Source organism: Copadichromis virginalis, linkage group LG6 (genome assembly GCF_057382275.1).
Source record: "Copadichromis virginalis isolate Kocher_CV1m ecotype Utaka linkage group LG6, C_Virginalis_male_GT1.1, whole genome shotgun sequence".
Classification (NCBI taxonomy): Eukaryota; Metazoa; Chordata; class Actinopteri; order Cichliformes; family Cichlidae; genus Copadichromis; species Copadichromis virginalis.
The window spans coordinates 29,281,842-29,486,499 of NC_140623.1; the positions used below are offsets into that span (position 1 = coordinate 29,281,842).

The 204,658-nt window shown below is 41.4% G+C and overlaps 8 protein-coding genes across 21 annotated transcripts; 6 read left to right on the forward strand and 2 right to left on the reverse strand.

Moving 5' to 3' along the window:
* Positions 1-5,011: 5,011 nt before the first annotated feature.
* Positions 5,012-27,339, forward strand: mcoln1a (mucolipin TRP cation channel 1a). Its single transcript, XM_085459731.1, has 14 exons — positions 5,012-5,153; positions 12,111-12,388; positions 12,632-12,799; positions 13,728-13,884; positions 15,159-15,240; positions 15,513-15,609; positions 16,006-16,105; positions 16,385-16,491; positions 22,104-22,253; positions 22,368-22,469; positions 22,661-22,783; positions 23,775-23,981; positions 24,167-24,297; positions 25,723-27,339. Exons 1-14 carry the CDS (start codon positions 5,123-5,125, stop codon positions 25,757-25,759), a joined length of 1,770 nt encoding a protein of 589 aa, XP_085315857.1. The 5' UTR covers positions 5,012-5,122; the 3' UTR covers positions 25,760-27,339.
* A 4,548-nt stretch (positions 27,340-31,887) lies between these two features.
* prr36a (proline rich 36a) lies at positions 31,888-61,166 on the forward strand. Of its 3 annotated transcripts, XR_014920908.1 has the most exons (7): positions 31,888-32,334; positions 44,994-45,692; positions 45,835-45,925; positions 52,297-52,478; positions 52,785-55,391; positions 57,275-58,383; positions 59,249-61,166. XR_014920908.1 is itself a non-coding variant. In XM_085459733.1 (6 exons), the coding sequence occupies exons 2-6, from the start codon at positions 45,107-45,109 to the stop codon at positions 58,249-58,251; spliced, it is 4,443 nt and encodes a 1,480-aa protein (XP_085315859.1). In that variant the 5' UTR covers positions 31,888-32,334; positions 44,994-45,106; the 3' UTR covers positions 58,252-61,166. The 3 variants fall into 3 exon arrangements, 2 of the variants coding, with proteins under 2 accessions (XP_085315859.1, XP_085315860.1); XM_085459733.1 differs by having other exon boundaries at positions 57,275-61,166; XM_085459734.1 differs by having other exon boundaries at positions 44,997-45,692; positions 57,275-61,166.
* On the reverse strand, positions 61,139-66,979 carry lg6h19orf67 (linkage group 6 C19orf67 homolog). 6 transcript variants are annotated; one of them, XM_085459737.1, is made up of 8 exons: positions 66,915-66,979; positions 66,493-66,626; positions 64,748-64,925; positions 64,532-64,676; positions 63,921-64,021; positions 62,567-62,740; positions 62,322-62,462; positions 61,139-62,245 (listed from the first exon to the last, which is right to left on the reverse strand). In XM_085459737.1, the coding sequence occupies exons 2-8, from the start codon at positions 66,587-66,589 to the stop codon at positions 62,122-62,124; spliced, it is 960 nt and encodes a 319-aa protein (XP_085315863.1). In that variant the 5' UTR covers positions 66,590-66,626; positions 66,915-66,979; the 3' UTR covers positions 61,139-62,121. The 6 variants fall into 6 exon arrangements, with proteins under 6 accessions (XP_085315863.1, XP_085315864.1, XP_085315861.1 ...); XM_085459738.1 differs by having other exon boundaries at positions 66,493-66,629; positions 66,915-66,968; XM_085459735.1 differs by having other exon boundaries at positions 66,878-66,960.
* A 2,103-nt stretch (positions 66,980-69,082) lies between these two features.
* Positions 69,083-137,863, forward strand: pkn1a (protein kinase N1a). 4 transcript variants are annotated; one of them, XM_085459743.1, is made up of 23 exons: positions 69,083-69,898; positions 114,082-114,276; positions 118,019-118,124; positions 120,164-120,312; positions 120,971-121,091; positions 124,727-124,872; positions 125,607-125,820; positions 125,923-126,117; positions 126,736-126,845; positions 126,949-127,092; positions 127,327-127,402; positions 127,993-128,128; positions 128,391-128,517; positions 129,346-129,425; positions 130,873-130,948; positions 131,378-131,469; positions 131,749-131,925; positions 133,799-133,861; positions 134,537-134,613; positions 135,247-135,389; positions 135,570-135,677; positions 135,867-135,947; positions 136,147-137,863. In XM_085459743.1, the coding sequence occupies exons 1-23, from the start codon at positions 69,878-69,880 to the stop codon at positions 136,348-136,350; spliced, it is 2,841 nt and encodes a 946-aa protein (XP_085315869.1). In that variant the 5' UTR covers positions 69,083-69,877; the 3' UTR covers positions 136,351-137,863. The 4 variants fall into 4 exon arrangements, with proteins under 4 accessions (XP_085315869.1, XP_085315867.1, XP_085315870.1 ...); XM_085459741.1 differs by lacking the exon at positions 69,083-69,898 and adding an exon at positions 94,081-94,133; XM_085459744.1 differs by lacking the exon at positions 69,083-69,898 and adding an exon at positions 98,888-98,930.
* A 2,840-nt stretch (positions 137,864-140,703) lies between these two features.
* On the forward strand, positions 140,704-161,492 carry map2k7 (mitogen-activated protein kinase kinase 7). Of its 2 annotated transcripts, XM_085459745.1 has the most exons (12): positions 140,704-140,894; positions 142,959-143,006; positions 147,089-147,233; positions 147,597-147,663; positions 149,373-149,486; positions 150,841-150,960; positions 151,143-151,250; positions 151,442-151,621; positions 152,267-152,347; positions 152,974-153,116; positions 153,458-153,503; positions 153,604-161,492. In XM_085459745.1, the coding sequence occupies exons 1-12, from the start codon at positions 140,771-140,773 to the stop codon at positions 153,745-153,747; spliced, it is 1,320 nt and encodes a 439-aa protein (XP_085315871.1). In that variant the 5' UTR covers positions 140,704-140,770; the 3' UTR covers positions 153,748-161,492. The 2 variants fall into 2 exon arrangements, with proteins under 2 accessions (XP_085315871.1, XP_085315873.1); XM_085459747.1 differs by lacking the exon at positions 142,959-143,006.
* Positions 161,493-166,405: 4,913 nt separating this feature from the next.
* Positions 166,406-190,685, forward strand: LOC146708041 (myosin-9-like). 2 transcript variants are annotated; one of them, XM_085459748.1, is made up of 43 exons: positions 166,406-166,632; positions 170,249-170,439; positions 170,536-170,676; positions 170,789-170,945; positions 171,117-171,144; positions 172,434-172,527; positions 172,941-172,961; positions 174,178-174,270; positions 175,303-175,366; positions 175,765-175,863; positions 176,184-176,327; positions 176,900-176,995; positions 177,106-177,182; positions 177,264-177,458; positions 178,119-178,292; positions 178,504-178,677; positions 179,426-179,540; positions 179,699-179,889; positions 180,101-180,222; positions 181,067-181,136; positions 181,256-181,416; positions 181,554-181,662; positions 182,016-182,147; positions 182,305-182,511; positions 182,608-182,745; positions 182,877-183,000; positions 183,087-183,258; positions 183,361-183,573; positions 183,800-183,944; positions 184,035-184,241; positions 184,387-184,491; positions 184,754-184,906; positions 185,026-185,274; positions 185,592-185,804; positions 185,905-186,117; positions 186,429-186,590; positions 186,793-186,921; positions 187,190-187,278; positions 187,474-187,597; positions 188,835-189,043; positions 189,124-189,232; positions 189,350-189,522; positions 190,297-190,685. In XM_085459748.1, exons 2-43 carry the CDS (start codon positions 170,254-170,256, stop codon positions 190,400-190,402), a joined length of 5,883 nt encoding a protein of 1,960 aa, XP_085315874.1. In that variant the 5' UTR covers positions 166,406-166,632; positions 170,249-170,253; the 3' UTR covers positions 190,403-190,685. The 2 variants fall into 2 exon arrangements, with proteins under 2 accessions (XP_085315874.1, XP_085315875.1); XM_085459749.1 differs by lacking the exon at positions 172,941-172,961.
* A 1,522-nt stretch (positions 190,686-192,207) lies between these two features.
* On the forward strand, positions 192,208-201,336 carry slc25a38b (solute carrier family 25 member 38b). 2 transcript variants are annotated; one of them, XM_085459751.1, is made up of 8 exons: positions 192,208-192,602; positions 192,886-192,994; positions 195,413-195,537; positions 197,172-197,256; positions 197,652-197,831; positions 198,080-198,248; positions 199,950-200,113; positions 200,213-201,336. In XM_085459751.1, exons 2-8 carry the CDS (start codon positions 192,980-192,982, stop codon positions 200,333-200,335), a joined length of 861 nt encoding a protein of 286 aa, XP_085315877.1. In that variant the 5' UTR covers positions 192,208-192,602; positions 192,886-192,979; the 3' UTR covers positions 200,336-201,336. The 2 variants fall into 2 exon arrangements, with proteins under 2 accessions (XP_085315877.1, XP_085315876.1); XM_085459750.1 differs by lacking the exons at positions 192,208-192,602; positions 192,886-192,994 and adding an exon at positions 194,377-194,585.
* A 2,557-nt stretch (positions 201,337-203,893) lies between these two features.
* On the reverse strand, positions 203,894-204,289 carry LOC146708043 (rheacalcin-1-like). Its single transcript, XM_085460790.1, has one exon. The coding sequence runs from the start codon at positions 204,287-204,289 to the stop codon at positions 203,894-203,896; it is 396 nt and encodes a 131-aa protein (XP_085316916.1).
* Between the last annotated feature and the right edge of the window lie 369 nt (positions 204,290-204,658).

Sequence of the window (204,658 nt, forward strand, 5' to 3'; positions counted from 1 at the left end):
TATTTCATTTCATATTCTGTATAGTTTTTCATATTTATATCCTGTTCATATCCTGTACATAGCTTGTACTCACTACAGCCTGTACATACTTATAGTTATAGAATATTCACAACATACTTCATACCGTGTACATTATAACATACCATAATAGACCCATTTCTGTAATATACTCACATATCTATATTATTGCTAATATATATTGTAATATATCTATATCACTAAGCACTTCTGGATGGATGCAAACTGCATTTCGTTGCCCTGTACCTGTGCATGTGCAATGACAATAAAGTTGAATTCTATTCTATTCTGTTAAACTCAGGACTGTTGCCTTGAAAGCTGCCCCCAAGACCTTATGGAAATAGTCCCATCTCTATTTTCCTTTTACTTATAAGCCTTTTTCTTTTCTTTTTTTTTTTTTTTTATCTCTTTGGACCTCAGATTATACAATATCCTGTAAAAGTACTTTAAACTCATCTGTTCAGACAAGCACATATATGTCCACTTTACCTTTGGTATGAGAAACGTTTCATTTATTTACTCATTTAAAAACCATGTACCTCTGTAAATCACTTTGGACCGTTCTTGGTCTCAAAACTAAACTGTACTTACTACTATAATTCATTTACAGGTGACTATGCATTTATGTTGTAACTTTTTTCCCTTATTCAGTAAAAGGACTAGATGTTATAGTCCCTGATATTGCATTGCTTTAAATGGAGAGAATCTTGAGGGATGGCTGTTATGAGGAAAGGCAGCCCACAAACTACCGGCAGCACACATCGTTGTGTGCCTCAACTTTCGGTCTTTTACCCAAGCTAATCTGCCATTTTTGGGGATTAGAGATCTGATCTAGATTATCATATTAAGATTTGGTACACATCGTCAGTAGTGGACCTTGGATTCATCGGGTGTTTTGGCCATCATCACAAGACACCCTCATCCAAGGAGGCCCTGCCAGGGTTGATCAGGCCCTGGAGTGTGTCACTGGTTTATGTCAAATTGTTATTTCATTTCTCCTCTTCTTTCTTCTGTTTAGTTTTCTACAGTTTATTTTCTCCTATCTATTCACTGCATCCAAAAAAAATAATTATTACCTCTTTAGCATTTATGGAGCCTCACTTCTTCAAAGGGATAGAAAAGGTGATAAAGAGAAGTAAGACAAAAGGGAGAAGAGAGGAGAGCCGGAAGGGGGGCACCCAATCTGACTTCCGAGACCTCCCAAGTCCCCGCCGTATCGGGCTGTACGCTCTACCTCCCCACTGCCTCCCAGAAAAGGGAAGAAGAGCGGAATATTTTCTTCTCGCGCGGTTAGCTGACTGCCTTAGCTGCCCAAGTGATGTTAGCCCTTTTTAACCATAGCCAGTGACTGGTCCTCTTAGCAGTGTTAGCTAATTCTCTTATAGCCTGCTGTTGTGCCTGTCCTCTGATCGGCGATGACAATATCCCGTCGCTATAGAGTCCAACGCTGCTGAGGCATTTGGGAAGTCTGAGCCAATTCTTAATGTAGGAGCTCACTAGCCACTCTAGTCGATTGGCATGATTGAGTGAGACCTCATACATTGTCAACGGCCACAGTAGTCTGGGTAATAACCCAAACTGGAAGCACCAAAGCTTCAGTTTCCCTGGGAGTGCAGCGTTTTTAATCCGCTTGAGGTCATTAGCCATTTTCTGCCTTAGTTGTTCTAGTTGCCACGAATCATTGAGGTCTGCATTATACCACCGTCCCAGGCTCTTTATGGGCTTCTCTAAGACTGTTGGAATTGGTTCTCCACTGAAATAGAATTGCTCGGCTGTCAGTTTTCGTTTTATGATGGAGATGCTGCGAGATTTACTTGGCTTAAACTCCATTCTTGTCCATTCGATGTTTTCCTGGAGCTTCTGTAGCAATCGCCTAGTACATGGTTTTGTTGTTGTAATGATGGTCATGTCATCCATGTAGGCTCTAATGGGAGGAAGATGAAGGCCACTCTTGAGTCTCTCGCCTCCCACTACCCACCAAGATGCCCGCATGACCAACTCCATTGCCATAATATATGCCAGAGGGGAAATCGTGCAGCCTGCCATAACCCCAATTCCCAGGTGCTGCCAGGCTGTGGTGGTGTTCTCAGCTGTCACACAAAACTGTAAATCTTGAAAGTAGGTCTTGACCAGTCCTGTGATGTGGTTTGGTACGCTGAAATAGTTGAAGGTCATCCACAAGATCTCGTGCGGAACTGACCCAAAGGCGTTGGCAAGGTCTAAAAAGACCACGTCAAGGTCTCTTTGTTCTTTCTTGGCAGTTTGAATCTGGTGCCAGATGACGCTGGCATGCTTCCACAGGTATTTGAGGACTCGTGGGGGTGTTTTTATAGAGCCTATATGAGATGCCATTAGGTCCTGGAGCCGATGCTGCTCTTGCCTGCTTCACTACCTTCTCTACTTCACTCCATGTAGGTGGTCTTTGACCATTTTGTGTCCAGGTGCCTGGATAGGCGGCATATTACTCGGAATGGTAACTGGCTCGTGCCTTAGATCCTCAGAGTAAGTTTTTCTCGGATGATCTTCCAGGTCTTTAATGGGCATTTTTAAGGCACCCGCTCTTCTCTTCAACAAAAAGGCCCATAACAAAGTTGTATGGGTTGCTGTAGAAAAGGCCCTCCTCCACTGTTTCCTCAGTTGTCTTCTCTCTTTCACTAATCTGTCAATTTCCCACAGTCTCCTGGACTTTAACTGGTTATTCATTGGCTCTGGGCCACAGAATCTGATCTTTCCTACCTTCTATCTTCCTTTCCCTTGCTGGTAGTGGTTGGCTAGACTCAGTGTTGGAAGATTCTGTTGGTTGTTTCTGGATGAGCTCTGGGCTGGAACATGGTGTTGATTATGGCTGGCTTACATCTGTACACAAATCAAATCACTTTTATTGTCACATCACATGTGCAGGTACATTGGTACAGCACATGTGAGTGAAATTCTTGTGTGCGAGCTTCACAAGCAACAGAGTTGTGCAAAATACAATAATGTAAACAAGCAAAATACAAGAATGGCTACATCTGAAACTAATAAATATATGTACAATATGTACAAAATGTGTTGCTAGCTGTTGGTGGCTAACCTCCAACCTAGGGGCTGATATTAAATGGCCGGGTCCTGGGCTAGAATCTAATATTGGGTGTGGCTGACTAAGCTCTAGACTGGGAACTGCTACTGGCTGGATCTGACTGAGCTCCAATCTGGAGACTATGAGAGGGTCTGTACGACAAAGAACTTCGAACGGGGTGCTGATACCCTGAGGACTGTGGGGATTCTCCTGCCTCTGAACTTCCATCGACTGATATGACTTACTTCTTAAAAAGTATGTGTCAATGCGAGGCCCCTTTCTCAGCTCGCTGAGGCACTTCTTCCTGCCTTGGTGGATTTTACGGCCCATGTCAGTTGTTAGTTTTGACCAGCCACAAATGCAGTTCTGCAGCTTCTTTCCTACCATCATTGATGGTCCATTATTTGCAATGCTGGTTCATCTATTCATCATTGGTGCTGTTCCGTGGTTCATTGCAATTAAATCCGTCCAGAAAGGGTATTTATTTATTTATTTTATTTTTTTTATTGAGGATGTAGATGTAGATTTTGAATAGTTAAAAAAATTTTTTTTTTTAAAAAAACATTAGCTAACAAAGTTGCTATGGTTAATCAAAGTTAAACTAAAAAGCAAAACTGGATGTGCACAAAGAACATTTTAAAATAATAGCTTTTAAAAGTTAAACCATACTGATTTTCCTAAATATTTTCTCTGATATATACCATAGTGTGATAATTTAAGAAAGACTAAAACTAACATTAAAAGTACTAATAATTATAATTTAATATTAATAAAAGTAAAACAATATATTTCCTCAACGAAAATATATAATTACAGTAGAATGGATGTTCCAAAAGAATGAACAAACCATTGTATTTTAGGTTTATTTATGTCTTACACAGCATCCCAACTTTTTAGCGAACGTAATAACTTGAGCTAAAGTAAATAATTGTTTAGTCTAATTAATTAGTGCACAAGGTTCTGCACAAAGCTTTTATGATCTTCAAGGGGTGGTGTGGGGCCGGGGCTATTATAAGCTAGGGTGACCATATTTTGATTTCCAAAAAAGAGAACACTTGGCCCAGTCATGAAGAACTTTAATAATACTGTTTGCTTAAAGAAAATTTTAACATATTTAAACGATGCCTTCTCTGTGCGGTTAATGAATGGTGAAACAAAAATGTCATATAGGCTTTTACAAGTCAACAAGGGCAAAAAAACTTAAAAACCTCTGGAATTAAATAATGGTACAGAAATAAGGCCTCATCTGTATAAGAAAAATTATCAGTACCGGGACGGTACGAAGGAAATTTCTTTTGCAGTTCGTCTGAAAAGCTGCAGTTGCGCTTTGGCATTTTTGAAACATCACCAGGCGCGCTGTTGCGCCCCGTCTGTCCCGTCTGTGAGGGCAGAACAACATTTTTTTTTTAAGGGCAGAACAACAACACAAAGCAGCACCTCGGGGATGACGTCACACATATGGGTCCTCTGTAGGAAAACCCGGACATTTTCATTAATCTCGAAAATCCCCCCTCCCGGACGTCCCGGACAGAACATGAAAAGTGCACATGTCCTGGGAAAAGAGGACGGTTGGTCACGTTATTATAAGCGGGTCAGACCCCATGTCCCTGAAGTGATTGGGCTGTCCTGGACCCACGTGTTCCTTGTTGAGCTTCCGTGATTGGCCATGCCAGAGGGCGCTTCCCATAGTGAGATACTGAGGGAGGTTTGAAAAAAAGAAATAAACTTAAACAAATAATCAAACAATAAAAATTAACCTGAAACAAGAAAACTCTGGAAACGGAAATAAACTAAGCTGAAAGCAAATAGTCAAACGAATTAGAAAATAGAAAACCATATAAACTGTTAAAAATGTCAGCGCGAGAGGGTTCCTGCAGGAGTCACGTGGTCAAAATTGATATAGGTCACGTGCTCTGCACAGAGCGGAAACGCTTTTAGTTTTTAACCTCGTCAGTGATCAACAGTTACAGCTCCCGAGAAAGCACCCGCTTGGCGATAGGTTTAACCGTTTTCTTCACCTATTTATGTATTTTAACAGATAACTACATGGCTACGACAGGACGGAAGGACTCCTCTGGTAATGTAGCGCTAACATTTAACTACTTAATTTATCTTATCCGTAACGACTGTGGTTTTGTTTACTTTGGTTTCTAGTACACTCCCCTGCTGCTGGCTCTTTGCGATGCGTAAATTAGCTTCAACCTGATTTTTTTGTGTTTAAAAGCTAACAGGTAATGAGTTTAAACCTGAGTAACATTGCAACCTCAGACGAAACTGTTTTTCTGCTCTGTCATCTTCTGGGCTGCTAAGTACAGCACTCAGTGTCATCAAGTGGTTTTTGTGTCCAAATGTTCCGCTAACATCAGTTCTTTTTTTTGCTCCATGACTACATATTTGAATCCTTGTTGACAAAGTGGGATTTTCCTTCTTTTGCTCCTCCATCAGACATGCAACTCGGACATGATATCATGATATACTGCATGTTTAACTCTAAAAGATTAACACAGAAGTTGTTCGGGGCGCTGTTTTAACGCAGAGCATTAAAAACCAATAAATGCAAATCAAAAACACATTATGACAAAGAGAAAGATCTGCTGTTTTTATTAATTTTGCAACACTGCATTTAATATCTTTGTATTTTGTCATAAGTTTAGCTCGTGTGGATTCATCCTATAATGTCCTTTCTCTAAGATGTATGAACGGTGGGATTATTGGTTAATCTTGAAACTCTGGTAGTTATGTCATTGTTTTCGTTTTTAATGATGTTGATACCTTCAACTGCATGCATTCCAGACTGTAATTACTAGATTATAATAAAATTAGATGCCTTGGTACTAATTAGTAGTTATTGTGAAATCCTCCAATAAAATATCATCCATATGCAGTTTTCAACATAATAATGCCAGTGATAGTGGTCCCTCTAATCATAGTCTCAAGCTAACCTGTGAAGCAAACCTTTCTTCCAATAACTGTCTTCACATTATAGGAAGGGTATGGGGATCAGTACTGGAAGTAACAGAATAAGAAGGTGACAGTCGTAGTGTTCTTGTACATTCTTGTACTTTTGAAACTTTACTTTTTGAAAGCTGTGTGTGGACTGCAAAAGTGTTTAAAGGGAGCACAGCATTTAATTTCATTTGTTTTAAAACTTGATTTACTGACTATTTTGCAGCCAATATGAATCTGCTGATAAATGATGCACTGTTTTTATAGATTAAAATGTACAGCAGTGTATAAAGTTATTTCCAGTGAAGGAAAAGTATTACTTTGGTAATGAAGACTGTCTCCCCAAACCCAGATCAAATCCTGCACTACAACCATGAAGACCACCACCCTTTTTAGCAAACCTATGAAATCAGCATCCGAAGTCTTTCATGCATAGTCACACTGCCTCTGTCTGATAAGCTACTTACATGCATGGTTGAGTCTCTGTTTTCTGATGGATTATTAGTGTGTATAAAATGAAGTACAGCTCCAGTGAGACATGCTGATGAGAATTTTCTAACTGATAGTGAAAGTCTGTTTTTGACCTCAAGAGAAGAAATTTGACTTAACTGAAGTAACCTTTTGAGACTTTCTGACAGTGTTGAAAACTTACAGTAAGCAACAAACCTCAACGAGACACATGTTAAATATTCCTAAAATATGTATGAGCAATAACTTAAAATTAAGGATTGTTTCGCCCTCCCCTTGCTGGTGACAAGTTACTCATGTGCACAGACTGTAGTTTCAGGTTGTACATCAGACATCTTCGTGACTTCGTGTACAATATTTCTAGAACTATGATAAACTGTTGAGTTTTTCTAAGCAGTAAAATGACATTAAACTTGTTTTTAGTGGCAGCACCGTGGTGCAGTACTACCATAGTCCTCTCACAGCAAGAAGGTTCTGGATTTGAACCTGCTGACTTGCTGGAGCCTTTTTTTGTGGCATTTGCATGCTTTTCCTGTGTGTGTGGGTTCTGGACAAAGGAATGCCTATTAGGTTGTGATCCTAAATGTATCTGTAATTGTGGGTGTGAGAGCGTGGGGTTATCCACCGATCCACCCATATGACATTCCTGTAAAGAGGAAAAATGGATGGATGTTGAGTTTTTAACTTGTATTTCTTTACCTTCTAGTTTCTCACATATTTGTAACAGAACTTTGAGAGATGGCTATATAAAAAAATTAGCATATAAAACCATTATCAAGGCTTTTTCACTTCCAAAGAAGATAAACCTGAAAAAAATCTTAACCAAATGCTTAAAGTTGACAAGATGGCGCCAGTATGTTCGGCTCGCTGTCACTCCACCGGTTTTCTGTTTGCTGTTCTTGCATCGCCTCCAACTGGTGCAGAACGCTGCTGCTCGCATGCTGACCGGTTCCAAAAAGAGAGACCACATCACTCCGGTCCTCTGCTCTCTCCACTGGCTCCCAGTTGCTTTTAGGATTGATTTTAAAATTTTACTGCTGGTTTTTAAGGTTCTTAACGGTACTGCACCTCCTTACCTGGCAGAGCTTCTTAGCATTTACCGCCCCAGGAGATCTTTGAGGTCAGCAGACCTGATGCTTTTAGATGTTCCCAGGTACAGATTAAAGACTAGGGGAGAGAGGGCTTTTGCTGTGGCTGCACCCAGACTGTGGAACAGTTTACCTCCTCACATCAGATTCTCCACAAGCCTAGGAACTTTTAAAACTGCTCTTAAAACTCACCTCTTCTCATTGGCTTTTAGCAAGGTTTAACTTATTGTTTTAATTTATTGTTTTATCAGTGAGGTGTTTTATGTACTTGCGTTTTATTGTATTTTATATTTGTATTTTATTGTACAGCACTTTGGTCAGCCTTGGTTGTTTTTAAATGTGCTTCATAAATAAACTTGACTTGACTAAAGTTAAGCATATTGCTGCAGAACAAAGACCAATTTAAGTTCACTCATGGATCACTTCCTACGTGCAAAACAACCCTGAACACAGCTGCCAGTCTTTCTGTTTTCATTTAAGATTTATCCTTTAAGTTTTTTTTTATAAGTGGAAGAGTTTGATTCTTAGCCTGTGTGTGGCCTTTTACTTTGGACAACTAGACTAGATCTAAACACTGATATGAGAGATTTCCAGTTTTTGATTGATAGAAAGGCAACTTTATCAGTGTTTCTGCGAGTGCCACAGGCGACAGTGAACCAGAAGAGCCAGATATTTCTATAGATTTCTGCGGCATCTGAGATCCTGTCTCTTAAGTGTCAAATGGGATGGCTTAGTCATTGGCCTGCGCCCACTTTTGTTTGTTTGATTGCTATCTGCCATGTCAATCAATGCACTCCTACGATCATAGATATAAATGAATGCTGCCCCAGTTGTCTGCGTAAAATGTTAAGTTGTTGGATTCTTTTGGATGCTTCACATTCCTCTCACCGAGGCACGCAACCAAAGCCCGGCCTCCTTTCTAGCTGAGATAATTAAAAAACTGTTTCCATCATACTGTGCTAACACCAAATGTTCATTGGTGTGTTATTTATTTAACTTTACAGCCAAAAATTCTCACAGGTTAACTGCAGGTGTTGGTTACAGCAGGAAGTGACCCCTACAAATATGGCTTTGGTTTACTGCAGTTTACCACATGCAGATTCCATAAAATCTCCTTTTACTGTTGATTTCCTAAATTAAGCAATGTATTTTACTCAACCTTAGATATAAAAAAGCAAAACTGTGACATTTAAACTATGACATTGATTTAAATACATCTCAGATATGCTTGTCACTTGAAACAAAAGCATGCAGACTGCTCCTTTAACAGTCCAAGAAGCCATTCATCAATCACCTGTCAAAACTTTCCGCCTGCATCCATGTCAGTAGAAGTAAGACTAACAGCCGTTCTCTCCTTTTGAGGTTTCTTGTTTGTTTACTTTTGTGTCACGGGTAATTACTTGCAAAAAGAGGCTTTTCCTTTCAGGAACGGTAATCTTATAAACAAAGTGAAGGAATATTGCACGACAAACCTGGCGTTATTCCAGCTCCAAACTTTGCTGTGTAAAGTTATTTCGCTGAACTTTCTTCTTACAGGTAATGCTGACTAATACTGGACACAACAGGGTTTACTTCTCCTGTTTTACTTCCCATTTGCAAGAGACACTGCTAAGCTGGTAGTTTGCTCTGCTGACACGTCGAGAATGATTAACAGGTTTTGCCTCCCTAATTCAATCGTGTATGTGATCTTGCAAGTGATCATTTTGAGAAATAACTCATAACTGTCGATTAAAGGTCAGTAAACAGATTACGTAAAGAGTTTTAGGTTTATTGCCACCGTGTTGTTTCCTCAGTATAAAGCGAACAAACTGAATGACCCTGTTCTTTGTTCCTTTCTTTATAATAAGCAGGGTAAGCGAACCAAAAAACATGTGACAAGTATTAGCTGTGATTGGGTCACAGTGTGTGAGTGGGGCTTTTTTTTGTTTGTTTTTTTATAAAGGCAGTGTTAAAACATGATATATTGTCTTGTGGATGAATGGATAGGATTGATTTATTTCAAACATTTAAAAGAATGAAATACAATTGATCTGTATGGACATTTGCAAAACAAAAGTTTTGATATGTGCATATGCACTTAATATGGACACGTTCTTTGTATCATTTTATATTTGATATTTATTGTATAATTATCTTGTGTGTGTTTGTCTGCAGTATGTAAAAGCTGCTGATTACTGTGAACAGATGAAGTTTTATCATTTTTTTTAAAGCATCTGGCTCAGTTCAAAGTGCCGATAGAGTCAGGGGTTTTGTTAATTTGCACACGTGCACATTAACACACATTTCACTCAGCTCATCAGAGAAAAGGTTTTCTTTTAAAGTGCATTTATCTAAATTTGATATTAGATACAAGAAGTGCTCGGTCATGGAAACCCATGCCATGAAGCTCCTGGCGCAGTTTTTCTGCTGATGTTAATGCCAGAGTCAGGAGTGTGCTGGTGACATTTACGCACTATGCACCTCTGCACACAGTGACCCCACTCTGTAACTTCATGTGGTCTGCCACTTCATGGCTGAGGTGCTGTAGTTCCTCAATGCTTCCACTTTGCAGTAATACCACTTTCTGTTAATTGTGGAATATGTAGGTGGGAAGAAGTCCGTGAACTGACTTACAGTGGTGGCATCCTTTTATAGTACCACACTCGAATTCAGTGAGCTCTTTAGAGCCACCCCTTCTTTCACAAATGTTTGTAAAGACAGACTGCATGCGTAGATGCTTGATTTTAGACACCTGTGGCAACAGGACTGAAAAACCTGACACAGCTGTACCTGTCTGTCATTGATATATGCTTGCGAAACAGCTGCTATCTGTGATGTTCCAGAACTCTCCATCAGACTTGCATTAAGGATTTCATGAGTGTCATAACGTCTCTTTATGTAACTTATCTGATATAACCAGTGTCATAGAAGGAAAAAACTAAACCTGACATCTTGTTTGTGTAATTTCAACTGCAAAAACCCATGACATGTAAACATCACACCACAGTGTGTTTTGCATTTGATATCAAAAGCACCTTATCATCGGGCCGAGGTCAAAATCAGTGTGCCCTTACTTCTCTGTTCTTAGCCGTGGCTAACAAAGTCGGGCCAGATTTATCATCTCTTACCAATCGCAGAAACCAGATACTTGATATCTGCAACGGTCTCTTATGACTCTTTTGGGAGAGCAGTCTCTTCAGGAATATAGAGTTTCAGACTTTCTCACAAACTTTTCTATTTTTTTCTCAAGAAGGAAAAAGTGGAAAGTAAAACTACTCAATAAACCTAAACAGAGTGAATGAATCGGCGTCATTTAAAAAAAACTACGTTAGAGACTAAAAGCGTGTTGGTTAATTGAGAGCAGCATTTCTTCTTTCACATGAGTCTGAATAGACTCTGAGTTGGACAGGTTAGCTATCGTGTGATGCAGAGCTGACCTCACTGAGATAATGAGATCTGAGATAAAGAGAAAGTATTAAACACAATGAGGACTATGATGGGTTCCAAGAAAACCGTGGTGTGTTCAGGAATCTGTTTCTAGAAGTAGTCTGGGGAAGATTAAATCACGTATTCCAGGAAATGATTGCAGTGTTATTCCTGAAGAGAGGACTTTTAGGCCTAGAGGTTCTTTTCAGTCACCAACATTGTAACTGTAAAATGCTGTTAAGTGGAGTTTCATTTACTCAAGCATGGACATTTTATTCAATAGTCAGAAATAACAGAAAATGCATTCATTTCCTAATTTCCTTTTACCAGTCATTTACCAATCATGCTTGGATGCACAGTCAGCCCATAAATGACTGGTCTCAGCTGAAAAAAAACTTAGATATGTGAAATTTGCTCAATTCACATGACGGCTGCTTGATTGCACAAAAAGGAATTTCTGTGTTTTGCATAATTACTTCATTGCCACAATTTATCTTTGCCTTTGCCTTTTTAGCTTATCGTGATTTAAGTTTAGCAGTTAAGTTCATCTTTTTATTTCACCACAACAAGGCATGTTATCATTATAAATAAGCATCTGATATAGATTATATTAAAGTCAATAAAATGCAAAGATTTTTGCGATTATCAAAGTGTTACTGACTGAGAGGAACAAGCTGCGTTTTCAAAAATGAATAAAAAAAACAACTGCATGAAGAGTGAGTAAACTAAAGTAAGTTCAGCAGAAGTTTCCAGTAGTTCGAGAAAAATGCTGCACATGTGGGTTTACCTTTCTTAACATTGATGAATACCAGTCCTCAGATACAATGCTGTGTTATGTGAATAATGAAAACCAGACCTGAAAGATTTCACAGCATGTTCTATTGGACCAAAGTCTGCTTCAGATGTTGGATTTCAGTTCTAGTCTTGCATATATTCTACGCCATTATCAACTAACGTGTTGCATTAGTAGACCAGGTCAGTTTATTGGTAAATTACTGATACATTGGACAATATTTTTTACTGAACAACCAGGGTCTCATTGTAAACTTGTTGGCCAATTTAAAGAGTGTTTTTAAAAAGATATATTTTAGAAAAATTAAAATCTTTTTTTTTTTTTCCCCAATCAGAGCGGGAAAGACTTCCCTCTCCGGTGACTCGCTACGGCTCCACAGACAGCAGTGGCGAGGATGACTATCAAATTAACAGTCATGACAACAACTGTAACCACCACCGGTTTGCCACAGCAGCAGGATGTCACTGGGTCCACGCTGGAGAGGAAGAGGAGGCGATTTGCAGGAAGCTAAAATACTTCTTTATGAGCCCTTGTGATAAATATCATGCCAAGGGGCGCTATCCTTTTAAACTGATCCTGCAGCTAGCCAAAATTTTTTTTGTCACCACTCAGGTACATCATATATTATACTTGGGGGTGCTCTTGATTTGGATACATTTCTGGTTCTGTACATTTTAATGGGAATCACGCTGATGATGTAGAAGTTTCAACATTCACACAAATTGAATATCAAATATGAAACATTATCTGTTTAGGGGCTGTAACAGTAACGCACCACATAAGGGTTTTTTCTTTGTCACAGCTTCTTATCGTCCTCACATCATTCTCTATACCCCGTGCCTGTTTTTGCTGCAGTTGGTGCTGTTTGGCCTCAGTAACCAGGTGGTGGTGACCTTTAAGGAGGAGAACACTATGACCTTCAAGCACATCTTCCTCAAGGACTATGATGAGTCCTCAGATGACTCCTTTGCCGTTTACACACAGCAGGACGTCTACGACCACATCTTCTACGCCGTGGATCAGGTGATAATCTTTTTTTTTTTTTTAACTGAAATTTGTAACCGTTTATCTTTATTAAACAACTTTTTAAACAGAATTTCCTGATTAGCCACAGCATGAAAATTTTCTGCTTTATATTATTGAAGTCTCCATCATTCTCCCCAAACATGGGCTAAATTATAAGTCTATGGGAATCATTGTAGCGTGAGTATGGTTTGCTACTGTACTCGCTTTATTCCCGTAGATAAACACTGAGTGAAGTTAGAAACTGATCTGCACGAATGTTTGGGTGTGTGGTCCATGTCACAGTGTCCTCCATTTAAATACCAGAATCTGAGATTCTCCAGCCAAACTTTGCATTGCAATAGATCATCAGTGCTATTCACTGCTCACCTGTTCCACACATTCAGTCTTATATACCCAAATTTGACTGTATAAATATGAAAGTAAGCCTCATGAAGTTTTATTACCATGGTTTACAAAATAAGTCACTGTCAAGGATGTCAGCAACGCTGATTAGATCTGCACACAGTGGGTCTGACATACAGCTCACTTCCTGTTTCTCTGCCTGTGCTTTCACGTTATTTCAATGTCACAGTCAAATAAATCTATAGTATGAACGAGGCTAAAAGGTGTTGGTCAGTGAAGACATTACATTATTTGGTTGATAACTAGAAGACAAAGGGCAGAGCCTACACATACAGCACGTGCATAGTTTAGTTGGTGAGCTGTAGAAAGCTGACAACATAAAATCTGACAGTTTTATTTGACTCCAGACAGCAACGCCATTCCCTCGAAGTTAAGTGTTTGACTTTCATTCTTGTATTGATTGTACTGATATTAGCTGAAAGCTAAGACCTGTGTGGCCTGTTTCTATGGAAGCTTGTATTCTCTTCACTTCATAAAACCCAGTGATAATCCTGAATTAGTCTAATCTCATCCTTTTTCCCAGTATCTGGCCTTGCCAGAGACCACAGTGGGACGCTATGCATATGTCTATGACCGTGCCGAGAATGGCAGTGCCCTCTTTCTCTGCCAGCAGTACTACAAGAAGGGACACATCGACCCCGCCAACGACACGTTCAGCATAGACCCCCGTGTCATCAAAGGTAGGCAGCGTGAACTACATTGTACAAAAGAACAGTCTGTACAGTCTGCAGAGTCCTCGCCTCTGCAGACTGCTAATGTGTGAAATTTTTTTCTCGATGTGACAAGACGTTGGTTCTGTAAAATGACAGTTCACGTTTACTGGTGGCGGGTTGCATATGAAGAGTTTTTGCCTTTGTGTACCAAGTAGTTCAGCTGAGAATTTTGTCAAACACACTCAAAGAAATGAAATCTGGGCTCCCACTTTACAACAATGCAAGAAAAATGCAGAGATTACTACAGAGAGAGAGAGACCAGATTAAAAAAAAAAATCTTCTATGGAAAGTGGTTAGGGGCAGGATTTCACACATATTAGAGGTCAAGCAGAGTGTGGTTATTTGCAAAAAGTCCCCAGTTGCATTTGTTGCCTGAGGTGGGCATCACAATGTGTTCTGTCACTTTAAAAGGAAAAGTCTGACTCAGAGGAGCAGCTGTATTACAGAGCAGTACATTCCCCACAGATTTCAAATAATTAAGTTAAATGACTAATGTCTTGTCATTTTTGTCAAGTCATGACTGGTCAATAGATCATAACAGGCTCAACTAATCGTATTTTGGATGTAATAATATGCAACGCAAAGAACTTTCTCTCTCCAAAGCAGAATTTGTTTATCTTGTCGACAATGCAGCTAACTCTTTGGGATTCAGTTTCAAGAAATAAAGTGTTAAATTACAGAAAGTCTATTTTTTTTGTTGATTTACAGAAAACATTCTTTGTCGACCAACTATAAAAACTGAAATCTATAGTAGATTTTTTTTAAAAACAGGAACTTTTCTGTTATTTAATTGTTTAAATAACAGAAAGTAATTTAAACAATGACTTTCTGTCATTTAAACAATGACTAACAAAGTAGGTTGGTGCAGTGTACAGGAGGTCTTTATCAGCAGGGGAAGCTGTAAAGCAATACAGTTAAGTCTGAAATTGCTGTCCTCCTTTCTATAAATGATTAAAATTGAGGGCATTAAAGGGACTACCAGTCACCAGCTTTTCTTGACGTATTACATCAAACATGTGTCATAACGATAGTTCCTATTACAGAAGTTGTTGCACAGCCTAAGAGTTTCTTACTTCCCCATGCCAGTGTCTGTTTCATTTAGTTTATCAACGTTAAGAAAAAAGATTAGCAGTTGAAAAATGATGTTGTGCTTCCTGTATATAAAATAAGAAAGCAAATTCAAGTTTGACAGTAGTTTCTCAGCATGATATTCCTCTCTCTTCTTTGTTTGTAATCTTTAGAGTGTGTTGGCGTGAACCCCATGACGATCCCCCAGGGTCCGCTCACAAGCAACTACAAGAACTTTACACTCAAGTTCCACAAGTACGGCTTCATTTTTCACATGGCTTCGTTTCCTCTTTGTTGACAAGATTATCTAATGATCACATACCTCTGCAGCACACATAGACAAACAAACAAACACAAGCATGTATACAAGGACAGCGACTCAAACCCACAGAGATATGATATGAATCATGTTGTGTTTCTTGTCCTGCATGTGTGCCTCTGGTCATTCTTTTAGTCACCTTGGTTTCATTGTTAGAAATTAGATGTTTTTGTGTTCATTTGTTTGTTTTCTTTTTCTTTTAAAACAGGTTGATTAATGTTACCATAGAGTTCCAGCTGAAGGCGATAAATATCCAGACTATCATCAACAACGAGATCCCAGACTGCTACACCTTTCATATAACAGTGAGTTAAAGACTTTCAGACTCAACACATGCTTGAGCTGTCATATGTCAAGGCTAGAAAAACATTACAGGCTGTGCATTAGAATTTAGTGAGGGTGGTCTTTCCCCATACATCTACCCTTGGAAGAACCCAGAAACTATTCTAATGGTTGTCAAACCAAGTCTTTACTGATATAACTTAGGGTATCGAAGCTACAGGGGGAGGTTGTAGAATATGGGGGAAAGAGTTAAAGTGAAAACAAACAAACCAGCCTCAGCGCAGTCCATTTATGAAACCAGCTGTGTAAGTTTACTCTTTAGTTCCAGTTGACTGCCGCTCGCAAACAGGTTTAAACAGCTGCTGTGCTCGCAGGCCGAGCTGTGTGCGTCATTTAAAACCTTCTTCTCTCTTTTACAGATAGTTCTGGACAACAAGGCTCATAGTGGCAAGGTGAAGATCCGGCTAGATAACCAGGCGTCAATAAAGGAGTGCAAAGACCCGAGCATCTCTGGACAAGGTGAGAAAACAGAAAAGAAGAAGCATCTGTTAGTGGTCATGGGACTACTGTGCAAGTAGTACAGCAAGAAAAATGTGATACCAGTGATGAAACTAGAAACATGTAAGCAAAGGTGTTACAAAATATCACAAAGTTGTTTCTAGTTCACAATAATGAGCCAACAGGAAGTTACAATGAGTGAAGTTATTTATACAGAAGTGTGTAGCAGTAGGCTTAGACTGCAGCCATGAAGAGGAGACAGACTGCTCACATCTTTTTTTTCTCCTCTTTAACCTCCAGTTCAGACGTACGCACGTTTGGCATTTGATATTATTGTGGTTCTGATCTGCATGCTGTCGCTGGTGCTGTGTGGACGCTCCATAATACGAGGCATCATGCTGCAATGGGTAAAGAAAATCTCCAATACAACTTTACTATCACCTGGGGCCACTCACATTAGAGGAACATCAGGTTCTAAGGAAATGTCAGACTAGTAGTGAATAGTAGGTTCTAGAGATGGACCGATCCGATATTACGTATCAGTCCGATACTGACGTAAATTACTGGATCGGATATCGGAGAGAAATAAAAAATGTAATCCGATCCATTAAATATCAAAAAAGCACCTCACAAAACTTGCGACACGGCGTAACTCGGCTCATAACTGTAGCACCTGATAGAGCGGCTGTGTGTATTTGTAGCCTCGCTACCAATCCGGCATTTCATCTCCGAGGAAGTTATCCCAGAGAGAAGTAAAGCAAATGTGTAAGTTCATCTCTGTTTGTAAACCATCCCCGCGTTAAGCTTTACAACCGATATATGGAGCGACTGTCTCTTCTCGCTTCCTCCCTCTCCTGCTGCTACTTCAATCATGAAACTGATTAATGATCAGCTGATCAGCTTTTCTGTCGCGAGTCCGTCTCTCTTGTTTGTTTATCTCCCACTTCGCGCCAGAAAGAGGAAACCAGCGGCTGAACAACAGCAGCACGTTTAAGCTTGATCAGCTGTTGTTAGAATTTATTTACGATCTACACCAGGATCCTTTTCTACGTAGCTGACAGCTGGTAACTGTGCAGGGGCGGATCTAGCAAAGTTTAGCCAGGGGGGCCGATAGCGCATGAACAGGGAAAATGGGGCACAAAGACATACTTTTCTTTCTTATTCTCATTTAAAATGTCTAGCTTTTATAAATAATTATCCGAATCTTACACCCAAAGTTTTAATCTTATGTAAAATATATAGAAGTCCATTACTGTATATAGTAACTATTAAGTCTAATATACCCTAGTAAGCTATAGTACCTTTTCCTTTGGGAAGGCTGTGCAGTCTGCAATTCTGTTGAAGAAAGATGTTGAATCTATTTAATTATTCTTGAAAAATATTTTATTTCTGTGCATTTTTTTTTCACACTGCATCAAATTAAAGTTGATTATGTCAATTAAGCATCATGAGGTGGAGGGTGGTTCCCTATTTCTTTTATTTTTTATTTTTATTTTTTATTTTTTGCTGGGAGTTTTAGAGCCCTATTAGTTAGGTTGCTTACTAGGGGTGCAACGATACTCGTATCGATATTGAACCGTTCGATACAGTGCTTTCGGTTCGGTACGCATATGTATCGAACAATACAACATTTGTAATTTATTTTATCAACTTTCCTTCTGACGATGCTGTCTGTGTTGAGCGCTCAGTGAATCTGCGTTCGACTACTCTGCCTAGGCTGCACTGTGGAGCGCAGATCCACTGAGCGTTCAACACAAACAGCAGAAGGAAGAGCGCAGGGCAAGCTAGCGAGACAGAAGTTAAGCTCTCCTGGCAACATGGCAAATTGAACCTCCCCCACCCTCATTCAGATCTGGCGTTTGGAATTATTTTGGTTTTCATGTGAGGTATGACCCTGAAGGTAAGCGCGTCATGGACTAAAGTAAAACAGTATGTCGGATGTGCCACGCAATGCTCAATTACATGGGTGGGAACTAGTGTGTTAGCGCAGTTAGCTCGTTAACGTGTTGGCCGTCTAGCCCCACGCAGGGGTAGCCGTTAATGGAGATTTGCCGTGTTGTGGCGTTAACGTCATTTCAACGAGATTAACGCTGACAGCACTAGTGGTAACACAACGAATATGACTGCACATTTACGCCGACATCATCCTAGTGCAAAGACAAAAACAACAAGCATGCTACAAACTTTACCCGAGTCATTTAGACAGCCGTTAGCACATGATTCTCCTTATGGGGACCTGATATGTTTAATATTGTGGCGAGCTCAGACAAGGAGGAGACGGAGGTATCGTTTGGTCTCGCTCTCACATCTGCAGAAGAACACTCCCGCTAGCTAACTGCTCAGCGCGGCAACCGCACAGCAACAACATCAACAACACACAGGGCGCCCTCTGACCCCGGAAGGACACACCGTCGCAGCGAGAAGGCGTCACCCGTCACTATGGCAACATAAACAAAACATAACTGTACAAACAGAACCCCGAACAGCCCTGACCCGCTACATAGCCCCCCACCTAAGGGGTCAGTCGTCCCCGACGACCCCATTGCCCCACACAAAGTCCTGCAAATGTCCAGGTGCCTTCTTTTGGCGCACCGGCCGGTCACGACCGGCGGGGGAAAAGTCACTCGGGTCAGAACATGGGGTGCCACCATCATCCCACTTCTGACACCAATGTGGCGAGCTCAGACAACGAGGAGACGGAGGTGTCGTTTGGTCTTGCTTCCCGCGAGCTAGCCAGGGAGCACAGCCGTTTATTGAAATCTGCAGAAGAACACTGCCGCTAGCTAACTGCTCAGCGCGGCAACCGCCCAGCAACAACAACAACAACACACAGGGCGCCCTCTGACCCCGGAAGGACACACCGTCGCAGCGAGAGGGCGTCACCCGTCACTATGGCAACATAAACAAAACATAACTGTACAAACAGAACCCCGAACAGCCCTGACCCGCTACAATATGCTGCTGAGAATATAGCCCAGAAGAAGCGGATAGTATAGCTTTTATTTTGGAAAGAGACATTTCTCTGTAATAAACTCTCTTTTCCAAAGATGAGTGATTCCTCAATCAGATACAGCGCTCGCAAAATCACTAGCCCGACGTACCGTGGCTAGCGATTTTTCCAGTCGGGCTACCAAAATCTATCTCTGCCCTGCCCGTCGGGCTATTGTAGGAAGGAAAAATATATGTCAATGCTTTTGCATTCTTTCGGAAATGTAGCTGGGTAATTATGTCATTGGCATCGGTGAGCCACTGTCAATATGTGACATATTGAAATCGCGTTTGAATTTGCGCTTGTTTTTTGCTTTCACTTTGCAATCCTGCGAACTGTGTATAGAGAGCGACAGCACTGATCTGTGAGTGATGATAATTTGCGCACCAATTCCTCTGACATCGTCTTATCAATCTTAGCTTACTATGCAAACATGACAAGTGAAATCTCCCGCAGCAAGCTTAAACATGTGAGAGGTTGATCGCGCAGAGAATCGCTGACCGTTATGTGTGTGTGTGTGTGTGTGTGTGTGTGTAAAAGCAGCAGGATATATATTTTAGTTCTGCTGAGCCAAATAAGACAGGTCAGGGTGAAGAAGTGACAGCCAAAGAAAAGCTTACCACAAAACGGAAAAGTTATGACAAATCAGACTATAAGGCAAAAAGAAAGTGCAGCTTTATGGTTTCATGGACAAAAGAATTTCTGTGGCTGCAATATGACGAGCTATATAACCGGGGCTGCACATAACTTCTTATCTGGTGCCCGTCTTTTATTTTGACAGCGAATGCGCACATGCGGACCACTTATGTGCACCCGTGTAAATAACATAATGTTCTGCCGGGTGTGTTGTTGGTTTTCTCTCGATTTCTGAGTCGACAAGCGCCTTTGTTACTGGGACCAGTCATTTTAAGAAAGGCCCCCATTAGAACCCATGAGAAATGCAAGAAATGCATTATTGCTCAGTCTGCAATATCTTTCCCAGAACAAACACCAATTGCAAATAACATACTAAAAATAAACCTGAAAATCTGTTTAGAACAGCGTACTATGTTGCAAAGAGTGAACTAACACTGGCAAAATTTAGCAGTCTTTGCAAACTTCAAAAAGCAAATGGCCTCGATCTTGGTTCCACTTGCCTCTTACCCGTGGCTTCAGTGGAAATTTCAAATTCAGGATCTGACACAGACTGATTCATGTTCTACACAGTTCTTACAAGTTCATAGAAATTTCTGTTCAATTAGAACCAAGTATTTGAGTTAATGTTGTAATTTGTTTTTCAACAATTTTTTAATTAATGTTTTGTTTCCTTTACAATATTATACTTTAATGTATAATATTGTAAAGGAAACAAAACAAGAAACAAAACATCAATCAAAAAATTGCTCTCTTTTTTTATTCGGGCTACTTAAATTTATTTTGGGCTACCAAAAACTGAAGAGTCCCTGCCCGAAGGGCTACCAGGGATTTTGAAATTTTGCGAGCCCTGAGATATATTTCTTTTTTTAATTACTTTTGTTTCAGCAACATTAAATTTAAAAACTGTACTTTTGAGTTAAAATATATATTTATAATTTTAATAAATGACAAATTAAAAAGGCATGAACATTTTTTTTTTTTTTTTGTATCGAAAAAATATCGAACCGTAACACCAAAGTATCGAACTGAACCGTGAATTTTGTGTATCGTTGCACCCCTATTGCTTACTCTTTAAAATACCAGAATAGGGAGGATGGTGCAGGTTTAAGTTTATTAGATTGATCAGTATTGCTGAACTATGAAATATTTTGCGTGCAGTGCATTTTTTGCATACAGGTATAACAGAATAGCTTCAGTGGTTTTTTTTTTGTTTGTTTTTTTACTTGAGTATGAACTTATACAAAAAGCAGCAAGATATAAAAAAAACCGGGTTTATTGATTAAAAAACACACTATATCGGATTCATATTGGTATCGGCAGATATCCAAATTTATGATATCGGTATTGGACATGAAAAAGTGGTATCGTGCCATCTCTAGTAGGTTCTCATTCTAACCTTTAAATGTTTTTCTTGAATAATTTTGTGAAAGCTTATAGTAGCCTGACTGGGGATCCATATTGTATTAGGGATGAGTTTCAGTAATTGATTTATTGATTAAAATCGATTTTAGCTTTAACAAACCATATCGATTCATTAAAATCCTGAATCGATTTTTAAATATTAATATATTTTGCCAGAAACGCCAGAATCCCAGGTTAAACCTCACAAAACGATTTCAACAACCACCAAACAGCTAAAATAGCAAACGAGAGCAGGTAAACAGATTCCGTAAAAAGATGTGAACACAAAGCGTGGACCCGACGCATCAGAATCCGTGAGATGTTGGCTTTCTCACCCGGCGCCACGTACGATTCCGATTCGTACAGAGCTCTCTCTCTCCCTCTCTCAGTTTAATTTGAGAGCAGTTTCCCATCTAAAAAGCTCAATTTTCTGCATTTTTCACTTCCTTATTACCCAACAGTCTACCGTTGTGTACAGCACTGTCGGCCACTGTTTAGGTTTTTTTTTGTTTTGTTTGGTTTGGTTTTTTTTTTTTATGACTTCCGACAAGAAAGCCTCATTTCTGCTGTTCAAAACCTGTGTAACTTTGCTCTGCTTCACTTCAGCAGCATCAGGTTCATATACTGAGTCATGGTTTTCTTCCGTTTTTGTTCTACTGCAGAATATTTTCAAAGTTGTCTGCTATAAAAAGTCAGGCCAAGAAAATCTCCTTCATGTTCTTCTGTGTTTTTTGCTCACTTACTTTGACACAAACGCATCTGCTGTGATGCTCACACCTCTGATGAAGTGTCAGTACTGATAAATGATCAGAATTATAATATTTCTGACTGTTTGAGGCAAAATTTCCCGATTTAAATCGAATCGAAATCGTGGCTCGAATCGATTTGGGACCTTGCGAATCGGAATCAAATCGATTCTAAAAGTCAGTGACGATATTGTATTCTACTGATGTGTGTAAACATGGCTAATCTCTCTTTCTCTTTGCTCTGCAGGAGTTTGTGAAGTTCTTTAAGACGACGCTAGATCGTAAAGTGTGCTGGGGAGACCGGCTTGAGTTTATTAACGGCTGGTATATCCTCCTCATCATCAGTGACATCTTCACAATCACTGGCAGTTTCATCAAAATCGGCATCGAGACAAAGGTCTAATATCAGCTTTAGTTTTGGGGGGTTTTGTTTTAGCGTTGACACACATTAACATGTACATGTAGTCTTAGCTTTTTTTAAAAGCCGATTCCTTTGGGTTTTTCCCAACAGAATATATCCTCCTATGACCTCTGTGCCATCCTATTGGGAACCTCCACTCTCTTAGTGTGGGTGGGAGTCATTCGCTACCTCACATTCTTCCAGAAGTACAATGTAAGTTGCAGATGTGCTGGTGCACAGCTTCTGATAACATTGTTACATGCTGCTGATTTAATAACTTGTGAGAAAGTGAGAAGTTCCTCCTGTGGGTTGATGTAATGTAGAAAGCCATTTAATTTAGTGTCTCTGGGCTCTCTCACACTGTAATTTGATCTGTGTTGTGTTTCTGCACCTCCCTGCTGCAGATCCTTATCGTGACACTTCGAGCAGCTTTCCCCAATGTTATTCGGTTCTGCTGCTGTGTGGCTGTCATCTATCTGGGCTACTGCTTCTGTGGCTGGATCGTCCTGGGACCATACCATGTCAAGGTGAATTAAATGTGGGAAAAACTCAATGTCAAAAACTTGTTTCCACTCCTTGGAATTTTAAGTTTTCCTTTCGAAGTTTTAGTTCACTTGCACCGACCAGGGATAACATTATGACCACTCACAGGTGACGTGAATAACTGATAGTGGGTGGGATATGAATGTTGATGCAGTAGAAGCAGGAAAAATGGCAAACTGTAATGAAAGAAGGTGTCTTGGTCTCGTGAATGACATCTTTTTTTTCACATCTAGTTGATGGCCGGGTGTGTGTGCGTCACTTACCTGGGGAACACCTGGCACCATGATTTAAATGTGCCAGGTGTTTGCCTTTGCCTTATTCTCACTATGAGAATAAGGCAAGGCTGACGGAGGCAGTGTGATGTTTGGGCAATGTTCTGCTGGGAAACCTTGGGTGGTGCCACAAAGCAAACAGGGTTCAGGAATGAGTTTGAGGTGCTGGCTTGGCCTCCAAATTCCCCCTATCTCAACCCAGTCCAGCATCTGTGGGATTTGCTGGAAAAACAAGTCTGATCCATGGAAGCTCCGCCTCAAAACTTAAAGGATCTGCTGCTAACATCTTGGTGCCAGATACCAGCGCACATGTGCTGGGGTCTGGTGGTGTCTTACCAGGTCAGGGCTGTTTTGGCAGCAAAAAGGAGAACAGCACAATCTTAGGCAGGGGGTCATGACGTTATGTCTGATCGGTGTATATGAGTAAATGTGAACACACAAAACGTGCCTATTTAAAAAAAAAAATTTTAGTAGGCCACACAAATGCCATTCAGCAATAATATCTAAGTTGTGTAACAGAGAAGATAATTAAACAGTTTTGGACTTCCTTCTTTCTTTCGGACATTTCTCCGTCCACTGAGTAAATCAGTGGAACAGAAACATGAACTACAGTTTATTCTGACTTTTAAACTGCTTTCAAAAACTTGACCTTTTCTCTTAACTTTGATAATTAAAATACCTTTTTTAAAATATATATTTACAGTTCCGCTCTCTGTCCATGGTGTCCGAGTGTCTGTTCTCCCTCATTAACGGCGACGACATGTTCGTGACGTTCGCAGAGATGCAGGAGACCAGTCCTCTAGTGTGGCTGTTTAGCCAGGTTTACCTGTACACCTTCATCTCCCTCTTCATCTACATGGTGCTGTCTCTGTTCATCGCTCTCATCACAGGAGCGTACGAGACCATCAAGGTAGGAAATCGCTGCCTATAAAAAGGATCCGTTTATTTACAATGTGTAGAATCACTCAGTCTGCATTACAAAGAACTCACCGTAGCATCCAAACTGTTGCTTCTGTATTTACTGTGGACTACAAATAAAGAGCAGAAAAGTAACAGTAGTGTCTTTTTTTTTGTTGTTGTTGTTGATTTCCACAGCATCAAACCCAAGAACCAATCCACATAACAGATCTGCACGCCTTCATAGCAGAGTGCACAGATGCACCGAATTCTGGGAAGTTCAGAGGTTTGGAGACTTCACCTTGCTCCTTCTTCTGCTGCTGTGACAGGTGAGTGAGTCTCCTGTGACCCCCCTGAAAGCTTAAACATATACATTAAATTAACATAATGCTACATTTCTAAAGACCAAAGCAGATAAATGCGACAGCGGGCTTTATTAAACAACCACAAAACCTGTGAAGTCTGACTCCCTAATTTAAGCTGACAGCACAAAAATATCAACCTCACAATTATGTCGCAAAGTAAGTTGATTACATTTTTGGCTGCTGATGAGGAGAAAAAGAGAGAGAAAGACGATATTTCTCTACCATTTATACTGGTGTTAATTATCAGGCTCTGACCAAGCACACTGGAAGGAAATCAGGTCATTTTCTCTTTCCTCACTTTTATACATCCTTTGTCCTATTTACATCTAGTTCTCCTGGTATCCTGTTCTCATGTCTTAGTCTTTCCAAACACATATTCAAATCAATTTTGTTCATATAGCACCAAATTTACTCAACAGTCACCTCAAGGTGCTTTAATTGGTAAGATAAAGACACTAAAATAATACAGAGAAAACCCCGACAACCAGATGACCCCCCCCCCCCCCCCATGAGCAAGCACTTTGGCGACAGTGGGAAGGAAAAATCCCTTTTAAGAGGAAGAAACCTTCAGTAGAACCATGCAATGTGAACAGAGAGAGGAGGTGAGGTAATCAAAGTGCAAACAGTAGTTACTTTGTTAAATCCCAACTACTGTTTTTTTATGATCTTAGTCCCAGGGATGGGGGTTTAAATGTTTAAGAGTCCTCCTCCTGATATGTGTGTGTTTCAGGTTTGTGCTGTGCCTCCTTTTATAGATGAACACTTCCACAACGAATAAACCTTTGCTTCATAGGTTATAGCTCAGGAACAAGATAAGAAGGCACAAATTAGAGACATAAAAAAGCCTGAACACATATTTAACATTAAAAGAAATGCTTAGTTTGGCCAGCAGAGGGAGCATATTTAGGTCCTTAAAATCCTTAAAATGATCAGCACTGAAAAAGACGTAAAGTTGCATACATGATTATGAACACACCAATATTTTATCCTTAATTTTAAAAACATAATACAGTTTTCAGCTCGATTTTTTTAAAATAACATAGTGCAGTGGTTTACCTAATCACCTAACACGCAACCTAACCCGGTTCAGGTTCAGTCCTGGGAAGAGACACGGATGCCTTTGGAGTTTTTGGGAATGACAACCACTGTAAAAATAAATATTTAAACCAAAAATCTGCTAAATCAAACATTCCTGCTGTGGTGAAAGTTGCTTTCTTACAATACTCTACATCATATCACGTCAAAAATGCGTCCGTGAATATCGTGTTGTTTTTGTTAAAATTGTTAAAATATGTCCCGTAAATATTACCATAAGAAACTGTAATTACAGAGATAATAATATTAAACATCCTAACTGTAGTAAATCATCAAACCTTATTTTCCCCTCAGAACAACCACGTATGAAGATGTCCTGCTGGTGAACTGAAATCAACCTCACCAATCTCTGAAACCTCACTAGCCTCCCCTGCTGACCAGTGGGGCACACTGCATCCACCCAACACCCGGTGTCTCCGTGTATCTGGGTCAAACCAAACGACTGTTCCAAAGTGGGAGTTGCGATTGGCTGGAACTGCGCTCTGCAGAGGAAACGTGGAACAGATGAAGAGCTGGGCCTTTTCCTCTGTATGAACAGCAGCATCGAAGAAGGCTATTGCACAGACATTTCTCTTGGTTCTAGTGTGTTTTTTTTTTTTTTTTTGAAACATTATTCAGTATTTTTTAATATATCTGGTGTATTTTATGCTCACCCAGACTAGGAACTCTTTGGTGCTGTCTATGTTTTGTTTTTTGTTTGTTTTACTTTTGAAGTATTTCAAATCGGTTGGCTCCTGAGGAGGAGACTCTTAAAATTAGATATTTATATCATATTCAGCAACATTTTATTGTACAGAACTCGTTTTAAAAATTTAAATAATCTAATATCTCTTAAATGAGCCAAAGCTAATTTGCTAGCTGGAGAATCATGACATGACATTTAAACAGAACAGGACAAAAAAATCCCCCATGTGATTGTTTTTACAGAGTTCCAAAACATATCAGGAAACGCAGATGGGCGTTCGGCGTGGAATTGATTCATTTTCTTTGTGAGCTGCACATTTATTAGAAAGTTTCGACCAGTGTCATTAGCGGCGGCTGTGCTGCATCATGTTGCCTTCAAATGTAGATCCCAGTTTATTTCATTTTTATTGCTTCGTTTTCTTTCAGTAATGATCAGGGTAATGGGACGCAATCGTTCACTAACAAAGCACTTAGCTTTTGCCTGACCTTGGCTGCAGTTTCTTCTTCAGACCCACATTTTTTTTAATGAAGCTGAAGTATTAAAAAGAAACTCGGTCTATCAAAAGTGCTGCACCCCTGTTTGTAGACTGCGTTGATGACCATTAGCAAACTGGATCTGACTTATTTTAAGCACAATAAGTAGCTCTAAGTAAAGCGGAGTCTGGTTTGGGAGAGATGACAAGAAAGAAAACAACAGATTGTCCTGTTTTAGTGGCTTGCTCTGCTTTTTTTTGTTGTTTGTTGCCTTCATAATGATGTCTCTAACTGCTGCCTACTGACTTGATCTTTAGTAGAAACTTGAATAATGTATGTTTGTTTGTCTTTTTATCGCAAAAAAACGCACAATAGTTTAAGGAGTTTTTAAGTCTGGACTCCAAATACCATTTAGCGAGAGGAGCTATGGGTCAGGGAGGAGTAGGTAAATGAAGTATAAGATGTTTTTTTCAGCCTTTTCATTTTCTGCCTGAAACACCAGCAGAGTAAATTGTAAGCTAAATATACAGATGGACTTTGGATTTCCATGGACAACATGTCTAAATTATAGATAACTTTAAATGTTGCATCTTGTGTTTCCCTGGAGTTTTTTTTTATCTTGTTTTTGTTTTGTGTTGTTGTGTTTGTTTTTTATGAATTACCTGCACTTGAACTGTACTTGTGAGGGACAACACGTAGTGTGACCTGTCATACTTGTCAAACTACTGATTAAATTTCCCTGGTCTGATCTAAGTCAACAAGCTGTTTCCTGCTGTTCCACCTAACCATCAGCAGAGGGAGGAAGTAGTTCATGTGTCGGGATGGTGATTCACGCAACCTTGCATGATCGTGTGTGTGTGTGTGTGTGTGTGTGTGTGTGTGTGTGTGTGTGTGTGTGTGTGTGTGGACATTTTTACCAAGATTACTCAAAAGCTACACTTAGTGTGTATTTAATGACAATAATATTGAAATCTAAGTGTACAAGGGATAAAATAACATTCCAACTGGTACAACACAGGATTTAAAAAAAACAAACAAAAAAAGAACTATATTTAAATGTATAGCAGCAAAAATACTACAAAGTGCAATAATAAAAATGACCTGTGGAGTTGTGGCGTATCTTCGTTTTGATTTCAGAAGTCTGATGACCCTGGGGGAAAGCTATTGCAGAAGCTGGTGGGAACGGTCTGTGATGGAGGGTGTGAGAAGTCACTGATAATGGTTCTGGTTCTTCGGTCCAACTTCCTGAATGGAGAAGTCCCAGTGGTTTTCTCCTCTATCCAAAATTATCGATGGATTTGTATGAACAATTTACTGATCCAAATTTGGAACTTAATGGTTCTGTCTTCAAAAATAGACTGCATTGCCTCACAGAAACAAAGTCTGGGGTTAAAATCCACCAGCTGGCTGCAAACGTCCTATGTGGAGTTTGCATGTTCTGTCCAGGTTCTAAAGACTCGTGTTTTAGGTTGATTGGTGACTTTAAATTAGCTTTCGAGTAACTAATCAATGGTTTCATGTCTGTGTGTTAGCCCCGTGATAGACTGCAAGCAAGCAATTTATTTATATAGCACTTTCAGATCAGCCCCCAGCACAAAGTGCTGTACACTTGACATGCCAGAAATGATACATTGAACAAGTTAAAAAAATAAATAAATAATATAAAATAAAGAAAAAATATTTTAAAAAATAAGATGATAATTAAAATGACATTTAAAATAATAAAATTGGCACAAATAGCAAAAACAATAATAAAATAGTATAAAATGATCATTAGAATTACATTTAAAACAATAAAGTCAGCACATTAGATTAAAACAATAAAATCAGGTTCAGACTATGTCATAAGCCAAGGAGTAAAAATGGGTTTTAATGATCTGTCCAAGGGGTACACTGGCTCTCACCCTATGACAGCCTATCATATGGGGATAGGCTCCACCCTTACTGTGACCCTGAATTCGATAAGTGGAAGAAAATGAAAAGATGGGTAATTCTTAAAAAAGATCTTCCAGAGAGGGTAGATTGCAATTCTTTTGTTAGAGAACACATGAGCTCATTTCCTGGTTGCTGAGCGTCCTAAGCAAGCTTTGGCAGCAGCTCATGTAGCCCATCTTTGCCTTCCACCCACTTAACCTAATATCATCATGCATTATGTAGCCAACCGCTCTGATGGTGCCTCGTGTTGGAGTGTGTAAGGCAGAAGGAAAGGTCCACAGTGTAATGTCTCTCATAAACATGGCCCATCCATCTTGTTGGATTAGAGGCTGTCACTATTTTCTTCCACTTGATGTGTGTGAATGTGTAGGACTACTTCACTCAGCACCTTTGATGTTCAGTGAAAGCCCAGAGGGAAAATTGTCTTTCCAAAAGCTTCTAATGGTCTCAGTTGTAGCAGTATGCTATTGTCAGGTGTGGTCCTTTTGTTGATCCCAGTTTGATGCCGCTTGTTCATTTGTGACTCGCCGTTTGAACTTCACAGGCTTTTAAATTAACAAAGCATCCCAGATCAAAAACGCAGGCCTGCAGCAGGAGCAGTGGCAGCGGCGAGGACCGTCTCCTTCCCCCTCATCTTACGCGCCGTGTCACTCAATCTGTATCAGCGCCTGAGTTCCGTTTGGTGTGTCAGCGTGTGTGTCTCTGTGTGTGGGGGAGCTTTGTTTTGTGTGTGCAGCTGTCCTTACTGTGAGGTGTTTGGGCAGATGGGTGAGTGAAGACCACAGCAAAGAAGCAGATTTAAAAACAAGACAGTGTGTGCATAAAAGCCTTTCAAATTCTCAGTCTATCCTAATTCTGTTAAGGATTTTTTTTTTTTTAACCGCTGAGCCACACCCTTGTGTAACAACATTATGATCAATCTGAAATGGATGAGCAGGATGTGTGGGGATAACAGCTTTTTTTCAGTCCTGTGAAATAATGATGGATTCCATTAGTTTTCAGTTCATGCAACTAAAAGATGGAGACTAAAAATCGTTTCGGTTTTTAGGTTTCAGTTTGCATAAAAAAAACAGGAAGTGAATAAATCTCCTTAACGCTTTCCTCCATAAACACAACATTGAACGACCTCTCCCGTGGCAAGTTTTGACACCTCAGTACAGATCAGTAAAGATTTGGTTTGATGACCATTAAAATAGTTTCCAAGGGCAGCTGCACAGAGAGAGATCACCTTTCCTAACCTCTGATGCATACCCAGTCGTTTTGTGTCATAATGAGGCAGAAATTATGACAGAAAGCACTCAGTTTAGAAAAGAGCTTCAAGGGTTACTTCTAGTAGGCTTTCAGAGGAGGCAACGAGTTAAAATAAGAATTAGTTAAACTTTTGGAGGAGCTTTGGGTTTTCCCCTCTCGCTCTGGCGCAGGGCCCCTTCCCGACTGGAAAGGATGACAGGCAGCTGATGAAACAACTGCCAGAGTCCTGAAAGGAGCAGGGATGGAGAGACACATGATTCACACACACTCTCTCTCTCTGTTTCTCAGTCTCCATCGAAGTGTAGTGAGAACTTGTACACCAGCGAGTCCAAGGCTGAGGATTTTTTTTGCTAAACCTTCATTCTTCCCCTTCACTCAGATTTCTCTCTTTACCCACGGCCTCTCTTTTTAAATAACCTCATTCTTTCTCCGTGCTCATAAGAGAAAACAACAGCTGATGTCAGCTGTCCAAACCCATTTTGCTCGTCTTTGTATCCTTCTGTCTTTTCAGTGTTTCACTGAGCCTGCAGCTGCAGCTCAAAGTCTCATTGTGATAAGAAAATAAAAGCATGCGTCTAAAACCTATTGTGGGCTCGTACCATAGGGCGGTGGACACTGTACCAAAGTGTGAGCACAGATAATTAACAATTTCAATCTCTTATTCGCTTTCTTTGGATATAACTATCCAAACCTGTTGTGCAGCTCTTGCAGTTCTTTGTCAGGAATTTTGGTTTTAAGTACAGATCGCAAACATGTGGGTGAAGGAATCTGAGGCAGAGAGTTTCAGTGGCGTTGTCCCCGCGGAGAAGCAGAGATTCTTGGAAAACTCCTGGTTGAATAAATCACCGCTGGCTCCTAATGAACTGTAGCTTGAATTTAAAAGGACAAAAACAACTCGTATTCTTCTTCTCCTTCTTTAAGCTGCTCCCATAGTAACAACAGCAGCTCGTCTCCTTCCTTCTCACCCTATCCCCACATCCTTCTCTGTCTCATCGATGTCCTCTTCCCCTAAATCCTTGAATCTTCCCTGAGGTTTTCCTCTTTTCCTCCTGCTTTCCAGCTCCATGTTCAACATCCTTTCTCCAGTATATCCGCTTTCCCTCTTCTGTACATGTCCAAAGCGCTCGACCTGAGCTGTCCCTCTGATCTACTCATTTCTAATCCTGTCCATCCTGCTCACTCCCAGTTACTCCCATCTTTGTGTCAGGACTACCATCTTCAAACCGTACTTCATAGCAGGTCTCGATATCATCTTGTAAACCTTCCCTTTCACTCTTGCTGCTATTCTTCAGCCAGAAGCACTCCTGACACTAATTTTCACCCGATCCAACCTGCCTGCACTCTGTTCTTCACCTATCTCGTGCAATAATAGGGTGAAAATTACACAAAAATGTAAGCAAAATCAACAAGAGAATAGGAAAAAGTAAAGTAAAAGATTAATATTTCACAGAGGAGCTTCATGAGTAAAAATCTGGGGGTAAAAGATTTTCTCTATCCACAGTTGTGGGAAAAGATGATAAAACAAGGTAGAGGCATGCTGTGCATAAGGCCTATAAGAGGAGTTTAATCTGATATGGTTCCTGTTGTTTACTCTGTGCAGCAGCAGGATTAGGTCGTATCTACAAACTGGAGATACTCCATCTTGTTATCCTGGCTTAGGGAGGATGAAATTGGAAAAAGGACAAGGTTATCTCAGCTTGGTCAGAGCATGTGCTTGTGTTTTAAAAGATGTGTGTGTCTGCAGGACAAAGCAATGCTGTTGAAGCCACAAATTTGCAGGGGCTAAATTCTAGAGGTGGGCAGATTGATCCAAATATTGACAGTATCAATACCAACACTGGTATTGGTAGTGGATGATACTAGAGTGAAAGGATCGATACTTTGTTTCTCTCCTCTAAGTTCCGTATATAGCCTACTGAATGGTGTTATTTATTTATTAAAAATGAAAAAATGTATCCTATACATGAATATATTTTATTTATCCCTATAGGACATTTAAAAAGAGGTTGACATAAAGTCCTTTAAAAACAGGCACATTTAAATTCCAGCCCACCCCCCTCAAAAAAACAACAACAATTTATTTGATATCGGATCGATACCAAAATTTGTAGCATCGCACAGCACTACTGAATTCCTCCCGGACCACCTTGATTTCCAATTTTAAAGTCACGCGCTCACACAGGGACACGGTTTGACTACCACGTCACTCCTGCTTTGCATAACCGCCGGGGCTCGCGCCTTTGATTGGGCCGGCGGTGGGATTTAATCTGCGTTTTCTTTTATGACCGCCACGCTTCGCCTTCAGTCTGCAGCCGGACTCCTCCGCCACTCCTCCCCTTCGGGTCCGTCCTTCATTAAGGGGAGCAGCCCGTCGCCTCCTGCCGCTGCTCAAACGTGAAGGGAAGGACACGAGGAGGGACGCCCGCCGCTGAACGCGCGGCTCTATTGTTAGTTCAGTAAAATATACGGCTTCGCCTGCATATTTAGTGCGTTTCGCGTCGTCTTCGGGGCAGAAAGGGGCCGACTGTTTGTTTCCTCGGGAGTCTTAACGACGGCTGAAAGGTAACGGACAATTTACTACGCTGTAACGTTTCTGCCGCGAGCGACATCATTCGAGTTAGGCTACATCTTTGCACAGTTTTCTGCTAATTTTAAAAATTACAGTTCTACCTAGAAGGGCTCACCCTCTTTGTTTTATTTTAGCATCTCTTAAATGAAGAAAGCAGCGTTTGTTTTGAAGCCAGACGCCCTCTTTGTGGTGTGGAGTGGTCGGTGTGTAGCTTGATGGGATGATGGATGTGAAACGTTAGCACGGAGCTGGGCGGTGGTTCCGGTGTGCCGTTCTGTCTCGGGGTGAAATTTATCCCGATGTACGGTGCTCCAGGTTCTCTGTTTGACAGGGTCTCCGTTGGCATCAGATTCAGTTTACTGAGCAGCTTCACGCCAGCCTCCCTGGCGTACACACGCTATTGTTCTGCGAGGCAGAACGACGGGGCCCTCTGCTAATCGGTGTTATTAAAGCTCCCTTTGAGGCGTTTAAATCACCCAGAAACTCTAAACCAGACTATTGGGGAGGTAAAATTGGAACCAGGCGTGCAAAGTTGGATATGTGGGCATCTTGTGTTTTCTTTTCCTCATGTGGTGTATCTTTAGGCGTTCATCTGAGAATCTTACTTTGCCATTCATGCGTTAAGTTCCCCAGTCATTTTAAGCACCGTGCACCCTTTGTTTTCTTGGCACTGCCAGCTTAGTAGTTTCTTTCCAAGATTACCATCAAGGCCTGTTTTCATATTTGCATCTCTGCACATGGGGTGATCTCACTCTCCACCTGGCAAAGCAGTAAGTAAGGCAGACTATCAGAGGCACCGTCTGCAGATCTCAATGATAGAGCGATGCTGTTTATCCTTCAGGTTTTGGCTGTGAGTCTGCATTACATAATCACTGTGTTTTGGGGCTTGACTGGGTGTGGTGTGGCAGGGCTTTTGGAATCAGGACCAGTGACTGTCCCTGGCTTCAGAAATGTTATTTACATGCAGGCCCTTGCATTTGGGTGTGTGTTTCTTACTCCCAAACCCATTTCATCACTTGGATGTGACACAGGGTGTGGATGACACAGCCACATGACACCCACCCTTCTCTGTTTATTCTGACTGTCTGGCTAAGCTCTTAGAGGGTCATTACAGGTTTACTGCTGCTGTGTCCTACTTCAGAGGATGAATCTGGCAAAATCTGCACTTCTGCCCCATTTAAAAGGCTCATCGGAAACGAATGGAGAAATGCAGTCACCTTTTAACTGAATTTGAGTGACTTGGCTGGTGTATTTGTGCACTTCCTGGTCACAGATGTCGAACATATGAAGATGCATCAGATATCTACTGTTTTAGCAGCATATGATGGAGTGTAACTTTAAAGTTAAGTAAAAGGCTCTCATATTTTGCCAGCCTGTGAACTTGGACACAGCTGTGTTTGGTTGGGTTTTTTTTTTTTTTTTTTTTTTTTTTTTTCTCTCCCCTCATACTGTACAGCCACTTCCCCTGCCCACACCCCCGTTTCCTCTTCCTCTTCCCAAAGGTCAAAGCAACCGAGAAGAAGGGCTTGAAATAGTTTTCTCATTTCAGTATCTTCTGTAACCTTAAACTTCAATGGCTGGATAAAGGGGGATTTATAAACAGGAATGTGCAAGTATTATGAACTCCTTTTTAAAATCCAAACTATCAGTAGCACATGAAACATTTTTACATTATTAGTACAAGAACTTAAAAAAAACAACCCCAAAACAAACTACTATGTTGAATCGGAGGAATTGATTTAAGCATTTGCTTCAAGTTCTCCGCACATCCTTAAGCCCTGGTATGCTTGGCTTGTAAACTTTAAGGCTTGTTTTATGACTGAGCCTGGGCAGTGGTGCCTAATGGGGAGACTGCAGTTGTTGTTTTATTTCAGGCGTGACGGTCTGTGCGAAAAATGCAGGTGGCTGCGTTTGAGAAATCTAGTGTGACTGGCTTGTGTAAATGGGTACAGTGCACTAGGGAGCAAGTCTGTAACTGATTAACAAACCTGTCCTTTTGTTTTGCATGGAATGCTTCAGATACCTCCTTGTCAAACCTTGCCAGCTACGAGGCGCCTTCAGGTGGATTCTTGGTCGCGTTTGTGTCTGGTTGGAAAAATGCAGAAAGATTAAAAAAAAATAAAAGCACTAACAGTGGCTGCAGCGCTTAGTTGTTTTTTTTTTAACATTCAATTCTCTACACTCCAAACATGTTGCCTATTATGACTTCTCTATGACAGGAAAAAGGTAAAGGACCAGCAACAGTATAAACAACTGTTACAACACTAACAGACTGTCAGTGCTGGGATTGTTATTTGAGGTGATGGGTAAATAAAAGTGGCAATTTTATGTCTCAAGTTTCACTTTCAGTTTGATAACTGCAGTGATATTCTATAGCATTATTCCTGATTTTTGGCTATTTATTCAGCTTTGCATTGGCTCATCATGTGTGCATCGGCTCTGAGTGGATATGATGTCTGGGGTTCAAATCGTATTCAGTTCAACTCAGGTTTATTCATGTAGTGCTAAATCACTACAGCAGACACTTAAAGACATTTATATTGGAAGGTAAATGCACTAGAATTTTAGAAAGAAACCCCAACAATCCCATGGCCCACTATGAGCAAGCACTTGGTGACTGTGGGAAGAAAAAAAGTCCCTTTTAACAGGAAGAAACTTCTGAAAAGATGCTGTAGGTAGTCCAAAAAAAAGACCTACTGGCAAATTTAAAAAGAAGGCAAGTTTAACCAATAGAGTATTAATGCCCCTGTGAAATCATTCTTGTATTAATCATTTAAATTTTGAAAAGAAATTAGAGCTCATGTCAATCAGTCACCTTATTTCATGTCAAAAGTCGGAGCAGATGAATGAAAAGCGCATAACCCTTGCACAGCATGGCGTATTTGCATTTTCCTGGAAGTGAGCTGGTTACATCTTGTAACCAGAGTCCGTCTCAGTCCCACACTCATGGAAATTCAATCCACACTTTTGTCGTACTATACTCATGTCTGATCTGGTGGAAAGTTCATATGATGATCTTTTTAAAAATTCTGATCAGAATGAAAAATTCCCAATAGCTAGATGTTAACCACCTCCATTATCAACAAACCAAACGTGTGAGTGGTTGTGAGGTAATTAGAATGATGCTCGGTGCTCACACTATGGGACTTTGATATGCAATTAAATTTGCAAACAAAAGGCAGAAAAATGGCTGCAAAAAGATAAATATCCTAAGAGAAACCAAAGGGGTTCGGATACAGCATCTCATTTTTCTAGTCAAGCATTGTGGTAATTTTTATTTATTTATTTTTATTAAATAAAAATGGAGCCAGAAGTGCTCATATTTAAGGGAGCTTTGCTGAGTTATCAGCTTTTACATGCGGTTTATTCGTTTATAATAAACTCACTGGGAAGAAACTCACATTTAGGGTTTTGTTTTCTATTTAAATTGTATTTTATTTATATATACATTTTTACTTTTAACCCCTAAAAGTTGTCTCATGATCGTTTTAGTAGATTGGACACCAGCAGATTTGCATAATGTTAGAGTGGCTCAGAGTCCACTCATGGGAATTTTGAAAATAAAATACTTGCAGCCAGGGGATGAAGTGGGATTTTTGCAGGCAAGATCTCATTATTTGCACTGTGGGACCAAAAAAGCAACCACAGAATTTGTGCTCTTAACCTCTCATAGATTTGTTTTCTTTGTGAGCCGGCTTGTGATTGGCTGTCTATTGAGTTACATGTTAACTGGCACAAAAGAGCATGATCTTTAAACTGATGGTCACACACCTACAGTAACACTCTCCCCCTCTGCACTAGGTCACATTAGTTAACTATTGTCAGTTTTACCACAACACTGCAGAGTTTGCCGATCCACAGCCGATTCGGCATTCCCAGATAGCCTTTTAAGTAACACATTATTAGCCTTCATTTTACTTGTTATGAAATAAATAGATAATTTCAATACCTTTCTATGAAATGTCATTTGTTTGGTTGAAAGCTATAGTTGTGATATTTGAAAGTAAATGGTAAATTCTATCATGTTGATTAATGCGGACTCCTCTTCTGTAGCGCTATGCTAGTTGCTAAAGTTGGCTAAAAAGTGGTACCACAGCTTTGGTTTCCATCAGTGTCTACATGCATGAATGTCAAAAAGCTGGATTAATTGTGAGTGCAGGGCTGTGAGGCTACCACCAGTGTGCTTGAACCCTGCTCCACTACATCTGTTTAGGAAGACTTTAAGGGTTAAACTTTATTTCATCCTTCACCCTTGTTGCCTGTGTTTCTCTCTGTAGCTGTGGGATGGTAAGGATGTAATGCTCATCACTGTGGTTTGGAGGCTGGTACTTTGCTGCCCATTAGGATAGAGTAGTGGATGCTGGCGCTGCATTTTTTTTAGGTACTCTGTCTGGAACTGAAGCCAGTCTCAATGCACTGTAATTATTGAAACGGTACTTCAGCACTTTAGAAATATGTCTGTTAGCTCACTATGGTAGCCTTGAATGCCTTCCTAAAGCCAGATATTTTGTGGTTGTAGAATACAGCAAAATGGTTTTTAAAGATGTTTTAAAAATACATTTATAGGGTGTATTTATATTATAGGGTGTATTTGTGTTGTAGCATTACAAAGAACAGGTAATGAGAGAACTGTAAACAATGAGTCCTGTGTTTGTGTGTGGCTAAATGCCAACGGTTTTAACTAGATTAGTTTTTGTATTGTATGAGTAATATGATGCCTCAGAGCTTGTCCCCTCTTTGACACGTGCAGCCTTCATGTCCGCTAAAGCACGAATTGAGTTTCCTGGCTCTGAATCGGCCTTTAGGAGGTGACTGTGTATGTAAGTTGGTCTGTATTACCTTAAGTCTACCATTTTACTCTTATGTGTGACCATTTCAATGAAAAACAAATATATTTTATGTTTGAATTAATCCTGCACTTCTAAATAATATTATATTCATATTGTGTTTTTGGCTAGTCTCATTTATCCTGGTAATTTCCCTAAGAAAGGGTAAAACATCTTTGTTGGGTACCACAGTTTATTTATTTTTTGCATACAGGAAAACTGAGAACTATTGATAACTAGATAACTGCCAGAGAAGAAGCAAAGTTCACAACAACAATAAAATGTGTGTTTGTTTTGGATTGGCTGTGTATCTTTTATTATCCTTTGCCTCTTTCATGTGCATGAAAGTCTGCCAATGTGTATTTAGTTATGTGTGTGACAGTTCAGGGGTGTGGCTATCAGAAGCATGGAGGCAAGGTGTGGGATCGGTATCCATCTGTCCTCACCTTACCCGGCCCGGTCACAGAGATTGTAACTAATCTGGCTGCGGGCTCTTCAGTGTTATTGACTATCCGCCTGTCTATAACCAGTTGGCTGGTGGACAGGGAGTAGCCACTGAGTTGATTTAATATGCCAAAAGTGATGTCATCTCTGGTTTCTCTACAGCCCAGCCATTCTCGATTTTCGATCGAAACTCGTAATTGGCTCTTGTTTTGAATTGAAGTTGTGGAAAATGTAACAGGCCTGTAACATAATGGCATATTTCTTCAATCTCCCTTGGACTACATTTAACTGCATTTGTCTTTTATCTATGTGTTTCTTATGGGGCTAAATTCTAGAGTTGGGCAGATTGATCCAAATATTGACAGTATCAATACCAACACTGGAATTGGTAGTGGATTATACTAGTGTGAAAGGATCGATACTTTGTTTCTCTCCTCTAAGTTCAGTATATAGCCTACTGAATTGTGTTATTTGTTTATTTATGTCTGTGAAGGTTCTCAGTCATCCAGGTCATCGTAGTCAAAGGAGCTTGCAAAGAAAAGCGTCTGGACTTCTTTAAGTTGCTTGAAGCAACTTGAAGTCCAGACGCTTTTCTTTGCAAGCTCCTTTGACTATTTGTTTGTTTAGTTAGTTATTAAAAATGAAGAAATGTATCTCAAACATGAACCTTTTTTGTTGACTGTCACATTATTTATTTATCACCTATAGAACATTTAAACAGAAGTTGACATAAAGTCCTTTAAAGACAGGCACATTTAGATTCCAGCCCACACCCCCTTAAAAAACAAAAACAATCCTGAAAGCTGTAGGGTTTTGTGTTAACTAATTATTGTCAATTTAGTGGTCTTTAAAACAAATTCAGAATTTGCAAATGTCATGACACACTGCTCCCAAGGTAGTATTGGTATTGATGATGGCAATACTGGCCCTGTATTTACTTGGTATCGGCTCGATATCGAAATCTGTAGTATCGCACATCACTACTGAATTCCTCCCGGATCCCCTTGATTTCCAATTTTAAAGTCACGCCTCACACGTTTCTCGGTTTGATTACTACGGCACCCCTGCTTTGAGTGGGGTAATAGATTAGAGACTATGCTATTTTGAAAGGTAATATTTAACTCGTGGGCCAGGGCAGCTCCAACCAGCAATAAAATGTAAGTAACCATTTGGTGCGGTAAGGGTTGACCGATGGCAGATTTGAATGCTTCACTGCTTCACTGTGTGTTCAGTATATAAGAATGGGGTAGCTTCACACAAGTGTCCCTAGTCTTACAGGTGAAGTTTCAGTGCCAGCTGCTCCTCTGTCCCGCTGTTCCAGTTAATCCTCTGAGCACCCACCCCCCCATTCTCCTTAGCACCAAGCCTGAGTGAGGTACACACAATGTCCCCCCCCCCCCCCTCCCCCCTCATAGCACTGTGATGTAAAACTCATTTATGCACACGAACATGTAAGAAGATCAGATGTGATTGCACAGAAATATTTCCATTCCTCTCCTCACTACTTAGATTTTTACCTCATTGCTGTTATTATTTGTTCCATTGTCAGGTTGTCCTTATGCCAGCAGGAAAGCCTGGCTTTTGCTTTTGAAAACCCTCCCAGGTTTGGAACAGATTGCAGCCCACTTCTCTGCAGTCCTTTAGACCACATCACTGCCAATAGCTGGGAGTCCATCTTGTTTTATTGCCACTCCCTTAAGGGCTAGCTGGCTAAGTCCATTTAACTTGTAGGTTCACTTAACCACCTGCTCCTAATGACAGTGTTGAGGAGCTTACAGTCACTTAGCACCTGTTAGTCTCCTGTATGGAATTGATTAAGCTGCATGCTTAACATTTAGTCCAACTCTAGTGATGAAAGTGTTTTTCTTTTTCTCTTTGCCAGGAACATTGATTATTGTCAGTAAGCACTTTTTTTTTTTTTTTTTTTTTTTTTTTTTTTTTTTTTGGTATCTGTGCAGAATGTTTTGCTGAAGTACTCCAAACACTTGTTTCTGGACAAGTGTTTTGGTGAAGACCGATAGACAACTTCTTGGCACGGTCTGGATAAACATTCATCAGTACAAATGCAGTCTTGGGTGCTGTGATGTAGGGCTTGTCAACACCAGCACATGGTTCAGTTATTTGGACAGAAGAAAAGAAACCAGTTAAGCTGCAAGATCACTCAAGGTTAATGTGGTTCTTTGTTAACGGATAACGAGGTTCTTGAGTGCCATTTGTTGTGTTGATGGGTTTTCTTCAAAGAGTGAGGAGCATGTGTAGGTAGTGCTGCCTTACATGCTTCAAGAGAATTTCATTGATGTTCATATTGGAACCATTGATAATGCAAAATGTAATGTTTTTGCTTTTCATTTCATGAATCTGTATTGATAGACTTGAGAGGATGTAGTCTAACTTTTTTTTTTTTTTGGCAAATGACATCTCCGTTTTGCTCTTTATATGGACTCCTTGAGCTGCACGAAGCCATGGTCTTCTAACTCATAATTTGGTCCAATGAACTAGACTAGAAACTAAAAACTAGAGCTACTACCAAACAGCTCATTTCCTGCTTATTGAAATGCAGATTGGGTCGAAAGTGACTAATAAGAACCCAATCAATACCTGTTACTGAAAGTCGCAGTAATTTCCTTCTTGGATATGTAGAAATTTTGACAGGAAATTATGTGGAGGTATATTGACTCACCAGTGGTTTGTAATTGGGGAGAGTGGCTTAATGCACAGAGACTGAACTGTTAAGACGTTTGTTTTCCAAGAGCCAATTGGTTTCCTTTTCATTCTCTGTGAACTAAACACTGACTTGGTGATGAAGCAGAAACGCCACTACTACCTTGTATGGTCAAGAGAAGCATGGATTTACACACACAGCCCCCGTTTACTTGGACTCAGTTTTCCTACCTACTTTTAGATTCTTGTTTGAAGGCTTGTTCTGTAAATCCTAAAGGTTTATGAAGTGGTGAGTACAGTAGGATTGAGTGAATGAGAGTAGGTTTCTTCATTTTTTTAATTTTTATTTTAATGAGGATGAAGCCTGAGCTCAAGGTTAGGAAAACCCCTGCCTTTCCCCAAACACCATTAAATGTCTTGATTTGTTTTTCTTGTAATTTGAGTGCCAGAAATCGAACACCCTCTTCCTGTTTGCCCTTTTTACACACTCATTTGAGCTCTCACTTGAACTGAATACCGCCTGTGTTTTTTCCTGTGTCGTACATGCATCTTGCTCAAACTCACACCAGAGGAAAGTTAATGATCAGTCAACCCATTTGTATACTTGGCCCTACTTCACTCTAGTGCTGAACACTCCCAGGCCTGAAACAACGGTCAAATTCACTACGGCAGCTTCCGTTTGCTTGAAAAACAATCTCCGAAGGTGTGGCTGTAGTAAGAATGCAGCGATGAATCAAGTGTGCCTGTGGAATTGCTGGAATGTAGGCAGGCCAGCAAATTCTGGTTTTCACTTTTTTCTGGCTGTCTCATTAATGGCAATGGATATTTTCATGTCACTCACACTTTGAACCTGCACCCTCTGCTCGTTCATACACTGCATCTTTGTGCATGTACACACAGCCCACGCATTCATCACTCTCCATTTGACCCTTGCACTGTTACTCATCTCATGCACATAAACGGACATGCACGCAGCCAGCTGTCGTTGCGTAGCCCCAAGGAGTCTTGAGGAAGTCAGAGCTGGAATGTGGATGGGGCGGATGTGCACTCGATACTGCTGCAGCTTTTAGGCCTTAACTTTCTTTTATTCTTCACTTTGAAGACGATGCAGCATCGACATGGATCATAAAGTAAAAGCTCAACCTTAATAAACTGATGTGGTCAGTTTCATGTAGCACTAACACATTTGCATTATGGATTTATCCTTTTTCTTAAATAATTTGATTTAACTGTGGGGTTCAGTTCTAAGTCTTATAGCCCAGTGTCTGACACACTGCTTTTTCAGCTAGCAGTCCAGAATGCACAATATTAGATGTATTGACACAATCCTCGTGGCCGTGTGACGCATAGACTAAGTTACAACGAAATGCGTAGGGGACAACTGTGCATTGAATAGCTGAAATATTTTCCTGTTTTACTTCACTGGCTTTTTCCCATTTATCTACAGTTTCTAAGCATACAGTCTGTCATGTGTATTTATGTCTCTGATATTTCATATTTACAACATCATTAGCAGTCTGGTGTAAATCTGCAGTTGACAGCATCTCTATCAACAGATCACCTTCAGCAGTCTGCACAATGCATCCCAAACCTCTGTCGTGCTCTAAACACAGCTAAATCCCCCTGTGCTTGTATTAACACAGTATTAAAAGTGACCCATTTTGTCAGGCACCACTTCTAACGTCTGGATGTGCAGAGGGCGAGACTGAGAGATGGGTTACGACAGATGCAATTAAACTGCTTGAAGACAGAAGTCCGAAATAAAATGTAATGACACATATTTCTATTGCAGTGCAATGTAAATGCCACAAAGACTACAGAGTTCTTGCTCTGTCTAGACACACTCCCTCTAACAGTCTAAAGTAATGACTGCATTAAATAACACTCTCCTCTCCTGCTTTTGGCCAAATGCACTGCTGCAGTCTGTTAGCCTTCAGGCATTTGCTTTCATCACAAAATCTGCAAAATGTACTAGATGTCAGGCATATTGAGTGATGTTGACTAGAAAAGGGTACGCTGCACTCATGAGGATTATGGCTCTTCAGTGAACTGAATTTCGAACACAAAATCTTCAGTTCTAAATAAAAAAATAATGAATTTAAAGAGCAGAATTGGCCAAAAGTTGCTCTGCAGAGCAACCTCGCCGTAAGACATCGCTTATCTCTGCACGACCGTGCGGCTGGGAGTTTGTATATCTTTTCGCTTCCCATCTGTGCTACGTCACAAAGAGTCAGCTGGTCACAGATGATGCCTTTTACTTGCCCAAAAGTTGATTCTGTTCATCTGGACGTAGCGTTTTGTGGGAGAAACGCTTCGTCACTCATCCAAGTGACTCCTTCAGGCTCAGCTGACTGCAGGTTTCACCAATCTTATAAACAGTACATTTGCATAATGACTGAAACAAATGTACTGTTCATACAGCTGAGACTGAAGAAGTCACTTGGATGAGTGACGAAATGTTTCTCCCACAAAACGCTACGTCCAGATGAACAGAATCAACTTTTGGAGATTTACTTACCTGGATGATTGAGCATGCATCAAGACGTTGCCCGAAACAGGGTCACCATCTCAGAAGGAATGTGCTTTGAGCTTCTGTTTGCTAAGCTCCTAGCATTAGTAGCTTGACTGGCAAAACTATGCCAAGTACAGTACTGTCTGAGTAATCTGGGTAACGTTTATTGAGAAGAATAACCAGAATGTCTCCTCCAAGAGCTACACCCCAATAAATGTCAGTGCAAATATATTAAAATGGCTGAGAAGTGGTGAGGGGGATGTGAAAACAAACTTAATTTGGTATTTAATTTGCATACCACTATTCTAAGAGCTTTGCACATTTGGCTAATTAATCCTCATGTGAAGCTTGATGTTTTCCATGAGATGACACAAAATTACATTCGGTGCACTGCTCTCTCCCAACTTTGCTTACTTTGTGAGATTTTTAGCCACAAGAATCAGAGAAGGAAACATATGGAGTAGATTGAAACAACCGTAAAATCTGAAGTTAGCAAAGCAAATGGGTTGGGTCAGTTATTTAAAAGTAACACAGAAAAGGACTCTGTAGCTTTTATCGGCAGCTTTGGGGGTTGTGGTGGGGAGTTTAGTTTGGTTTAAAGACACCAAAAACTCTAAACAGACTAGTCAAACAAGTTCCTCCAGAATTTCCAACCAATAGTCCATGATGAATTTGCATTTAGAGGCATGAATCAGTAGTTATTGTTAAGACTTGATATCGAAAAGTAAATATTTAACCTTCTTGCTGTGGGAGAAAAAGTCTGGGATCTCTGAAAAAATGACGGGGAAAAAAAAGTTACTGTAGTGCATGCTGTTGTACACAGTGTGGCTTTATAAATGCACTGAGTAATCTGATGTCTGTGGAAACTCTTGCTCCTTGGAACTGTTAGTTTATGTCAGATGTTTTTGCTTATCTGTAGGGGTTTAGGACTTTTACAAATATTTAGAGTAGAGGAGAGTGCATTTGCCATAAAATGCAGGTCATTAAGTTTCTATAGTGGAAAAGCAGCTTTGCTCTCTTGGTTTACCTAATTTAACTACTTGACCATTTTCTAGAAGATATTTGCTGGGGGGGGTTTCCTGTCCATCTTTATTCATTTGCCCAGTTTGTTTGCTGTACCATGCAGGACTTCTGCTTGCTAGATCATCCATCTGTATAGCAATTGACTGGTTCTAGATCTAAATGCAGGGGAAGTAGAGAAGGGGGTGGGTGGGGGGGCTATAGAAAACCAGGAGATGAGTGTTTAGGAGGGGGTTGGTAGAGGGCTCTGTGGTCAAAAGGGCAAAGACACGGGGCCTGTGGGTAAAAGGGATGATTGAGGGAGGGGATAAATCCATTAAGCATCTGGGAACCGCTTTGTCCCGTCATAGCAATATAAATTCCAGTTTGATGGTTAATAAGCTAAAGATCTGCGACTCGACTAGCACGCAATCTCCAGATTGCCCCTCGGGCTTTGTTTTCGTCACTTCTTCACCACAGCTTCTTTTATAATTAATGTCAAGTTCTGATTTTCCACAATTTCTGTCTGCATTTTTGCCATTGCACTAAAACTGTTAAACAGTCATAGGATGATATTTGTATTACACTGCATCTGTTCAACACAAAACTATCGACAACAAATGGGTTATTTGATGCTCGTTTCCCACAGTCTCATCGCCTGTGGGCTCTCAACTAGGAAAACCTCTCCTGGTTTTCAGCTCTCCAAACCACAGATTTTTATTTTTTTCCACCACTGAGTTTTAAGCTGCTGGAAGCAATTTGGAGCAGTGGTGTGGTGTTTTTTTGTTTTTTTTTGTTTTTTTTGTTTTTTTTTTTCTCCCCCCCTAAAACGTACAGTTAAAGCAATTCACTTTCTCTTTATTGTGGTATTTTAATGGTAATTGCCTTTAGTTTAAGTAGATTCTTGGCCATTATTGATGCATTATTGTCATGGTTGTGCCACATTAGTTGATGGAGTAGTCACTCTAGAGGAGGGTGATTTTTAGTGAGAATATTTGCTGGCATCTCAGGCTGCTTGCTTCCTGTGTTTCTTAAACTCTCCCAAATTCCACTGAGGCCCCTTACCATAACTACCGTTTCCTTTGGCTGACAGGGACATAATTTATCATGTGAATCCATGATATTGCAGCATAGTTTAATTCAGCTTTAAGTTGAAGTACAGTCAAAACTGAGCTTGGAGGTTAACCCACATTTTTGTATTCTTTTTCAGCAGGACGTCCTTGTTAAGGATAAGAGGAACTGACCGTTCAGGACAGGTGTGAGCCCGTAGACGTAGATATCTGCATCAACTCTAGCAGCATCCACACGTTTCTGAAGTAGGGTATGAAACCGGATGGGGTTAGCATGGAAACCACAGAGCCCAGTGAAGGTGAAGCTGCTACTGTAACAGAGCCTTCCTCATTACAAGAAAACATAACTGAACAAGCCCCATCACAGGCAGATGATGTAGCAAATGATACTGCATTAACAGCTGCTCCAAAGGCCAATGGCAAACCAGTGCCTGCGCAGGCCAAAGTTAAACCAAAAGCTGGTGGGCCTCAAACGAAGCTTTTGGCCTCTGCTGGGGCTTCCAGCTCACGGCCTGGTACTGCCTCAAATCGCACTGCGAATGATGTCAGATCTGCCTCCGGTGTTTCTGCTGCTCCAGGCAAGAAGACTGCAGCAACATCTACGGTAAAAACATCTTCGTTAGCAGGAGCTGTACCCAAAAGACCACTGGGTACATCAGCAGTTTCCACAACAGCCAATAACCAAACTAGAGTGCCTGACAAGAGGTCTGCTGGACTTGCCAGGACTACCTCTGTGGCTGCTGCCACAGTAACAAATGGTACCAAACCATCAGTGAATGGCACACCTAAGAAGAAACTTGCAACGGAGACTGTTAATGGAGCTAAACCCAAAACTACAGGTGAGTCTTAAGGAGCTGTGACAGCTTAAGGTTCAACACAGTCCTCTAAATAAGGTATGATGAATAAACTGTCTTGTTCTGATTTCTCTGTCGTCTCATTGTCTTTTCTGTTTGTTTGTTTTTTTGTTTGTTTGTTTTTTAGCTGTTGCCAGCAGAGCCCCTTCTACTGCTCCAAAAACCAGTGCTTTGACCACAGCTAAAGCTGCTGGTCCTGCTGCATCAAAAACCACAAGGTATGGCTTTCTGTCATAAACTGGGAACAGGTTCCAGCAGTTTACAAGTCTAGTAGCACAGTCTGTGAAAATGTGGGTGGAAAGCCCCTTTATTTTATCAGTGGTGTGCTAACAGATACCCCTCTCTTACTTCCTCCATCCTCTTCTGTTTCTTTCATACATGTCTTCCTTTTCTCTGATCTCCCTCTGACATGAGAGTTTTGTAATCCCCTTTCAAACTGGATGAGAGGATGACTTTATCTCAATGCCCTGAAAAGGAGCAGTGAAGAACGATGCTCATTGTGGTCTTTGGGCCATTATTGAGTCAAATTTCACTTAAAGTGTGTGAGTCATGTTAGCAGAAATAACCTGAAACAGAGGGCCTTAACAGAACCAGTGATACTGAAGAACTACTGCTTTGTCATGGGCAGACCCCCCCTGGCAGAAACCAGACCCACCTCCCCAGGGCAGAGAGCTGTTGACTTGGATCATAATCCCTTCTCATACTGGGTTGGTGGTTTGGATAAAGCGCTCTAGTTGGACTAAACAAAGCACGAATGATCCTTTTGTGTGCTGTAGAATTTAGCAGTTGACCCAGTCACTGCTGTCACTTCCACTAGTAAGCTTTTGTTATGCATTTATTATGTACTGTGTAGAACGATTGCTACCTGAAAGCCCAAGCATGAGAAACGAGTCATTGCAAAGTTTTTGATTTTGTGAGACATCCACAAATGAAGAGTTCTTTTGTTATACTTCACAAAGAATTGGACATAATAGACCAATCCAGCATCTTTCTACAGGATGTGATGTTCTGTATGGAGAGGCTTTATTAGATTTGATCTCCCCTTGCCTTTCCTCTTAATGCCCTCTTATTGAATAAAGGAATAATGTGCTGCATTGTCATTCCTTTAAGCAACAAAGACCCATTATGTTCTTATTTGGCTGAAAGTAACTATCATGCTGTAGATACCTGTTTATAAACTCTAACTAGTTTCAGTACCATTTGTGAAACTGGTGCAAAAATTTGTACTAGGCTTGAGGATGGAAAGGAATAATGCAAAATCATTTTATTACTTGCTCAGAGATGTTTTTTTTTTTTTTGTTGTTGTTGTTTTTTTTTTGTTAAATCATATTTTCAGTTTCCCTTAATCTCAGAAGTTCATTAAGCTTTAGCTGCTGAGATATATTTAAGTTATTAATACTCTGTGTTGTCTGTGTTTTTAATCAGTGGATTCCTCCTTGCATTACTATTCCAAACGATGCGGTGGCTGAATCCATCTAAGATCACAGGTCTAAAAACTCAGTGATATTTGTTTTACAATGATATAAAAAGGAGAAATGGTTAAAACTCCCAGACCAGAGAGAAGATGATGTGGTTTTTGGTTAATCAGCTATTCATCTTCGCTTTTTTTTTTTTTTTTTTTTTTTTTTTTTTTTTTTTTTTTTTTTTTTTTCTCTCTCTTTTTTTCCAACCAGTGGCCAAGATCATTTTATAAAAGGAAAAAAAATCCAAAGCGGCACCAGGTGGTCTGTCCAGATAGCTGGAACTATTTTCTGTTACTCTGTACAAGTGTGGTAGGGTGTGTACATGAAGAAGCAGATCCTCTGAATTAATTAGATGAGGCATTTCAAGTGTCAGAGTCTGATTACACTGCTGCATCATCCTTATGTGATTGTTTCCTGGCTGGTTTCCTGGGACTTGGCATCAGGCACTCTGCTTTCAGGAGAACGGCAGCAGGTGGCTTTTTTTTTTCTTTTTTTTTTTTTTTTTTTTTTTTTTTTTTTTTTTTGGATGAGGGGGGTGACACGGTAAAGTCAGTAGCGTGTCAAATCCAATGTGTAGGGACATTAGTGGTGGTGTGCATTTCCCTTGGTGTTTGTACTAGCCCTCTGTTAGAGTCGGGCACAAACATCAGCGAGACATGACGTGCATTAGTCCTAAGCCTTGAATAGGGCTCGGCATTATGACAACTTTTTGGGTTTATATTTTTGTGTTATGCATTAATTTATACATTAATAGGATGCAGACAGTGTTATCCACACAACTGGATTCTACACATGCATGCACGAAGAGTATGTGTGAGCAATAATCAGCCTCCTTTCAAGTGAATTCTTCAGCCAGACACAAATTTCTTTGAGAACAGACACAAATTTGTTTTTCTTAAGCTCTGCATGTAAACTGTAGTCCATATTTTGTGTAGCGGCACATGAGTTCCTGCTGCCGGTTCTGGTCAGAATAATAGTTACTTAAATTCACTGAAATCAGTTTACCCTGTGACTGTACAGTATTATGATTGTTTAAACTTTAAATGGCTCCTGACTGAGAAACTGACTGCGTTTAGAAATCGTCCTACTATTTAATAATGTATAAAGCATTTTCCCCAAATTTGTATCTTTTTATTTTTTTCTTTAAAGATGATTTCTGGTTCACACTATTCAGCAGTATTCTTCTTTATTGCTCCAATCTTTGATAGAAATGCATACAACAGGCTTTAATGGTGGTGGGGGAAGACCTGCACAAAAGGGATCTCCTGTTGCTTGTAATTTCAGCTCTGCTTTGTGTACTGTATTATTATACTGCTATGAAAACAGTAGTTATTGTTAGCCAAACTATCCTGCAGGAGGAAGCCATATTGACAATTTCGTACATGTAAATATTTCATGTGGACTTGAGTAGCAGCACACTGCCTGAGACTAACCTCTTTCTCTCCCAACAGGAGAAGTGACTTAAAGTAATAAATCATTTAAAAAATAATTTTACCAATGGAGAAAGTGAATGAAGGGTACATAGGATTTGAAGATTGTGTTAGACTTATGAGCTTTTAAAAAATGGAATTGGTGCCTGGGAACAGTGGGGAATAAAATCTGATTGATCAGCAGTGCTGGGTCTGTGAACACTCATGAACAGTGAAGTCAGGAATGTTTTATTTATTTCAGGGTTTCTTAGCTACACCATGTAACAGACACAACATCACTGGGACAGAGACATCCTCCAGTCCTCTGAAGCAGATTAAGATTAATAACTGGAGTAGAAGCCAAATGCTGTCAGATCTGACATTTGCTTTGGTCCACTCTCCTCCGATGATGGGCTGTGGTGTCCTTGCACTGACTGAGCAATCCGTTCTTGTCCACCCCACCCCCTCTTCCCTTCTCTCTTCTCTGCCTCTTCATCCCTTTTCCCCCTGCCTTCTGTACATGCACAGTGCTGGGAATTTGGCCAGGAACTCCTTAAGTCCTCCTTAAAACTTCCACATCCATCTAAAATTCAAACTAATGTATCATTTACCTGCATGCACAATAAAATGCAGCCCATGTCATGTTCCTGAACAGTCTATAAGATGATTAATATTCAAAGGGTCACCATGGGAAATGGACAGAATTGCTGGTGGGCAGTTCTCCTGGATATGTAGACTTGGGATGCTAAAAGCAAAATTGCAATCGAAAATGCATTCAAATTTTATTTTATTTTATTTATTTTTTTTTTTTGCATTATCCCTTTAGGGATGAAACAGTCATTTCTCACCAACAGTGTTGGCAGGGAGCAGGATTACTCCAACAGGAAAGACCCATGGCATCTGTCACACTGACAGTGGGTGCCTAGAGCATTAGAGCCAAAAAGTGGGTGCCTAGAGCATTAGAGCCAAAAACTGGCTGCACAGCTACCGCTAGGCTCCAGACTGCACTGAGTTGATTCATGCCTTGACTCTTTATTGTCAAGGAGATAACAAAGTCCATACAAGCCTTAGGAATGTGTGTGCCTCTGTGGAAGGAGTAAATCAGCTAGTTTTGGACAGGCTACAAACCAAACAAGGTACTGCAGGAGCTATCCATCTCACTCTACACCATTTGAAGTGATGTGAGTGGAAAGGGACTGTGGGGGGGGGCAAAGACAAAAGATTGTATAATTAAACTACAATCTGTCCAGTAGATCAGTAAAATAAAAATGTCTTATTTTTTTTAAGGATAAACTGATTTGATTAAAGTATAATGGATATACTTTTTATTTTGTTGAATATTCTGGTGTATTATATAAATGTGTCAAATTCAATAAAGCAAAGTGCAACAAAAAACAACACTGACTTACTAGATGTAGGAAAGGGGGTTGTAGATGGAGTAGGTGTGGCTTCCAAAAGCCCCTCAAGCTCATGTTTACACTTCCAGTTTTGGCAAAACAGACGTTGCAGATGCTCAGTGCATTAATGGCATGGGCATATTACGGCATCTGCTCTAAATATTAATATGACTGCATGGCACGGAAAGCCCATTAGTTATCAGTGACTCCCCTCCTTTGTCGACCTTTGGCTTTCTGATGACCTCATGTTAGGACATTAACATCACATGGATGGCTGTTCAGAGCCTCTCATCTCTTTGGACTGTGGTTTGTATTGATTTCAGGCCTCTGTTGGCAGGAAATGTAATCTGTACTATTACATCAACAGCAGAACCACCAGCCACCACCCATAGACCATGTGTGAAGGCATTAATGGGGACTGTCTTTTCCTCTTTGCGCTGGTTCTCTGGATCAAAATTGATGAGTTGTGACTTGCTATAAAACAGTGGAAGGCAGAGCAGGGTTGTTTGAGGTTATGTCTGTGAACTCCTGCTACTCTCTATGCCCATCACTTTACTGTCTTTTCTCTCTCACTCGCTCCCCCTGTAGATAAAGTCATTAACTCAATTTTGTCCACCTTGATTCCTCTTGTAATTGGGTGGTGCTTTCAGGTTATATTTTGCTTGGATGCAGTATTGGATAGGAAACGACTTCAGTAATTTTTTTTCATAGTGGTGTGTTTTTTGTTTGTTTTTGTTTTTTTTCCTGCTTTTTATCAGTACCCAAACTTAAGTCTGGGCTGATATTATCTCAATGTATGGCACAATTTGCTGTGTTTGGGCTGCCCTTTACATTACGATCCAAATCATCTGTCTGATAGCAGCCAATTACAACATCCCTTAGCTATGTCTGTACAGTGGCTGTCTGATCTCTAGGAAAACAGATGGCCATTGTAATGGTTATTGTAATGTGGGAGAAGCATGCAACCCAACTGAAAGGCATCAACATTATTGTGCATTCTCCTGTTCATGTCTGTATCAGCTACCAAATCAGCAGGCCAGGTCAAAAAGAGGAAGACGCAAGGAAGATTTTTGTGCTTGTGAAGAGTCCTCGTAGTTCCTGAAGGAAAAACTAGTCCGTCTTTGTTAGAAAAATGGTTTGCATGTGAATTTTTTACAGGCTGAGATTTTGCATTGTTTGTTCAATGTTTGTTCAATGAGTGCTGGACCTGCCTGCAGCTGCAACTTGCTCATTTAACCAGCTCTCTTTACTTGTAGGTCAGTTAAAGAAGTAGTGTACGACAGCCCAGGTGGTCGACTCCATTTAATTAAAAATAAAAAATATAAATAAAATTGACAACACCTATGACAAATTATTAGTCAGCGAAATTACCTTCGCCACCTGCTAAAATTAAGCATGTTTAAAGCATTTATGTACTGGGTTCACTGTTCAAACCTGGAATCTTTTACAGTCTTTGTCTTGGAGCTTGCAGGCTAAAGACTGCCTAATGTCTGATGCACAAAGGCTGTTGATTGCTTCAGTGTGCTCCTGCTTATAGTCTAGTGCATTCATAGCTACTGAATAGGCGGCATGTACTTCTTTCTCCACACTGTCCACACAACGTCCTTTCTCATTAGTATTTCCAGTAGTGTGTATTCATCTGAAGCAAAATATTTCCTGCTGCGTGTCACATGTGAGGAAGAAAAACTGGAAATAATTGAGACTTGAAGCTGTCAGAAGCTCATGTATGAAAGTGTCTATAATGTAATATGAGACTCTGTTGTAGGCATAGTGTAAACGACGTGCGGAGGCAGATATACTGTGAAGGACTTACTAGGGAAGCAGTAAAAGGTGAGGTGTGTGGCAATAGTATGAGTTTTTGTAGTTGCAGTTGGTGTGACTTAGTAGATCACTGCAGTGTCTCATGAGAACTCCAGACTGAGTAGCAAATCAGGACCTTGGTGAAGAAGAGACTGTAAAATGTTCTTTGGGCCTTTTATGGCTATTAGTTCCCATATCTCTTCTCACTGTGCTTTAATCTTCAGTTGGTTGGGGATTTATTTTTTTTTTCGTTATTTTTTGGGGGGGTTGAAGAAGGCATTATTACGTGGCTGTAGATGAAAGGTGCTGTTAATGGATTCCCATTGTTGAAATTACCTTTGTGGCTTATGTGTAGTTGATCATTTATTTATGCTCGTAAATGCATACAGAGGTGGAGTCTTTGATTTCATGCTTGGACTTTTGTTAACAAAATGAATGAACCACACAATAAAGCTGTGTGTTTAGGGTTTTGTTTCTTTTTTTTTTTTTTTCACCCTTCATTGTTTTTCTCTGCCTGCAGGCCTTCTCCAGGTCTCTCAACTTTTAGACCTACGTCTGCTACATCCAGGCCTCCCACAGCTACAACCAAGCTCTCCACCGCTGCAACTGCCAAAACTGTTTCCAGAGTTAATACAGCCCCATCTACTGGCAGGACCACATCAGCACAGCCTAAACCACCAGCAGCAGCTGCTGCTAAGAAAGGTGAGAAGACAAGATACTCTTCTGAAGCAAAGTCCAATTTGACTCTGTATATCGGAGACCTATATAATGGTCAGATTTAATATCTGTAGTAAGTCTCAGCATATGTTTTTAGATATTAGTGAAAAAATGTTTGTGTGAATCTTTGGAATAGAAATGCCTTGTATTTGTTTCTACTTTAGCACTTTGTACTCAAATTAAAATAGTCAGCTACCTGCATTTGACTACTCATACATCAGCTGCATGATGATCAACCAGTAGGAGTGTATGAATTTATGTTTTATTAATTTTTATTTATCTTCTCACCAGATGTCACTCGACCACCACTTACTACACCAGTCAAGAAACCCACAACAGCTGCAGCTGCTACTACCAAAAAACCCGAACCCTTTAAACCTGTGGCCACCGTAAAGGTGAGCACTACATCTAAATCATCCACGACAAAGCCAGTGGACTCAAAGGCATCACAGTTCAAACCAACACAGCCTGCAAAACATGCCCTCACAAAGAAACCCGTCGCTTCTCAACGATCACTTGCCACTAGCAGACCACCCTTTGGCCAAACGCCACCTTCCTCTCCAGCCAACAAAGCGGCAAACGACATGCCCTCTAAAACAAAACGTGGACCCAAACCCACTCAGACTGTCCCACCATTCTCTGCCACCAAGAAGAAAGACGTTTCAAACACTACCACATCTGCTGAAGCGTCAGAGAGTAACGCAGCAGCTGCAGTAGCTGCTACTGCAGCTGCAGTTGCAGCTGGTACTGCAGCAGCAGCTGTGCTAACTGAAACGCAAGCAGAGGCCAAACAAGAGTCATCCTTTGCTGCACCAGAGGAGGTGCCTGCCCCAGCTTTGCCTCAGGAGACCACTGCAGAGATGGCACCTCAAGAGGCCCCTCAAAGCCAAGAAGTGGCTCACTCTCCTCCACCGTGTTCTGAGACAACCTTACCAGAGAAGTCTCTGCTCAAAAAAGAAGTTGAAGGCAGTGCTCCCTTAACAACAACAGCACAGGAGCCAACCCCTTCGTCAGTCATGCCTTCATTATCACCCGAGGCCTCAACTCCAGACTTGTCAGAAGCGAATGTTGACTTGTTAACAGACCAGGCCTCCTCTGCATCTGCAGTCCTTCCAGCAGCGGCAAATGCTGTCCCTCAGATAGTCCCTCCGGCCAATCTAAATGAGGAAGAAGATGAAGAGGAGAGGGAGGGAAGCCAGCTGGTTTCTGTGTCTGAAATGAGTGGAACCACACAGCCCACAGAGGAGTCCCGCCCTGGGTCAGCTGGACTAGTTGGGGGGTCTGCTTGGAGAGCCGGTGGTGCCTTGCTCTCTGAGCTGGACTCTGAGGAGGTGAGCGGCAGTCAGCAGGGTGCATCTGAACTGAGCGCCCCTGGTGTCCTGGAGGGCACAGAAAGCACTGATGATCTGGGAGATGGTAGTCTCAAAGGAGCCATTGACATGGAAGGAGCCTCAGCAGGTTCTCCTGACTTTGAGAAGGTTCCTGACATACCAGTTAATGATTTTGATGAAGACGAAGATGACGATGAGGACGAGAATGATCGGGTGATTGACATGGATGTAGGCTCCGAGCGGGCAGATGAACCGCCAAGACCCAGGCATGACAATGATGTAGAAGAGGAGGAAGACGATGATGTGGAGATGGCGAGTGAGGGGGTGACTGAAAGTGGGTTAGAAAGCTACGGGAATGCAGATGAGGATGACTTTGCTGAGGATGAAAGGCTGGACAACTTGAACAGGGTGGCCCAACCACCACCTCCGCCGCCTCTGCTGCCTGCTGCACCAGCTGCTCAGTGGGAACAGCTAAACCCTTTTGCAGATCCCTGGGCAGAACATCAACAGCAACAGCAACAGCGGGTTCTTGATCCTGAGCTGGTGGGAGCAGCTGCAGCAAGCCCTTTAGCAGACCCTTTGCGAGCAGATTCTGAGACCCCAACGCAGACCTCAGCTCATGCCTGGCTGGAAATGGGATCTGCCCCTTTTGTTCATGAAAGCTTAGAAGTTCCCCATCATTTGTCTATCAAAGAGGAGCCACAAAATCTAGAGGGCCAAATGTACTTTGATCAGACCAATACAGCTCCAATGCAGACTGCGCACCCACCCCCCCTCTCTGCACCTGGAATGTCTCTGTCAAGCACCGTTAGCAGTGAGACCAGCACACCTGAGGAACTGGGGGACTATAACCGAGACGTAAAGCTCCAGCCACAAAGTTCACAAACCCCAGTGCTTTCTCCACAGCCTGATCTGGAGGGAGGAGATGAGGAAGAAACTGAGCCAGAGACCCTCCCTGCTGATGAAGTTTTGGGAGGCCCTGCAACTGCCCCAACCTCCAACCCGTCCTCATCCTCAGTAACAGAAGATGAGGCCAGTGACACGGAAGGAGAAGCTCAGCTGGATGATTCCTTGGAGACGCCACTAGTCTCCAACATAACCTTTGACAGCCAGCCTTCAGCCCAGCGTTGCCTGTCCACTGTGGAAGAGGGAGAGGAGGCTGAGACGGAGACAGAGGGCCGTGCAGGGGAAGACACCACTCCACCCTCGGCTACTTCACTGGCATCCTATGGCTTTGACACAATCACCACAACTTCAAACTCCAACGCTCAGTCCACAGGGGAGAACTGTATCAAAAGCCCTGGTATTTTCTCCTTGGAGGAGCTGCCCGAGGAAGCCAAGGAGTCCTGTTTGATCCCACAGCCGTGTCTCGCAGAGCAGCAGTACATAGAGTGTGGGAAGCAGGAAGGAGAGTCGGCTCAACATGTCAGAGAGGAAGCGCCGGGGTCAGATGAAGCGCCAGATCGTTCATCCACTCACCGTTTACAGCAACCAGAGGAAAACCTGGATGATGCCCAGCCTCCATACTATTCTGCTGTGTGTGATAAAACTGAGGACTCTTTTGCAGGTAACGTATAGTTCATCATCTCCCTAACAGCCCAAATCATGACCCTGTCCTCCTTTTGGCCCTGTAGACCAGTCTCCCCTTAATATCAGTTAGATTTCTTGTTGTTTGATCTGCAATCTTTGGGTGTGGATGTAATTAAAGTTAAACTCCCAAAAAAAGGAAAAAAGAAACGGAGAGCAAAAACAGGACAACCATGGCACTTCAACCTGCTATTAAATTTCCATTTAGAGCATATGGCTTCAATTCCTGTATGTGCAATAGCTATGTCTATTTCCATGTAATGTGTGAGCGTGCCTGGGTTTTGGTTTCTGTTCAACACAGAATTTTGTGGCTGCCCTGAACTGGCATGGATGTGACTTGTCTGTTTACAGCTCTTAATGACGGAAACATAACAAAAGAAATGTGGAATGATGTTTCCATGTGTATTTATCCTGTTGCATTTTACTGAACTAAGAAGCTAATGGCTAATCATGAGATTCTGATTGTATGTTCATGTTTGAGTTTGCTCTCCTACATTACACAGGCTTAATCTTCTTGCACTTTAAATTGTACCCTGTCCTTTTTTTCTTTTGTTCGTCCATCTTTTTGGAGTAATGAACCTTAAAACTTTAAATAAAGATTAGATTTTTACTGTGATTTATCCTCCTACTCTACAGTTTATTTTTAAGTGGGCATTTGGGAACGGCGTGTAAATGCTTTTCATTGATATATGGATTTGTATCTATAATAAGTCCTCACATTACTGCTATTAAACGTATCTCCTTTTAATAACTGTCATACACTTGCAGAGAAACATACTTGAGTTATACTTTTATCTTGAAAATCGGACTTGGTAAGCAGTGAGACTCATCAAATGGTCTAAATATCACAAACTGAATGAGTGAACTGATCATTCGCTAAATCAGACCCTCGAACACATCTCAAGCAGCCAAGAAGTTTGAAGCCTCATCGTCGGGCATCGATGGAACCAGCTCTGCTCATTCTTCTTCTACTACTGCAATTTCCCTCCAGTTCACTGAGGGTGTGTTGCTATTTCAGCTCTTTTCTACTACCCTTTTAAGCATTCTCGCTGCACTGTGTTAATGTTAACAGAGCTTATGCATGTCAGTGTTGCACACTGGGTTGATTTCATCTCATTACTTTGGATTGGTGTGTTTGGGGACAGCTCGATAGCTTGGCTCTAGAACAATATCTACCTTTTTTCTTTTTCCATTTGAGTTCTTCTAAAGCCAAGCTATGATTTTTGGTTTCTCTTGTGATGCTGGATGTCTGAAAATGCATGGAGAGCTTTTGCATGCATCACTGGTTGTCTAACTATAAACTCTGTTCACGGGTGATGACTGTCAAGAGCTTGCAGTAAGCTTTTCTTTGGTTGTTCATGTCTCACTGTATTTGATAGTGATTGCATATACAGGAAGTTTGGCTGCTTTTTTTTGCATATTTACAAAAAAGAAAAACACGAAACAAACCTTTTGCTCTCTGCACAAATTTCCCACCCTCGGCCCAGTCACTGCCCTGAGTCACCTCACCTTAGGAAACAATTTTATTGTTTTGTTTTGGTGTGTTGAGATTTTTTTTTTTTTTTTTTCTTCTCATTATTGTTTTAATTATTTAAACCACTCTGACAATGCCACACTGTCACTTGCAAAATTACAGATAACTGCTGGTCACTTTGGTGCTGTAGGCTACCGGCAGACGTTCGGCCTTGGCTTTACAGCGCTTTCATCATTTCTTTATCTAGTACAAGCCTTTAAAGGCTGCCCTTTCCCTCTACACCCTTTCTGCTTGTACTCACACTGCACCGCTGTCACTGTCCTGCTGCCTGTTACCTTCTGTTGTATGTCATGCTACTTGAATCTTCCTTCCCACTTCCTCTCTCACAGGCTTCACTGCACTACCGCACCCTCACCGCCGCGATCACGCAGCATACACCAGAGCCTACTATGACATTATCAAACCTCACAGCGCCGGCGTTACCCCACCGAGGTTGACCTGTGCCGACCTCCCTCCCAGGAGCCTCGAGCAGCAGGCGCTGAGCCCTCAGCTCCGCAGGCTGGAGCAACATCAGAGACAGCTGCAGGAGCTGGAACAACGTAGGGAACAACAGAGCAAACCACTTGAGGAGGCGGAGCAGGAGAGGAAGAGGAGGCAGGAAGAGGAGCAGAGAAGGAAGAAAGAGGAAGCTGAAGAAGAAATAAAGCGCAATAAAGAGGAGGCAAGGCGGATAAAGGAGCAAGCAGAGGCAGCCAAGAAAGAGGAGGAGGAGCTTAGACAGAGGAGAGACCTGGAGCTGCAGCTGCAGCAGCAACAAGAGGAGCTGAAGCAAAGGCAGCAAATCATGCAATGGCAGCAGGAGCTACAGCAGTCTAACAAAGGTCAGACGGTGTTGCTGTCCCCCTCCTCTGCCCTCTGCACCATCTACGAAGCCCTGGAGAACAGTGATGAAGAGGAAGTGGATGGTGAGGAAGAAATAAACGAGCTAAAACCTACTAAACACAAGGAACCTAAGCAAAAGGACGTTCACCATCCTTCCCAGGATGGAGAAAGTTCCTCCCCTTCCCAGTCTCCAGAGCGGCCTCCACCCTTGGATCTGGACTGGGGGAAGAAAGTGGACATAGTCCAACAGCTGATTAATCAGACCCTGCTACTGAATGGAGATAGTTGCTCCTCGCTGCTGTTGTTGCCAGGAGGTGCAGGAGGCACACTAAGCCCCCTGGAGAGCAGCATGTGGCCCAGTCTGCTGCCTTCACTCGCTCCTCCCTCTGCCACGGTCACCTCCGTGAGTAGTTTCTCCCCCGAGGCCACGGGCAGTTCGCCACAGGGGGAGTGGACGGTGGTAGAGCTGGAGACTCACCACTGAAGGACCAGTCACGCATTCATACAGGGACCGTGACACAAGTCCTGCCAGTTTATGCACACACCACAGGGTGACGAACAGTCTACTGTATAAACTCCCGATATTCACTCCTGGAGAAGAGCCGTATGGATTGAGGTAAACATTTTGGGCTGGGCATCATCAATATTACATAATCTGATAAGGAACATAAATGAGATCACACTTAAGTCACTTGCAATTTTCAGAGTACACGAAGGGATCACAAAGGCAAATTGTATTACTCTGCCCAGACCCATGATCATGTGGTGCTGTAGATCAGTGGTTCCCAACCAGGGTGGCGAATGACTTTGTTCCACGCACTCTTTATTTTTTTTAGACTTTCTTTGAATCTTGTTTTTCTTCCAAACTACTGAGTATGTCTACTTACTGGGGGCTTTGAAAGCAGCTAAAATTCAGAGCTGTGGCAAAAAGTGACCAATGTTATTTTTAAGAGATGGAACCACTGCCCCGAGTTAATTTCAGAGATGATGGTTTTTCTTCCTGTACTGTGAAAACAAGCACAAACAAAACTGTTACCAATGTTTGGTGGTGCTACAGTTGAATTATTGGCTGGTTCTCCAAACACGTTGCTGTTAATTAATGCAAAAAGGTTAATGAGTAAGACTCTCAGGCAGTATTTAAGATGGTAAATTAAACTAAATGGACTGAAAAGGTGAAACGTCTTTAGGTAAATATTTAAAAGTCTTCTCTGCAAGTAGGAAAAATGTTCATTGCCAACACTATAAAGAGAAATGTATCCATAGCGTCAGTTACCGTATGTTTGGTTGTATTTCTATGCTCGTTTATTTTTACTATTCTGAATGAGAAAAGGGATCAGATTAGAGCCCGAGCTGAAAGGACAGCAAGGACAATTTTAAAGAAAACAAACAAATCAACTAATGTCAAATTTTTGAATTGCCAAACATTAGTCTTAAAATTCTAAATCAGTCAGGCTTGACTGATATTCAAACCCGATTTTTAGGTCTTCTTTAACGTGCATGTAAAACCAGGCAAGACTGAAGAACAGGACCTGAGCTGTGACACCGCCTGAGAGCCTCCGCTGAAAGCCTCTCACTCTGCAGGCGAAGAACCCGAGCTTCATCTCTGCCGATGAAACTCAAGCAGATGAGCACAACCTGACGCCGCACGCTGAAACTCAGCACCTCACTTACCTCTCGCACAACTCTAAACACCAACTTTACACACTAGAACATCACACACCTGAAACCATACGATCACTAACAGACTCCCATCATGCACCACATCTATTGACTGACAGGGTGGAACTGGACACTGTTGCTGAATCTCTGTACTCACGCGCACACAGTGCCAAACAGCAACTGCTGATCCCAGTAAGGCAAACTGTTCCTCACTTGAACCTGCGAATTTTTTTTTTTTTTTTTTTTTTTTTGTTGTGTGGGTGTTTGTTTTTTTTTTTTTTTTAAATCAAAGCCATACCTGTTAATTTGTTTGTGTTTACATGCATCATCATCACTTTAGGTAAAAGTGGGAACACACTCAGATTGCACTTAATTCAATTCCTTATAGTGTTTTAAATTTTTACCCGTTCAAATCTAGTTATTCTTGAGGCCTAGACGTCCCTGTTGTCCTATTTTAATGTAAGTTATTCCAGATTGAGGTAAAAGAAATCGTTAGATTAGGACAAGATGAAGGAAATGATGTCAGTCTGAGCTGCTCAGATCGCATTTCCTCACCAAAGGTCAGTACAACCTGTGGTCTGTGCAACCCCTTTGAAACACTGGAATCAGGTTTTAGTAAGCTTGTGTTCTTATCATTATTATCATTGTTTAGAATGGACAGAACTGGTTAGTGTTTAAATGCTTTTGCAGGATCTGTAGCCCAACGTTATATTTAAAGTCTTCCTTAGGTTCTCATACTTGCGTTGCTTCAGTGACAGACTGCATGCTTTAAGGCCAGCTGTCAGATGCAGATTCAACGCAACCACTGAGCTCTGGGTTTAACCGACACTGCTGTGAGGTGCGAGGAGATGTTTAAAAGTGCCATATGTTGATGTCCGTTTGTGTTTAATTCTGCTTCTAGTTGTGAATCTAAATGGAGGGCTCATAAATCTGGCACTCGTCGCCCCTCCCCTCCATCCACATCCTGTTGAGTCAGTTCTTGGCTCGCTGCCTTGGCCTTTCCGCTGTGGATCAGTGGCATAAAGACCGAATTGTGTTTGATAATGGAATTCAAAGCAGGGACCCGAATATTAAACCGCAGACTGAGACTCGATGTTCGGTACTTTTGCCCTTTCCCACGATTGGCTCCAGCAGAGAGTCCGCCACATGTTCGAGCGTATTCTAAAGTTTGCATTCCTGCAGCTCCAGGCGGGGAACACGTGGCGCTCAGTATTTTTTATGTCCTTGGTGTGTTTTCAAGTATTTGCGGGTATATCATTAAAGACTGATCACTGTAATGAAGGGATACTCCACTTTACTTTTGTACTTCAGAGTTTTAGAGTTATAGTAGCAGTTTTAAGAGTTATATTTAGATTTTTATTGAATAGAGAATGAAAGATGTTGAGTGTAAATGGTAGATTTTATTCTAAGTAAATTGCCTTTCTTCATGTTCAACCAACAGAACTAATGAGCTGAATGGTTACAAGGTCAAACTGAACACATTTCGTTATTTACTTGGGCTCAGAGTCCGTCGGGCTCTCATTTGCTTTGTAATTTATTGAAAAGGAAGCCTGTGTGTGCTCCTTTAATGTCTTCATGAACCGGGTGAAATGAACCGAATCGGGCCGTCTCGCTCAAGGCCCAGACCGTGGCAGCTTGTTCTGAAGTGTAATGTCTTTGTTCATTTCTGTAGGCAAATCTGTGATTGTGTGTGTAATTATTACAATGCAATGTTTCATGTAAATAAAATGGGTTTTTTTTTAATAACACTTTGCCTTTTCTCAACATGAGCGATTACAAATTGTACAACTGTGGGAATGTTGAAAACATCAGACATTAACTCTGCAGAAATCTTTTACAACCTAAAAACCATACATGCAAACTTCACAGTATTGAACAACTTCACCTCCTCAGGTTTTCAGGCGCCTCTGTGTTTTTACAGCTAACAAAAGTAGAACAGTTTCTCTTCTGATGTCCAGATGCAAACTAAAAGACACTGAACCTTCTAACAGCTGGACATTCTAGGGTTCGTGCGCAACAGGCTTTGTCTACTTTAAAATATGATGGCATGTGCACTAATAGAGACACGACCTATTTACAGCCCCTTCAGACATGCACCGCTTTCCCAGAGTTCCCACAGATGTGTTTAAGACGCTGTCCTTTTATTTTTAAGGTTAAGGATTGGTTTCCAGATGTCATCTGAACAGCTCAGCTTCAGGTCTAAAGGTGCCTCCTGGTCAACTGCCATCAACAGCTGTGATGCTAATATGACTGAAGTAAATGTAGTAGGATTTGTTTATGCCGAGTCACAGTAGTACAAGACTCTAGATGTCGATATGGGTTAATCAGATGAGCAGAGAACAGCCTCTTTATTGTTTGCAGTAACGTTAAAGCATGTCCACTCTCAGCCCGTCTGGGTGGGGCAGGACACAACTCTCAATCACTGCTGCAGGAGTGTCTGAATGAAGCGGTGAACGTAAAAGTAGCATGCCTGAATGCAGTCGCTGTGACCAACCAGTGAAGTGGTCACGTATCGCAAACAACACGGAAACACACAAATACTTAATTCTTGCTCTGACGTCCAAACTGAAACTAGATGTTCAAACGTCTCGCATCAGCTGGATGCAGATGAATCGGCAACACGCTGCATTCAACGTACTTTAAACCTTGAACAGTTTCTTAGGTCTTGTATAAGGCACCAAAACGATGCTCGTTGCTAATCTGTCTCCAGAGTCAAAAGCAGCTTCATCAGGGAGTCTGTAGCCTTGCAGCTAGACGGCTCGTCCTCACCCAGAAACAAGAGTCTGTGGTAGTTGGCCAGAGGGACCTCACACAAGATCCTGAGACATGAACACAGATGAGTCAGAAAATCCTAATTGGGGACACAGCTCAGAGTTTTCATAAATAGCAGCCTACCAGTCATTTATATCATCTGAGTTGGGATCCGGGTCCACCTGCACCCAGCGACCAATGGACCAGATCCCCTTCAGATCATCATGACCGCAGCTATCATCAGCCTCTCTGTGTGGCCTGAAATCCTCACAGCACAGGAAGTAGCTTGAAACCCAGGAATGACACATGAAAGGTGAGAAGTTTTAATGACTTAAAGTGAGCAAGAAATAGGAAACGGAACATGGAGATGCTTCAACATCCAGACTCACTAATCAGTTTCTGCCTCTTTCTCTTCATCGTTGTGGAGTTTCTCCACGTTCCAGCGCATGCGTTTGTACAGCCCCGTGTTGACCTGGGAGAGGTACGGCGTGGGTACACAGTAACGGAAAATGGTCAGCCTCAGGTGGCCGAGCTGACTCTGGCCGATGCAGAACTGAGACACGCTGGGAACAAAAACGCAAAAGACGTTGATGTTCAGAGTGAAAGGTTTATAGCAACAGTCACAGTGTTGGGGTTGTGCAGAGAAGACGAAAATGATGGGAGTATTAAAAAAAAGAATCACAAAATGCTGATTCTCAACAGTAGGTTCTGCACGCAGGTGCAAAGAAAATGTGAAGTAATCTGTAGGACAGGGAAGAAATGTGACCACATGAGGTTTAAAATTATTACAGGTTTATGTGTGACAGCTAAACAGTACTAGATATAAAATGTGGACATGAGCAGAAAAAACAGGAGGATGAGGATTTGGAGAATCATAAGTTAGTCACATTGATAACTTGTAATGACGTAACAGTTTCAAAAGTTTAAATAAATACATCAGTGGCATGAATGTCATGGTAAATTTTGTCTTTTTTTATTATAGAATCGAACTGTTCTTTTTCCAGGGTGGAATAATTGCACCGTATACATCTTCAGTAACAATTGGGTGCACAAGTTTGAATTTATTTTGGATTGACTCTAATCCATACAGAGTCAAAGTATACATACATTCCCGCTAATATGCTCATGGAATAATTCTGGCTGGATATTGGCTCCAGCAGTTTCATGGCAGGCTTGAGCTTTGCTGGCTCCTGGATGGTTCCTGAGCATCCTAACCGATCCCATCTGTGGGTGACCGTTTGGGTCTGCAGTTAGAAATGGCTCCAAAAGAAGACCTTCCTGACTTCTATAAATCTACAATTCTCCTCCTTAGATCTTCAGAGTTCCTCGGACTTTCTCATTGTTCTAAATCCAATGTGTGCTGTCCAACAAATCGTTTTTATGCAGCAAAGAGAAACTACCAGTTTTAGTCAATCATGATCACTAACACAAGGTTAATGTGTATTAGTCAGGCTTGGCCTTGTCAAGTTAGAGTTCATTATAGAATCTCCATCTCCACTTATTACAGGGCTTGAGTGAGTTAATTTATATTTTTTGACTTTAGAGAAAATCCAAAATAAATTCAAACTTGTGCACCCAATTCTTGAAAAAGAACGGTTCAAAATTTTAAAAGCATGACATTCATTCCCATAATGAGTGGATGCAAACTTCCACCCACAACTGTAGCTCGATAAGACTAAATTCTGCTTCATAGTACAAACACACCGTAAACAAAAGCAAGTATTCGTTTGCATAAGCGTGCACCTTTGGGGCTCCTTCTCATCCAAACTGAGAAGATTGTAGCTGGAACACCTCAGCAGCATCTGCTCCAACTTGTCACACAGCTGCTGTGAGAAGTCCAACAGCTGCACACACACATACACACAGTTTAGAGTAAATATAAACCACAAAATTTTCAAGTTGTAGACACACACGGCACCGATACACCTTCCGCTCGGGCAGTTTGTTCCAACAGCTGATGCACACACTGTTCTGAAGCGACTGACCACAACAACATAGGATTCATTTCTTATATGAAGTGCAATAAGCTTTCTGTCAAATACATAATTTAACTACTCAACAGATGAACCTGTTGCTTCCAATCAAAGTCAACTACAGTGGTGCGAAAAGTGTTTGTTGCCTACATGATTTCCTTTATTTGAGATTTTCAAATCAATTTAATTAACAAGTAAACAAATGTTTTTTCTAAATGCAGGTGTTTATCATCAAGAGGTGGGGGGTAAAAAAAAAACCCTACAACTTCAGCAATGTTTATGGTGTTTGAAATTCCTTTTAGCTTGCAATCTGAGCATGGTAACTTTCCAAACTTTTCATATGCATGAGGAAAAAAATGCTATAAAACTGTGAAAATTTACCCTTGTGCAACTCTCAGCTGGCAGAGGGTTGCTTTGGGACACGATGCTTCTGGTTAGGTGTTCCAGGTGGTTAAAGAAAGGCTGACAGGTGTACAGGAAATTCTGCACAGCAGTAACTACAGTGTCCCTGCTTACACACTTCTGCCTGCCAGGACACAAAAAACCTTCATGATACAGAGAAATGACCAAAATGAATGCAACAAAGCAGGAACCTACCCCTGGATGAGGCAGTCAAGTACGCAATCTGTTTTGCTCAAGAAGAACTGGAGCTGCAGCCAGATGCTTTTCTCAACCTGGCTCAAGTCTGGGCAGCTGCAGCACCCATATTTACCACAGGATGGCGCCACAGCAACGTCAGCTAAAAACGATAGTTGCTTCTCCGCCTCTGAAACACCTAATCATGTGCATAAACACAGAGAACAGCATGATGATGATCGCTTCACAGTGTTCTTTCATTAAGGTTTAATATTTTCTGAAAAAGAAATACAAGAATTAGAAACTTTGGAGACAGAGATATTTTTAGAGTAATGCTGACTGCAAAGAAAGCCATTACCAAAAACGTCTCCATACTGTTTACTACATGATGGAGAGGCTGATGTTCTCCTGTAGGTTTAAACCACATCAATTTACAGGGTTTTGGATCAGACTGGAACGATTTCATTTTGATTGGTTTGTTTCTTCAAATGTTTATGAATTTATGAAAGAAAAATAAAAGTAACAGTAAATTAAAAGGGTTGTTAGATGTTTATTTACATTTTATGTTGTTTTTTTAAAATTGGTTTTCTTTTCTTGAATTAGTATTATGTTTTTTCCGATTCATTATTTATTCATTTTCTACTTTTTATTTTTTTTAGGAGAAAAACCATGCACGCCTGTGATCAAAACCATTTTTCACTTTATATTTATTACTAAACATTTAAAAGAATTTTACTAAACCATAAAATGAATGGTGCACATGTGCTATACCCACATAAATTAAAACATAATAGAAAACAGATGATGGTAAAACACCTCTTTATACAGCCTCCTGTGTTCCAGTCTCTACATCACTTTTGTGGTGCGATTACACTAAAACAAATGTGTAACCGTGATGTTCCTACAAATTCATGTATCGATCAGCTGACTCTAACTTTATGTCCAAACTACTCAAACTGAGCTAATGCACTCATTTCTAATCTCTCCTGCTCACTCTGCCTCCTGTCATTTTGCTAATGCTGGCGTCTCCAAACCATACATCATAGCAGGTCTCACTACCATAATGCAACTTTATCACTCTTTCTGCTTCTCCAAACAGTCATCTCGACCCACTCCACCCTCCAATCACTGTCTGCTTCACCTTTCTTGTGCACTATCCATTAAATTGGATGGTTGAACCCAGATATTTCAATTCAGCTACCTTTACTTACTGTCCTTCTTGTATCTTCACTGTTACACCTCAGACTCATGTATTCTGTCTCGCTTCTATTGACTTTCATTCCTCTTCTCTCCAGAGCATACCTCCACCTCCTCCTCATTAATCCATCTGTTATTCCTACCACACACCTGTATTCATACATGTCCTGCTGGCCAGCCTTGTAATCCTCTATCAAGGCACCGACAGCAAATTCTTAGTAGTGCTCTTTGTCATCATTAAACCATACTGGCGATCAGCGATTGCCACCTCTCTCCTTAAACTAGCTTAAACGATTCTTTCCCACAGCTTCATAGTATGTCTCATCGGCTTTATCCCTCTGTTGTTACTACAGCTCTTACACTTTTGTTCTTGAAAATAAGTACCACTTCTTCCCCGTTTCTTCCTCTAACTCTCCAAAACGGTGTTAAACGGTGCCCTCTCTTTTAAACATCTTCATACCTCCACAGGTATGTGATCCGGACCAGCCACCTGCCCACTCTTCATCCTCCTCCTAACAGCCAATTTTCTTTTGCACTGACATGTACTACAGTGTCTTCTACCCTCTGACCTGTATATGTGCCGATTTGCAGACGGTCCTTGCCGTCTGAATCCTGTAGATCCAGATCCAGGTGTTGCCCTGATGCTGACACTTCAGTGACCGACATGCTTCCCGCTGCAGGCAAGTGGACGTTAACTGAACAGCTGCTGAAAATCAAACTACATTAGAGAAGCATTTCTGGCTTTGCCACAGGCATCACGAGTGAACTCTTTACTAACGTCCTGCTAATTCACGATAACACAGCGATCTAGCTAGCTATGAGACGCAAACACGAAAAGAAAGTGAAATTTGGCAGCAAAATACTGTTTTTATTAGAATTAACGAAAATGATTGTTAAATGTTATGCTGGGATCGCCCCAGCTCACTAGCACGTTTACTGGGAGCCGGCGTTTACCATTAACAACTTCGCTAGCTTAGCTGTTAGCCGTTACCCTTCTTTTGCACGTCAGCCTCTTGTCCAAGGTCAAAGGTCCCTGCCTAGCAACAAAAAAGTAAATAAAAAAAATAAATCACGTAAAGTTATAAGCTTCACGATTTTACACTGCCTGCAATTGTGCGTTTTCTTTATTTTTCTTTATTTTTAAATTTAATTTTTTATTTGACACTGAAAAGCAACAGAACAAAACCACATAAATGGGTCTCTGAGTCAAAATTTCCACCTAATAAATTGAAATTTCAAGATATCTTGAAATTCCGAATTAACTTTCGAGATACTTAATTCATAACTGAAAATTTTGACTCAAGTCCCTGAGACTTGGTTTAACTTTTATTTAATTTTTTAATTCATTATTTTCCCTGTGGCAGAAAGAAACCGATTTTTTTTTTCTTTTTCTCCTGCAGCACAAATATGCTAAAACAGATGCGCTGGAGCAAATGATAGCTGATTATTATTGATTTTATGCCACATATTTGAATTATTGTTATTGTGAAATTGGGGGAAATCTTAAACTAACACTGAAACTAATACAAATCAAACTGAAAATGAACAGTTTCTACAATTGAAAACTAAAGTGAAACTTTCAATGCGGCTCTGGAAAATGACTGAAACTAAACTAAACTGAAACCTAAATACTACTACTACTAATAATAATAATGAAAACAAATTGAAAACACTACATTTTAATAGGTCCTCTTTAAACATTTGTTTATAGGCAGATATCAGCCAATATGACAAATACCAATATAAAACTAGTGCTTGCATTTCAAAGCTTGTGCAAATACACCTAATTTTGTTTTCAGTCCCTCCTTCATACAGAGAGAGATTAACCATCATGCCGTGCTCTGTTAGCAGATATCACCGAGATAAGAAAAGTTTTTCATAACCTAAATAACTCCACCCCTCAGAACAACTGGACTAAAACATCTGTGTGGAAATTTTAACAGTTTATTACAGACATCTGTTTGCCTTATCATGAGTTATTGCTGCCTTTCACTGCTCGAGTCAGCTCTTTGATGACCGTAGGTGACTCAGCTGTATTAAGTTTATCGTTGTGAGCCTACACATTTAACATATATTTAGGATATGGTATGTGAGTCCTCTGTCCCTGCTCTTGTCCTCTGCCCCCGCTGAAAGATTTTCATGATGCAAATGAGATATGCAAATGTGCATCAGTTTATCTTTGTTAAATCTAACACAGACACCCACTCACACCACCCTAACATCAACTGACCCTGTCATGAGCTTCTCTCTCCCACACGCAGGGTTTGTATTACATTATTATTAACATTTCTGCTCAATGAGAGAGTATCAGCCTGTTAAACAGGTGGGCCTCCATAGCTGTAAATCTGGGTTTTTTTATGGCTTTTCAAAGGCAAGGTTTTTCTTTATTGATGTAAACGTGAAAGTGGGATGGCTAATGGTGTGTTATAATCTGTATTATGTGTTGTTCCAATGGCAAATTACTTGTCTTCAGACACTTGAGACCTGTAGTTTTGGTCATAAAGGGCTGGAAGTGGTCAGCAGCAATACTGGAGTAAGCTGGGGTGTTTAAATGATGCTCTTTCGGTACAAAGGGGCCCAAAGTGTGCCAAGAAAATATCCACCACAAAATTACACCACCACTACCAGGCTGAGCTGTTGATAAGGGGCAGGATGGATCCACGGTTTCATGTTGTTTTACGCTGACCGTTTGGGTGTTGGAGCAGAAAATAAGACTCGTCAGACCAGCAAATTTCATCCAAATTTTCTGATGCCCAGATAATTTGGGGTGAGACTGTGCAACTTTTAGCCTCAGTTTCCTGTCTTTAGCCGACAGGAGTGTTAGTTTCCATTTAATATTATTTATAAAACAATATATAATAATCAGGTACCTTCAGGCTGAAGTTGTACTGCGGTTGTTATTCTTCATTTTTCGGTGAGACAGGCTGTTGTACATACTGATGTAGATCTATTTTGTTTATGTATTTGTGTGTATTTACTGAATAGAATCACCATGAGGCAGGTAAAGGCTCTGCGTGCTTTACAAATTCAACAGTTGGTTCATTACAAGGTAACAAGCAGCGCTGCAGCATGTCACATGACCTATCCTGCGCGCCCCCGCTGCCCCGCTCTGGACCAATGAGCAGCCCGGTCGATTTGGAAGGGCGTCGGGAGCGCGCGGCCGGGGTCTCGCGTACAAGTGTTGCGTGCTGCCGCTTTGCCGTCAGTTAACCGCTGCCTGGATGTCTCACGGCGGGTGAGGCTGTCCATCTCGAGCGGCAAAACAAAGAAGGAGCTCTTTTGTGGTGTTTTTTGACTTGAGCCCAGAGTGGGATGTGTAACGCCCAGGTTAGCTTCCCGCTGTCCTGGGTTTGCGGCTGTGTGAAGGACTGACAGGCGGGTTTTTTCTTCTTGTAAGGCATGTGATAAGAGAGAGGAGGCTGTGAGGCGTGTTCACGGATGTAACCGGGAGCTGGGGAGAGGGAAGACGGGGGATCTCCTCTGGTTTCATGTCGGCTGTGGATGTGACCGTTCAGCAGGGACGTGCTGCTGGATTTTTAGCTGTTGAATGGCAGATACTCACAGAAGAGGATGGTGATGAATGACTGCGGAGCTCAGTAGTTTGCAGTTATCTGAATGACTTGTGTCTCTTGTTAAAACGCGCACACACGGTGGAGCCGTTTTGATTGTTCGTGGAGTGGAGTGGGGGCTAACGCTGGTTAAACAACACAGGGTGGATCGGTTCAGGCGCGGCCACAGGCGGACCTACAATGCGGATTACCCCTTGACTGTTTGCCTTTGTGTTATTACACATTTGCCTGAAGTTGAGATAAGACTCGCAGGCCTATACGAGTATCTTTTCTTATTTTATTGTCTTAAGAAAGGAGACATCGCGTTCATCTGTGGGCCGAATCCCCACATGTGCACAAGTTGTCCGTGAATCTGCACGGACTGAAGGCAGCAACAGGGACAGCCATGGCGAACGACTCCATTCAAGTAAGTTTTATCAAGTTGGATGTCCTGAAGCCTGCAAACGTGGTCTGAATAAAGCCAAAACTGGCTCACAGATACTCATCCTTTGAAATCCAGACATTTCTGTTGACACAAGTTGTGTGAAGCCAAAATAGCTGTTTTAACTTTTTAAGTTAAGCAGTATTGTTTTTTTATAGAAAGTTTCCCCCTACAAATGTAACGAGAATAGTGGATTTAACTGACCCATGTTTTGTTAAAATTTGGCACAAATTTCCACAGGATCTTAGAGCCTAAGATGGGTTTTCCAAAGCTCAGAAACATGAGCTCATTCTGACATTCGAGTCTCCCAATCAATTGTTTGGTGAAAAATTAGTAGTTGGTGATTGCTATTATCTTAATTGATTATTGGTGGTGGCTTGGTGCTGGAGGCCATTAGTGGCCCCCGTACCACACTGTAAGAACCAACAACCTGTCAGTATAAGTGGAAATGGATAGTTTGCTTCTTGTTAATAATGTATGATGGGTCCACTGTCTGGTCCTGCAAAGAGCTTGTGCAGAGATCTCCTGCACCTTGCTTTGTTTGGCTGTTTGCTGTGACCTGGTGAAGCTTGTTTTGTCCAAAGCTTTGTTGCTTTCATAGTGTTGTGTGTGTGTATATAGGCAGTGGCGTGTCTAGAAAATTTTTGTTGGGGGGGCCAGGTAGGGGCACAGATTTGGAGAAGGGTGGCAGATTTAATTGGCAGATAATGTTTAAAAAAAAATTCTACCAACCCTTAACCATAATTCAATAATCCTATAAACCTAATAACCAAATGCACTTTTAACTGTTATTAGAATGAGATTTTAACCACTACGGTGCAAAGTTTTTAGATACTGCGTTGATAAAGTACAAGAGATACAATCAGTGCTTTGTCAGTGTTTACTCAGCAGTCAAGGACATCAATATTTACATAGTATTTTTACTGACATATAGTGCACATATGTTTTGGGCAAAAACATTTTTGAATATTAAAATACGAACATTTTTAACATACAATTGACAAATTAGCCAATGTAAAACTTTATCTGCTTATTAAAAAAGAAGATAATCTTCTCACAAACTGGTGTTTGATTTTGAAACAGGAAAAAAGTGGGGAAACAAATGAAAAGACTAACATTTGAATAAAACCTGAAAGCAAGTAAATACTTTCTATGCTGCCTTATGGTAAACTTTGGTAATATTGATAAAGAACAACACTGGCTGATGATGAAATACAGTCAGCTGGCATGGTGACACTGCCAGTATTCACCTGCAGGGCTGGACTGGGACAAAAGAATTGGGCATTTTCACTACAGACCGACCCACCAGGTATTAAAGCCATAAAGACTTTGACTGAAAACAAACCCTGTTGTGACAGTGATGTATAGTCTTGTTGGTATATGTATGATTTCTATACATTTTACGTCAGATAAAAACTTTGGTTGTAAGGTTTAGATAATTATTTAATAAAAGCTAGGTATTTTAAATGAGAATAAGAAAGAAAAGTATTTCTTTGTGCCTTTCCCTGTTAATGCCCTACATGCCCCCCTGGCAAAACTTTCCTAGACCCGCCCCTGCACAGTTACCAGCTGTCAGCTACATAAAAAAGGATCCTGATGTTATTTGTCTCTCAGAAACAGTTGATAACTTCCCTTCAACTCATTCATGTCACCTAAAAGGTAAACCTGTTTCTCCATCACCTGTTCAGCTCTGATGGTTCAGTAAGGACATCTCCTGGTTTCATCTTCATGTTTCCCTCTCACCACATATCCAAACCGACATCATGACCAGCAGCTTTACAGCTGTGGCTCCAGCAAACATCAGCTGATACTAGAAATTAATATTAAATAAATTCTAACAACAGCTGATCAAGCTTAAACGTGCTGCTGTTGTTTAACGCGACATCCGCTGGTTTCCTCTTTCTGGCGCAAAGTGGGCGATAAATAAATGAGAGAGAAAAGCCGATCAGCTGATCATTGATCAGTTTCATGATTGAAGTAGAAACAGGAGAGGGAGGGGAGAGAATGAGAGAAGAAGAGGCAGCTGTGCAGCGTAAAGACAGAATAAATCCAGCTTTGTGTCTTTTTTCCATTCTAGCTAAAGTTCGGGACAAACTGCGTCTCTTCTCAGCTCAATACGAAACGTGTAATATTTTCTCTGAATGAGGGACCATTCCATTTTTTAAGGAGCCGTTGGCAACTCTACTAACCTTATGAATAAAATAAAGTTCACTATCAGTAACATCATAGCACCCACCCAGCTGGCTAAAACGCAGTATGAGTTATTGCAACTGACAGTAAAAAGTCAGCAACATGAAAATAAACTCCACCTAAACTTGGTTTATATCTGACCCAGATAGACTGCAGGTCATAACTTCTTACCTGAAGTTCAGTTCACCTGACACTCGGACTGGCGGCTGCCTCGGGGCTCTCCTCCTGCCTCCCCTTCCCTCATCCACCTGCTGGCCTCTGTGGAAGCCCCACCATAGCCACCACCAAACAACGGAGTTATTTCTACACATCGACCTGCATCTGGCCAATCCACCACCTCTCATTGTTCATGCCATTACAAAAAAAAAAATAAAAAATAAGTCAAATAAGCCCGATGGCCAGTCCAGCTATGTTAACCTGCAACCAAATCTGCAGCTCCATACAGCAATGTTACGACTTAGATTACATCTTATAACTCATAACTCTTATGTTAGCTGCCCTCAGTAGCATACTGTCTGAAATATTCGACGGCTGCAATAATTCTTTAAGTGTTATTTTTTCCTTGGTATTCTAATTTCACCGAAGTTTACTAAACTCAACAAACTTAATATTACTTACCGGGACATTTATTCTGTCCTCATTTTCTTTCACCGAAAAATTGTTTCCTGCAGTGCCGTCTTTCGCGCTTGGCTCTCCTACCTTTGCTAACGTGATGCACATAGCGCAGAAGCCGATGCTGCATTCACTTACACTCGGATATCTGAGCGTCACCGTGAAAACATAATCGGACATTTGATATTTGATTGAATTTTATTATTTTGCCTTTGGGGTGGCACCTGGGGTGGCCAGTCTGGTTGGGGGGGTGGCCTGTGCCCCCCCAGGCCACCCCGCTGGACACGCCATTGTATATAGGAAAGGCAGGTGCATGCAGGCACAATACTGGTGTTTGCTGTAAAACAACACTCACTATTTCCAGCTGCCTTCAGGCATCACTTGAATGTGAATGCTTTAGCAAAACAGGAAGGAGTGCTTAGTTTGCATTTACAGGGAATAGGTGTGTGCTGAGTTAAAGAGAAACATGATTTCCTGAAGTGGCGTTTAGGTAATGAGTTAATTGCTTTAAGTCATCTAGGCTGAAACTGAAGAACATGAAGGGGGCAGATAAGTTTTATGAGATTCATACACACTGGATTTGAGAAGCTGTTGACATTTAGAGCTGTGTGTCAGCTGATGTACAAGCCTGGAGCTGCGTGCAGCTGAGAAATGGGTGTGTCCGTGTCGTCACGCAGATGACGTCGGTGTACAGGTTGTCTACTACTTTGAATTCCTATTTGTAATTTAGGAACGTTAATGCCAATTATTCACGGCTGAAAAATTGGCATTGGTTTACTCTGTAATTAGAGGTTTGGAACGTATGCAAGTGAAAATACAGAAGATGAAGAAGATAATAGAGGTGATAGCTCCAGAACAGACGGGCTCCTTGCAATAATAATGAAATATGAAATTTATAACCAGTGTGCAAGTCTACGAGTTCCTGTTGCCATAAAGTGTTGACTAAACTCAAATGTTGTTTGCCCACATTCTGTCATTTCACCCATGCTGCCACTTCCCTCCAGTACATTATAACCAAATAAGGTGTGTTGATCTGCAAACGCATTCATGGATGCAGGCACACATGAGAACTCGTGCTCTCACTGGATTTTGAGGGTTACCTGGTGACAAAGCTTGTAGTTTTCCTCCAGTAGCTAGGTTGTTGCTCATGGGGCCTGTACTATGAGGGAAGTTCAATAAACCCAAGACAGCTTTTTCTCTTAACTAGCTTCACTTACACTAACATGGATCATCAGGCTAAGCAATCACACAAAGGTGGTTATCCACATTTTACAGGAGGTAAATGGGAAATGGACTGGTTCTGCTATAATAATAATAATAATAATAATAATAATAATAATACATTTTATTTATGAGCGCCTTTCAAGTCACCCAAGGACACTTTACAATAGGATATAGCTATAGCTCTTTTCTGTTTTATTACTCAAAGCACTTCACACAACAAATGTCATTCACCTATTCTTACAAGCACTTTTTATATTCTTAAGTGCTTTCTGTGTAACATTCACGCTCTGATGGATGAATGGAAGAGGAACTTGAGCTTAGGATCTTGCCAGACATGGAACCACCAACCATCCAATTAATAGATGCCAAGAGCCACCTCCTCGCCTCCTTCCTGTTGACATACTAAAGTATTTCCAAGTGAGCTGAGAGACATGCTCTCTCCATTGTGTCCTTACTGAGTCTGCCCACAGTAGGAGAAGCCTGAGACACATCATCTAAGAAACATTCATGTAGCTATTCTGATTAAATCCCCAAAGACTACTTTCCAATTCAGAAACCCCTATAAAGAGGAATAAAACAAGAGACTGTTAGTCTGCCAAATACAGAGTTCCTGTGGTCCCATCAAACAGCCAGGCCAGAGGGGTTCACTATATGGGCGTAGGGATTTGATGCTATGTGGCTTGGATAGCGGCTGGGTGCCACAGTCCGAGAGGTCTGGTCGGGTAAAGATACCATTCAGTCAGAGCAGCTTGTGTTTGTGAGATGGGAAATTTAAAAAAGCAGCATGATAAATTGATGGAAAGGGGTATGGATACTAAATTGATTTAATTAAACAGTAAGTAAAGTTGCTAAAGTGTGTAAGTTGCTACACGTATCTTTATCACAGATCTATGGTCAAGAGATTTGTCTTGTGATTGTAATGTCATATCCCATTAAATGAATTAATTAATGTGTTGCTTTCAGTGTTTTATTACAGCATGTAAAACTGTTTCTGCAATTTCCTTTCAAAAAGAAAAGCTAAAAAAATTCTTTAAGTTCAGTAAGTACAAGAGAATTGCTTCTTTGTATTACGATCATGTCACTTTTAAGGCTTCTAACAATAGTACTCCTTTAAAACTACTCAAAGCCAGAAGGGAAACAAACAAACAACAGAGTAAAGGTTGGTTTGAAGGATAAAGCATTTTCCAAGGAAAAAAGGGATTTGGATACAAAACATTTAGGAAAAGAACTTTCAAATGTTTGCGTTGGTATATCAAGTCTAATTCATCAAGAGACTAGTCTAAGAATAACTGTTAGCTACAAAGACAGCGACTTTATTAGATTTCCCCCTTTTATTTGTGTCAGGAAGCTATGAGCACCAGCATGTGTCTTTAGGAAAATGAGCCCAGTTAATTATGCTGCTTGACTACACCGTATTATGTGACTGCTTTTAAAAGCTTTCTGCCTCTTTAACCAATTCTAGCCTCGTTGTCCTTGACGTTAAAGTGCCAATACACGCACTCTGTGTCAGACGTCCTCACCGGGTAAACAACTATCTGCCCAGTCTGTTTGGCATAGATTTTTTCTGTACTATGCCAAACAGATAGGTCTAATTTTGGTTCCCCTACTCCGCTGACCAATGTGCGAGATGTGCCATTGATTGGAATTTGTAAATTTGAATCAACCACCTAATGAGAGCGCCTACAGCTTAAAGCCAGATGTTTTTTCTGCCTCCCACAAAAGATGTGGTTATGTTTTTCTTTCTAAGAATATCGCAAGACTCCAATAATCAGGAGGCAAACAGCAGCACTAAGAGCAGTTTGATATTTCTCTGGTCTGCTGTGTACATGTTTTGTTTTTATCATGGTCTCAGGAGATTTGGAGTCTATGGAGAAGGATGGTCAGTAAAAGAAGGAAAACAGAAGGAGATCTAGACATGGACTTGGGTCTTTGATCTTTTCCAGTAAAGTTGAAAAGGGAGAGGCTACTTTAAGTGGCAACCGCTTCAGCAGAATTGGAAACCCCCTTTTGTCCACAGGAGCTGATGATGATGTACTGGTGGAACTTCCTCATGTTTTCATGGAGCGGGTGCATCAGTTGGAAGCGGTCTGCGGGGCATTCATCTCTAAATTTACCTTATATGTGCTGATGCAGGGTTTCAGCACTTGTCCAACTTCTTCAGCACTAATTGTATGACACAAAGAAATACTAGTTTTTTTCCTGCTTCCAGTGTATTAAGGGAAGCTGTTCGTATGACTAAATCTATGTAGTAGTCAGTAGACATAAGAACTGTATCAAGTCATGGCAAAGGTCTTATTTTCTTCTTTTGATTTCATTGATGTTTATTTTTGCCCTTAACCCTCTTCTTTATTATTTTTTAAACTTCTTCACTTGTTTTTTCAAACAGACACATGTAATATTTGAGCCTTATTTCTAATGGCTACTGAGGTACATTACCTTAAAGTTTGTAGCTTTTGTCCTAGGTAGTAAAACACCTTTGTGTAGTCAGGACATGGCAGGTCTCCAGGCTTCCTAGTTGATGCATAAATCAGTCTGTTTCTTTTTTATTTTATGGGGTTTCCATTTTCAATCTTCATCTTTAACCAACACAGACTGAAGTAACTTAACTTGAGTTATCTTATCACCTCTCTAAGGATTTATTTGTTCAGATATGCAGAACTCCTCCACAAGTCCTGCAAACACGTCTTGATGTGTAAAGTTCCTGGAGTTCCCCTCTTAAGTTCCCATTTTTGTACATCAGAGGCAGGCAGTGAAGCTCTACAACCTTCCCCTGGTGTGCCGCTTGTTTGCCCCCACAGGAAAACCATGTGAAACAGCCCCAATAGAAGCCTGAATCCAACTGCGTCACACTTCCCTGCGAAGGTTAGAAGGCGGACAATAGTGGAGTCGAGGGGAGATGTGTCACTTCTTGTATGTGGATGGATCTGTTGCGTGGAAAATTTTGAAAATCCTGTATTTGTTCATTAATGACAAACTTCTTTTTTTTTTTCTTTTTTTTTTTACACAATTTACATGAGCACACATTCAGGTCTAATATTTAAAGACACACACAGAGTCAGACACTCCAGGGAATGCATAGGAGAGCTTCCCATAAGCCTCACAATGACGTAAGGAGACAGTTATGCACACAAAATAGACTTTTCTCAGCCCCGTGGCCATGTAGGCAGACAGAATCCACAGTAACGCATCAAGGAACTGTTGAGAAACCGGAGACTCTGAGAGGAAATTAATATCCACATTCATTTTCATAGCAGGCCTCTCAGTTTAATAAAACAATGTGGACTAATGGGGTCATGTACTCCCTATCATGTGATGTATTCACTCGCATGAATGTTTCTGTTTTTAGGCTTGTAACACATGATCAGAACCTCCTACCAGCTCTACTGCATGTCTGCCTAATCTCATCTGACCTTCGTGGAATTTTATAGCATCTACAAAACCATTAACACTAGTTGTTTCTACTGAGAAGTCAAAGGTCAAATGAGTGTCATCAGAAGCGTTAGCAATTCAAACCAGTTTGACGATGATTAAAATGAGGTTTTAAAAGCCCACCAACGCTATTCCTCTACCACACATAATCCATGTTTCAATCATAGGAAGTATAAAACATGGATGTAGCCACCATGGTGTGAGACATTGGTTTTGGAGAGCCAGACTAATAAAAACTGTCATCAGAACTGAGGCACTGACTTCTTAGTGTCATGTGGTGGTTTGAGTTGGAACATCTGTCAAAAATGTGGTGACGCCCCTAACTCCAGTATCCAGGTGGATAATTTCAGGAACAGTAGAGATGTTATTAAGGGTAGAAGCTACACATAGAGTTAAAAAACAGCTGTTTTGTACCAGGTTCTAAACCTGCTTTTTGATCCTGTAGAGTTGGGCATTTTAACATTAGACAGTTCGTACCTGTCAATGCAGCAAAACTAAGGGAGGATTTAGGATCACCTGATTCAGCACTAACCATGTGCTTTACCAGGAAGGAAAGTTTTAAGGTTAATCTGAAAAGTAGAGATAATGTCCGTCTCCCGAATCCAAGCTGGGAGCTGGTTCCACAGAAGAGGGGCCTGAGATCTGAAGGGTCTGTCTCCCATTCTACTAAATATTCTAGGAACCACAGGTAAGCTCACAATATCACACCAATGGAGAGTAAAATGCTCTATTGGTGTGAGATTGTGTTATTGGGTCTCTAAGATAAGATGGGGTGTGATTGTTGTCAACTATTACAGTTGCTCTGTTTCTGCTCTCCCTATTATAGCAGCCTGCCAAAGATCTTCTCAGTTTTGTCATGCATTAAATAATTTTGTCCCTCTCACTTCTCAAATTTGTTGATCTGTTGAAATGAGTGTAAAGGAACCACATAAGAGCCAATAAACGTCTCATTAGCAGGCAAATCAGTCTTTTAACAGCGTCTAAAAATGGGGTGTTTTCATACAGTAAGTTACATGTTTGGTACTGATGGGAAAACAAAATAAGAGCTTTAATAGCACTGGCTCATTGCTTGGATCGTTGGTGCCCTGATAGGAGCATTTCAGATGGGGGCAAAGTTTTGCAAGGGCACAACAGTGGAGGGAAGAGGAGGGGCCACGGGGCGATGTGCTGATGATGAGGCTCTACGGCCGCAGCGGTACAATAGGTTGCATTGTCTGACAGTAGCAGCCCAGATCACATTCAGTTCACTATGAGTTTATTTTCCTCATCCTTGTTGGAGCGTGTTAGTGACCACACCCTCACTAACCAACCAGCCCAGCTGCCCACCCTCAGGCAAGGTATTAAAGTCCGATACTGTTAATAGTTTTTTGGGTGGAGGGGTGGAGGTGTTTGTTTTTCTTAAACTGAGAGCCTGCCTGTGTGCTTGGTAGATGTGATGAGCCGCAGCAGCTATTGTAAACTGGCGTTCCTGTCCGTGGATTTTTTTCCCCTCCCTGTTTCTTTATCTTTGTTTCACATCTTGCCTTCCCTCTGTGCAAACATCCCATAATTCCCATGACCTCATAGCGATGTACCCCTGCATTCCAGCTTCGCATGGACCCCTCCTTCTCCCCAGACGCTCGCACACAGGCCAGCGAGGCTGAGCTCACACACTGTTGTGACATCACCTATCACCCCTGGCCAGTTAACCTCCGCCAGCTTTCTGGGTGAGAACTGGGAGGGCCGGAGTGATCAGGAGTGAGTGGCTCAGGGCGGGTCACTCAGTTAAAACATAAATGAAACAGACATTTCACTGCCTGTGGCTGTTTTTCGTCGCATGAGGCCAGGCCACAGATGCCGAAGTTCTGCCCTCACATCTGCATCCGTTAAAGTTGGATACCACCTCTTTTTTTAATGTCAAGTCTTTGAAGTTTCATTATACGATGGCAGTAGTTCCTCACTTTCGTGCTCATTTGGGTCCCGGCCTGGCTTGTCAAAACCAGCAACCTTGCACTCGACATACCTCGACCCCTGACCCCTTCCTCATTATGGCAGTGCCCAGGGCCCCTCGGGACACATACATCGATCCCAGCCTCATCGGTCAGTCCTGCCGTGCAGTTTAAACAGCCACTCAGTTACGTTAACTGTCTCTGAACCTACCAGAGGACACTTTATATATTTAGAACAAACTCAGTCTTTGCTGAAACAATCAGGGAATTGGGACGGACAACTGAATGCATGGCTGCTGTGATGTTATCCTAAGGATTTGTGCTTTAAAGTGTAGGTTACAATCCTTCTGAAAGAACTCGAATAGCAAATAAACCAAATAATTTAGTCTGCCTTAAACTGTGGTGCATTTAAAACCCAACGCTGAGCTTGCGTCTAAAGGTCAGAGACCTTTGTTTTTAGGAAAAATAAATCAACAGAGAGCATTATGCTGTAATCTCTGGTGTTGCCGGAGGGAGAGTGTTTCAGGGAAATGCGCTCTTCCTCTAATAGGATAAGATATTTGGAGATTTAAGCTGATGCAGTTTTAGAGTTTTGATTGGTTCTGAGGAGAAATAATCAGGAAATGGAGTGTTTTATGTGTTGTATAGTAAGCATTAGGCATGAATGTTGATGAACAAAGTGCAGGCCTGCACAAACCCTGATTGTCTCTCATGCTGCCGTCCTTAAGCGAGCGATGCTCTCATCCTCCTGTACACAATATGAAATTTAATCCTGGTGATTTTCCTCACAGCGGGGGGGCAGCTGGTAAACAGTCCATGAACAAAGCAATACACCATCAGTTAATGGAATAAGCTGGGCATGCTTCGCTGTGTGCTGTATGAGTGAGCCTCATGGGGCAGCCGGGGGATTTGCTTCCTATTAAACAAAAAGATGGCTTCTTCAGTTATTATTTTATCTGACCTTTTTTAAACAGAGTTTCTGGCACAAATGTGGGTTTATTGAGCAAGTAGTCACAAAATTGCTCTTATATGCTGATCATTTTTTTCTGTTTAAGCCAGCCTCACTGCCAGGTTGAAATCTGGTCGACTGGACACATTTGGAAAGTGGTGCTGAGAGTTCAGTACACCGCGGGTCAAGAAAATACTGTAAAATGGACAAAAAAGCAAGCAAAGTAAGAAAATACCATCACAGATTTTGCATAGAAGGATGTACAGCTTTTAGAGACGTTGCCAAAAAGAGAAGAAAACACCAGCAAATACAGAAATGCTATATAGCACTAAAGTGGAAATACTGTTACCAGAAACAATTTTGTATTGTCTGTGCGTACTTGTTTGCTTTGTGTCTCCAACACTGCAGATCTGCCGTGATTTGACATAAACGTGTGGTTTAGGACAAAAGAAAGGGTGTGTGGGGACGGTCTGTGGGGATGTGGTGACGCTGTAGAAACAGATAACAGGCTGATGCTGGAGTTTCCAGAAGTCAGACTGTGGGTTCAAGAATTTTCTTTTAATTTTGTGGGTGTTATGGTCTCTACTTTTTTGGTGTGTGTGAGTGTGCAATGATTGGTCATTAAAATGACAAAAAGTGACGGCAAGATGGTGAACGTGTTGTGAGGAAATGATGGAAATGAGCAGCAGAAATGTCAGAATGTGAGACTGATGGTGGCAGATTGCTGTGTCATCTATTGTGCCTGCAGGAGAGCCTGAAACCTTCATATGGCAGATAAGATTTACTTGTTTCAGCATGATGCAACGTATGATCGGTGTCGCAATCTGTAGCGCACTTAAGTGAGACGTCTTCAGACCGAATTGACAGCCAGACATCTAATTTAGCGGCCAGCATTGGCAGAATGATGTCTCCCCCCCCCCCCCCCCCCCCCCACCTTACTGTACAGTGCTAATGATCGTGATGAAATTACAGTATGTAAGGCAAAAAAACTGAGTTTATACAATACTAATGAGCTTGAAAGTCAATATTTGGTGTTGCCACCTTTATTCTTAAGCACAGCAAACTTCCTTGTAATTTCTCTTAGTAGTCTTTAGGAATAGTTCTCCAGGTTTCTTGAAGGACATCCAAAGCGCTTCTTTTATTCTGTTTTCTGTCAAGATGACCCCACATTACTTCAATAATATTGAAGTTCGGGCTCTGGGGAGGCCAATCCATGACTGATAGTTAGGGATGGGAATCAAAAACCGGTTCTTGTAGAGAATCGGTTCCCACTGTTTCAATTAATTGGAATTGTTTGCCTTTTTTGCAAAGTTACTAAGTTACTATTCTTGTGCAATTGCTACAGAATAATTTATGTTATACTTTGTTATTGCTACAGAAGAATATTTATTTTATTAATATATTACATTTACAATGTTTTTTATTCTGGGGACCCCGTGACACCCCATCAAAGAGCCGTAGGCTGTGGATCTCTTAAGATCTCACTATTGGGTTTGTAAGGCCATGTTACTCCTAAATTTCTGTCTTGTTCAAAGAGAAGATATAAAACAAAGTTCTAAGCTAATCGACCTGTGTGCTCCTTTTTTAAAAAACAAGAATCGATAAAGAATCGAATTGTTAAACAGAATCGAAAATGGAATCGCGAAAATCTTATCAATTCCCATCCCTACTGACAGTATTTACTGGATTGGCAGTGTAATTGCGATCATTGTCATGCTGAAAAATGAAGCTGTTACCAATCAGATGCTTTACAGATGGTATTGCAAAATCTGATGGTAGATTTCTGTGTTTATAATTCCATCAACTTTGATAAGATCTCCAGCACCACTGGCTGAAATGCAGTCTTAACCTCCTCTGTGTTCTACAGATGGCTCTCATTAAGACTGAAGTTCTTGAGTAATTTGGCATCCCTCAGTTTTCTTTCTCTCTTCCTCAAGAAAGGCATTTTGACAGCCACCCTTTCACTATTTAGGTGGAAGGATGGTCAGCTGAAGGATCAGATCTCTGGTCCTGTGTCAGGTCGTTGCTGTTTCTCAAGGACATGACTTTCAGATCCTGTTAATCTATAAACATTTATTTGGACCTAGTTTACAGTTTTTTGTGCTTCTGTGGTTTTAGTTGACGGCGCTTTAGAAATCACCTTGTTGACACAAAAATACTGTTTTATGCCTGTCATTTTATTAATTTTGGGGAACTATGTGTTTTTGTGACTGGATGCTAGTAGGTGCTTAAAAATACTGCTTAAACATGTGTTTTTGCAAAGCTGTCTGTTATGTGTACACATAACACTGGTTAATCCCTTGAATTGGGTGCCTTTTTATTCTTGAATGATTCATATGCACTCCACACTGTATATAAATGCCACTTGTTTTGCACATATTCAACTCTGTATATTTTATATATTTTATTATTATTATTATTATTATTATTATTATTTTATTTTATTTTTTTACTATTTAATTTGTAAAAATGTGTATACACACACACACACACACACGTAGGAAAATATTTAGTATACACATCAAGAAATGCATACACTATTATATATTGTACATATATTTATTAGTTTCAGGTTGGCCATTCTTGTATTTTGCTCGTTTGTGTTGTTGTGTTTGCACATCTCTGTTGCTTGTGGGGCTCGCACACAAGAATTTCACTCGCATGTGCTGTGCCAGTGTGCCTGCACATGTGATGTGACAATAAAAAAAAAAAAGTGAAAAAGTGAAAAAAAAAAAAAAAGTGAGGTCAGCATTAGCTGGAATAAGAAACCAAAACACATTCCTCTGAGGAATAAAAGGGCTGGACTGGAAATCTGTGAAAAAGCAGCCGATGTCCAAAGAAAAGATTTTCAGAAAACCTGGAGAATTGTTGCTCAAGACCAGTTAAAAATTCCAAGAATGTCCAGCTCCTTGGATGAAAAATATAAAGAAATAAAGGGTGACTCAAGACTTTTGCACAATACTGTGTATTCAGCTCTACATTCATTTTAGAAACATAACTAAACCCATTTAGGGGCAAGTGTAAATCCAGTATTCACTCTTTTAGCTCTGCTTTTCTTCTCTGACTCCTGAGGAATACAGTATCTGTCTGTATGTGTTCACCAGCCAGTGGTTAACTGATAGGTAATCTTTTAGGCTAAGAAGCGAGTGTACAGAGAGCTTTTGGAGTGTTCTCACTGAAAAGCCCCCTTAGCACAAAAACATCTCTAAGAGAACCCTGAAAGCAAACAAAGATAGTAAATTTGTGGCACAGTCAGCTGAGCAGTCAGCTTAAACTCAAATCTGTTATGCACCGTGAAGCACGCTCATCGCTACAAGTGACTCGTTTTGTTTTTGCTTTGTGTTTGACTCTTAATGACATTATACGGAAAACTGATTTTTTTTTTTTAAGTAATCTTTCTGACAGTTGTGTTTATACTACACCAAATATCTGTATAAAAATGTATACAGATGTCTGTCAAACAATTCCCCTCATTGGCTGAATATTCTGATGCTAATCTTGGAGTCAGTTGCTACTGAGAGAGCTGGTTATGATGGTTTAACTCTCTTAAACGGGACCAACTAGACAATTTTGCTTGTCAGACTTCCTTAAAACGTATTTATTTAAGAGCTACGTAGGTCCCCTCCTCTGTGAACATCGTTGAATAATTTTCAGACATAGTACCTCGTCCTGTGAGTGTAGTATTTGCAGTGCTGTGTTAATGGTGCTCTCCACATTTCTAAGGAAACCGCCGCATGAACAAACGTTCATCACAAATGGTACTGGATCAGCAACATTTGCGAAAGTAAAGCAAGCGCCACGTTGGTCTTGCGTTATCATTTACTCCTCCTGCTGTCTCATCCCTCCTCCTTCTCCTTGCTGTGTACCAGCTGCTCCTCCAGCTTTCTTCCCCCATGTTTACCCGTGTGGCTTGTTGGCTCTAAAGAGCTGTCCTCCGCTAGGGATAATTAGAAGGAAAGCTTTTAGTTTCAAGACATCTTGTTGCTCTTAATCAGCTTAAAGCCAAGTAGACTAAACATATGTAGACATGGGTAATTTACTAAAATAATTCTTGCTACGTTATAACACCATCCTGTTGGTGTCATACACACTCTCGGTCTGTGAACATATCACCAGACTGTTGTTGGTTCGCTGCATTATCTCAGTGTGCAAACTTGTTTGCTGTCACATCTAGAGTTAATAGATAACCCACTGTATGAAAACGTACTTAAAGTATTTTTTTTCTTTGCTTTAATGTGACTGTTGGCAGACAGTTACGAGACGGTCTTTATCAAAGTTTGTGGCACATGTCGTGGGTGTGCCTGTGTGCTTTTATAGTGCGTCATACGCAGTGTGTGACTTACAAGATATAAATAGGCTGCGGGAGTTATTAAAGTCTCCCCACAAACAATCCCTCTCATTACAAAGGGCTGGAGATCAAGTTGCACTGATAACATTTGGCCTACTGGGAGTTTCACCAGCTCGGGGCCTCAGTTCAATGGATGGTTGGATAACTGGGTGGAGCTGCAGTTAAATCACTTTGAATTAAATCAAATCAAGATGCAAAAGGTATTTGCATCAGTGCCCTTATTATGGGAGAGGATATGATGAGTGTGCCTTACTAAAGAGAGAAATTAAAAGGGGAAAAAGGAGACGGTTGGTGTGCAGGACTTTCAGTCTGAACATGTCCTTCAATACAACAATACACAGATAGCCTTTTATAATCATTACTTTGAGGACAATGAAGTGAAATACGCTGCTGAAAGACTCAACGACTTGTTTAGGCAAGGCAAGTTTACTTAAGTAGCACCTTTCAAACACTACAATCCCTTAATGTACTTTACAGGATCAACTCCAAACTAAAAAATAATAGACAGAAATAATATTAACAATCATGATACAGCTACCTGATTCATTCAAAGCAGCAGTGAATAATCCTTATTTTAGCCTCTTTTAAAAAAAAAAAATGGCTGAGGTTGGAGATGATCTGACCTCAGTGGGTACTTGGTTCCAGTTATGTGCAGATAAATGACCCTGTTTAGCTTCATTAAACAAGTCTTACGTAGGACCCAAGCCATTTAATTACTAATATAAACAGTGAGCAATACTTTGAATTCCGTATTTTACTGGAGGCCAGTACAGGGAGCTGATATCCTCTGTCTTCCTGTTTTTGTTAAAATTTGAGTCGCAGCATTCTGAACTAAACTAAACAGTCTAAAAGAAAAAGAGCAATGCATGAAATAAAGGCATGAATAAGCTTCTCTAGCTCTTGCTTGGCCACAGCTGTGTTTCTAAGATGCCAAAAAGCAGGATCATCCAGGATTATGGCAAACTTTTCGTGATATCCAACAAACAGTGAACGCTGCCTAAGCGAAAACCTGTAGTGATCCCGTATGTGTCAGGAGTATCGGAGCAGTTGAGACGCTTTTTTTAAAAAAAAAAAAAACGGGTCTCTGTGGCTTTTAAACTCCAAAACACGCTGCGCCAAAAATTTGTCCACCCCAAGGATCGGGTCCCCCGACACAAACAGAGTAACACAGTGTACGCTGTTAAGTGCCAGGAGGATTGCCAGGATTTATACATCGAGGAAACCAAACAACCTCTGGTGAAGCGGATGGCACAACACAGAAGAGCTACCTCGTCAGGCCAGGACTCTGCAGTCTATTTACACCTACAGGCCAGTGGACACTCTTTCAAGGATGAGGATGTACACATCCTGGACAGGGAGGAACGCTGGTTTGAGCGAAGAGTCAAGGAGGCCATTTATGTGAAAAGGGAAAGACCATCTCTGAATCGAGGAGGGGGCCTAAGGGTACATCTTTCGCCATCTTACAATGCTGTGATTGCAGCCAATCCCCAACTCTCTGTGAATGGTACTCATGGCCATTGATCAGTGGGTTTTAGTCAGTGGTTGCTGATCAATGGTCATGAGAATTTGCATAATTAAGATTAAGAAACTGACCTCCCAGCCCATTGTTCCTCAGTGGGCTGGTTTCAGTCATTATGCAAATGTACTGTTTATAAGATTGGGGGAAACCTGCAGTCAGCTGAGACTGAAGAAGGATGAGTGACAAAACGTTTCTCCCACAAAACGCTACGTCCAGATGAACAGAATCAACTTTTGGAAACAAACAGTGATGTTATTTAAAAAAAAAAACAGAAAGGGTTAGGATTAGGCATACGTTACTCAGTGTTGCACTTAATGAGGGACCGAGCACTCTTCTCCCAAGTCTGTTTACACGTCAACACTTTTTCTGGACACTTTAATGAGAGTGGCCTCTTAGAGGACAATTAACTAAGCGTAGTCTCCAGAATTATATTTGGCTATGTAATTAGAGATGGGACTGAGATGCTTTGAGCCTTCACACTTGATTAAACAGTGGTTACACAATCATTATCCCCCCCGAATACTTTATATAACCTGATACAAACCCACCAAAACATGAACCTTAACCTTTCTCTGTTTTAGATTCAGTTACACAAAGTCTTCCACTTTTACGAGGTATAGTAACTCACCCACCTTCCACAGAACTGATCTGCTGCCTCGATAATATCAACGTATTTCAAAAGTCGGCTCTTTTTGTTTTATTTAGATGCAGGAGAAGTTGTTGTCTGAAGGTCTGTAAGGCTGAGCAAAGCTGGCTGCTTTTAACAATATTAAAAATGAGATTTTTTGCAGATTAAACTGAAATGATGTAAGGGGATAATCTTCATATGAACCCCTAAAATGTTCTTGCACAACCACAACCTGCGTGGCAGATGTTTGATTAAATTGCCTGCTAAAGTTGACCGATTTTTAAAAACTAAATAAATAGAAGAGTTCATTTGTTCAGTCGCAGCGTATTTCTCCTGCCATCGGCAGGTATTTAGTTACCTGAGAGTAGAGATGTTTTTAGATTCACATTTGTCACATTTTCAGTTATTCTTGATATATGTAGCTGAAAATTAGGGACATTAGTTTGATTTACCACAAATGTGTATGTATATGAGTTATGTCTCTCCAACTGTGACCACACAACCGCTGTTGGTGAGCTGAACTTGTCTCTGCAGGCTGTTTAAACATAAACCCAGAGACCTGCTGCACTGGTCTCTGCTCCTGCTGCCACACCTGAGCCCAACTGTCATAACCGTAAATGTTGTGACACACACACACACGCGCACACAGACACACTCACAATGAATCCCCAGGGTGCTCTTGGGGCATGTTAACATGCATTTCGACTCTGTTTTTCTCTTTTCACCAGCCGCGCACCCTCAGTCTCCCTCGGGTGCTTTAAAACACAAATGTGACGTACTTTCTACCCACATTGCTCACACAGTCAGTTCACGTGGCTTTTTCACACACGCGCGCACACTGTGGCAATCACACATATTGTAACGTGCAGGTGTGGCTTGCTCGTGGTCAACTCTTAGTCATGCTGTGCTTAAAGAGCAAACCTGACATGTTTTCTAAAGAACTAAAAGTCACTGCAACAGAAAAATGAATATTTACTCTCGAGCTAGTTTGTCTGACATCTGTGACTGCCGTTGGTTAGATTTTATTGGAACAGTTCACTGGACCACAACACAGGCACTGTGACAAATTGTTTAATGGTATTGATCGTATAAACTGGTGAAAAACAACAGATTGAATAGAAGACAAAGGAGATCAGCATGTTTGTTTTTTGATGAAAATAACTTTTCTGTTGGTCCAGATGTTCTATACTCCCCATATGGAAAAGAAATAGTAAAAACTTATATGATTTACTCATGAAAGTGGCCACTTCCTCATTACTTTCATATATTGTTTTAGTAAGTATCCAAAACATACAAGTTTCATTATATAATTTTTCAAGGGATCTTATATCTGTTTTCACTCTTGTATGCTTTTCATACAAGTTTCACCCAAGACAGATACAAACTTTATAAGATTTATATATATCTTTTCCATATGGGCTTCAGAGCTGCATAATAACTGTGCTAATAACTGAAGATTAGGGTGCTAACATCATGAACTAATGTGGTAAAGAGACAGCTTATTTGTCCCATATTAGCTTCTCTTTATTGGCTCCCTGTTCAATCCAGCCTTCCAATTTAAAATCCTTCTCCTCACATACAAAGTCTTGGATAATTAGGCAAAATCTTAAAGACCTCATTGTACCATATCATCCCATTAGAGCACGTTGCTCCTGAATCCTCCCTTAGTTATGCTGCAATCAGTCTGGGCTCCTGGGGACTTCCCATGATGAGTGTTTCTTCTTCGCTCGCTTTTTTCACTCCCTATGTGTTTATACACCACTCTGCATTTAATCATTATTTATTATTAATCTCTGGTTCTGTTCCACAGCATGTCTTTGTCCTGTTGTCCTCTCCACACCCCCAACTGGCCACAGCAGATGGCCGTCCCTCCCTGAGTCTGGTTTCTTCCGGTTAAAAGGGAGTTTTTCCTTCCCACTGTCGCCAGATGCTTGTTCATAGGGGGGTCATCTGATTGTTGGAGTTTTCACTATATTATTTTGTGGTTTTACCTGACAATATAAAGCATCTTGAGGCGACTGTTTTTGTGATTTGGTGCTATATAAAATGTATACTGAATTGAATCGAACTTGAAATTAGCAGACTCTTTGTAACTGAACAACACTCTGCAGTCACAATAATGACTACCAAACTTTATGTCCTTGGGGGCATTTCATTTCAGTGGTTTGGAAATACCTGTTCTGAAATTCTTAAATCTTGTCAAAGACAAATACCAACCACATTAACATAAATTAAACTCAAACTAAGACTGAAACTAATTAAAACACTAAAGTGAAACTGTAACTCATTCTGGGAAACTGGAAACAAAAAAAAATGAAAACTAATGAAAAATGCCAACCTTTAAAAACTCTGCTCCAGACTCAGGAAGCTGTTACATTATAGAAAAGGCATCGTGTGACACTAGAAGGAACGAACTGTCCCCACAGGAAGCAATAGATTAAAAATCCCCCCCCTTTGAAGGTATGATGCTTCGCCTCTACGTCTGTACCATTGGACTGCTCACAACGTAATAATAAAAATGTCAAAAAAAAAAAAAAGAGATTTATAAATATCATTTGATGTACAGAATCTGTTGGGTCTGTGTTTCCACAAGCCCCGCTAATTCTAGAGACTTATTCATCATGAAGAAAACAAGACAGTCGATCGATCGATTATTTGCACAAGGGAGGCCTCGTCTGTGTCCACCACGAAAATGACCCCCAGATCTGACTTCCTCCTGCTACCTTTTATTGAGAGACAGTTCACACAAAACACGTCAGAACAAAGCCACGCCCCCTTGGTTCTAAGACAAAGCATTTTATGTATATGTGTGAACTTCTGTAAGAGTGTGTGTGTGTGTGTGTGTGTGTGTCAGACCTCCTGCTGACCAAAGGGTCGTAAACGCAGGAAGCCTACATCAAAAGAAGCAGATCTTCCAGATAGGATGTATCTACAATAAAACCTCCCCCAGCACAGAGTGGTTGGAGAGGTGGTCAGGATCAAAGGAATGGCTTTGATCCTACTGCTTGAACCAAGACTGTACAAATTTAAGAAACACAATGGCAACATTCAACAATTAGACTTAACAGAATCAAAATTGTTTTTAACCTCCTAAGACACGAACTCTTCCATGGCATGCATTTTTAATTTCTCTTTGCACCCGATGAATGTAAAAACAACATGGAATATATATATCCATATATATATTTGGACGCCAGGTCCTAGGAGGTTAAATTTGTTTAATGTAACTTTTAGTACATTTGACAGTAAAGACTCTGCCATCATCTTTAATCCCGTACCGTTTACCACCTTATAATGTACAGTCACCTGGACTGAGTGAATGGGTATTGGTGTTCAAAGTTAAGTTCACTGTAACCTCTTTTTGTCCATCAATCAAGAATTAATTCAATGACTCTGAAGAAATGTCAGGATAAAAATTTAATTATTAAGTTCTCACATTTTACATCCAAAGGTCTGGACAGTCTTTCATTGTAGCTGCATCTTGCCTGGCGGGTAAAAGAAAACAGTCAATGAGATACATTTAGTTTCTTTTTCCATCCATCAATTTACTTCTGCTTATCCAATTTAGGGTTGAGGGGGCGACGGAGCCTATCCCAGCTACCACATGACGAGAGGTGGGGTGCACAGTGGACAGGTCACCAGTCTGTCACGGGGCTAGCTTCTTTCAAATCAGAGTTACTCTTTTTAAAAGTGTTTCGTGTTCCTCTCTCTTCAGCAACAAACGGCCAATTTCAACTTCTTTAACACTTTTGTTCACAATCTGCCATTTTCGTCTTCCATTTAAATACACACACACAAGTCTCACAAGCTAGCCTGACACTGGAGTTGCAGTTTTATGATTTATTCATGTATTAACTCCTTCAGTGGCTTTATTTCAGTGTACAACACTGACCTCAAGCTTCACATCTAGCGAAATTTAAATGCTGTTTGACAGAGCTGTGAACCCCGGTCTCCCTCTTGTTCTTGTCTTTACTCGCAGCAAGTCTTCCCTCCCTCGCTGTTTCCATCTCTGGCTATGACGCTCCCTCCTGCTTCCCATCACATACAGTGTTATTTGCCTTTGGACTGCAGGATGCCTGGAGGCCCAAATAAGAAATGTTTCTTTAAAAAGACCCTCACTTGAAATACACCAGGGAGATTATTTAGATTTCAGAAATGGTTTAAAACATGTAGAATATTTAAAAAAATAAAAACTACAGTGCCTCCCTCACTGATTGTTTTTGATCTTTGGGAGGATGATTTAATGTTCAGCCCTGCACTCTATATATCAGACTGCTGTACTCTGCCCAAAGTGCTCTCAATGAACTCTTCTCCACCCATGAACACAGGCTCTCATCCTCCTCCTTCCCCTCATGTGTCTGATGTCTGTGCATTTGGCAGCCAGTCTGGCCTCCCAGCATGCTCTCACATGCTCTTTTATCTATTATTCGCCTCTGGCTCTGAGGGCCAACCATCCTCCCTTGCTCCTCCACCTGCTTCTTTATCACTGTTTGGCTGACCATCTCTCTTCCCCTCTCCTCCCTTTCCTTCTGTCTCTTACTCTCTTGCTGTCCACCTCCTTCAGCCTGTCTGTCTGTCTCTCTCTCTCTGCTTGGAGGCTTTTTTGGCCTTTTTGTCTGTCTCGTGGGGAAGGGTGGTCTCTGTCTTTTTTTCTTTTCCCCCTCCAGTCTCATCCTTCCCTCTGCTTTCAGAAAATTAGATGAAAAGAAGTGTCACCAAGGGAGACTGGAACAAAATGGGAAGCTCATAGAGTTCACTATATACTGAAATTAAATTTTCTGCCGTGTTGTGTTAAGTATCAACCAGAAAGGACTGGCTGCTCCCTTCAGGGTTTGTCACAGCAGAGCATCTGCCTCCATCTCACCCCATCTCTAGCATCCTCCTTTGTCACACTAACCCTCTTCATGACCTCCTTCACTACATCCATGAGCCTCCTGTGTGGTCTTCCTCTTTTCCCCCTGCCTGGCATCAGTAGTCAACATCCTTTGTCCCTCCTCTGTTCAGTGTCCAAACCATCTCAGTCTGAGCTGTCCCAATTATTTAGTCATGTCTAATCTTGTCCATTCTGCCATTCCTAGTAAACATCTTCAGCTCGGCCTCCTGTGTTTTTTATCTTCAAACAGTAGTACACCACCACCTCTCCATCTCCAGCCTCTCTTCCACCTCCTCCTTACTATCACTATACAGGGAGTGCAGAATTATTAGGCAAATGAGTATTTTGTCCACATCATCCTCTTCATGCATGTTGTCTTACTCCAAGCTGTATAGGCTCGAAAGCCTACTACCAATTAAGCATATTAGGTGATGTGCATCTCTGTAATGAGAAGGGGTGTGGTCTAATGACATCAACACCCTGTATCAGGTGTGCATAATTATTAGGCAACGTCCTTTCCTTTGGCAAAACGGGTCAAAAGAAGGACTTGACAGGCTCAGAAAAGTCAAAAATAGTGAGATATCTTGCAGAGGGATGCAGCAGTCTCAAAATTGCAAAGCTTCTGAAGCGTGATCATCGAACAATCAAGCGTTTCATTCAAAATAGTCAACAGGGTCGCAAGAAGCGTGTGGAAAAACCAAGGTGCAAAATAACTGCCCATGAACTGAGAAAAGTCAAGCGTGCAGCTGCCAAGATGCCACTTGCCACCAGTTTGGCCATATTTCAGAGCTGCAACATCACTGGAGTGCCCAAAAGCACAAGGTGTGCAATACTCAGAGACATGGCCAAGGTAAGAAAGGCTGAAAGACGACCACCACTGAACAAGACACACAAGCTGAAACATCAAGACTGGGCCAAGAAATATCTCAAGACTGATTTTTCTAAGGTTTTATGGACTGATGAAATGAGAGTGAGTCTTGATGGGCCAGATGGATGGGCCCGTGGCTGGATTGGTAAAGGGCAGAGAGCTCCAGTCCGACTCAGACGCCAGCAAGGTGGAGGTGGAGTACTGGTTTGGGCTGGTATCAGCAAAGATGAGCTTGTGGGGCCTTTTCGGGTTGAGGATGGAGTCAAGCTCAACTCCCAGTCCTACTGCCAGTTTCTGGAAGACACCTTCTTCAAGCAGTGGTACAGGAAGAAGTCTGCATCCTTCAAGAAAAACATGATTTTCATGCAGGACAATGCTCCATCACACGCGTCCAAGTACTCCACAGCGTGGCTGGCAAGAAAGGGTATAAAAGAAGAAAAACTAATGACATGGCCTCCTTGTTCACCTGATCTGAACCCCATTGAGAACCTGTGGTCCATCATCAAATGTGAGATTTACAAGGAGGGAAAACAGTACACCTCTCTGAACAGTGTCTGGGAGGCTGTGGTTGCTGCTGCACGCAATGTTGATGGTGAACAGATCAAAACACTGACAGAATCCATGGATGGCAGGCTTTTGAGTGTCCTTGCAAAGAAAGGTGGCTATATTGGTCGCTGATTTGTTTTTGTTTTGTTTTTGAATGTCAGAAATGTATATTTGTCAATGTGGAGATGTTATATTGGTTTCACTGGTAAAAATAAATAATTGAAATGGGTATATATTTGTTTTTTGTTAAGTTGCCTAATAATTATGCACAGTAATAGTCACCTGCACACACAGATATCCCCCTAAAATAGCTAAAACTAAAAACAAACTAAAAACTACTTCCAAAAACATTCAGCTTTGATATTAATGAGTTTTTTGGGTTCATTGAGAACATGGTTGTTGTTCAATAATACAATTATTCCTCAGAAATACAACTTGCCTAATAATTCTGCACTCCCTGTAGATTACAGCACAAGCACAAGGAGAACATACAAACACCACACAGGAGAGCCTTACACCCTGTAAGGAAAGTTTTAAGCCTAATCTTCAATACATGCATGACCTTTTAGCTGTGAAGCAGCAGTCCAAACCACAAACTAGAAGAATAGTCCTGCATTTATTCAGGCTTAAATAAAGCCTGAATAAAGCTTTGTTTATTTGTCATTTTGTCTGAACTCTAGAGAAGATTAGCTTCTGCTAATATTCTGTCAACACCAGTTATGTGAATAAAAAAATATTGTACTTTGAAATAAATGGAACTGGAGCAGTTTACAGCCACTCTGGAATGTCTGGAATGTCCAAAACAGTAAGGCTGCGAATACAAACAGCCAAAGTGAGTTTCCTCTGTAGAGTTGCTGGGCTTTACTGTAGCATTAGAGATGGAGCACGAACACCCGGAGAACCGCTGCTCCTGCATGTAGGAACGAGCCAGTTGAAGTGGTTTGGGCATCTGGTTAGGACGTGTCACAGGCACCTCCCTTTGGAGGTTTTCAGTGCACGCCCGGGGTTAGACCCAGAATCTGCTGGAGAGACTGTGCATCCCATCTGGCCTGGGAATGCCTCAGGAGGACCTGGAAGGTGTGGGTGGGGAGAAGGATGCATGGATGGTTAGTTAGTTCACTTCACTGTTTTTTAAGTAGATCAACTCAGTTAAACTGGAAGAATCTAGAAGTGCTTTGTCTGCTCTGTAAAGAAGTGCTATCTAAAAACCAGTGAAGTAAGAATATGTCTTTAAATATTAATAGGATACCCCTATAACTAAATCAATCTCTGTGCTGTTAAATGACAAATGATGGTAAAAGAATATTAGACACTGGTCCTGCTTTTATTCTTCCAGTACTGATCAGTATCTGCCGCTACTGTCTGAAACAGTCCTCACAGTTCAGTTTTTGACAGCACCTCTAATTTAAAAGATTTTCTGTGTGGTCCATGTGCTGCTATCTGACATAAAAAATGACAAATGAAGACTGATTAGGTTCAGAGGAACTGAAGTTAAACAAGTTATAGCGTGGTAGCTTTATCGCTCTGCTGCTTCTCGACTCGTCCGCTACCTTTCCTTTCATCCTTTCCTCTCTCCTCCCCTACTTTCCTGCCAGGTTGGCTGTTGTCATCACTCAGGCATCTCAGAAATGCCTCCAGATGTTTTCTTTGACTCACACATACACACTTGCAGTCTGCTGGACACATTTCCTTTGGCGTGCTGCTCATAAGCAAAGTGAAGCATACATTGTTTTGACTTCAGGTGGAAGTTTGCATGTAACCTTTGGCCTCAAATCCCCGTGTAGTCAACACATCCGGGAATGCTTCTTCTCTGCTGTTTTTCATGCTTTTTATGCGTGACAAAACTAAACTGGCAACACATTAGTGCTACATAGCAAGTCAGGCCTGCAGAACCATTTCAGTCCCTTCACTTCAGAATTAACACACACACACGCTGAAAGACACATGAAGTGCAGTGATATCAGTTTAGTTTGTGCAGCTCTGCAGTGCTGTTTTTCCTTGAAGCTCATCTCAGACAATACCCCAGACCTGTCAAAGCAATTACCGAGACATCTCTACAAGAGCTGCCTACACACACACACACACACACACACACACACACACACACACACTTTCAGATATGTGCTACCACTTTATTACTCTGTGACGAATGTTTAGTGTTATCAGCAGCATCTGCGTTACATTTTTTTTTTCTGTCTCTCAACCACTGAAACTGAAAAAGTACATTAAGAAGTCCACAAGATTTGATCTTGCTGCTGTTGACCTGCATTAGTGCTTCAGCAGGCTGCACTGGGTGATGCACGGCTGGGAGGACTTGGTAGTTTCAGTTCTTGGTTTATAAATATGTAAATACGCTTTTGTCTGCTTTTTACTTTGTCCTGCAATCGTAACTACAGAGTTGAGCTCAGACATGATACTGGTCAGTCTGACATGAGCTTTAAATTCATCGTCTTATTAAACCTACACATGGGCGTACTGTTTACCTTTTTGTCCACTGATGGCGTCACAGTTAATATTTGTACAACTGAAAGTGGAAGGTTGGTCTGTTTGTCCACCCTACAGTCCTACTAAGTACATCCCATGATTCAGTAGCTCCTGGAACCACATTTAGCGTCAATAACTTGAAGTAATTGTTTTATGTATGACTTTCTGAGTCTCTAACATCACTGGGGGGGATTTTTTTCCCACTCTTACAATCTTGTTTGTGTTTATTGTGGTTTGCGGTCAGTCGAGTTGAGGTCTAGACTTGGGTCATTGTAGCATCTTCATTCTTTTCTTTTTCAGCCAGTCTGTTGTAGATTTGTTGTGCGACCCAATTTTAGGGAAGCTTCAGCTGACAGACGCATGACCTCACATTTAAGTCTAGAATACTTTGGTACAGAGAGGAGTTCATGGTCGGTTTCTTCTGTCTTTTGATTTGTTCACATGCAATATCGCAACCCTAAGCTGTGCTGCCATGTTCTTTTTAGAGAGAAACAGCTTTATCCTTCCGGAAATGTCAAACTTTTTCAGTCTTTTTCTAATAATAATGAACTGGGATGTTCACTACTTGGATGAATGTGAGATTGGGTTAACACAGACCACCACCATCAGAGCTGGTCACACTTGCTGATGATCAGTTAATCAGTTGCATTTGATTAGCAGCACCTGGCTGTTACTTGCCCTCATATGTCCTAAGCAGTAAGGGTATACTTCGTTTGTATAATTTTGACTTTATTTTGTTTTATGTGTTTTGTTTTTTAAAGTTGTGTCATTCTAATGTGTGCTTATGCACATGTGTGCCTGTCACTTAAAAATAGATGTTAAACCTCAGATGACTTCCTAGTTAAGTAAAGGTTAAATTGTCACATGACTCTATGTTTCCAATGACTGTACTTCCTTCCAAAGTGCAACCGATTGGATTTAAGTAACATTAGATTTTTTTTCAGAACTTTCCAGGAAGTTCTGCGATTTCACTAACTTTTCCCCAAACCCCCTGTTTTGTTTTGTCTCTATGGAAAAGTAAAGTCAAACAGAGCTGCCCACCGTCAGCAGCACTAACCGTGTTCTCCATTGTAATTATTACAAAAATAACTAGAATAAACATGTGGGAGAATCTCAACAATCGTAGACTTTGGACGCATACATTTTTCACCAAAGTTGAAATATTTGTATGGATTTAGCTCCGTTCATGTCAACTTCACTTTTCATTTGGCCTGAAGACGCCATCAGGGAGCTTTTTATTTAAACGCTGTAGTTGACATTCACTCTGTTCTTTTGCTTGTTGTAATTTAAAAACTCTGCACGCCCACTCAGGTAGCGGTATTTCTCTGACTGAGAGAGCGATTTTCCTCGGTTTTCTGGTGCTTACATAGTTTCATGTAAAAGAGTTCACATGTACTATGTATAACTTTTAAAATGGGTCTTTCTTTCTCCTACTCCTCTTCCTTGCACACAGACAGGTCTATGAGCGCAATCTGGTTTTATGAGAAGCTGAACATTTCAGGTAAAGCCCCTCTGTGCTCAGTCAGTCATGTTGGCATGTTGTAAGGTCAGCTATTCTACTTATGTATTGTCGCTAGACAGCTGCCGACCTTCTTCACTGACTCAGCGGGGATTGGACAGTGATTGACAGGTGTGGTCTGTCAATAAGTACCTCTGGAGCAGAAGGTGATTGACAGGAGACCTGCTGTGCTGAGGGTCACCCAGCCCCCAGCTGATGAAGGGGATTAATGCAGCAGCTATCCTCTAAAGACTAACCGTCTGAATAGCTGCTTCTTTCTTGCCTTCGCCTCCTTTTCTCTCCTTCTCGGTTCCTGGAATGGTTTTGTGATTATGGAAGCAAGTTCAAGGAGGGAAAAGGTCTGTGTTTACATTCCCACCTGGCGATATTTGTCATGTAAACGTCCAGCTATGTTTACTGAAGTCTTTTTATGATTGATTCATCTTTAACCTTTGTCTCTAAACATTTGTGGCTCCGTGGCTTTCAGCCATTTTTCATTAACATTTATTTTTACCTGTTGCTTCTCTCGCTGCAAAGATCTGGTTTTCGTTGGGCTGCACTTCTTTCAGTTTGCCTATAAATTATTAGAAAATGACGAGAAACAGTGTCTCGAAGGATGCATCTATTTTTGAGTCATCAAAAGACTAATAAATGTATTTTCCATCACCGACTCAAAGAAGATCCTAGTAATTCTAATCATTTTCAACTATCGACTATTCTTTGACGTGATACATTATCAGATCATAGGATCAGTGTTATTGTTTTATAACTGCTATCTGCATTTGAATCACAGTGATCACAAGTAAAGAAGTTATGCTTGTTGTAAGGATGTCAGCTTTCTTCGAAGTTTTAGCTTTTCCATCAGGAAATCACAGTTGAGTCTCTGATGGATCGATGTTAAGTTAGTTTCACTTTTAATGGGGTGATCGTGGCTCAAGAGTTGGCAGTTCGTCTTGTAATCGGAAGGTTACCGGTTCGAGCCCCGGCTCCGACAGTCTCGATCGTTGTGTCCTTGCCTACTGGTGGTCGTCAGAGTCCCCGGTGGCGCCAGTGTCCGGCAGCTTCACCTCTGTCAGTGCCCCAGGGCAGCTGTGGCTACAGTGTAGCTTGCCATCACCAGTGTGTGAATGTGTGTGTGAATGGGTGGATGACCGAATGTAGTGTAAAGTGCTTTGGGGTCCTTACGGACTAAGTAAAGCGCTATACAAATACAGGCCCTTTACCATTTAAAATTTCCCTTGCAGTATATATCTCACACTTCATTAATAACCTGTATAAGTTCAATAATAACCAATATAAGGTCATTAATAACTAGTAACAGTGTGCTGTGCATATTGTGCAAGGTGTTTATTTAATCTGATTACTCACTGCCGTTGTGGGGCTCTCTTGAACGTTCAACTTAAAACAAAATAATTCTGTGTTTACTTTGTATAAGATGTTCAGTTTTTGCATGTGTGAAAGTTATAAATGAAAGCAAAAAGAATGGGGGTCTAAAGGGGGGGGGGGTTACGAATCCTTTTTTTTTTCTTGGACGTTTTGCACCTGCTGTTGGACACGTAACAGGTAATGTATCTGTGTAGTGGCTTTGTTTGTGTCTGCTGTAGGATATCAGTAGTAATCCAGGTGAGAATCCAGGACTCCACCCAAAAGTTTGCATAACAAAGCAGCTTACTGACGTGTCAGGGAAATGAGGAAAAGACATAAGGAAAGATTTGAAACTGGGAGCCACCGTTTGACCTGCACGTTTCACTACTGCAAATACCTGAAGAAGGTTTCCTTTTGCTCTGAAACTGGTCAGCTCTGTCTGCTCTGAGTCTGTTTGTTCCAGCAGAGGTTTTGAGTAAGCAGCTAAAGAAAGTAAAACCAAGTAAACATTGCAGATAAAGAGGTGGATGGAAGGAAAATGGATACCTGGATATGGGTAAGGCAGTAAGACTTGACTTTGCATGTCCAGCATTGAGTGTATATGAAAACATTAGCACCTGTTGTTTTGAGTGTAAGCCGACAAATTTCAGGTTTGGACAGAGCACATTTTAGAAAAGGTCAGCCTCATTTTGACTTGTGTGTCTTGATAAATGTTCTGTTTTATGTGTTTCTGGACACAGTTGTTCTAATATGTCTAGAAACACATAATGTGCCCATAGACACAAGAGATAAGATTTAAAATCTCTCTGGGGCCAATTGGAGACGTTACTCTTTTAATTTAGGATTGTAGGTAGAGTAGTATTTGTCCAACACATTAAAAAGCATTTTTGATTGAAACATGGTTGATGCAGAGTCTACAGGAGGATGCGTCTGCTCTGAATGGTTATCTCGCTGTTGAGGCTTTATTTTCAGTCATTAAGAGTTTTCTTAAAGAGAGATACAGAATAATCCGTCTCTAATGGAAAGAGGCCATGAGTGTATTATTTTAGATGGGTTTACTAATTACCGTAGGAATCAGATCATGGTTTAAATACAATGGCTGCCACTTTTCTCAGTTGCTTGAGCGAAGTATCCCAGCTGAAGATTCTCCACAAACAATGCTCTGGAAAAAATGTTGCCCCTTTCTGGATTTCAGTCTTACACATGTCAAAGATAATGTTGTTTTCATTTATTAAGCTGAAAAAGCTATCCAAACCTACCTGGCCCTAAATGAAAAAGTAATTGCCCTCCCTAAACGTAATAACTGGTTGTGCCATCTTTGGTCACAAGATCTGCAATCAGGTGTTTGTGGTAACTGGCAATGCTTCTTTCAAAATGCTATGCAGGAATTTTGGCCCATTCTTCTTTGCAGAATTGTTCAAATTTAGCCTCATTGGAAGGTTTTCAAGCTTGAACAGTCCGTTTAAGGTCATGCCAAATCATCTGGACTGGACTAACCCACTCCAAAACCTTCTCAGCTTCTCTCTTTTTGTTTTTGGAGCTGCTGGTATGTTTTGGATAATTGTTCTGCTTCATAGCCCGAGTGAGCTTGAGCTTCAGGGTCATGAACTGATGGTCAAACCTTTTCTGGTAGAGACTGAAATTGATTGTTCCATCAATTACAATAAGTCGTCCTGAAGCAGCAAAGAAGCCCCAGAGGATCACATTACCATCACTGTGTTTGACTGTTCTCGTGTTTTTTTTTTAATGAAATGCTGTGTTAGTTTTATACCACATGTAACAGGACTAAAACACTTGGGAATTATTAAGATGGGTTTTTTCCCCTATTTTTTGGCAAAATTTGCAATGATCCCTCGTGTCCTTTTTAGTCAGCAGTGGTTTTCTCATTGGATCTTCCATGGATGCCTTTTTTTTTTTAATTTTCTTATTATTCTTATTGGTGAATCATGAACTCTGACCTTAACTGAGACAAGTGAGGCCTGGAGTTCTTTAGATGTTGTTCCTGGTGACGTCCTGCATCACTTGTCGATGGAGTCATTTCCGTGGTCTGGGACGGTTCACCACTGTTCCAGGTTTTCTCCATTTGTGGCTAATGGCTTTCAACATGGTTCTAGCGCTGATGTAGTCAAGCTTTTTTGTTTTTTGTTATAAGACTTTACAAGTTAGCTGTAAAGTGAACGAGTGTGCAGTCATTTTGGGGAAAACTGGCTGCAGCTGACAGAGTTCAGTTTCCTCCACCAGTGCAAAATTGAAGTGGCCAGTAGGACGTGAGAACAATGGCCTTCAGATTCAGTGATGGCTTGCCATTTGAGCTAACACAAGACAACAAAGTGAGATTCTTAAATTGAAATACGTGTTTTTTGCCTTAAAGATCATTGATTTTTTTTGTATGAATTTCCTTTTTAAGGTGGCGGCGATGACACTAAACGATGTGGCACAAAACAAATTAGAGCCTGAAAACTTGGCCAGAAAGGTTGGAGATGATGAAGATAAAAGGGGGGATTGTACTGGAAGGCTTGGAAGTTGTGAATATAACAACCGGGACTTCCCATCTTTGCCCTCATTCTCATGATTATGCTTTTACATGAGCATTTATAAGTTGTGGGTCAGGCCACGCCGTCCCAATTATAGTCATTATGTTCTCCTATAGCATTTTTTTTTTTAGTCCTATTTTATTTAAGCTCCTCCTCCTAAATAAGATGTGTATCTAATGGAGCTGAAACAAAAAACCTCTATGCTAATCATTTCAATCAGTTCTGTAGCATAAAAAACATTTAGTGGTTCCAGCTTGCAAACATGCAAGGAGGAGGAATCTTTCGGGTTTGGAGTCCAAAGATAAAAAAGTTATTTAAAAGTCATGCTAGCTCTTTGGAATGCTATAATGGGCATTTTTCCATTGTTGTAAATGGAAATATCACTGTTATCATTTCCAGTTAGCCCTTTATTGGTGGTTTTTGTGTCAGAGGCATTTATTAATACTGTAATATAAACGCTAGAAAGATGGAGCAAAAAAAGCAACCTTGCCATTGCTCCAGATATATAAAGACCTGAGCCAGCAGCCACTTTGCTTTGCTGTCTACGAGCTACTGTGGTGAATACTTGACTGGCCCAGTTCTTGCACATTGTAGTTGCAGTGTGCGGTTGCTGATTCATTGCCGTTCTCTGCCCCCCGTCCTGCCTGCGTCAACCCCGTGGCTCTCTCAGCCGCCTCGGCGGTCTCTCTCTCCTCCCTCTCTTCCTGTCCCCTCGCCACTCTCTCTTTGTTTGCTCCGTCTGTCTCTCTGCCCCTCTTGGCCCATCGCTAACCACTTCTCTCTCCTTTTCTTTAGCGTGACTCCACATTTTGGCTGCTACTCTCACCAGTCTGTATTTTCTTTGACCTGAGCGAGCCATTTGAATATCGTTGATGCACTTCTTACTAAAATTTGCATGTTAATGACTTTTGATCTAAGGTCAAAACTGGCTATGCAAACCACCGTTTCCCTTCAACTGTTTTGTTTTTTTATTTCCATCTTTCTTCTTGTATGCTCTCCGTTTCTGGGCATCATACCACTCTCTGCTTATTAGTCCCACTCCCTGTCCTTGCCTCTGTGCCTTGCAGTCCATCAGCATGACAAGAATAGGAAATGGTGTTTCCTGAGATCCTGAGTTTCATCTTTTTAGTACAATAGTTCGAAATGACCCATATGCGAGTGGAAGAGGTCTGCAGGAAATCACATACAAGTTACTGTAAATCCATTAGAGGAACCCCGTGCTGAATCATGGTTCTGCCATTGTTGTTTGTGTGTATGTGTGTGTGTTACAGAAACATGATCTCTTCATCGCCCTCGTCCTGGAGTACATGGACTGTTAAGTCATGGTAGCAGCAATTTTACTTTACTGCTTCAGTTCCAGCAGTTGGGTTCAGATGATAGATATGTGTGCTGTTTTGTTCAGTCATTGTTCACAAAACATGGATCCTGCTAATGGCATTTGCATTATCATGACTTTAATTATAGGGCTGAACGATATATCGCATTTGCGATAATATCGCGACATGATCAAGTGCAATTTTCTAACCGCAAAGGCTGCGATTATACTCTGGACATGTCCAAATTCATGGGCTGCATCCTCCTGAGGCCGCATTTGTAGACCGATTACGTCACAGCGACGCGCCGAAGGCTGTCCAAATTACTACCATATCCCAGAATTCATAGCGCGGCCCAGCCAAACTCCAGTTTCCAGCAATGGCGGCCGCTACTAAGTTTTAAAATTACTCATACTAATCTTTCAGGGTCACAAAATAAACTTTTAACATATTTTCAGGCGAGAAAGTAGTTGTGTAAACATCAAATATCTGCTCGGTTTATCAAGATATCCCATATTTGCAAAAGTGCTTCGACGTTTTCAGAGGCGTCTGCTACCCACCAGCTCGACAGCTAGCCGGGAGCTCGAGGGTTACTGATGCGGCCGAGAACGGCACAACTCCCGGCACATCATTTTCAGATCACCGCGGAGTTTCGCTGCTCGGGTTAAACGTGATATATAAGTCACTTAGACAACCTAAAAATGTTATTGTTGGGCTTTTTTCAGTGTTTTGTTTGTTCGTGAGTAAATCGGTTTGGCTGAGATTAAAGTTATTAGATTAGATAAAATAAAACTTTATTAATCCCCCGGGTGGGTTCCTCCTTGGTTTTCACACAGCTGACTAAACGTCAAACAGAAAACTTATTAAACAGAAGTATGAGACAGTCGAGAATTTACACCAGTGTCTGGTTATATTTTAGATAGCAAGAAGCAGACGGCCGAGTTTATTAAACTCCACCGAGACAGCGGTGACGCTAATCAGAAGGCTAGACCGTCCAATTTCACGCCTTTAAATTTTAAAGGCGTGTGTGTGTTTATACAATTGCTATTATGTTTGCACTTTATGTGTAATGTTACTGACTGCAGAGATCAGTAAGATGTGTGTATTTTTTATTTATTAGTTTTATTTATTTAATATTATTTTTTAATTGAATGACTGTCTAGTAGTTCACAGATGTCGAAAAACTGAGTGTGGTAAAGCCACTGATTTTTTTTATGTATATTTCTGCAATCTGCACATTGTACTGACTTTCATTTTAATGTTTACACCAGGGTTCCTTGTCAGCACTTTATGCTCAGATGTTTGTAAGCTAAAAATAAACTATTGTGTATGTTCAAATATACTGTTGTGATTGAAGAAGTTAAATAAAAATGTCAGTCATCAATTCATGCATCACCTCATGTCATCATAACAGAGGTCTGTCTTCCAGGAAAGAACAGTTTAAAATTAATGTAATATAGTATTGGCCATACTATATGATGTATTGCTTGTCTTTGTTTAATAATACAGAAGACAAAGACCTTAAAAAATAATCGCATATCGCATCGCAATCGCAATATTGGGGCAAAAAATCGCAATTAGATTATTTTCCATAATCGTTCAGCCCTATTTAATTAGCATAGATTAATAGGATAATATTAAAAATCTAAAGAAATATAAACATCACAGAGCTGCTAGTCTTAGGCACAAATACAATCCACTCTCTACACCCTCTCCTTACTCACTTTCACTCCTTTTAAATGTTTACTTCAAGGGTCGGCCACATTAACTGCTGGGTTATAAAACCCTCCAAAACAGAGAGTGCAGTGATGCAGGGTTACTAACCACACACCATGAAGGTGCACCATCTGTTTTGTGACTGATGTGGAGGAAACAGTAAACACTTACAGATATGACTTCTGCCTTCCCCTTTCTAGCCATGCAGCATGTGCAGTTCCCAAACATTATCGTGGTTATTGATCACATGAGGAATTCCTTTTTGCTTCTGTTGCTCACCACTGCGTTCTTGGTTTCAGCTGTTAGTGAAAAACGTTTGCATAAATGAAAGTGCGTGTCAGCAGAAACAAGGACTATGATTAGGCTTATATTTCTTTCTGTTTTGGTTCTTTAAGTTTTGTTCACCACATCTTTACCTTAATGGCTAATCCCTACACTTTCCTGACTGAACAGTAAAGGAAAGAAGAGGTGGCTGCGTGCTTTGAAGATGCATTTATTTGGATTTATTTTAGCTTCCTTTTATTTGGCTGAATTGCCTAGGAAGTTTGCACAGACTCCTCAACATCTGCTTCTTCAACAGTTAAAACTTTGTGGTGTAAAAGAATAACAATCACCCGTTGTATGGGATCCTGGTGCAACAATGTCTCAGTGAAAAAAATAGCACTCTGCAACAGTGGGAATAAAGAACTCCCTTTAACAGGAAGAGACTCATGTCGCTTTTTCCTTATTAATGGTGAACTGAGCTGCTCACTCAATATCAGTCTGGTCTTAATAAACCATCAGGCAATATCTGCTTTGCTCCTCAGTAACTACTCTTAGATTTGTGTATCACATTCTGTTACGCCGTGTATGTTTTTAGGAAACCATAGCTAGGCTCAGGACTAACAGAAGTAAATAAATTTGCTGCTAAGAGCAAAATGACTAATTACTAATATTTTTTTCCAAGACTTATCCATACACACATTCATTCTAACTTCACTTGTGGCTCCCATGTTTTAGCTAATGCTAAACAAGTACCACATAAACTAAGAGAAAGACTGAGGCCATTCTTCTTCTTAGACTGTGTATACAATATTTACATGGATGTAGCTTCTTGTTTTTAGCTTTTGATCATCATCATTTTTTACACTTGCACCTTAGCTCTCAGACTATAACTGCATGAGAGGCTAAGTTATGTTCATTCAGAAAGATGAATTGAAACACAGTATTGGTGCATTAACACAGGCATAGACACCTGCTAATGAGAGCACATGAATAGAAGGAGTTTACGCAACAATACTCAATCAATTATTTATCACATTATTGCAATGGAACTGCACATTTTTCAGTCCTAAAGGTTGCCACGTGGGTTTTCCCTTTAACAAAGCTAAGAGTAATAAGTTAACATACATGACTCGTGAAATGCTGCTCTTTTGGCCCTTATAAATAGTCATCATCTGTTGATTAAAATAGTTATGCGTTTCCTTGTTGAGTGTAGAGACTGAACCACTGGTGCTATCTCATACTTATATATATTTTTTATTTTTTTATGAAATGCTTCCTGAAGCGTATCGTTCTTCTTCCTCTTCTCTCTTCTTCCTCCTCTATTATTAGCCCATCTGTCCTTCCTCTATCACGACAGAACAGGCGTCCAGTCATTTTTTTCTTTTTTAAAAATGGCATTCTCACTTCTCATCATGTTTGCCAGGCCACTCTGAAAAGGGTGCGCTATGACCACCAGAGTACACCGATCCCACCCTCTACAATAACATCACGTTGTCAGCCTGAACTGGGCTGAGCTGTGTGGCCTTGCTCCCCAGGAGACATGTGGTCATGTTTCACTGGAACCTGACGTGGTGGGGTTTGGTTTTTTTTTTTGCTTGTTTTGAGTGTCTGTGTCTGTGCATTCAAAGTGAATATCTGTCCTCCTATTTTTGCCTGGCACCGCCTTTCCCTGACCTCTGTGTGGACACTCTCTCTGAACTGACTGGTCATTATCGCTCACTTGGAAAACTCCAGCCATTGTATCACACTGGAGATAATATGCGTGTTGGAGAAAATGGGCAAGGCTCTTCCTCATGACAACTTAACACAGCGAAGACTTCTTTGAAGCGTCAAAATTTCCATGTTGCAGGGTTACCATTTGTCCAGAATATTAACAGACACCTAAAGTCTGCATAAGAATAGAATAGAAAGACTCTCAGAGCCATGTCTTTCCTCTGTGTGGACACTATCTCTGAACTGAGTGGTCGTTATCACTCAGTTGGAAAACTCCAGCTATTGTACTCACAGTGGAGTACATGCACACACCAAAAAAAAACCCTGCACTCTACCCCGATCCTGCCTTGTCCATCTCCGTCCAGCCCTAGGCTCCTCTGTGCTGCTCACACAGTCTGATTGAATTAACCTCGCTTGGTGCCGTTATCTATTGAATTAGCCCGTCATTGCTTCCCTGGACACTGCAGCTGTATGTTCCTCCCTGGGCTAGTTCACTAACAAGCTGCACGAGGTGAGTCATTCATGTCCCTTAGCTGTCGCCGTCTTTGCACTGCTACACAGGGGTCAGCAGATGGAAAGTGACGTTGTTTTTTGGACTGTATCGGCTTTATTTACGTCAGGTGAGAACAGCGTCAGTTTCACCGTGACCATTATGACTCACTTGGTGCTTCCTCTTTGTGCTGCCTACATATCTGTGTCAGATCGCATTATTCAGACATCTGAATGCTGCTGACATGTCTTTAGCAGATGTTGTGCTGGAAGGTAACAAGTGGCACATCCTGAAGCCTGCTGGTCTGAGGGTTGATTGTTTTAAGACTGAATATTTATTTCTTAAAAATAAGAACCAATTTCAGAGTAAAACCGGTAAAAAGTCATCCATACATTTATTTTCTGTTAGTATTGCAACTCTCTCTCCTCCCTGGTATGGACAAAAGTCAGTCGTTCGCCTCAAAACGGTTCAAAAAAGTTTTTACTGACAACATCACATCACCCCAGCCTAGTCGCTTCTCTCCGTTAACTTCCTTTGCGGAGTCTGGTGCTGCGAAGCAGGTCCAAAACATCTCCTGTGGACGCTACCATCCAAACATCACCTTCTTAAACACACACAGAAATAGAGACCCAAGTGAAATGAAGATAACATAATACCATAAATAAAAATTTTGAATTAAATTTCATATTTCATAGTGCAAATGATCTTAAGATTGCAAAACAATAGGATTTATTGCAGTTTTTGTGACAATATACAGTCCAGAAACTAGTTATTGCTATGAGTCCCTTTAATGTGAAAGAAAAGACAGAAAAAGTATGGCCATAGTTACACAACATTAAAGAATTCAGCGCGTCACAAAAGCATTGAGCTAAGATACAGTCTAATGTAACCTTTGGAGAAACTACAACCAAACCTATAGACCAGATACAGTTTACATCAAAAAGAGGAAATTTGAGCTTTAGAGCTTCTACTTTAACATAATGCAGGGCTCTAGACTAACTTTTTGACATGGGCGCACCGGTACGCCTAACTTTAAAAATTTAGGCGTACCGGCACAAAAGTTAGGCGCACTCAAATTTTTCAACCGCATCGCTTAACACCGCAGTTTTACATGTGCACTTTCTTTGGGGGGGGGGGGAAGTCCATACAGACAATATTAATTTCTAAATTATTAACTAACAAACTTGTGCTTAAAGTGCTTTGTCAATATTGTAGAAAATGTTAAAAACTTAATCATCATCTTGGCCTCCTCTGACGACCTGTTTGCTGCTGTCTGCTGCTGAAAGGCCGTGGGGAGAGGGGACACTTGGGCAGTGCATTTACTGCAGCATATAATGTGTTTCCTGGATACACTGTGCTTTTTCAGCATTCAAATATTGATGGCACCGTGTCAGAGCACTGGCTATGAATTTCAGACAGATCAGGCCTTAACTTAACAAAAAAGTTATCAATAGTTCTTTTCATCTTTTCTTATTACCCACAGCTACAGTACATCCACTTCTCTCAGGCCTAGGCTGCTCACTAGGGCTGAGTATCATCACTGATTTCTATAATCCATTCAATTCCGGTTCTCAAAGTCCTGATTTGATTCAATTTAGCCTCAGACAGTCAGAAATATTATAATTCTGATCATTTATCAGTACTGATACACATGAGACTTCATCAGAATTGTGAAAATCACAGCAGATGCCTTTGTGTGAAAGTAACTGAGAATAAAACACAGGAAAACATGAAGGAGATTTTCCTGGTCTGGCTTTTTATAGCAGATAACCTTAAAAATATTCTGCAATTTTGCATAATTTTAAGAAATTTAAATTTCTTCAGTATTGAACAGCAGAAATTAGGCTTTCTTGTCCGAGGTCATTTAAGTGAAAAAAGAAAAAGCGCTGTAAACAACGCTAGACTGGTGGGTAATAAGCGAATGAATAATGCAGAAAACAGATTTGAGACGGGAAACTGTTCCTGAAGTACAGAGAGAGAGAGAGCTGTGCAGGAAGTGTGATTTTTATCGTGGTGGAAGCAAAACAGCAAAAGTCAGAGGGAATTCATGACGACATTGATCAAATGTGAAGCGCAGTTTGCTGCTTCTTTTGCTGCAGGCTCGGTGAATTTTGGTTGGAGAGAGGCAAAACCTGCAGCTCAGAATCAGCGCAAAAAGACGTAAACACAGCGCGGACCCGAAGAATCGCTAAGCTCCGACAGCGTGTCCGTGTTCAGGCCGTCGGGTGAGAAAGCCGAGAAAGACGAAGCTGATTCTGATGTGTTGGGTCCGCTCCGTGTTTAGGTCTTTGTGTGGAATCCGTTAATGAATTGATATCGCTTTATTCAAGCTACTCACCTCTCTCTTCCACCTGCACTTTCAACTGGACCACGGCCAATCAGAGAGGTCCCGCCCCTGACTATCTCTGATTGGTTTAGTCCACGATAGGGGCATAATGTGTGTCTGTTGTTGACCACACGGAGAGTTACAGAGATTTTTTTTTGTTACCGGAACAGTTGGTCGCACCTGTGCGACCAAATATTTATTTTTAGTCGCACCACTGAAAAATTTGGTCGCATTTGCGACCAAATTGGTCGCACTCTAGAGCCCTGTAATGACAATTGTATTTAAACAGTGTGCCTTAAAACTAAGCGCACAGTGAGAGGAAACTAAAGGTCACTGCTCTCCTAGTTTTGTGTTACTGAAAATGAGAAGATAGTGGTCGTTCTAATTTCTTAAAATTCTCTTCGTCACTGAACAATCTCTGCTCGGATCAGAAACTTGTTCAAGAAAACCAAAGCAGCCACCAGATGTCTTGCAGTCCAACACTTGTCTCTGCTGCCTTGTTATGTAGCCGCATTTTTAAGGAGGTACACATCAAAAGCAGCGCAGTGAATCAAGCTTTATTTGTAACATGACTCCATTTTATTGGCATCTCTGCCCAAAATTGTGGATAACAGGAGAGTATATGCAAAGTAGGAGAACTTAAACAGCCTCCCTCTGGCTCAGTTACACAATCACTTCACCATCTCACTGATAATCACTTGATAGTGAGGAACAGCACAAACACAGCAATGCACGATTACTCAAACACTTCAGCCTTTTTTTAGCAACAGCAGATCGTCTGCTGGAAATAAAGCAAACGTTTAGTCTGGTTTTTTGTTTGTGTGTTTGTTTTTACAGCTGCAGGTGTGGATTACGTGTATATATGTATACAACGAGGTGGAGACGCAAATGTAGACGTGGAGGATTGTGTCGTGTTAAAGTGACGTCTTGGCATCAATGAGCTTTCTCCTCGTCTTCATCAGTCACTCTGGATTAAGAGGGGTCACAGCCTTAGAATAACAGCCGCCACCCAGAAGGCTCATATTTGCTCATAAAGACAAGAGTCTCTGCTTTAAAAAGTCAACATTTCCTTTCAAAGATGGTCGTTGGTGATATTAAGAGCAGCGCTGCGTGATTAGTGGTAAAGTTATAAATGTCTTTATTTTGGTTTACAGCCTTTAGGAGCCACAGAGACCCTTTTTACTTGCTGTTTTTAATGATATCGCATAGAACTCACAGATGTGACTGCTTTAACTTTTATTGTGCTTGAGGTGTTATGCAGTTATTTTTTAGATTGTATAGATTTATCCAACCACTTCACAAACACTCGGGATTATCATAGTGTGGCCTGCTAGTCTTTATTAGCCCTTGGTAATGTTTCATGTGGTCCTCAGGCATGACAAAGAAGAAAATGACATTGCTGTACATTTTAATAATCCACAGTTCATGTCAAGCAATGAAATGCCAGCACAGAATATCCTAACAGTGTATTTTTCTTCAGTTTTAACTTATTTTTATAAAAAAATGAATCATAACAGACTAAAGCTTACTGACAAATGCAGTCAAAGTCCCTCTTTTCCAATTAAAGGAAGCAATTATATTAAATTTAGACAGAGATGAGTCAACTTTATGTGGACACACAGACAAATTGCAAAATCACAGATAATTAGTCCCGTCTGCACTCAGGTTCTCCCAATATGACAAAAAAAACATTTTTACACGCTTCCCTAAATAGAAATCATAGAATCCAGTTAAAACACTTCATCGTTAGTCATCATGAAAGGCCCGTCACTGCTGACCTCATGACTTTGGTTGTTGTGATTGCTATCAGTGACTGCTTACAGAAGGGCACCTAATGAGCTGCATTCATTTTTGCTGTGGCAAAGTGATGTCAGCATGCTAATAGCATACTCTTGCCTTTCTGTATACTTGCATCCTGTTTTTCACTCACTCTGTTATAAGCTAGATGCTAATGATTTATTAAACAGGAAAGATTTTAAGTTTTAAAGAGTAATATGTCCACTTAGTTTGGATTGCTCCAACTAAGAAGTGAAAGGCAGTCCTACTCCTTGGTCTTATGCAGTTTTGATCACAGGTTTAAATATGAATGTCATGATCATTTTGTGCTTTTCTTTGATCTGTTCTTTTTCAGGTGCGGAATGATTGTACAGCATAGATCTTTAATAACTTAACTAAAAAATAAGTATTGGGTGCACAAGTTTGAATTTATCTTGCATTTTCTCTAATCCACACAGGGTCGAAACTATACATTCAGGCTCAAATACATTCGCGTACCTTCACTTATATTTGGTTAAATGACCCTTAGCAAGTAGTACCAAGACCAATCTCATTTGTTTGTGGCATAATTCTGGCTGAATATTTGACCACTTTTCCAGGCAGAACCAGTAGAATTCATTCAAACTCGTCCGACCTCCAGCCTGTTGGTTTCAACAGCTTTGGGAACGCCGTTCCAGGCGCTTAATGTTAGCCTGCTTTATCCATTCAAAACCAGTTTTGATGTGTTTGGGACCATTGTGGTGTTGGGACACCCAGCTATGTCCAAGTTTCAACTATCTAGATGTTGATTTGAGGTGAAGTTCTTCTCCATTCTTATCCCATTCACTTTGTGTGATGTGCCCCTAGAACCGCTGGCAGCAAAGCGGCCTCTGAGCATGATGCTACCACAACCATGCTTGATGGTTGGGACAGTGCTATTAGGTTTGAAAGTGTCACCTCTATTTCAAATATAGCTCTTGTCATTTTGGCCAAATAGCTCAATTCTTGTTGCATCCTTGACTACAAAACACCCTCTCAGTCCATGGTGATGGAAAACTGATTTCACTGTGCACAGTAACGTTGGTGTTGCAGCAGTTTCCAGTTCATGGCAGGCTTGGGCTTTGGGGGCTCCTAAGTGGTTCCTGAACATCCTTGCAGATCGTGGTTTCTTCCGGATCTTGGCAAAGTGGTGACACCTCTGAATAACTTACATACACTTGTTTGAACTGATGATCTTGGAATCTGCAATTGTTTAGAAAGGGCTCCAAGTTACTTTCTCAACTTGTGTAAATCTACAATTCTCCTTCTTAGATCTTTACTGAGTTTCTTGGACTTACATTTCAAACCTGTGCACCCAATTTTTTTCTTCGTTGTCAATGTCATTAAAGATGTATGCTGTACAATCATTCCACCCTGGAAAAAAGAGCAGTTCAAAGAAATCATTAAAATCCCCAAATTACCATGACATTCATTCCCATGATGAGTGTATATGATCTGAATTATACTGACACACATCCACTGATGAGTAATGGCGTGTTTTGTATACCAAAAATCGTCTGTTTCAAGGTTGTAATTTTCATAATTACATTCTCTTAAATGTGGTTGTAGTGGGTAAGCTATCAGCCAATCATCATGCAGCAGGAAACGAGTCATAGAATAACAGGACTCACAGCACTGTGGCCAAGCCTCAAAACTCAACAACAGCACGGGGGGACGATCAAAACTCGGCATGTTTTTGTTTCTTCTGAGACCACCGGGCTACAAATCACAGCTATTTGTCAGATAATCCTGTATCTCAAAACTGATATTGTACAACATGACACAGACTACTCACTCTTTGTCTTATAGTTTAAAGGATCATCAAGGTTTTTCCTGCCCTTTGGAAGTTTTTGCCAATAACCAAAGGAAAATCCCTTTCTCCTTCCTAATGCGGTCATAAAATCATTTACTAACTGGTTCTATTTATTAGAGTTTCAGCGTAATAGACATTTTGCTTGTCATGTGGTCAGACCTACAGGAAAATGCATCAATTTCTTCTAAATAAGGCTGATTATGAGTCAGCCATAGTTCTAATAATGTTGGAGTCCACCCACTGTAGCTTCTATAGCGATGTTATCATATTTTAAGAAGGCTTTCTATAAGCGATGGGGAATCACCACTGGGGTTTGTAGATGTCGAGCCCAAAGGAAATGGGAGGTCAAGCAGGCAGCAGTAATGCGTCCAAACCTTACTCTCTGGCTCTGATCCCATACTTAGAAAACGCATCCTTCCCCCTGTTTCCGCCCTTAAGATCATATCAACCATCAAATTAAGAGTGTTTAAAAAAAACATAGCTGTCACAAATTCACTTCTAGCCAGATCAGATTAAGCAGTGAACTTAATGGCTTTGTGTCACAGATACAATAATAATTGACTAAAGCTTTAACAGGGAGAATGCATTCTTTATGTGCTGAGCCGTGACCCTCTTCTGTGTCTCACTCGCCACTGACAGCAGCAAAATCGCAGAGGAAACAGGAAAGGCCTGAGCAGCTTGGTGTTGGGACGGATATCCTCTTTTGGAGGCGTTCCCCCTCCTCCCTCACTTAACTCTCCTTCTCTTTATCTCTTTTTATCGTTTTTCTCCCCTTAGCCCTTGTCGCACTCTGTGTGGCATTAACAGTTTGGCGGAGCTCAGAAGCGTACCGCAAGGTTTTTGCTCCTCTGTAGATTATTTGGGACGTCAAAATCCGAGGGAATTATGTGTTGGCATGGTGACGAGGAGGATGAGGACAGCTCTGAGGTGAAGTGTTGGCTTGTTTGTTTGATTTGTGAGTTCCTGTAATAGTGGCTGAGTGACTGTGATTTCGAGTAACCCGGAGTCTTTCTCTGCTGCCGGGTTCCTGATGACTTATTTTATAGTAAGCTGTAGCTCTGCTCGAGACCAGACAATATGTAAATAGCCTCCTAGTACAGAAGAAAAAGTTGTGGTGTGAGTGGAGTCCCTTCACGTTGTAGTACCTATATGTTGTTGTGCTGTTGTTTTTCATGTACTTTCAGACAATCGTTGGATTTCTCGCACAGAAGAGAGGGACTGGCTCGTGAGAAAGCTCTGAATGAATACAATGGCCAGTCTGGGTCATGGGACAGATCTGTAATTCACTTTGATCCTTGTGTGTAGTCTGAGTTTCATTTGGCAGACAAATTTCCTGAAAATAGCATCTCTAATGGTATTCCTGAACATCAGTAGTTTCAAAGCGCTGCTTGTAAACAGGTTAAACGTTGCAGAGTTTGTTTGAAAGTATTGTAAACAGCAACTGAAGAAGACTTTTGCCATTCCTCGACGCTCCTCCTGCATCTTTTTCCCATCCTCCTGCTTCCTTTTGTAGCTTTCTTGTTTGCCCTTTTCCTTTCTACCCCCACCAATCCCTCACGCCAATCACTATCATGTCTTGCTCTCTTTCCCCCCATTACTGCCTTATCTTGCTCACCATCTCTTCCTCTTCTGTCTTTCTCACTCTCAACACCCCATCTAACCAGGCTAAGGCAGAGTGATTTGATTGTTGATTTCGTCTAATCATCTCCTCGTTTTTTCCCGCTCCGTCTCTCCTCTTGTCCAGAGTGACCCAGGCGGGCTGTCGGTTCTGGAGCAGCTTGGTCTGGACCAAAACTCGGACTTCTCGGACTCCAGTGTTCAGCAGCTTCTGGATGAGCAGCGGGAAAGGATCCGTAGGGAAATTCGCAAGGAGCTAAAGATCAAGGAGGGAGCCGAGAACTTGCGCAGGGCGACGACTGACAAGAGGAATGCACAGCAGGTAGGGTTTTATTTAAATCCAAAAAGCTCCAGGTATCATGCTTATTAATGGGAACTGATGAAATAAATGACATTAAAGACTTTGCAGTGATTTTTTTTTTGTTAATAAGACAGGCAAAACCTCTATAGCTTGGCAAGGTAGGAAAAAATAAGGTTATCAGAGCAGCCCTATTTAGTTACTCACTTTTACCACAGTAATAACAGGAAACTGGTTCAATTACAGTGTTTTGGAAATGAGGCCAGTGAATCAGGAGTACATGAGTTTACCGGAGCTGAACAGATTTGTTAGCATGCTAAGTTGCTATGCTGTTTGTTTGTTTTCAGTAGACTGGGACTTTCCAAAGTGTGGAGATTTCTGGGCACCTATCTCCACACTGTGAAGTGTCCTCAATCCTTCACACAGGCACATATGCTGTTTTTACATATGCAAAGCACTGAACACTGGTGTTACTGCATTGTAGACAGCACACTCGCCTAAACAGCCTGAACATTTCCAGTGAAAACACATTTGAAGTGGACTATCTCCTGCTGTGTGCTCATGCTCATGACACATGTAAACAGGAATTTCTAAACAACTGCAGAAAACAGGTCACTTCCCAGAGTGTCAGACTTTGCCTGCGGCACGACTCACTGCCCACTTTATCAGTTATACTTGTTCAACTGCTTTTTAATGCAAATATATAATCAGCATATCACGTGGCAGCAACTTAATTCATGTAGCCATGTAGACGTGATCACGATGACTTGCTAAAGTTCAAACTGAGCAAGGAGTGGAAAAATTGTGATTTTTGAACGTGGCTGGTCTGAGTAAGAAAAAGTACAGAAAATGCTGTCTACTGGGATTTTCCCACACAATCACAGAAAAAAAGAGAAAATATCACTATAGCATTTCTCTGGGTGAAAATGTCCTGTTTAGGGGAATGATTGTTCTTGACAATGACAATAAATAAATAAATACTAGACTACACTCCTTTGAGCTGACAGGAAGGCAACAGGAACTTAAATAAACACTCATTACAACCATGGTATGCAGAAGAGCATCATGGAACATAAAATAAGTCAAACCTTGATGCACATGGCATATTGCAGTAGAAGACCACTCCTGTCAGCTAAGAACATATATAAAGTTGCAAAACTGGACAGTAGATAATTGGAAAAATGTTGCTGGGTTTCATGAGTCTTGATTTCAGCTGCATTATTTGGATGGTGGGGTCAAAATGTGGCGTAAACAACATGAAAGCAGAGGTGGTGACGTAATGGTGTGGGGATATTTTGTTGACCCTCCTGAGCACATAAATGCCAAAGCCAGAATATTGATCCTGACCATGTCCATCATTTTATGTCAACATTGTATGCATCTCTTACTGGGTGCTTCCTGCAGGATAATACGCCATGTCACAAAGCTCAAATTGGTGTCTTGAACTTGACAATGAGTTCCGTCCATCCATTTATTCAGCTTCTACTTATTCACTTTAGGGTGGTGGGTGAGTTGCAGCCTATCCCAGCTTATACCCACATAGCAAAATTGGTATGGCCCGGATGTGGCCCACACAATGTGGCTACACATGGCCCACATACCGCAAAGAATGACGGCCATTTGGTGGCCCAGATCAGGTTTGCCAGAGGTGGCCCACACATGGGCCAGCACAAGGCCAGTTGCAGACACACTGGTGGTCCTGTGCTGGCCCATGTGTGGATTACCTCTGGAAAACCTGATCGGGGCCACCAAAGGGCCGCCATTCTTTGCGGTATGTGGGCCAGGTGTAAGTTGTGTGCAGCCACGGGCCAGTTGCAGACACACTGCTGGCCCAGAACAGTTTCAGCTCTGGCCCCAGATGTCAGCCTAATGTCCACTTTAATCAAGCCATGTAATAACAACATGTGCCGGAACATAAAAGTGCAAAAGTCACATGACGAAAACTCCGCTCAGACGGTGAATGGACTGATTCGTATATAGCGGTTTTCTACTCTCCCAGGTTACTCAAAGTGCTCTATACAACATGCTACATTCACCCAATCCCACACTTTCTCTACACTGAGTGCTTCCTAACTACATTCATACACATTCACCCTCCTGACATGCAGACCTAGGGATCGAACCACTAAACTTTCAGTACTTTCAGATCAGTAGGAGACCTGCTCTACCTCCTGAGCTACAGCCACCCGGTGGTAAACATGAGTAAACCCTCACTAGGTTTTGGATAAAGTGTACACTCACAAACCTGTGAAACCTGTATTTGGAAAGTTGGCTACCATAGCAGTATAGTATTGCAACATGGCATTTTAGGTCTTCGAACTAAAATGGGAAAATAAATAGTGCCTCATTGCCAGACCTGGCCCACATCATGGTTACTCCCTGCCATGATACCAGTCAGTCAGAAGTGCCAGCTTGATGCCAGATCCAGGCCAGACCTGTTTTCTATGAGCCTGGGCCACATAAACCAATCAACCACAATCGGGCAAGATGTAGCATGCCATACATACACAGTGCCACCTACGCCAGGCCTGGCCCATATCTGGATGACATACCACTTACCATGCCAGAAGTCAGCCATCAGTGCTGGCTTGACACCAGATCCGGGCCAGACCTGTCTACTATGTGGGTACAGGGATCAAATAAACCACAGACAGGTCACTCTACTCACATGGCGTACCTTTACTACTTGTGGATTTGTTTTCAGGAGATTTTTTTTCAAGGAGCGTGAATGACTACTTTGTCATTTACTTTGTAACCTGCATTTTTCCTCTGATGCAAAATCTGTCACAACGGCACCTTTTTGAAACGTACATCAGCTACTTTAATATTAAAAAGGATTGCCTAGACACTGCTGCTCACAGAGTATGCATCAAACCGTTGTGCTATCATTATACTGGAGCAGTTTTATAGATGGAAGATTCTTAAAGTTTCAGGCTGTGTTTGTGTAAAGCCATAAAAAAGTCATGACTATTCAAAGGGAAAGAACTGTAGCTCACTCTCATGCAATTACACCTGTTTTATTACTGAGCGAGCACAGAAATATGTCACCTTCAGGTTAATAGTTTTCACTTGTCAGCAAATTACCCAGCAGCATTAATGGAGAACTATTTATGGCTTTTCTTTTGTTTCCTGCAGAGCCTGTGGGTGTAATGGCATTGTGTGTGAACTAACTACTTAAAAAAACAAAGATTAATGCAGAAGGTCAACATAACAAAATAATAAATTCTTTGATGACTTTCAGGCTCAGATGTTGTTTCAAGAAAATTACTGAGAGCTTAAGTGGATCGATTCTCTTTACAGCAGCTTTGGCTCACTTAGAAATTAAAATAATCTTTATTTATCCCATCCTGGGCCTTGGATTAGCACCTTACTTCATTCTCTGTCTGAAACAAGCCATTAAGTCCACTTTCACTTCACTGAGTGCCCTTTGTAAACAAGTTTTGAGTGTTCTGCCTGAGATGACCATATTAGGGATATCCCCTCTTTTTGATGTCATACACAGCCAAGAGTATAAAAAAACAGTCTGAATCACAGTGTTTAGAGCACTGCGCAGCATGTTTATTATAGGGAAAATAAAGGAAAGCTTAATTTAATGTCTTTGAATTGGTTCAAAGATTGACATCTTCTCTTGCTTGTCATTGTGTTCTTGCATGTCTTGTTAGTGGTCCACACGTTGTCCGGCATGTTATTCACTGGTGGGCGTGTACACTGACGATTTTATGTAGATAATATGGTTTCCATAACAGCAATGGTTTTATGTCTTCAGGTGGACAGTCAGCTGCGCTCTTCAAACCGCAAGTTGGAGAACCTGCATGCTCAGCTGCAGGAACTGGACGCTCATATTGTGGTGAAGGGAGGAGAAGAGAATCGAGGTGTGTATGCTAGAAACTGTCGCTCCGTTATCTTTAGTCATTAATCTTCAGTAATTAATTCAGTGCATAAGCTGGTGTAATGACCAGCATACTAAGTACAAGTGTGTTTGTGGCAGAGATACTACATGTTTGGACTGTAGTGACTTGTTAATCAAAACGTTCGTCCACCCTAACACACAGCCTGCTTTATCAGCCTTTTTGGCTCTGATAGGGAACATCGTTTAGAGAACAGACAACAAGTTTTATTTAATGAGAATTGACAGCAGCAATTGAGAACATATACTCATTAACTTTACTTTTCATATCCAAAAGCTGTGTGAGTCTTGTGCAGCTAGGACCACAATAGTAGATTTTTAATCATGCAATCAAGGTGTGGTTTAAATGCAAACTTTCAGCTTTAATTCAAGCGTTAAATCTTTGAGGAATTACAGCCATTTTTATACACCGTTTCAGAGGACCAAAAGTAATTAACTAACAAGTTCATTGGAAATCTCAGAATGAGGCCCAGAAAGAGGTATTTGCAAGTAAGGGAAGCAATCGTTAGACTGAAGAAACAAAATAAACCAATCAGAGACAGCAAAAACTTTGGAAGTGACCATATCTGCAGTGTCATTCATTCTTACATAGAAAGAATGTACTGGTCAGCTCAGGAACACCAAAAATGGCCTGGAAGACCACAGAAGACAGTTTAAGTGGGTGATGACAGAATTATTTCCATGGTTTTAAAAAAACACAAACAAACTAACCAAGTCAAGAGCACTTGACTTGGTACATGCTACAAAACTGATCAAGCAATCTCAGCCAAACAGCGCTTGCTTTTCAGTTATTAATCAAATCAAGTGATTTGATTTGAAATACAAAACTGACTGCAGACAGACCCACAGACAAGCAGCAACTGAGGGTGGCTGCAATAAATGCTGTGTGTGCATCTCAAGAGAGCAAACACAGCATTTCATGATGTGGATTATAGACAGTCATAAACTGCAAAGGATTTTTTTAAATCCTTATATTTAAAATGTTAGTTTGTCCAATTTCCTTTGAGCCTCTTGGAATAGAAGTCTGTGTATTTAAAGTGCTGTAATTCCTAAACAGTTCATGCTAAATGTGTCTTAAACCCCTAAATTAAAGCTCAGCGTACACTTCAATCACATCCTGATTGCTTGATGTAAAATGTGGTGGAGCACAGACTCAAAACATAATGATCTAACTTTGTATAACATGAACAAGGGAAGCCATTTTTAGTATGAGCTCAGTCCTCAGCATCTGCAGTCATGTAGTATTTCTTTTCCTCCTACTTTACAACTTATTAGAAAATTTGCTTTTGCTTATTCAAGATTCAAGATTCTTTATTTGTCACGTGTTTGGTTATACAGGTATAACACGCAGTGAAATGTGACCTGATACGCTCCTCGACTGTGCAAAGAAAAAAAGAGACAGACAGAACTTTATATATACAGTGAATGAGTATTCAACACACGAATGGCCTGATAAAAACTCCCCTTGAGCCTCTCTGTTCTTGTTCGGATGGTGCAGAACCTTCTGCCTGATTTCAGAAGCTGGAACAGTTCGTTGCTGGGATGGGACGGGTCCTTCAAAATCTCAGTTGCTCTAGTCCAGCATCTCCTGACGTAAATGTCCTGTAGGGAAGGGAGAGCAGTCCTGCAGCAGCGTTCTGCCACGCGGATCACTCTCTGAATAGCTTTTTTATCCTCGACACAGCTGTTTCCATACCAGGATGTGATGTTCTGTGTGAGGATGCTCTCCACAGCGCCTGCATAGAAATTTTTATGTTATTATTTATATTATATCATCTTGCTTGACATTGTTTGCTACAGCTTGTTTCTTCCCTTATGGCTGTGGTTGATCTCTGATCTTAAGTCACTGGATCAGTTTCCTGTACTCTCCACACAGAAATACAGTGCAATGTTATTGGAGTACTCTTGTAATTCCCTAAAGGGTATTTTCACTTTAGAGCACACCATGTGAACCCTCATCTTGTTCCTTATTTTATACTTTCCAACCTTTACTTGTTGCCACAGATGAGTGTCCTCAGTCTCCGGGGGCTGAGAGTCGTACGTCAGCCCACAAGGAACGCATCGCAGCCCTGGAGAGACAGCTCAACATTGAGCTCAAAGTCAAACAGGGAGTTGAAAATATGATCCCTGTTTACTCCAATGGATCCACCAAGGTACGGAACAGCCTACACACACACATGCACACACACACACACACACACACACATGCACACACTGTCAAGCACAGCTGAACAGGAGAAAGTGTACAGCACTGACTGCAAGGGTTAAAATGTCCAAGACAAAGATTCCCCCCTCCCAAGTGGCAGACTGTGTGCACACTTTCATGTTAGTAACCTTGCCATCTGCTGACTCATAAATACCTGATTACCTTTATTACTATATACATTGCCTTTGTTTCGTTGTCTTTTAGCCTTTCTGTTCCATCTCCACTTGTCTTACTGCTGCAGGGATATGGCACCCTGTTGATTCGTCAGTAGAATTAGTTATTTATTTGCTTTTGTTTTTGTAAAGTGACAAACATCATTCCTTTAACCTTGTATTTTATATATATGGTGAGATCTTATAATCTCATAATCAGGATCTTATAATATTTTTTTATATTTTGTCTCATATACATCCTAGTTTCTTTTTTTTAAAGATTTTATATCTTTAGCTTTAGATTTATTGATTTATAATGTTTAATCTGATGGCAAGTAAATGCAGGAAAACCTTGTTGTGATGTTCACTAACTGGTGCATAGTCTTAATGACAGTTATAATTGTCTACTTTTTCTGTCTTGTGATGTGGCTTGCTTACTGTTTGGTTCCCCAGGATAAGAAGATGCTGCAGACGGCGCAGCAGATGCTTCAGGACAGTAAGACCAAGATCGACATCATCCGCATGCAAATTCGAAAAGCTGTTCAGGCCACGGAGCATAATGACGACACACAGGGTGAGTTTAAAGGGATATAGACACATTTAACCACATTGATTGCTCTTCTTTTGTAGTACCTGTGCTTTTTGACCATGGTCTTTTCATTTCCCGAGGTACATTTTAGTGCATTTTTTATATGTCTATAAAGTAGAGAGCCATCAGAGGTTACAATTACACAGTCAGGACCATAAAGCATCAGTGCACCCATTGCTGATCCAAATCACAGTAAATTGGTCTGTTGGCAGTAAATCAGTGTGGATACAGAAATTAAATCCAACCTGCTCTATTGCATATAAAGCCAGAAAGAGTGTTAAGTTGGCCCGTACTTACATAATGTGTGAACTAAACGATCGCATATTAAATCTTGTGGTCAGCTGGCAGTGACAAGGTGCTTTTAGTCAGGTGTGTTCAATCTCACTATCCCTTTGTGGCATTTGCAGTCTCTTTTTTCTTCTTCTCTGCGTGTAATACGTTTTGTCCTGAGCAGCAGCTCCAGACAGCAGACATGAGAGAGCATAAACAGATCAATGAAGAGCCGACTCTGTTTTCATCTCTCTGCCTGGGAGAAGAAGATGAAGAGGATAGTTGGAGTTGACGCGCTGAAAGCTGTGCGTGCGTGTGTGTGTCTGTTTATATCGGTGTGGTGGCCAAATAAGGGACAGAAAAGCCTGTGAAATAGCCCACCTGGTATATTAGCACAATCAATTCGATTCACACAAAGATGCACACAAAAAAGCCTACAAAAAATGTGGTGGGCAGATTAAAAGTCTCTTTATTTTCATGTTAACGAAACACATCAGGTGTGCAGCAGTTGCATGGATATAAACACACATACCGAAGTGCAGTTGTAGATACAGTCAAACAAACATTTATTTTTTTTAACTGTGTGCTTTCTCCCTTTACTGTTGGACATTCATATTATGTGTTGTGGCAGGGCGATCAATGCCAGGGCAGGTGAACATGCCGCTATAGGGCACTAAGTGCTGTGGACCATTAAGACCCCTCTGCTGGGAAAACAGGCCGACTGATGCCGGTCACGGGAGGTGAATAGTCTGGTAAAATGTACCAGGAGAGCAGAGGGAGAGCGATGGGAGGGGGTGGAAGTAAAAAACAGATTTAAAGACGGTATATTCCCTTTGGGGCTATCTATTCCTTTCTGCTCCTGTCAGACGAGCGCCGATGGCTGTTAAAAGACAGGGTGTCTTCTAAGGGAATGAAGATGATGTCCATTTGGAAGGATTATTTAAGGGCCTTTTAAGGGCATACTTTATCCATCTGTGTCCTCCATGTGGAAAACCTAAAGGGTTTTTAATGATCTGGAGTTCTTTCCACTGCTCCGACGTGATATAAATAGTCATATAGAGGCTAATGACCACAGTAAGCAGCAGCGTATTTAAAATGTTAGCCCTCTGAAATTGTTTTAAAAGTGAAAATTAAAAGGATGAAAAGCAATGCAGCCAAGCCACAGCTTTGGCAGCATAAAAGTATCAACATATACGAACATCGTTCACAAATACGTACACTCATAGTCCACTTCATTAGGTACATCCGTTTAGCTCATCTAATGAGCCAGTAACATGGCAGCAGATTAATGCATTTAGACATCAAGTTGTGGTCAAAATGAGCTGCTGAAGCTCAAACTGAGCATCTGAATGGGAGAAGAAAGCTGGGGTTTACAGAGAATGTTCTGAAAAGCATAAGTTCTCTGGGTGAAAATGTCTTGTTTAGAGGAATATTCAGATTGCTTTGAGCTAGTAGTAAAATAACAGAAACAACCAAGGTATGCAGAAGAGCATTTCTGAATGCTAACCTTGAACCCAGATGGGCTACAGCAGCAGAAGCCTACACTGGGTGCCACTCCCGTCAGCTAAGAACAGGAAACTGAGGCTACAGTTCAGGTTACTCACTAAAACTGGACAGTAGCACATGAGAAATCATTGCTTGGTCTCATGATTCAATTTTTGCTGTACATTTACTTGGTAGGGTCAGAATTTGATGTAAGCAACATGAAAGCATGGATCCATCTTGCCTTGAATCATTGGTTAAGGCTGCTGCTGGTGGTGTAATGGTTTGGGGAAGCAGTAGGTGAGTGTATGTGTGTTGGCTGACAAAATAGCATTTAAATATCAGTGGCTGAAATCTGTTGTCATATCAGTTTTACACCAGTTAAATCTTTCTAAAATGTTAGTTTCTTGTCTTCACTGGAATAAAAGGAGGAATAATTAACAACAAAGCAGGCAAAATGTGAAAAAACAGTACACTGTCTCCATTGGCTGTGATCGTAAAGTGTTATTGTAAACATCTGTGTTGGTATTGACCCAGAATCCAACAGTCTGTGCATCTCTAATTGGATTTTCATGCTCTGATACTGAGCACAAAGGGGTGTGTTATACTAGCAGCAGCTAATGGTTCTCCAGCAGAGTTTAAAATGATGCTGCACAGCCAGATTTGGCTTTTTCTTAAACTACAATTTCAGCTTGAGCTAATGTTCGTGTTTATCAGACTAAATTGATCAACCACCACACACCCCTCCCTTTGTATTTCTTCTCTATTTGATTGTCTCTAACAGCAACCACGGCTGTATATTCTCTGGCTCTGATTCTGTCTCTCTTCTTTAAACCACACACACACACACACACACACCATATCACAGGGCTGTGTGTATGGTGTACACAGACAGTCTCCAGGCACCACACCCGGTGGAGGGGTCATCTAGCAGAGGTCTGGGCTCCAGGCAGAACACCTTATTAGGAGATAAAAGCACCCACTTCGTTCTCCACCCCTACCTCCCTCCTGTCCTTGCTTTCTCTTCTGTCTCCTGCAGTTATTTGAGCAGCTCAGAATTGTAAAAACCATCCATCCTGGTCTTCTGTCCTTCTTCTAAACCAATCTGGTGTTTGAAAGTCAAATGCATCATCTTTGAATGCCATTTGTCCAATTGTCCTTTTCCTTATCACGCTCGCACACCTCCTTCCGGCTCTTCCCATATCTGAGTGCTCTCAGTTTGTTGCCCATCATTTGAAGGCTGTATTGGTGCCATTAAGCTAAGCACTTTGCTCTAATTTGTGCTGTAGGGTGCTGCTCTTATGCTGATTCTCATATCTGGTCTTTTAAGTGAGGGAGCTTGAGCATGTTTTTAGATTTTGAGTTGAAAGCACTGCATCTCATTATAAGACTTTCTGTTTCCCACTAATGTACATTTATGAGGTACTATATTTCTGAGAAAAGCAGAGATGAAGCTACAAATTTAGAGCAGTGTTTTTGCTTTAGTCTTGCTAGCTGTTTTAAAAATGTAAATAGGTGAGAGACTTATTTTGTTTGGTTGCTCTGTTTGCTTTTAGAGCAGGGATATGGGGCTATTTGGAAGGAGAGGCTGGAATTATGCTAAGCACTGCTTGCTGGGGAACAGTCAGAGGCTGCTTACCTCCCTCTAGGCCTCGCTAATGTTTTCTTTGTTCGCCTCTTGTGTAATGCATGACAGGCATTAAGGCATTAACCTAACTTAGTATGCCCAGGGGAGTTCCCTGTAACACGCCATTGGCAAAACAGGAAAGCCTTAACGTAGCTGCCACGCGCGCAGCACAGAGACTGCGTAGGAGATTGCCATCGTGTCGGCTGTGCAGTAATGTTGTTTGCCCCTTTCCTTCACGCAGGTAACCAAGACGTGTGCGGGATGGAGCTGCGTATCGAAGAGCTGAGACATCACTACAGGGTGGAGCATGCTGTTGCTGAGGGGGCCAAAAACGTCCTCAGGCTCCTGGGGGCCAGCAAAGTTCAGGACAAGAAAGCTCTGTCTGAGGTTAGAGCGGATCCTGCTGATGTTTCGCTTTCACACACTTCAAAGCGCACACAGACACGTGTGAGACGGCAGCTGTACCGATGACATCATGCTGACACACACCTGTAGATCTTCTTCAGATCTGCTCCTTTTGTTTTCCGCTATCTCTTACTTCTGAGACTTCAGCTATCTTTGGCTTTGCCTTAGATCCTTCACAAAAATTTGATCTCTTATCAACAGTTTTTTGTTTGTTTTTTTTTGTTCACCAACATTATGGCATCTTGAGTTGTCTGGGTCTGATATGGTTTCTCGTTATACGTCGAGGAAACTCAGAGCAGGAGTGTCCCGTGATGTCAGATCCCTCGCAGAACAGTTTCAGCTGCTGAACTCTGCAATCTGTTCATAAAAATATTTGAGAGAGAGCCTCACAACAGCAGCTGCCGCGTAACGTGCTGCATTTTACCCCCACAGTGACAATGAACCACTTGTTTTCTCACCACATGCCGTGAGAGTTCTGCCGTTTGAATCCTCACTCGCACGCCTTTACTTACTCTATAAATGAACATAAAAACTCGCTCAAGCCTAACATTGTCTTTCTGCATGCACTTAAAAGCAGCAGGTCACAAAAAATGTGATTAAATTAAGGTGTGCTACTGTGATATGTGTGCACTGAGAAGTAGCATAGGACTTCTTGTTTTTTTTATGTCTGTCTGAGAGTTTAAAAGGTAGATATCGTCTGTTTCGATGCTCTGCAGGCACAGTCTCGTCTGAGCGAGGCTTCCCAGCGTTTGGACCTGCTGAGAGATTCTCTTGACCAGCGCCTGGCAGAGCTGCCAGAGGACCATCCAAAGGCCAGCATCATCAAAGAGGAGCTGGTCTTGGCCTCCTCACCTGCCTTCAGCTCCCGCCACGGCGCCCCCTACCTTCAAAACCAGTATACTACCCTCAGCAAGCCATCGCCTCTCACTGGTATGTCATACAGGCTCAGGAGAATCCTACAATATGAAGAAGAAGGTACAGAAGCGAGGAATGCATTCAGGTTGTGCCTACATTGTTTTCCTCTGTCTTCAGGTACATTACAAGTGCAGCTGCTGGGCTGTGTTGGGTTACTAGAGGTGGTCCCAGGGCGCAATAAAGGGACACCTCTCATGCTGCCCTGCTACAGCCCCGGAGACACGCGGTCCTTCATGAGGGGCAGCAAGGGGCTCTACGGACGCAGTGGCTCCGTCAGCGGGAAGACGCCAAGCAAGACAGAGGAGCTCTCCTGTGAGTGACTGTATGAGTGTGCACGTGGTGCATTTAAGGTTTTCATTTCAGCTTTTTATGTCTTCTTTGTTGGCTGTATTGGCTTTTTTTCCCCTCAACTTTGTCGTGGGTCCCTTTAGGTTCATCAGGTTAGATATTATTTGTCAGGTCGTGACAGATGCTTTAACCTCCTAAGACTTGAACTCCTCCACAACATGCATTTTAATTTCTCTTTGATATTTGGGCATATTGAGACCCGATGAAAGTAAAAACAAAGAATTACCAGATTTTTTTTTTTACCTTATTTTTGTTTTTAAGAAAAATGAGAGCCACATATGAGGATATTTGTTTAAAATTTTGATAGAACAGTTGCAGTAAAATGTCCTCGTAAGTGGATATTAGGCCCATGTAGAGCAAAATTGAGTATTTTGGTCTAAATAACCCAAAATATGATGTCCACATATGTGGACGCCAGGTCCTAGGAGGTTAAAGGCAGTTTGCAAACAGCTTTTTATAAGGTCTTAGTCCTTTTTTCCATATCTCAAAGGAACCTATTGGTCGGCGTTAATTTTTTTTTATTATTTTGTGCACTTTTGGATTCATTAATGAAGGAAATCATTGGTTTGCGTGTGTGTTTAGCTGAGGTGAGTGCGGTGCTGAAGCTGGATAACACAGTGGTGGGTCAGACTGCTTGGAAGACTGTGGGAGAGCAGGCCTGGGACCAGACGTTCACTGTGGAGCTTGAAAGGGTCAGTATACAATCTCCTTCCCACAAACTTGCACGCAGGCACCAAAGAGTTTATTTAAGGCAGCTTTTCTCTCTGTTGATACCGCTGGGTGCCTGCGCTTCAGTCGAGGGAGATGGAGATCGCAGTTTACTGGAAGGACTACCGCTCGCTGTGCGCTCTTAAGTACCTGAAGCTGGAGGAGTTCCTGGACAACCAGAAGCACAGAGTTCAGCTGGAGCTGGAGCCTCAGGGCCTGCTGCTGGCTGAGGTACACACATACCACACACCTGCAAAAAAGAAACAGCGAAATGAATGGCGAATCACTCGTACTCAAACACACACTCAGATGTGCGCGCCCACCCGTGAGCTGCCACATGCACCTGTGCTGGAAAGCGTTGCTTTGATACGTCACACTTGAAAGGCTGTTTCTGAGCGTAAAAATAAAATATGGGTGGGTTTTTTTGGTCGTTTCTTTTCATGTTTTGTTTTGTGTGTTTTCCAGGTGACCTTCTTTAACCCGGTTATTGAGAGAGTCCCGCGCCTGCGGAGGCAGAAGAAAGTCTTTTCTAAGCAACAAGGTGGGGAGCAGACAGAGCAGCGAAGAAACATTACACATTTTCTATTTCTCTTCCATTTTCTACTCAGCAGCCTGAGGGCAGTTTTATATGGAGAAACAGTAAAACTTTAAAAGTTTTATCATGACAGGAAGATGGACACTACCTGCAGTAAAACATACAACTGCTTATGCCATCAGTTCCCTGCTTTTTTTATTTAGACCACAGCACCCTCTAGTGGTGACTATTATTTTTTTTACCTTCATTTCTATAGGAAAGCAAACAGAATATAAAAACTTGAGCTAAACTCTGTAAAGGTCTGGCGTTTTTTTGTCTTATAAAAACATAAACGTGTCTTATAAAAAATATTTTTTATGATCTTGTAATTGTTAATCTGCCAGTATGTGAAAACTCTTAAATTAACATTATGTTTTTAATGCTGAAATATTATTTCTGTTTTCATCTATGAAATTTCCATTTTTAATTTTAACATTTTTTATTAAGATGCTAAATATCAGCATTCCTGAACAGAAACAAAATAGTTTTAGTGGCTGAATGTTATGTTTGATTAATTTCTGACTCTGACTAGATGTGTGTGTTTGTGCATTTTTCAGGCAAGGCGTTCCTCCGGGCTCGTCAGATGAACGTGGATATCGGAACGTGGGTGAGGCTGCTTCGAAACGCCATCCCCACCGTCAACAACTCAGGAACCTACAGTCCCAACGCACAAAGCCTCACACTCAACTCTGGGTGAGACGCATTGAGATATGTACACGCAGGTGCACACGCTTCGGTCTTTCATCGGGAGTGACGTTTGATAACCGTCAGTCAGACTTTGCTATCAAACGTAGAAGCTTTCCTTGAACCTTTTTTCCTTTTGTTTCCAGACAAAGAATAAAGCAAACGATGCCTTCCCAGCCCCGTGTCTAACTACCCTTCTGTGTTGTTCTGTCTGTTTGTCTGTGTTACACGTTGGTCTATTTGTGTGTGTGTGTATTTGTTGGTCTTTCAGGGAGATCTCAGTGGAAAAGTTGAGTCTGGACAGCGACTCTCCAATAAGAGGCGATTACAAGAGAGACATGGACATTAACACTCCAGTGAGACCGATGGAGCGAGAGGAAACCCGGGAGTTAGGGGAGGTGTGTGATGAGGGACGGGGCTTTCCTAACTAAAAAAGAAACTAAAAGTTCGAATTGGCAGGGAAAGAAAGGCGTAACAGCATCAAATACAAGTAGTGTTAAGTAATGCAGTTTAAGTAATTTTTAAAAATGTATACATTCTGGGTAAGTTTCGATGAAAGGAGGCAAGTATCAGAGAAAAAATTACAAATAAATAAAATCAAATATTTCCCCATCTTACATTGTAAGCACACTGTACTTTTCAGGGCTTGGGATGTGTTCTAGTGCCTTAACCTTGTCTAACTCCCAGGTAGCTTGCAGGAGCACAAACACTCCTTTTTTGAACACTGATTGTGAAAGAAAAAATAATTATGTTAGACTTGGCTCCATCATTATAAAGTCACATAAGCCTGTAAATCATTTTAATGACAGGAGATTTAGTTATTAAGTTAATATAATTTTAGGCATTTAACATTTAAATAATGGTCATGTGACATGAGTCTGATTTACAAGAAAATGACTGAAAGAGGAAGAGTTTACGGTATGAGTAAATACTGCAAATATTGCTGCTTTACGTCAGCTCTCCTTCTGATGTGAACAGAGACGTAAAATCGACCCACTCTCTGCTCTGTTACGGTGTCCTTCCTGTTAGCAGCACAGCCACACCTGGATGTAAAGGACTGTGGTCGACCTGGTATTTGCGGGGTTTAAAGATTTAAAATCCAGCGCAGGGTCAGTCACCATCAGCTCCAGACTGCGTCTCCTGTCTTCCATTTCATGTTGTTTTATAATCTCTGTCTCTGCACGTCTGTTCCTTTTTTGTCTCTTCCCTCGCATGTCCTCCGATAGGACCAACATCTAGTCATCGATCCCCTCTCCCCCCGAGACCTCGCCCCTGAGTCCCCTGTCCGAACCCATTCAGTTAGCAGGTACACGCACGCACACTCACCGAAACACTTTTACTTCTTTGTTTTCTAAAATGGATTTGTTTGGATTTTAATGATAAATGATGATATATAATAATGAGGATGAAGTTTATCAGACAAAAAAACATTTTGAAATGTGGCAGTAGGAAAAGCACAGGTGGAAATAAAACCAGCCATCATCTGTTTTATGCCGTTTATCTGGGGCTCGGTTGTGAGGGCAGAGAAGCCCAGACCTCTCTCCCCCCAGCCTCCCAGGCCAGCCAAGAGACAATCTCTCCAGCGTATCCTGCGTTTATCACAGGGCCTCCTCCGGTTAGGAAACGTACAGAGGTCGTTTGAGCTGTTTTGGTCTTTCAGTGGATTTGAATTCTTATTACTTTGTCTAAAACACCCAACCAACGACACCTAAATTTTCTAACTGACTTTCTACATCACAATTACTTGTGAATTGTGAAAGATCACGAGCCGGATGAGCAGCTGATCTTTGACTTTCTGGTTAAATCTCACGTCCAAGCCAGAATGTTTCTGGGCTTGAGCCTTTAGACCATACAGGCCTTTTTATGTACAGGTTAATTATGAATTGCTCAATATTTGAATGCAAGTGTGAATGAATGACCCTGACTCTTACCTACCATCTGCTGGTGTTCGCCTCAGCCTCCCTACAACCCTCCAAGCATAAAGGCCTGAAGCTTATGGATGGAGGAAACCCACTACATGTGTTCTGTTTTTTTCCCTGATGTCCTCAAAGTGACATCAGCATGGCGACAGGCTGAGCATTTTTTCTGTGCTCATCGCTACACATCTATCTTTTTTCTGGTTTTAAGAGAGTTACAAATGTAACCAGCTGCATGCACCACTGTCACTTTTTACCCAGCTGTCTAAGCACAGTGGAAGTGGGAGAAACGCTACAGCAAACCTCTGTCACAAGTTTTAAGTGCTGCTGTCCAAGTGTGCACACGTGCAAGTGTGCGTATTAACATTAAAATAATACTATGAGGAATATTTGGTTTCCTGTGCGTGTGTGAGTAAAAGCAGCAGTCAGACAGAGAGTCAGGTACCTGCAGCAGATTACGTCTGTGTACTTTCTGTATCATAGCAACCAAACACTCACCTGGAGGCACAGCGTGCCTCCAAAGCCTTTCAAGCGCTCTCAAGCGCTCCCAGCTGGGCGTTTTCAGGAGAGCAGCTGCTGCGTTATTAGCTGTCAAAAATCTTCAGACACCCGAATAAAACAGAATCATTGATGTTTTTGATAAATCCTCTGCTTTTCCTCCTGTTGCAGCTTAAAATGTCTGCTCCCCATTATTACATGTATGTATTAATGTATTATTCAGCTTGTATTATCCACACGTACACAGTCCTTATATGTGTGTCATGTAATATCAGCAGTTGTTACTTTTTGGTGTCTAGTTTAAATGTTCTTCCTCACCGTGCCTGTTGGTTTCTCCAGCAAGCAGAAGAAAGGTCCGCTGTCCCTCCAGGACTTCAGGCTCATTGCTGTTTTGGGTCGTGGACACTTTGGGAAGGTACGATTTCTTTCTAATCCAGAAAAAAAAAAAAAACTGGAACAACCGAACCAATTAATAACAACACAAAGAACAAGAGTCTTTTTCTTATTATTCCCTCAAATATACTGAAGGTCACAACAGCAAAAAAAGTCCCAGATTAACAGCTTCTCTGTTTGTGGATTCTCACAATGTGACTGTCACAACTACAATCAGGCAAACAAAAATAAAAGACAGTTTGTAAAAAAGAAAGCTTGTTTTCCTTATGCTGTTAGGTGCACATGAAGGCCACATTTTAAGTATTGGTGACTGCAGGGGGAAAAAGAAACCATATCACACGTGGATCCACTGAGAAGTTTTAAAAGCTCTAATAAAAGAAGATTTTTTTTAAAAAAAAAACAATGCTTTATATGTGTTAGAGTTAATCAGAGTGTGTCTATGTGTCTACAGGTGTTATTGTCTGAGTACAAGAAGACCGGCACGATGTATGCCATCAAAGCCCTGAAAAAAGGAGATATCGTTGCTCGGGATGAGGTGGATAGGTGTGTGCTGATGTTTATTCCTCAGCCCTGTGCTTGTGTGATGTGTGGTTGTTGTTTTTAGCCCAGAGATTAAGCGCTCCAGTAGTAGATTTACTCACAGGATTTAATTTGTGTCTTGAATCACTGTGATTACAGTTCATCTGTGGGCTGAGTGTGGGTTTTCTCATAGGCTAAAATAAACACTATCTAATTATGTTTAAATGGCCCTCTAATCTTTTTTTTTTTCTCTCCTCCTCTTGCCTCTTCTTCCACTCTTTCCTTCTCTCCTTCCTCCCCTAGTCTGATGTGCGAGAAACGCATCTTTGAGATCGTCAACATGTCGCACCATCCCTTCCTGATCAACCTGTTTGCGTGCTTCCAGACACCAGAGCACGTGTGTTTTGTTATGGAGTACACAGCAGGAGGCGACCTGATGATGCACATCCACACAGACGTCTTCACAGAGCCACGGGCCGTGTACGTAATAAATGGATTATCCTTGAAGTATTTCCATGCAAATTTTAGGCTTTCCCAGAGATTAGTCCTGATGAATTTAGTCAACCTCAGGGATCAGTTATAAACACTCATTTTATGTAGTAATCGCCCATATGTACATTAAAACACAGAGATTGTAAACAGATCCCTTCTTAAAACATCAGTTACATTAACGAGAATCCGTCAAGCACGATATCTCGACCTTCACCTCAGAGTGGGAGTCAATACTGTTAAATACACCAGTGTTTTTTCCCACTTTTTCCCACAGGGCAAACAAATCAGGGCGCTGTTCATCTGTAGTGAGTGTAGGCTGTCAGTCCACTGTTTACCTCAGCTTTCAATATGTGTGGACTTATATTTACTCTGGAGGAGGCTGTAAAATTTTGTGGAAAGAGTCCGATCGATACGTTGATGAGACGGTGAAGCGATACTGAACTGAGTTGTTGAGGATATCCTGAACTTTTTTGACATTAACAGCTGCTTTTGCCACTGTTAGCCAGTATTAGTGACATTTTCTTTGAAGTGGATCTAACTTTGTCCAACTCTGATACAATATGAGAATTTAGTCGAACTGTTTATCAAAGAGAAAGCGTGATTTTTTTTTTTTTTTTTTTTAGACATTTGAGCCTAACATTAGCCGGAATAACGTTAGCTTATGCCAACTGTTGTTGTTGTTTAGCCAGAGATAGAAGGGTCACATATATGTAATCTGTTGACAATAACTAACTGTGACAAAGTTGAGAGCAAAAAGCATCTTTGTGCACGTCTTCATGTGTTAGAGCCCTGATTTAAGCTCAGGACATGAGACTTCAGGTGAGGAGGAAGTAAGGGCGGAGAGAGGGCAGTTGTAATGAAAAGAAATTATGAAAAGGAGAAAAAAATGAAAGAGAGGTGAAAAACATATACATGTACAAATATTAAAGGGTCATATTTAGTGTGAAATAGCCGTCTGCGATCTTTAAATTCAAAGTAACTTATGTACCGTGTATGTGGCACGTCTCTTGGCACATAAGCCATACTTACACAAGACATACTAACATGATTTACAGGTACAATACACAATCTGTACCTTTTCTAAATATTCTTAATTACTTAAACATCTTCCAGTACCCTGCTCTGTTTGCACACTACAGCCTGGGTTTGCCATTTTTATCTGTACTTTACTCTTAATAACTGTACAGTACTCTGTTTTTGTAACTTTTGTCCATAATGTAAATATGTTTGTGTGCGTTTCTGTTCTGTGTCCTGTTCTGTTTGTATGTGTGCGTTGTTTTTGCTGCTGTTACAACCAATTTTCCCTTGTGGGACAATTAAAGGATTATTCTATTCTATTTTATGATTTGTACATGTGCACTGCTGAGCATTAGGACAGATGTGAAAACCTTTTAGAGATGCGCTGTATTAGACTGAATGTTTTAAAGGCCTTCCATCCTCCAGAAATCTGTTGAAGTTATGTTTGTTTATTTGTTAGATTTCTGCACAAGTTGAATTTATCCTGGGATTATCATGAGGTCACCAAACTCTCATCAGTGAAGAGAAATGAGGGAGACGCCACAGCATAAGCACACCCACACAGTCTAAAAAGATCCGCTGAAATAAGTGAAGCCATCTGTATGAGGTTTACAGTGGGTGTGCAGGGTCTTTTAAGGACATAATGCCAGAAAACCCTCAGCACTATTACTGCTGTCCCCATACCGAGGAGTTCAACAGCTGGGGAGCAGCTGTTTGTCAGGCCTCAGACAGCAGATTTGGTTACAGTGGCTAGTGGTCTGAAAGCAGTATGTCTGTTATTAATATGAAGTTCCCATTTTATCGCGTCTAACTGGAGGTTGATTTTCTCTGCTTTTGGCTTCAGGTTTTACGCAGCCTGTGTGGTTCTCGGACTTCAGTTCCTCCACGACCATAAGATTGTGTACAGGTGAGTCGAGCCCACACAAACCTCTTAACTGATGTAAAACTGAGCTTTCTTTCACCTCAGGAAGCATCAGACTAATAGAAACGTCAAAGATCGATGTTAAATCGAGCTCTTAATTTCTAAACATTTCTGCCAGCATAGGTTGAAATGTCAGTCTAAGTTTTGCAGTTCAGTTAGAGGACCCAGATACAGCAAATAGGAGCTTCAACAGTGGGAGGTTTATTTTATGAAACTTTACACACTTTGCCTCATTATGGGGCAGGAAAATCCCAAAAGTTAAATAATCCAAAAGAAACCAGAGCAAGGTAAACAGACAGTCTGACAAAGGAAAGAGTGTTTATACACTTGGTGTGACTGACAATCAGCAGGAAACCAAAAACCCCAGAGACACACAAAGGCTGAAACACTTTCAAAATAAAGGCGCAAACAAGGAATAACACAAAACCCGAAGCTGAAAAAATATCAGGTACCACATGCTGGATCATTCAGGGCATCCAGAAGCTGTAGGATTCATCCCCGGGGTACTGAGTGTCGCACCATCAGGCTGACGTTTGCTGTGAGCATTATTGTACAGGCTCAGTTTAGTACAGTCTGCTGGGATTACAGTCAGTTCACAGAGAGAGTTTGTATCTAAATGCTGTACGAAGATACTGATCCTGCATGTTTTCTCCCTTTCAGAGATCTCAAGCTCGACAACCTGCTGCTAGACACAGATGGTTATGTGAAGATCGCTGACTTTGGACTCTGCAAAGAAGGTGGATCTGTGTATTACTGACAGACGGTCTTTTATTTGTTTTTGTCTTTGCTTCGGGATACAAATTTACTTACAACCGGAAAACAGTGTGATGTTTTTAGTCTGTCAGGGAGCCTGAAAAGCAGGTCAACCGAACCCTGCCTTGAGCTCAGAAACACCATAGGTGACCTATTAGCTTCTCCATATTATCCAACATCTGTTTGTATGGTTACAATGAAGGGTGCCCATATTAAACATGGCCTCAATATCAAATAATAAGGTCAGCATATGAAAAAGCTGCTGTTGCCCAAGCCTTTGTTACAAGGGGTCACCACAGCAGGTATCTCCACATCCCCAATCACGAGAAAGTTGAGGCTGAGGCAGAGGATAGGCTGATGGGCTGCAAAAAAAGCCTCTGTGTAAGATAAATAACCCTCATTTTGAACTGTGAATCATGGAAAATGTCTCCAGTAAAGCAGTTGGAAATTGGCGTAATACCTCCACTCGATTCTGAAATTTAAACAGATGTCGGAATATGAGTGATTAAACAGTACAGAGTGGCAGGTTTTCATCATCTGAAGTTCAGGTAAATTAAGAAGTGATTTTGTTTCTCTTTTAGCTTTCAGAGATCATTTTTTTCGTTTTTTTTCTGCAGGAATGGGTTTTGGTGACCGGACCAGCACCTTCTGTGGGACTCCGGAGTTTTTAGCCCCCGAGGTCCTGACAGACACGTCTTACACCAGAGCCGTAGACTGGTGGGGCCTGGGGGTCCTCATCTATGAAATGCTGGTGGGAGAGGTAAGAGCTAGCCCTCTGTCACTGGTCATGGAGTTATTATAGCCACGTGTTAGTTTGATCTGGTGCCGATTAATTACTCGTGTTCGCTGTAGTTAAATGCTGATTTTGTTTTAAATGACAGAATATCAAAAGTGGATTCAGTGAACTGTGCTTTTGTGTGACCGGTGTATTTTTTTGTAGTCTCCTTTCCCAGGGGATGATGAAGAGGAGGTGTTTGACAGCATTGTGAATGATGAAGTCCGCTACCCACGCTTCCTCTCCACTGAGGCTATTGGCATCATGAGGAGGGTAAAGCAAAAACACACACACACACACACACATTCGCTCGCTCATGCACACAAACTGTATGTGACAAATGCTGCACTTACACGTGAAACACTGAATCAGTCCGACATCCTCACTTACTCACAGTCAGACAGTTGATGCTTCACTGTTATAGCCACTCGTCATTTCCTATTCTCGTGTGTCTGTGTGCAGCTGTTAAGGAGGAACCCAGAGAGAAGGTTGGGATCTGGTGAGAAGGATGCAGAGGAGGTGAAGAAGCAGCCATTTTTCAGAGTAAGTAGACTTAAAGGTACCTAGGCAACTTGTTGGGGGTGAGAACGCAAGATGGAGATTCGTTAGCAAACACTGAGAGGTGGAAGAGGTTTTTCTCGTGTGTTTACAGCCAGACTGTTATGGTGGTTGTTTCGAAGCCCTTTGAATTGCAGCTTTAATTGCTCTTCTTGCTCTTATTCTTGTCCGTCTCTCCCTCCAGAGCATGGACTGGGAGGCGCTGCTGCAGAAGAAGTTGCCCCCTCCCTTCGTCCCGTCCATCGGCGGCAAAGAAGACGTCAGTAACTTTGACGAGGAGTTCACCACGGAACCTCCGACGCTCACGCCTCCACGTGAGCCCCGTGCGCTCTCCCGCAAAGACCAGGACAGTTTCCGGGACTTTGACTACGTCTCTGACCTCTGCTAGTGGACCCGAAGCCAACAGATCTCGAGGAACGTTGGATTTCGACGACTTCGCGACAGTTTCAGCCGGAGCACAGAGATATGTCTCAAGCTGACTGTCCGTGCTCGTCTGTCGCTTCTTGTTACACTGTGAATGAATGAAACTGAAGACGAAGAGACTGTGTTTTGTGTGTCTGCAGAGTTTTAAAGATCATGGACTGAGCAAATGAAAGCCTGGACAGAAATTAGTTGGGGTTATAATGTTTTATCACAAACAAAGGCCCCCCTTTCCAGTCATTGTACGAAACTGCAGTGGGTTTTGTATCTTGCAGACTTTTAAAAGTCTCTTCCCGTCGTCTTAGACGTCTCGGCAGTCGCCAGTGCAGCTGTGAGAGGAGGAGCTTGCTGTATTTTTGTACTTTTGACTGTTTAGGGGTTGCTCAGTGGCCTCTCATACCAATGCCTTACATTTATACTTGTATTTGTTCCACAGAAAAAAAGCATTTTGTTTTACTTTGTGGCCCTTTGTGTACAGCAGCAGGGCGAGGAGGGATACAGTGTGCTGCAGAAACTCCTCTATGTTTTTGGAAGAGAAAAAAAAGACACTCAGAGCTGATACCCATCAGTCTTTTGACTGCTTTTAGGTGTATTATTAGTTAACTAATGGGTAAAGAACCACTGTCCTGCTTCGCTGCAGTGGACCTTCCTTTGGATGTCCACCAACTACTTTTTAAACTTGGGTTGCTCGGATTTTACAAGAGCAGTTGACTCGTCCTTTTTAGTTGAATGTTTGGGTTTTAGGAAGAATTTGATATAAATGTGTAGCACACACACACACACACACACACACACACACACACACACATAACCGTCAGCATAAAAGCTTTGAGGAAAACATTTATTATTCCAGAAGCAAAAATCTGAACACTAAACTGTGATGTACAAGTAATAAACTGCTCTTTATGGGTTTGGAGACACGTTCATCCAGTCACCTGAGTGCTACCAGAGTTTTGTGAACATGAAGTAAGTGATTTCCCTCCGAGGCGATTAAATCTTTAACCTCACTGGCTGTAAAAGTTGTTTTAGTGTCTGTTTTCGGCGCTTAAGCCCTGACAGGTTACGCTCTGGCTGCTGCGGTCGCTGTGGCGGTTTCCGAAACTTGTTGATGTCTAAGTACTTGTGGAAACTCTGCGGGGCGCCATAAGCAAAACAAACATGAGCTGCTTTTCCACAGTAGAGCCAATTAGAGAGGCGAGAGCTGGCGTAGACCTCTGGTAATACCTTTGATGATATCTGTAGGAAAACCATGAGCCAACAGTGAAAACCTGTGTAACACACAAGAGCAGTGGTTTGTTGTTAAGATGTATGTGCGGTGGTGTGGATTTTACCTGTCTTGTGTACAACAGTACAGAACCATGTGAGTATGAGATGACATATTTTATAAAGAAAACCGTGAGTGAATGTGTGTTTATTGTCATCATGGGACGGGGGAAAGGGGCATCTCAAATTCATTTAAATAAAAATAACACAGTAATGTATAGATGGATGCACGTTTAATTTAGTATTTGTGAATGAATGGAGCAGGATGCAGATGGCTACTCACCTGCTGCAGTGATTGAATAAATACTCACCGGCCACTTTATTAGATACGCCTGTTTTACTGCTCATTAACTCAAACATCTAATCAGCCAATCACATGGCAGCAACTACGTGCACTTATGCACCTCTACAGTGATTTGGCGGTTTTCTGAGTGAAAATGTCTTATTGATGTAAGAGGAGTGAGGTCAGGAAAAAAAGAACCACTTGCTAAATACAAAGTATGTAGAAGAGCATGTCTAAACGTGCAACGTGTTGAACATTAAAGCAGATGGGCTACAGCAGCAGAAGACCACTATGGCTATACGAGCTGAAGTCAGCATGAAAGCATGGGTCCATCCTGACTGTTATCAGTGGTTCAGGCTACTGCTGTGTAATGCTGTGGATTACATTTTAAGACAGTTCTCAAATGGTATTAGCAAGGTGTACCCAATAAAATGGCTGGTGAGCGTATACAGCCCATTATCACAGATTCTGTATCAACATTTTTCAGTACATTCATTCAAACCTGCCAGAGCAGGACTAAAATGAAATTAGAGGATAAATAGTTTATTCTCCTGATGGACAAAGTCAAATTATGTCATTTCTTCTTCTCGTGATATTACATCAGAGAAAAATGCATCAAAAATGTGACTGTAGTGAGCATCTGTTTTAATATGTGAGTCAGAATTTTAGAAGAAAAAAGACTCCTCGTGGCAGTTTTAACCATATCACAGGACTTCAAACAAGACTAGTGAGCAAATCACTTTAACTGGATTCACTGTATTTGCACCAACTCCTGGAGTCTCCCTGACTTTTGACCGGCTGCTAAAGAAGAAAGCATCACCAATGGAAAAACATCAGAACTGGTCCTTAATGGTCGACCTTTCGTGGAAACACGAGTGCCTGGATCCGCAATGATAAGTGCTGATCTGCATCTTATCCTCATGTACTCTCAGCACCATGTAAACAGTAAATTCCAGTAATAATAAATAAATCATTTCACTTCAAATTATCTCAGTAAATGTCCACTACCTGCAGGGAAATTTACCAGATAGAGTTATTTTAACATGTGTGCAACCTTATTGTGTTGCCTTTCCTGGACTGCGCCGTGCACATTGAACAGAACGGCAAACTCAACATCGAAGTTTACCGGAAGCCCACACACACGGACCAGTACCTCCTCTTTGACTCCCATCACCCTCTGGAACACAAACTTGGAGTAATTAGGACCCTACACCACTGGGCAGAACATGTTCCCTCTAAGCCTGAAGGGAAAAAGAAGGAACACACACATGTAAAGGAAGCACTCAAAACCTGCGGCTATCCTAAATGGGCGTTCTTAAAGTCAGCAAAGAGGCACAGAAAAGAAGACCAGACACCAGCGAGGGAGGATAAGAAGGACAGACGCAACAACACTGTCATCCCCTATGTAGCCGGTGTATCAGAGAAGCTCAGGAGAGTTTTCTCCAAGCATGACATCCCGGTGCATTTCAGACCCAGCAACACGCTCAGACAGAAACTGGTTCACCCGAAAGACAAAACGCCAAAACACAAACTTAACAATGTGGTGTATGCTGTACAGTGCAGCGAGGAATGCCCAGACCTCTACATCGGAGAGACCAAACAGCCACTTCACAAGCGCATGGCACAACACAGAAGAGCCACCTCCACAGGACAAGACTCAGCAGTCCATCTGCATCTTAAGGATAAAGGACACTCTTTCGAGGATGCCAATGTTCACATTTTGGACAGAGAGGACAGATGGTTTGAAAGAGGAGTTAAAGAAGCCATCTATGTCCACTGTGAGCGACCATCTTTGAACAGAGGCGGTGGTTTACGACACCAACTCTCTGCCATCTATAATCCAGTTTTGAGATCCCTTCCCAGACGCCTTAACGCCCACTCACATCCTGGGCCATCTGACCTCAGGAATTCGCATGATAAGGTGGTTTCACAATGAACACACCCGAAACTCTGGCTGATTGGGACCCACACCCAGTTTCGCACCTTGGCTCAGGGGATTAGAGGATCATCAGGGGGTCCTTTTGTCCCTCTGTGGGGGGATACTCCCACTAGGTTTATATCTGGGACTCTCCACCATTTGACCTTAGAACTGAAGAAGCTTCTCGGATGAGAGGTGAAACGTCTTCAAGTAACTTAAAGAAGTCCAGACGCTTTTCTTCGCAAGCTCCTTTGACTACGATGACCTGGATGACTGAGAACCTTCACAGACAACCTTATTGTGTGATTTTTATATCTAAGATACTCTGAACACTTTATATTAGATTGGATTGATGTTCATTTCATGCATAGAGGGGTGGAAGTACTGAAAACAACTGCTGTAACAATGAGGATGTTGTACATACTATAAACTCCTAGTGTAATCTACCTGTTCAGCAGCATTCGACTCGAACCCGGTCTAGTCTCACTACCAGTTTTAAACCTCCCCTCTCAGTCTTGCTGCTACAAATTATACTGAAATTAACACCTAAACGTGCATTTTGTGCACGTCCTAAAATGCAAACAAACTCTGATTTCTGCTTGCTGCCCAGTAACTGTTTTTTTTCCAATCCTGAAAATGGGTAATTAATTGGTAATTGCTACCAAGAATATTTGTTTTTAGCAGTATTAGGGTATAAATTATGATTTTCTTTAGGTGGGCACCAAAAATCTATGGGGGAAAAAGAATGAGTGTGGCAGTGGGTCTTTAGGACACACGTGTTACTGCAGCGTGTGTGTGCGCGCGCGTGTGTTGTGTGTATATGTGTGTGTCAGTCAGTCAGTCAGTCAGTGTGCTGCTGGCCTGCCTGCCAGAGAGGGGAGTCGAGAGCTCTGCTGGGAACTACATGGTGCTCAATTTTTCAAGATGTCGTCGCTGGAACAGAGGCTGTCGCGAATCGAAGAGAAACTAAAGCAGGAGAATGAAGAAGCTCGCCGGAGAATCGACCTCAACATCGACATGAGTCCACAGCGGTCACGACCGAGGCCGAGTGAGTGTCCACTGGGGAGGACCGGGGTGTCGGTAACGGCCAGAATAGCAGGGGGAAAGATCGGAGCTGCGGGGCCGGAGAGCGGGGGGAGAGGAGAGGAGAGGAGCGGAGTGAAGGAGTCGGGGCTGTTATGCTGCTGCTACCTTCATGCTAACAGGCTAGCTACATAAACAAACACAGACTCAGGCTGGCCCGCTTATTTTATTGCCAAATTAATAATTAAATAAGTGGGACATTTTCTGTAGTGAGTAACGTAAAGGAAAAGTATACAAACCGAAGCGATGTTACGAAACATCTTGCCGGTAGACGTGTCCCTGAATCTGTTTTGATTGTCCTGTCAAACATGCTAAGCTAGCAGACGCTCTGATAGTCTGTGGCGGGGCCCAGCGTCAGAAAATGTAATGCAGTTTCAGTTTGCGCATGAAAAGCTGTGGTCCTGCCAGTCAGCCGCAGAGCATCTATACACTCTGAAAACCTGCAAGCGGTACATTTGATCGTGATTTTTGCCATAGACTTTGTTTTAGTTGCCATTTTGATCTTGACGAAACATGCTAATTTGAGCAGGCTAAATAACGCTAGCTCTGGATGCGTTAACTTAACGTAGGTTACGGCTTGGCTGTTGTGGCAAACACTGGTGCGACGTAACAAATCTTGTGAAAATTGAGATTTGTCGCACATATATTGAATGAAGCGTTCCACGGGTGTTAGTGGACAAACACTCTGTGTCACAGGAGCTGGTGTTAGCAGTGATGTTGGGGCCCTTTCGGGCGAAAAGTCAAGCAGCGGGGAGGTCTGCAGCCTGCCTCTGCTGTGGTTTACACACCAAAGCTCTTCATTATCTTTACATTCTTACCAGCAGACTTTTAAAGTGTTAGCAATCTGAACCCCATTTTTTTTCCTGCAGATCTTGTTGTCCGTTCATTAGGTTCGAGACCACAAACCTTTTTCCTCCTGTTATTTGAATTGTTTGTTATGAAGCTGATTATGTTGTCACAAAGAGAGTGAATGGGTTCAATCCGAAGTTTTTTCTTATTGTTGAAATCTCATTTGAAGTCTACAACCTCCTAAAAATCTGCTCCCTTGGATTCAAATCCTGGTGATAAAGGTCATTTCTGCGAGATTAGAGCTTGATTTATTGCCAACAAAGGTGCAAAATTGGCTTTTTTTCCACCTTGTGTTATTACATGAAAAGTCTGATTGACTCCATTAGAATCACTTGTTTTTAACTTTGGCGTCATTAATGTCTAATGAAGCCATGCAAAACCCATCATGACACTTTTCCAACACGACAGGCCCTCTGTGCTTTTTGATCCACCTTATTTTCTTGATAGCGTCACAAATGCAGGCAATGGTCACATAAAAATTGACTGAATAACAACAATAACTGTTTAAAAACTACAACAAGATAAGTGTTATCCCCACTCTGTACTGACTGGAGATAAAATGTTCAGAATTAGGATGCACCAGTCTAATATCTGGACAAAATATCGAAATATGATTCCTCCAGTGTTTAAATACTGCAGTTTTCCGGTTTAGGCGAAAATTGTGAAATCACCCACCAATGTGTACTTAAGGGCCCGTACCTCAGAGTATTTACTGAATGACGGTCAAATTTTGCATGGTTTCAGTAAATACACTAAAGTTACTGTATAAGGACAAAAAACAGCTGATTGATGGAGCTTTTTTCAGATTTGACTGGTTTCATATGAAGTGACACAGTAAGCTACTGACCCACTTTTTCTTGAACCTTCAATACGTGGCCTTATTTTAAATCCTGGGAAAAGAGTGCCAAAGAAAATATAAGAAACACTATGATTCATTAATGTGCAATGTAATTGATTTTAGTCTTCATGAGATTAATAGACAATAAGAAAAAGTTCAATTTAAGTTTAAACCACTCAAGTTATGTTGTGAAGAAATGAGCGAGTGATGTGTGTGTGTGGTGAGGTTTTTTTGTTTGTTTTTGAGGGATTTTTATGATTTGTGTGTGCAAAAGATGTGCGATTGTCTCCGTAGAACACTGCACTAATGTGCGTGTGTGTGTATTTTCTTTCCTCCGTCTAGTCATCGTGATCCAGCTCAGTCCTGCTCCAGCCCCTTCCCAGCGTGCAGGTATCATTCAGTCCATCGCTCTCTCTGCCACTGCACCCCCCCACCTTACCAACACCTTTGTCCTCCATTGCATCATCCACTCCCTCTTCCTTCATCTTCTCTCTTTCTTGTTTTTTGTTTTTAGTATAAATGCACACTTCTTTAGACCTATAAGACAAGAATAACTTTGGCTGCTTCTCACATTCTCAATAGTTTTCTTCGTTCTGGCCCTGCAAGTAAAGCTTAAAAAACACCTCGATACCACGACGTTCTCCACGTTTCTCTTAACATCCAGTTTAATTTAGAGGTTGAATGGATAGGGCTATGGTGAGAAATATGATACTGTGTTTACAAATGGCTAGTGTTAAATCTGACCACCACCTAATATGGGGTTATATCGTCTAGGCGGACTAGAATAGACTTTGAATAACTCATAAAAGTAACTTATGTGAAAGATATGGATTACCATCAGCAGGCCAGCATATAAGCATCCAGTTTTATTTCCTACTCAATAAGGATGCGCCGATCATACAATCTAAATATTGGATAATGGTGATAATACTGTGATCCAACAAGACAATGCTTTTTTTTTTTCTCTCTAACCATTGTTATCATTGTTTAGTCTCACACTTGTGTGGAAGCTTTTCCTGGACTTCATACAAAGAAACGTGTTTTCTGTCGTCTCTGTTGAAGCAACTTTCAGCAGCTCTCTTATTCACACGGGGTGGTGGGTAGCTCCACATATTTGATTGGGTTGACTTTTACTCTGGATTACTCTTCCTGACGTGAGTTCAAAGCAGGGATCGACTCCATACTGTCATTTCACTTCACTTGTATCCTGACAGCTCCGCATCCAACACGGGTTTGTGAGGAGCAGTGAAAGGAGGTGCGTTTGGACTGAGAGAAGGAAAGGACAACTGTAAATGAGAGCTATGCACAGTAGCCTGTGATTCTTACAGTGAGCTAGCGCAGATAAATTGGAAAAGCTGGATCGGTGCGTCCCTGCTTCGTGTGGTCATCCTACAGCTGAATCAGTTTAATCCCTGTTTATGAATCCAGCGCTGTTATTTTATCCCAGCAGTCATTTACACCTCCTCTACACTCACATCATCCCTCCATCTTTCCATCTCTGCTCCTCCCTCTGTGTGAATGCGTGTCAGTGGCAGGGAAGTGTTGGTATTTGTTAATGTTCACTGTGTGTGTGTGTGTGTGGACATGTGTCGGATGATTAACCTGTGTTTCGCTGGAGGCAGAGAATCACGGTGCATGTGGCTTTTTTTGCACGGCACGATGGGTTTTTTTTGTTTTGTTTTTTGGGGGTTGTGTTTTGTTTGACACAGTCTCTAATCCAGCATCCCCACTGGTCGGCCTGCAGGAGTGCTGCGAGCACTCCGGCCTCCCTCTCCCTCTTCGCTGTTTTCTTTGTGTGTCGACTGAAGACTTGCCTTCCTGTCCAAGAGTGACTGTCTGTCTGACTTCCAGCCTCAGTCTGTGCTATGCAGTTTTGGCCGAATCTCTTCTGTCTCTCTCACATCGGATCGTTTGATGTTGTGTGTTTTCTCATCTTCTGGCACCCTCCCCTTCCTTTTACAGCGGCACTGTGTGAGCAGGAGGCGGTGCAGCAGTGCCTGCGAGTATCTGTGTTTGTGCGTCTCTCCCTTCCCTCGCTCTGTCTGCTCATCAATCCTCCCATCCGTCCATCTGGAGCCAGTCGAACTGTGGAGATGCAATTTGTGCCAAAGACCGCCTGAATCCTCCTTTCTTGTTACACTAACCCCCTCCTCTCCTTCACTAACTGGTTCTCCCCTTACAGGCTTCATTCATACAGGTGACTCACGGATCCAAACGCCCGCTGGCTCTCTACAAAAAAGCTCCAAATCGTATTAACAACAACACTGCATGGTCCTTGAGATACGTTGCATACTGGTTGCAAACCTTTAAGACGATGATGGGAGATTGCTGTTAACCTGTCTGTAATAATATTTACGTTCAGGGTGGTCACTGCAGCTGCTGACTTTCTGTCTGAGAATTTGGTGCATGACCGGTACTAATACTACTGCAGATCGTTTCTTCCTGAAATTCTTTAATACGTCTATTATTGAGGATGAGTTTGTGCTTGTTTTGCATATGAACCTGATATTACACGGCTGGTGGCGTTTTAACATGTCTTCGAATGCATGATTTGGACTTCTCTTTATAAAGGGCTAGAAGCATCTGGTATTCACCGTCTTGATTTCCTTTGCAGCCAAACCACACCTACAGCGCTTTAACAGTTTAACCAAAATATTGTAAAATCGTCTGCAGTTTTTTAAATTTATCAAAAGAAAAATAAGATGAAATGTGACTTCTCACTTGTATTTGCTCTCACTAATCATTCATGTGTTTAGTCCCCCTTTCAAGCCAGGAAAAGCTAAATAATGCTGCCTGACTTTATTTAAATAATAATTCTTTTATTTGATACTACAGTCTGTCGCCTTATTTTTTTTTATTTTTATTTTTGGTCATGTTTTAGGTTTTCTTTCCTGCAGTTGGTTTTATGGTTAAGATTAGTGGTGCAACGGATCAAAAATCTCACGGTTCGGATCGGATCACAGTTTTAAGTCACGGATCGGATCAATTTTCGGATCAGTGAAAAAAGACAAAAATTGAACATTTAATTATTTACTTATTGAAGTATTTTTTTTTCCTGTTTAAAAACATTCAACTCTAGTCTCATTCCACACAATTATTTAAAAAAAATTATGGTACAGTATAGGGCAGTACAGGGCTTTGTATCTACCACTCAATTCAATTTTATTTTATTTATAAAGCGCCAAATCACAACAACAGTTACCTCAAGGCGCTTTATATTGTAAGGTAGACCCTAGAATAATACACACCGCTCATTATATCGCACTTCGCTGTGATATAATGAGCTGTCACGGTCACGTAGCTTACGTTGCCCTGGAGGTCCACCCAGTTGTAGTAGTTAGGGCAACAGAAGATGCCTGGGACAGTTCAGCCATAACTTTAAACTTTTCCTGCTCATACATGCTTGGAACAGGACATCATAGTGTGGCTCAAGCACGTTCATCATAGTTTAAACCCCTTGTTTTGCACAACGGAATACGGCCTCCCGTCTGCAGCTAAACACCCCAGTAGCTTTTGTAATAGCTTTAGCCCGGTCGGATTGGGCAGCAAAGGGCTACTTAAATACCGAAAACTTCTCTGCTCCTCCACTTGGACCGCTAGCACTGGCCATAACTATCGCTTGACAGACCCACCACGCACACCATACACATACTTTTTTTTTTCTTTTTTCTCCTTCTTTTTCAAATCTTCGGATCACGTGCGTGCCGAACCGTGGAGTGGGATCGGTTTGGATTACGGATCAACCGTGAGCCGTTGCACCACTAATTAAGATAAGTCAGTACTTGATAAAATCTGAAATTGCTGGCAATCTAAGGACACATTAAATATGTGCTTCCTCATTACAGGGTTAACCCCTGGTTCAGGTTTTCCTTTGCAGCGCAGGCTAATTAACAGCCTCTTTTGGTGCAGGGGTTTGTGCTTGTACTGTTTCCCGCTCGATCGCTTCGTTCTAAGATCTGTAATGAGTAAAATACTTTCATATTCAAAATCGCGGCCTGAAGCAGTAAAAATGAAACCCGTGTTGTAATGAACTTGTAGTTTTCCTCTTAAAAACAAACTGTGACTCCCAAACTGTGCATTAAATCTGTGCAGTTTCTCTCTGTCTGAGAATAGTGCTCTGAGATAACCGTCCTGTTTGTTTTAACGTTTGGTCAGGACATCAGCGGAACCAAAACAAAGCTGTAACGCTCAAAGAGGAGGGGAAAGAAAAAAAACAAGTTCCAGTAATGGCTAAATAATGTGCAGGATCTAGGTCATAGCGATGTAATGAGCAAACTCTTTGACCTCAGCAAGCATCATATCTTTCTTTTATTGTGCAGAGAACAGTCAGAATACCATTAAAAACGCCACATTATCGCCTTCTTTACTGGTGGTCAGCAGCTTTAAGTAGCTACCATCCCTTTAAGCAACAGTACCATCATCATCCATCTTCTCCTTTCAGGGTCTAATTTTTCATATCCCCTCTCCCCCAGCGCTCCAGCTGCCCCTGGCTAACGATGGAGGCAGCCGTTCGTCATCTTCAGAGAGCTCGCCCCAGCACCACCCGTACCCCAGCCGCCCACGACACATGCTAACCCTGCCCACGCCTCCGTATGGCCTACAGAAGAGCCTAGAGAAGTGCGTTCACATTTTAAGCATGTTCTGTTCTGATTACAAGGAAAAAAAGCATTTACAGGTTTTACTGTGTCCTCGTGGTCCTATAATAAATGGTAATGGTTTTGATTAAAAAATCAGTAACCTTTCTGGGAGTATCCCAGTACTCCCATTAATTTGTAAGACAAAGAAGGAACACAGAGAGTAGATGCACACTCTGTGTTGTGTGTTATGGATCTACATGCAGAGTGTGGGTGAAAGAGACGCTCAGTAATCCACTCCATTTATGAGTCAGGTCTCTCATCTGGCAGCGTAGGTTGTACGCACTTCCTGTTGCATTTCCTGACACTGATTTCTTTTCCTTTTTGTCCTCCGCCTCCCCTGCAGTGCAGAGATTGACCAGAAATTGCAGGAGATCATGAAACAGACGGGTTATTTGAAGATCGACGGGCAGGTGAGAGACGTTGTAGTTACAGAAGTGAAACTAAGAATGAGGACGCAGACGTGATGTGGCTTTTGCTTTGTGTCTCTGTGAGCTGACGCTTTTTAGCAAACGCTGTCTGTGCAACCAAACCTCAACGCTCAATCTTCTTCCAAAACAATAAAAAAAAAAATGTTTTTAAAAATAGCGTCTGGCACTCAGGCGTGAATCAAGCTATAATTGTGACCTCTTTTCCCCCCAAAGATTTATATCCTGTTAACGGGCCTGGTTAGTTGTACTACAAAGAAAGTAGGAAAATAATAAATAGTAAATGGACTGGTTTTTATATAGCACTCAAGTACTCTACTTGAGTGCTCATAGCACTTTAATCGGTGTGTCTCATTCACGTAAGCACATTTTTCTACATCTGAGTCTACACACACTTACTCCCAACGTGTTTACCAAAGATGCTTTGTCATGCAGACTGGAATAGGCAGGGATCAAACTGCAAACCTTCCAAGTAGTAGATAATTTGCTCTACGACAGCTTCCAGCACCTGGTATTCCCACTTCCAATAGGAACCAAGCCCAAACCCGTTTAGCCTCTGAGATCAGGTGAGGTCAGGGTGGTATAACTGGCTAATAATATACAGAAATTAAGCCAGACGTATTTGTTAGTTGCGGTGCGGTATACTTACAGGTTACATGGTGTGTGTTTGTACGCACGCTCTCTCCGGGTTCTCCGGCTTCCTCCCACAGTCCAAAGACGTGCTCTTAGTCAACAAGGTGCTGGAAACCTTCAAGATTTTGGTCCATGTTGACGTGACAGCGTCACACATTTGCTGCAGATTTGTCAGCTGCAGGTCTGTGATGTAAATCTCCACAATATCCCAGAGGTCCTCTATTGAGACCTTGTGACTCTGGAGGTCGTTTGAGTACACTGAAAGAAACCAGTTTGAGATGATTTGATGTGGTCTGTAATGTCACAGGGCCTGTCTGGCATCCAAAACCATGCCATGTTCAAAATCCACCTAATTCTCCATTCTGATGCTCAGTTTGAACTTCGGCAGGTTGTCTTGAGCATGTTTACATTCCTAAGTGCTGCCATGTGATTGGCTGATTAGAAATGTCATGAAGGAGCAGTTGAAGAGGTCCACCTAATAAATAAATAAATAAGCACAGAGAACAGTGTTAAATCGGGTCCACGTCCAGCATGTTCTTGGGCAGTGCACAGACAGCAAACAGAGCATCATGCACACCAGCAACAACTTTTGGCATGTCTGCTGTTTGCTGAACAATGTCTGGCCTTGTTTAGTTTGTGTGTTTTTTCTCCCTCTTCCAGCCTTCAGGTCTAGTTTCATACCGAGTGCCAGTCGGAGTTTGAAGATGCTTGAGAAAATTATGTGACTCATTACTGCTCTCCAGATTGTTTGTTCTTCTTCTCATTAGCCCAAAGGCTCTGCTACATAATGCACTCAGTGAGCTGTCACTCACTGCAGCACAGTCAACAGTGACTTATTTTTAACAAAGCAAGGCAATTACGCATCTTCTCACTGTGTGCTGCTATTCTTTAGCCTTGGCTGATCCACAGATCCAAGCGTTTGTTCTTAAGTATCACAGAGCAGTTCACTGTTGCTGCATGATGCAGAAAGTCTTCAGGTTGTTAAAGAGTTTGTATTTGTATTGTTTTAACATTTGAATCACTAAAATACTTGAAACACAGAGTCTGAAATGTTGTTTCAGCGGTATCCAGCAGAGGTAACAGACCTGTTCAGCGAGGGGGAGATCGGCAGCGGGACTTGTGGACAAGTCTTCAAAGTGCGATTCAAGAAGACGGGCCATGTCATTGCGGTCAAAGTAAGATAGTTGTTTTGTTTGTTTGTTTTTTAAAATGGGCAAAAAAGAAAAAACAAGCCAAAAAAATTCAAAACTGATCAAAATTAAACACTATACACACAAATATTGCATTTGTCTTTGCAAGACTTGATAATAATGCAATAAATGGAGAATGAGGCGATGTAGGATTTTGAAATTCTTACCATTATGTATGTATGTATGTACGTGTAAAATCTCAGACAAGTTTGAATCCTGGTGACTTTCACCTCAACGTCAAGGTTTTTACTCATAAAGGGGTTCGGGTGAAGAGTGAAGCTGGGACCCAGCCCCGGATCAGGATAGATGGATGGACACGCCTGGTTCATCACATCACTTCATAATGTAGTTGTACTCATTCGTTTTGTTCCCCATTGTCAGAAAGTTAGAGGCGCAGGAAATTACTGATACTGGCTCTCAAATATCAGCCGTCTTTAAAGTGTTTGCAGCTGCAGATAAAAATAGATTTTTCATGACATTATCAAACTGTGTGAAATTTATAATGTTAATGACAGAGGCAGGAAATGTAGTGATTCGTGAAAGATCCCTGCTTCGACCCCCAGGAGGAGACATCCGGCATAAAAATCAGCCAAGTTAAATAACGTGGCGCTACCCGCTGTGGCGACTCCTCAGCTGCAGTCGTGTTTGTGCTTGTAAACCGTGGAAAATATCTGCACGCTAAACACAATCGTACATGGTTCTGCTGCAGCGCAGATACCCCTGCTTCTCAGAAGTTTTTGGACTAGATTGAAACCACAGCGTTATGGCGACTTAGCTTAGATGCTGTGAACACTCACATGGACACGTTTATTTGTATTTCCTTTTCTTGGATGGCTGGCCGGCTGAAATGTGGATCCCAGCTCAGTTACTTTGTCCTTTATTGTATGAATGCCTATATTTTATTAATCTTGGTTTTTGCAATTTGAATAAAACTGCGCTTCTTAATGTGAGTATTTTTTGGACTAACTGTAGTCCAGACGTGTTTGTCTGCTCATAGTAGATGATGGGAACACACATTCTCTAACTTCAGGTACCATAATCAAAATACTGGGACTAAATCCAAACAGAGAGCCAGAGATTGAAGGCACTCAAGGCTCTGCTCAGTGTAGTCTCACTGTTTTAATTTTCCTTTGTACTTTAATTGTGAATAGTTTACCAACAGAGGAGCAGTTACAGCCCCATATAACAAACCCGCTATTAACGAGATCATTTAATTGTAGCCCTTCTGGGATGTTTAATAATAAGGCAGTCAGTCAAAGCACCAGGGGAGCCTTTGTTTTATTAAAGCCTACACTCGGAGTAGTGCCTGTGTTCATTTACGTTGTCTGTGTGTCACCAGCAAATGCGTCGCACAGGAAACAAAGACGAGAACAAGCGGATCTTGATGGACCTGGACGTGGTGCTGAAGAGTCATGACTGCCCTTACATCATCCAGTGCTACGGCGCCATAGTGACCAACGTGGGTGTTCCCAAAATACTTAACTGTTTGTAATCACAGCAATAAAATTATAGTACTGTAACAGTGCAGCCCCAGGTTTATTTTATATATCTGCACCCAGGGTGTTTTTGACTCTTATTTTAGTGAACTCCCAAGCTCCCAGACCTTAGCTACTAACTGTGTGTTTGTGTGTATGTGTGCAGACGGATGTATTCATCGCCATGGAGCTGATGGGAACTTGTGCTGAGAAGCTAAAGAAGAGAATCCAGGGTCCCATCCCAGAGCGAATCCTCGGAAAGATGACGGTGGCAGTAAGTGGCAGGAACACACACAAACCACTCTGCTCCTATGTTCGTTTTTGTTCTTACAATCTGTGTGTGTGTGTGTGTGTGTGTGTGTGTGTGTGTGTGTGTGTGTGTGTGTGTGTGTGTGTGTGTGTGTGTGTGTGTGTGTGTGTGTGTGTGTGTGTGTGTGTGTGTGTGTGTGTGTGTGTCCTATGTAGATAGTGAAAGCGTTGCTGTACCTGAAAGAGAAACACGGCGTTATCCACCGGGACGTCAAACCCTCTAACATCCTGTTAGACGCTAAAGGTCAGATTAAACTGTGCGACTTCGGCATCAGCGGACGCCTCGTCGACTCCAAGGCCAAGACCCGCAGCGCCGGCTGTGCTGCCTACATGGCAGTAAGTGAAAACACACATACACACAGTCTAGCCGTTAAGGGGATGTGTGTACACTGCTTAAAAACTTGTAGACACACTTTAGCATCGAGTCGGTTAAGCTTCTGTGATATTGATCTGGTCAGTTAAGTAGCCGAGACGGTTGTTAATTAGTTTCAGTTAATTAGTTATGTTACATTTGAGTCTGATGCCACCAGGCTTCACCTCAGGCTGTCCTGGAGCTGAGTGATGCCCTGAACCAGATCTGGGAGGAGATCCCCAAACGAGGGTAGTCTCATTAGTTTACTTTAATTTTCGGGTGTCTTAGAATTCAACCCTGATAACCTGTTATTGCTGCTTTGTTGTGGACAGTGCTATGCAGGATAACTTGGTGAGAGTAGAAGATTTTAATAAATCAAGTATAAACGAACTGACTACAAACTAAGTGAGGGAACCACAGAGCAGGTTTAGTGGTGACTGTCACGATGGTGTAAGATAAAGCACAAGACTTGAACGTGTTCAAACTTTGAGTGTTTATGAGGCTGTGCTTGCAGAAATCCCACTCCACACAATGCACACTCTCGGGACAGCTAACCTTAGTGTTGCCTGTTCTTTTCTTTCTTTTTCTTTTTTTTTTGTTGTTTTCTTTTTTTTTCCTCGTTCTTGCAGCCTGAAAGAATAGACCCTCCAGATCCCACCAAACCTGACTATGACATCCGGGCAGACGTGTGGAGCCTCGGCATCTCTCTGGTAAGTCTGTCATTTCAGTCTGTGCCCTTGGTCGTAATATTTACATCGATGACACTGAAAGACAGTTGCAAAATAAGAACCGAACGGCAGATCCATTCACATTAAAACAGCTGTTTGAATGTGCAGCTGTGATGCATGAGGTGATGCAGCGATAAGATGTGGTAATAACGGCATGTCGCAAATCGACTAACATTTTTAACGAGTGTGGTCATAACTGCATCGGTTTCTAGTGGCTGCGAATACTGGGAGTTAAGTAGGTCAGATTACAAGTAGTGTAGACCAGCGTGTAGCATTTTGTGTGTGCGCGCAAACTAAAATTGTTCATGTCCAACCATTTAGATTAGCAAATACGTTGCAACACAACACGAGTGCATAAATTTGACCTGTGATGTTTAAAATTTATAGATTCTCTGTCTTATTACTTATCATGTTTTGTTTTTTTTTAAATTGAGTATAGTTTGTTATAACCAGATAGGAACGGTTGGAGTTGCGTATTCGTTGACACAAACTGTAATCTAAAAGTTCACTCTTGGGCTCAAAAACCAAAGTACAAAGTGACAGAAATGTTTTTGTTTCTATTTGTAGATCACTTGAGGGCATTAACAGGTTGCTTGTGGTTCTTCCAGGTGGAGTTGGCTACAGGACAGTTTCCCTACAAGAACTGCAAGACAGACTTTGAGGTTCTGACCAAAGTGCTGCAGGAGGACCCTCCTCTTCTGCCTCTCGGCATGGGTTTCTCCCTCGACTTCCAGTCCTTTGTCAAAGACTGGTGAGTGAAAATTCCACTGTAAAGCTGGTGCTCACTGACAGCAGTCCACTCTAGAGCCATCATGTGATCAGGGTGATGACTGGACAGCTGTGTCCACATTAAAAGTAAATGTTTCTGTTCTCTCAGGCTTATAATTCATCTGTGTGCACGAATGTGTGTGCAGTTTGTGTATATTTAAATGGGTGTTTTGTTGTTATTTGTCTTGTATTTCAGTCTTTCTGATCTCTTGTGTACTTCTGTAAAACACATGCCTAATTTTCCTGTAACAAAATGTGCAATAGAAATAACATTGATGCTAAGTTCATTAAAAATGTGCGTAAAATGCATTTATCTCTCTATAGCCTCACAAAGGATCACAGAAAAAGGCCAAAATACCATCAGCTGCTGGTGAGTCGCCTTTTTTTCTAATGGTCGACCCAGATCTTTTAAATTACTCACAGCACAACTGTAGGTAAATGCAATATTTATCTTTTCTCCTCCATTTTAGGAGCATAGTTTCATTCGGCGTTACGAGGTGCTCGACGTAGACGTGGCTGGTTGGTTTCAGGTGGTGATGGATCGCACCGAGTCGCCTCGCAGCAGCCAGTGTTACAGCCATCAGCATCAACTCCACTCGCTCTTTAGTAGGTAGCCTAGCCTCGACCAGCCTGGCGTCAGCTTAGCCGTACGCTAGACTAGCCTAGCTTTAGCTTTGCCAAGCCCAGACTCAGTCTATTCTAGTCTAGCCGTCCGCAGCTACGCCAAGCGCTACACCCATCCCGTCTGTCCATCTGTCCCCTGGGGAAGAAGAGACCTGAAGATCCCACAGAGGAGGGAGGCACGAAGACTCAGTGGAGGACTCTGGATGGACAGATTAAGCAATGGAGCGACAGAGGGATGGATGGCTGACGCAGGTGGTTCTGGTTATTAGGGTGCTGAATCTGGACAGACAGACACGGGGTTGGGGGGGGGATGCACGCTGTAGTGAGCTTCATTTGGTTTAGACACTGTTAGCGCTCACCACGCTATCATCACATCACAGTGTGTGTTGCAGCCAGACACTCACATACAAACTGTGTGTGTAGCTTGTATATGCTTTTACATTTTCTCCTCTTTTCAGTAGTTTTACACACACGTCTGTCTGTCGCCGACATTGATCCAAGCAATTGGATTCGTAAACAGAGTAGTCACTACACACTGGAACAAAGCATCTGCTACTTCAGCAAAAACAAGCCGCTCTTGTACATAAACGATTTAGAGGACAGAACAAAGTCTGGTGCAATTATGATTCTTCAGGTGTTTCTACCGTCACACATTCTCAGGCTGTATCTATATGTAGTGTGTCTGTGTGCGTGTGTATATGTCAGTGTGAGCATTTCTATGTATGGATAACTATAACGACTCACTCACCGGCTTTTAATAGTGAGGTTGTATTTCCTCGTTAATTCACCTTCACACTACAGCTCTAACACACAAACGAGAACAGATTAATCTGTTGGCTGTGCTTTTAATTTGAAAGGCTTTTGTTTTTTTTGTTTTGTTTGTTTGTTTGTTTTAAATAGCATAATTTTTTGTGTTTGGGAGAAACAATGAAAAACACTCACAAAAAAATTAGCGTTGCATTTTAGCTTTATAGAAAATAAGTCGTGTATTGTTTTGAAGACGGGTTTGTTTTTGTTTTTTTGTTTTTTTGGTGATCGATGCGTGCCGCGAGTACATCCACACTGACGTTTTTGTTTTAAAAAGTGTAGTTTTTACTACATGTGCGATGAACATCCACACAGCAAGGCTGTAGTGGGTCATGCTCCGTCATTCAACGACCTCCAGTCTATAGCCCAGGTTCACACACACATTTGGCTGTTAACGGGTCTGTAAATTAGGCAGCAGGGTATGATGAGGTACCTTCTGATTGGTCAGACATAAGCTGGAACTTGCAATACTAATCAGGAACTAATCAGAGTTCAGTTTATTTAGGCATTTAAAACACTACAAAAAGCAGCCACGTGTCATTCTGTTATTTGTACTTTCAACAAAAGCAGTAATGTAACTTAATTATGAGCCAATTTTAAAAATCCAAACATGCACAAAGTTTGGAAAGACACAAAGAGTGTGGTTTGTAATGGAGAGCCCACTTCCAATCAAGCTAGGTTGTAGTAGACCCTGTGCATGAATGTGAACAGTACAGGGAGAAGCTTGGAAACTGCGACAGTCTCTTGTGTTACGTTCAGAAGCCGTCTCGCCTCATTTGTCCAAGCAGAAAAGCTTCTTGCAGTTGGCTTTGTTGCTCTGGAGTATTTTCCTGAAGCTACCGGCCCTCTGCTTCCTGTTTACACTGGCACACTTGTTCACGTTGTATGCGATATATCAGCGTGATATAGTGTTACAGGCGTGTTTAGTGTAGACGGAGATTTTTAATGAAAAACGCCGTTTTAAAATGAAACGTATTAGTGTGGATGTAGCTTGAACTTCTTCTGGAAGATTGAAAGTTGAAAGATTTAACAAATGTTACAAGAGAGAGAGCAGCTGGGTGATTTTAAAAAATGGGAGCGTTTTTGGGGGTTTTGTACAGAGAATTTAAAAGGTGTAGATCTTATGACCTGTGGAGCATTTCTTTACTTCACTCTCTGTTCATCTACCTCTTCCTTTTTGTCCACCTCTCTGCCTCCGTAGTGCTCCACAGTGTTCTTAGACCAAAGGCTGCACGTGGGTTGTTGGCGGAGGCCGAGAGACTTAGATTTGCTCCTGCAAACCTTCAGATATTAAGAATCCACGGAGGAGAGTCTGAGCAGTGCTGGTGTGTTTTTTAGGAGGCTAAAACTGTCAGGCTGGGGCCTGTAATTCCATTTTGCTTGTATTGGATCATTATCCTGTTTTTACCGAGCTTTTGGATGAATATCAATGATATGCCATTAATTTCTGCTGATTTATCGGAGTCATTTCTTTTCCCCCAATTCTCCTTTTATTCTTCAGCTGCACAGTGGATTACTGGACTGATTTGGTTTCATTATTATATACTGAGACCAAGAATTGTTACAGTCAAGATGTAAAAGATGACTAGGAGGTGGAAAAAAGAGGAGTTGTTACCTTTTGCAGAATTACTTTAATTGATTAGGTAAAAAAATCCCCATTCAAAGCTCTTTTTTTTTTTTTTTTTTTTCACTCCCTGTTTATTTCTACAAAAGAAAACAGGCTGACCACTGGCACATGAGTTACAGTTTGAGAACCCAGCTTAAAGGATGTGTGTACATATACTGTGTAAACGTGAGTGCAAGTCTACATAGGCCGACTGAGCAGAGCGCTAATATCTCCCTTCTTGCGGGACCACAGCCAAAGCATGCTAGATGTTCAGACTACATCCCACAAACACCAAATCGCTGTTAGACAGAACAGAGGAGAGGCGATGACTGAGAGGGGGAAACGCGAAGTCAGAGAGACGGAGAGGGGTCCGGGAATGTTGTCAAGATGGTAGAAATGAGTGTGGGGTGGGGCAACGTGAGGTGACGAGGAGGATAAAGAAAGCGTGGTGGCAAGTTCAAGGAAAGTCAGAGACAAGCTGAGTGACAGGAAGTAAGTGTAAGAGAGGAAGCAGTTTCACACAGGAGTGCTGAGCTCTGAGGCTAGCTGTTTGTTTTTGTTTGTTTCGGGGGGGGTTTGTAAAGAGCTTTCATGGTGTTACGCCAACCTACCAATTCTGATTTTAGCGATTTAGCTTGTTGCGTTTGTGACGTTTACTGTTCTGTTCGGACTGTTATTTATTTGCATTGCTGCTGCTACTGTTTTTTTTTTTTTGTTTTTTTGTTTTTTTTATTGCGTTAGACGCTGCTGTCACTTCTTTTCCCCAAAGGACGAATATTTTATTCTTGTTCTTTTAAGCCAAATAAGTGAAATAATGCAATGTCCATACACGTGTTACCAAAATAAGCAAGTCTGAAGAGAGCAAAAGCAAGTGAGAGAAGCTTGGATAGATTAGAGAAGGACGTGCAGAAAGGTTGGCTTCACGCAAGTACTAACTCACGCCTCACCTCAAATGTACCTCTTGTGTGTTTTGAAAGCAGTTAATTGTCATATCCTGATGCCACACTACACACTACTACTCTGTACAGTGTAGATATGATTTGGGGGTTGGGCGGGTCTGTCTGTCTGTCCAGATGCTTTGTGCCACATCCATCCAACACTCTGTCCATCCACTCCTCCATCTGTCTGCAGGTCCCCTGCAAGCTTGACAACCTTGATAGTTCACACCAAAGGTGACCACAACTTAACAAAAAGACGAAAGAGCGTTGTTGTTATCATTATGAGTCTTGTTATTGACATTATAATTGATTACTCTTAGCTATGATTATATATGAAATCTCTCTAGCTAGTGGGAGAGGATGTGTGTGTATGTGTGTGGGGGGAGTATGTCCCATGTATGTGTCATATACAGTACAGAGGGAGACTGGTGCAATAATACATGACCAGCTGGCTCAAACTCACCGCAGGCCTGAGTCAGGAACTGAGCTCACCTGACTCTTGGCATCACTGAGCACCTGAATGTTAGCCGTTCGGGATAAGCGGTGTCACACCGCTGCTACACAACTGGCTCTGTTAGCTCTGGGCTTACCGATCTGAGTGTGTCCTCTTCAGTCAAGTTATTGAAGCCGCAAAAAAGGTGTTAAAGGTTAAGAGGTATACCGTTAATGTAAAACATTAAAAGTGACATTGTGCTCATTTCTAACTCCATATTTTTAGTAAGAGAATCAACTAGAGTAGCTTTGCACGATTCAGCCCCAGCATAGATTCAGCTTCTAAGCCCCACCTCCTTATAACCATATAAGGAAATATGTAGGAAAGTGATTATCCAGTGTTACAGTATCTGTATAATGCAGAAAATAAAGCATAATGGGAATTGGAAGCACATATTTCCTTACTTGGCTAAAATAATCCTGATAATTTAAGAAGACTCATCAACACAAACTGAAATTAATGTTTGATTTATAACCAATATTCTCACACACGGACCTTTAATGTCGTGTACAGATGATGCTGCGTCTTTAAAATACACTCATTGATAATTCAGACCCAATTAGAGTCTTTCTGTGGTTTTTATCTGTAGATGCTGATTGATTAGGTTGCTGGCTTGGTAAGCTCGCTCCAAGTTGTTAAATGTTTCTGAATGATGACTGCGGAGTGACCCGATCATGTTAATTAGTCCCAGTTAAAGGTGGGCCAGCTTTGTGATGCAGAAAAACCCGGCTTGATCCTGACTCACTGACCCAGGCCTCTGAGCAGATGTGAGGTGGAGTTGGCCTGACTCCGTTAGTTCAGCCGTTCTCTGGTTGTCATACGGACACCGGATGTGAGCTGGAACCGATTTAAAGTGGTGCACACTTCCATACGACGGGTGAACACCCCCCCCCCCCCTCAAAACTATTATATACAGCCCTGGTTCTGGTGCTCTGCCATCACAGCAGCCTGAGCTCTTCTCATCGGTGCAGTTTCAAATACAAGCTCGGCAGTACACGCCGCACTTCCTATTCAGCGCTCAGTGTTCAAACTGTGCGTGCATGCGTGTGCCTCGGCTAACTCGTGATAAAGCTGGACCCAGTCTCCCGCTGTCGAGGTTCTCTGTTATTAAGCTGACATGTATTTCACAAACACGCGCACACACTTGCCGACCGTGCCGTTGGTGTGCATTTTCACTTGGTTGGCTGACGGTGCCACACAACACCTTTAAATCCTGTCACATGTAATTGCTTGTATGTGTGTTTGTGTGAGAGTCGGGGGGGATTAAACATCTGATTACTAAACTAGACACACACACACACACACCAAATGTATAAAGTTATCCCATTCTACACAGCAATGCTGGCTACTGCCGATAGTGGCTTTATGTGTATATTAGCTTGTGAGGGAGTCTGTGTGTGCGCGTGTGCGTGTTGTAACCCCATCTGTAAGTAAACCAAATATCATTTTCACTATGCAGTCATTCAAACCATGTCAGCTTGCTTCAGATTTGTTTGTTTTTAAAATTTGCTTTCATCTGGTGAGGTGGGGGGGAGATGCTTCGTGTACATACAGAGTTGGCATCGATGCATTTTTAAAAAAAAAAAATCCCCCCCCCCCTTCTCGAGCTCCACCTCCCTCCTTCCTTCCCTCCCTCCCCCCCTGTGTGATTAATATCACCGGCTTCAGCGAGAAAGCAAAAGAGATGTTTTGAATGAGCTGACAAATATTTAAGGAATGTATTGGGGTCAGGGAGGGACGAGGGGGGGTCAGACTGGGGTTTGTATTTTTTTTTTTGTCTTTTGTTGTTGGTTTGTTTTTGGGGGGTTTTGGCGAAGGGGGAGGTAACAGATCAATGCTGTAAAGTATATCGATTGCATGTTATTGTCACCGCTGTAACTGCCATTGTTTTGTTTTTATTGTTTCTTTGTTTTCTTCCAAGACAATGGTCGGTTGGGACGGGGATGCACAAAACTTTATTCTTATTTATGATTTTTACACGTGTACTCTGTATTTTTGCTTTTGCAACAAAAAAGTTGAATTTTTGTGTAATTAGGAAAAGAGAATTTGTTTGGTTTTTTTTTCCCCAACATGCTTTTTCACTTCAGACCCGTCACTATGTGTTGAGGAGGATGAGGAGGAGCTGGATCTTTATTAGCAGACAGTGTTTGTCCTGTTTTCGCCTCGTTCGTGTGCACAGTTTCTCTTTTCAGTTAGCCGCGTGGAGAGTGTGCGTGATGGTTAATCGTCTACCAAAAGTCTTTTATTGATGGTGATTATTATTATTAGCTTTTATTTTTATTTTTTTTATTATCATCACAATTACTATTATTACTGTTTTTATTATTGTTGTTAATATTATTATTATTCAGGGCAAAGATGACACCAAATTGAACAAGGAAATAAGTGGGTGATAGAGAGCGGGGCGGTCCGTCTTTCTAAAGGTTTCCTTTTTATAGGCGAGGTGGAGCAGTTGGTTTTTCCCGTTACGCTGTAGTTGGTCTGTCCACCTTTGTCAAACCGCCACATAAAAGATGACCTCTGAACTCAAAGTCTGATAGTATTTTTATTTTTTTTATTATTTTGATTGTTATTATATATTGTTTTCCTTTTGATCAGATATCATGATCAGTTTATTTCTTGTTACCCCAGTTTGGGTCATAAATTGTGTGCTTTTTTTTTTTTTTTTTTTGTGTGTTTTGGTTTGGGGTTTTTTGTCCCTTTTTATTTTATTTTTTATTTTTTTATTATTCTTTCTGGTTTGCTCTAGTAGTGAGCTGATGGTAAAACACCAGAGCTTTCTTTTTCTTTTTTAATTGCTGAGACTGTTGTGACTGATGTTGCACTTGTGATGGTTTTATTTTTGTTTTGTGTTGCAGATTGTTGTGCAGACAGGAGGAGAATATTGGGTGTTTTCCTTATTTTCTAAGAGTCACAGCAGTTATTTTATCAATCATATAAATCTGTGAGACAGAGCAAGAAGATGATTCAACAGTGTATTTTTCTCACTGGTATTTATTTATTAGTCCTTTGTATGTTATTTGTCTTTGGGTTTTTTTATGGTTCTTTTTAATATGTAATTTTTATTGTTTTGTGGAGGGCAAACAGGATACAAGGCAGAGGAGTAGACTCTCTATTGGCATTTTTACCGTCGTGTACAGAAAGCTAAATGTCGTGCTCGATCACCACACTAATGTACAGTCTGCTCGGTAGATTAAAAGTTTATTTTCGAAGAAGATGAAAGGTGCAGCACAGTAAAAATCACTCTTTCTGGTTTTAATGTGACTCCCAGATGATTTTGTTTGCTGTTTACCCTCTCAGAAGACCCCATCAGACTCCTCATGGTTTGGAGCAACTGCATGGTGTGTTTGATTCAAGTGCTTCGCTAATTATTCACAGTTAAGTTGTTTGAATTTGGATGGTTTTAATCAGTGGATGCCACCCTCAGCGCTGACTTTCTTTAAAAATGTATAGCTGGTGATAGCTACTTTAATAGTGGACTGATTGGCTTGTTGTTATGACAGCGAGGTTGGGACATGCCTGCTTTGACAAGGTTTTTTTTGCCTGTTCCTTCTGAATTGTCAGTGTAGACTGCATGACTTTGCTTGTGAGCGTGGTGAGGGGGGTAAGAGGACTGACTTCAAAGGCTTCATTTATGTACACACACACGCACCGATTTATTGTCTTGACCGTTGTATCAGTCAACACAGCTTTACTGCCCATTTCCTTTGTCTTTTTTTTGTTTTGTTTTGTTTTATTTTTTTGTTTTTAGCTGTATTTCATCCCCCTCCCCAGTGTCATTTCAAATAAAATAAATGCCATTATATTGTGAATACCTCAGGATCTCTTTGGAGTAAAAAAAAAAAAACATAATAAAAGACATAAAAATCAAATAAATAAATAAAAACTCATAAAAAAAAGTTTGTCTTGTGGTATTTTTCTCTTCTTCGAAATATCCTCACCTGTGTGAGAGTCACGGACAGCTCTTGCAAGGTAGTCAGAGTGTTAGGGTTTGGTTGAGTGTAAAATACCGGCAAAGACAAAATTCTTTTCTGATTTATACAAAGCTCAAAAACATCAGCAAGGGTTTGAGCTTCCGCCCGAGAAAGCATCATACCAAAAACAAGAAATCCGTAAAGACTTGAGGAAAAATAATCATTGATGCTCACAGCATTTTCAAGTGTCAGAACATGGGTAGGAAGTGAAACATCTCAAAGACTCCGGAAGGTAAAGTAGTAAGAGATGTCCCTAAAGACCCCAGAACTGCCAAGTCAGGACTTGTAGTCTCAAAGAAGACAGTCACCAGAGCTCTGCACAAGAATGGACCGCAAGGTTGCAGACCAAGAAAATAACTCCACTTCTGCAGAAGAGACACCTTCAACCCAGACTGAAGTACACCAAGGACACCATCTGCACAGTGAAATACGGTGGTGGGAGTATTATGTTGCGGGGATGTTTAAGTAAATCTGGAACTGGGAGTCCCCTCAAGATTTTGCAAAGAAATCATCAACCAATGAGCAGAAAACGTGTTTCTGGGCCATTACTACCTCCAGAACACTAAAGTGAACGTTACCAACCGGCCTGCAGAAAGCCATCAAATCAGCATTTGGGAAATAATAATTTTCATGGAGAGGATAATTGTTCTGAGTTTACGTTCACCTTGCTAGGACTGAACCATTTAACCACATGAGTGTGTTAAAATTTAATAAAGAAAACGGTAGCAATCATGCACAGAAAGAAATAGACCACACACAACAGGCAGCAAGAACTGCTACCAAGTATTTGCAGTGCCTGATAATGAGTGTCTCACTGTGGAGGAATTTAGGCCCACTTTTAATCACAGAATTGTTTTAATTCCACCACTGGAGTTTTTTTTCATGCCAAAGCATCGCGATTTGATTTAAGTTTTGACTTTGAGCCATTCAGAGCCATCCAAGAGTCGTGTATGAGCTCTTGGAGTAATTTTAAAAGGCTGATCACTCCTGGGAAGGTTCAGCGTAGTTGTTCTCTCCGTTTTTAGATGTCAGTGAACTTTGTCACTTAGGTGTTTCTTGAGATTATTTTAGTCTACTTCACTTTGTCAGACAGATTCTGTTTAAGTGATTTTTTTTGGTTAGTGTAGTAACGTTGAACTCGGCTTTCCCCCCCAAAAAACGTTTCTAATTCATGACTCCATCCATCTAAATTGAAGGTAAAAGTGAAGGCAGACACACTTATCCTCTTCTTCTTCCTGTGGCGTCTGCACATTCCCCTCACAGGGAAATTTACCACAATTGCATGCATGACAAGACAGAACAGGACTTGGCATGACTCTGCTTCTGCTCATATGATTAAAAGCTCACACTGAGCAGATCATGCCGAGTACTACGCAGGAATAAACAGAGTAAGATCACCTATCAGTCACTGCTGTGTGACCAATACGTTCTTTGTCTTGATTTCAGAAGTAGAAGAAGCTGCATTATATGTGAGGTGATGTAACTACAGACTTTGCCCCAAGGAAGCAAAAATAAACCACCAGCATAACGACTGAGCGAGCTGACAGCTCTGGAAACTCTGCAGGCTTGTGCAAAAGGGTTAAAATGTGCTGGAGGTGGAAAGTTTCCCCAAGTTTCACATGATGATGTGTGATAATTATGTGAAAGAAAAATCAGAGTGGTAGCAGTCAGCATTGAACTTTCTAAAGTGGAGGTTGAAGCCTCGTGAACGTGAATATTCTGTATTTTTATAGAGAAGAAAAGACACAGAAACCCTCAAAGTCAAGACATCTGTGTCGCAACATAAAACAGAATCTTTCTAAAGATATTGTTTTATGACTTGTAATTAATCACAGCACCGTGTGGCTTGAGGCGCTCTTCATTTCTTTATCCGTTGGTAGAAAAATGTGAGGGAAAGCTAGTGAAATGTGTAAAGACATACATGGAAATAAAGGATGTAAGACAACTTCTTTAAGTAGTCTTCGGGAAACGTTCTCCAGGCTTCTTGAAGGACATTCAGAGCTCTTCTTTGGATGTTGGCTGCCTTTTGTTCTGTTCTCTGTCAATGTGATTGCCACACTGCCTCAATAATGTTGAGGTCCAGGCTCTGGAGGAGGCCAATCCATGACTGATAGTGCTCCATTGTGTGCCTGTGTTTTTTTAAAATATGTTTTTATTGTGTCTTTGGGATCAATGTGATGCTGAAGAATGAAGCCATTGCCAATCAGATGCTTTCCAGATGGTATTGGATGGTGGATTAAAATCTCACGGTACTTTTCTGGGTTCATAATTAGATTCATCTCTCCATCAGGTCTGATTTTCAGTCCAGGTCTTGTGTAATTAGGCACACCTCAACCTTTGCTCCCCATTTTTCTTCCACTGAGACCATTTCCGATGAGGCTCCATTGAGGAGTAAATGGATCAGCTGAAGGAGCGGAGGCACCTCACAGGTCCTGTGTCAGCTCTTTGTTGTTTCTTTCCCCATATCTCTTAACAACAAGACTTTGAGATGCTGATCATTTGCTGTAGATTGTTTTTAGACCCTTCACTTCTTCTGTTCTCCATTTGTGCAATTTTAAGGACACACTTTACACTGTGCCAAGATATGCCAAATTTTGGGTTAACAGCTGTTTGGGACTGACCTAGTTGTCCAAAAATACTATTTCATCATTTTGTCAGACTCTGTTAACATTTTCTGTAAATTCAGCCAAAGAAATTTGAACAAATTGTGTGTTTTTGCAGCAGGGTGCTATAGCAACAAAGAGCCTAAAGACACAATTGAATTTTTTTGTTTAGTTTTCTGTTATGTGCAGATACAGCACTGGTTCATCCCTTGGGTTAGGTGACATTTTATGCTTGAAGGATTCACAGATCAGTGTTAAGGGGTCCTAATAAATGACTGGACTAAAAACAAGTGAAAAAAGGAAGCAATGTCCAAAGACAAAGTTGGATGATCTTCAGAAAGCCAGGAGAACCTGCAAGAAATTACAAGAAAATGTGTCTGTTTGGAAGCAAAATATGAAGATATGAAGGATGGCTCAGGACTTTTTCACAGTAAAAATGAATTTATTGACATTGTTTCTTGTTCAAGAAGATTTCAGATTTGTTACCAGATCAAAGTCTAAAAGTCTAAAAAAAGAAAACAGAAAAATAAAGTGTTAATAATGAATTTCACAGTTCTCTGTAATATGTTGTGTGCTGAGTCAGATGTAGTTTAATTAGATGTGGGGATCTTAAAGAGGTTTTTTTCAGAGGTATTTTAATGAAGGCATTTACAGTGAAGGGTTATGTGTAAAACATTTAAGGATTACTTTCATCCACCAGGTGGGACAAATCTATTCACAGTAATCCTGACTTTAAGTGTGTATGCTTAATTTTATTGCCTACAGGTTAAACCAGTTAAAGACACACACACACACACACACACCAGTCAAGTATTCATATCTTGTGGGAACATCTAATTGACATAATGGTTTCCCTAACCATAACTATGAAAAATGAATGCCTAACAATAACCCTAAATTTAACAAACACCCAATTTAACCATTTCCCTAAAGTCTCAAAATGCCTTTAACTTGTGGGGACCAGGATTTTGGTCCCCACAAGTAAAGTAGACTTCCAACTTTTGGTCCCCACAAAGATATGAATACACACAGCGTGCCGTCTGTTCCGTTCATGCTGCGACCTGCTGCTCCTACATTTCTGCTCATCTTTGATGTGTGTCAGGTCTTTAACAGCAGCGGGACTGGGGCTTGGGGGTAAAGACAGGGCTCGAAACGAAAGTTACACCACAGCGAGACCTCGCAACAAAACACCCCGCCTCCTTCCGCCCCTGAGCGCTGCGCCTTCTCTCTTTCTGGAAATCTCTGACCTTATAAGGTAGGAAATTAAACCAGAACCTCATTGGTGGACGGGAGACAAGGTACAGGTAAACGTTTGGCCTTGTTTGGGATGTGCTCGGATGTTTGTGAGAACAGCTCTTGTTTCTATTACTTCAGTTTACCTTAGAATGTAATTTGTTGTTGCAGATAAAAACACCCTGTCAGAAACACGGTGCAAAGGCCCACTGTGGCTGACACGTCTGCAGTGATAGTGGGGCCAATCAGCTTCCACTTAAAAAAATGAAATGATAAAAACAGGAACACACTTTGTGCACGAGACTTACATGTTAGTTTACATGCTGCAGTCATTAATGACACATGAGAGGTGCCACACCTCTGGTCCCGTTGCAGGTACAGACCCCCCCCCACATACACACACACGTACACACAGACACACACTATAGGGGGCAGTGATCTTGCACCAGTGAACATTTCGACATTACATTCCTCCTCAGAGTCTAACTTACAGTTGTTGAACCTTTTTGAACATTTGTGCACTTCCACATGTGTGATGTTCAATGAGGTTTAGTCCCTGAAAGCCTTTGGTTGTTTTTCCAGTACTGCTGTGGAAGACAACAGGTATTTATTTAAGCTGTGCATTCATTATTGATAGACAATCATATCATGTCAGGAAAAAAAAATGACATGGAACTTAAGTGAGTCATAATTTAAAATTAGTCATTTCATTAGACAGCTCTTCATAATAAGTGGAGGATGTTAGTGAGTATGGTCAGTCAAACTGTATTTTCCATTTTCTGTTTCATTATCAACATTTATGATTTATGCACTTTGTTTGTTTTATAAAAAAAATTCCATCCGGGTTGTAAAATAGCAAATTTCTTTCTTTTTGATTCAGAGCGACTCGCAAGTCCGCGTTTTTACGTGGAGCACTTGAACACCGCGCGAGGAGGGGGCGGGGCCGTTGGCTTACCTGCGAAAAATAAAACTGGGCCGATCCCAGGTGGAGTCGACGCATCCTCGCTGATCCACGCCTGAGCAGCAGGAGCGCTTGACGGAGCGGACAGCCGGCTGAAGACGCGACGAAGAGGAGCGGAGAGGTGGTGTTCTTGTGGCCCCTCCTGAGCAGCTGCTTGTTTTGTGAAGGTGTCGAGAAGGAGGTGGTGAAGGAGGACTGCTGCAAACACGAACGCAGGAAGGCGACTCATCACTCCTGCAGTGCCTGTAGCTGAAAATCAGGTGTGTCACCTCGTTTCCTGCAGGTAGAGAGATAGAAATGCTGTAGCGAAGACTTCAAAGTAAGAAATTAAGAGATAAGATATGTAATGGCTCACACCTGGGCAGGTTCTCTCGTCAGGTGAAGCGCGTGCTCCATTATCGTCTCATTGACTGCGGAATTATTTCTACAACAATTTAAAGTGACTTTTTTGTATTTGTTGGCTGAGACGCGAGCTTGCAGACGTGTTTGTGTTCTCACACCTGTGAAACCAACAATCAGAGAGCTTTACTTCGACGGGCTTTAAACCTTCACAATAATTCAGAACTTTAGCCTCAAACAGCTGAATAAACTTCATGTGGGTTAAGTTTTATTTTGGTGGCCTGTATGAACTGAGTGGAAGGCTGCATGAAGTGATGACGATGACAATATGGCACAAACACAATTTGAAGTAATTTGAGGTACCGAGAGCTCATGTTTGCCTTTTTTACAGAGTTTAATGCAGTTTTTGTCATTGTTGCACAAGATCAGTTGTTTGACTTCCTTCATGTAACAAACTGCACACACCCAGCTGCTATGTCTGTCTGCAGGGCACAAAATTGGAGAGCAGACACCAAAGAGGACAAAGAGCAGTGCAGCAGCACATGAATTTTTATTTTTTTTTTAATTGTATGAAGGGCATATCTTGCAAAAACTGGTTGCTGATCATAATCAATTCTTCCTCTTTTGTAATTAAACTTCACTGTGACCACAAAATCAGCCAAGGTCCTGCAGAAAAAAACGCCATCTCACCCTCAGTGTCAGTCAGCTCTCTGCCTGTTACACAAAGTGAAATGCAAAACATCTTCGGCTTAAAGTTGACTTTTCTGTTTTGACCTGTTTTTCACTCGTCCATCTACATCTTCCAGCCACGATCGTTTCACATATCAAACATCTTGTGACTGCAGTCACATTTTAAACAATTCTCAACAACATCTCCTCCTCAGTCTGTCACCCCACCGGCCTCGTCTCACCAGCCAGGCTTCAGACGACAGGACTCGTGTTCTGTGTTAGGTAAGAGCCACAGAAGCCCGGATAAAGCCGGGATTGACTTGCGGCCAAGAACAAAAGAGAGCAGGCGAGTGGAGGAGATGCTGAAAACGTGATGAAGAACACTAGAGAGGTGGATTAAACGGGCCCTTGCAGACAATAGGAGAGCATGTGCTGTGTTTGAGGGTGGATCTGTTTCCAGATGTGGTCAAGCTTCATCCCGACCTCAGCGGAGGTTCACCAGGACACGGCTTACGATAGCTAATGTTTGGATTTTAATTATAAAAGGAACAGAGAATACTGAAGTAGCTCATTTTGTTATTTTGTTCCACCGTGTCAAAATGTGCAAAGGCACTGTGTGCAACTTCCTGAGGAAGTTGGCCTGTTGGTGGCTTCATCAAAAAAGCCGCATGCATGTGAATCTAAGAAGTTTAGAATAAAAGACTTTAGCCGTCATAGCTTAGCTTCACGCACACGACGCTCTGCAGGATTTCAGTCCTGAATTAAAGCAGAGGAAATGTCAGTGTGTTCCTCTTCCTCCCCCACTTATCTTCAAGACTTTGAGCACATAATGAACTTAGGAGAGACACAGATGACACCTTGTCCACTGATCCCTTTTATCCCTCAGTCTAAGCGCACTCGCACACTCTATCTGTGCCTTTATCTCTGCACAAAAACAAACACACACACCGCTCTGCTGTTTTTTGCTGCGCTCATGATGAACGCTCTTACAGCCCAACTTATCATTTCAGGATCATTCGATAAAACCGACCTGCATTTATATCCTTAATCGGTGAAGGATGGTGTTGATGTGTGGAAAACTTTATCTTCTACCTACAGTATCTACACTGAGTCTGATGTTTTGAGTTCTTTCCCGACCTCTCTGCTTGGAGTTCAGTCATTTCTGGCCTGCGTGATGCAGCTGAAACATTGGTTTTCTAATGTTTGATTTTTCTAATATGACTTCAGGAAGGGGAAATGTTCCACTAGCTTAAGTCATCTAAAGGCTTTGAACATCAGGGGTGAGAACTGGTTCCAAATAGTTTGATCTATGAGAAGCTTATCATCTCCTTTTATCAGTGCTGGTTTGTCTCTTTTGTGCAACAAAGTGGAGTTGTTGCACGCTTCAGTCACAGACGTGCCTTTTTCTTGACAGAAAATGAAACTGTTGTTTAGTGGGCACGACTCAAAGCTCTAAGCTGTAAGTAAAAGATTATATGTTCATCTGAACAAACTCTTTTAATGGGGGGGAAAAACTGGCTGTCAATAACTTTAATTTGCATTCACCATGTGCAAATTTTCTTGGCAAGGTCACATCCAGTTGATTATTTATTTAGGTTTTTAATGGCTTTCAGGGCATTTCTTTTTCTTTCTGCAGCCCCGAGTACTTCTCCAGGGTGTGGCTGGGGAATAATCACATTTCTCCACCTGTCCAGACTTGCTCTGACATTCCTTTCTACCACTCTGAGTGCAAAAGCGTCCGTCCACAGACCTCCGTCAGGCTTTTTACATATAGGCTCTACACAGAGCAGCATAGCTGCACATTTATCACCTGTGCTGGAACAGAGGGTCACGGATGATGAGCAGGAGTCGGGAATTTGTGGAATTCTGTGTAATGAGTTGGTGAGGAAGGAATGCGGGCCTGATGGGGAACAAAAGATGGACAGGTAGAAAAATAAAAGCAGTCGTAGAACAGAGCACAGCTGAAAAGAGATTAATCATTTTGTCTGACTGCGATGAGCCTCAGGTCAATAATGTGATCCTGACATTAGTATCTGGGTTGATTGGCTGTCCCAGCTCTGGTTTAAAGTTAAAGGTGGTTGCAGGAAAAGAGGCTACATGGTCATAATGACACTGTGGGGAACAGCTGCAGAGCAGATGTCCAAACCTGTGGTGCAGTTCTCATCATCTTCAAAAAGAACACAAACGCACACACATAAGATGAGGTAGCACAGTCCTCAGTATTGGTGGTCTGATCTGAATCATTAATCTGAATATTTTTATTTACTCAGAGTTATCTCATTTGTGTCTTTAATTCAGTTACAACACAAGAGACAACAGGAAGGATGACGTGCAACAAAGCTGCCACTGTGAACACACTGCGTTCAGTGTCGTAAGCCTGCCTTTATGTAGAAATCTTTCAATGAATCAAACGTGCACAGTCACTTCGATGGTCTTAAATCTTGCACAACAATAAATGGAGTTTTTTGTACAGGCTGTGTAGATGACTTGGACTCATGAGTCATCTGCATTTTAAATTGTATTTTTGCCTCGACTGTGGTTTTGAGGTTGGTAAACTCTGCAGAGTCTCTGGGAGCTTGTGATTCGAGACTCAAGAGTTTGTTCGCTGTACCTGCAAGAAATTCTGTCAAAATAATCCAGCGCATCATATCTCTAGCCCTTAATCTCTCAGAAACGGCTGCTGTAAAGTAATGTGCGTACCCCTCTGTAAGGAGGTATTTTTAATTCTCACAGAAAGTTATTTTTTTAATTTATTTTTTGCCCCAATAATTTCAGTGCTCTTGTCTCTAAAATGTGAAAGATCAGACTGTCACAGTGTTTTGATATTTGTTAAAATCCTCTTGTTCTGTTTGTTTTGTTTTTTAAAAGCTACCATGACGGATGCAGACAAGTTCCTGTATGGGGACCGCAGTGCGCTGACCGACCCTCTGGCTCAGGCCGACTGGGCCACCAAGAAGCTGGTGTGGGTCCCCAGTGAGAAGATGGGTTTTGAGGCCGGCTCCATCAAAGAGGAGAAGGGAGACGAGTGCATGGTGGAGCTGACGGACTCTGGCAAGAAGGTGAAACTGAAGAATCAACAAGCCTGTGTTGCAGTGTGTACTTTTTACTGTCCCAGCCTTGTTCAGCAAGCCTGACTCTGCTTCTGTTAATCTCAGGTGAAATTCAACAAGGATGACATTCAGAAGATGAACCCACCCAAATTCAACAAGGTGGAGGACATGGCGGAGCTCACCTGCCTGAACGAGGCCTCTGTGCTGCACAACCTCAAGGAGAGATACTACTCCGGGCTCATCTATGTGAGTGGGCAGGGATCTGTTTTTGTTGCATTTTAATGTCGCCGATCTTCCTGAAATCGATGTTGCTGCTGCTCCTCGTCGACTGATTGGTCTCGTGTTGTCTCTCGCGCAGACGTACTCCGGCCTTTTCTGCGTTGTGATCAACCCGTACAAACACCTGCCCATCTACAGCGAGGAGATCGTGAACATGTACAAGGGCAAGAAGAGGCACGAGATGCCCCCTCACATCTACGCCATCACAGACACGGCCTACAGGAGCATGATGCAGGGTAAGGCAGCTGTAAAATTAGTTTTAAACGCGTCCATACTCCATCAGGTCAATGATGTACCGTACAAAGATGTAATTAGAAATTTATTGGCATGCTTAAGGAAAAAATGTTTAAAATGTCACACACTTCACCTTAGTTTCTGATCTGGAGTCTCATCTTTCTCTTTTACAGATCGTGAAGATCAGTCCATCCTCTGCACGCAAGTCTTTCTCTTTTTTTGTTCATTTTTTTTTGTTTTTGCAAAAACAAATTACAATCATTGCATCATCCCCCCCCCCCCCCCCTTTGTTTGCGCTACTTTTTTTTTCTTTTTCTTTTTTTTCTTCCTTGTAGCGGAAAGTTTGACATCATGCATTATATCCAGTGCCTAATATTTAGTCTAGGAGTTTCATTTTCAGAGCAAAACTTTAAGCTTTTTTTTTTTCTTTTTTTTTTTTTTAAAATTTGATGTCTCAGTTTTTAGAAGTGTGTCCTCCTTCATGCTAACACTGTAGTAAAGCTTAAGGAGGTCTTCCATTAGACACTTGACTAAATTATTTGATTGTTCTAGACTCCAAAGGCCATAAAAACACTGTCATTACCTCAGTTGATGGTGCACCTGTCAAGACTTCGTGAAATAAAACAAAGCACATGACACACAGAAGCAGAGCGTGGAAAAGTCCACCCCACAGTCACTGGGGTTTGTGGGCATTAGTTTATTCACAGCTGTCTTAAAGTCTGAAGCAAACACCACCACACCGGGTTTGGTATCTGTATGAGGTGTGTAGTGGTATGTCATGTTGGAGTCTTCATCAATGTGATGCTGACAAGACAAAGAACACTGCATGTTCAGATGTAACTTTGCAACAGATGTTATTTTCTCCTGGCAGACCTTCCAAACAGCCGTATTTGTTCAGTCTTTTTCTAACTATACTGTTGTGAACTTTAATATTTCAAGTGGTGCGCGGTCTGACTTTGGAGTGGCTCTCCTGGGAAGATTGTCAGTTTTGAATGCTTTGTTTGGAAATGACCGTATAACCCCACGCTGACAGGCAGCAGCATCTGATTCTCTAAAATCGCTGCTGATGTCTTTCCTCGTCGTCACATCAATGACTCGCATCTGAATGCGTCAGACCTGCAAACCCTCGAAACTTCTGCTTTTACAGAGGCGCTCAACACTCGCTGATCGGTCAATAAAGTGCATTTAAATAGCGGCACCTGGCTGCTACTTACAATCTTAATTCCTGTACAAGCAGCAAAGGTGTGCTTTAGTTTTTCACACACTGCTTCTGCATTTTGGCTTAGTTTTTATTAAATAAATGTCTTATGCCTTGAGGTTATGCTGATATAAATCCATAGACTTCCATCTTATATCACTTTAACCTCAAACTGCATCAGTATTTACTTAAATTTCTGCAAATTGATATTTTTCTGTCTTGTTGTTGCTTTTACGTCAGTTATCAGTTCTAAATTAATCATAATGCATGTGTGTAAATCTCTCTGCTGCAGTGGGGAGTCAGGAGCAGGAAAAACAGAAAACACCAAGAAAGTCATTCAGTATCTTGCTCATGTCGCCTCATCCTTCAAGTCCAAAAAAGACCAGGTTAGTAAATCATCGTCGCTTCCTTTTGCACAAACGTTGAATTACCTGGTCCTCCCTCCCCTCTTCTGACATCAAGTATCAGTAGATTTCCTTGTTAGTCCATCTGTTTAACGTGATTTACTCGAGGAAGCTGTGTGCGACCGCATTCCTATTTCAGGCCTCGACGTGCCCGCCTCACCTCTGCGGCGGCTCCAGCTGAAGCAGAACGCAGATGTGTTTGTGCACGTGTGTGTTCATGTACTACTCATGTTAAATGTAGGTTATTCAGCAGGACCGGACACGAGCTGCTTAATTAATCATTTCTTGAGTCACCAGGTGACAGCAGGTTTCCTCTGCAGTCATGTAATACTTGCACTGAAGATGGCATCAAATATGTTCAACTTTCTTTTCTTTTTTTTCTACTTTTTCTCCAGGGCTCTGCTGTGTTGTCACATGTGAGTTCATTTATGACCTCATAAATGTCCACTTAAGTTTTCTCTACTAACCAATTTTGTTTTCTTCACATTGAAGAAAATGCATTCAAGATTACACAAAACTAACCATTATAATGGCTTCAAAGGAGCAGCTTGGGGAAATGTGCTTTCTGGCTGAGGAAAGACCATTTGTATCTTCATTAAGATCAAGCAGTTAGCTTTGGAAAAAGACTTAAAGCATGTGGAAACTGCAAACCCACAAAACATGTTATTTCATCTTAGTTTCAGCTGTATGACAACACAATTTTACCAAGCAGGAATGCACAAAACTTCCCATTTAAAAACAGCACTTTCCATATTTTGTATTTATAGTTGGCTGTGTACAGGGTGTAAAATGATAAGATTAAGATTAGTAACTTCCAATCGAGGCCACTCTGATGGTTTCAACTGAATATTATTTTACAAATTTGAGTTTTATTGATTACATTTTTAATTAACCAGATGTTTATGATCAACAACTCAGCAATTTGTTCCAAAAACTTAAAGCAAATTTTAAAAAACCTAATCCACAAAGGCCAATAACTTTTTCTTTTCGCTCCTTCCAGTGCTGCACTTTCTCACTGATTCTCGTTATATTTGGGTTCAGTTTTTGCCTAATGATAAAGACGGCTACACTGCAAAAATAAAAATTTCATTCACATTAAAGAATCTGTTGTGGTTTGAGGAAATAAAGGGAAACGAGACAAACATTTCCCACTCCACCCAGCAGCAGTTTTTTTTTTTTTTTTTTTTTTTTTTAAACTCTGTTTGCTCAGTTGCTGCGATTTGTCATTGTTGTGTGACTGTATACAGATTGTTGGAATCTACCTGCATTTCCTTTTGGGGTTTTTGACTAACCTGCATGTGTGCTGCTTGTGATCCCTTGTTTGTGCATGCATGGACAGAAAATCTTACAGGGATTTTGTGCTTGAGCGGGCTTGCTGTGCAGTGGGAATGTGTGCTGGCATGTGCAGGAGTGTGTGTAATAATGCCTTTTCCTGAGGGTGTTGTTTTAATTGTGCAGACACAATTGTTTATAATAAAGTAAATAAGTTGCTGCACACTTGTTTTCCACTCGCTAGCCACAGAGCTGCAGGAAAAGTGGTCTAAACTTGCGCTTGCTTAACCAGCGTCCATCTGAGTGTCACATTAAACCACTAAATCCAACTGTGTTGTGGCTCCGACTTCTCTCTGTCAGGGGGAACTGGAGAAGCAGCTGCTGCAAGCAAACCCGATCCTGGAGGCCTTTGGCAACGCAAAGACTGTAAAGAATGACAACTCCTCAAGATTTGTAAGAGCTGCTCTTTTTCTATTTTCTTTAAATTTTCAAAACAAGCTTTGAAAAGGGTTCAAACAGCAAAAGCTACCAACTTTTTCTGCCTTGACACTTAGGATGAATGCAAAAGTGCTTGAAATGAAGGCATCCGGACTTCTGTCTGTAGTTCTTAAAGATGTTTCTCCTCTGATCCAGGAGGTCTTTTCAGTTTTTAAAAACTGATGGAGAGTCACAGATAATTAACGCAAGTTAGATACCAAGTCCTGAGAGTTGCCGATCCACCCACCCTGTAAACATTCAAGTCATTAAGGGTCACATGAGCCAAGGTGTGAGTGGGGAAGAGATTTCAAGACTCCGTCGTAGATCTGAGAGCTGCTGTTCAGTGATGCTCATTCACAGTGGACCTAGATGGCCTCATTCACTCCTTTGAAACAGTGTAATGTGTGAACGTCGTTCATTTCAAGCACTTAAACTACTGCAACCCGGATGACCGGGAAATCGGTAGACACAACCAGGGTTTTTAAATCTTTTCAGTCATAAACTCAGGACACATTTTGGGAGAATCACATTGACATTTAAGAGTCACGTTTTGTTTTGTTTTTTTAAATGTGGTGCACATCAGTTTTTTTTTTGTTTTGTTTTATTGTCACATGTGCAGTAAAGACACTTATTTCTGTCCGATAAAATTATTCCCTCCAAAACACCAAATCCCCAAATAAACATGCATAACCAAAACAAATAATTAAAAAAAACCCTCCAATAGTGTAGTTTTTGTTTTGTTTTTTGTAGTTGTATTTCTTAAATAGTACTTACAATAGAAATATCAACTTTGAAAGAATCTGAGCTACAAAAGGTTATCTACATGTTTATACAACTACCAGGAAATGGTCCACCTTGGATCTCACACTGGTGAAAGATGCTGCCTGAGTAGAAGTTCCTGCTGTTTGGTCCAAATGTGTTGATTATTTTCAGACAAAGTCTATAAAAGTTTGGTGAAAATTGACTTAATGTCTTTTTGTGGTGGATTTATAAAAAAATCTTTTTCAGGGAAAATTCATCAGGATCAACTTTGATGTCAATGGTTACATCGTTGGAGCCAACATTGAAACTTGTATCCTTTTAAAACTTGATTTCTTCTGGCCTAATCTGAAAAAAAGAGCTAATGTTCCCGTGAACTCTTACACCTCTTTCCCAGGGGCGGCATTGACGGTGAGCCAAGCGGGGCACTGGCCACCCTCACAAATGTAAAAATTCTGGAGGCGTTTCTGCTCTTTGCCAAACCTTGCACCTGTTAAGTTCTGATTTATGCATCATTAAAAGTAGTCTGGACATTTGGCCTTCCTGTAAGAAAAGGACTGAAGTTCAGATAAAGTGATGAATAAAATCTGAGGGCTTCAAAGGTGCCAAACAGATTAAATTAATCACTTTACCATGAACTGTTTTTTTCTTATAGATGACGCTGTGCTGCTGCTCTTCCTTTTGATGTTTTGTCCTTGATTGAATTGTCAGATCTTTTGGAGAAGTCTCGAGCTGTGAGACAAGCTAAAGACGAGAGGGGCTTCCACATCTTCTACTACATGCTGACGGGAGCCGGGGAGAAGCTGCGCTGTGAGCACTGAAACCCTTTTCTCTGAATGTAATGAGAGGCTGCACAGAGCCAAGTCACTGTGCCAGCCCTGCCAGCTGCATGTGCTTTACATTTTTAATCACTGCAATCTATGAAGAACTCATAGTAATGCATCAGAAATGGCCGACTTGGGCCGCGATGATGGAGCTTCACTTTTTCTTCACTCCGTCGTTACAGCCACTGCGACTGCAGAGCTCTGTTTGCGGTTGAGCCAATGCAAGGCCCAAATCTTCAGCGTTACAGAAATAAAATGAAGAGTACTTGGTGAATAAATCTGTCTCTCCTTCTCGTTATTATCCAGCGGAGTTGTGTTTGGAGGATTACAGCAAGTACCGTTTCCTGTCCAACGGACATGTGACCATTCCTGGACAGCAGGACAAAGACCTGTACGCCGAAACCATGGAGGCCTTTAACATCATGAGCATCCCAGATGAAGAAATAACTGGTACTTATAATTTTGTTTATTTTAACTATCGGTGATTTTAATAATGCCTTTTAAGGTTTTCCACACACGTCTTACCTGGTGGTGGTGTTGTGGGTTTTTTTGTTTTGTTTCTCAAATCTCACATTTTTAGGCATTTATTTTAAATTCCAAAGAAATGCTATTTTATGTTTAAATAAGATGGGTGACAAGTTCAAGAAAAGACTTTAATGCATGTGATTTGGTGTGACATCACCATGATGCTGTTGCACAAACTTGGGAAAGGCTAGAAAAGCTTTGGGAAGTTGGGTTAAGTCGTGTATAGAGTAGACATACTACTTATACAACTCAAGGTTAATTTTAGTCTGAACAACCTTACACCGTGGACTCCTACACCATTCAGTTGTTGCGGGCTGGGTCGACCTGATGTGTCTCGGGAGGTGGACGTCAGGTTATGTGTAAGGTTACAGCGCAGGGTTTAAAAATTGCGTTCTAGTTATGCCTTTGATTTCCCAGATAAGTCCGAATATCTTTTGGGTGTTTTTAATTTGCGAGGTGACCAGACATGCTGACATTGACTTTTGTTTCTTGGTCAGGCCTGTTGAAGCTGGTGTCTGCCGTGCTGCAGTTGGGGAACATGACTTTCAAAAAGGAGCGCAACTCTGACCAGGCCTCCTTGCCCGATGACACCGGTATACGCATTTACACACACCATCATCGTCTTGTCCTCTATGCTGCATGCCATTTCATTCACGCATCAACCTTTGCATGCTCCAATATGATACCCATGTTTCACCCCCAGCTGCTCAGAAAGTGTGCCACCTACTCGGCATCAATGTGACCGACTTCACACGAGCCATCTTGTCTCCAAGAATCAAGGTCTGAAAATCTGTGATTGTTGTCGTGTCATGTCATTTTAGGAACACATTTCATCCACATGTGTCCTGTTCCTTTCTCCAGGTTGGTAGGGACTATGTGCAGAAGGCCCAGACTCAGGAGCAGGCCGAGTTTGCAGTCGAGGCTCTGGCCAAAGCCTCCTACGAGAGGATGTTCCGCTGGCTGGTCATGAGAATCAATAAGGCCTTGGATAAGACCAAGAGGCAGGGAGCCTCTTTCATTGGTATCTTGGATATCGCTGGGTTTGAGATCTTTGAGGTACATTTAGACTTAAATATTGTCTGTTTGATTTTGCATCCTGCAGAGAGAGGAGAGGGAAAGTTCAATCAAAATAATACAAGCACATGAGTTTAAATACCAGGAATCCACCAGCCGAAACAAGGGACAATCAACTTCTGTAACATGATAGCAGTGAGAGTGAAAGGGAAGGTTTACAAGTTGAAGATGCTCAGATTTTCATCGGGGGTGAGCAGAACAGTCAAGATTACAAATGAGTTCGTCAGAGAGGGAGAGCCCAGGCTGAGTGGTTTGGACACAGAGATGAGGGATGGTGAATATACTGGACAAAAGGATGTTAAAGATGGAGCAGCCAGGTAGGAGAAAAGGAGGACCACACAAAAGCTTCATGGATGTAGGGAGGGACATGCAGAGGGTTGGGAGTAGGAGAGGATCTGCAGTGGTGAGCCTTAAAGGGAGCAGCCGAAAGATTTAACTTGTGTATATACTTCTATACTACACCAGGTTTAGCAATTCAAACTGTGTAACCTCATGATTTTTCAGCATAAATATTATAAATGTAAATTATTTAAAAAATAATCAGTTTATTTCTACAAGGGAAAAATGTTTTATTTTCCATTTACTGAAACGACTCTGTCCTTTGTGGGGTTTTTTTTCTTTTTTTCCTTTTTCCCCCTGCAGCTGAACTCGTTTGAGCAGCTCTGCATCAACTACACCAACGAGAAGCTGCAGCAGCTCTTCAACCACACCATGTTCATCCTGGAGCAGGAGGAGTACCAGAGGGAGGGCATCGAGTGGAGCTTCATAGACTTCGGCCTCGACCTGCAGCCCTGCATCGACCTCATTGAAAAACCTGTATGTTAGCTTATAGTTGTCATTCCTCCTCCGGCAGTAACTTTCTTAACCTGGAGCGACGCCTCTGATTAATTACGTGTGTTCTGCAGAAATTTCCGCTTACGTTCTTCACAGCAAACAGTTGTGCAATAATTGTGGCATGGAAACCAAACTTCATGATTAAGTGGATTCCTCTGAGGTGTGTGTTTGTGTGTGTGTGTGTGTGTTACAGGCCAGTCCTCCTGGTATCCTGGCCCTGCTGGATGAAGAGTGCTGGTTCCCCAAAGCCACTGACAAGTCGTTTGTGGAGAAGGTGTCTCAGGAGCAGGGCTCACACCCCAAGTTCCAGAAACCCAAAAAACTCAAGGATGATGCAGATTTCTGCATCATTCACTATGCTGGAAAGGTCAGATGTGAAATCATTTTAATTTAGTCTTAATTAGTATTAATTTTAATAAATAAATGATACACAACAACATTTTTAGTAGTAGTAACTGAAATCTTATAAATTCTGTTCCTGAACCTGTAAATAAGCCTTGAAATCACTGTTGCTGTATTATCTCACAAGTATACAAACTACTTTGGGAGTGATGTATTATAAGTTTACTTTGTCCATGTATTTCCGGCTCCTTACTACTTTGCTATTCTTAAATGATGAGTGTAATTTTCACATACTCTAACGCTGTATTTGAGTCAGATGACGGTCACTTTGATGTTTCTTCCAGTTTTTGAAAGGGAGTTTTTCCTTCCCACCGTCGCAGAGTGTTTTCTCGTAGATCATCTGATTATTTGGCTTTTTTTTTTTTTTTTTTTTTTTTTTCCTGTTGCAACACAAAGCACCTTTAGGCAACTGTAACTTGGGGATTTATAAATAAAACGGAAAAATATTAAGGTCACAACTTGAGTAATGTACTTTCTACGTGCCACTAGATGGCAGCAAAATGACAGCCCACACAGCATTCATCCATCAGTGTATTTTCTGAACCGCTTATCCAGTTCAGGGTCGTGGAATACAAAAACACGTTTACCAGGTGCATGATTTATTCATTGCAGCAAAGCATCAGGTTCTATATAAAATGGGGCATTTGAAGCACAAACTTAAAAATAAGGCCGAGGTTGCTGATCATCCTGTGTTTTACATCCGTCTCCTGCAGGTGGACTACAAGGCAAACGCATGGCTGATGAAGAACATGGATCCTCTGAATGAGTGTGTGGCCACTTTGCTCAACCAGTCTACAGACAAGTTTACCTCTGACTTGTGGAGAGATGGTAGGTCATGTGACTGACTTTATCTGTGTATCCAAGAGGCCCAGTTCTTTGAGTGTGAGGCATAAAAATTTAGATTCACTAGTGTCAGCACCATTAAGAGCCAAGTCACACAATGATCAACACAGCTGAACTCAGTTGTGCTCTGTGCATCTTAACAGTGGATCGTATCGTCGGCCTGGATAAGGTGGCAGGAATGTCGGACTCTGCGCAGGGTGCGTTCAAAACTCGAAAGGGTATGTTCCGCACCGTGGGTCAGCTTTACAAGGAGCAGCTGACTAACCTCATGACCACCCTTAGAAACACCAACCCCAATTTTGTCCGCTGCATCATCCCGAACCACGAGAAGAAGGTACTGAATAAACAAACTGATGCCACACTCGATGAATTTCTCAGCACTGCAGGTGCAGATAGACTGTTGCATCAGTCACGTGTCGTGATTAAAACTGATCATGTGCATCTGCCAACTTGAGCCTGTTTATCTGAACCGTGAAACTGACAGCATTTCTAGGATTAATAGACGGAACACATGAATCCATCTTTTCAATCGTTTCTTCCTCCAGGCTGGGAAACTGGAAGCTCACCTGGTTCTGGACCAGCTCAGATGTAACGGAGTCTTGGAGGGGATTCGGATCTGCAGACAGGGCTTCCCCAACCGCATCGTCTTCCAGGAGTTCAGACAGAGGTAGGTTTTTTGTTTTTTTGTTTTTTTGTTTTTTTGTTTTTTTGTTTTTTACAAAAAAAACAAACCCAAAACAGCAGATTGTGGGTTTTTTTTTTTTTTTTTGTTGTTGTTTTTTTTTTTTTTTTCTGTCATCTTTTTTTAATTTTTTTTTTATACATTTATATAAGAGGTTTAGGCTCATTTTTTCCCACTGCTAAATAAACTCTCCCATGAGGGCATTTCATACAAGAATGATGGGCTGTTATTTAAATTGTATTCATTCTTTAAATGCTGTAAATGTTGATATCCTAATTAAACCACCTCAGTGTCTAAGTAGAACAACAGCAGTCCGAATGCTAAATAATCTCCAAATTATTTTCTCATTAACTTGAGGCAACAACTTGATTTTTATTTATTTAATGTGCAATTGGGGAAAATATCTCCCCTTTAGGAAATGGTTATATTAATTTATCTTGCAGTGCAAAAACTAAAAATGTAAACTAGAGCAAACCACACATCTGGTCAAATCTACATACAAATCCTTATTCTTAGTTTTCTTGCAAATAAACAAACTGAACCAGTCTCACAACATACGTAGGTCACAAACTTGAAAATAAATGATCTACATTCGATTTTAATCAGAAGTGTTCAGGATGTCCCATTTAGTTCTGCACACTCAACACGTCAAGTACACAACACTTTGTTGTGTACACTTTATTTTGGGGGGGGGTTTCCAAACAGGAAAGGACAGAAAAAACAGCCTATTTGTTCCATTACATGGATTTGATTTTACAGATTAGTTTTGACCCTGAAAGTGTCAGCCTTTTTATCTGCTAATTGATTTAATGGTGATCTTCTCTCCCAGGTATGAAATCCTCACTCCTACCGCTATTCCAAAGGGATTTATGGACGGCAAGCAAGCCTGTGTGCTCATGGTAAGAACAACACAATCAATAGATCAGCTGTAGAAGCTTTCAATTTATCATAAGAGCAAGAGGACTCATCACAAGTCTTGTTTTGTTTCACTGAAACACTTCCCTGTTCTGCTTGTCAGATCAAAGCCCTGGAGCTCGACTCAAACCTGTTCCGCATCGGTCAGAGCAAAGTGTTCTTCAGGGCTGGAGTCCTGGCCCACCTGGAGGAGGAGAGGGACATAAAGATCACTGATGTGATCATCAGCTTCCAGGCCTGGTGCAGAGGATATGTGGCCCGCAAGTATGAGACATCAGCTATTTTATTTTATTTCAGCTAGCACCTTTGCACATGGGCAACATTGGAGCATGCTGCGATTTCTTACTCAGTTCTCATAATCTGGTCTGCAGGGTAATCTTTATTTGTTATTCTAATTATAGAGCGTTCACCAAGAGGCAGCAGCAGCTGACAGCCATGAGGGTTATCCAGCGAAACTGTGCCGCCTATCTCAAACTCAGGAACTGGCAGTGGTGGAGACTTTTCACCAAGGTAACAGACGAATATTGGGTTTTGTTTTTTTGTTGTGTTTTGTTGTGTTTTTGTTTTTTTTCATGGGTGGGGTTAGAGATATGACTTGGGACAAACGTAAGCAGTGATTAAGTAAGCGGACCAGATTGATTGGTTTCAAGGCCACTCCTTGTGTGACAAATGACATTAATTATTTTAGAAAACTTAAAGTTTAATTAAATTAATTAGTTTTAAGAGTTTACCTGAACTTGCCAAACTGTCTCCAATCAGGTTTTGTTATTTTAGTGTTGGTATGTTCACTCTTTTTGCTTTCAGTTTCTCTTGAGTGCCATTTAACCACTCTTTTTTTTTTTTTCCCTTCTCCCCTCCTCCAGGTGAAGCCTCTGCTGCAGGTGAGTCGGCAGGAGGAGGAGATGCTGGCCAAGGAAGAGGAGCTGATTAAGGTGAAGGAGAAACAAGAGAAGGCTGAGGAGCTGATCAAAGAATATGAGGCCAAGCAGCAACAGGTAAGAATCACATATTAACCTTTTTGATCAGTTAAATTTTCTCTTGTGTGAATGTGGCAAAGTTTAAACTGAGAACATAAAAAAAATTCATAACACACATGTCACAATGAGAAGTCTTCTGAAGCTTGGAGATTTAACCTTTGTTCTCCTCTGGTAGCTGAATGCAGAGAAATCGGCTCTTCAAGAGCAGCTTCAGGCTGAGACGGACCTCTGTGCCGAGGCTGAGGAGGTGCGATCCCGTCTGACCATCAAGAAGCAGGAGCTGGAGGAAATCCTCCACGACATGGAGTCTCGCCTGGAGGAAGAGGAGGAGAGGGTCGTTCAGATGCAAAATGAGAGAAAAAAGATGCAGCAGAACATCACGGTCTGTAACGTCCTGGCGACGGGCTTTAAGAGAAATCAAAATGTTCTTTTGGAAAGGTTATTAATATCATTTATTTGTATTTATTGGTTCATACAGGAGCTTGAACAGCAGCTGGATGAGGAGGAAGCAGCCAGGCAGAAGCTCCAGATGGAGAAAGTGACTACAGATGCCAAGCTGAAGAAACTCGAGGAGGGCATGATGGTGCTGGATGACCAGAACAACAAGCTTAACAAGGTGTTGTACATCATGCTAACATCCCCATACTGATGATTTCACAATACAAAGAATATTTCTTTAACCCTGAAATATTCCAGCAGAATAACAACAATTTAAATGTTCATATGTTTTATACATTTTTACCTCAGGAGAAAAAACTGCTGGAGGAGAGGGTTTCCGAGTTCACCACAAACCTTGCTGAGGAGGAAGAGAAGTCCAAAAGCTTGCAGAAACTCAAGAATAAACATGAAGCCATGATCACAGATTTGGAGGGCAAGTGTTTATCATTGAGGTTGTTTTTGAATCTACTGTGAGTCGATTGCAGTTTTTCCTACTTTATTTTTTTCTTCTTAATGCAGAACGTCTGAGAAAAGAGGAGAAGGTGCGCCAGGAGTTGGAGAAGAACCGACGTAAACTTGAGGGAGACTCGACTGAGCTCCATGACCAGATTGCAGACCTGCAGGCCCAGATTGCTGAACTCAGAGCTCAGCTGGCCAAAAAAGAGGAGGAACTCCTGGCTGCACTTGCTAGGTTAGTCCAATACTTACTTCATTTAGGGTAGGGTTACCCTAACCCTAACTAACAAAAGGAAGACTGGCTTTGTTTTATTAACTCTTTCTGCCTAACCGCCAGGATTGAGGAAGAATCTGCAGCCAAGAACACGGCCCAGAAGAAGATAAGAGAGCTTGAGGCCCAGATCTCAGAGCTCCAGGAGGACCTGGAGATGGAGAGGCAGGCACGGTCCAAGTCTGAGAAACAACGGCGAGACCTCGGAGAGGAGCTGGAGGCACTCAAGACTGAGCTGGAGGACACTTTGGATACCACTGCAGCACAGCAGGAGCTGAGGTGACAGTCAGGCTTGCATAGATGTGACCCAACAATTTATTGGAAAATGAGATGACCGATTCCTTTCAAGTTCTGGACCTTAAGTCTGTTTATGTTTACTTGAACAATACAAGTCTGTATGTTAGGAGATTCAAGACTAAGATAGCCCTTCATCAGTTACTGAATGTAAACGAACTGTTTGAGATTTGTGCTCCTGGTCATTTATTTCCTCCTCCTGTCCATGCAGGAGCAAGCGTGAAAGTGAGGTTGCCCAGCTGAAGAAGACACTCGAGGATGAGGCCAAGGCTCATGAGCAGCAGATGGCCGATATGAGGCAAAAACACAGTCAGGCATTCGATGAGCTCAACGAACAGCTGGAGCAGGCCAAAAAGGTTATTTAAAAACTGGTCAGAAGATGGAGGTGTCAGCAGTCATCTTAAAAAAAATAAAAAAAATTAAAATGATGTTTGTTGCTCCTGCAGAACAAAGCATCAGTGGAGAAAACAAAGCATGCCCTGGAGAGCGAGTTGAATGAGCTGCAGATCGAGCTGAAGACTCTGACTCAAGGTAAGGGGGACTCGGAAAACCGTCGCAAGAAGGCCGAAACCCAGGTTCAAGAACTGCAGGTCAAACATGGAGAAAGTGAGCGCCAGCGGAAGGAGCTCGCCGACAAGATAACAAAGATGCAGGTATGACTAGTCATCTGGCAGGGGTGATTTAAGGGGTAGAAGGTTGATTTAACTGCTTGTACAGGGGGAGGATGTAGCTGCAAGTGAATTGTTATTTAATGGACTTTTTTTTTTTTTTTTCCCCTCCTCCTTTCATCATATCTAGTCAGAGTTGGACAATGCAAACAGCCTTTTGAGTGCAGCAGAGGGCAAGAACATCAAATCCAGCAAGGACCTTTCTTCAGTGGAGTCTCAGCTGCAGGATGCACAGGTGAAAATGCCAAAATTCATTATTACTTCTAATGAAAAGGGTTTATTTTTTTTAGTTTATATGCTATAAAACTTGGCTACACATATTATATTCAAGGACAGAAAATGCAGAAATAATAATTTCATGTTACTTTTTTGTATAAAGAAAAAGATTTTTAATAAAAGTAATTCAGGGTGGACATCACTGGTCGAAGTCCTGAGCAAACCAGTAATAAGTTATTGTACTTTTTGGATTATATTGTTCTATTTCCTTCACTGAACAGGAGCTGCTTCAAGAGGAGACTCGTCAGAAGCTCTCCCTCTCCACACGCCTGAGGCAGCTGGAGGAGGAGCAGAACAGCCTGCGGGAGATGCTGGAGGAGGGGGAGGAAAACAAGAAGAACGTGGAGAAGCAGGTTTCCACTCTGCAGACCCAGGTCGGTCCACAATGCAATACAACACAGCAGCCAATAGAGATCTTCTCCTCTGCTGTAACCTTGATTCAGTTACCACAGATCAAGAACGTCTACAAATGTTTCTTTTTCCCCCGCCTCAGTTGGCGGACATGAAGAAGAAGCTGGAACACGAGGCCTCGTCGTTCGAGGGGGCCGAGGAGAACCGCAAGAAAATCCATCGGGAGTTGGAGAGCATGACACTGCAGCTGGAGGAAAAGACGGCAGCATATGACAAACTGGACAAGACAAAAACCCGTTTACAGCAGGAGCTGGATGACCTCATGGTGGACCAGGACCATCTGAGGCAGATCGTGTCCAACCTGGAGAAAAAGCAGAAAAAGTTTGATCAGGTATCAAAGGGCCATAAGAGCAGACTGTTTCCTACTGTCCTAGTGAGATGTGATTAGTGGTTGTATTTCTTTCTTTAATATGCATATAAAGTCGGATTGTTGTTGTGTATGAAGGATTGTTTGCTCAACACAGTAACGGAGAAAGTAAAGAACCGAGACGTTGACAAAAAGTCATGTACCTCTCACACATAATCGATTTTAAAATATTACGGGTGTGGTAGAGTAACCTGATTTCTCAGCCACTTGAGTTGAAGAAGAAAGTGGATCTTTTGCTTCACAAATGAAGCATTTTATTTCTGCTGTTCTTCTCCTGTTAGATGCTGGCAGAGGAAAAAAGTATTTCTACTCGGTACGCTGAGGAACGCGACAAGGCTGAGGCTGAAGCCAGAGAGAAGGAGACACGAGCACTGAATCTGGCTCGTGAGCTGGAGACCATGACGACCCTGAAGGACGAGTTGGACCGAACCAACAAACAGTTCAAAGCTGAGATGGAAGACTTGGTCTCGTCCAAAGACGACGTCGGCAAGAATGTAAGACTGTGCCGGCGTCCTTTACTTGTCTCAGCAGAAGTTGGTCATGAGCAACACTTTACTCAAAATCTGTTTATCAATGCAAACTGCTCACCTTCAGGTTCATGACCTGGAGAAATCCAAGCGTGCCATGGAGCAGCAGCTGGAGGAGATGAAAATCCAGCTGGAGGAGCTCGAGGATGAGCTGCAGCTCACAGAAGATGCCAAGCTACGTCTGGAGGTCAACCTGCAGGCCATGAAGACCCAGTTTGAGCGAGACCTGCAGGCCAGAGACGAGCAGGGAGAAGAGAGGAGGAAGCAGCTTGTTAAACAGGTTCCACAGAGAATTTACAAACATATTATGGCAAGCAGAGGAATCTTTACAAGAAAGCACCACACAGGGATTGAGCTCGCTGTTTGACCCCCAAGCTGGTAGGGGGAGCTCCTTATTAAACACTTGCTTGTGCTACACAAAACAGCTTAACCGAACTCACTTATGGTACTGCATCTAAACAGCAGCACATGTCCCAAGGCATGATGGGAGAACTCTCTTAGCTCCCCCAACACGTCACAAAATAATTACTTTCCAGATATATAATATTTGGCTGTGCCATGATTTCTTTCTTACCCGTTTTAACCTCGAAGGTGCGAGAGATGGAGGTTGAGCTGGAGGATGAGCGCAGGCAGCGCGCTCTAGCCCTCTCATCTAAGAAGAAACTGGAGACGGACCTGGCCGACCTCGAAGCCCAGATCGATGCTGCCAACAAGGGACGCGATGACGCCCTCAAACAGCTGAAAAAACTCCAGGTAAAATATGCAAGCATGCATCCATAAACACAACACAGAATGTAATACAGAGACTTGTCACTCTAAAATTAGACTATTATACATTTACAGATGCCATAAAACCAATTACCACCCATTGTCATAGTTTTTAATTTTTTGTAAAATGAGCTGACAGCCTGTATTTAAAGGTTCACCTTAAATACATTTCATGTCCACACTCCAGGCCCAAATGAAAGATATAATGAGAGAGCTGGATGAGCTTCGTTTGTCCAGAGATGAAGCTGTCAATGAAGCCAAAGAGAGTGAGAAGAAGCTCAAGACCTTGGAGGCGTCTATGCTGCACTCCCAGGAGGTATGGAGATGAAATGGCGATTACAGAGTGATGTAACTGTGTGAGAAAATTAGCCAACATAACTGATATTTAAGAGCTAGACGCTTCTTGCAAAGCTTCCTCAGTGATGACTTTATGTATCCCAGTCTGCTTTTCTGGAGTCAGAACTCTAGAATGGGTCTTCATTTAATGCAAATGATGACTCTGAGAACATTTTCAATGTGTTGCAATCTTACTGTTTACATGTAACTCTGTAGTATGTTTCACTTGTGCCTAATATTTCCTCCAGGAACTGTCCGCTGCAGAAAAACTCAAGAGACAGGCTCAGACCGAGAGGGATGAGCTCCAGGATGAGCTGAACGGCAACAACACCAAGATGTATGAATGAAATACTGGCGTGTGTGTGTGTGTGTGTGTGTGTGTGTGTGTGTGATCACGAATGGTAAAATTAAATATGGAAACTCAGATTTCAGGAACAACTTTGAATCTTACTTATGCCTGCACAGGCTACAAGTTTCTCTCGGGACACTATCACATTAAGCGTCACCTTCTCTCTTCCTCATTTGTTTGCAGTTCTCAGCTGACTGATGAGAAGCGAAGGCTGGAGGCTCGTATAGCCGAGCTCGAAGGGGAACTCGAGGAGGAACAGCTCAACACTGAAATGGTCAATGATCGCCTGAGGAGAAGCACACAGCAGGTAGACACCTGTTGATTGTTAACATCTTATTTTATAAGTAGGGCAAATATTTAATGTTAAGTGTTTCTATTGGTCATCAGTTATCACAGAAATAAAGTGAACACTTTAGTTGAGTAGGTTTAAGAATACATAAAACCGGTTTAAAAAAAAAAAAAAGGGGGGGTTGCCTTTCATGAGTCTGCCACAATATCAATCATCAGAATACTTTATTAATCCCGAAGAAAATTATGTGGGTTACAGTTGCTCCAAGATGGTAACAGTGACAGACTAAACTATTTAAACAATTCAATATGTTAAGAACAGCACTAATATATACAAATCACTTAATTATAAACATCAAGAATTTACAGAGGTGATTATAAATAAATATCAAGAATATTAGAGGCAGAATGTATGACATTTGACTCTAACCTGTGAACTTTGTCATTTGCTACTTTACTGTAGAGTGTGTGCCAAAAGGGTGTAACTATTGCAGTGTGTTAGATGGAGGAGTCTTACAGGGAGATGGCTACAGGCAGGAATGATTTCCTGTGTCGTTCAGTGGGGCTTTTTGTAATCTCAGTCTCTCGCTGAACGTGCTCCTGTGATTAGCCAGCGCGTCATAGAGTGGGTGGGAGGTATTCAGCATTGTCTTATCTTGGACAACATCCGCCTCTCAGACACCACCCTGAGGGAGTCCAGCTCCATCCCTATAATATTACTGGCCTTTTTGGTCACTTTATTGAGTCTGTTGGCATCTGTGACCCTCAACCTGCTCCCCCAGCATGCAACAGCATTGACCACAGCTGACTCGTAAAAAATCCGGAGCATTTCCAACAGATGTTGAAGGACCTCAGCCGCCCCAAAAAATAAAGATGCTGGCCTTTCCTGTAAAGTGCAGTGGTGTTTTTAACCCAGTCCAGTTTATTGTCTATGTATACTCAAAGGTATTTTTAGTTCTCCACAATGTCCACAGACTGAGACCCAACATGAACAGTTTATGAAAGACTCCACAACATTCACGAAACTCCAGCGTTTACCTCAACATTTTAAAACCTGCCTAACCTGGTTGGTAATTTTGCAGTTGTTGTGAAAAGTTGGTTGTTATGCAAGTTTATTCATCTGTAAAGTGTTTAGAAAAACTGAGTTTGAATTGTTGAATTGCATCTAACTTTAACTATGAAGGCACTGGATTGGTTACAGAATATGGCATGTGGTTATCAGCAGTACGGTAACTCTCCTGTGTGTCTGACACAAGGTCGATCAGCTGACCTCAGACGTGAGCACAGAGCGCAGCAACTCCCAGCAGCTGGAGGGCGCTCGCTCACAGCTGGATCGCCAGAACAAGGAGCTGAAACTGAAGCTGCAGGAGCTTGAAGGAACCATCAAGTCCAAGTACAAGTTCACCATCACCAGCCTAGAGGCCAAGATTGCCCAGTTGGAAGAACAGCTCGACACAGAGTCAAAGTGAGGGGCGATGAAATGGACAGTTTGTTTTATATACTGCATTGGCTTTCCTACTGCAACATATCTCTCGTTTACTGCAGGGAGCGTCAGCAGGCCTCCAGGCTGACGAGACGCACAGAGAAGAAGCTGAAAGAGGTGCTGGTACAGATTGAAGACGAGAGGCGCAACATGGATCAGTACAAAGATCAGGTTAACCCAATCACGCTTTACTTGTAATTTCAAAGTTATTCAAGGACTAAGACATCCTGATATTTAAGCCTGATTCCTTGCTAATGTGCTTGTTCCCACACTGACTGTTCTCCGCAGGCTGAAAAGGCAAATAGCCGAATGCGTCAGCTGAAACGTCAGCTAGAGGAATCGGAGGAGGAGTTGACAAGAGCCAATGCCTACCGCAGGAAGCTGCAGAGGGAGCTGGATGATGCAACTGAGTCAGCAGACTCGATGAACCGTGAGGTCTCCTCTCTGAAGAGCAAGCTTAGGTAGTGGCATTTGTCGGGGAACTCATGTTTTTTGTTTTGTTTTTTACATGAAAATTCTTTTGTTTCCAAAAAGGAAATTTGTTTTATATTCCATGTTGCCGACAGTACAGACATTATAATGACCACGTGCATTCAAAGCACAAAATCTACATTGATTGTAGGCATGGCTGCTGCACTAACTCGATGTCCACCATCCTGTAGGCTGCTATTAAGAACCTTGAAACTTTAAACTTGCAATATGCAGAGTGTCAGAACAAGTCCAGGATATGAGATGTGTCACACAAAATTCTCCTGGACTGTTTAAAACAAATGGTTAGTAATGACAGTGTGTTCGGGTTAACAGCTGAGCAGCGCTCGCCCCATTGAGGCGACATTTGACGACCTTGCTGAACACTTAATGATGAGTTTTGACGCCTCAGTATAGATTAGTAAAAAGGCCCATTAGAATAGTTTCCTAGGTTTTACAAGGGTAGCTGAATAGGCAGAGACCACCCTCACTAACTTCTGATGCAAACCCAGTTGTGTTCTGCAAGTCCTGAAATATGACACAGACCGCTCAGTTCTTTAAGGGGTAAAGAATTAAAAGCCGTCAAAAGCAGCTGAATTTACAGAATGTCATTTAAAGGAAGCCTGCTACGTTATGCATTATGGGAAAGTGTACAATTGAGGATTTTCTTAAAGCTTGAGGCAATCAGGACTAAAGTACAAAGTGAAGGATGCCCAAAATCCAAAAGTGCTACACTTGTGTTTTAATGGTTTTTCCTTTTTCTTAAGGCGTGGAGACGTGTCTCACACTCTGCGACATAACCTGAATCGTATTGGGGACAGCGACGATGATAGCGGACTCCCGAGTGAATCATCTGAACGTGCAGCTGAGTGAAAAGCAGGACGAGAAGCCAGGAGGGAAATTCGGACCACAAAAATAATGCATATAAATGTAACCTTGCATCCCCTCCCTCCCCTCATCCTGCTTTAAGTGTAATGCATTTCTATTTGGCCAAATCTTACTCATGTCAGCAAATGTTTTCTATGAAAGCTTTACATAAACTTTCTTAGTATATTTTTCTACTTAACGTGTATGTCATGACACATATCACTGTTTAAACAAACCTTCCAGTTTATCTGAGATGGAGGTTGATGTGTTGATTTAAATGGGGGGGGGGGGGGGAGAAAAAAAAACGTTGTCACTTTGTGCTAGTTTTGGACACTCTGGGAGTTTTTGTGCTTCACACTGTGCTGGTGTCAGTATAACATTGGTACTGTATGCCCTTCCTCACTCTGTTAATACCTCAGCCAGATTGCACAATCCCAACTCAAACACGACTGAAATGTTCAGATCTTTAAGTGGAATGCAGTAATATAGGTGGTTAGCCCCCACGCACTGGCTTTATACTTTACTGGTGTTGGGTCATCATGTATTGGATCTGTCTCCTGTTTTGTGCTATGCTTTGCAGCTGAAATGGTTTCTATTGGCACATTAGTTTCTACCTGCTGAACTTGCCCTATTTTAGGTAAATACCTGCCACTGTATTAATCAAGAAATTACAGGACACCGATGCCAATATTGTAAGGCTGTTCTACATTTTATAAAATGCCTTAAATGAAATAAATGGAGAATAAATGCATCTGAATCTTGTGTCTTGTGAGATTATTCACTTTGAGCTGTAGTTGATTCAGAGTTGGCCTTTGGGCTGCTTTCTGTAATCATGTGTCCACTTTATAATGACTGAAAGGTTCTGTGGGACAAGCTGCAGATTATAAAACTTGAAATCTTGGGGTTTCCAAATTGTTCCCTCTTTGTTATGGTGTGTGTGTGTGTGTTGTGGTTTTGTTTTGTTTTTTTCTGGGCAAAATGTTGTGCAACTTCATGTTGGGTACTCAAAGTACCCAAAGGAGCAGTTGCAAAGCTTCAGGGAAGACGTTATTTTGGCCAACCATGCTCACGTTTCACTGTTGTGGCCTTCAGCACAAAATCAGACGTGCACAGCTATGTTGCTGTGGTGACCCCTTGTGAAAACGGAGGCTGCCAAAAGTAGTTTACTTTCATTTAAACTTGCCACAAGTGGTTTGATCAATGATAATTTTGTAATAATGCTTCTTGGTAATACATGTTATGCTATTGGAAATCCTTTGTCAAATATATCTCGACCATGGCTCGTCTCAACACGTCACTACCTTTTTCTCTAAACAGCTCAATCAGAGCTGTCCCTCTGGTATACTCAGCAAGTGGTGATTATTCTAAACCTATAATAATGAAAGAAAATATCAAATAAACCTTGTTGATGTTGCAATGTTCATCTTCTGTGGAACAGCAGCGCCATCTTGAGGCTATTGTCAGAAATACAGAAACTTACATTTTACAGTGCATGCATGTCCTGGTTTGTGCTCTAAAATAAAAACTAGGAGATATTCAAATTATCTATGTTTAAATAATTCTAATATTTAAACATTTAAGTTTAAAATCGGCAAACTGTTTTTATACGTAAAGGATACGTTCTGCTATAGCAAAACGGCCGAAATACAATTATAGCCAAATAAAAGTGACTGTGACAGAAATAGATAAATAAATGATAAATCACTGTAAGCAGATAAACTCAATTATGTAGAAAAAGTCAAATAAAGGATCTCAATAAGAAAAAAAAAAGATGGATATCTGCCACACTAACCTCGATACATAACATGTTTGACAATACACGCACACACATACCCTAGTTGTGTGTGTCGGCTTTGCCCTGCAGGTGAACTTTACCGCCCGCTCACTAACAGCCGCAGCAGGTACATGTGATGTTTCACCACTCCCGTGTTTAGTGATCGTGGTCTGACTGAAGACACACCCGGTTTATTTGGAACTCACACTCAGACGTGTTAGCGTTACATTTTATTTCGCACAACTCACGAAGTTGGCTAGCTAACACTAACGTCGTTGAGCTAGCCCTGTCAGGCGGCGTTAACGTGTTAAAGGTAACGCTGGGTTAAAGGAAATGTTTTCAGACTATCGCAGTAAATATAAAATATGGACTTTCTTCAGCTAACAGCGGTGGCTGTCACCTCCAGCGATCCCTGAAACACTGCAACATCAGGTAAGAGGAGCTAGCATGCTACGTTACCAGGCTAGCTAGTCGCTAGATGTGTTTGAGTGACTTTTTCTGAATATCTGAAACTAATCTGCCTGTTGGAGCTCACATCTTTGGTCGCTTTAAGGCAGTTATATGACTTAAGAACAGCTGGCTTGTGAATGTTGGCCGATGTCCTAACTTCACCTTACCACACTGGTGACAGCTAGCTAGCCAGCTAAATTAGCCGCTACACCGGCAACCTCAATGTTTTGAAATGTGACTCATGGCTGCCATCTGATTTCTCCAGTTTGAATCCACTGTGGCCTAACCTAACCGGTTTCAAAACGGCGGCGGCAGCACAGGAGAAACTGGACCCGTCCGGCTCAGCATCCAGCTCAAAGATGGAGTTGGCAGCGGTGAGTGCTGCCATGTTTGTCATTGACAGCATGCAGACAAATGGTCAATTACCTGATGCGACACGTTTCCCTCGTATAACAGTTGGGATTTTTAGCGCAGGGAAACATGAGTGATGTCTGTCGCTTACTTATAGAAATGCCATTTCAATTGTAGCTCTCAGTATTTCTAGGGAAATGCACACCTTGTATGACAGTATAGACCCACAGGCGACTTCATTAGGTACAGGCTTGTACACTGTAATCCTAAAGTGATGAATTGTTTTAGCAACAATACTCAGATAGGCAGTAACATTTAAACAATGCTCTATTATGTTGGTACTATGAGGCCCAAAGTCGTCACACACACAAAATATAACACACATTACACCAAAAAGAGCATGCTATCATGTGGTTTACACCAATTTTTAACCCTACTGTCCAAATCTGACAGCAGAAATTGAGACTCATCCAACCAGACTCATCCGCTTGCTCATAGGGTCTCGACTTGATTGTTGGGGTTTTGTCTATTTTCAAAGTATTATTGTAGGGTCTTTATCTTACAATGTAAAGCACCTTAAAACTCTTAGAATAAGATTGAATTGAATTTCTTCAATCGTTTATTGTCCAGTATTGGTGCAAATTGCCGCCCATGTGAATTATAGCCTCATTTTCCTATTTCCTTATCTATGGACTGGCTACATTGTGATCTGCTGCTGCTCTAGCCCATCTGCGTCAAGGTTTGACCTGTTGTTTGGTCAGAGATGCTCTTCTGCATACTTGCGTTGTAACGAGTAGTTATCTGAGTTACTGTTGCTTTAGTTAAAGCTCAAAGCAGTGTATTCATCCTTCTCTGACCTCTGACACCAGGAAGGCATTTTTGCTGTCACACACTGGATTTGTTTTCCTTTGTTTTGGACCGTTCTCTATAAACCCTGGAGATGACTGTGTAGGAAAAATCCCAGATCATCAGCATTTTCTGAAATCCTCAGACCAGCCTGTTTGGCACCAACAGCAGTGTCATGTTGAAAGTCACTTACATTAAATTTCTTCCCTATCCTGATGCTCTGTTTGAACTTCAGCAGGTCGTCTTGGCCATGTTTACATTAATTAGATATTTGCATTAACGAGTAGTTGAACAGCTATTCTTAATAAAGTGACTCAGTGTATAGCTTCATATTTTCTCCTGTTAAAACTAAAACTAGCATCCTTATTTTTGACCTAAATGTAAAGTCCACGTGAACTGCTCCATGACTCATGCTATTTGAAAAAAATGCATTTTAGCACTGAGCTATACAGAGGGGCGGGCGCCAAATACAGACGCGCGAGTGTGTGTGTGTGTTTGAAAGATAAAGATAGAAGCCCGTAGAAAAACGTGGGCTAGATTAAGCTTCTGCTTTGGCTGCTGAAATGGGGGAGGGAGGACGGGAAGCAGGAGAAAAGCCACTGTAGGTTGGCGAGAGCGAGTGAGCGAAGGGAAGGTTTGTAAGAGATGGAGGTTTATTTTATAATATGTTATTTGTAAGAGCAGCATCACAGATAGAGGGAGGTGAAAGTGGGCAAAATGCAGGAAAAACAGGATTCTCAGAGCCGAGCCCCGGGCATCCCGGGGAAGGTAGGACAGCATCTTTGTGCTTAACGTGTGATTTAAAAGTGTCTCGTGTGTGTGTGTGTGTGTGTGTGTGTGTGTGTGTCTGTAAAGGCAACGTATAGAAGGCTGATTATGATTATTTGTGGTTTGTTATTGTTGTTGGAATATTTATTTATTTTTGCCAATTGATATAATTTCTGTTTAACAGTTTACCTTCAGGTGTAGCTAAATTTAGCCCCTGTCTGCGTGTCACATTCTGCCTGCCTTTTTGTCTACAAGGCATGTACCCACTGATAATGTTCAGTCTCACTTTAATTCTATGCAACAGACAGTGTGTGTGTGTCTGTGAGTGAGTGAGTGAGTGAACTGTCTCTACACATCTCCATCATCTCCACTGTGTAGGAACCTGGCCTCTGCTCTGTGCTACAGGGTGTTTTATTGCAGTGGAAATGTCACACAAACATATTTAGATTTTAATCCTAAGTCCAATTCATGTATATTTATGATATGATATTTTCTTTGCTTTGTCAAGCTGTTTTTATGCATAGTTGTTTGAGAATGAATATATACAGATTTCTCTGCCATTCAGCAAGAGGTGACCAGTGGCGAAGAAGATGCTGAACGGCATATTTTTCTCGTTATCCTCTTTACGCTGTGACTAATCTTTTACATTTCTTTCTGCTTTATCTCCCTTCTTGTCTGTTTTCTGTCTCTGTCCTCTTTTCTGGTCCGCCATTTCTTTCTCATGTCACTTCCTCGCTTGTCCTCTCGTTGGTTTTCTCCCATCCTTCCTTTTCCTCGTCTCTCTGTCGGTCTCCATCGTCCTTCTTTATGTCTGTCGTTGTCCTCAGGCTCACCCAGCTCTCAAAGCCTTTATGTGTGGCTCCCTCAGTGGCACCTGCTCTACACTCCTCTTCCAGCCTTTGGATCTGGTGAAGACACGACTGCAGACCCTGCAGAACAATGCCAAGCCCGGGTGTGTGTGCACACACATTCACACAGATACACAGTGAGAACATTTCACCTGCATGTACATCAGACACGTGTACATCACCATGCCTCTGATTTTATACTTTTTTCTCTCCCCCTCTCTTTTTCTGACTTTAACCCACTCACATACACATAAAAAGCATAAGAGGACAAAATCTTCTGGCAGTGCCAGCCTCAATCTCTTGGTATGACCCATATGGGGCAATTAGTCACACCAGCAGGATGTAATTATGCTGTCAGGCTGCTGGGTTGCAATTACAGCCACTGAGAACAGCAAATGTAAACATTTAAAAGTGGAGTTTTATTTATTTCACATGTGGAGGCCTTTCTTTAGCACAGAGCTCCAGAAGGATCATTTCTGTGGTAATTGATTTCACAGTAGTGATTCACCACAGCTGTAACCATTTATTGTCAGCATGTCTTTGAGTGTTTACAGTACTGTGCAAAAGTCTTGGGCCACCCCTCATTTATTTATGTTTTGCTTTGAAAATTGAAAACTAGTGGAGCAGTGTATGGAAATAGTTTGACTTTCAAGTCATTAGAACTGTACAATATTTGGTGTAGCTGCTTTAATCCGTCAAGACAGTCTGAACTCTGCTGGGCAAATTTTCTTGTCATTTCTTTCAGTAGTCTTCAGGGATAGTTCTCCAGGCTTCAAGGACGTTCAAGGCTCTCCTTTGGATGTTGGCTGCCCTTTGTTCTGTTCTCTGTTAAGGTTGAGGTCACTGCTGAGGTCTGGGCTCTGGGGAGGCCAATCCATTTTCCTAAGAACACATCACGCTGAACATGTTGAATTTTCAGCTAATAGCTCTTTGGCAATCACCTTCTTGGTGCAAAAATAGTGTTTCATGCCTGTCAAACTGTGGTCTCTAGATTTAAGTAAAGAAAATGGGAACAAATGATGTGTTTTTATGACAGGCTGCTCTTAAAAAAGTCCCTAAAGATCCATCCATCCACTTAGCTTATCCTTATCTGGTATGGGCCGGAGCCTATACCAGTTAGAGGCAAGAGGCGGGGTACACCCAGGAAAAGTCGCCAATCTGCTAACACAGAGAGACAGACAACCATTTGCACTCACGTTCATGCTTGGGGGCAATTTAGAATCACCAATGAATCTAGCCCCACTAACTACAGTTCTTAGGACTGTGGGAGGAAGAGGACCCATGCAAACTCCACACAGAAAGATGGAGTCGAACTCATGACCTACTTGCTGTGAGACAACAGTGCTAACCGCCGTGCCTAAAGATACAATTTAGAATTAAATTTTTGTTAAGTTGTTTGTTTGTAGACACAACACTGGTTCATCCTTTGAGTTACGTGTCTTATCTTATGCTCTAATGACTCAGGTCAGTGTTAAGTGGCTTAACAAACCAAAAAATAAATAAGTTCCTGAAAGTGGTCGGGTACAAGGACTGGACTGAAAATTGGTGGAAAAGCAGCCAATTTCCAAATAAAAAAACTTTGGAAGACCTTCAGAAAGCCTGGCTCCTTGGAAGCAAAATATAAATTAGAGGAGGCTTAAGTTTTTTTGCACAGTAGAGTGTAATGTTTTTTTTGTTTTGTTTTATTTGTTTGCACAATTTAATTTGTTTGTATTGATTTCAAAATTTTGTCTTGCAGCGCACCCAAGGTGGGAATGTTTAGCGTTTTCATCAATGTTATTAGGACAGAGAAGTTCTTCAGTCTGTGGAAAGGTGTTTCACCGGTGAGCAACTGAATGCACCGTTTTCATTATTTACAACAAATCCTGTTTGTTGCATGTTTGTACGCAGATGGCTGCCCTTCCCCTGAGCCTGGTTCTACCAGAGGTTTCTTCCTTTTAAAAGGGAGTTTTTCCTTCCCACTGTCACCAAGTGGTTGCTCATAAGGAGTCGTCTGATTCTTGGGGTTTTCTTTTGATTATTGTACGGTCTTTACCTTAGAATAAATAGAACTTTTGGGCGACTGTTGTTGTATTTTGACGCTATATAAATAAACTGAATTGAAATTTTATTCTCCCACCAACACTCAAACTCATAGCGCATGCTCCCCTCTAAGAAACCCATGTAAATTATGCCTTTGTTTTTAACCAAGACAACAAAAACTGTTCTCCCTCTGCAGTCATTTGTGCGCTGCATCCCTGGGGTGGGTATCTACTTCAGCACCTTCTACTCCCTGAAGCAGCACTTCTTCCTGGACCGAGCTCCCAACGCTGGCGAGGCAGTTCTGCTCGGAGCGGGTGCCAGAGCTGTGGCCGGAGTCTGCATGTTACCATTCACAGTCATCAAGACGCGCTTCGAGGTATCTACCAGCTAACAGACTCTGACGCCAGATGGTCAGAGATGAAATATCTACTAATCTTCTCACATCTGTTTTTAAAATAAAGTTGTGGAACTGCTTTTAGTCAGAGGTTTTTGCTCTATTTTATTATGACCCTCTTTTCTGTGGAGACACGTAGTGTGGATACAAAGGCAGTCATTTACATCTATTGTCACTCAATCAACCGCATGATTAAAGACATTTCATTTCAATTTTTCTGTGTTTTTCAGAGTGGCTTTTACAGTTATGTGAGTGTGCCCGGTGCTCTGAGGAGTATGTATGAGACGGAGGGAATCAGGGCTCTGTTTTCTGGGCTGACTGCCACGCTGCTCCGCGACGCTCCTTTCTCCGGCATCTACGTCATGTTTTACAGCCAGGCCAAGAGAGCGCTGCCTCAAGGTGAGAGTCACACTCAGTCAGCAGATCAAAATGGAGGTTAAGAAAAATGTGAAGAGTTATGTTTTGCCAGGAACATAATGCAGAAATTTGCATTAGTGTTTTAACGCTTGTGCAGAAAATCAATCGGGTGGATTTAGTGCTTGTACAGTTCGTTCTGTGAGCAAAATCAGTAAAGCTGCGCACAGACTGATAATGAATGACTGAAGAAGTAAATTGGGTGGCTAAAAATTCTGCAAGCAGCTGTATGCTGCACAATCACAATCACATTTATTCACGTCCACCACAGAAGGTAGCCCAGCTTATATGAACCATTAGAGAAAGTCCTTTATTTTCTTTGACAAGTCCCTCCATCGTGTAGCAGTTTCTGCATTCACATAACACACGAAAGATCCTGGATTCAGTCTTGGGAGCAGACACAAATCCCTTTGTGGTTGTGTCAGAAAGACCAGCCAGGGTAAAAATCTACCCAGTCAAGATATGCGGAGATGCCCGCTGTGACGGCCCCTTGTGAATAAGAGAACTTTTATTTAATTATGAGCAAAAATCCTGAACTTGATGCATTCCCATTTTCACAATTTCTTTCCATTTCACACCTTTTTTGTGCTAAAAGCACTTGATGTAAAACATATGAAGCAACATGTTGTGGAAAACCCTCACTGTGAGCACTGATGTCTTGGTAGCGCTTCATAATACGACTCTGATGTAGTTTCCCAACTTTTACCGTGTAAACAAATTAAATGGTTTATGGCAAATGCTTAAAATGTAGGTAGAGAGAAAAAAACTGAGTAACAATAATTATACTGTGAGTATATTGTAAGAAAGAAGGTAGTTTTCCTTTTGTAAATTCTAATTATCTAGTAATATTAGAGGTTCATGTTTTATTATTGTGTAACCTTACTTCTGTCTCTTGTTGTAGGTGCACAGTATCATTGAGGGGATGTGAGGGCTTTTAATTGCAATGTGCAAAAGGGGTTCTTACATGGTAATTGCAAGTTACTATTAGGAGTGAAGGCTTTAATATAGAATATCCTGTTTCCCCTTCTTACTCTGTAATTAAACAGTATTATTAAGATGATGGCAGGCCTGTGTTACAGAGCATCCCATTTCTCCTAATAGTAACTTGTAATTACTGTCTAAAAATGGGTTCTTGCCTTGTAATTGCAAGCTACTGTTAGGGGTGTGGCCAAGTGAATTGGTGATGTACATTAGGGCTGCCGCTATCAAACATTTAATTAATTGAGTATCGATTAATAGAGTAATGGGATAAGGCAGCCGTTCTCAAAATACCCTTTCACACTTTAAATACTGATAAATACTTTTGTCTTATTAATGAGCCATAATAAATATTCAAAAGAGAAAAGCACAGGTCTTTAACAATCCACTGCTTCATGGTGTAACATTTTTAGAAACTGCAATATTTTTAGTATTTTACCCAAAAACAACATCTGTCAAAAACCCTCTCACTGTATTTACATGCCAATAAAAATGTGGGCGAAATGCTCGCTACAGAGTTTTAAACATTAAAACATCACAGCAAGAAATTTGTGTCGAATATGCTTTATAATCGAGTTACTCAATGAATCATCGCAGCTCTTTGTGAAACTGTGATGTTTAATGTTTTCCACGTATTTTTCTCTTTCTGTGGTTTGACTGATTGTTTTTATTTAAATCATCTGACATCCTCGGGTTCTCTTCTCTCAGAGGTGACCTCGGCGCCCTACGCCCCGCTGGTGAACTTCAGCTGTGGGGTGATTGCGGGTGTCATGGCATCAGTAGTAACGCAGCCTGCAGATGTAGTGAAGACTCACATTCAAGTCAGACCCTCCCACTGTAGCACAGCAGGTGCAGTTCGCCGCATCTACATGGTGTGTACTCACGTTCTTGTTGTGTTTTTCAGTAAGAAGCAACACTTTCACTATTATATAACATCTAACTGAGGATTGCTGCTCTGGCCTTTCCTTCAGGAGCACGGCATGGCTGGGTTTTTTCGTGGAGCTGTGCCCAGGTCTCTTCGACGCACTCTCATGGCTGCCATGGCTTGGACTGTGTATGAACAGCTGATGGCTCGAATGGGCCTCAAATCCTGAAGAGCAAAAGTTTTTAGCTGCAAGAGAAGGGAAAGAGCTATAAGAGGATACTTCTGTATTATTATTATTATTATTATTATTATTATTATTATCATCATCTAAGAAGTAAATGGAGCTGAGGAGCTTACAGGGTCAGTGAGCCAGCAGTAACAAGATAATAAGCAAAGGAAGCAGGTGGATAAATGCCTGAAACACATGAGTAAGAGTGCTCTGTTTGTGTGTTTGCTGTGTGTGTGTGAAACTGTTTGGGACTGTGATGTTACACCTGAAGCACTCTTATGTCCGTCTCGGACTGTAGTGACACTCCCTGCTGTGAAGTGAACTCGTCCCTCCTAATATTTATGTTCCTGAGGTATGGCTACTAGCGATCAGAAAACGGGGCCAGTGGCTCTTCTGGCTAACAGAGTTGCCTTTGACGATGTTTTAAAATACCGTAGAAACGAACGAGACACTCAATAAGCTGGTGTCACTTACATCCGATGAAGAAGCAAAGCACTGCAGGTTCTGCCATATTTGTTCTGACAAGATTGAGCAATGTTTCGTACTTGCTGACTGATCTCTTTTTTTTTTTTTTAAGAAGCAGAGAAGTTTATTTGTTTCAGGCTCAGACAATCAGTACTCACACAGCTGCATTATGGGAAAATGGAGGCCAATGCTAATAACTGTGTTAAAGCCTTTGTTGCTGTATTGCTTAAAACTTTGCTAGCTACGTTTATATAAAACTATGGTGCGTTTTCGACTCGGCGTAATGATAGCCACATCTGTAGCTAAATCAATGAATAGCAGTGATTTCATCTCACGAGAAAAACCCAACAAAAAAGTCAGGATTTTATGGATTTTTATTTTTTATTTTAAATGAATTTTATAAATAAATTGTTTGATTATTTGTAGGATTTTTCATTTTGAGACAACCTGTGGAGCTTCTCAGTAGCACTGTGGTTTTGATTCTCGGTAGTTTTGCTTGTTTTCTGCACACAGGAGTAGCATATTATATATATATATATATATATATATATATATATATATATATATATATATATATATATATATATATATATATATATATATATATATATATATATATATATATATATATATATAATTAAAAAAAAAGGCAACTTTGACTTTATTTTATGATGAGGGATTTGATTTTTGTAGGAAACACTGAATGTAAACACAGATTTCTGCGTTTAAAAGAAAACTCCACCTTTAAAGGCGCTGCAGGTTGCCCTTCACCCTGCATTTAAATGAGCACTTTCACAAATTTATTTTCTTAGTACACATATATATATTTAGGTTACCAGGCGAAGTTGAAGTCATTTAAGTATTTCAGGTTTTGCTGAAGTCAGGTACCTCCTCTGATCAAACAGTATTTCCAGAATATTAAGCTTCCAAGTGAAGCATTGCTTAATCATTGCGCTGACATGTTTATAAAGAGTCCATACCGGTGATGGAGCTGTGGATCTTGTCTTTGTACAGCCTCATTCTGGAATTGTAAATATGTGACTTAATACAGAGTTGCTGATTTAACAAAAAAAAGGGTCACACTAATGAATTCCTGTAGAGTGTTTGCATAGATGTTATTTATTATTAATATAAACGAAGAGGTGGTATAATAGAGAATAATGTCTTTGTGTCTGTACATAAAATGCAAACTGAAAGACCACTCGGTGCCATCTTAGAACAGCGATGGTTGCCACCAAGAAGTAATTGTGTGTTTTACGTGATAGGAGTTTATAATAATGGCTTCCTGTGAGTCAGCAGATAAGCCCAGTTTAATGAAAGTGAGGCGCTGAGCGTCTCTTCAGACCTACAGGCTGTTTAAAGGAAAAAGGTAGTGAAGTAGGAGTTCATTTAAAAGCCTCCATGTTTGCTGTCTTAACTTGAGCTGTGCCATAATTCCCACCACCTCACCTCCATTGTTGTGACTGTCCTGCATTCAGTGTTATGGTAGACACTCTGTCTGTGCGCGTGTTTGCTCAGACAGATGCTGTGCCTGTCTGATTTTTAAGTTGAATAAAAATCTCCTGTTTCTGTTTTTGTTTCCAAAAATGATTTTGACTTTGTGTTATAAATGAAGGGGAGTTTGATGTTTGATCATTTTATTTGCAGTTTTGTATCCAGAACATCTCTCCTAAACCATACCGACTACAATGTGATCCACGTTACTGACAGAACATGCATGTTGCTATTAAACACAGTCACATTCAATAGATATTATCTGGGCTAGCCTGTGAGAACAATGAGGCATCTGCATGTTGTTATATACAGTTTCCCACAGAATGTATGGAGGGCATCATTAAATAATTAAATGTGTTATCAATTAAAATTTAAAATGTATTTAATATTTTAAATGAAATGAATTTGTTTATATATTTAATATTCAGTGTTAATTAATGAGACATTTAATTAACTAATGACATTAATTTAATTATTTATTGATGTTTTATTTAATTCATTTTGGCACCCAAAGCCATAACATTATATTTATAACTAATGTATTGTGCAATCTGTTCTCATGCTAAGACCATCAAAGACAAATTTATTATCTACTACACTCCAAACTTTTATTTTGAATGTTCAGTCAGTCTTCAGTCTGCTAGCCTCCTGCTGAATCCCTTGCTGAAAACGGTCCTCAGCATCAATCAGTTGTCTCAGGTCTCTCCTCCGATATCAGGCGCACTTCAATCCACTGCAGCTGGACTGCATCAGAAGCCTTTTTGTGCTCTGAAGATCCCCTGTGAACTGGATGGCCACTCTAATCAGCACTCGCAGCTGGAAGCTCTGGGCTGCTCGCTTTTTCTTTTCCCCTCCCCTCACTCCTCCTAACTAGTCATGGCAGATGACCTCTCCTGCCTGAGCCTGTTCGGCTGGAGGTTTCTTCCTGCTAAGAGGGAGTTTTTTCTGTCTAACGCCACAAAGTACTTGCTCATAGGGGGTCGCTTGATTGTTGGGGCTTTCCACTATAGGTTGTTAAAATTGTTGCCATGTAAATAAGCCTGGATTAAACTGAAATGCTGCAGAGTAGAATGATGAACGCTGTCACCAGCTGCAGGCCAAGACTGTGGAACTGGAGTACCTCCACAGACTGAGGAACACACTGGATCAGCAGCTGGTTATTGATGAATATGGTTAAGAAAGAACAGATCTTCTCTGGCTCTTTGTGGGAAACATTTATACAGCAGCACAGCATGTAGGAAGCCTTTCTCTTGAACCAGCCTAACATTAAAAGATGACGTTAAGTAATGCCACTTCACTAAAGATTAAAAACCAAAACGGTTGGCAAACCTACGAGAATCCATTTTTAAGTCTTTTACACATGCAAAAGTTTCTAAATGAATTTTTACATCAAAGTTAAATTCTAATAAACATTCTCACACTTTTTCTACATTTGTTTTTAGAAAAATAAAGCTGACAGACATTCGTGTTGTATGTTTGTCATTCTGCGCTACATAGGATGAAAGAAAAACCGGATGACTCTAAATCTCAGCACAAAAACTAGAGAAACAAAAACTGAGAAAGAAACCTTTGCTTTAACAGCTCAAATGCAATTGGGATTTACACGCAAATGAAACTGAGTTTCTCTTTGCAGTCCAGATTCTCCCACACTCCGTTTTTGTTTATAGCTCCACAGTAATTTCGACCTGGACACTGGTGCTCCCGATCCCCTACTGACCAGGCCTCGTATATCAGAGGGCTGCCGTCCACCCACAGCCAGCGATCAGCCAGGAAGCACAGCCCGATCCACACCCGATCGGTGACGGTGCCCTGCTGGATCTCTTTCAGGGTCAAAAGGTTCTCGGTCTCAGAGGTCAGACTTGTGAGCGTAGTGTGTGTCTCTTTACAGTACTCCAATGCTTCCTCCCAAGCCATCTTCTCCTCCATCACTGTTGTGCTGAAGCAGAAAAAGGGCAGTTCTCTCGATCGTGAGGAAGCAAACCATCCCGTCCGCATGGTACAGCCGTCCCAGCACACACGAACAAAAAGATCATAATATGTAGATGGTTGGGACTCATCCCAAACTATGCTGGTTTCATATCCTCCTCCTGACCATTTCCAGTATGTGCCTGTTTTGTAGAGACCGATCCAGAACTCACCAGAAACTTTTCCCAGGGTTGCTTTTCTCAGTTGCTTCTCTTCCCAACTTGTACTTAGAGGGGAAAGATCAGCGTAATTGGTTTGGCAGTACTGTTGAGCAGCATACCAGTTCAACCTGTTTTGCACGTACACATGTTTACCAAATTTCTGCCCTGTCAGGTACGGCGAGGCGTTTACAATAAAGAGCATTTTCCAAAGTAGGGTCTTCATGCTGGTTCAGCCGAC

Coding starts and splice junctions, on each gene's coding strand:
- mcoln1a (XM_085459731.1), top strand. CDS start 5,123: ATGGCTACGACAGGACGGAAGGACTCCTCTG. Junction 15,241..15,512: donor TTTACACTCAAGTTCCACAA/GTACGGCTTCAT, acceptor CTTTTAAAACAG/GTTGATTAATGTTACCATAG. Junction 16,492..22,103: donor GAGGCATCATGCTGCAATGG/GTAAAGAAAATC, acceptor TTTGCTCTGCAG/GAGTTTGTGAAGTTCTTTAA.
- prr36a (XM_085459733.1), top strand. CDS start 45,107: ATGAAACCGGATGGGGTTAGCATGGAAACCACAGAGCCCAGTGAAGGT. Junction 45,693..45,834: donor AGCTAAACCCAAAACTACAG/GTGAGTCTTAAG, acceptor TTTGTTTTTTAG/CTGTTGCCAGCAGAGCCCCT. Junction 45,926..52,296: donor GCTGCATCAAAAACCACAAG/GTATGGCTTTCT, acceptor CTCTGCCTGCAG/GCCTTCTCCAGGTCTCTCAA.
- lg6h19orf67 (XM_085459737.1), bottom strand. CDS start 66,589: ATGTCGGTCACTGAAGTGTCAGCATCAGGGCAACACCTGGATCTGGAT. Junction 64,926..66,492: donor GCAAATCGGCACATATACAG/GTCAGAGGGTAG, acceptor GCACATGATTAG/GTGTTTCAGAGGCGGAGAAG. Junction 62,741..63,920: donor GATGAGAAGGAGCCCCAAAG/GTGCACGCTTAT, acceptor TTTTGTTCCCAG/CGTGTCTCAGTTCTGCATCG.
- pkn1a (XM_085459741.1), top strand. CDS start 94,083: ATGCCTCAGGAGGACCTGGAAGGTGTGGGTGGGGAGAAGGATGCATGG. Junction 121,092..124,726: donor GCATAATGACGACACACAGG/GTGAGTTTAAAG, acceptor TCCTTCACGCAG/GTAACCAAGACGTGTGCGGG. Junction 135,948..136,146: donor AGAAGCAGCCATTTTTCAGA/GTAAGTAGACTT, acceptor CTCTCCCTCCAG/AGCATGGACTGGGAGGCGCT.
- map2k7 (XM_085459745.1), top strand. CDS start 140,771: ATGTCGTCGCTGGAACAGAGGCTGTCGCGAATCGAAGAGAAACTAAAG. Junction 147,234..147,596: donor CTACAGAAGAGCCTAGAGAA/GTGCGTTCACAT, acceptor CCTCCCCTGCAG/TGCAGAGATTGACCAGAAAT. Junction 147,664..149,372: donor ATTTGAAGATCGACGGGCAG/GTGAGAGACGTT, acceptor ATGTTGTTTCAG/CGGTATCCAGCAGAGGTAAC.
- LOC146708041 (XM_085459748.1), top strand. CDS start 170,254: ATGACGGATGCAGACAAGTTCCTGTATGGGGACCGCAGTGCGCTGACC. Junction 177,459..178,118: donor CTGGGTTTGAGATCTTTGAG/GTACATTTAGAC, acceptor TTCCCCCTGCAG/CTGAACTCGTTTGAGCAGCT. Junction 189,523..190,296: donor TCTCTGAAGAGCAAGCTTAG/GTAGTGGCATTT, acceptor CTTTTTCTTAAG/GCGTGGAGACGTGTCTCACA.
- slc25a38b (XM_085459750.1), top strand. CDS start 194,535: ATGCAGGAAAAACAGGATTCTCAGAGCCGAGCCCCGGGCATCCCGGGG. Junction 195,538..197,171: donor CAGAACAATGCCAAGCCCGG/GTGTGTGTGCAC, acceptor TTTGTCTTGCAG/CGCACCCAAGGTGGGAATGT. Junction 197,832..198,079: donor TCATCAAGACGCGCTTCGAG/GTATCTACCAGC, acceptor TGTGTTTTTCAG/AGTGGCTTTTACAGTTATGT.
- LOC146708043 (XM_085460790.1), bottom strand. CDS start 204,289: ATGCGGACGGGATGGTTTGCTTCCTCACGATCGAGAGAACTGCCCTTT.